This window comes from Lissotriton helveticus, chromosome 3_1 (assembly GCF_964261635.1).
Source record: "Lissotriton helveticus chromosome 3_1, aLisHel1.1, whole genome shotgun sequence".
NCBI lineage: Eukaryota > Metazoa > Chordata > Amphibia > Caudata > Salamandridae > Lissotriton > Lissotriton helveticus.
Genome location: NC_136061.1, coordinates 1,246,162,809 through 1,246,439,590, shown reverse-complemented (window position 1 = coordinate 1,246,439,590; position 276,782 = coordinate 1,246,162,809). Strand labels below are relative to the sequence as shown.

The 276,782-nt window shown below is 46.2% G+C and overlaps 2 protein-coding genes across 3 annotated transcripts; one reads left to right on the top strand and one right to left on the bottom strand.

The window, feature by feature from the left end:
• Nucleotides 1–54,978: 54,978 nt before the first annotated feature.
• Nucleotides 54,979–155,068, bottom strand: ZCCHC17 (zinc finger CCHC-type containing 17). Of its 2 annotated transcripts, XM_078681898.1 has the most exons (8): nucleotides 155,007–155,068; nucleotides 117,971–118,151; nucleotides 108,380–108,437; nucleotides 90,951–91,051; nucleotides 85,191–85,282; nucleotides 81,922–82,022; nucleotides 76,224–76,360; nucleotides 54,979–57,403 (listed from the first exon to the last, which is right to left on the bottom strand). In XM_078681898.1, the coding sequence occupies exons 2-8, from the start codon at nucleotides 118,010–118,012 to the stop codon at nucleotides 57,203–57,205; spliced, it is 732 nt and encodes a 243-aa protein (XP_078538024.1). In that variant the 5' UTR covers nucleotides 118,013–118,151; nucleotides 155,007–155,068; the 3' UTR covers nucleotides 54,979–57,202. The 2 variants fall into 2 exon arrangements, with proteins under 2 accessions (XP_078538024.1, XP_078538025.1); XM_078681899.1 differs by lacking the exons at nucleotides 108,380–108,437; nucleotides 117,971–118,151; nucleotides 155,007–155,068 and adding an exon at nucleotides 91,563–91,729.
• A 480-nt stretch (nucleotides 155,069–155,548) lies between these two features.
• SNRNP40 (small nuclear ribonucleoprotein U5 subunit 40) lies at nucleotides 155,549–272,095 on the top strand. The gene is made up of 10 exons (XM_078683883.1): nucleotides 155,549–155,770; nucleotides 188,596–188,725; nucleotides 190,071–190,164; nucleotides 204,102–204,267; nucleotides 209,826–209,948; nucleotides 211,008–211,128; nucleotides 247,755–247,837; nucleotides 248,183–248,244; nucleotides 268,440–268,543; nucleotides 271,655–272,095. Exons 1-10 carry the CDS (start codon nucleotides 155,660–155,662, stop codon nucleotides 271,702–271,704), a joined length of 1,044 nt encoding a protein of 347 aa, XP_078540009.1. The 5' UTR covers nucleotides 155,549–155,659; the 3' UTR covers nucleotides 271,705–272,095.
• The last annotated feature ends 4,687 nt before the right edge of the window (nucleotides 272,096–276,782 follow it).

Below are 276,782 nucleotides of genomic sequence, written 5' to 3'. Positions count from 1 at the left end.
CATTAAGGATTAGTCCCAAAAGAGGGAACACAGCTCCAAAGACATCTCCAACCATTTCTGCATCTCCTATATCTCTCCTTCCCCTCGATGATGTCTTGCCCTCGATGATCTCTAAGTCTTGTGCATGATATATTTTGGGGAAGACAATTGCTAGGTAACATGATCCATACCAGTTGTCAGGTAGTCTCACGTAGGCATTTCTTCCACATACAAAATACACATTTGGAATCACTTGCATTCCCTTCAGGAAATCTTTAGCATAGTACTCTATATTGAAAGCATGTTCACAGCTGACTTCTCCCACGTATACATTTTCGTAATACGTTTTGGCTCGGTGTAGACATAGCTTTCCTCTCTGCGTCTTATCTAAAGCTATTGGACCACTACTACCCTTTCTCTTGTGTGCCTTCTCTTCCTCGGTCCAATCTGTTTTCCATTGTCCTGATTTTTTCAAAATCTTTTGTCTCCTGTAACGATCATCCACCTGCCCTATGAACTTCTTCTCGACTTCTGACACCTTGCATGTCAGGTTATTTCTACGGGCATGTGAAGTATCTAAGGTAATCCAAGGAATGAAGAACTTGGCCAATCTGTCTTCACTCTTCCAGTAGTCCCATTTGTTCATCTGCTTATAATTTGGGACTTCTGGCAACACTGAATCATAGTTGGAGAAATAGTATTCAAAACTATCTCTCCCATAAAATATACTAAGCAATAAGCTACATGTAATGCCATATGTCAGCGGGAGGTGATGATATCTAATGCCTTCATCTACAGACGCCGGCAACTGCATGCAGACGTAACAGTCCTTAACCTCCATGGCATCCACGTATTCATATAAGAGTTTAGCATAAGCATTTGACCTAAAGTCTCCTTGGGACTCATCTACGTGTAACCTGCGGGCTTCTGTAGCTAATAACGCTTTCTCGTGAGTGTTTTCCCCGTTCTCACCAGCAACAGTGGGTGTAAGCGTTTCTACAGATTTCACATCAGTTACCTTCGCCTCTTCCTCATGTCCCTTTACATAAGAAATTGTTACCACTAAAGCTATTAATATTATCACTCCTACTATTAGTGTACCTATTATACATTTAGCTCTGCGGTTCTGGGTGCCGGCTTCCATTTCGTCAGACAATATGGCTCTCTCTTATCTTGGCACAAAGTTCTTTTCTTCTCGTTCCTTTACAGTCTCTTTTTACTCTTTTTGTCTTTAGAATCCACACAACTGGAAGCTGACAACCTTCTTCGCAAAGGTCCTTTAATAGTTCAATACAGACAACCCTAGCCCTTCTCCATCAACTCAAGGGAAGGTCCCTACTATTCTCTGCTTCCTGGGCGCTAGGTAATCTTCTTTTTCTGCTCGCTTTATTTACAAAGTCCTTTAAGCATCTACTATCAGGTTTGTGCCTGCAGCTTCGATAGCAAAGTTCAGTATTTCCAAACGAAGATTGTGCTCTTCATGGGCTGTTATCGTTGTACCAAAGTCGGGGAATTGCAATTCTGAGAGAAACATGTGTTTTAACTTGCTGAGGCGGGGAGGTCTGGGGAGCATGAATGTTAGTGACCCTTCTTGTTCGACTCCGGGTACCAACAGTCGTATTTCCACGGTGACGATGGGCTCAGAACTGGACACCACCACCGCTCGAATCCTCCCTGTCTCCTGTTTCAAAGACATTTGTCGCCAGATATGTCCACTCAGGGGTGGAGTATCTTCTGCTAGGCACACGCACTCTTCTTGACCTTCTTCGGTCCGGTGCTTCAGCGCCCTGAGCACCTTCTTCCGGGTCTGAGTCTTCTGATATCGGAGGAAGGGTTATCTCTGGAGTTGACCTCAGGCTAGAGCTCCTTCTTTGCGGCCAATTAGCTTCTCCACGTGCCCTTCTACTCCTTCTCCTTCTTGTCTGTTCTCGCTCTCTGTCAGACCTGTCAGTGTCTGACTCGTACTCCCAGCTACTTTCTCCTTCTGTAGCGTCGTCTGTTTCGCTGTTGTACTGACCGTCCTCAGCTTGGTCAGACTCGTTCCCTGCTTCCGCTGGCACCTCTACAGCTTGGCTAGCCCCCTCTATGGCTTCTCGGTCCTCTGCTGGACGTCTATCCGAGAGAGGAGCTGTTTCTTCCAGAGGTGCTGGAACCCTTCGCGTATGTGACGCGTGGATCCAATTGGGCAGGCCTCCCACCTTCACAGCGGTGTTCGCGATCAGGATGATCTGGAAGGGCCCACGCCAACGAACATCCAGGCAGCTTCTTCTCACATGTTTTTTCACCAGGACCCAGTCCCCAGGGTACAGGTCATGGCACGGGCCCTGGCACGATGGAACCTCGGCAGCCTGCACCTGAAGGGACACAGAATGAATGGCGTCAGACAGCCCCTTACAATAGTCCAGGATCATATCATCTGTGATATTTAACAGTGCAGTAGTTGGGACAGATGGCAGCCTCATTGCTCTCCCCATTAACACCTCGTGTGGTGACAACCCCGTTCTTCTGTCTGGGGTACTACGAAGGCTCATGAGGACCAATGGCAGGGCGTCAGGCCAACTCAGGGTCGTTGAGGAACACACTTTTGCAATTCTGGCTTTGATCGTGCCATTGATCTGCTCCACAATTCCTGAGGCTTCTGGTCGGTAACTGCAATGCAATTTCTGATCTATGTTCAGAGCCGCACAAATCATCTTCACAAGCTCGCTGTTGAAATGCGTTCCCCTATCTGATTCCAAAGAGGCCGGCACCCCGAAGCGCGGAATGAGTTCCCTAAGCAGTAACTTGGCCACTGTGAGGGTGTCGCACCTACGTGTAGGGTATGCCTCAACCCATCTGGAGAATACACAAACAACCACCAGGACATAGCGGAGGCGGTTGCACCTCGGCATTTCAATGAAATCTATCTGCATTCGATTGAATGGACCTCCAGACCTTCCTATGTGGCTCAGTGCAACTGGTGTTCTTTTCCCTACGTTCAACTGCTGACAGGTCACACAACGCTGGCACACTGCTTCTGCTGCTATTCTAAACTTAGGATTGTACCAGGTCTGTCTAAACACTCTCAGCATAGCGTCTCTCCCTAGGTGTACGGGACCATGTATGTGTCTGGCCATTGGGCTCACCATCTCATTGGGCAACACTGCTCTGCCGTCTGCTGAGACCCAAAAATGGGACTCACCCACTACACATCCTGCCTTTTCCCATGTTTCTTTTTCAAAATCAGGAGCATTTTCTTGCATGTTTGTCAGTTCGTCCCAAGTATCAACAGTTTCCAATATCATGGCTAATTCAGTCCTTACATTTATTCCACCCACTTCCACCTCTGTGAAAGAGTACCCTTGTTCCGCGCAATACCGCGCGACTTCGTCGGCATATCTATTGCCTTTCGAGACGAAGTCCACATTTCTGGTATGTGCGGTGCACTTTACAACTGCGATACCTGCTGGACATTGCAACGCCTCTAACAACAGGCGCACAAACTCTCCATTGCGAATGGGAGAGCCTGAAGAGGTCATGAACCCTCTTTGAGACCATAACTGCCCGTAATCATGAACCACCCCATAACCATATTGGCTGTCGGTGTATATGGTGACTCGAATTTGATTGCTTGCCAAGCAAGCACGTGTCAAGGCAATAATCTCGGCTACCTGAGCGGAGTGTACTCCTTCCAGGCACCCAGCTTCCACAACTCCAGTAATTGTACAAACAGCGTAAGCTGCTCTCAACTGCCCAACTTCGTCTCTTACACATGAGCCATCGACAAAGAAAATTTCGTCTGGGTCGGTCAGTGGCTCATCTACGATGTCGGGTCTGGGTTTGGTGCATAGTTCAGTCACATCGAGGCAGTCATGGTCTGTACATTCATCATCATCCTCGATATCATTTGGGAGTGGCATCAAGGTGGCAGGGTTCAAAACAGAGCATCTCCTGAGGGTCACATTCTCTGCAGCAAGAATAACTTGCTCATAGCGCGTGAGCCTGCTGTTGGTCAGATGCTGTGTTTTGGTCCTGGTCATCAACAGTTCAACAGAATGGGGCACGCACACCTCTAACGGGTGCCCCATGACGATATTTTCACATCTCTCAATGCTGACACCCGTTGCAGCAACGGATTTGAGACATCCGGGCAACGCTGCGGCTACTGGGTCTAAAGTAGCCGAGAAATAAGCAACTGGTCTACGGGCATTCCCATGGATTTGGACTAACACAGACAACGCGCAACCTTCTCTCTCACAACAGTAAAGCAAAAATGGTTTATTGTAATCAGGCATTCCCAATGCCGGAGCACGACACAGGTCCTCTCGCAGCTGTAAGAATGCCATCAAACAGTCTTTGTCCCATGGTACCGGATCGCTCACCTCCTTATGCGTCAGTTTTTGCAAGGGCTTTGCTTTCAGTGAAAAGTTCGCAATCCACTGTCGGCAATAACCCACCATCCCTAGGAACATCCTGACCTCTCTCTGTGTCCTAGGCGCATTCATTTTCATGATCGCCTCTATCCTGTCTGGTGACACCTTTCGTTTGCCTTTCTCTATTCGGTGTCCCAAGTACTGCACCTCTGTCAGGCAGTACTGCAACTTTCCCGGGGACACCTTGTGCCCATTGGCAGCTAGGTGATTTAACAAAGCAATGGAGTCCTCCCTGCAAGCTTCTTCTGTTTCTGACGCCACGAGGAGGTCGTCTATGTACTGGACCAGAACTGACTTCTGGGGCAGCACTAGACTTTCAAGATTTTTCTTCAAAAGCTGGTTGAAGATCGATGGGCTCTCTGTATACCCCTGAGGAATACGACACCATGTTAGGACGCGACCTTCCAGCTTAAATGCGAAAAGAAAATGGCTTTCTTCGTCCAGAGGGATCGAAAAGAAAGCCTGACAAAGATCAATCACAGTGAACCACTCAGCTTGGAATGGAATCTGAAACAGTATCACTGATGGATTCGGTACCACTGGACAACACGAAACGACTATGTTATTAATCTTTCGGAGGTCCTGCACTATCCGGAATTTCCCATTTGGTTTCTGCAGACCCATAATCGGGGAGTTGCATGGACTACCCACGATTTCTTTCAGTATTCCCTGTTTAATCATGGACTCGATCACGGGTTTTATGCCTGCAATCGTTTCTGGAGTCAATTTATATTGGGGTGTTCTTGGGAACTCAGCATGCGGTTTCACTACAATTTTCACTGGGTCCACCCCTTTGACCAATCCAATCTCTTCCCCAGTGAAATCCCATACTTCTGGTGCCACTGTCTCTCTCAAGTCCCAGGGGAGCTCATCTACTGTCAAAGTAGGGTACAGCTCCACGCATATTCTTGAGTTTGCAACTTTGAAGTCTGCGTCATCATCATTGGTCAATACCTCCACTCCCTGAGGTGTACAGTATATTGTACAATTCAATTTACACAACAGGTCTCTGCCTAGCAGACACACAGGACTTGAATCGCAAACCACAAACTGGTGCTCATCGCTGTACTTCCCTATTTTCACCTGTACCGGTTCTGTCAATTGGCTGGTTATTCTCCTGTTTGCGACCCCCACCACTTGTATGGTCTCTCCAGACATGGGCAGGTCTGGAACTGCAGCTGATCTGATCGTGGATCTAGTGGCTCCTGTGTCCACCAGAAATGTCGTGGGGCACCCTGCTACTTCTGCTTCTACATAGGGTCCCCTCTGGTCCACCTCCAAGGCTGCCCCGAGGGTGCAGTCTTCTCTTTCCACTCTCTGTCCGGTTAATGGGTCCACATAATAGCACTCTTCTCCTTCTACAAACAGGGGCATCTGTCTATAGGTCTTACCCATAGTCCCTACTCGGGGAGGTTGCGGGAACTGGGCTCGGGGAGGAGCCCCCCCCCCTTTGAGCACCTTTCCCTGGTATGGCGTCACCCCTCTTGTAGGCGCGCTCTGGACCTCTTCCTCCTCTATCCCTTGTTCTCCTATCTCTACATTGTAGGGACACTCGCGTTTCCAATGCCCCACCTCGTTACACTGGTGGCACCTAGTCGTTTTCTTCAAGGCAGCTACGTCTATTCTGGGTCTAAAGGTGGAACTCTCCTCATTGCCCTTGTTCTGACTGTACTGCTTCTTTCCTCCTGTACCTGTTCCTTGCTGCTGTTGCTGCTGTCCCCCCTTCCCTGCTGCCTGCATCTGTACCACCATCAATTTTTCTTTTAGTTTCTTAGCCTTGGAGTCTATCTCATCACAGCAGTACCTGGCATATCTCAGTATTTCGTCTAGGGGTTTATTTTGCCAACAAATCAAGTGTTGCTGAATCATTAAACTAATATCCGGTCTCAGTCCCAGGACGAACTTGGACACAAATTGCCCTATGTCTTTTGGATCCATTACATCCAGGCCGCTATACTGTTTAAACGCCTTCAGCAATCTCTCGTAATATTCGTGGACTGTCTCTTTGGGTTCCTGTCTGGTTCGGTCTATTCTGACCCAATCTATGTCTTGCATTGGCACTTTCTCTTTCAGCCAAGTCATCACTCTCTCGAATTTTGCCATCACAATCTCGGACGGCCCATTAGTCTTAGCATCTCTCTCCGGCTCCGTTGTGGGCCACTCAGCGCTAACCTTGCATGCTGTCCACAGATCTCCTGGTACTACAATGTCAAACAGCGTGTTCAGATCTATCCATAGGACCTTTGAGATTTTTACAAATCTCTCAACTTGCTTGTACCACTCCACTGGGTTTTCCCGCAATTTGGGGAAGGAGGTGGTAAAAGCAGCTAAATCTCCCCTACTCCAAGGGACATGCACATAGTTCCCATTTGCGACTTCACGCAAAGGGTATGCTCCTATTCCCTGCAGCCTTCCTGGTGTCGTACCAAGCGTGCTTCTCCTGACGGTCCCTTTCTTGGACCACCTCTCTTCCCACTTATCTAGTGCCCTCCATGTCCTTATTCCAGTGATCAGTTCCCTTATGTGCGTTTTCAGCCCGATCGTTCTCCTCTCATCTAGGTCTCGATCTGTGTAATGTAGCCTGTGGTTACCCTGTAATGCTTTGGTTCTTGACAGGTCCACCATATATTTGCCTGCTAGTTCGACTAACTTCTCATGGATTGCTCTCGCCTTTCGAGTGATGTCCTTTGCCATATACAGTATTTCATCCTGCTCATACATTTCCATTCTTTCTAAAGGCAGGGTACCATCTACCATGTCATCCAGGTCTGACCTTAAGCTGGCGACATCGAGTCTCTTGGCTTTTATCTCAGCTCGCAATATGTCTTTCGAAGGGGGCTCACTGGTCTCCCTACCATCCCAACTCCGAGCTCTACGTTTGGGCTCGGGAGAGTTAATGAGTGCTCTCCCTTGCTCCCATCTCTCCAGGTCCCATGCTCGGCCATCCGATCTTGGAAGGTGATGGAACACGGGCCTGTTACCCCCACTCTTGCTCTGCCCACTCTCCCCTTCTTCTCTCCTTTCACCGTACGCCTCTCTGTTATTTTCCCTCTGGTCGCTACTCTCCCTTTGCCTAGTATCGCTCAGTATCCGATACGATCCTTCCTGGTTCCCCATATTCCCTGGGCTGCGCTCGTGTCCGTCATCACAGGGACTATGGTGCGACCTCTCACAACTCCCATTCAGTTCTCTGGTGCCGGGCACACAGTGGGTACACTTAAAGCTGTTTCTGTACTCTTGCGTTCTCCTCTCCCCTTCACTGAGTATTGGGCGCGCCACCCCTCCACTCCCGGGGCCCCCGTTTTCCAGGTCCGTTCTATCTCCACTCCGGGCCCAATGGGTGACTCCCCTACTATCTCTCTCTCTCCAGTCCCACTCCGGGCTGCTCTCCCCAGCCCCGCAGTGAGTCCGAGCTCTGCTGTCCTGACTTTCCCTTTCAGCTTCCGCAGCTATGATGCTCTTGTGAGCCTCCACTGCCTCATCCCACTTCTTCATGTACTCATTTAGCTCTTGAAAGGATTTTCGTCCAGATCCCCTCATATCCACTGGCCATCTAGGGCCCCCAGGATCCCCTCCTGGATCCCCTGCTGTGTGCACCGGGGTGCTCCACTCTCTTGGTATCGGCATCTGACTTGGGAAATTGATCGTATCGTTCCTCCTTGCCATCTCTGCTCTTTCTCCGTCCTTCCGTACCCGTTCTTCCCCTCTTGCTCTCTCTGGGTCATATATCGATATTATAGGACCTATGGTAACAGGTACCTGTAGTGCATCTGGTAATGCGTAGGATGTGGCGCACTCCGTTTCCGGCGCTCTTTGTACCACAAACCTCCCGACTACCTGTTGCACCTGACTAGGCTGGGACAGCTCTTTCTTTGCCTCAGGATCCCACTCTGAACTGGGAAGCGGTCCATGCTCTCCTGCATTGCCCCCCTTTTCTCTTTCACTATGCTCGACCTCTCCCCCTGCTCTATTATACGGGGGTGGCCTGTCTGTCAATAATCTGTTTATCAGGCTGTCCTCTGTTTCGCTCTCATCATCTTCTTCTAGGGGGCTTTTATTTCCGGGCACCTCTAACACTGGGTACAGTTTATTGACTTCCATGTTATGCACTCTCCATCTTTTAGCATCCGCATCCCATCTGGCATCCTGTACTGCCCTTACCGATCGTTTCACCCTTTCTTGTCGTCTGTTCATATTCTTTACATGCGCTGCCCTAATCCATGCATCAAGGGCTTCAAACTGGGTCGGTCTAGGCAAGGGTCTCATTGAGGTCATGACTGATTTTAATCGATGTAACACCTCTAATCTGAACGTCCCGTACTTCGGGAACGTCAGTTCCTCATTTCCTTCCGTAATCTTACTCCACTCTGTTATCCAAAGGATCGTATGCAGCCCAACATTCACTGCCATGTAACGAGCCGGCGTACCCTCCGGCGGGGCTTCTTCCCCTTCATCCGATCCCCGCTTCTCTTTTTTAAACGCCGCTCTCAGCCATTTAAAACACTTCATAATTATACGCACAATATCCAGCCTCGCTACTCTGTTTACTTCCTGATGACAATCCACCAATCCTAGCGCGGCTTTGCTAACTTGGCCTATCGCAGCGCGGTCTTTCTCCGGTCGGCCAATCCCAGCTCGACACTTTCTGACGTCTTTGCTAGCTGGCCTATCACAGCGCGGTCTTTCTCCGGTCGGCCAATCACAGCGCGACACTTCCTGACGTCACTTTTCTCCGCTTCGCAGCAGCACCCCTCCTTTCTCAACTCGTCTCCCGGTCATGCATGCGTCCCATTCATACACCGAAAAATGACTACTTCCGACCAAGCGGTCACTTCCCTCGACTGTACGTCCACAGTCTATATGTAATTGTCAACACAACTGACGAAATGTCTATCGTCTCTCTGATAGGTTGCTTACACACACAGTAACCTCCGACCAGCGTCCGTTACTCACGCACTCACTCTTACGTTCCCCCTATCTCGGTCTTTCGGGTGATCAATGGTACCTCATGACCCCCTTCACACTAGTTGACAATTACTCTGGGTGTCCGATACACCCGAACCACTTAAGCTCTCCTTGAACTTAAGATTTCCACCGGTTGCGCGCGCTCACAACCTGTTCCACAGTCACTCTACAGACCTTCAACTCCGCCAGACATTACAACATAGATACAATACAAAAACACCGCAATCTAACACGCATGACCCTTTATACTCACTCTCGACCGATACTGCTGCTTTTTCTGTCTCACGTCATCCGGATCTTCTTCGGCGGGCGGTTCTTCCGATCATCGATCTCTAAGGGCCTTGGGGTAAGCTAACCTGGCCTAGGTCACCGTCCTCAAGAAGGCAACCATCCTCTATAGCTACCAACTGGAAGGGCGAGATTTTGATCGATACCTTATCACTATTGATCTAAACCTCGATCTGGTCGACTGAACCTTTGTTGCCTGTCATTGAGGGAAGAAAGTGCATCTCTTACCAAGTTAGTTCACCCAATAAAGGACCCCGCTCCAAAAGATCACAAACAACTTCTAGCTTTCAAAAGTTTATTGTAAGGTTAGGATAAGCTGCAAATACAGGCATCTCAGAATGAGATTCACGAGATACACAGGTCCAACTACATACATGTGCTCTCTGAAAGCCCTCAGACGAGCAACGGAAATTACCAGCACAAGTTCTAAGAATAATAAAGCTATCAGCATTGACGCATATTGAGATCTCTCCTTCATTTAAGTTGGAGGGAAAACACACAGGTTAGGCTGTCCCTACCCTGCTCTAGATGGTATCCCTACTTAACCAAGTCTCAACCTAACAAAAGGTGTCAGCAGTGAATGACCCCCAAGGGAAGTCACTCACTCTTAGTCTCTTGGTGAAAACCTATAGTTCTCCAGTCATGACCCCTCTCTGCCTACCCATCCGCTCTCTAAAGGGTCCTCAGGCATCTGCTCTAACTCCACCCAGGGGTGCTGTCCCTAATACAAAACAGTCAACAACATTTGAGACGCCCCTCGTGAGACGCCCCTCACGTGGTGTAGCTTCTGGCTTTTTCCATGCTGCTTTGTATTGGGCCTCATACGTTGGAGTTGACCTTGCTTCTCAGACTCTTCTCCGGCCCGCTGATACCCCTTAAAACATTCCGGAACCCTCCTCCATGTCTGGGCCGTCTTCTGAACAGACCTCTATTCATATTATTTATAATTGGATCCCCCCTTTTCTCTTGCAGACAGACATCTGCAGCCAAGATCCCAACTCTCATAGACTTCCAAAAAGTTTCGCAACATTTCTCGGCCCAGACCAGTACGTGTAAATCAATGTTAAAACATTTCAGGCCTACAGCATTTCTCATAATAATTATAGCATTCAACTTCTTCATTAATTAAAGCATGTTAATACTCTTATTCTATTATTCAGTAAACACATCTATAAATCATGGCCCATTAATGCAATGACCAAAACATTAGTGCAATCTATGTCGTGAAAAGAAACACCTTCCCTTCTAGCTCTGGCCCTGAGGCCTACCACATTCTGCGTTTAACCACATGCCATCTTACATTTTAACAGCTACACGACATGGATTCAGGAATAATCACATCTAATAAAATCATATAGTGTCACACATTTCTGTATTAGTTCCACTTCTACTTAAATCTCTACATTAGCTATACATTCAGAATATAATTGCAGATACTACTAGCACTCATGGCATTTCTCCTCATGATTTGTGCTTACTACGGGTAAGTGTGATGCACTCATACATTTAGGTCAGTTTGCGCTCTCTCAGTTACATCACAGCTCTGATACTTGAAAGATGGTTTTGCTGCACTGACAGCAGAGCTCTTACAATGTGATGATGGTTTCACTGCATTGATTTCATACCTCTGATGACGGTTTCACCACACTTCATGAATCTTGTACAGATGATAGGCTCTTGCTCTGATATGTCAATGATGGTTTCCCTGATTTAATTTTACAGCTCTGACACGGATATGTTGATTTTTAACGTCTTCAATCTCCGAGTCACAAAAAAATAGTTCCCACTTCTAAAGGTTCCTTTCTTGGAGGGGGGCTGAAGAAGTAATTGCATGAAGCAAAATGACGTGGCAGGCAGTGGTGCCCATGGGTAGCTACCTGCACCAATCGTGCTATGTAGATGCGGGTACACAGTGTCCATCTCATTCCTATCACTGGAGACACTGGAAAAGGGAAGATTTCCACACCAAAAGCTGCTCTTCTGATTGTGCTCCTAGTGAATTGTGCAGGGAGACAGATACAAAGATGTTGCTGCCTGCTCATACATCTGAGATCCATGCTGCCTGCTCCTTTGTAACTCGCTGCCACACCAGGCACTTTGCTTAGCCTCCAGCGCTAGCGCTGTTCTGGCTATACACGGAATGTCGTGTATTGGTGCTGGAATAAGTTGAGTCCCATGGTAAAGTGTGTGCCTGCCCTAATCCTTTACCTACCAATGAGTTTCATGTACTAGAGTATGGGTAACCTGCTAGATGCATAGTTAGGCCTGCCCTGTCTTACCATTCTATCATTCCTTTAGTACACCTTAACTTAGCATGAGTTGATGCGATTGTTTTTTTGAAAAAATCTGTCTGCTGATGTCTCATCAGCGTTTCCACTGGATAGTCAAACTCATGTTAGGGTGCCCGTGCCCAGTGGGTGACCACGGGCTATGATTTAGGAGGGATAACTTTTTATGGCTGGATCACAATCTAGAACAATCAGCAGGCTGGTGAGGGTTGGGTCACCCCAAATGATCCCAGTTGGCCAGTCCCTGATATGTGTATAACCTGAGCCAATGAACGCTTGAATATTTGTTTTATTAGCACAGCAACAGCACTGGAAGAAGTCCTGGGGAAAGGTTGGTGAACAGTACCTTTAAGGATCTTGACTCTCACGAGTATTTGTGCCTTCAAATTTAAGGCGCAAAAAAAGTATCTGTTGACTGAGACACCAGAACCCATCAGCCAGACCTTTCCAAAATGTAATTTGGATTTTTTTGTCAGTACCTTTAAATGCAGGTATTTTGAGGCTCTAGCTAGATGCATTTAAGAGGCCTAGGCTACAAGAACAATGGTGGGGTTCCCAGGAGGTGAAGGTCTCTGAAAGGGTGTTAGAGGTTGGTCAGACTCATGCATCAAGTCAATTGGCTGGCCACTCTCTAATCCAGTCCACCTACACAGGGCCAGCTGAGTAGAGGCAACACATGACTACTACAGGACATTTGAAGCATAAGGCAGGACCAGGAGGTATCTGGTCAGAGGTCGGTGAATGGAAGGGGCTTGAGAGACACGTCCGGGCATGTGCCAAAGGTTAACTCATTGTTTTTCACTACCTTTCTGTTGAAACCCGTATTAACAGTATTTTGGATACAGGGATGATTCTGATAACGTGTAGTTGTACATGTGTAACACAGCTAATCAAACATTAAAAACTAAACTGATTTACACTTATGTCTGAAATGATTTTGTAGCCTCGCGAAGCACAGACCAGGCCTCTCAGGGCATCACAGCATTGAACAATGATGGAAATATTACAAAAACGAGGACCCAGCAAGTATGGCCATGAGAAATCATAAAAGGCACATGTATGAAAAAATACACATGCAAGGCAAAAATGTGACATGTAAAAACATACATTTTGTGATTACTTGCAGGTGAAGATGTATATCCAGAGATGTGGCTTAGGGGCTGCTGATTGTCTTTTACTTTAAACGTCTGGACCGCATCGACATTTGATTTAATTTTTCTTTTCCTGTTGAAGTTCAGGGAACTTTATTGCAAATACTAGAGACTGGCCACAAGAGTATTTTCTGTTTGCGGAATTTTTGGGGTGTCTAGTTTAACGCCTTCTTTCTCTCGGCCTGTGGCATTTTGATCTTTTGTTCCAAGAACTCCCTGAAGTTTGAATGAACATATGAGATGGTAAAGTCAATCCATATTTAAAGAGATCTGGATTTAATCGGAAATCAATTTAAAGAAACAGACACAGGTGTGATATGATCACATTGTAACGCCTGAAATGAGATAGTCAATGGAATGGAAGACCATCATAAAGGTGGCAGAACTAATCTTCGGGAGGCTTGTAAGTATGGAGTTTTCATAGTCTTTCCTGAACATTACTAGAGTTTGAGCAAATGATTGGAGACCTGTCTCAGAGATGGACATTTTCAAGTTCTTGAGTAGCCTGAACTGTAAATTTGCATCCTCGGCTAGGTTTTTGCTCGAACATTAATTTAATTGTGGGTTTATATAGCGCTAGAATCAACTCCCGGAGGAGTATCTCCGCGCTTCGACTGCTGGGGAACCCGTCCTGGCTCACCCTGAGAGATGGTCCCTAATGGGTATCTCTAAGGTGCGACCAAGCATCCCCGGCGGTCTGGGGGGCCGTTGTGAAGATGAGGCAAGCTAATGCCCAGAGTTGCCGAGTGTGGTCCCTGACTAGAGTAGGCACCGAGGCGAGAATTATCGAGCCCGCTGACCCTGGTCCACGACCCTGCCGCGTCGGGAATCGAACCCTGGTCCCGGGCCGTCCTCTGCTTACGGGTCTGCCGCCTCTAACCAGTGAGCCACACCACTCCACAAGGTTCAAGGTATGTTCTAGGGCAAAACCCAGGAAGTTCGCATTGCCTGTTAACACAGGGTTATTCCCAGGTAGGGAGGACAATCAACCATTAATTGCAAGGGACATTTGGTTGGTGGTAATCAAAATCAATTCAGTGTTTTGTGGATTCTATCTGAGGCAGGGATTGGCCATCCATTTTTATGTGTGACGTTTGCTAGGTTTGTGACACACTCTTGTGGTGTGCGCTTTAAACACAGCTGGTTGTTAGGTAGCGGGGCTACTTTCCTTGCCAGTGCACAAGCTATGGGACTGTTTGCAAGACTGGAGGGTCTGTGGATGAGCACGCTTTCTGTAGCAAGGTTGGTGTGATTTCTTTCGGGCTGTGAGGATTTACTCACTTGCGAAACACTGTATCGGGTGTGGAACAGTGTCTGCTTACTGTCATTTAATAGGATTGCTTTCCTAGATGCTGGTAGCAGCAGAGCTCTGATGTCACACACCCAGACTGATGCTTTCCTACGAGAAATAGGGCTCGATTTCATATTGCTCTACCAGGAAAACCGTGGGCATACACGGGATTCTAGCGAACACCACCCAGGTCAGATATCTCCCCTGTCCATCACCAGCACTCAGAGCTGCACGGTCTCTGGCTCTCCACTCACAGATTCAGGTTTCTGTACCCTGACCCAAGCCCATGCTCTCTCAAACCCTGCTTTACTGCTAAGGCCCCACCTACCACCTCCAACTTCTGCCCACAGATGGGCAAACAAAGTAAACAATGGTTTAAAGGTAACCTGCAAGGTGGCACTTTCACCAATTTGGAATTTGGGATATGCCACCCAACACCTAATTTTCACAACAGAAGCACCGTGTATAGCATCCATATTTCTATCTCTCCATCTTCTGTCTCCATGGCTGGAACACTCCGCCTCCTGATACCTGAGTGTGCCCACACCGAACCAGCTAAAATCCACCCTTATAAGCCACCTCTTAGCACTGGAGAGTAAGAACACCTGAAGACGGACTTAGTGCGTAACCTGTTAATAGGCCTCATGTAAAACAAGCGCTAATGGGACAGCAGGTAAGATGTGAGTGTGTGACGGAGAGGCGTGGGCAGTGGAGGCACCAGACGCAAAAATCCCTAAACAAATTAAAACCAAGTACTAGATACAAATTCTATTTTTTTTGTTTGAATATCTTTTATTGATTTTTTTGTTGTTCATTCGCAGTACATAACATTATGTTAAGCGAGGAAATGCAATATTACATCTTGCATTCATACAAAATGATTCGAAATAGAACAATGAATTGCCGCAGAACATCTTACATGTATCATATCACATAAAGCAAGAACACCCTCAAGGGCTCTGCCGTAGCCAAGATGAATCACATATCCCAAAAACGTTAGTTTAATTTTGAGTAAGGAGAGTGCTTTGGGAGCTAGGGAAATGCAATATGGCCCATGGCATAATCCGTACAAATGGAGAAGGTGTGTATGTTAGAAATATCTTTATAGAGTGTGCAGCTGTACGGTTATAATATGTGCACTCCTTGGGTCTTGTGGGTGTATGACAGTGAGGGTATAATTTCCCAGCTGTGTGTCTCCTTCTGTCCATGGCAGAAAACGGACGCAGAATCTAATGTTGCAGGTGGTGCCGTTGATGGATATTAATACGTGAAGGGCAGAGTTCGGATAGTTCGATATTCAAAGCATCTTGACAACTAGAAGAAACCTTAAAAGAAGTGTTGAAATACTAAATTATAATATTGAAAGAAAGGAAAAGGAAAAACAAAATAGGCGTGCGTGGAGTGTATCTGTTTGGTGGTGTAACCGTGTGTCTTCGTTTCCGGGGAATAGCCAGTGCGGGAGCCGGAAGGTCAGAAAGCCCACTACAATCAGGATCCCCCTGAAGGGGAATATTTAAGTGCCCGTGCCATAAATGCTTCAGGCCCGTGGTGGTAGAGTTCTCAGTGAGTGGATCTGCCGCGCAGCTGCGTGGTGTGGCTGAGAAGCGCTGTATGCAGGTACTAAGTACAAAGCAAACATACAGCCCCCCTATCTCTCCTATTTGCCTGGTGAGGCCAGAAATTATTATGTCTGATCAACTCCTCTACTGAGACACACCCGATGGAAGGACTTCAGGGTGTCATCCCAGATTTGCGCGATGGGGTACTTTCGTAGTCCCGCAGTTTCCTCTCTATGAAGGGTTACGCTTTCCGCCCTTGCCCAATTATCAAAGGAATTGCGCCAGTGTATTGCCTGTGGGGGTTCGCTGCGTTTCCAATGTTTAGTGATTAGTCTCTTCGCCGTGATAAGTCCGAGGTCTCAGAATCTAGAAGGGACTTTGTTTAGTTTCGTTTTCTTGTACAGGCCCAGTATGCATGCCTCCCCCCGTGTGTCGCAGCTCGTCGCCTACACCCTCCGTCACAGTATGCGAGTACGTCTGTAGTGTGGGTCATGACCACAGCATGTGGAGAAAATCTGCGCCTGTGAGTGAGCATCTCGGGCACGCAGATGTTGTGACCTCGAAATATCTATTAATTATATCAGGCGACAGGTATGCGCGATGTATTATATAGAATTGGATACGTTTATAGCGGGAGTTGCGCGGGATGTTGGTGGCGCCGGCCAGAACTGCCGCCCATTCCCTATCTGTCCATGCCCTTCCCCTGTCTCCTGCCCATTTATCTCGCAAGGCTTGGGAGGAGCATTGCGTGTGGGTCAGGAGAGCCTGCACCAGCCAATGTACCACGTGTGAACCATGTCCCATGACATGTAGATATTGCACTAGTAAGTGTGTCGGTAGTTCCTCAGAGAGGTCGCCCCAACTCCGCGAGAACGTGTGCAAAAGCGCTGCGTGTAGGAGAAACTGCCCGGCCGGAAGGCCGTATCTGCTGATAGTGCCTCAAAAGTGGCCAGGGCACCCTATGTATAGAGGTCCCCCACTGTGTCCACCCTGGCTTGTGTCCAGCGTTCTAGCGCTGCTTCTGTTACCACACCTCTGTCCCTGGGTGTACCCAGCAGTGGGAGCACCGGGGCATATGGTGTCACAGCACAGGTGCGTTTTAGGCTTCTCACATAGCAATTGCGAGCTACCGCCAGGTGTAATTACTTCGGGCAGGAAATTTTGGTCAGGGGATGAAACAGTGTGTGAATTTGTGTGTGGGTCCAGATCATGTCGTCCGTGGCAGTATCACCCAAATTCTTCCCACTTAGCCATCCGGCCACCCATTGCAGCTGTGCTGCTAGGTAGTACAGCTCCTGATTAGGGACCGCCAGGCCTCCAGCGTCCGGGAGCGCGTACTAGATACAAACTCTATTTAAGGTGAAATTATTGAACTAAGGGAATGAGGAGACCCCCAGGTTATTTCCCTATCTATCCTGGCTTCACAGGCAATTGTATCTGCCAGGGAAAGGCTTCATGGGCGGTCGTACTGTAGTCAACTGGTGGGATGGAAGGGTACACAGTCAACTGACTCACAGGGCTTTCCACCGGACTACCATAACATCTCTAGAACAAGGAACAGAGGGGCATATTTTATGAGAAGTGACGGAGCGTTGCGTTACCCTCCTTGACTTAACACCTCACTCCACCACTTCAGAAAAACAGGGCTGCACAATATCTACAACAATATGAGGCAGCCCTGCATTCCCCCTGCGCTGGCACTACATTTTAACAGCCTAGCGCCAACATAAGCACACTTGCACCATAGTGCAAGGGTGTCTGCATTGAGGGGAAGATTGTTTGTGCAGGAAGGCCTCCCTTCCTGCACATAATCAATGGTGTTTTGCGGTTTCTATGTGTGCTGCACAACACCGCACACATAAATACAGCAAAAAACGAGGAGAAATAAAGCATTTCCCCTTGTTTTGCCAGGTTAAGACCAGGTTTTTCCTGGTCTTAATTTTGGCGATTCCTCCTATTTACGCCACCCTTGTAAATAGGGGGCACAGTCAAAATCAATGGGTGTTGCAGTGGAACGCCCACCGCAACACCAATTTCCCTCCCCTTTCACGCAAAGTGTAGCATGAAAGGGGGCCTTATTTACCAGGCGAAGCCCCTATTTACAAGGCAAAGCCCCAATCGCCACTACCACATCCTGAAAAGTGACATTGTAGTGGCGATAGGGGCTTGTAAATATGCCCCTGTGTTTTTTACATCTTTATCAAGTTCTGATTCTTCTCATGTTCACCACTTGCTCTAACTGCCCATCCCTCCTGCCCTCTCTTGTTTCCTCCTGCCTTTTTTATACTACTCCACTGCATTATACGGCTTCCTTCTACCCAGTCCACTGTTCAGGAGCACGAGGTGAACTAATTACAAATAATTCTCGGGAACACCACACGTTCAAAAAGGCTGCTTCCTCATGCCCCTTACTCTTTTGCATCCCTTTCTCTTTGCTCTGGCCTTGTTCAATCTCTCTCCTGCCGCCTCTTTCACTTATTCAACGCTTTAGGCCGCTTTCTGGAGGTATAAAGCTCTACATAGCACCGAACCACCAGCCACTGTATGAGCAATGGCGAGAGATCTCCCCAGCCCCCAAAGGAGCTATGACGTTGCAGTGAAAAAGGAAGCAGACACGTTCTCACTTTGCAGGAGTTGAGGAAGCTTGGAATCAAAACAGGTCAGGGAATCGCTTGCAGGTGAAATAATAAAAGGCCTGCCTTGAACCCACAGTATCAGTATACACACAAACGAAGGCCTCATTGGCAATTACCTGGATGTAGTGTGAATCCCTGGTTATGATCAGGAACCAGCTCAGTGGCGTAACGAAACTTGAGGGGGCCCCCCTGCAAACTACATGGAGGGGGCCCCCCTCCCATCCTCTGTGCCAGTCTAGAGCTTTCAGGCCAGCGACCCGCCATAGTGCATGCAGGGGATGCGGGGCTATTGTTACGCCACTGTCACCAATCCAGTAAAGTAACACTGGATCGTGGAGTTAAAGGTTGGGCTTAGTCTGCCAGCAGGCTATCATAGGTGGTGGTCTATTCATTACAGCGTCCCTGCCATCAGTATGCCGGGGAAGTTTGCCCAATTTTAGGTGGGTTTCCTGATGCAGACACCATCTATTCCCACAATCTCTGGTAGACCCATGCCTATACACAGCGATATTAGGTGCACTATGCTTCCACCACGCTGTCTACCCTCATGAGTGTTACTCTACAGGTCTTATACAGGCCAAAGTATGAACACCTTCCAACAATGCACTCCAAGGACACCAGGAATCCAATAGAAATAGGAGCGGTTCATGACCATGTCAGGGGTATGCAGCACTATTGAAATATTGCGGAAAAGTGCTATAGGACTCGCAAAGTGAAATAGCTATATGAAGACCAATATAGTACTACGTTTTGAAAGACCTGGATCACAACGATAGTTGAAAAACTCCTCCTTACATCACAGCGAGTGGCTGACATTTTACTAAAAACTAAACTGAAACGAGAGGCGGTGGCGTGTGTGTGATAAATTCACTGCCTGTGCCTGCAGCAAAGGCCACTTTAAAAGATTGCGTCACTCGTGGTGCAATTCAACTGGGGGGCCCTTGTGCATGGATGAAATTTGCACTAACTGATCACACAAAAAACACTTTTCCACTCCTCTCTCTCAGTGTGAATGTTAACTCAAGGGCCAGTACTACGTTGCATCACCAGTTCTTGTCCTAACTTATAACAGTGCATCTGTTGGATGATCCGATTCCATACATATGGATGGACGCACAGGCTCAGGGGGTTCTTTGAAAAGTAAATGCAACTGTGGGTTAGCGGCAATGTACAATAATTCCATAAAATGCATATCATTATCTGAAATTTATATCATCTTTCTATCTTCCAATGTCCTTTGATCTAAATTAAAATTATTAACATTGATTCTATTAAAACATATTTAATCTCTTAATAATCTTGTGACAACAAAGTATTTGTGGAACAAGACGTAAGCGCACTCTTATCAATAACATGTTTCTAGCTGAGTCCAAACCTTCACACTCAGAACAAAAGTGCAAGCAATACCTTTTCCTCAGTCTTACTCAATTAGGTACAACTACCAATCATCAAACAAAAGTCAGAGTCTCCATTCTAAACCTGCTCATTACAAACGAAGGGAATACTAAGATTGACCGTCTGTACCCTGTAGAATAGTCTGACCACTTTCATGGACCGGTACTCGTTCGCCCCCCCCCCCCCCTCCCACTCTCCCCTCCTCCCCTCCTCCCCTCTTATCTCGCATCGACATCCAGGCTGAGGCTCTCCACTACAGCCTGGCTTGAGCCCAGCCCTGCCAGTGCTAAAACGAGGGATATTTCTATACCACCTGCCACCAATGACCAATGTTGCCTGCGCCCTGCCCCCCTGCCCTGAGGCTGAGTGCACCATTGCGGGCACTGACGGGCAGGCAGGCAGGCTTCCTGTAAGGACTCTCTCCAACACAATATTGGGCTGAAAGAAAATATGAATGATAAGACAGCAGCCCAGTGGATGGTAAGGGGTGGCCAAAAGCCCTGTTAGTCCTTTTCACAGTATTTACCCCTAGAGACCACTCCACCCTTCTTTAACGGCAGGGCTGCTTGGGCCTTCATCATTCTCTAACCTCCGCCAGCTGAATATTACCTATCACTCTGTTCGGACAGCAGCGAGTACAGTCACGTGCACACTCCCTCGAGGACTCAGGGTGACCCAAGATCTGTTGAACCCGTACATTACTAGCGTGTGCAGGAAGGGTCACAGCGTGGCCCCACAGCGTGTCCAGGAGGGTCTGAGCCGGTGTTGTCCTGGGGGGTGGAGGGGGTTGCGAGGGGGCGTGGGGGAGGGGGTCCCCAGGGCTCTGGTGCCAGAGACCTACTCACCGTATAACTGATTTCCAATGAGCCATGTACATCTATCACATGTACAATGGTGTAACGCAAAATGATGGGCCCCTGCAGAATGTGTGGGGTCCCCGAGGGTCCCAATTCAGACGTAGGTTTCACGTAGGTTGAATGGGGGCTGTCCTAAAAGCTGGGGCTCCCCTCTGTACTGGAGGGGGGCAGGGACCTGTGTTTCCTCTCTGTGCATTCAGTCTCTTGAACACCTTTTTCCTCCTGTAATGCACCGCTTGCTCCTCTTGTATTTTGTTTGCTCACGATTGTCACTTTTGCCTCATGAAACGTAACGTCTGCTTTTGTAAATTGTTCACTTGTAATGTTCTCTTGTATCAGTTCTGTTCCTACTGTGAAGCACTCTGACACCTACGGGTAAAGTCCGCGCTTAAAAACGCACAAATAAATACGAGAGCCTAGGACTGCAGCCAAGCGCCTGGAGGCGAAACAGTCCTCACTGCAAGATTAAAGTAGGGGTGGGTTTCTGCAAAATTGTATTCTCACCATACGTTCACTCACAACCTCGGGCCACACTACTACCGATCTATCTCTTGTTGTCGTGGATGTACTAGGAACCGTTTATTGTAAAACCTCTGCTGACTTAACATAATTATGTTCATTACCACGAGCTTTCAGTGGCATTATAAATGAAAGGTGTTACGATTAGTCCAACTGGGTTGTTCTATCTTTATAGGCCTCGGAAGACAGAAAGATCATGATATTGCACTTAAGTGTTAGGGTGACTGCTGTAGGCGCATGAAACCACCAAGCTAACCTCCCGTCTATCTAACACAGATAGATTGATCCATCCTCCGTTACAGTCCGAATCTGACAGACTCCTGAGTCCTGACTGAGCAGGACACACACAGACACACGACATGATACATACTCGCTCACGCTCACCTTAGGCCTGGAATGGAGGACAGCCTGCAGAAGCTAAAGCGAGCGGGGCGGCCACACTGCACTGGGCAGCAGAACTAGACAGGGGACGACTGACTGGGCGAGGGGCTTGAAGTTGCCACCAGAGACCAGGGGCTGCCTAGTACTAGTGCGTACTACTCTTTAGTACCAGGGCGGGCGGCGCGCACCCGTTTTGGTCCGGTTCTTCTAAAGTCACGCGCTGCACGCACTACAATGCGGCTGCGCGTGACAAAATTGGCACCCTGGTCACGAGGCGAGCACCCCCCACCCCAAAAGACCGCGGCGCGCAGACGCCCCCTGATAGGCTGATAGACAACTGCGCGCCGCCACGGGCCACCGCCACGCCCACGAGCACGGACCATTTCTTTTTTTTCTTTTTAAATTATGTTGTTGTGAAGACAGAGCCGCCTTGCCCAGCGCAGTGCGCTTGCGCCAAACTATTTAATTAATTTAAAGGCTCGGGGCTCGGGCAGGCCGGCTGCGCACGTACGGCACGCACTGCCACCATTGAGTTAAAAAAAATAGAGGCATGCACTGTGTCACCATCGGTGCGTGCGTGCACTGTTTGGCCTGGCTAACGGAGTTCCTTACTGTCAGTTCTGAGAGTGAGGGAGAGGCCCCTGGCTGAAGCGTGGGGGCCCCCTGCGCGGGGCTACCTGTGAACCGTCTCTAATGTTTAAATACAGGCAGTCCGGGCTGGCACGGCACCGTCCCTCGTGGTCAACGTGATTTGCTTGCTGGCTGGGGGGCTGCCGACAGGAGAGACGTGAGAGGGCCCTTGGAGCGTGTGAGGGCGGGGCCCTTGGAGCGTGCGTGGGGGCCCTGGGGTGGGGGGGGGGGGGGGGTGAGACTGTGTTAATACAGTCAGTGTTTCATTTAACCCGCTACTGTCTGCTAGCGCCTAAGCCCAATACTGCATTGCTTGCAGCCATCATCTTCCTCTGCTGAGAGTAGTGAGGCCAGGGGCCCCCCTGACCCCCCCTGACCCGCGGGGCCCCCCGCACTGCGGGGGCCTGTGTTACACCCCTGAACCAGCTCTCACCTAAATCAGGGAATTAAAAGTTATTTTACTCGTAATGGGAGATAACACGTGGGCCCGGAGTTACTAGTTCAAATTCTGCACGTTTTTCCCTTTGAGGACAACAGTGAGAACAAATCTACAATAATTTATCACCGGCATGGAGCAACCGGTAAATGGGGGCCATGGATATTTTAATGGCCGTTAGGAAACAGTGGGTAACAAGGTCAGGTGGAACCCGGTGCAGAAAATTTCTTGTCCCTCCCGGCTTAACAAAATGGCAAAAATATGTTTAAAACACATATGTTCGAGGCATGTGAGCTGTATATCACATGCTGTGCATAGCTCGCCATCTAGTGTCAGGTACGGATGTTTGCACTTTATTTTTCGTCGAAGAAGTCTTTCCAGTCATGAGGTAGGGGACTCCTCCTTTCAGTGATAGTGCACTTGGGCATCGACTTCATTGTTCGATTTTTATTTTTCCGCCATCAGGTTCGGACGTCTATCGCTGCGCTCCGGTTCGACACATTCATTCGGTTTCCCTTGGTGCGTAAGATGCTCACCTTCTACGGTATTGTTTTCAATCGCGTCTCCCTTTCTGTTGCGTATAGTATTTACTTACTGAAACTAATCTTTTGATCAGAAAACTCGTGGAAGGCCGTCGGGCCTACCCACGTCATACCGACCCGCAGTCGATGGAACGAAATCCCTTCAAATTCTGCCTTCTGTGTCACGCGAAATACCTGCGCACCGACTCACACGAAGTGTGTAACCTCTGTTTGTCCCCCGAACACAGTGCGAAAGCCTGGCATGCTTCTCAGTCTTGTTCTCTAAGAAAACACTTCGCAACCATCGGGCTTGACGTCGCGACATGCAGAGCCGGCAAACAAGCTCCATTCCGGACATCTTCGGGCACCAATCAGATGAAGAGGCCGGGATGCCATGGGAACCAAGGAGGAGCAGGAGCTGGTCGCCATCTCAGAGCTCAACTCCGACCAAGAGGAAGACATCCCACATGGACAATGTACCGCAATACAGCTCCACCTTCGTCCCAAGACACAACTCCACATAAAAAGAAGGCTCCGTTCCAACCCCCGCCCTCGGGCTCTGGACGGCACCGAGACCACGCTTCCGGCGCCCCGCCTTCTGTCTCAGCACCAAAGCCTACTAAAAAGCATTCTGGCTCTGAAAAGACTCTCTCCAAATCGAGCTCTGAGCCGAGACCTTCGGGTCAAAACACAACTCTGGCACTGACCGCCACCACTCGGCCCCGAAACACACTTCGGATCCGAAGACACCAACGCCTACGACTTCGGCACCAAAAATTGCTGATGTGTCAAAAGCACCAAAAAAGCACAGTTTTGACGCTCCAATCAACAAACCGGATCGGAAACAGAAAGTGTTGAATATTCATCCAGAGACTGGACATATCACCACTAAAGTGACTTTAAAAAGAAGGGCTGATAGAGAAGAGGAATGTCGCATTCCTTTCAAGAAAAGAACTGTTGGAACTAATCATTCCCCTCCTCCTCCTCCTCTTCCATCACCGCCTTCCCTCAATTTCAGCCAATTTCACCTGAACATTCACCACAAGTGCAAACATCCGGACCCAACACTATATGGCGAGCTATGCACAGCATGTAAATCGACAGCTCTACATGCCAAGAACAGATGCTTACTGGGTAAGTAACATTATCCTTTTGCCATTTTGTCACCCCACTCAGTCATGACACCCTGGGCAGCGGCACCCACCACACACCCCTTCCAACGCCCCTGTTAGGCAGGCGATGGAGGGCGGGGAGAGCTGTGGTGAGCATATGACATATGCTGTCCCTCCATTGTTCCACAAGAGGGCGAGCTGCGACTGGGCGCAACAGCTGCCAACAAAATCGCACAAGTCACTTTGTGTCTGTGTCCTTGCGTTTTTTGTTGTTGTTGCAGTTTTATATAGCGCGACTCAAAGGTACTGGAGAGCTTTATATGATAACCAGTTACAGTTTGCCCATAATCACAGGATGTTGAGCCAACGCCGAGACTCAACCGGTTCCCCTATCCAAAGTCAGCAGCTCTGGCTGTTACACCACTTTATTGTGTCCAAGCCGAACCTTGTATTCCCGGTTCTGGAAACCAGTGCTTTATTTGTAAAGAAAAAAAAAAGTGCCAGGACCCTCTTCAGAAGACCACCTTAGTTTGACCAATCCAATGCCACTGCTAGGGCTGCCAATGACAGTACCTAAACACCTACTAACCATCACATTGCTACAAGTGTACCAATTCAGACTGTTCAAGGCTCCCAAATCTATAAGAATTGCTTGAAGGTAGGTATACGTTTTTTTTAATGTATATTGAATTAATAACATCTGTTGTTGTGCTCCTGTCTAAAGTACAGAAACAGCGCCGCCATGTGGCAGCTATTATAAGTGCAGGTGTTGACAATTAAGGACTGTGTAAAGCACTGGAAACAACCTGCTCAAATTAATCAGTTAATATACATATATAAGGGAACAGTGACGTTATAGTTAGGCTCAGATTTCAAACATTTAAAACAAGTGAAATTTAGCAATCAGTAAACTATAACTTGCGCCCCGCAATGTACTGCGTATGACCACACATATTAGATCACTCATGACAGGGTCAGCGATATCACTGATGACATCATCTAGTGATTCTGAGTTTAGAAAAAAAGTTTATGTATTAAACATATATACTAAGGTACCAAATGCCTTAAATTAGTATTAGCTTGCGTACTACTGATTCCATTTTTAAACATAGATTATGTGTCTGTGTAACTTTGTGTATCTGTGTGTGTGAGAGTGGGGTGCTGTATGAGTGAGTGAGAATGTGACTGGCTGTATGGGTGTATAAGTGGGTCTATGTGTAGCGGTATGGGTAAGTGGATGTGTGAGTGGCTATGTGGGTGAGTGGGTGTGTAAGTGGTGTATGGATGAGTGAGTGAGAGTGTGAGAAACTGTATAGGTGAGTGAGTGGCTGTATGGTTGAGTAAGTGACTGTGTGAGTGGATGTGTGGGTGAATGAGTGGTGTGCAAGTGGTGTATGGATGAGTGAGTGGGTATGTGAGAGACTGTATTTAATATCTACATGTGCCCCCTGGCAGATATTCTGTTAAGACATGGGTTGAAACTGGTGTCATATGCCAATGACATGCAGTTGATTGTTACCCTGGAGCAAAAGGAGGCAGGAACAGCATCTGATTTTAAGGTCTGCTTGGGTGAGCTTGCTAACTGGATGAAGCTCAGCTGCCTGCAGTTAAATACGGGAAAGACAGAGGTGATGGTTGTTGGCAAGCAGCCCTCTTTATGGTCACATTTGTGGTGGCTGGAGGAGCTGGGACCTACTTCGACCCCTAAGGCCAAGGTCAAGAATCTGGGAGTATGGTTTGATGACCCCCTGTCCTATTCACAGCAGATATCAGCTGTGGCTGGGGCCTGATTTGGCATTATTAAAATGCTGTGGAAAATCCTGGACTTACTCCCACTAGATGCCAAACTAACCATTGTACAGACCCTAGTTACGTCCCGTCTATATTATTGTAACATCCTCTACTTAGGGGTGACCACAAGAAATCTGAACATCTTGCAGAAGGTTCAGAATGCGGCAGCTCAGCTAATTCTGAATATCCCTAGACGGGTCTCGGTGGGGGAGGCCTTGAGGGAATTGCATTGGCTCCCCATAAAGTCTAGAGTCACCTTTAAGGCCTTGTGTTTTGGCCACAGGATCCTCAACAAGAAAGTGCCAAGTTTCACCGCGTATAAACCTGCTCGTAACCTGAGGTCTTTGGGCACGGTAAAGATGATTGTGCCTAAGATGAGGAAGGTACGGGCTGGAGGGAGCTCCTTTGGCTTCCTTGTGGCGAAGGCCTGGAGTGACCTACCTGTTGATTTAAGGACGTGGTCATCGGTGCTTCTGTTCCGGAAAAAAACTAAAAACTTGGCTCTTCCAGCACACCCCAGCTCGTCCAGCACCCCCAGGGGGCCGAAAGTAGACCTTTTACCTGTTCTTCTGGGGCTTTATGTTAGAGGGAGGGAGGTTCACGCCAGCTGCCGTGGTGATGATGGTGTTCCAGCGCAGGGACACGTCGTTGGAGTAACCAGGCGCTCTATAAGCTGAATAATAATAATATAAGTGATTAGGTGGGTGTATGAGTGGCTGTATGGGTGAGTGATAATGAGTGGTATAAGAGTGAGTGAATGAGTGGGTGAGTGGCTGCATGGGTGAGTAAATGAGTGCGAGAGAAGATGTATGGGGGAGTATGAGCTTGTCTCAGTGACTGTTTAGGTGAGTGAGTACATGTGGTAGTATCTGTATGAGTGAGTGGGTATGTGAGTATCTTTATGGGTTAGTGAGTGGCTGTATGGGTGGATGATTGGGTGAGTGAAAAGCTGTAGGTATGTGAGTGTCTGCAGGACTGGGTGTGTGAGTGGCTGTTTTGGTGAGTGAGTGGGTGTATGGGTGAGTGAGCGGGTCTATCAGTGCTGTATAGGAGAATAAGTGAGGGTATGAGAAGCTGCATGGGTGAGTGTGTGGTTGTATGAGCAGCTCTATGGGTGTATACATGAGTGTGTGAGTAGTTGAGTGAGTGGATGTGGGAGTGGCTGTGGGAGTGGCTGTATGAGTGAATGAATGAATGAATGGCTGTGTGAGTGGCTCTATGCAAAAGTGGGTGTGTAAGTAGATAAAAGGGTCTGTGAATGGGTATGCGAGTGGTTGTGTGGGTGAGTGTGTGAGTGATTCTGTGGATGATGTCAACAGTGATGTCGCGGACCCTGTCATGAATCTTGCAATATAGGAGGTCATAAGCAGTCCATTGCGGGGGTATAAGTTATAGTTAGCGCAGGTAAGTAAAACTGCTGAATTTCTATGGTTTTGTACGAGTGAAATCTGAGCCTAACTATAACGTCCCTCTAATCCAGAGGTCTTCAAACTGTGGGGCGCGCCCCCCTGGGGGGGCGTGGAGGGGTTCCCAGGGGGGCACGAATGCCTCTGCAAGATGCATGAAAATGAAGATGGCCTGGATGTGCGGCGATCTTTAATTGCCGCATTTCCAGGCTGTCTTAATTTACTCCGGAGTACAGGGAGGTCAGGGGTGAGTACATGTGCTGGTAGGGTCAAGGAAGATACCTAAAGAAATCTGGTGAGCGCGTGTCACTTATCAAGTCATCCCCGATGGCTCTGAGGCGCACAGATTTTATCATGGGCGTGTGCAGCAGGGCCAGTTCGAGGATTCTTGGGGCCCTGGGCAGAAAGAGAATTTTGTAGGCGTCCCCTCTAATTTTCATAGACATGACACATTCAGGGCTGCCTGCATCTCAATAGATGCCCCTGCTTCTGAAGATGCAGCCCACCCCTCTCCTTAAGTGCCTCTTAACAGCTCATAAAGGGCTGGAGATGTGAGGGATGCTTATCTGCGCAGACTGCCAGGGAGCTAAACAGAGGGACAATAGTCATCCTGCTGTGCCTCTGCATGGGTGGGGGTGGAGACCTAATTGCCGGACAAACACGAGTAATGTGTTTTCCTGCAACTGGGACTGCCCCCCACCCTTTATCCCTCTCAGGTTCGCTTCCCTACACCAAAGCAATGAGGCTAGGGGAGGGGGCCCCCTAAGGTGGCGGTGGCGCACTTGCCAGGTCGCATCTTTAATGCCATAACCTGACTGTCTCATTGGTGTAAGGCCCCAAGTTGGAGGGCTGACTACGGGGCCCTGGGCAGCTGCCCACACTGCCCATGCCTAGCGCTGGCCTTGGTGTGCAGTGGTTCAGTCAAAGGCCTCTGCCCTGTTAACACCGTAATGCATACCATTTTATGCATTGTATTTCCAGTTGAGGACCATATAGCAGTGACCGTCTTGCAAGCTGTTGGGACAGAATGTTGAGCTATGTCAGTCAAGCTATGAATACAGAAATGTGATAGACAGAAGCCCCCTCCATACAGGGTTCAGGTACCACTCAAACAGAAAAACAGCTCAAATGGGAGTTTCTGTCAGGTGTTCGCATTTCATACACACGAGAACCGATGTAAGTTAGTATTTTGTGTTTTCACAGTAAAGGTCCGGCATTTTGAAAAAGTTAAAGCTATTGGTGTCATAAATTGTCACGTTTGTTATTTACTTTTTGGGTCTGTAGTGGAGAGATTGTTTAAGGAGCAAAGTGCACGAGATTCTATATTACTAGAATTAATTGGGGCATTAAGGAGTTGGGGTGAAGAGCTATGAAGACAGGAAGAGGAGGAAAGTGGACAGAGGTTTAGGTGGAAAAAGATGAGGCGTAAGATAGAATAGTAAGATGAACTGAACATGCTATGGATGGAAAATGTAGATAGAAAATTGAAAGAGGTTATGGAAATCAAAAATGGTGGACAGTCGGTAGGTATGTCAGATGTACACTCGGAGAGCAACAGGGAAATAAATGAGCGAATGTGGGGAAAATGCAGATAGATTTCCATGCAGCATACTCCTGCGCATGTGTGTTTCTCAAATGGAACAACTACAAGAAGTCATCTTTAGCAGTCTACTGGCCTTAATGTTAGTTTCAATGTCCCCATGTTGTTAGTTTGCTTGTTAAAGTTGCAGACGTCAAAAGATGTTTTCTTTTCCTTGTGGTTCTGGTTCAGTGGGGACACTTTGCTCATTTTTTATTATGTTCAGTGAATGGAGTGTTTCATGTGTCTGTTAATGTGCACTAAGGAAATTGAAAAATGTTCTCAAAAACACATTATGGTGGACATATTAGTGACTCATTGTGGACAGCATTAATTGCATGTGGCGGCTAGTTAGGTCTTTGAGTATTTGAATTTTTTTCTGAATGGTACCTAGGAGTGCCATTGGTTTGTTAGAGTACCAGTACCTACTGAGGCACAATTATTGTAAATATGGTTTATTTAGCTCTGCGATTGATTGTTTGCGGGGGGAGGGTGCCTGCCCCTGAACATATCCATGTCCCTCCCGCTCCCCCAATCAATACATAAAGTTTTGGAGGGGGGCCCGACCTCAAAACATTTTGCTTAAGGGGGGCTCAGAGCAAAAAAGTTTGAAGACCTCTGCTCTAATCATTGCTTTTTTCAGTATATATATATATATGTTACACCTGGGGCCAGTGCAGTACTCCAATGGGAGAAGACCAATCAAGATTTGAACTGGCCCCAAGGTGTAACATCGCTGCTGAGGAGAATCGGGCACTGAAGAAAGCCGAAAGGCTGAAACGCGTCTGCCCTGTCCAGCGTTTCCTGGATTCATCAAATTCCCTCTTATGTGCTTTGTATGGACACAGAAACTCCTTTGTCTGCGCTTTAAAGTTGGCAATAAACATCACCCCTTGTCACTGAGTGGACTCAGACCCATTCTTTGAGTGGAATTGGATGTTATATATATATACATATACATATACATATACATATATATATATATATATATATATATATATATATATATATACACACATACACACAATCCAGTGGCAGTCCCCAGTCGGTAGTCACAGTTCGGATCGTGCTTCCATAGGAAATGCCTTTTTTGTGTTGCTTATAACTTTAGCGCTGTTTGACAAATCTTCACAAAACATTCCAAAAGAATGTTTGGGGTGAACTGTCAAGCAGGGGCCAATAAAAGGGTGATCCCAAAACAGGTTCTCACTATTCATTTTTCCATAGAAACTTTAGACAGAGCAAAAGCTGAAACGCTCAACAGATTTACACCAAATTTGCCAGAAAGCTAGATCTTAGTACACAAAGAGTGTTTTTTAGGTCAAGCCTAGCGCAGCGCGCATGCACTGCTCTAGGAGAGGGCCTCTTGGAATCACTCCAGACTTCCAAGAGGCTTCTCCGTGTGGGTTGAACTCCTCCCACACATCCCATTGGCCTTTGCATGTGGCTTTCAATAATGAAAACACGCAAATGGCCAAAGGTGGGTGAATGTCCCGCCTTTCCTCTAAACTAACACTCCAATGGCCTAGGGGTCTCGGGAGCGAGCAGCAGCGCGTATTGTGCCAACTGCATTCATCCCTTATCGTTATCTAGGCTCAGTTACTAATTAAATAACAAAAATAGTTCAAACAAGTGCGGCTGCGAAAGCGAGAGTGCTTTGTTTAATTAGTAACATGAGCCTAGATAATGACAGCCGCAGTGGCTTTAAATGTAGGGGACTTGAGACAGAAAAAGAAATCACTGTGCTTACTCTCCCGTTACAGTAGCGAGCAGGAAGACCGTGACACGCAAATTTACTAGTTTAGAATTTGTGCCCTGACACTAAGCAAATGGAAACATAAGGGATGCAGAAAGAACAATAAACATATTAACTCTTATTGAACATTTTGTGAGCGTGGGAAACAGCTTAATTTTCAAGGGCCGAGAAGGGAAACTGGAGCATTAATGGAAATCGGATGCAATGTGCACAAGAAAAAGCAACTCGCTATTTTCCATGTAATTTTGGCCGGCGCTGCAGAGAAATAGTTTCAGTGCGAGTTGGCAGGGATTCTCGCAGCTCTTTCGAATAATAAAACATCTTTGACCTCGTAATTTCCAGAACACACGTAGGCCCATCAATAACACTCCAGTGCAATTAAGAAATAACACCTTGATTTAGGGAGACGTGCGCCTCCCCGTCTAGATTACGAGAATATTAGCTGTTTCGCCATTAGTTTACGATTGCTTTCATTTGACATCTGTCGTGGCTGTTGTTTTGTCAATAAAAGCAATAAAACCTTAATGACAAAAAAGAGGGCCTTGCTTATAAGAGCTCTGAATAAAACATGGGGCAGCAGTAGAATTGTATACGGTAATAAAACATAAAATAAAGGAGTTTATTTACGAGCTTGAGACTTGCAGTTATTTCTTTCTGTTTGTTTCTGACCTTTATTCTGCCTCTTTTACATAGTTTCTCACCTTTATTTTGCCTCTTTCTGCTCTTTGTGGACGGTTATTGTGCCTCTTTCTGTTTGTTGCGGACCTTTATTTTGCCTTTTCTGCTTGTTTCTAACCTTTATTTTGTCTCTTTCTTCTTGTTTCTTACCTCTACTTTGCCCTATTCTGCCAGCTTCTGATCTCCGTTTTGCCTTGTTCTTCTTGTTGCTGGCTATTATTTCGGCCTCTTTTGGCTCATTGCTAGCCAATATTTTGCCTCTTTCTGCTAGTTTTTGATCTTTATTTTGCTTTTTTCTGCTCATTGCTGGCCTTTAGTTTCCCTCGTTCTTCTCGTTTCTGACATTTATTCTACCTATTACTGCTTGTTTCTGACCTTTATCTTGCGTATTTCTGCTCATTGCTGACCTTTATTCTGCCTTTTCTGCTTGTTTCTGACCATTATTCAGCCTCTTTCTGCTCATTACTGATCTGTATTTTGCCTCTTTCTGCTCATTTCAGGCCTTTATTCTGCCTCCTGCTGCATTTTCTGTCCTCGATTTTACCTCTTTTTGCTCAATGCGGAGGTTTATTCTGCCACTTTCTGCTCATTTCTGACCTTCCTTCTGCCTCGTTTCTCGTTTCAGACCTCTATTTTGTGTCTTTCTGGTCGTTTCTCACCTTTATTCTGCTTCTTTTGCCTAGTTTCTCACCTTTATTTTGCCTCTTTCTGCTCTTGTGGACCCTTACTGTTCCTCTTTCTGCTCATTGCTGACCTTTATTCTGCCTCTTTCTGCAAATTTCTGATCTTCATTCTGCCTCGTGGTACTCGTTTCTGACCTCTATTTTGTCTCTTTCTGGTCGTTTCTGACCTTTATTGTTCCTCTTTCGCCTTGTTTTTCACCTTTATTTTGCACCTTTCTGCTCTTTGCGGACCTTTATTGTGCCTCTTTCTGCTCGTTGCTGACCTTTATTTTGCCTCTTTCTCCTCTTCCCCTGGCTCCCAACTCCTGCAGGAGCCAGCATTACTCCCACAAGCAGAGAGCTGCTTGAAATAGAATTGCTTTAATCTGTTTCACTGTACGCATATTTGCGTGCAGGGAAACAGATGAAAACTCTGGCTTGCAGAAAAAGGAGTTATGTTTGACTTTGCTTGGTGGAAGCTGACCGCTCCCACCAAGCAAAAGCAAACAGCCACCTCCTGAAGGTGGGCACCTCGGGAGGCAGCAAGAGCCAGCCCTGGGGGTGGCAGTCCTGAGGGCCATAAATGGCTCCTTGAGGCGTGCTGAGCGGCCCTCCTCCATCGTACATCTTAGCTCAGGGTAGGTGGTGGTCTCCGGGGCCAGCAATCCACGACTGACCCCCTACTTTAATTTATGTCAGTCCCTGGGAGACAGTGGTCCCCGGGGCAGTGGGGGCCATAGGGCCTCCCCACATTCATTTTATCTTTAGCCCCAGGAAGGTGGCGGTGGCGGTCCCCAGGCTGAGGTGGAGGCTGGATGGGCCTCACTGCATTCATTTTATCTTGAGCCCCGGGGAGCTGGCGGTTCCGGGGCTGTAGTGGGGCCACACAGAGGTTCCAAGATTAGGGGGTGCTGCACGGGCACCCCACCCCAATTCAATGAATTGCTGCTGGGATGTGGCAGTCCCCATGGCTGCACGGGGGGCCATATGGGCCTCCTGCTTTCATTTCATTTTAGCTCCGGGATGTAGTGGTCCCCAGGGCTCCAAGGGATGCCATATGGGCACCTGCATTCATTTTATCATTAGCCACAGGGAGGTGGCAGTCCCCTGGGCTGCGGGAGAGGCTAGATGGTCCACCCTGCATTATTTTCTCTTTGACCCCGGGGAGGTGGCGGTACCTGGGCTGGCCACGCGGGCACCCCCACATATATTTAGCATTTGTCCTGGGGAGGTGGCGGTCCCCAGGGCTTTAGTAAGCCATAGGAGGGGGCCCATGCGCCCTCTCCTGCATGTATGTGCTCATGCCACCGGGACCTAGCCCATCTGGGGGCTAAACATTAGCGCAGTGCGAGAGCCCACGCTTCTTTTTTTATTTATGTTTTAATGTTTTATTTTTTACTGTGGCAGGGTCCCTCTGGGACCCCAATACCACATCTAGGGGTCAGTGTATTCCTACCCTACCCCTTTTCTTTTAAACGTTTTTTGTGAGACTCTGCTGAAGCCGAGTCGCAAGATGGATGCCAGCACTTCCTGGTTGAAGTGATGGCAGCCAATCAGATTTCAGCACGCAGACTGTTCGATCCTCGGAGTATCCGTGTGTCTTTATATACAAATTCGGTTTTCCCTAAATATTTCCAAAACCACTGAACGGATTTACACCAATTTACAAAAAGGTCGCTTTCTGGACCAACAGCTACCTTTTTGGCAAATTTGGTGTAATTACGTTAAATGGTTCGGCCTGTAGTCGTTTCTAGAATCTCTATGGGAATTAGCATAGGGAAAAAGTATTTTGGGCCCCCCAATTTTTCTCAGCCCCTGCTTGACGGATCACCACAAAACGTTCAAGACAGCAGCTAAAGTGAGTGTCGTATTAAATTCTGCAAGGATTTGTCAAACACTGCCAAAGTTATTTTCTTGTCCTCCCTGGACCAGAAACAAGTATCCTGGGACCAGTTTCTGGGCATCACTCCTTATCAGCCAGGCTATCTTGAATCAAGGTGCACAGTGAGTACGGGGCCCATGTCTGGACTAGTTTCGGGGCATCACCCTTCACAAGCCAGGCTAGTTTGAACCCAGGTGCACAGTGAGCACGGGACCCAAGTCTGGGCATACACTTCCCACTTAGGGCGGCAAAAGGAACAAATGATGGAAGGAATGCTGAACAATGCAAACATTCACTCCCAGTCACAAAGATCTGGTTTTAATTAATCTTTCTTTTGCTCACCACTCCACCCCAGTTTGGACCCAGCCATATGCAAATCTGTCTTGACCCTGTTCCTCATGGGAACAGTCCAGCACAAACTGCCAAGCCAGGTACTCCCTGGACCAGAAACAAGCATCCTGGGACCAGTTTCAGGGCATCCCCCCTCATCAGCCAGGCTAGCTTGAATCCAGGTGCACAGGGAGCACTGGACCCATGTCTGGGCATACCCTTCCCATATAGGGTGACAAAAGGAACAAATGATGGAGGGAATGCTGAACATTGCAAACATTCACCACCAGTCAGAAAGATCTGGGTTTAATCCATGGTTCTTTTGCTCACTATGCCACCCCAGTTTGGACCCAGCCATATGCAAATCAGTATTGACCCTGTTCCTCTTGGGAATAGTACGTTTAGGTATCAAGGACCCCCTGAAGGAATGAATGAACCAAACCTAGGCCAGGGAAAAACAAGTGAGATAAAACAACCTAGGCTCAATGGTATTTATGAATTAACAAACTATTGAAAATAAAGAGGTGGAAATACAAAGGTCCAGTAGCTATTATTTAATAATATACATATTAAAAACAAGGTTTCAAAAATTCAAACGAATACATGACAATATATAGAGATGAATCAAATATCAAAACAACATAATATCAGTTACATGAATCACAAATTTATAATAATAAAAAAATATTTCAACACAATTATTATTATCACGAATTTCATAATTTTAAAAAAAGGAAAGTGGCAAAATTTATATTTTTCTCGACGCGCGTTTCGGCGACCAGCGCCTTCTTCTGGAGGAGCCACAATATATTTGAATAATAACTTGGATCAATGCCTTCAAATGATTGCACACAGAAAGATTTAGGTGCAGAACATTTTATCCTAGAAATTGTGATGAACTAATAAATGTACCGATGAGTCTGTTTCAAAAACGTGGGTTTCAAGTTCTGATAGACTGTAAAATTCAGCTGCACTCGCAAATCGGAACGCTGAAGGGTTTTAATTCTTATGTTTAAAATTCGACGATGCTTTAAGTTTTTGGAGAAGACCTCCTGATGTGGGGAATTCTCGAGATTAAAAAGAGTGATTATCTTCAAGCGTCCGAATGCGAGGAACGGGATTCTGAAGAGTTTACAGCTGGCGATATCGCGAATTCCCCACATCAGGAGGTCTTCTCCAAAAACTTAAAGCATCGTCGAATTTTAAACATAAGAATTAAAACCCTTCAGCATTCCGATTTGCGAGTGCAACTGAATTTTACAGTCTATCAGAACTTGAAACCCACGTTTTTGAAACAGACTCATCGGTACATTTATTAGTTCATCACAATTTCTAGAATAAAATGTTCTGCACCTAAATCTTTCTGTGTGCAATCATTTGAAGGCATTGATCCAAGTTATTATTCAAATATATTGTGGCTCCTCCAGAAGAAGGCGCTGGTCGCCGAAACGCGCGTCGAGAAAAATATTAATTTTGCCACTTTCCTTTTTTAAAAATTGTGAAATTCGTGATAATATTAATGGTGTTGAAATATTTTTTTATTATTATAAATTTGTGATTCATGTAACTGATATTATGTTGTTTTGATATTTGATTCATCTCTATATATTGTCATGTATTCGTTTGAATTTTTGAAACCTTGTTTTTAATATGTATATTATTAAATAATAGCTACTGGACCTTTGTATTTCCACCTCTTTATTTTCAATAGTTTGTTAATTCATAAATACCATTGAGCCTAGGTTGTTTTATCTCACCTCTTGGGAATAGTCCACACCGAACTGCCAAGCCAGGTCCTCCCTGGACCTGAAACAAGCATCCTCTGACCGGTTTCAGAGCATTACCCCTCATATGGCTGGGTCTAAACTGGAATGGCATTGGGAGCAAAAAACCAATGGATTTAGGCCCAGGTCTCTGTACTGGAGCGAATGTATGACATTGTTCAGCATTATGTCCATTAACTGTTCTTTTTGCATAAATAATTTAGAAAGGCAAATTTCACAAGGGTAGGGCCAATACTTGTTTGTATGTTTGGTTCTTGCTGGTATGGCATAGACGATTTAGAAAGATTATGATTATCAGAGCCCATTCAGGTAGGTAGTAGTGGTTATTGGGCTATAAAGTGATGACTGTAGTTGTTTTCCTCTGGTGTTCTGGGACCCGTCCTACTATGGCTCTACAAATAGGGCCAAGTACATTTGACTCTCAAGGTAGCAATAGAAAGCAGTCAAAGGCTTCTCATGGAGGTAGCTTGGGAGGCAATATGGGGGTACAGACGTAGAACTCAAACACATTAGAGACACAATAATTAATTGTCCAGCCTATTGTTTTTCACAGAAATTAGTGGAAAGCAGAATAGACAAAACAGAGCAGAAGAGAGCAAACAAAGGGCAGAAAAGGTAAAAAGGAAGGCAGAAAAACAAGCAGAAAAAGGCAAAACATAGGTGTGAGAAGGTGCCCTCTTTCTTGCATGGTAGGCCCCCACTTTATGCTGAATTGCTGATGTTCTTTGACTGAGTGTGCCCAGGACTCCTGCTAATCAGGTACCGAAGGGCCTATGTTCCTGCGCTGAAACTGCATTGAAGCCTAAACCTAATTGGCGTCTTCGGCCACATGTCAGCCCCTGGTAAATGGTACCACAGGTACCCAGGCCACTGTGACCAGAGAAGGTCTCGAAGGGCTGCAGCACTTATTGTGCCACCCTTAGAGACCCTGTATCCTGACACTCACACACTACCTTTGCCTGCTGCGTGTCTTGGTGCAGAACAAAGTGAAGAGTCGACATGGCACACATCCCTGTGTGCCATGTCCACAAACCACTGCCCTGGCATACATCAGTCACCCCTCTAGCTGGGTGCCCTATGCCAGTGGTGAGGGTACAGGTGCATGAGCCCTGTACCCCTACAGTGCCCAACTTCATTCCTGAAAACTGTAAGTGCAGTGCTGCCATTAAGAGTATATGGTGCTGGGAGTTTGTCATCACAAACTCCACAACACCATAATGGCTACACTGAAGACTGAGAAGTTTGGTCCAAACTTCTCAGCGAATTAAACCCACACTGATGTTAGTGTGGGATTTAATGTAAAATGCACCACTGAGGGCATCTTGGAGATGCCCCCTGAAACTCGACCAACTCCTAATGACCTGACAGAGTGGGTGCTTAGGCTGCCACCAACAGACATGTTTCTGGACCCCTGGGTCGGGAGCTTGCTGCTCTCGAGGGCCTGAAACAATGCACATCCTGGGACGAGGTGCCAAGCCTCCTCCCCCAGGATGAGCAGGGTTCACGAAGGAGAAGCTTCAAAGGCATGCCGCCTTTGTGAGCCTATCCAGACCATTTGCTGCTTTCAGCAACTGGTATCCACCGGTTCCAACCCCCCCCCCTTGGGTGGGAGAACCGGCGGGAAAAACAAGTGCGGAAGAGGGGTGTGCCCAGCTCTGCCACCTCCATCCCTCAGGTGGGGGAGGCGAGGTGAAGCACAACCTCGAGTACCCACCATCTTGAGGATGGGTGGACCCAGACAACCAGGTACAGGCTTCTGCCCCCTCCCACTGGAGAGTGGCAGAATAGGGGGTGTATCCACCCCAGGGAAGGGACCCATTGGTCCCTGCCCTTTACCCACCTGTAACACCACTAAATCTAGTATTTAGGGGGCACCCTGAACCATGCTTCCTTAGATCCATACGGATCTAGATAAGAAGGAGGACTGGAGAGCCGTGCAGAGCTAACAAGAGGATGACTCCCACTGACTAGGCCCCAGCCCTACCGGCCTGTCTTCCCCTCGAACCTGCTCCTGCGAAATCCCGGTGTGTCCTGCAGCCAGCAACCTTAAGAAATCCGGAGGACCTGCCGTCACTTCTAAAGACTGCATTTCCAGTGAACACCAGATCTGTTCAAACTGCAGCTTCTGGCACCAGCCAGAGACCGCAAATCCAGCCCACTCTGCACCCGCCGAACCCGGCCCGAGCTCGAGTGGGAAAAACACCACGAGGAATTCACCCGGCGATCATGACCTGAGATCCTGCAAGACCCTGGCCTGCCTCAAGCCTCCAGCCGACGCCTGCAGCCTAAATCCAGAAGGCCCCCTAACCGCGACCAGGAGCTGGTAAGAATATCCGACCCCAAAAGGCACCCCTGCACCCGACGCCCCACGGCCGTGTGGGCCCAAACTGACGGTGCCTAAACAACCCTTGACTTCCCAACTTACCCCTTCCAGTGGTGGTCGCCCCCAGAAGTCCTTCGTCTCCCTGCCTGCAGTGTTTTTGCAAACCGGAGGTTCTCCCTAAAAAACAACAGGGAGCCCGACGTCGAAACAGCACTCTGCACCCGGCCGCCCCAGTGCCGCTGAGGGTGCACCTTTTGTGCTACTTTGTTCCCCCATTTATCCTGACCTTAACCCTATGAGCTTGGCTCCCACAACCCAGTGGGCTGCTTGCCAGAAGCCACCAACCAGAGGCCCCCTATTCCCTATTGGATAACATTGGGCCTCCGCACTCTGCACACAACCGCCCTAGTGCCGCTGAGGGTGCAACAACAGTGCATCACTGACCCTGGGGGACCCATGAGTCTAACCCCAGAACCTTAACTCCCACAGTCGATTACTTAGCTGTGACCCGTTAACTTGTTTTTCCTCCGTAGAGTAACCTTGACAATTTTTGTCCAAAAAGTTTCTAAGTGTGGAGTTTTGAATTCTAAAAATCTTATTTAAAAATCGCACAAATAACCAAAATGTATTTACTTACCTGTTTACAGGAAATGTCCCAGTGCTGAATCCAGGTATCCAGCATGGCGTAAAAAAAGTAATGTAAAAAGTAACTTACCTCTAATTTACTGGAAAAGCCTATTCATTTCAATGTACTGTATTTGCTAAGTGTTGCATCCCCTGTAAATCAAACAAAGTATAAGTTTTATTACATTTTCAAAATGTTCTATATCCAGTAACTTATTAATGAAAAGTATTTAATGCTTACCTGTGCCAGACTTGCTTGATTCTAAAAATAAAACAACAGTATATACGTTTATACAAATACAATTGGCCTAGAGGTCAGTTACTGAGTGCGTGAATTCATTTGCTGACTTAGTGTGTACATCAAATGCTTAAAACTGTTCTCTGATACTGCCTTACTGCTCGAACACTCTACCACAATTAGACAGTAAGGTTCTATCTAACTTTAACCTCTGTCACTTGGACTCTAAACACACTATACCTCATTTTGGTGTGGTATATATAGAGCCAGTTTCCTACAATAGGGTAGAAAAACGAGCAGAAAATGCAAAACAGGGGCAGAAAACCTAGCAGAAAGTCAAAATAAAGCGAAAAATTAGCAAAGGAGGCACAAGCAGAGGGCAGCAAGTAGATAGGCAGCAGAGGGTAGCGGACTGCAGGCAAGCTGAACAGGAGAACTGTAGCAGGGGATCTGGCATGAGGACCTGCTCAATGGGTTCGCGCTGCAGCCTCCATTATGTAGGTCCTGGAGGAAGACCAGCACAGGGTGGCGGGATGAGGGAAATGGCGGGAAGAAGCAAGAAGAAAAAAACATAACAGAGTGCAGAGAAACAAGCATATAAGGCATTACAGAGGGCAGAAAAGTGAAAACAGAGCAGAAGAGGACAAAACAGAGGGCAGAAAAACGAGCAGAAATGTCAAAACATCTCAGAAAATGAGCAGGAAAGGTAAAACAGAGGGCAGCAAAACAAGCAGACAAGGAAAAAAACTGAGCAAGAAACGAGCAGAGGAGGTGCAAACAGAGGGCAGCAGGTAGACCGGCAGCAGTGGGTAGCAGAATGCGGGCAAGTTGGCCAGGAAAACTGTTGCATGGGGAGCCAACACGAGGACCTGCGGTTTTTGTATTGTGTCCCATCAACCTGTGGTCATTTTATTCATACATATTCTCAAAAATAAAATCAACTGACAAACCACATGCAAAAGCATCCCATTGTTGTTCCTCTGGAAAAGGGTGCTTGTTTCCGGTCCAGGGAAGACATGGCTTGGCAGTTCTGGCTGGACTGTTCCCATGAGGCACAGGGTCAGACTAATTTGCATATGGCCATGTCTGAACTGGGGTGGCGGAGTGAGCTAAAGAATGATGATGGATTAAACCCAGATCAGTTGACTGGGGATGAGTGCTTGCAATGTTCAACACTCTTTCCATCATCCCCTTTGGTATTGATGACTAATTAAGTGAGCATTTATGAAGTGTGCTGCTACTCTAAGAGGTGTTTTGGTGCTAGAAAATGGAAAACTACTTCAGGAAGAGATGGGTTTCAAGTTGTTTGCAAAACAGAGTAGGAGGAAGCAAGAAGAGAGGCAGGGAGTTCCACAATCTGGTGGTCAGCTATGCGAAGGAGCTACCGCCTAGCCTAGCATGTCTAACGCGTAGGAGATGAACTTAAGAGGATTGAAGGGTCTTATTAGGACGATAATGCTAGAATAGATTTTGAATGTAGACAAGGTGAGACTGATGGAAGGCACAATAACAGAGCCAACGAGATTTAAATATAGGTCTATTCTCAATACTAAGCCAATGGAGAGATGCCAAGTGAGAAGAAATATAGCAATATTTCTTTAGTCTTATAAGAGGACGGGCAACTGCGTTTTAAATGATCTGAAGATGGTTTACAAGATGTTTGGATATACCCCAAATTAATGAGATTCTGTAGTCACCACTTGAAATACTGAAACCAAACAGGTAAAATTATAAGAATTTTCCTATGAAGTTTGAGAATAATGAAATCTGTAGAGTCAAGTTTGGACATACTTGAAGCCATTCCACAAGACTATGCAATCTTGAAGCGAGACAGACCTACCCAAAGGGGAGTAGGGATTGCGGTGATTTACAAACTACACATCCCATGTGCCCTCTCTGAAGGATAGATTGAGGGTTGTGAGGCAGATTATTTTTAACTATCCTTCTCCAGTACCATCACCACAGTTGGCTTCCTGATCTACCGTCCACCAGGTTCACCCTCACAATTTGCAAATGCAGTTGTGGAGTACCTGCTGGCTTACGTATTATGTTATCCTAATTTTCTTATTTTAGGTGACTTTAACATGCATTTCGAAGATGACAATGTTGTAAGGCAACGTCCCTTACCAAAGATCTTGGAATATTACAGTTCAATAAACTGGTTCAGGTCCCCACTCACAGACAGGGCCATACAATGGCATGGTCACACCACTTTTGCCTTCCTTTTCAGATCTGCCTGTGTGGGTCGGCACAGGCATTAATAATAGACAGAGGTAATAAATTGCGGAGATGGCAAAAGGTGACCCCTGACAACTTCATGATGGAACTGAGTGCTAATTGTCCATCTCTTCACGGCTGATTCACAGGTAGAAAACCTGGACTGTAGAAACTCTGGATGACATAGAACTGAAGGAAAACTGTAATTCTATTTGCTCCCAGTCAGTCAGTCAGTCAGAATATCTTTATTCGACTTATTCCAAGTCATACAAAGAAAACAGTAAACAATAAAACAAGACAAACAAAAACATAACATGAGAAGCAAACTAAGCCTTCCAGTTATCCCTAAAAAGCATCAAGCTAAAAACACATTATAAATACTATATACAGAATTTTACAAAGTACAATATAAAAAGATGCATCTTATCCCGTTTAAGGAACATTTTTTTAAGAAAGAGTTTGGCCAGCAGCTTTTACCCTTGTAGCTGCCACTAAAAATTTTGCAATACTAAAGGTGGTGCGGGGATTTGTCAAAAGCTGTAAATAGAGCAGTGCAGGGCGCACCTGTGTGAACCCTGCTTCTTTCAAAATGGGGAGCAAATATTTTTTCCTCTGCTCATGAAACAGACTACAAAACATGACAAAGTGCATTGTGTCCTGCACAGAAAAATTATCACAGCTGCAAGGGGCGGCTTGCTCTGGCTTCTGCCAGCAATTAAAAGAACCAAGGTGAAAGTGTAAAAGGTTAAACCTAAATTTAATTAAAAGGAACCTATGATAAGGGATTGTGACGAAACTAAGATAAGGTGCAAGATGGGGTACACTTACCAAAAGGTAGTGAGCCCTAACTGCTGGTTTCTGCAGTTCAACTACCTCGCGGCATGCATCTTTCCTTTCATAAAATAGCTTCTTTATGTGGCCTATATCTTGAACCCTGATTTTTTCTGGGCAGAAAAAAAGTTCTGGGCGACCCAAGTCCGTAAATGATTTAATCAGGTAGTCCAGCCATGGGATTTTGCTATGTTTGTCCAATAATTGAACATCCCTCAAAATCATATGATTCAATGGGAGATCTTCATTTAGCCACATTTTCAACCATAAGGTCAAGGGTGCTAGGCTCAAAATGTCTGACAAATACGGTAGGCCCACCTCCTTATGGATTGAATAGGTTGGGGTTGACTGGGGGACAGATAAGAGAGATCTAATAAATCTATTTTCAGCTCTCTGGATGGGGTCAAGATTTACATATCCCCACAAAGGGGACCCATATAGAGCAATGGCCACAGGTTTACACTTATAAATTTTCAACAATGCTTCCATGGGCCTAGCTCCCAGCTTGCCCGCGAAACCTAAGAGCGCTGAGGCGGATCTTGTGACCGCCAATCGTTTTGCACTTATCTGCGGGCCCCACGTCCCTCTATGATCAAACAAAACGCCCAAGTAGGGGAATGTAGTAACCTTGGAGACTGGGACCCCACTGCAAAAGAATGATTTATGGCTTTTTTTGGCACGATCACGGCCCATGATCATCGTATGGGATTTGGACACGTTAACCTTAAGGTCCAAATTCTCCATAAAGGTGCCAAAGGCATTCAAAAGCACCTGAAGCCCAATACCAGTGCGGGCAATCAACACGGCATCTTCCGCGTACAGGAGTGCCGGGATTTGGACATCTCCTGCACGCGGAACATCCGTGCCCCTGCCTCGCAGGTATTCCCCCAGGCCATTGATGTAGATAGTAAAGAGCGTTGGGGCCAAGATGCAGCCTTGCCGAACCCCTTTTAAAGATTTAAAAGAAGGGGTACACCTGCCGTTGTTAGACACTCGCACAGCTGCAAAAAGCTCCTGGTGCAAAGTGGCCATAAACGTGACCAGAGCTTCGTCAATGCCCAACTCCAATAAGCTTAACCATAGTTTGGACCTATTGACGAGGTCAAAAGCCGAGGAGAGGTCCATAAATGCTAGAAAGACAGAACCCTCCTTGGCCACCGTATACTTAGAAATGAGTAAATGCAGGTTTATGCATTGCTCTATAGTGCCTTTTCTTTCCCTGAAACCATATTGTAGTTCGGACAGCCCCCCACAGCCCTCAACATTCTCCTTTAATCTATATAAAAGGACCCTCCCCAACACTTTTACGGTTGAGTCCAAAAGTGAAATGGGTCTATAAAATGCTGGATCATCCCGCTGACCCTTGTTTTTATAAATGGGGACAATAGTCGATATTGCCCAGGATGCGGGAGCTGAATTATCGTTAACTGCGTTAAACACATTACACAAAACATTCGACCACAATTTAGGGGAGTGCATAAAAAAGTCTGCTGGGACTCCATCTGGTCCAGGTGCCTTGTGTTTGGTAGTTGCCTTAAGTGCTTTCTCCACTTCTTGGGTGTTAAAAACAATAGGATGTGCAGTCCCAGTGGGCAATGAACCAATATTAGTACTCTCATCTACTTCATCACCCCCATATACATTTTTGAAGAAAGACAGCCATTTATCATCAGAAATCACGCAATCCATGGTTGCATTACTGTCATCGGAGAATAGGGGCTGCTTAATGATCTCCCAGAATCTCCTGCTGTCCTTCAGCACTGCCGCTGATAGGAGATTTTCCCATGTTTCACGTTTAATCGATTCTTTGCAGTTCTTTATGGCTGTCTTGTAGATTTTCCTTAGCCTCACAATGTCATCTGTTGCCCTCGGTACAGTTTTTAGAGCCCTCATCAGATCTCTATGGGCCTTCGAGCATGCTGAATCGAACCATCGCTTTTGTCCTTGGGGCCCCTGAATAGGTTTAGCTAGAAGATCCCTAGAGACCTGGGCACATATCTCCTCATAGGCTGCTACAATCTGTTTCCCTTGTGTATCCGGATTTTGACACAACTCAACCTGATCTTTAATTTTAGGGAGACATTTTTTTATAAAAGTTGTCCGGAATCACTTTTGCCCACTTCACTCTTCTGTCCTGATCAGTGGTCCTCAAGGGATGTGAGGCTTTAACAATTGATGGTGATGCACCCATCTGGTCTCCCCAGGCCACTTCCAGTAATACTGGATTATGATCGCTATGATAGGTTACTACTGTGCGGTATGCAGTAGTCCGATTCAAGATACCTAGTGAGACAAAAATATAGTCTATCACCGTTCCATGGTGACCGCCGATAAAAGTTGGCATTCTCAGGCCATAGTCGGGTTCAAGAAGATTATGTGTTGCAAGTAGGTCTTCAAGCTCTTGCCCCTCTACAGAATGTTCAAAATGAGGTCCTACTGGGGCTGCATCATCTACTTCATCAACATTTAATCCCTTACAATCTAAATTACATAGATGGATATTAAAATCACCTAGTAAGATTAACTCAGAAGCAAATACGATATTCTGTGAAATTTTATTTAAAATACTGTCCAGACTAGCAATGTTACGGCCACCGTAATCACTATTCCCGGAGTTGTTAAAAATTTACATATAGAGTGCTACTAATTTTGCTAATCACCCTTTCCACTATTAAGATGTTATCAGAATCAGAGGTGATCTGCCTATAGCTACCTTTTAGATCCAGAGCAAAAAAAGAGCGCCAAACCCCCTTTGGCCCTACCCATTCTGCTAGGGGCTGCGGGTCTTGTAAAGCTGGTAAACCCATCCCACCAGATATTGCTGGATGTGACCCACGTTTCTTGCAGAGCAATAATATGATGTTTTGAAATGAAGCTCCGCCAGACAGGGTCCTGGTTTTTGGCGTTTAAACCTGCTACGTTCCAGCTTATAATCTTACATGAATCATTGATAACATTTGGCTCATTTCCACCCTCTGAAACTTCTTCTAGTATATCTTGCGGTGGTAATACCTCTCTAGTGTCACCTTGACCGGGCCACTGTGGGTCCTCTCCAATAGCACCTGATATTTCACAGATCACAGACCCAGATGGAATTAATTTCTGGATAGAATTGGTAAATAAATGTGGCTCGACCACTGCTTTTGACAATAGAGAACTAGAGTGATCATCACTATTAAAGCCGCCACTACTGGCTTTTGGGATGCTCGACCCCACGCGTTCCCGGTCGACTCCTGTTACAAGTCAGTCGCAGGTGTTTAGGTCGGAGAGGGGGCCAAATCTATTACCTGTGGTAAATCCCCACACAGATGGCATGGCTGGCTGAAATTGTCCATTTTGAACTGGATTCCAGATGGAGTGTGGAGTATTTGGGTGGGTCAAAAATGGATTCGATCTCTGCCAGTGTGTAGGCCTTAAACCCCGCGCCCTGTGGTCATATCCCAAGGGCCCTTGCCCCCACCCATTTGCTCTTTGCTCATACGGGTGGCCAAACTGACTGTTTTGCTCATACGGATAACCAGATCTTCCAGGGTCCCGATGTGCAAATGGCTGTAACCAATCAGTTGGATGTCGCGGTCTAGTGTCCCTCCCCCAACTACTGATGTTGGTAGGCTTGTGTTGCCTAAAGGTGTTCGCAGACTGGATTTCATCATAAAAAAACTTAAGAGTCAGTGGAATAATAGAACCACTACGGCGTTGGGGTGGGAACACATTATTCAGAATGTCCGGGAGGACTTCGGCGTTAGCAAAATTTAAAATAACACAGTCGCCATTAAACTTTTTAGGCTTACTGCCAATCCAGGGTACCCTTCTAGTCAAGACTATATTCCCAACCAAATTATCAAAACCTTCTTCGGCCATGTGCATATTATTTGAGAGCCAATGTACGACTTTATCTTTTAAACCCTGTTTGGACTCTGTTTTATCTTGTGGTAGGACCGGAACATTCGCCAACACCAAGACTACCGGTGAGGCTTCTGCAATAAAATCTACTGAGGCAGTCTCTTGATGCGCTACCGCTATAGCGGCAGTCACATTGGTGTGGGAAATGCCAGTTTCAACATTCTGATCCATAACGGGTAATAGTTGCACTGAAGGAGAAGATATCGGTCCTTGTTGGGTGGGCTGAGTGTACTGTAAGTTAGTTTCATGGGGGGCATCCTCCTCGTCCGTAGCTGTAAGATCTGTGACAAGTGAGGATAGGTTTTCTACCTCCTTGACCAGAGCGCTATTCGCCCCACTTAACTTCCTCACTTCGGCAGTTAGCTTGTCCACTTTCCCAATCAAAGGTTTAATTATTGCCTTGATTTTGATATCTATCATATCTTGGAACCTGCTGAGGAGGTCTTCATCAAAAATGCATTTAGACTCAGTATCTGCATTAATGTCAGCGTGTTTACCCGTCCGTCTAGCCGGAGGGGTGGCAGGTTTTTTCCGACCTAATTGTTTCCCCCCTCGTTTCGCAGTAGGTTTTCTACACGCTCTGACCGCGCGTGTTTCTGGCTGCGGGGATTGTTGGTCTTCGTCCAAAGAAGCAATCTGGCTGTTTGGATCGATAAAGGTATTGTCTGATAGATCTATTAAATCAGTCCTTCCGGTCAAAAGCTCAGGGTCATCGGTAGGCTCAATATATTGATCTGGGGACTGAGAATCAGCTAGAGTAAGCGGAGGATTATCCAGCAAAGAATCTGACATTACTGTGCTTACTGCACTTGTTGATGGGCTATCTATGGGCAAAACCGGTGATTGACTTAGGCCCAGAGATTGCCTTCGCTTGGTGTTAATGCTACTGACGACTTGGACGAGATACGAGTCTAAAGTATTCAAGGTATCCACTGGGGCAGGTACCAGTTTTTTCCCCATACTCTGGGCTATAACACTGAAGGGTTTCCAGAAACCTAAACTCAGATAAACAATCAATGAGTAACAGTGGCAAGATATAGTAATCTATCCATGCGGCAGCAATGTGATAACAATGGATATCCTCTACACAGTTAGATGTACCAAATATCATGCAGGGACACAGTACCTTGAAATCCACCCGCTAGGTGTCCAGGGATAGCCCTGCCCGGCCTTCTCGTGCCTCGGAGGGCCTCAGAGGGCCCACCCTTTGCCCGGGCTTAGCCCCGGGCGTCCCGCTCGCGTCCCCGACGCTGAGGGCTTACAGCTTTGTAGTGCCCCTCCCGGCGCTTTTGCCGCGTCGGGGAACGCGCCGCCGCTGAGCCTGATGGGAAACGTAGTCCCGAGGCGGCGGCGCGACTGGTGGCGGGAATCCGGTGTTGGTGGCTGGTCCGCAAAATCTTTCTCTCCGAGCGCTCACTCGCTCAGGCGCAGTCAGGTAGGGTTCTGGACAGTTTTACTGAGATTTGTGGCTCCCCCCCGCTCCACCGAGGGCTTACAGCTTTGTAGTGCCCCTCCCGGCGCTTTTGCCGCGTCGGGGAACGCGCCGCCGCTGAGCCTGATGGGAAACGTAGTCCCGAGGCGGCGGCGCGACTGGTGGCGGGAATCCGGTGTTGGTGGCTGGTCCGCAAAATCTTTCTCTCCGAGCGCTCCCTCGCTCAGGCGCAGTCAGGTAGGGTTCTGGACAGTTTTACTGAGATTTGTGGCTCCCCCCCGCTCCACCGAGGGCTTACAGCTTTGTAGTGCCCCTCCCGGCGCTTTTGCCGCGTCGGGGAACGCGCCGCCGCTGAGCCTGATGGGAAACGTAGTCCCGAGGCGGCGGCGCGACTGGTGGCGGGAATCCGGTGTTGGTGGCTGGTCCGCAAAATCTTTCTCTCCGAGCGCTCCCTCGCTCAGGCGCAGTCAGGTAGGGTTCTGGACAGTTTTACTGAGATTTGTGGCTCCCCCCCGCTCCACCGAGGGCTTACAGCTTTGTAGTGCCCCTCCCGGCGCTTTTGCCGCGTCGGGGAACGCGCCGCCGCTGAGCCTGATGGGAAACGTAGTCCCGAGGCGGCGGCGCGACTGGTGGCGGGAATCCGGTGTTGGTGGCTGGTCCGCAAAATCTTTCTCTCCGAGCGCTCCCTCGCTCAGGCGCAGTCAGGTAGGGTTCTGGACAGTTTTACTGAGATTTGTGGCTCCCCCCTGCTCCACCGAGGGCTTACAGCTTTGTAGTGCCCCTCCCGGCGCTTTTGCCGCGTCGGGGAACGCGCCGCCGCTGAGCCTGATGGGAAACGTAGTCCCGAGGCGGCGGCGCGACTGGTGGCGGGAATCCGGTGTTGGTGGCTGGTCCGCAAAATCTTTCTCTCCGAGCGCTCCCTCGCTCAGGCGCAGTCAGGTAGGGTTCTGGACAGTTTTACTGAGATTTGTGGCTCCCAGTCGTCAGCAGGATGGTTTAGCAAGGATTTAAGGGCAATGAAGAAGCACTGAAAACTCTTGGAGCGTCTTTGGCACCGGAACTACAGTACAGTAGACAAAGTTAACTATTTTGAGTCCCTAAACGCATATCACAAACAAATTAGGCTCCCACAGAGGCAATATTATGTCCAGACCATTAAGCATGCTCAGATCTCCACACACAAGTTATTTCGGATTGTGAAACAACTATCTTCCTTAGAAAGGGTTTCGGCCTCTATTGCTCAGTCGGTGGAAAACTGCAATAAAATCGCCCAATTGTTTTCTGAGAAGGTTGCTAAGATATACGCCTCATTCCCGAAGGAAGCCAGAAAGTTCTCCTTCTTGATATGGGACCTGAACCACCTGGTTTAAAGGATAGTCTTCTTAGATTTAACATAGTTTCCATGACCGTTTTGCGCGCCCTAATGTCTAAAGTTAAATCTGGCTCCACATTTGATCCTGACCCTCCGGCAATAATGGACGGTGGTTTGGAGGCCATTTTACCAATGTTATGTGAGCTACTCAATCTATCATCATATTTCCAGGCGAATCCATTCGAGCTGGAAACATGCCACTGTGATACCTCTTTTGAAGGAACCTACATTGGATCCTAACAAGACAGAAAATGTTTGACCCATATACCTCCTGTTTTTCTCTAACCTAGCAGAAAAACATGCCAACCAGCAGGTGAAGCAATATATAAGGGATACCGTTGTCTTGCATGAGACTTAGTCAGGATTCTACCCTCATTACAGCACTAAGTCTGTATTGTTCCTTGCCTCAGAATCATTGAGACTCATCGCTGATGGGGGGACCGGAGGATGGGAGACGGCTGCATTGATAATGCTGGACCTGAGTGCAGCCTTCGACACAGTATCCCATGGTCTTCTTCTTGAACGTCTGTGGAGATTTGGTGCCGAGGCCTAGCGCTGAAGTGGCTGTCTAGTTTTCTACAAGGCTGCACCTTTCAGGTGATGTAAAGGCCTTGTACATCTGAGGTCTTCTCACTGGTTCAGTGGGTACCGCAAGGTTCTGCCCTTAACCCGACCTTGTTCAATCTATACATGCGTCCCCTTGCTGATGTGATGGAGCGGTTTGGCGTTTAAATTGTGTCATAGGCCGATGAAACACAGCTAATCATTACCTTAATGCAAGATGAAGGAAAGTCTGTGGACAATTTTTAATCTTGTCTCCTTGGATTAGCAGAATTGATGGACCACAGCTGCGTTAAGCTGGTCCTAGGTAAGCTACCCTCAAATCTGGACCCCTGCATGGTGGCCTGATGCTTTGGGATCAGTCTCGAATTATTTATTTTATTTATTTATTTCATTTATAAAGCGCTCTATCACCTAACGGCATCCTGGCGCTGGAGAACTCAGAGTACATGGCAAGAGGCGAACAACAGAGTAACAAGGGCAAGCTAATACAGGGCAGTACAGCAACTAAACTTTCGGAAACAGCAGAGTTTTAAACCTTTTTCTAAAAAGAAGGAGATCCTGATCTGTCTCAATTCCAGAGGAAGCCCGTTCCACAGCCTGGCCGCTGTCAGGAAGTCAAAAACGTAGGCATTTGGTTTGACAACACCTTATCTTTTGATAACCAGGTAGCCTGCTTTGCGAAGGTCTGTTTAGGCATGTTGAAAGTGCTGCGCAAGATTCTGAGTATGCTTCCAGTTTCGGCAAGGAAGACAGTAATTCAAGCCCTCCTGATCTCTCATCTGGATTACTGCCCTACACAAGGCAATATACAAAAACTCCAAAGAGTTCAAAATGCTGCAGCTAGGCTGCTTCTAAATATTCCCAGACACTCATCAATGGGCTCTGCCCTTGTCGATTTGCATTGGCTGCCAGTTAGGAAAAGGATTTCCTTCAAAGCCCTTTGTTTTAGCTATAAGATACCGAATTCGAGAGGACCACGAAATGTACTCCCCCTATTAAGTCTTACCACCCTAGCAGATGTCTGGATCCACAGGAGTTGCACTTACCGTGGTCCAGAAAATAGGGAGAGTACGGATGGGAGGCTGCTCTTTCAGCTTTCTAGCAGCAAAACTGGGGAACACCTCCCCAGCCGAACTAAGACAGGAACAGTCAAAACGGTCTTTCGGAAAAAACATGGTGTTTCAGACAAATGTTAAATCGCACTGTAGCTAGAGCCTGACCATCCTAGAGCAGGAATCCGAGTGTGGCGACACTTCGTATGGAGTACCCAGGCGCTTTACAAAAAATAACTATAATGCAGAGTGTCTTTGATGAATCATACCTTTCTGGGTGTATTTACTTTCTCTATTATCTCCTTGTGATTATGATTTAACCAATTCTAGAACCCAAACTCTACCAAACACATTCCCAAAAAGGATCCAGTGCTGATACAAAGGCTGAATATTTTCATGATTACTCCAAAACATACAACATAACAGACTATGAAATAATGATCTGTACACTTGACTTGGAACTATGTTTTTGTGGTTGGTCCTTTATTGGCCTGTCCACTTCCAGACTAAAAGTGATCAACTGGTCAGGATTGGTGATGCAAGCTCATGGCTTTCAGATTCCACATTAGCCACTGGTCTGTTGAACCTCTTTACGGAACCACCAGGAATCATGAAGAAGAACTCACCATTAAGTGAACAACATGCAGCGGCATTGGAGGACGTGCACCATCAAGGACTGCCACCTCTTGACAGTGGGCCTTGAAAGATAATCCTAGATGAGAAGAGTCTCCATCCTTAACAACCACAGATTCCAGTGTCTGCTAGTTCATACCACAAATAGCAAATACGCTCGACACATTCAGGCATGCAGACTAAATATAGATAGCTCCATTCCGTTCAATTACTTACAAGAAAAATATACAGGCTACTTTCATGACCACAGTTAAACCACAAGTGCTCTTATCATTTAGAATGAAAGACTCTACATGGAAGAAGCAGTGAAGTAATTCCTTGCGTTCACTGAATTTTACATTAGTATTTGAGCTTCGTTGTTCTCGGACATTAACTTTGATAAAACTGTGTTCATAGGACTACCATAAACTATCTTCCACTCCACTGCAAGTGTCACTAATTCAATATGAAATTCAACAACAACACAGAAATCCTCTAAAACCGTGTCAGTATGCAGTGGATAACATTTAAAATGGAGTGCCTTACACACAACCCCTTACTTTGGCCATACTCGTTTGCCTGCTAAGCAACTCTGAATAGGCGCTCCACATAGAAACACTAAATTTCCAAACATGCGCTCTTACCTGCTCTTCGTGAGGGAAGTAGTCTTGATCTGGTGCGCCTTGATCTCTGAACTATCTAGTTCAAGAATGCCATTGTCCCTTAGCAAAAAAAGTAAACATAGATCTTTTCTGTAGCCTCCTACACTTGCCCGCCTCCAGTCATGCGGTACCCGAAATGCAACTGTGATCTGAGACACACCACTGTACCTCTTGTTCATCCTCCTCTGCTTTCTCATGATGCCCATTCATCCTCCTCTCTTTCAATTTCTCTATACTAATCACCCAATCTTAATTACAAAGTCTAAACAACCCTCCTTATTCCACATACTTTAGGTGAAGTGCATCAGTAGGAAAGGACATCTTTTGTATGATCACTGCTCCAAGTTTATGGACTGATGCTGCTGGTTGTAAGACTGTAGTGCACTATGCCCTGCCATCCAGGCCCCAGTGCATGTGCTCTGACCCCAAAGTGCATGCACAATTGGCGCATTTAATTTACCTACAAGTCTCTAGTAAATGGTACCAAGGGCTATTAAGTTAAACACCTCTTGTAGACTACAGCACGTAATTGTGCCACCATTGCAGTGACAAGATCAATACGTAACTCTAGGCCTTCCACTGCAGCATAGTCAGGCAGCTCTGAAACTGCCCACTCAACATGGCAAATGAAACCCCTTTTCCAGGTCAAATCATTCCCTTTTCATAATAATAAGACACCCACAGGGAAGGCCTTGGTATCCCACCAAGCAGGGTGCTTAATATAAAAACGAAGGGTATATTCCTTTTCTGTTTAACATCCCCTGACAGTAAAAACACACAATTGTGGTTTTCACTGTAGCAAAGCCAGTGATCCCAATGGCTATCATGGGAGTTTCACTAACCACCACGATAAGTGCTAACTTAAGTTTGGGACTACCAAAGATATTGTTCCAAGGTATCAAATTAAACATTACATTACACCTGATTCATTGCTGAGATCGTATTTAAGGTAAATTTTGAAAGAGAGGTGACTTTAGAAGATCCCCACTTTGTTGCCCAAACCTCTAGTAGCCTTTCCTGTCTGTCTGCAGCAGCTGTCACCTGAGACAACATTCTGCCCCTACCAGGATGAAAGAAGCAATACCAGGAACATGGAACACATAGAATTGCTAGAGGTATGACCTCCTCCAGCAGGATGACTACAGGGCGGTGGCCACAGATGGCCCAGCTTCAAAGATGTTACCGTCTCAGTAAAGCAAATGGCAATCACACCTTTTGCCTGCCCGCTCCCTTGTTTAGGCAGACAGGCTGGCATCTCCTCAAGAGGGGGAAAACCTGCTGCAGAACATTTTCCCGGAGGCGAGTGATCATTATGATGTGTACACCCCAGTAGTGTGCCCAGGGCACCTTAAAGGTTAAGAAGGCTTGCGCCATCTTGGACTCGGGTAGAGTGTTTTTTCCTGGGAATACTTTGTGGCTAAATCCCCAGGAAGTGATGTAAAGTGTGTGTATGTGTGTGCGTGTGTGTGTGGGGGGGGGGGGGGGGGTGTCTCATGGGAACTATTGCCCAATTGGCTAGTAAGTCCTCCCCTACCACAAATGAGAAGATGGCATAAAAGTGGCACCCCAGACTCAAACTCCTCAGATCATTAATGGGATCGAAGGAAGATGGAAGGAATGTTCTGTTGTTCCTTGTTCCCAGCAAAATAAGGCTGCAATGAAGACTGAACGGCACCTGCTGCACCCGAGGGACCTGCACAGAGGACTGTTCCTGCTGTACCCATTTATGGAAAAAAGGGGCACTTTTGCCAGGACAGAAATAGAGACCCCAAGGGCTAGTTGGCTAGCCTCCTGTTAAGCTTCAGGACCACCAAAAGCTAAGGAACCCTGAACTCCTCAAGAGCCCAGCTGCCAAGGAATGCCTGCCGTCCCCCGAATGTTTAAGTGCCTCTTGGGCGACTGAGTCCTGACGTGTCCCCAAGTACATGGGATCCGTAGCAGAGGATGAAGTGGACTCTGGTCCCCAAATAAAAGGATTTATTTGCCTGCAAGGCGACCAGGTGACCAGTGGTGACTGGACCTGCACTGGACTCCCCTGCTACAATGTGGGACCTTGAGATGACCCCTGATGTTCCTGGACACCAAGGTGGGCTCATGAATATTCACCACATCTCTTAAGCATCCTCAACATCTCCATCATCTTCAGCATCCTGCGTCCACAGCATAAGGACCACTTATTGGCTGAATCGCGGTAAAGAAGTAAAGTGCACTGAGGACTCGAAGACTGCAGGACTCAACAGGTAACTGTCTTCCTGGACCTTAGAGGTCCCTGTGACTGGCTCCCAATACGTTGTGGCCCATCCAGGTGGAGAGAAATAGCCTTATTAGCAAGTTGGCTAAGAACTATTCAACCGCTTATAATTTATTACATTTCCTAAAAGAGAGCTACAGTGATTAACTTACCTTGGAAAATTCCTATCTCCGGTCTCCTTCACTAGATTTTTGTTCTTTAGGTGCCAATTTTAAGATGAGAATATCCTTTGTGTCTAAAAATTGGTGTTAGATTTTTATTGATTCTTGTCTCTTACTTACCTGTCTCATACTACTAAACAATATACACTTGTTTCTTTGCTTACGCCTGACTGCTCTGTGCCACAGCTACTTTGGACAGAGCTATGAGTTTTATTAAAGAGACCTAGCTGGCCCTAATAAAGATTGTGCCATTACTACATGGTGAGGTCTCACAACCGCACCATATATTAATCCACTTTCATACAGTACCATTATGAACCCAATGGTGTGCAGAAGTCCCTAACAATACCATAAAAAACAAGCAAATGTTTCACGTTTCTAGCTGTCTCTTCAACATAATAAAGCCTGAGCTTGCATTTCATGCAGTAATTAATGTAAACCAAATTGCTAGGTGTTTATTACTTTAATTTCCGCCATGCATATGGTATTGCATACAGTCTTCTTCAATTATAATCTTACAGTTAACATACCATAAGCAGCGATTCCCACACTTTCCTTCCATATTTAGAAATACCTTTTTATGTGGTATTCTTCCAGACTTTATAAAAAGATCTCTTAGGTTGCATTTACGTATTCATTCACGTAATGTACATTTTGTGATTAGGCCACATACTCCAATTCCCACTTGGAATGGCTGAAACAATACGGTAAAAATGATAACCCAATTGTTGAATATTGGTTGCAAATGCTTTCCTGTGGCATATTCAAATCAGCAGTAAAACACATTAACTCAGTATTTATCGTGTGCAGCAACAACAAAAAAACACACGTGTAGCTGTAGTTTGTATTCATTTTCTTGACTTCCATAAGCGCCAAATACATTTTCTAATAACAAGATAAAACAGATAAAGAGCTCAATAGCTTCTAGATCAGGATTTTCAAAGTCCGGGACCATCATTGTTAAGGCAAAAAGAGGAAATATGCATTCTTGATAATGTGTTTTTAATCACTCAAACCCAATTCTTAAATAATTACAATTTCAGAATTTCTTCTCTGTGGGGAAATATATTTTCTTGTGGTAAAAGCCCTTTCTTTAAACCTCCACTAAATCTGGGGTGATTGGATCCCCTTCCATCATGGAATTACCAACCATTTCCAGGAAGGAACTGGAGTTTCCCAGTGCCCACCATGCCCTCGTAACACCAAGTTCTCACTCAGAGTGGGATTTACTACAGTGGATTGTGCGGCACTCAGGGCAGGGAACTCCATAATAATAAAGACTTTAAGTTTTGTGTTTGTGTGCTAGACCAGTTATGTACGTGGTGCAAAGCACTGTCCACAAATTTAGGCTTGCTTTCATATCTGATCTATTTTCCATTAAAAATAGATTAAATTAAGAAATAAATTGTTAAGAATATCAACACAATAAGGCATCCTGTACCATCCAAAACCACAATTTCCTTTTTCTATACAACCCCATTTGGGATAGACTCAAATGGCCAATGCTGCCGCCACTCACAACAGACCTCTTCAATATCTTGACGCATTTAAATCCTTCACTGCCCTTTGGGTCTGTTCTTATGTCAATTTTGGTTGTAAAGTGTACCTGAAGACTGGAAGAGGTTAACTTCTCTGATATTTTAGCAAATAATAAGGAAATCTTCTTATCATCAAAAGCTTGGAATAGAGGTTCACCTGCACCCTGGTACTTAAAAGCCTAAAGGCAACTTCCTGGGAGGACAACATTCTCACCCCTTTTCCATCCTAAAGTCCCTAATCAATGAACAGCTCATCCCCCTTTTCTCAACCACGCCACTTCGAGAATCTTCCAAGCTTCTCTAAAACCGGCTCCGATGCTCCTGCAACTCAAAAAATCCACAGGTGATCTATGGCTTTACCATTACATCCTTGAAGTTTCATTCTTTTAGAAGATCTCTGTGGGTGGGGCGAGCTCTATCTAATTGTTGTAAAACGTTCGCCCGACATGATTGACGGCCCTAGCGTTAATGATCCTTAACAAGCCTTAAGCTCAAAGAAAATGCAATGGATGCCTAACTTCGACCTCACGGCAACCCAGCTCTCAATCCATAACCATAAAAAATAATAGTACAAAAAATATGAAGCTGTAGTTAAACACACAAAGGGGGACAAGTTCCATTTGCCATATAGACTTAAAGCCTGAACAAACATTTCTTGTAAATCAGCTTTTAGTTGGAATAGTTGACATTACAAAATAAAACAAATGTAAAGTAGATGTAGACTTGTGGCACATTAAACCTATATTTATGCACCTTTCAGTTTTCTAATCTTATAAAATGGACATCATTGTAAAGGAACACAAAACGGGTATATTTTCAAAATCTCATATCTTGTTCATCACCAGTCCTTACAACTTGGGACGGGACAAGCAAAACTAACCTAATGGCCATCCAGACTGCGTGATGGAGTAGACCTGCATGGAGCACTACGATAGGACAATAGCAATAAAAGTGATGGAACTCTTCATAGCACGTAGTCTCATTGGAGGAGGGAAGGAGCATCTCTGTCCACAAAATCACAATGTATTTTGAGGCACATGTCATACAAATGGTTAAAACTGGAGAAGGGATCAAAAAAATTGCCATGGGCACCAAACGGTCATTTCTGTGTCCAGCAGATGACAACCAACACAGTCAGTCTCTACTCGTTGCCTTCTTTGAATCTCTTCGCTTCTCCTTCTTGTGTTTCTTCTTTGGCAGCTTCTTGTGCTTCTCAACATGCCTTCCCCTCTTGCTTGATACCTCACCCGCATCAGTGTCTAAGCTGTCAGAAGCCTCTGATTCAGAAGAGAGGCGCTTCTCCTTGTGTTTCTTCTTCTTCTTGCTCTTTTTATCCTTTCCACAGAAAAGGAGATAAAAGTGAACTTGTGACCATTCACAACACATAAAAGGCCATAAAAACAGAGCATACAAATCTAGACAAATGAAATTGACACCTCTCATTTTAATCATCGCTCAAAGAAGAACTCCTTAACTTTGCCCCTAGTAGTAAGAAACAAAGAAAATGGCAACGTTATTCTTTTAAAGCGAAACCACAACCATTAAGAGTCCTCTCCGAACACAGCAAATGTTCAGTTTACTATACCCAGTAGTATAAGAGCACCTCAGAACTAGAGAAAAAGAAACTCTTTGGGGATATTTTCTACCTTTATGTTGTTACTAACAGGTCATTTAAGCCCAAAAAGTAGTGCAAAAATGCACATATAGGTCTCAGTCCCGCTTTTCACACTAATACCTATCAAAGCAAGTTGCAAACTGTATTTGCTAGCGATTTGCAAATATTGTTACTGCCAGCTTTTCTCTAGTGAATAACTGTGCATGAAGAAGGCAAAACTAGGGCTATTAACACGAGCAAAAAAATATGTGGATGTGTTGCTCCCTATGTTATCACTTCAAGGTGCAAATCAGGCACAGGAAAAAAAGGATACTCAGTGCAGATGCAATCTGGCAGGTTTGTTATTTTGTGCCTGCTATTTAGATCATGTTGTAAAGACCCAGTCAGGCATATAATATGCTTTATGACAATTAGATTGAGTTAAAACACATTTTGTCTGTCTTTATTATCAGTGTTAAAGAGCTGTGTAGATTACAAACCTAGGTGAAAATATTTGTCAAATTAAAATGGATTCTGAGAATCAACAAACGAAGACCACTCTGCTATGGAGGCTTGCACAGAGAGGACCCTGAGGTCTGTCAAAGAATGATCCACACAGTGACTGAGGTTTTAATTATGAGCCTGATTGGGAGAACATGTCATTTGCAGAAGTTGTTGGAATCATTCAACAGCACGACTGAAGAGACCAACATGATGATTCCATGGATGGAGAATAAGATCTACAGGTGAATTCAAACCGATCCAAATATTTTAAAGACTTTTCCATTCATTCGAAGACCTGGGTAACTTAAAACACAAATCCAACTACATTTTTCAACAACTTAACCACAAAAGAAAGCGAGAAAAAAAGGAATTTTCCAAATGAAATAAAAAAGGAAATAATTTGGACAGTTGCCTCAAGACTGAAAAGTGTGAGACCATGCGATCAGCACGGATCCTGATGGCTAGAAGTTCAAATCCAGTAGGTGAACTCAGCATTGCGTCCTTGTAGCGTGATAAGAAACAGTATTGAACTGAGTAAATGGTAACTCCTGCGTTGGCACAGTGACAGTTTACGTTGCAATGTGCTCTGTCTCTTCTCCGCTGCAGTATTCAGTGTTTTGCGGTGCCATTACGTTAGGCAATAGTATCACCTAGTATTAACAGTCCCTAGGGGCAGCACAAACAGTGGTATAAAGCACAAAATAAAACTATTATCATCAAATGTATTAGCATCATATTTATTATTACGAGCCGGTGGAACCAAATACCATGAAAATAGATCCATCGAGGGAAAAGACTCAGCAAGTAAGGGTAAATGAACATTGATTGAATTATGATAAAAGGCAAGAGCTGGAAAATGAGAATGCATGAGAAAGTAGTTTGGATCTGGTCTGGAGTTTTGTTGTTGCCGTCTGGAGGGGACCTGGCCTGCAAGTTCAGGTCAGGCTGGTTCTATTGGAGCAGGACCAAGACTGATCTGCATACGTCTAGTGTCTGTCTAGTGTGGCATAGCGGGTGAAAAGCAATGCTCTGGAATGAGACCCTGAACGAACAGCAGCAAGGGGGTTAATTCAAGTATTCCTTCCATCACAGTGTTCTTTGTTGTAGTGCACTGGGAACGCCCCAAACAGCCAAGACCTCAACTGTGGGAATCTGTGTGGTCGCAGGGTAAGAAGCGGCCTACACCAAGCAATCAGGTAACAAATATGGAAATATTATGAAAGACAGATCTTGATGGTGGGCGAAATTCGCATCATTTTCTTTTCTGACAATTATGTGAAATTATGGGGAAATTACACAAAATTATGAGCAGTTATGTGAAATGAAGAAGAGTAATATAGCACTGTGAGTGTGAGATGGGTCCTTGCGCCAACTTTTGATGCAAGGATGAATTACGCTGTGCTGTGAAAAACAGACGCTCACATTCTGGCGGTTTACGTTATTGCTGTATGCTCGAGGTAACATTTTGCAATGAACAGCATGTGACTATGCGACGTGGCAAAATGGCATAATTTCTGGAACTTTCCCAGACATGCTTAATGAGAAAAGTTTGAAATTTGGGAAAGTAACCTGGTGTAGTTGAAATTTCGCTTGAGCCTATTCAATATAGATGAATTTTATGGAACCACAGCTGGAGGGAGGCAAACCTTAGAGATCCCTTCATCTGAGGTGTTTCCGAGATAATGAGAACAAGCGCTCGCAAAACTAATTGGTTTCGCCTTTGAGGCATAATGGCCTTGTCAATGGTTTTTATCCTTGCTGTACAGCATCCTCGAAACTGTTAGCATGCCTAAATAAGAAAAAATAAACCTATGATAGGGTGGGTCACACCATTTAGTAGGCGCGCACACCACGCATTGGCATGCCAACAAAACGATGCAGCCTCCTTTTCATATTATTTGCTTTTACAAGTTGGATAGGCAAATAAAAAGAGAAACATGTGAAAAATCATTTATTTGAAGCTTGGGTTAGGAGACAACATGGAGGGTGGGGGGCAACACTGAGGGGCGATTGGGGGGAGCACCATGGAGGGCACGAATGAGGAAAGCAACATGGAGGTCAGGGGCGGCAAAAACCATGCAGAGAGGCATTGGGGAGTAGACGCAATGGGTGGCAGAGGGAGTGCATTGTTAGGGGAATCAACATGGAGGGTGGGGGAGATAGATGCAACACAGAGGGTGAAAGGGAGAGAAGCAACAGTCGAGAGACCAATGTGGAGAGGGTGGGAGAAGCAGAGGGGCAGAGAAAGCAACAGTGTGAGCGGAGCATGAAGGTGGTGGGGAGAAATACACAGGTGATCGAGCAACACGGAGTCCAGAGGGAGAGAAGTACACAAGGAGGATAGTTGGAAAGCACATGCACTCTTGTGGAGTGCTTAAGCAAAAAATAGCATATCAGGTTAAATGATTTACTTTACACACTGCAGGTGCATAAAAAGAGGTGTTCGGTTGCCCACTGAGCCCTTCATGATACGGACCCTTGTTTTCCTGATCTTGTGAGTAACCTTTCGAACTGCGTCTCGCAAGATCTTAAAGTAATTTGCATTTGTTTGACATGCATCACTTCAAACAGAATCACTGTAAATAATATCAAGGATATACAGACTGCATGGGCCAGAGTGGAAAAACAGCAAAGTCACAAAGATGCGTGATGAGAAATAAAACAAAAGTATCATAGTACATCACAGTCTATGATGCCAGCAATTAACTTCAATAAATAAACTGCTCACACAGCTGATAGGAGTTAGAAGGGGTGCATTTTAACTGTGCGCTCAGGAGTTTATTAGTTCAGGCCATTTAGGAAAAACCATTAAATAAATTGTGAAAGGTATGCAATTGCTATGCCTCCACCTGTCTGAAGTAGCGCCCTTAGATGCTGGGTCATTAAATCCACTAACATTCAATGTAAGTAATTTCTAAACTATGAACGCTGCCCAGAGTCAGAAAATGCACCCCACACATCCACATCTTCAACCTCCTTCTAAGCTTCTTTTTAAATCTCATGTGAACCAGTGTTACAAACAGTGACATATTGTCATAAAGTGGTCAGAAGCCTTAATCAACAATCATCCACAAAACAGGAATTAATTGATGGTTGTCTGAAGTGAATGAGAAGTCTATGACGTCAACAATGTTCCCACCATAACCCTAACATTGAAGGTTGAGTAATTTAATGTTACTTGGATTTCGAGATGGTATTACAGTCCGATATATTACGTAGTTTAGTATTATAGAAGTTTACATTTAGGATCAAGCTGGAAAATGTAGAAATACACGTTTAGGAAGAAAAGTCATGTTTAAGTTAATTGGGAGGTGGGTCTTTAGTACAAATAAACATGCTGTGGATTTGACAGCTGTTTGAAATGCTGGGCTAACAACAGAAACAAAATGAATTGAACTTTCCTGTTTATACTTGATAAATGTTACATGGGAAAGGGAACTGATTTATTGGAGGGAAGAGAAACTGTTTTTAACTGTCATCTGTTCAATAAAGGGATTTGGAGAAATAAGCCAAGTCTCCTTACAAGCAAGATACAGAAATGCAGAGAAGACAAGCAGGAAATAAAGTTTCCTTCTTACCGAAGTAAACCCTCAGTTACAGAACTGCAGAAAGCATTAAAGAGAATAAAAGCACATGTATTGTATACGGACCATCTCTGTGTCCACGTTACTATGCTAAATTGAGCATTTGGGATGTACTGTTAACCCATAGCATATCAAGCTCTGTTGCCTTCAATATCGGTCTAGTTTATAGGCCTTACAAAATATATTGAGCAGAGCCTTCCTTTCATCTGCGGTGGTTAGAGGTAAAGCGGAGATGGGAGGCTGGTGAATCTTCCTTGCACATAAGGTCTCATGGCAACAAAAAGACAGCATGATTCTAGCTGCAAAAATACATTTGCCTCTGTAGCTGATTTTCAAGTCAACTGTTGTTTGTTGCCAGAATTAAGTGTTGCAAGGCAAGCAACCTCTCCCCTCCCCCCCAGTATCAGACATGTATGACACTATCTCAAGCATAGCTCAAGAGAGTCTCTTACTCAAGATAGTAGCTAATTGAGCTTGACCCACCAAGAGTCAGACTTTATTCAGAAGCAACCATACTGCCTTGGATACCCCAGGATCTTAGAGGAATAATGAATCTTTTACACAGAGGCAGATAATTCTGATGACCTATGCTTCCTTTAATTAGGTATGGTGCCTGTGAACACTGCATTGGCATTTGCCTGTACTTCCATACCGTTTTCAGCCTTTAACTGCCATATGTGTTAGTCACACTATACAATGTTTCAACATACAATGCTGCAAAATACAATAATGTCCGCACTCCTGGTGGGCTTTGTGACATTAATAAAGTTGGAAAATGGTCATGGGTTGCCCCCACTAGATACAGTTACCCATATTGCACATTACTTGTATGATAACTAAGTCCCATATATACTTAAATTCATTGCACTTGTTTTAGTAAAACATACATTTTACCAACATAGCTCGTTGGAATATATGGCAGGGAGGCCTACTAAACAGGTGAAAGAGGATGAGCATCATGCTCATGTAAATCTTATTCGTCTCTAGCTATGTAGTGCTCTGAGTCATTCTCTATCCATGTTGTGATCTGAGTCATACTCTATCTGAAAGGGCAAACATAGCTATTAATAACACTTTGGAGTCTACAATCCCTGTGTGTAGAGAACTGGGCTATTGTTGCAGTTACCCCCCTCAACACTTTTTGCCCCCTTTTTAGCTACGAGAGGCCGATTTTCGACTCTGACAGTGTACTAAGCCCTGCTAACCAGACCTCATTGCCAGTACTGCTTCCCTAAAACAAGGTGTGGTCTAATTGTGCTACAATCTGCAAAGGACTTAGTACCCCGGTACTTTGAGCAGGGATACTAAAGAGGGTCCCTAAGGGCTGCAACATATATCTTATGTCACCCTAAGATACCCAAATACAAATTCCACTCATACTGCCATTGCAGGCTGTGTGACATGGTGCAAACTATGAGTGGAAACACGACATGACACTCCAGTGTGTCATGCCAAAGTCACTGCGTCTAATATGTAAGTAACCCCTATAGCAGGCCTTTGATCCCTAAGGGAGGGTGCATTATATTTTATGTGAGGACATATTTGCATGAGCAGATATGCCTCTGTGATGTCTAGTTCTAATACCAGATATTGTGATCCGAGAAGCCATTTTAAAAGCATGTGCTGGACACTGGTGAAAATGAGTTCCCCAGCTACATAATGGCTTCACTGAAAATAGGGATGTTTGCTATCAAACATCTTGTGCTAATAAACCCACACTGATGCCAGTGTTGGATTTATTATGACCTGCACTCAGAGGGCACTTTAGAGATGCCCCCTGAAAACCTACTAGCCACTGTTGTGCTGACTGATTGATTCACGGCAGCCTGCCGCCAAAGAAAAGTTTCTGACCCCCCAAGGGTGAGGGCCTTCGCTCTCAAGAGGTCAGAGACAAAGCTTGGGTGGAGGGTGTTCTCATTCCCTCCCGCAGGATGACCTGCTGACTAACTCACTTTGCCATGGAATTCAAGCTAGCCTGGCTAATGAGGGGTGTTACTTCGAAACCGGTCGCAGAGTGCTTCTTTCCGGTCCAGAGAAGACATGGCTTGGCAGTTCGGGCTGGACTGTTCCCACAAGGCACAGGGTGAAGACTGATTTGCATATAGCTGGGTCTCAACTGGGGTGGCGAAGTGAGCTAAAGAGCGATAACGGATTCAACCCAGATCTGTGACTGGGGGTGAGTGTCTGAACATTTTCAGCGCTCTGTCCATCTTCTCCTTGTGTTGACTAGCACTCCAAGATTAAAAGAAGCCACTGCGTTTGATATGCTAGTATGACTTCCCTCACAGGGGAGGACGTTGACCCCCTTTGTTCAGTCCATTGACACCTTGGCAGGCGGGAAAATTAGCTGGTCAGGAAGGTATGCCCATTCTAGGTTAGTACCATCCCTAAGGTGGGCTACCTGAAGTGGACACAACTTTTCAGAGTTGGCCAACTTGATCATAGCAAACTTAGGGATTCTGGGACAGGTACATGCCCACTTCCTATAGAAAGTGGTCATACAGTGGCCAGGGGTAAGCAGTCTATTAGTTTCTACCCCTCACTCCCCTTAATGCCCCTAAATTGAGTAATTAGGGGACCCCCTGATACCAGATCTTAAGATTTCTTTGGACACAAAAGAAGGAGTGGAAGAAGAAGACTGCTGAGCCAAGAACCGAGGAGAATGACTGACTTGGCGCCAACCCTACGGTTATGTCTACTGCACCGAACCTCCATGGAGCAACTAATGCATCCTGCTGCTGTGCAGACCTCATGAAACCCAGAGGGCTGCCAGTGCTTCACAAACTTTCAAAGGAACTCGATTGGAGTAGGTGATCTACTCCCATGCAGCCGCAGGCACCAAAGAAGCAAGATCCGATACACCGACCTGGCGCCTACAGAGTCTACCGACACAGCAGCCGCCCTTGAAGAGGAAGCCATGTCCTACAGGTGAGATCTGTCCTCCCTCGAAGTGTGTGGAGGCCAGGACTGACTGGAGCCGCACAGTGCCAATCGCCAGAGTACTAGACCCCTTGAAGCAGCCAAGGCTTGTTTTGCCCAGGTAAGACACTAACACCAAGGAAGACTGACCTGCACGTTGAGCGACTTTAGGGACAGTGAGACCCACATTGAGAGAGGCCCAATTGTCCTGTTTGAGCCTCTGCACTAGAAACAAAGACCAAGAGTGAGTTTGCGACCACAGCCACCCGACACCTGAAAGCACTATTGCACAATGCTCCGTAGCCCGAGTCAAAGGGAGGTGACGATGGCAATGGGGTGCCCAGACCCCCACAAGCTAAACCCATGCTTGAGTTTGCCCAGACTGGACTTTCAGTCGCCACCTGAAGCATCTTTTTGCAGCCCCCCTCCAACTGCAAGTGACCCCAGCCCAGAATCCTGATGCCAAAGACACCACTGCACCCAAATCACACAGCCCGTGGTGAAGTGGATCAACAGTTTCTCTCCATGCCCTAGGGTCAAGCCCCCCTGTGAATTCCCCCGGACTGTTGCCCCAGTAGCTGCTTGCAGCCTCTTTGTAACCAGAACTTTCTACCATTGAAGTGAATGGGACACCCAACGCCGTGGCATACCGCTCCACCCGGACGCCGCAGAGCTTCCCGAGGTGACCGGTTGGTGTGGCTCTGAACCTTGCCCTACATTCACCTTAAGTGCTGAAGAACACTACAGTAAGACGCTGCTAAGTGCCCGAATGCAATACATGTTTTACCCGCAATAGGATAACATTACCGATCCAGAAATTGCACTGTGTCCATTTTTTTAAAGTGCAAAGATTTATAACTCGAAAAGTACTTACCTGATACCGATGATCTTGGTATCTAAATGTATATATAAAAGTATGTGTCATAATTTTTTTCATTGAGTGTGTGTTTTACTTACTGCCTTGGGGTTAGCACTATCAATCAATGAATAGAGAATGATGCTGAAGAGTTCCTTCGAGTTGCTGGAGTTGGCTAAGATTTTGTTCCGGATGAAGGTCATTTGGTGGATCTGATGCGTTGGTGGTATTCTGTCATGGCGTTCTTGTAGGTGGTCTGATCTTCTGAGGTTTTGCGGTTTCTCCATAATTTCCTGAGACGTCTGTAGTTGCGTCTGGATTCTCGGAGGTTAGCGGTGAACCAGGTGGCTTTCATGGGGTGCTGTATTGGGTTCCGGAGAGGTGCAAGCTTGTCTGCGCCGTTAGTGATCCATCTGTGTAGTTCGTTGACTGCAGAGTTCACGTCAGTCGTGGTGGGAGGTGGATCGTAGTTGAGGGTGGAGTTGAGGTGCTCCCCTGTGACCTTGCTCCAATTCCTTCACGGAGAGGGTGGCGCAGGTTTGTGAGCAGTCGCTTTGTCGAAAGAGGAGTGTATGCAGTGGTGTTCCGTCCTGGGGGGGTTGCGTGGTGTGGCAGAAATGGATGTTGTTCCCTCCTGCGAAGATGGAGTAGAGGGTATGTCCTGCCTTGTAGGTAATGGGGGTGACGAGCTGTTTCAGTCCGATGTTGGCAAAGTTGTCCAGGGGGGCAGTGGAGTTGGGGTCACTGAGGTTGTTGAGGAGAAGTATGTAGTCAATTGAGGTGATTTCGTGGGGCGTGATGAGGTTAGTGATGGTTGTGGTGAATGCAGTTCGTTGTCTGGGAGGTCTGTAGGTGAGGGTGCCGCGTAGGGTTTTTCTTGGGCTGGATCTGGAAATGGAGGTGTTCTGTTGGGGGACGAGGAGTCGTTTGTGCTGGAGGTGGTGAGTCGGAGGGAATTCTTGTGCGCGATGGCGAGTCCTCCTCCTGGGTGGTTGGGGCGGTCCTTCCTTTGGATCTTGTATCCGCCGGGGATGGTGGTAGCGATGTCCAGGCGCAGGTGGGGTTGGTCAAGATTTCCATGAAGAAGGCGACGTCTGGCGACAGTGTGTCGAGGAGGTCCAATATCTCTACTGCGTGTCTGTTCAAGGAGCGTACATTGAGGATGATGCACCTCAGGGCTTCGGGTGTACTGGTGTCCAGTGGTCGTCGTGGGGGTGCAGAGGTTGGTGAAGGTTTGTTGGCAGGAGAACTTCCCGTGGGTGGTGTTCAGCGAGGACAGCTGCCAGTTGTTGTTCCTTGCGGGCTGAGTGTGTGGAGGGCAGCTGATTCGTAGCGGTGGGTGGTCGGAGAACCATGGTCCCTGGCACTGGTCGCAGATGGGCTTGTCTTTGGTGCGCCTTCGGCCGCCATTAAATAGGAAACAGGGAGGGACACGCAGCTAGGAGACGGGAGCGGGAAATGGCAGGAGGGTGCGGGGGCAGCAGCGGCAGGAAAAGGGCAGCGAAAATGGGCACAATACAAGTAAAACAAAACAAGGCACAGTAATAGCGAAAAATATAAAAAACTGAAAAACAGGCACAATCCGTATTTGTAAAGCGCAAACTACTCACCCTTACGGGTCTCAAGGCGCTGGGGGCCATCGTGGAAATTAAGTGAGCTATAGCCCAGAGTCACATGGTGCTGGGTTGAGCTGCCACCGGAGCCGGGGATCGAACCATGAACTCTGTGCTCCGAAGTCAGCTGCCCTGGCCGCTGCACCACACTTCTCCACAAAAGACAGAGAAGGCTGGCCGAGCGGACCAGCAGAAGAGCAAGGTTCTCCCACTGGACCACCAGGGATGAGACACAGGCATGAGCCTGCGGGTGGAGGAGGGCCTCACACACATACCTGGACCGAGAGATGTAGAGGGCAGCGGCAGCAGCGCAGCGATGGAGCTGCTAGAGCAGAGGTCTGTGGTCTTGCTCAACTGCTGGAGCAGCGGCCGCCATTAAATAGGGAAAGAGGAAGGAAAAAGCAGCTGGGAGCGGGAATCGGCAGGTGGGAGGGGCCGTGGGGGCAGCAGGGACGGGAAAAGGGCAGTGAAAACGGGCACAATACAAGTAAAACAAAACAGAGGACACAACAAGGCAAAGTAAGAGCGAAAAATATAAAAAACTGAAAAACAGGCACAATAACAGTACAGGCAGAAAAGACAGACAAACAGAGAAGGCTGGCCGAGCAGACCAGCAGAAGAGCAGGGCTCTCCCACTGGACCACCAGGGATGAGTAGCAGGCAGGAGCCTGTGGGTGGAGGAGGGCTTCGAACACCAACCTGGACAGAGAGGTGTAGGGGCAGCGGCGCACCAACGGAGCTGCAGGAGGTCAGAGGTCTTGCTTACTATCTTTTTTTTTTACTGTTGGTTTATAGATTGCTCTTACATCTCTCGTTTTCTTACCAGTTGCCTGCAAGTGACGCGTCTGGATGGGTCTTGGAGTAGGAGGAGGCACTACCCTCTGGTATGACTAACTGCTCGCCCACACTACCACAAAAGAGAGCATTTTGGGTATCATTTGTTCCTCTGTAATTCCTTTGGAGTTTGCATGGACTCTTTGCATGGTATACCTCTTTTTGGTATACCATATAAAGAGACAGCTTCCTACACTGTGTAAAAATGTTGTCTCTAATTTCTTTATTACCAGTGACTTGTGACGTCTCTAATTGCCTGAAATAATAAAATGATTTAGTTGTTCAATTGTAAGAAGAGATTACTGTCAAGTTTTGACATCATAATGCCTGGGGCCAGAGCCAGCATCCAAGGTGAAAGGCAAGTCACAGAGCACAATTGCAGCTGTAGTTTACACAAAGTAACAAAAACCAGCTTTTCATTCTTATGATCTGTTTTGCTAAAACAATGATTAGCAAGAAGGAAATGTTTAAAGCATTGTGCTTCTTTTTTGACCACTAAAGATCATTATAGGAAAAATAGAATCTATCTTTTTCTACATATTCTAAGCCTCAGCACCTTTTTAATCTGAATTACATTAAACTGGATATAATATATATTTAGAAATAATGAATTGCTTTTTCATGTGTTTATTTCACACTAGATTCCACTTTTTTCTTTATTGATGAAACCAAATGAGCTCTTTCACGTGTAAGAGCAAGGAATTGAATATGCTACTTACCAGTATGCATCTGTTCTTGGCATGTAGGGCTGCTAACATTCATATCTTAGCATTAGATCGCCGCCTAGTGTTGGGCTCGGATGATCGCACATTGTTGTCCTGGAAGAGTCTTCGAAGTATCCTGAGATAGGTGGCTCCTCCCCTGGACTACAGTGCGCATGGGCATCGGCTCCATCCCCAGATTGTTTTTCGCCATTGTGGCAGAAGATGGAGTGAAAAGTGTAAAGGATGTCCATGCTAATGAGTAAATACAATAGTATATCTGCAGCTGCGACAGGCACCGGGGAGGAGGGCGGGCGATATGAATGTTAGCAGCCCTACATGCCAAGAACAGATGCATACTGGTAAGTAGCATATTCAGTTCGAGGCATGTGGGCTGCTAAATTCATATCTTAGCATAGAATACATAGCAGTCCCTCCATCAGCGGCGGTTGCCCGTGCCAGCTGCAGAAACCTGAAAAAGTGTTTTCAGAACAGCCTGTCCTACAGCAGCTTGCTGCTTGGAATGCACATCAACACAGTAGTGTTTTGTGAAAGTATGTGGTGTAACCCACGTAGCTGCTCTGCAAATATCCTCTAAAGGAATGTTCCCTAGGAAAGCCATGGATGCCCCCAGTTTGCGTGTGGAGTGGGCTCTGGGGGGTATTGTTAAAGTGCGCTTGGCTTTTTGATAACATATCTGGATGCACTTAACAATCCATCTGGCTATCCCTGCTTTGGAAATCGGGCTGCCTTTGTGTTGTGGTGCGCAGGCAACAAAGAGTTGTTTTGTTTTTCTAAAGGGTTGTGTTCTGTCTATGTAGTACATCAACGCCCTTCGTACGTCTAAGGTATGGAGCATTCTTTCTGCCACCGTTTGAGGGTTTTGAAAGAATGCTGGTAAGTCAATAGTTTGGTTTAGATGAAACTGTGACACCACCTTAGGAAGGAATTTGGGGTTAGTGCGTAGCACGACCCTATTTGGATGAATTTGAATGAATGGCTCTTGGATTGTGAGCGCCTGCAGCTCACTGACACGCCTTAGAGACGTAATAGCTACAAGGAAAGCTACTTTCCACGTAAGGAACTGAAGTTCACACGAGTGCAGTGGCTCAAATGGTGGTCCCATCAGTCTGGTGAGAACGACATTGAGGTTCCACACCGGAGCCGGTGGTGTTCTTGGGGGAATGACTCGTTTCAGACCTTCAAGGAAGGCTTTAATGGCGGGCACTCTGAAGACAGAGAGGTGCTGCCTGTTTTGAAGATAAGCCGCTATGGCGGATAGATGTATCCGAATGGAAGTGTACGCCAGATTGCACTTGTAAAGATGCAACAGATAGCAGATGATGTTGGGGATAGATGCATCCAGCGGGTTGATGTCATTGGCTGTACAGTGAATGACAAAACGCTTCCACTTTGCAGCATAGCATGCTCTAGTAGTTGGCTTCCTTGCCTCCTTGATGATGTTCATGCATTCAGGAGGTAGGTTAAGGTATCCAAACTCTAGGACTTCAGGAGGCAGATCGCCAGGTTGAGCTGTTGCGGATCTGGATGCTGAATTTCTCCATGGTTCTGCGTCAAAAGACTGGGCGTGAGGCGCAGTCTTTGATGCGGCACCACTGAGAGTTCGAGGAACGTGGTGTACCAAGCCTGGCGCGCCCACGTTGGAGCAACTAGGATGAGAGTCATCTCGTGCTGCCTTAGCTTTCTTGCGACCAGCGGTATTAGAGGGGCTGGCGGAAAAGCGTACGCAAATTTGCCTGACCAGTTCATCCATATCGCATTCCCCTGCGACTGTGGGTGAGGGAACCTGGCGGCAAAGTGTTGGCATTTTGCGTTCTCTTTTGTGGCAAACAGGTCTATCTCCGGATGACCCCACTGCTGGAAGTACGGGTGGAGGACAGATGGGTGTAACTCCCACTCGTGCATTTGATGGCTGTACCTGCTGAGCAGATCCGCCATCTGATTGTCCTTTCCTGGGAGGTGTTCTGCCATGAGGAAAATGTTCCTCTGAATGGCCCACTTCCACATGCTCTGAGCCAGATGAGACAGCTGTGGCGAGTGGGTGCCTCCCTGCTTTTGAATGTAGTACATCGCGGTCATGTTGTCCGTCCGGACTAGCACGACTTTGTTGCACAGATGTACAATGAAGGACTTGAGCGCCATGAAGATTGCCATCAGTTCCAGATAGTTGATGTGCATCTTCTGTTGCTGCGTCGTCCATAGTCCCTGCACTGTGTAAGTGAGCACATGAGCTCCCCATCCCTGGAGAGATGCGTCCGTTGTCAGGACAATCTGCGGCACAGGCTCTTGGAACAGTCGGCCCTTGCAAAGGTTGTGTGGAGTCCACCAATGCAGAGAGTCGTATGCCCGACTAGTAACCAACACTAGGTCTGTCAATTGCCCGCGAGCCTGTGTCCACTGATTCGCTAAGCACTCCTGTAGCGGACGCATATGTAACCGTGCGTGAGGGACTATGAAGATGCAGGAGGCCATCATGCCTATCAACTGCATAAACACTCTCGCTGGAAGCGAGTGTTGTGGCCTGAACTTCTGGATCAGAGCCTGCATGCTGTCTATCCTGACCTGGTTTGGCTGAGCCATGGCCGTCAGGGTGTTGATTGTGGCACCTAGGAACTGCCGGACATGTTCCGGCTGAAGATGCGATTTCGGGTAGTTCAGGGAGAAACCCAAATCGTGAAGAAGGTGAATTGTAGTCGACATGTCTGCGGCGCACTGTTGTTCTGACTTGGCCTGCACGAGCCAGTCGTCTAGGTAGGGGTAGACATGGATGTTCTGCCTCCTGAGGTGCGCCGCTACTGTCGCCAGACACTTGGTGAACACCCTCGGGGCTGTGGTGACTCCGAAGGGTAGGACCTTGAACTGGTAGTGCTTGCCTTGAATAGTGAACCTGAGGTATTTCCTGTGTGACGGGTGTAGCGGAATGTGGAAATAAGCATCCTTGAGATCTAAGGTTGCTAAGAAATCTCCCTGGTTTAGCAATGGAAGAATTTGTTGCAGTGTAAGCATGTGGAAATGTTCTGATAGTATGTACAGGTTGAGGGGACGTAGATCCAGAATAGGTCTGAGAGATCCGTCCTTCTTTGGAATAAGGAAGTACAGGGAATACACCCCTGTACCTTCCTCTCCCGCCGGCACGAGCTCGATTGCTCCCTTTTGCAGCATCACCACTACTTCCTGCTGCAATAAGAGCAAGTGCTCTGCGGACATAGGCCTTTGCCTTGGCGGGATGTTGGGTGGAGTGGACTTTAACTCTAGGCAATAACCATACTGGACTAGTTGTCGCACCCACCTGTCTGTGGTGATGTTTCTCCAGACGGGCAGGAACTGCTGCAGTCTCCCCCCGACAGGTGTTAAGTGGTCGGGGGGCAGTGACAGAGAGTCACTGTTTGTTCGGGGTAGAGGAGCGGGAGCTGTTGTTTCCTCTGCCGCGACCTCTGTTGCTGTTATTTCTGTAACCTCCCTTGGTCTGTTTCGTGAACGAGGATTGTGCTCCACCTTTTGAGAACTGGGATTGTTGACCCATTTGTCCTCTGGTGACTCCACGTGCACCTGAGCGACGAAAATTGCTGCCGCGAAACTGTTGTGACTGTAGGGCCCCCATGGACTTAGCAGTTTCTGTGTCCTTTTTTATCTTCTCTAGGGTGGTGTCAACATCTGGACCAAACAGACTATCAGGATTGACTGGCTGATTAAGAATGGTTGTCTGGATATCCGGTTTAAACCCTGAAATGCGGAGCCACGCTTGTCGTCTCAGCATAACGCTAGTGTTAATCGCTCTAGCAGCTGTGTCTGCTGCGTCAAGTGCACACTTGATGGCTGCGTTTGAGATTAGCTTCCCCTCCTCAATAAGCAGTTTGGTGCCCTCTTGGAACTGCGGAGGCAGGTGTTGTACAAGCTGTTCTAGGGTGTCGTAGTGCGCCCTATCGTAACGCGCTAAGAGTGCCTGTGTGTTGGCAATGCGCCAAAAGTTTGATGCCTGTGCAGCTACTCTTTTGCCCCCTGCCTCTAGCACTTTGGACTCCTTATCCGGGGGAGGAGCTTCACCCGTCGTCTGGGAGTTGGCACGTTTCCTGGCATTGGCGACCACAAGAGAGTCCAGTGGCAACTGTCCCCGAATGTATGCGGGGTCTGCAGGTGCAGGTCTGTACTTTTTCTCAATACGAGGGTTGACCACTCTCGCTCTCGTTGGCTCCTTAAATATGTCCCCAGCATGCTTGAGGACGCCTTTCAGCATAGGCAGTGTCTTTACTGTCCTTTCAGAGACTGAGAACGTGTCAAAAAGGAAGTCTTCCTCAACTGGGTCAGCGTGCATGTCCACATCGTGATTGGCTGCCGCCCTTTCGAGTAGTGCATGAAAACCTGCTGAATCCTCAGTCGGGGATGCACGAGCATTAAAAAGCTGCGGGTCCTGCCCCACACCTTGGGTGTTCTGGTCACCAGTGTCATCATATGAATCCGGTTGTGAATCTGGTTCATTGATGGGGAAATTGTACTGCTCGTCCTCATCATACCCCTCACCCGCAGAGTGTTCTGGTGAGGGAGTAGGGCTACGTCTTGGAGGAGGCTGGATGGGTTCTGTGAGGCCTGAGGCGTCAAGGGGCACCCTCTTCTTCTTCAGTGGGATGACATAGGGGTCCACAGGCACTGAAGTTATTTTCCTCTTGTAGAGGGTCAGTTTGCCCGTATCTGCGTCGATGAATTGCTCTGAATCATCCTCTGAGTCGAGTACCCGACGTGGAGGCGGGCCAGGCGGTGAAGAAATCACCTGTTTCGGTGCCGATTTGGTTGAAAATGCTTTCGGCGCCTCCTTTGGCGGCAAAATAAATAGAAGTTTCCCAGAGTGCTTTGCCGGAGTGTCCTTTTGCGGCAGCGGCGATGGTATCGGAGCCGACGGGGCAAAGGCTTTCTCCCTGAGTCTCTGTAGCGATTCGGCTATGGGGGACGCCTCACTCACGGTTTGTTTTGGCGCCGACGAGGGTGGTCTGACCTTTCCATCGGATCCGACGTCCTTGTGGGCCTTGTGCGCTTTGGGCGCGGATCCCGTCTTCACCGGCTCCGATTCCTGTGTTCGGGGCGCAGACGTGCCAGACTTCGTTCCGTGTGCCTGCGTAGCCTCTTTGGAGCCGACTTTGGCGGGCTTGGACGGCGTCGTCGCCGCTGACCCATGTCGACCATCCTTCTTGGAGGACCCCTCTTCTGGCGTCGTTTTCGATTTTGCAGCATCGGAATCGACGGACTTCTTCGACTTCTGCGGACCGGAGGTCGACGGAGTCGATGGGGTAGCGGGCACCGTCGTTTTCACCGGCACGGCAGCCATCTTAGGGACACTCGAGTCCTTAAGTTTCGGTTTCGTTTTCGGGTCGGCCATTTTAGATGTTGTCGATCCCGATGGTTTCGGTTTCGGTTTCGAAACAGTCTGCTCAGCAAGTAAGTCCTTGGCCGGGCCCGAAGGCGGGGCTGTGGCTTGCGGCAACGGGTCTTGGGTAAGGCCGACAGGCGATCCCATGACCCGGTCGGTATCCTCGTAACCTTCGGGGCAGAGCTCGTCTCCCGAGCTGTCTGCCGCGGCCCCATAAATCTCATCGTCGTCTCCTACCTCGTCGACGTATTCAAGGCCTTGACCCACGACTCCGTCGTCGTCTCCCGGATCCGCCTCGACCTCCGTCTCGGGTGGTGAGATCTGAAGATGGTGACCCTGGTCCTCTTCGTCCTGGTCGCCGAAGATGTTCTCCGGATCCGGGGCCGCTTGTTTAGCTTCCAAGCGCACCGCGCGCCGAAGCTTGAGAGTCTTCTTCGAGCGGAACTGTGCACATGCCTTGCACTTGCCGTCGTCGTGGTCAGGCGAAAGGCATTTGTTACAGACGGGGTGTAGGTCGATGTGTGGGTACTTGGACCCACAGAGCGGGCAGTACTTAAACGGGCTCCGCTCCATGTCCGAAAAGTTTTGCAGTCGTGTCGCGATGAGAAGGCCTCAAAGTTCCGAGAGCGAAGAAATGTCCGCTTATTCCGGCTCCAAGAGACGGAAGACTCGAGACCGTGCGCAGACAATACCGACGCAAGAAAATCGAGGCCTTTTGGCCGCTAAAAGTTAGTTTTTCTTGGTTCCGACAGTAAGACGTCGAGACCACATCCGAACCCAATGGCGGAAAAAAACAATCTGGGGATGGAGCCGATGCCCATGCGCACTGTAGTCCAGGGGAGGAGCCACCTATCTCAGGATACTTCGAAGACTCTTCCAGGACAACAATGTGCGATCATCCGAGCCCAACACTAGGCGGCGATCTAATGCTAAGATATGAATTTAGCAGCCCACATGCCTCGAACATAGGTTTTACGTGGTATGTGGGAAGGCTGAAGGTGATACACTGATTTATAAGGAATAGAATAACCTCTGCCGTACATTTTAAGGATATTGCGAGTCACCGTGGAGTTCTTTGACCTTATAAAGGAACTCAACCTTGTTCCTCTTTATGGTCACAGAACTCCTCTGTAGCTCCCACAGTCCGGTTGTCGGACTGCGTGAGACAGTGTTGCGAGAGGAGGTGATAGGCAGAAGCTGGCTACATCAGATTACAGCGGTGCCTGGCACCCAGCAGTGTCATCCAGCAACAAATCCGAAGAGTGAGCACAGGGACCTGTAAGCCCAGGAGCCGATGTGCAGTCAAAGGTAGCAAAGAGCGAAGGGTGGAATGAGCCACAGAATGCTAATGGTAGTCGACGACAGCGGAGTGGGAGGCAGAGCAGCAGCTTTTTAAGCATTGGCGCCAGGCAGAAAGCGGAGGCATGGGGTTGGGTGTGGACTGCAGGGACTTCAAATATTCTTATACTGTATGGCAGGGGTGGAGGGGGACTTTTTCTCATGTATTGAACAGTTGTAGGAACACAAAAATTTTCACATTTATACCCAAGAATACATGGTTTAAGGGAGGCAGAATTTCACCCAGATTCTTCTCCATTACTGTAAATCATAAGTTTGCACAGTCCACATAACTAGTCTCTTAATCAGTGACTCATTACATATTTCTCAATCAAACCAAATCAATATGGCAATACATAATTGATCAATGAGACCTGCTAATTCGCAATTAACTCTATAGATTTGACAGCTCAGCGCTTAATTCTTCATGGAGGGCATTGAATCAGACCCACAATATCAGCACCAGCTGTCTGAAGAAGAAATAAGCACTGGAGATTGGGTCCTCAATCGGGAGGCTTAAGCTCACCGAGATAACGTATAGAAGACTGAAACATCAGCCATCTAGAAATCACACCAATTTCACTTCACAGAACATATGCAGAAAAAAGGGGGTGAACTACAAAAAAATGGACATAGTACAAAATGAAATAAAAAACAATGGTGTGTATCCCACTAGCATTTTGAGAGAAGGAAAAAGATATCTTGTGAGAAGGACTATTCATTTAAGACTGGGTGCCGGCCTCTTTGAAGTATCATGTTAAATGTTTGGCTGCACTACAATGCAGCCTTAAGAACACCCTAATTTAGCTACAGCCCATCCTGAGTATTTTACCTTTTTTCTTTTCTTTGAAGAAGATTCTACTTGGTTGGGTTGACTGGGCTGCTCCTCTTCCTCTTCCTCCTCCATCTCTGGTACAAGGCTGTACTTTGTGCCTCCAGGTTGCGTAAAACAGTCTTTTGCAAAATGACCTACAAAACAAGCCCATTTCTACTTTAATAAAGTTTAAACAAATCTCTTTAAATTACCCAAAATCAGTACAGCAGCACTGCAAACATGAAAACAGCACCCGTACAGCTAATTTTCTTTTGGAGCAGCAGCACATCATGCATTCTCATACTCAAATAACACTTACGATGTAGGTAGCCAGACTGCATAGCACTCTATACCTCCAAGTACATATAACATTTTATAGCACGGGGTGAAGCAGTGCACACCTCTTCACCTCACAAAAATATTACAGCACACACAGCAGTACTACTCACCTCTCACCATTCACACAATGAGCAGTACTAGAGCATGACTATCCACATACGCTAAATATTTATAGCTTTGGCAGTAATGTACCAGACTTCCATGTCCCCTGGATATTTACAGCAACCCAGCATCCCTAGCCATGCTCAGAGATCAGGTCATCAAAGTGGAAAAGAGAAAACCGCTTTCTTTCTAGTCGTGGGACATAGGGCTATCTGTCTCTGGGTGATATGATAAATGACCAGGCAATCAGCCAATCAATCAGCATTTTATTAGCGCAGTAGGACCGTCTTTGGAGATCGTAAAATTAGTATCTTCTCCAAGTGGTGTTCTAGCAGTATGCAGCAGGTACTAATATTCTTGCAAATTACTGCGAGGTTTCACAGTGATTATCGTCAATTACTAATTCCAACGGAAATGAAATAAAATGCCTGGTAAACTAATTCCCTGGCATTTCTCCAGCTTACCAGCACAAGGAGGTGTTTATTGGTTACTCTGGAAAACACACGGGCCCCCTGTAAGAAAGGATACTACCCTAACAGGGAAAACAACTTTTTTTGGAAAAAGACTTTGCACCAGGCACAGTGCTCAATAGTAAAATGTGAAGCAATTAAACCTTAGACCCAAAGATCAAATTATACAGACAAGACTACTGTTATAATTTGTTTAATATATTTTTCTTTTTTATTTCACTTCTTTTTTTCTTTTCTTTCAGATTATTTTAGGTTTAGAAAAACATACAAAAATACATTCACAGTTAATTATTCTTTTCATAAAATGCACACTCAAGATTCTCTTGTACACATTTAAACCACAGAATATTACAATATATGATATAACCTGAAAAGTATGAGTGTCTTCAGCTAGAACAAACAGAGCAGCCAAGGCCAATCTAGCAGGTAATTGTCTGAATTCTGGGTGATGTATTTGTCTATCTCAGTTCCCTGATCATTATTTCCTCTCTATAGCCTACCCCTGACACATTTCTTCTTTACCATGTTTCTGACCAATTGACTTGCATCCTTCTGCTGCTGACTTGCAGGGAGTGAATCGCTTTCCTTGCTCTCTTCCTCGCCCTCTCTTTTTTTTTTTTTTAAATTAACTTGCATCTACATGTCAACTGCTTTAAAGTAGCAGGCATGCAGAATTCAAGGATAGCACGGTGGGCTGGAGAAATTTGCAAAAACAGATAGGAAGAAACATGCTGCTGGAAAGCAACACATTTTTTCTTCTCCCTCAAATGTGTCAAAAAATTGCTGCGGTGTAAACAAAGTAATAAAATATAAAGGGTCGATGCATAATAATATCACTTTTTTCTGAGATGCTAACCAAAATACTAAAACGTCTCTTTCCAAACCAGGTTGAAACCATTAACAGTTATTTTCTACATTTTATTTACAGCAGTCGAATGAACACCACACAATTTTTGCAGTGTTACCGGCTGCTAGATAATACAAAACCCCCTAAGAATGGTTTAGATATGAAAAGAAGTTAGAAATAATCTTACAGTGCTACTATCGAAGTATAGCCCTCACCTAAATACTCTTCCATGTCCTCTGTTTCATACTGTTAATTATCTTACAGCTTTACTTAAACAGCAGTTGAAGTATGCAAAATGTAAGGATATCTTGGGTTGGAGAAAATGGAAAAATTGGATGGAAAACGCATGTTGGAAAGTAACACTTTTTTCGTTCATCATATATGTTAAAACACCTCTTGAGCGCAAACACAGTAATGAAAAAGTCAGGTTTCAATGCACACTGATCTCACTTTTTCTGAGATGCTAACTTAATTTCCCAAAAACCTTTCTCCATCCGGGTTGAAACAATTTGTAGTTGATTTGTTACATTTTATTTACAGCAGCTAAGTAAACAGCACATATTTTCTGCACGGTTACCAGCTGCTAGATAGTAACCCACCTCCTACAAATTGTTTTGTTGTAAAAAGGAGTTGCAATAAGTCTTACTGTACCATTGTGCCACTGTAGAACTGCAGCCATCCTCTTAGCAAGCAGTGGAGTAAAGGTGATGTTCTTTGGTGCATTTGCGTATAGTTTGTGTAAGAATTTGTTACGAGCAGGATATTCTGATACACTTAGTTTTTTGTTTAAAAAAACTCAGCTTGTGCAAATCAAGGTGGAGAGTAGTTACAAAACCATACTAAGCGTACATCACTAATCAATTTTACGTACATATATGTTCTAGTGAATTTGTGTCAAAATTGCAGTAAGGTAAGGTTTACGATGTACCGACTTAGAATATCTGAATGATACATGTCTTACACCAGGATGGGGAAGGTGCGGTCTGATTTTCAAAACCGTAGCTCACCAACATGGAGGCAGCACCAGTCAACAATGTGCTGATGCCTGCCTCTTACAGAGCCACTTCACCGTCCAGCATCAGTTACACACCAGGTAGTTGTCGGACATCATTCCTCCACTTCCTTTACTATAGTAGCCCACTGATGTCTGATGGGGCAGTGCAGCAGCAAAACATGTGCCTGTGTTCTTTCCAGGACTGCAGAAGGACAGTCCCATATTATGGCACAGTGGGGTGCATTCAGTAAAAGCAAATCACTCCACAATGCTGCCGTAACCTTGTAAAATTGATGCTTTCTCCGATTGGGAGATAGGTGCATCCAATCAGTCAGTCAGTTAGTTAAGCTTTATTTCGGTTAATAATAATCATTCAATCAGTCCTGATGAAGACTGTGCCTATGCAATTAGTGACCAAAAAGTCAACATTTTTTTACTTTGGCTTGGTCCTTAAGATGGAATCTTAGAATGCGAGGCAGGAAAAGCAAATGATCTTCTGCTTAAGAAACTGTTGCGTATACCAGTCATTGTCTTCGTGTTCTTTTTTATGTTATCATTATTACCACTGTCACTTCTCAAGTGCACTGTTCTTCCATTTGGAGCAGGAGATGTTTCTATTCATGATATTTACATATATATACACCTAAGCCGCTCATTACTGCGACTGTTAATGTGGTTTGAAAGGTGTATTGTGGGCTAGCATTTACGGATTCCACCGTTGTACGATGAATATGAATATTTTTGATGGTAGCATTCATTGACTCCGAGGTAACTTGAATGAAATCCTTGGAAACAATGTTTTCTGCAACAACTGCAACAAGATGCATGGCATTGGCAGGACCACTTTGTAAGAGCAGGACAGGTAGCCAAGTAGGAGTATTCAGAATGTGGGAAGAAGTAATGTGTATATCTCCTCTTCTCATCAGCCACTACTGGAGTGCCTCTTCGACTTCTAATGGCTGAACTACCAGACACCAGAAGATAAAATCACGCATAGAACAAACGATCATTAGTATCCAAAGCACCCAACTTTACATTTTTGTATGCTTTAACAAAACCCATTTTGTCTCAGAAGGCCGCCGCACATCATTTAGCAGTCATCTAGGAAAAAAAACAAGAATTGGCAAAGGTAAAAACCTTCATGTTGGCGTGCCCATTGCTTTGCCAATGCTCGTTTTGTTTGTGAGAATCCAAAGTGGCGCTTCCACAAGAAATGAATGACAGAAAGTGGAGAAAGGACAAAAACAAACTAAATTGAGACTTTATACAAGTTACATATTTACTATAAAGAATAGTTGAGTTTTAGGGAGAGGAGGGTTTAGCAGTTGGTTTGGAATGCTGGCGGTAAGATATGAGGATGCTTTGGATTGTGGGTACTTAGCGAGTGGTACCCAACTCATGGGAGAGGGCATCCTTGTGTGAATGGCCCAGTAGGTGGAAAACTCAGGACAATGCACATTACATTATAGAGAATCTAGGAGGCTGTTTCATGCTGAATACAATGCATCTGTTAATCAAAGGTAAGTAAAGGGTGAGGGGTGCGCTTTAAAGAGAACTCACTATTCTTCAGGGAGTCACCTAGACTTAAGATTAGTCACAGTACACGACTGAACAGAGAAGGTGGAAATGTTTATGCCTTGGTTCATTGGAGATACGGGCTGTTGTAAGTGGCAGATGAGGAGCTCTTACAGTTTTCCAGTTTGTTCTTAACTAGGCTTCAGAGGCATGGACTGATCGAAGAGCTAAGGTGGTGAGTGGCAGCATAATAACCTCTTGTGTGAGCATAACTACAAAACACAGTCCCACTTTCTGAGTCACGAAATAGCACGAGTAAAAAGGTCATGAAATAAAAGCAAAAAAATTGATCGGTGGAATACATGCCTTAATCTCTGCCGGCCAGTGGTAATTTTTTGTTCACTGTGCCACCTCAGTCAGGGGGCAATCTAACGCTCACCAGCCATGGCCCTCCCCCAATAGAAGAACTCCAGCAGGAACTGCTAGGTCATGTCACCTCTGAATTATTAGAAAGGGGTGTGAGCAGCAGGAAGGTGCAGCATGAGTTCTAGGAGTGGAGAAACCAGTTTTGGGTATGGCCATTGTACTTAGGGGGCCTTGCTGAGAAAAACAAAATAGGTGATGTGTGCAGTGCTTCAACTAGCCAAGCTGCATGGCAGTTCAGGATGGACCCTTCCTACTGGAGCAGTGTCAAGAACATGTCTGTAACGACACAATGAGAAAAGCACGATGGATAAGAGTGTGGTTTAAATTAATTACCAGTGACTGAGCTCAAGTCAAAGAGTCCACTTTCTTCAAAGTCCGCTTCACTCACAGGAAGAATCTTGTGAGTGAAGACACCCAGTGGTTGCAGGGCACATGCAGATATGAGGGATGTGCATGAGATTGTGGGCTATTGCAACGTGCTTAGGTCTATTTTAACTAAGTTTCCCCACACACCTGTGTACAAAAACTCAGCTATTTTTAAGTTGGCCAAAAGTCTGCAAGAGGTTTGTTGTGCAGTGCAGGAATATATAGTCGTATCCTCATGCTTTCACATACCTTTTCTCACATAGCTCCTTCCCAAACATGTTGTGCTGTCCAGTGCCAGGAGTGAGTAGGTGCTATTTTTTCTTTTAATTTCCTTTAGTTTTGCTTTCATATTTTATAATATATCCACATTTCATAATTTATGTCTACGTTCACAAGTATGACCGCGCAAAGAAAGCAATGGGATAAGAAGGCTACCCAATCTTGACATAGGAGACCTACAGATATCTGCCTCTAAAAGGCCACACAGGCTTGGGCAAAGTCAATCACATGCTCTCAGGAAAAAAGCAAGCTAAATGTCCTTTCAAAGCCAATGCGCCTGTTAGTACGGGCTATTAACCAAACAGAGAACAGGAACAGAAATGGTACTTCCCGTCTTAGAAGACCTTCTCTCCTGCACTACTGCATATTGCTGGGTACCTTTGCAGCCACACTTCTTGCAGATGGTGTTCAGAACAGCCTCCAAGGTGATCTTCTGTTTGCTGTAATCTCGGAATTCCCGTTTCTTCCTCTCTTCCTGACTGAGAAAGGAGACCAAATGATGTGTTACTTCCAGTGATCAGAGCTGAGTACCGTGTCTACATTTAGTAGCTCTACATTTCAAAACTCTTCTCAAGAAAAATGTAGATGCAGAGGCTGATTCAGATGTAGAGAGAGGAGGTCAGCAAGTACATTTCTCTTGCCTGTGCTCTCATAGTGAAGCACTAGAAAACAACACAGGGTCGTGGCTCTGACCCAGTAAGGCTAAGCCCTATATAATGAAAAAACAACACATTTGCCAGTACTGGTTTTACTTACTGTCTTCTTTGGAGTGACCTTTATGAATAAAACATACCGGTCCGTTTTGTAAATTATGTCACTAGTTTATTTATTTCACTAATGGAAAAATTCTTTTAAATCATTTTTTTTAAACCATTTTTCAGGGAAAAAAAATTTGTATATATAAACAGATGAAAAACAATATAATTAATAACATCACCATTTTTCAATATACAATATCAATACAAAATTGCCACACATCCTACCCCTACTTTGGCCAAGTCATACATACATCATTCATACAAAACCACATACATACAACAGACTTTTAGATGACCCTATGTCAAAGTCACTGATTATTTGTACATATGAATCCCTTAATTTACTCATAGTGAAGCACAGCGTGTACAGACAGGCTAGGATTTGCATCAAATACAGAGAACATGAAGCTGGTGAAGTATGCTAGTGCACAATACCATATACTGAATTCACTACTTTGAAGCACTGAACATATTATTGTTCAACATAGAAGCAGTACACAGCATTCGAGAAACCAACACATTTCAGCAAACGACACTGGACAACGTTTCTCTACTCATCACCCTACAGTTCAACACTTTGATAACAAAGAGTTCCAGTATTCGCCACCGTCTTCCTATACACAGGCCTTTGGTCTTTGCTTTAAAGCAATGCATTGCTAGCTGAATTTACAGTCCAGAGAAAATGTGTTCTAAAATGTGCAGTTAGTACTTTGCCTTTCACATTCGCTGTAGGGACAGAATCTGTCTGAGCTTCTGCACAGATCTCTGTTTTGCCACCTGGCACCTGGGCCGGAAAGAGAGGTTTACCATACTGCTTTCCTCATCAACTGCCATCATCATAAGGACGAGAAACACCTAAAATGCAACACCATCTCTGGTATCAAGTGGTGAATGGGAAGTCCCTGGGTGCCACGCTGCTCTCCATCCTTTCGTACTGGGTAGAAACACATCTTCCATGAAGCTACGGCTCGCACAGCTAAGAGCGGTGGGGTCTTTGATTTCGACAGATGACGACGAGGGAAAGATAAATAAATAAATAATTTTCCCTCGTCGTCTGTCGAACCCCTCTCCCCCACAGCTCACCCGGCCCCACCGCTCATAATTGCAGGAGCCGCAGCTGCTTCCATGTTGCCTGCTATGACCTACCACCATTCCGTTGAAACACACTATCACAGATCCCTGAAGTGCAATAAAGCGCTTTAACCCTGTCTACCAAAGTGGGGTGCAAAAGATTAATGCACCAGTCATTATTGGAAAGAAGAAGACAATTATCATTAGGAAGAACAAACCAAGATGAAACTTCAGAAATGGAAATGTCAACAAGCACATGTACTACAATAAAGAAGTTTATATAACAGATTCTTTTTTGAAGAAAATGCATTTTAATCACCCCAACACATGCTAAATTGGAAACTACTTCCAAAGCTATCCCTATCCTTAGTTCTTGAATTTAATCTGCCACTAACCAGAATCCTAGTCCCAAATGTAATCCTCAACAAATACTTTAAAATAATCCTTATGCTACCCATATTAGTCACTAATATTCAACATCCGCAGGCATTTATTTTTGGAAAACTGCTTTTTTATTATTAATAACTTAAAAGGATATAGTTGCAATCTTATTTTTATTTATGTTATCATAAACAAAAGCAACTTAGGCACAACGACGTTATTTTTGCTGTTTGTACCAACAAATGTTATCAATAAAGGTTCTTCATTGAGCCATGTTAGGTGAAATTTTGTTTATTTTGTTTTTATACCTGACAAGCGAAAGTGGTTTGTGAAGCAAGTCAAAATTATTTTGCTCATCTGTTTCGGTCTACTACCTGTGAAAAGAAGGAGACAGCGAACAAACTGTATACAAAACACGACCTGCCCAGTTCATGGCATTTCCACCGGTTTGTGCAGTGGGGTTCTCAGTGCTGACCAGGAAAACCTCACAAACCGCACAAAACACCTACAATTCACCTCTGTCTCCGATTCACCCATGGAACAAATGTGGGTGTATTTTATTGCCTAAGGTCACTCAGCCAGCAGACTTTAAAAAAAGGTTGGATTTCACTGGTTTCTCAATTCAGAAAATTGTTACTCCTACCTCAATTTTGTAGGACATCCAGCATCTCCAAACATCACACAATCCAATCAATGGGCTGGGGTAAAGTAAATCCATGGGAGGCACAATATAACATGACCCTAGTGACAAAGAACCTGTGGAAGCACAGGTGCAAGGCACCCCTATCTAGCACCTTCCACTTCACCTGACAGCACAACACCAATACTCACGTCAGCATAGAACGGTGTACAACATTCCTCCTAGGAACTCTGTCACTTCTAAAGGTGACTGTGTTTATTTCCTTTAGTCTGTTACAAAATGTTATAGAAAAAATCCTGGTGCATGTTACACAAATGGCAGCACTCAGGTTTGAGAAGCGCAGAACTGCACACTCAGAGACCTTTCTCTGTCTTTTTTGCCCATTGTTAATAGAGTGGGGAGGTATAGACTTACGGTACATTTGGGCAGTAATGTAAATTAGGTGTGTTACAATGATAGTATATGCCCCGACAGCGGTCTCCGGTGTCTTTAACACTTGACATTGCCTTTTACATTTTAGAAATGCCACAAATCTTTCCTACAAAGTAAAAAAGTATTTGTGTTCCTTTTACCGCCCGTCAAAACACATCATCTGCGTAAACCAAAATAGACACCTGTTGTACACAATACCTTTTTCAGTCATTCACACAGAACGCATTGGCTGAGTTAATCAATTCTGCAACTGTACTGGGTGATTTTACCCTGATCGTCCAATGAAAAACGGCCTGTTCACCAACTGATGAATGCAAGACCAGTTTCATACCAGCACCACAATCCCAAACTGAAAAAGTTCTTACTCAAGGACAACGTTGTTGGGGTCCTGGTCCTTTCCTGTTCCTTGGTTGACAACTTTCATGGACAGAGAGAGTTTCATTTTTCCATCAGTTTCCTGAAGACAAAAAAGGGTTCATGAGCCAACTGTAAATATCAGTAAAATACTTATCTGCAGATGACACAGGGATTTGACAATCAGTAATATTCTAAGGCAAGATCCTTGGGCCCATCTAGTATTCACAATTCTGACACAGATCGATCATACTCCAGAATGAATAAATGAGTGGAATCAAACTACACTCTAGTCTTATAATTTTCAGTATCATTATTGTTATTATTAGTTTTTAGGTCTCGCCTATCCCATTCCGCAAGGAATGGATAGGGGAGAATTTTAGTAGGCAAAAAAGTTCTCAAACCATCGGGCGGATTTCAAACAGTTCACGTGAAAACAAGCACCACATCAAAGCCATCAGCCTCCCTCCCACAGGCTTCCCCAGCGTGCGCAGTGCGCGCTGGTCTCAATTCTCCTCCCCCCTAATTGCTTTGACTTACACGGCCACTTCAAAGGGATCCTTTCCCGGCCGCTTCGCCGCTCCCCTGCTCCCCCCCCCCGCCACGCAATGCAGAGAGCTTGTCCTTCTAAGTTTCTTGTTAATTAGCGTGGCTGCGCTTTTCTCCCAGGCAGCGCTGCGCTTGTTAATTACTGCCGAAGTTCTCATCCTGTTGGTGTACCTGACTCATTACAACATTGCTTCTCGACACATCATATAAACAGAACAAGCGTTTCGCAGAGGGAAAATGATTTATTTCTTCTTCTTTTGTATGGATGACAGTTACACTACAGTAGTAAACAATCAGTTTGCCCAGAAGAATATTATTCATACTGTGAGTGCTTCCGGCTGAGAGACTGCCGGTGCTCGACTAGAAGCATCCAGGCAGGCAGGAGTGCCCACTGCCCTGGAGCGGAGCTCAACCTCGGTGGCCCCGTGGACTCTCACAACCCGGCGACTCGAAAGCAAGAAGCGACTCCGCTCTCTTTCTCTATCCTGACTGTGCCTCATTAAACTGAACCACCATTTGGTTGTTTGGGCACGGGGAAAGGGGCACTCCTCGTTTCCAGAAATGTAGCTTGTGATATTTTTTCCCAGTCCCTCCCACACAGTGTGACCCTGGGGAAGCCATACTCGGAGTTAGGCGCTGCCGCTTGTGCGCGTATTTGTAGGCACCGTTTCACAATTACTGAAAATCTGTGAGGCCCGTGGTTAGACAAACAGTCCAGTTCGTTAGAACTGAGAGAGAGTTGCGTTTATCTGTTTGTCATTCCCATCCTCCACCGAGCGCCAAGACTGGCTGAGCCTATCAGGTGGGTCAGAGTGTTGTGAGCCCTTGTTTACTATAAAGTTTCTGCAGCCCCCTCCCTCCCCACCTTTCATCTGTCTAACTGCTGTTACATTTTAAAGGCTTTTCTTAAATTTAACGTTTTGAAATAACTTTTTCTCTGTTGGCTTTAGTGACAGATCTGCTTCTCTCTGGCATGCATTGAAACGGCGCATATTTCCTCGAAGGGACCGCTTGCACTGGGTCCCGGTGACTGGGGGGTAAATTGATGCTCATTTATGACTTCAGTTGCCCTGTTAACTTCACGGATTCCCACAGCATGCACACCCAGAGCACCCCGCAGCCCTACCCAACCCACATCAAAATATTTATTGGTTATGCAATTCCAACGCCACTTTAAGCCGATACCACGGATGGAGCAACAAGGGGCTACCAGATTATAAATAAAGGCTCAAACATGCCCTGTTCCAAGGGAATAAGGAACTCAACAACGGAAAAAAAATGATTTTGCTTGGTACTTTGAAAAACCTTGTATGGGACCTGCGTGGGTGCACAGGGGTATTTATATGAGGGAAAAAGCAAGGTTGTTACTGGCTGGTCCCACCCCATATTTCTCCTTCTAAGCAAACGTGGAGAACTGAACTCTTTTAGACTGTGATGTTCTACTAGATAGAGTGTGAACCAACGCAAACGAAGCTTTTCAAAGTCCAAGGCAAAATAGTGTTGTCTCTTGGGGCTCTCTGCACACCTGCTACATATTGCATTAATTGAATGTAATGCTTTACTGTAAGAAGCATTTCTCGTCACAACAACAACACCCCAAAAGACAGTTGTCAAACCGTTTGTCGTAATTTTACACCAGTTGGGGCCTTAAGGCTACTGCTTCACCTTGATTTATGGAAGTGCTGTCCCCGAAATCTGAAGTTTCACCAGTGATTTGGGAAACACTCCCGGGCATATTTTCAGTTTGGTGGGTGTCCTGACAGCCTCCGGAGGCATGTGTTTTTTTTTGTTTTTCAGAAACAAAGGACCAGGCAGGGGACTGTTTCTGAAAAACTAGATACAAACGTCCCAGGCGTCAAGGGACTTTACTCACTGTGTGTCTAGGACATTTTTTGATGCAGGGCCAGCGCTAGGCATGGGCAGTATGGGCAGCTGCCCACGACCTCGCACTCAGCCCACCAGCATGGGGCCTGCACCAGTGCAACACACCACCAAACCATTGAAGAAAGGGGTCTGTTTACAATTGGGCTTACAGGAGGGGGCCCTCCCAGGGCCTCTCAGGGAGGGTGTGGGGAAGCCTAGGGGAGTGGGACACTTCATCTGGTGCCAGTTGCAAGGAGACGCATTTTGGCCGGCATTTAGGCCTCCTACCTGGCTACCATTGAGCGACACTGCGGGACTCAGCACTTTACCGTCTGTACAGTTTTAACTCTCAGCTCACAAGCTATTCTCAAACCTTCAGCTTAATATGAGCTGTGAAAGAGGTGCTTGTAGGTGGCAGAGATGGGAGCTGTGACCCAGGAGAAGTCTGTAAAAAGCAAGTTCTGGAGCACTGAAGTTGTCACATTTGTAAATTGGAGGGGCCTCGCACATTCCCCTTCGACCGGGGCACCAAAAATCCTAGAACCGGCCCTCACTCTACCACTCTACCGCCCTCACTCTACCACTCTACCGCCCTCATTCTACCACTCTACTGCCCTCATGCCCTCACTCTACCGCCCTCACTCTACCACTCTACCGCCCTCACTCTACCACTCTACCGCCCTCACGCCCTCTCTCTACCGCCCTCACTCTACCACTCTACCACCCTCACTCTACCACTCTACCGTCCTCACTCTACCACCCTCACTCTACCACTCTACTGCACTCACTCTACCGCCCTCACACCCTCACTCTACCGCCCTCACTCTACCGCCCTGACTCTACCGCCCTCACGCTACTGCCCTCACGCTACCGCCCTCACGCTACCGCCCTAACGCTACCACTCTACCGCCCTCACTCTACCACTCTACTGCCCTCACTCTACCGCCCTCACTCTACCACTCTACCTCCCTCACTCTACCGCCCTCACTCTACCACTCCACCTCCCTCACTCTACCGCCCTCACTCCACCACTCTACCGCCCTCACTCTACCACCCTCACTCTACCACCCTCACTCTACCACCCTCACTCTACCGCCCTCACGCTACCGCCCTCATGCTACCGCCCTAACGCTACCACTCTACCGCCCTCACTCTACCACTCTACTGCCCTCACTCTACCGCCCTCACTCTACCACTCTACCTCCCTCACTCTACCGCCCTCACTCTACCACGCCACCTCCCTCACTCTACCGCCCTCACTCCACCACTCTACCGCCCTCACTCTACCACCCTCACTCTACCACTCTACCGCCCTCACTCTACCGCCCTCACTCTACCGCCCTCACTCTACCACTCTACCGCCCTCACTCTACCACCCTCACTCTACCGCCCTCACTCTACCGCCCTCACTCTACCGCCCTCACTCTACCGCCCTCACTCTACCACTCTACTGCCCTCACTCTACCGCCCTCACTCTACCACTCTACCGCCCTCACTCTACCGCCCTCACTCTACCACTCTCACTCTACCACCCTCACTCTACCACTCTACCGCCCTCACTCTACCACTCTACCGCCCTCACTCTACCGCCCTCACTCTACCACTCTACCGCCCTCATGCCCTCACTCTACCGCCCTCACTCTACCACTCTACCGCCCTCACTCTCTCTACCACCCTCACTCTCTCTATCGCCCTCACTCTCTCTATCGCCCTCACTCACTCTATCGCCCTCACTCACTCTATCGCCCTCACTCTATCGCCCTCACTCTATCTATCGCCCTCCCTCACTCTATCTATCGCCCTCCATCTATCTATCGCCCTCACTCTATCGCCCTCCCTCACTCTATCTATCGCCCTCACTCTATCTATCGCCCTCCCTCACTCTATCTATCGCCCTCTATCTATCTATCGCCCTCCCTCTATCTATCTATTTATCGCCCTCCCTCTATTGCCCTTCCTCTATAGCCCTCCCTCTATCTATCTTTCACATCACCACAGCATCACTCAGCACCATCACAGCATCACTCAGGGGCACAACAACATCACTGTGCGCTACCACAGCATCACTGAACACCACAGCATCACTCGTCGCCACCACAACATCACTCAGCGCCACCACAGCATCAATCTGTGCAACCATTCAACAACATCTGGTTCAAATATGTTCTCTCAATGTTTCAAGCTTTATTACAAATGGCACAAAAAGATGTTGATATTACACTTCTGTTCTTGGATTTTCGTCACAATAAAATACACTGAACATAATCTTCACAAAAGTTATTTACAAAAGTTTAAGCTATTGCCATTATAAATTACAATAACTTTTATTTAAGTATTAATTATTTGAAAAAATTAAAAGCCATTGTTATTTGTAATATCAATACATCTAAGTCACGTAAATACAACACATATTGCATTACAAATGCTATAGGTGTCACATTTGCGAAAGTTAAAACTATTGGAATTGTAAATGACAAAGCTATTAATTTAGCTATTTTCAAAACCAACACATAAATACAAAATTTGTCATTTACAATACCAATAGCTCAAACGTTCCTAATGCGAGACCTATTGCATTGCAAATGCTTGTTTTATACTGTCACATATACTAGTTATACTTGACTACCTTGTCTCTATGACTACCGGGTCCACCTAGAGGGGTGCAGAGGCAATAAGTTTCAACTCTAATAATGCTTTATGATTTACTCTTAACAGTAAATAGAAAGAAAACACTGGCCCGCACACTATGCCCGGTTACACACTCCGATGGTTTTAAAGGGGAAACTCAGATTGCTTTGTGAATAACTGTGTTGAGAGACAGATAGGAACTCCATTTTAAGAGCACACTCTCATGTCTCCAAGTTCATTTTCACAACTTGCAACCCGTATGTGGCAGCCAGTCACCCATAACCTATGAAATTGCTGTGAAATTGTCAGATGTGACACATAGCAGTAGTGTCATCCTTCTTCCAACTGGAGCAATTAAAGCTTGACTCCTGACAAAAACACTAGTTCATGTCCAGTCACCTATGTTACGCTAACTTATTACACACTGTCAAAGCTTCTTTTATTGGATTTCTACGTATTTAACGCATTGAGATATCCAAAAGAAGCACTCTACATGGTAACAAAAAATCATGTAGACTTCTTGTCTATAGAATTTTGAGGTTTCATGTACTGAGACTGAAGTGTGAGGCCTATGCTACATATTATACATTATGTATAGGGAGGAATTAAATGCTCAATCGGACATTGCGACACAACTAGAATAAAAACTAAAATCATCATTACTGCATTAGCTAATTGCAAATGTCAAAATATGCTATTATGTTTCCATGCGAATGGCAGAGAATCCTTACCTCCTTTCCAATCACTTTAACCCAGACGTTTTCCCCAACATCCACCACTTCAGAGGGATTATCCACTCGACAGGCAGACATCTGTGTTTTGTGAACAAGGCCTATAAATAAAAAGAGGTTAATATTTTAAAAGAAAACAAGAAATATTTACTCTTAGAGAACAACTTCTAGATAAAAACAAGTAATATGCAAGTAATAGCAGCAGGAAGACTGTAGTACAGTCTGCATATATTAACTGGACTATGGCTTAAGTGGCTGCAAGATACTGATAATAACCCTGTTGGTTTGGTAACATGTTTAGTATCACTTGTTAAAGCTTTATGAAATGGTAAGCTGCAGCTGCAGCAACTGCTAATAGGGCTTAGGGAGGGGCAGCCAGCACCCAGTTGTGCTGGTTGGGCCTCTTTTGGGCTTCGTGGGCTCTGTTTGGGCTGGGCTTCTTTAAGACCGGCCATTTCAGGGAACTACACACCATTTTGGTGGAAGTAACCCAACAGCCGGTTGCGGTGTGCCTGGGGGTTTTTGTTTTGGGCCTGTGGTGCTTTCGTGGTCGCTTTGCGGTGCTGTGGGTAGCGCTGTCGAATTTGTGTGGCGGGTTGCAGCAGAGCTTACCGTTCGTGTGTTCACCCCAGGATGGCACGCATGGGGGATCCAAGAGTTTTAGAGGCCATCTGCCTCCTCGAAGACGCGGGCCGCATGGATATCTTGCGGCCCGATGTTAAGGTGAGGCCGCCGCAGCGCGCTGCGAGCGACGCGGCGGCGGCAGTACTGGCATCCGAGCCGCCGCAGGCAAGGCCAAGCATGGAGGCGGGGGGAGGGGGGCACGGCCGGGGGCAGAGGAGGGAAGGAGGAGTGGCCGCATGAATCAGGCGGCTGCACAGCGGCGAGGAGGGAGGCGAGGCGCGGCCCGAGACCCTCTCTGAAGTTTAAGGAAGATGCTGGGGGGGGGGCGTCGTGGGTGGATAGGCCTACCATGAGGGAATCCCTGCGGGAGGAGGGAGTCGGTGCTCGGAGGAGGGGGGGGGAGCCTGAGAGGACGTGAGGGGGCAGTGCCACGGGGGCAGATGGGGGGGGAGCCCCCATGAAGGAGTATGAGGGGGGCATCGCCGCTATTAATTGATAGCTCAGGGGGAGGGGGGAGGGGGGTTTGTTGGGGTTCTGCGGGTACGAGAGGGGGCCGGGGGCTTTCGGGGTATTGAGCAGGCCGCAGAGCCTGGGGGTGGGGCTGGCCGAGCGGGAACAGGGCTTGTTACGTGAGAGGGGAGGCAGTTGGCTGAAGGGGGGCAGGGGTGGGCCCTGGGGTGCGGATTTTGGGGCCCGAGCCGGCGCATACTGTGACGATTAGGCGTGGGGTTTTTGGGGAGGCTGAGGTAGTCTCCATGCGCCAGGAGTTGAAGTCTCTTGTGTGGAGCGACGGGGAGGAGGAGGTGGGCCGCTGGGGACAGGCGGTGGGGCACCTTGGGCACAGGAGGGGACCTGGGGGCATGGCGGTCTACCCCTTCGCGTCGGGGAGGTCATTCAGCGGGGAGGGGTGTGTGGGGAGCGCGGTGGGATGCAAGCGGATCTGTCGGTGGGGTGGACCTATTTAACCCCTGCATGTTGGACTCCACTTATTTCTTTCCACAGGAACGTCTGGTCAGGTGCTCGGGAGAGCAGCATGCGGCTCCACTCCACCGAGGGGATGGGCCGGCTCTGCCTTATGCGGACAGTCGCGCTCCCACGAGGGACTGGATGTTGGTGTCCTATGGGAGGCGGGGCGGTAAGTCCCTGCCAGCACCACCCCGACGGGTCGAGACGGCCGCCGGGGGATGGGGGCGGAGGTCCGTCAGTACTGATCGGGACCCTGAAGAGTGATATGCGGATAGGAGGAGGGAGAGTGTGGATTTGGGGGAACTGCTCCGTACTTGTAGGGAACGGGCGGGACTGAGCAGGCACGAGCCCGCGGAGGGCGGCAGATGGCAAGACGAGAGGGGTCTAGCAGGTTTGGACCAGGAGGAGGAGATGTTTCAGCTAGACTACGTTGATGACAGCACAGAGGAGGGGGAAATTCGGGAGAGGAGGGGGGGAAGAACAGGATGGGGGAGAGCGGAGTAACGCTGTTTCTAGTTCTTTGCAGGCGCAAAAGAGGTGCAGAACGGAGAGAGTGGCCGCCCCCATGCTTCACTGGTTAGGCGGCTGGATCCAGTGCGGACGCCGACCTTGACGCCAGGTAAGGAACGTTATGGAGCTGGGAGCGGTTTGGGCGGACCCCTGCGGGACAAGGTGTCGGTCGGTACAGATGCTAAAGGAGGGGAGGAAGGGGTGCGCCTAAATAAAGGAACGTATGTGCGGGACACAGGGGTGGGACCTGACGAGGCGGGTGATAGCGGGGGCGGGTCCCCGGACGCGAAGAAGGATGGAGGGACCAAGGAGGGTAAAGAAGGGAAAGAGAGCCACGATATACCAGTGCGCAAGCCACCTTATATGGGCATTACGAAACCCCTGGGGGCACACTTGTCACTGGCCACCAAGGAGAAGATCTGGAAGGGGGGCTATGTGGATATGTTAAAGCTCCTGCACGGGAGCCGACAGCGAATGAAGGGTCGAAGGAAGAGGAAAAGGAATTGGCAAAGCGGCCAAAGGTTCCTCTGAATATAGACAATTGGTGTGCGGGTTTTCTGATATTCGCCAGCGTGTACTGCGAGAAGTACCCGGATCGGCCGGTTGCGCTTTTTAAGTATATGGATGTGATCCGGTGGGTGCAGGTCACATCTGGGGGTTATGCTTGGTCGCATTATGATGAGGAGTTTCGAGCATGCTTGGCGGCGGACCCGGAGGCGCAGTGGGGGGAAATTGACTCGGATCTGTATCAGCAGACCATGGGGGGGGGGGGGGGGGGACTTTGGGAAAACGATCTATACGGCCAGCGGTCTGCCGCTCGCACCCTGTCCCTTTCCGGCCTGGCCCGCCCCACCCGTGGGGGGATGGGGCAGGGAGAGGGTGTCGCTGGGGCCACGGTGGGAGCCTGTTGGGACTACAACAAGGGCGAGTGTGCCAGACAGTATTGCAGATTCCAACATGAATGCTCTAAATGCAGGAAACGACACAATGCTGGGGAGTTGGGGGCGGGGCTCAGAATCAGCAGTCAACGACGACCGGGCCAAAGGCCGGGGGCAGCGGAGGAAAGGAGGGTCAGGGGGCACTGGGAAAAGGCTCATACGCCTGTTAGACAGGATCGGCTGGAGACCCTTCTAGCATCTTATCCGCGGACCGAAGACGCAGGTGTGTTACAGCGGGGGTTTTGGGAGGGTTTCCAGCTGGGGTACGAAGGTCCGAGAATTGCCAGGTGGGTCGAAAATCTGAAATCGGTCAATGCGCACAGGGCGGTGGTGCGGGACAAGTTGGTCAAGGAGGTGCGGGAAAGGCAGATGGCGGGCCCATTTCGGGAGGCCCCCATTCAGGCTTTGATTATTTCTCCGATCGGCGTAGTGCTGAAGAAGGAGCCGGGTCAATATCGCCTGATTCAGCATCTGTCGTGGCCGGAAGGGACGACGGTAAATGATTATATATCGGCGGAGCTATCATCGATGTCCTACTCTTCTGTGGATGTGGCACAACGGTTGGTGGCGTCGGTGGGGGCGGGCGCCCTCATGGCAAAATGCGACATCAAGTCGGCCTTCCGGTTGCTACCGGTACACCTGGATGACAACCAGCTGTTGGGGATCCAGTTTGACGGGGACATATTTGTGGACATAGCGTTGCCCATGGGGTGTTCGATCTCATGCGCATTGTTTGAGCGTTTCAGTACCTTCTTACAGTGGTTTTTTCATGGCACACGGGAAATGAGACGGTGACGCACTACCTGGATGACTTCTTCCTGGTGGGTCGGCCTGGTTCGGCGGACTGCCAGCAGCAGCTGGACGGTTTCACGGAACTCACGGGCTACTTGGGTGTGCCCCTGGCGCCAGAGAAGACGCAGGGTCCCAGCACGGTGCTGTCATTTCTGGAGATAGAGCTCGACTCCGTGGCCATGGAAGCACGCCTGCCGGAGGACAAGAAGGTGCACATGCTGTCATTGATGGACAAAAGAAGGTGACAGTTCGGGAGGTGCAGGTCCTTCTGGGGCACTTGAACTTCACATGCAGCGTCGTACGGGCGGGTCGTACATTTTGTAGACGGCTGGGTTTGGCGCTGTCCGGACTGACGCTGCCGCATCATCATCTGCGATTGTCGGCGGGAACGAAAGAGGACATGCGCATGTGCGGGCCTTTTTGGAACATTTCAATGTTATACCCATGGCGCCGCCCGAGGACTGGGAATGGGACGTGACCATCTCATCGGATGCAGCGGGGTGGGCAGTTTCGGTCAGTATTGGCGGGGGCAGTGGTGTGCAGAGGAATGGCCGCCGCATTAGCAAGGCGGGGGCGGAGCATTGCGTTCTTGGAACTTTTTCCGCTGGTGTTGGCAGTGACGGTGTGGGCGCGAGAGCTGGCACACAAACGGGTGATCTTCAAAGTGGACAACATGTGGGTGGTGCATGTCGTCAATAGGCAGACAGCCAGGGACACACAGGTGCTAAAGTTGATGAGGGTGTTTGTACTGCGATGTTTGGAACATGACATTTTGTTTCAAGCCCAACATGTGCCAGGGGTGGACAATGACATTGCGGATGCTTTGTCTCGTTCACAGCGGCAGAGGTTCCAAGGGCAAGCAATGGAGGCGGAAGAACGCAAGACGCAGGTGCCCGTGGAACTGTGGGCAATAGGAGACACCGGGTCGTACAACTGGTAAGAGCGTCGGTGGCCGTTATTACCTGGAGAGCGTACGAGCAGGCATGGCGGGAATTCTGGCCAGGTGGGGCAGCGAGGCAGGGCGATCACTGGATGCAGAGCGAGCAGGTAGTGCAGTTTATGCTGCAGATGATGGACAAGGGGATGGGATGGAGTTGTACATTGTGCAACTGAAGGAGGCGCTGGACAAGGTCATAGCGGTACGTAGATACCTAAAACGTCAGGATGCCTGGGGGGGGGGGTCGAAAGCCGTCAGGACGTCTTTCAAGTGGTGTTTTTTCCTAAGTCCTGGGGGATTTAATGATGTCTGGTTTTACAGTTGGGATACATCTAAGAAGTTACCTAGTTAGATAGGTAGGAATTTTAGGAAATGCAAGTTTGTATTTATAATTGTTGAAGGGGGGAACCATGTTTAGGGGAGGGGTGGGGGGGGTGTTAGTAAGTTTATATTTAGCGAGGTTTAGTTTTGTACGGCACAGGCCAAGGGAAATCATTTATAAGGTGCACCTGTTTGCAATAAAGCAGTCTTTTTCACACCAACAAGCTGGTTTGTGCTGCCCCCCCTTTGTGGCTCAATAGGGCTTTGGGAGGGATGGCCGACCAGCGGGAGGCCTGCCCCTCCCGGGAGTTTTGGGCTGGAGGCAGCCGGCACCCAGTTGGGCTGGTTGGGCCCCTTTTGGGCTTCGTGGGCTCTGTTTGGGCTGGGCTTCTTTAAGACAGGCCATTTCAGGGAACTACACACTATTTTAGTGGAAGTAACCCAACAGCTGGTTGCGGTGTGCCTGGGAGGTTTTGTTTTCCCTCCCTCCCACACCTTTTCTGGTGGTAGTGGCTTTCTTGCTGTGGTCTTTTCTGGTCAATTGAGTTTGGCGAGTTTGATACAATTTGGGGTGGTCTTATTGGGAGCAGGTGCGTTGGGAGGTACATTGTATGGGGAGTTTGTCGCAGGTGCTGGTGTGTTCATACAGGCTTTTGGGTGGGCGTTTTTTCCTAAGTCCTGGGGGATTTAATGAGGTCTGGTTTTACAGTTGGGATAAATATAAGAAGTTACCTAGTTAGGTAGGTAGGAATTTTAGGAATTGGGGAGGGGGTGGGGGGGTGTTTATTTCCCTCTCTCAAGTCCGCCCCACCTACCCATCTCGCATCAACACCCTCACCATCCTCTCCCTCTACAATCAGAGATGATAGCGACACGACCCACCCCGATCCACACAAAGCCCGTCTGGCTCCCCCCCCCGCCTCATCCCACCCTCCTCACCCATCCATCCACCTCCTTCAGGAAACGCAACTCTGACCCCCTTCGCCCCCCCCTACCCCCCCCCCACAGTTACTGCCCACCCTGAGGACATTCACCCCCCGGTCAACAGGCAGTCCTCTGCCATCGAGCCTCCCCTCCAATGTCCCCTCAACTCTCAAACATCCCCCACCCCATCCTCCTCCCGACCCCCTCCCCTTCCCTCCCATGTCCAATCTCCCACCCAGCCCTCTTCCCACACCACCCCCTCCCTCTACCCCGATCCCTATCTCTCAACTTACTCTCCCTAACCACACTACGCCCGGCCCCACTGCAGATGCCCACAACACCCCCATCGATTCCATAACCAGACGGCTCTCAGCCTTGGAAAAACAGGTCGGACTCCATCACCCAAGGCCTTACAGTAACACTCCTCAACCTCGGTTTTGCCTGTACTCCCATCAATCACCCTACCCGAACACCCCTCCTCGCCAACCCCAATATCACCCAGGGTCCCATAGTACCCCTCAGTACTCAATGTAATACCCCCAAACCTTCCAATACTCCTCCCCCTACGCCCCTCCTCGCCAATGCCATCATCACCCAGGGACCCTCAGAAGCCCTTAACCCCCTCCCGATTGATCCCTACCCCAAGGTCCTGGCTTCCAGGCCCAAAAAAACTGATCTCCCCAGAACCTCACGGACCAAGCCCCCGACAACTAACCCATCTCACTCCCTAGCAGGCTCAAATCACTTGACCACCAGACCACTCAGATCAGAAGCCCCCATGTCAGACAGTGAAGCAGCATCACTAGCCACGACCTACGACTCTCCCATCTCAGTCTCACCTAAATCTAAAATCCAAGTAATCACTGGTTTCCGGAAAGATCAACCCATCCTCAAACGACAAAGACTACCAGTCCTCACCGCCATACCCAGAGAAGTTAAAGACAAAACCACCAGCACTCAGGAGAGAATCACCAACTGCCTCCTAATGAACTGCAGATCGGCCTCATTACATGCAACGGACATAGCTGAAGCCATCCTCACACACGACATAGACGTTGCGTTCCTCACTGAGACCTGGCTTAATAAGTAATCTCCCCCCTGCCTAGACATGCTGGTTCCACCGGGATTCTCCCTCATCTCCAAAGACAGGATAGAACAACGAGGAGGTGGAGTTGCTATCATCCACAAGGACAGCTGGAACATCACAGAAACCTCCCCCTTTGAATACAACTCATTTGAATGCCTATCCGCTTCCATCAAAACCAAAGACAATGACTCTCTACTCTGCCATCTTCTTTATCACCCTCCGGGCAGAAACAATGAGTTTGGAGACCAACTATCCAACCTGATCGCCCAAGACTCTCTCGATGACTCCAAAAACATTATTCTTGGTGACCTGAATCTCCGATGGAATGAATCCCATAACCCTCTAATTAGATCACTATCCAACCTCCTCACCGACAACAACCTCACTCAACATTGCACCGAGGAGACACATTACAAAGGAGCCACATTGGACGCCATCATTGCACAAAAGAATTCAATCACGATCAACCACATACTCCCTGTTGACTGGTCAGATCACCATATGATCCTATTTCACATTAATCACCCCATCATCCCGCTTAAACCTCCCCAAGACCCACCCAAATGGTCAAGAAACCTCTCCCAAGTCCCCCTAGACATTCTAGAAGGGCAGCTAAGTTCTCTTCTTCTAGACAACTCCCCACATCTTTCGACCAACGAACTCACTGACCACTACAACTCTGAGCTAGTCTCTATTCTCGATAATCTAGCTCCTCCAAAGCTCAAAAGAAGTCGCGCCACCCCATCCAGAACGTGGTTCAATGCGGACCTCAACGCAGAAAGAAGATCATTGAGAGCCAAAGAAAGAAAGTGGAGAAACAACCCAACAACCACCCTTCGCCTACAACTAAAAACAGCCCGCAAGAAGTACAACAACAATATCAAAAGCAAGAAATCCAGCTTCTTCCGAGAGGCTCTAGCCAACTCCAAAAACAGACCTAAGGAGCTCTTCAACATAATCAGACATCAAACATCCAAGCCTCTACCCCCACCCTTGCAAGCGTCCAAAGAACTTTGCGATAGCTTCGCCAGCTTCTTCAACGACAAGGTCCTAAAAATTGAACTATCTCTAGACATCAGTAACGCGGCCATCCCTCAGACCCTCCTCTCTGGGCCCCCCCCCCGCCCCGTGGCTAAGCTTTCGCCACGTGCAGGAAACTGAGATAATCTCGCTGATCTCGACCGCCAAACCATCAGCTCACATCTCAGACCCCATTCCTCCCTCACTAGTCAAAAAAATGAAGCTCACTTTAGCTCCCATCTGGGGCAAAATCATAAACAGCTCCCTACAAAGCGGAGTGGTCCCTGACTGCCTAAAAATGGGACAAGTCACTCCTTTACTGAAAAAACCCAGTCTTGACTCTGCAGACTTAAACAATTTCCGACCGATATCTAACCTCCCTCTACTCGCCAAAACACAGGAACGATGTGTTCTTCTGCAACTGACTCATCATCTGGAGAACATCAATCTCCTCGATCCCCTCCAATCTGGCTTCAGACCAGGCCGCAGCACAGAAACCGCGATGCTGAACATCTTAGATGACATTCACGGTTCTCTTGACGCTGACAAGTGCTGCCTTCTCATACTCCTTGATCTATCCGCAGCCTTCGACACGGTAGACCATAAGCTCCTCATCAAAACTCTGCAAGCAAGAGCTGGCCTCGGCGAAGTTGTCCTTGATTGGTTTTCTTCCTTTCTCCACAACCGTTCGCAAATAATAAAACTGAAGAACTTCACCTCTGAAACGCAGCAAGTCAACAAAGGTGTCCCCCAAGGATCAGTACTTTCTCCTCAGCTCTTCAACATTTATATGGAACCGCTCGCCAAACTACTCAGGAATGCCAATATCCTCTTCCACCTCTACGCGGATGACACGCAGATCTACCTGGAAACCTCCTCGCTTAATGACATCCACAGACTAAATGCTGTCTTAAAAGATGTTCAAGACTGGCTAACAAAAAACCACCTGAAACTCAATCCCGACAAGACCGAAACTCTTCTCATCTCAAACAAAGAAGACAATCCTCAAATCACTGAATGGCTGAAGTCGATCGATGCTCTTAAAGGTTCTCTCACGCCAACTGATTCCGTCAAATCCCTGGGTTTCACCCTTGACCCCAAATTAACCCTGACAAACCACATCAAGAACTCGGCAAAAAGTGCTTTCTTCAACCTCAGACTGCTGAATAAAATAAAACCTTTTATTCCAAACAAAGACCTCAAACTAGCCACCCAATCTCTAGTTCTATCTAGACTGGACTATGGGAACTCAATCCTTACAGGCATACCCAAATCACACTTGGCTCCATTAAAAACAACACTACATGCGGCAGCAAGAATGATCACAGGATGCAAAAAATTTGACCACATCTCCCCAGCACTCAAAGAACTTGAATGGCTCCCGGTGGAAATGCGTAGCTCCTTCAGAACGGCCTGCCTAACACACAAGGCCCTCCACACCGGTAAACCAGAATACTTGGCTAACAAGCTCAAAAAAGCAGGCCAACGCAGATATTTGAGAAGCTCCAACTCCCTGCTGCTCATCCCACCAAAAACCAGAAAGAAGAAAACTGCGGACTGCTCCTTCACTGGAAATGCCCCCAAAATATGGAACTCTATCCCCCCTCATATCAGAACTCTACCTTCCTATCCGGACTTCAAGATCCAACTCAAATCCTTGTTCCTCACCCGTTCCTTGGGTCCTAGATAACGAGGATCTCCCTCTGAACTATGCGCTATCTCTGTATCCTTCTACCAAAAGGCCTACTGTTACGAACTTCTCCTCCCCCAACATTGTCTTGAGGACTGCCTTTATGTGTTACGTATCTTTTTGCTCACCATGCCTTTCCTCTTACTGTAAAGCGCTCTGCTACCTTCGGGTCTTGTTAGCGCTATAGAAAACTTCTAAATAAATTTAAAAAAAAAAAAAATTATATTTAGCGAGGTTTAGTTTTGTAAGACACAGGCCAAGGGAAATCATTTGTAAGGTGCACCTTTTTCCAATAAAGCGGCCTTTTTCACACCAACAAGCTGGTCTGTGCTGCCCCCCTTTGTGGCCCAAATAAAAGAAGTTGTAATTATTATATATATGTAGTCTGTAAAATTAGGTGCTCCTGGGATGCAATAGTAGCTATTGCACCGTCAGAAATAATGTGAGCTTCAGCAAATGACTATATCTACCTGTGACACCATATCCTTAGCACTTATTAAAATGCGTTATGCAGATAGAGGCTTATAAACAGAAATGTGGGGCCTGCACATTTACTAAATAAATTAAAAAATACAACAAGAACAGAAAATAAAAAAAACAAGACAAAGGCCTGCAAAACTGTGTCAAAGGTTGGATGAAGTAGTCCCTCCTTTCTGTTTGATTTTCATTGACTGAGTACAGGATGACCTCCCCAAATAAGGAAAAAATTGCAAGGGCAGAAAAAAGAGTTGGCAATATTGGAACTTTTGACTGAAGAGAAGAGGGTGCAGGCAAGGCACCAGCTTCAACCTGAATCAACCTGAAGAGAAGCAGAAACAGAGGAAATATTGAGACCAACATGAATCTTGTTGCTGAAAATATCTAGTACTTCCAATTCAGGTCCATCCCAATGATTTGAGGGGGTTGAGAACATAAATAATGAAATAGCTGTGACACACGAAAATCCCAATGAATCTTCCAAGTTTGAGACAATTGCAAATGAGAAGTTACAGGATCAATTTGATGAGTGATAGAAAATCTTGGTTAGAATTTGATTGGCAGGGTAAGAACTGGGAGTAAGCAGGAAGAAAGGCAAAACTTTGCAGGAGGAACAAAAAAGGATTTTCCAGTCCTAAATTTGACGCTGGCACTGTCACCTTGATTTGGGAATACAGGAACTGTTTCCAATGAGACTTCAATGATTCTGTAAATAGGTGATGAAATCTGTGGATGCAGGAAGTAAGGGGTCAATGAGAAGAGAAATGGAAACCCCCTAGGATGGAAATCTAGTCTTCCTTTACTTTCTCCAGAAAGGATTGGGTAACTACTCAGCAACAAGGATAGGTTGATCAACTACAAGGCAAATCTCAGCATAACGAGGAGATAAGACGATTACCAAAATATTTCTTCATTCAGGAATATAGGTTATGGTGAAATTGCAATGTGAAAACAACTATGTCCATCTAACTTAACAACTAATCCTACACTGCATGTTGCATTAACACTGTAAGTTTCTAGAGTCTGTTTGGATTTCAAAAGGTTCCTTGGTACCCAGTAACCGATGCGTCCAGTAGGCACATGCCATTTTCACAGCCTACAATTTTCTTTTCAGGACTGAATAATTGAGTTCATTATCCAACAATTTATAACGCAGTGAAAACAGGGGATGTTCTACGTCATAATCATTTAGGGATTGTAACAGGAAGGCCACCAATGCTTATTTAGAAGCATCAGTCTTTACTATGAATTTGGTGGTAGGGTCAGGAAGATAAAGGATCAGAGCCAGTGTGAATAATCTCTTTAGAGTAATGAAGGCAAATTAAGCTTAGGAAACCCTTTGACAACCTTTTCTAGATAAACTGTCATTATAAAATTGTAAACCCAAGGAAACTTAGGGTTTCTTGAACACTCATAGGTGACGGCCACTGCCCAATGGCAGGTTTCGTCTGAGGATCCCTTGATAAGTCTGAGGAACTCAAACAGAATCCTAAATAGTCGATTTCTTCCTTTGCAAACTCATATTTCTTTAGCTTGCAGATCAACCGATGTTGTTGTAACTTGCCCAAACATGTAGATATATGTTTATGATTCACACAGAGATTTCTGAAGAATATAAGGATATTATGCAAGAACATCAGCACAAAATGATAACAAATGTCAGCAAATACAAAGACCATGAAGCAGAAGAGTACCTCAACCTGAATGGGATCAGACAAAATTCTAAATTTCCAAATGGGGTGCAAAAAGCTATTCTCAACTCATCACCTTCCTTTATGCACCAAAGATGATAAGCATCATGCTAATGAAACTTGTACTGACACCAGGGTGTCTTTGATGAAGGGGCAAGGGTACCATCTTTGATGGCAATTTATCTAACCCTTTGTAGTCAATACATGACCTAATATCTTTGGCTTTGGAATGAAAAACTGGGGTGCCACTGATGGTGATGACTGGATGTCCTTTATTGTGTAAATAATTCATGCAATTTTAGACAGCTTTGCTGAAGGATCATTATGGGGGGAAGATAAGCAGTGAACCTTCCATTATATAGCTAGATTTTTACGTCACAGAGCAATTGGAATTTTAAAAAAAAGTGGTCAACAAATATTCCATTATCCTTTGGAAGAGCAGCAGGTAGGAACTGCCAGTACAGCATATTCAATCAGATATGGTGCGACTATGTAAGCCGTCGTGCGTAGTCCTATTTGGTTTTTATAAAGAGCCGATAGAACAGTGAAAACGTATTAAATAACACCGAGGACTGATGAGCCAGGTATGATGCTAATATCGGAAATTGTACATATTATATAGCAAACAGTAAAAACAACACATTCCAAGATGGTGACGGTTTCCATGTAGGAAGCGATAAAAGATTTTATGGTTATCCATTTTCTATTTCACTGACACCGGTAGAGCCGCCCATCCCGGAATGAGTATCGCGGGTGTATTCAAGAGCAAGATGGGTAAAATACGATCAGGTGAAGTCGGACCTGACGATATATAAAGAGAGAGGAAAGAATTGGTTTATTGAACTTCAAACTAACTGTACGGGACGCCTCGCCAAGCCGACAGGTAAGGATGCAGTCGCTATACTAGGACACATGGGAAATCGATTCAGGGTATTTTTCAAACAGGAAAGGTACTTTTACATTGCTCTATACAAATAGTATAAGGACCCCTAGGCTAAGATTGTCCTCGATGAACATTTGAGATATTTCCCCACTTGTGTTTTTCTAGCCCAGATAATATAAAAAATGTAATTTATGATAATTTACCACGAAGGCTGGGCGTGGTGTGTCTTACGTATTTGAAGTATTATATTAGGTCCCCCACTTTGTAAGTACACTTGAGCAACATTGCGCAAACTAAAAAAGCCTGGGTCAGGTCTTCCTGGGGTTAGGAAAGCCAAATAACATGATGATTTACACGATACATTTTTCTGCTCTTTTCAGACCTAATTTAAAAATGTTGGCTGGGTCTATATTGACCGGACCAGGAAGTTCTATCGAGTGTGGCAGCTCGGTCCTAAAGGTATGTTAATATTGCTAGCACACAGAGTAAATGAAAAAACGTAGTTAGATACAGAGCGATAACCTAGGACCTAGTATCATCTTGTACTCAAACGTACTATATTTCTGCTGATCACAACAGAATAAACGGAGAGTGTGATTGAAATCCTAATTATTTTTACTACCTGAGATCGGAAAATATTCTCTCTCTATTGGGATAGAGTCACAAGTGAGAGATCCATTCCGCTGTCACTAGGACTGTGTATGACATAAAGTGCAGGCAATAGATGATATAGAGCTGAAGATTTTTAAAACTCTGTTCATATTCCTATTTAATCGAAATGATTCTCCATTTGTAGATACGCCAAAAGACTTAAATCACAACATACAGCCTAGGAGGATGGGGTTATTTTCTCCTCCAGCTACCTGTTATACAGACAACCCAGAATCATTCGATCATTGAATCAGCAACTATCAGGTGAGACTAGCAATAGGATAACTATGCTTATTGATTAGCCAGACCGGTACATAAAAGGTCTGCACTTGGAGTGAATGAGAATCCCTCCGCTGGGGGTGCATGTTTAGTATCTCGAGTGAGAGTGCATGGACATATTGGGGAACGATAATGTGAAGCCCAAAGACATTGCAAACATTAAAAATGGACGTTTATTTTTATAAAGTGCATCAATAGGAGTTCTTTTGGTGCCCTATTGTAAATCCGTTGTTTTAAGATACGTTTGCTGACTATTTCCAAATGTGTTAATAGTACCATGAGATATATGTTTATGTATACTAACAGATATTTTGTGACTGGAATCAACTATAGCTAAGCTGTCGTTAGGTAGACGAATATATGTATGCTGACATACAGGTATTTCTATTTTTAGTTTTTCTTCAAAAAATCATTTGACCAAGAGAGTTACAGATATGGTCTTCAAAAAGATGGTGGAGTAATACCTATCCATCAAAACGCATCGACGCTCCATGACACAATCCAACATATGGCTGGAACCACAGATTACTAATTAATTCTTCGGTATCGGGTTCTAGTGCTTGACATTGTTATCAGAAAAACTCACATCCGTACTAAAACAAAGTGTACTGTCTTTTATGTGTACTCTCTAGTTTAGATTGTATAGGCTTTTTAATTGTATTCCAGGGTTAGGAACTGATTTGCTTTGTTACATTACGAAGATACATTACCAACCATAGATGTGTATCTTATTTGTCCTGTCCCTTGATTAAGTGTTACGACAAACAAAGTCTTTTTAATGTGGTTTTAATGTTTTTTACTGCAGGCACAATGTGTATTTCATTTTGAATTTCTTTTTTTATATAACAATAAATATATCTATTTTTCATGTTTTAATTTTGTGTCTTTTGGCTTGCTAGTTTATCTCCCTCGTGTAGATGATGGTTGTGTAGTAGTTGAGAGATTGTATGTTTGAAGCTAACTTGAGTAGATATAAATAGCAGTGCATACTCTTAAATATAGGGTAATCCAAAGGAACTTGCATTTTTGATATTGCGGTGATGAAAAGGGAACAAAGAGTCAATTCTCTCCATTTTCTTTCAATAATCCATTACAAACTCTGTTTTATTTTACAGCAAAGAATACATTTTTCCCAGAGGAATGGTGGAACCTCGTTTGTAAGGAATGGAGCAATCATACTCCCAATAAGGAGCGATGGAGTGAACTCATGGTTTGAAAAAAGACTACAGAAAATGTATGATAATGGCGGGAACCATAGAGCGATTGGGCCCAGTTACACCTGGTGTTGATCCGACATGTTTAACTTTCTTTGTGGGTGACCAGTAACTTTCTGAAACACAGCAGTGGTCATGGCAGAACTGCAAAGATAGTGAAATCGTTCTGGGGGCCCAGTTTACATAAGGAGCTTACCACTTTAACCAACATATACCAAAAATTATAGTATAATTAAGAGAGGCTATTAGGTCACAAGAATCCTCTCTCTATTGTCAACAACTTACTTTAGTAAAGGCAATGAAATCTCTTTCACTCGACAGAAATACAGGGGAGTGCCATTTACCAACATTTCTGCAGGTGGATGTAATAATAGTCAATCCTTCTTGGCCAACAGGGAAATTTGTAGGTGGACCAACTGATCCTCTGTATTGTTTATGGTCTATACTTCACCCTTCTACTTCATATGTGATGGGTGATGGCATTTTACCCAGATTTGTGGAGGGTGTCTGGGGCAATCCTGGACCAAGTACCTAGAACTGCCACAATTTAAGCAAAGTCCTGCTCTTCATCTTCTTTTCTTTTTCGTCCGCCAAAGGACCTCTGGTCCGGTCAATCTGCATGGGTTCCTCCTAAGTCAAAATATCACTTGCACTATCGGCCATATGTGAAATGTATGCCTGGACGGATCTACAAGTTGCAGGTCGAAGCTTTCCAGTACATCTTTGTTAGAGACTACTTTCAATAAGCACCACAGGATTAATGACACCAGCAAATTTGGCAGAACAGGAATCACGGTCTAATTTATCTTTAATTTCTTTTTTCAAGCCACATAAATATGACGTCACTGGAGTGATTTCAACCCAAGCAGTCTCTATCACCAATTGATGGAGAGTGACACAAGTTAGCCATCGATATTTTCTTGATGGATATCACAAAGTGCCTCTTTGGCAGAATATTCAACATCAGGACATTCATTTTTTTACGTTCTAAAAGAAATGTAGCAGTTTTATCCAGACATGCATTTGAGGGTGTCACTAAACATTTTACAAAGACCAGGGCTGTCCCACATAAAGACTCTGACAAAAACCCATCCTTGGCATGGTCACTAGAAAACTGTACAGAGAGTAAGTCAAAACAAATCTAAAAAATCCTTATGTTTCATATGTTCCCTGGAAAAATATGGAGCAGAAGAAGGAACTACTCGATTATCAGGAAAACGAACTGCAAAGGTCTTTCAAGGCATACTGTGTACCAAAATATTGTAGAAGTGCTTGAGCCGTGTCCAGAGAGAGCTCCATAGCAAACAACAGCATCTGGAAATGTTGGCTCTGCAGCCAAGTCTAGATAAAATAGCTTATACTTACTGTTTGAGTTTACTGAGGAAGGGCTTTCCCTTTCCAATTCCTATGGTGCCACACTGCATAGTTAGAACATAAAAGGTGACCAATGTTTTCTATAATTAGTGCCAAAAGGAGGAAAATTCCACAAGGGTGGGAAATAAATCTACCTAAGTAATCTTGAATGGAGAGAAATAGTGGCCCATAAATTGCTCAAAATTGAAGGAAAATGTGGTAGATGGATTGGAGAAGCTCAAAAAAGTTCCAAAACTAGAACGCAAGCTTGACATCTCTATAGAGGGGTCTTCAACACCAAATATGGCCATTGTATCCTGAATTGTGGAGCTAGTCAAGAAATCATCCAGGAAGGGGGGCATTGCTTACCTATGAATTTTGTCCAATCTCCAAAAATGCAAGCATCACCAATGATAAAGAGTCTGCCGATGTGTGCTGGTTGTTGAGATGTGATGCAAATAGATCTACCCTGCATGTATCCCAAATCACCACAATCCTCTCGAAGGTGTTAATGCCCAGTTTCTAATCACTGGAAGAAACTGCAAACATGGGCTTCTGGGTGGTCAAGCCAAAAATTACTACAAGAAACTGTAAACATCTGGTGAAGTTAACAACTCGTATTGTCAATTTAGCATGACAATTTTCCACAGTGACGGTGCAATAAAGTATGACAATTTTCCACAGCAGTGCATTGCACATTCTCATAATAACAATTGAGAAAAGGAAACTGTAACAACACAAGTTAGAAATAGATTTTCAAACATTAATGTGGGATATAACCAAATTACGTTCATCTCAGGCAGCAAAGCAGCAAAGAGAGCCCTTCAAAATGGCGGGCATGCCAGAAATGTAAAAGACAGGTTATGATTGGTTTAAATTCTACGTTGTAACTTGTAATTTAATTACTAAACACTGTAGGTTTTATCCTTTAGCATTTGGCTGCTGTCATTTGGGTAATAAAGAAACTGAAAAAGCAATCCTTCACTGCTGTCCTGACAAAGAATTACAAGATACAGTTGTACAGAAAGAGAGGATTTTCCATGAGTGGTCGAGGGACACAAACAGGCAGTACCTTGTTTTCTGCAGCCTGGAACTTTTATAAAGGCTCCATATTCTGTAATACTTGCTACCTACAAAGAAATTGGACAATCAGCACCAGGCAAGCACGAGCCTGAAATTCTCTTTCATTATCGAAAAGGCAGTTTCTAAGATGACAAGGATACTCTAACTGATGACCGTGTAACACAGCAAACCTTCTACATTTATTTAACATTTACAGGTACAATCATACTCAAACGCCTTATAGGCTTTAGTGATATGGGTAGCCATATGCAATTCATAACTTGTATACTACATACTGCTAAAAAATGCATTGCAGCATAAACACATCCATTTCTGCAACAGCTTAAAGATTTGTTAGGGAAACTTGTCCACTTTTTAAGTCCCCCTGCCAGTCAGCTATTTTCCTGGCACTCATGACTGACAGCATCAAGAATCAATCAAAAAAGGATCTATTTTCTGTTTTTCAATAAGAAAAAATAAATATAGACAGAGAAACAGTTTTTATCTGTAAAAAACATAAAAAACGGAAAATGGGGAGCGTTAATTATTATAGCATAATTAAAATAAATGAAAAACATCTGAGGGCTTAGGATTAGCAGAGGTTAGTTGTGAAGGTCTACAAGTCTGATCGTAATTGGTATCAGGTATACATATATTTTGTGTACTTGTTGTGTATTTCTACTGTCGATTAATCTGTAGCCAACATGTTGTATACTTTGTTCCAAAACTTTCTTAAAGGCGTTTCATTCTCACTATTGCACAGGGGTTCGTAATTCTTGTAGTGGATTGGAAAATGGTGCAGGGCAACAGAGTGGATTATTGTCCCATTCATCTGCATGCCTCGAGGGTCATGTGGAAGCCGTATATTAGGTATGTTACACATGGCTTCCACAGGAAACCTCTGTTTACACAGATTCTAAATCTGGCAACTCACTACTATGATGTACAAACAGTTGCTAACACAACTCGTTACCTACTGATGATACGTTAGAAAGGTGCTCCAGAGCAGGCTGACGGGGCTCTCTGTTAGCCTGCCAGCGCAGCGCTGCTTTGACTGAAAGTAAGCACACCGGCAGGAGGGGGAAGGAAGGCAGGGAAGGTGGTGGGAGTTGGTTAAAGATAGCTGGTGTGGTATTTGTTCACATTTGTGTCAGGGACGAGAGGCTATGTTATGCGTGGCTCCCCATTACTCCTCCGCCACGTGCTAGCCCCTTCGCCGTGGCGTGAATTCCGCCGAGGTGCAAGGGGGGCGGGGTTGGGCATGGCGCTGCGGTACTCATGACAGCTCCCGGCCGTCATAAATCACGGTGGGCGTGTGCTCATGACGGCCGGGAGCCGTCAGAACTCCACCCATTGATTAATTCTCCTGCACAGGCGGGGAATTAACAGCGCATGGGCAAAGCGACAACGTTCTGACGGCTCCCAGCCGTCATGAGCACACGCCTACCGTGACTCATGACAGCCAGGAGCCATCATGAGCACCGAAAAGGCTAGAGGTGAAAGCAGGGGCAGATGATTTGGGGGCCATATATAACATACCATTATAGATTAGTAAAACATCAATTACAAGGATGTTTTTCACCAAATGGTTCCGAGTGACATCAAAGCAACTCGAGCTTCGCTTTCATTGTGTATTTCATGTTACTCCGAACCCCTTGGTGAAAAACATCACCATTAGTCACTGTTACGCCTCTAAAATTCTATATGTTATGTATGGCTCTCATGAGAGCCATTTGCTTTAATATCACATTCTAAATGTGATAATTTACTACTGTGACCTAGCAATGGTGGGTAACGGATTTCATAACTCACTGTTGCTACGTCATAAAGGAATTGCAGGCTGCTCTGGATGGGCTCTAAGAGAGCCTGTTAGAGCAGTGCTGGAATGCAGGGAGCATAGCTTCTAAATGAGGGGGAAGGCACAGAGAGTGGTGGGGTGGCATAGTATTTTTTTAATTTGGAACAGGGAGGGAGGCCATATTCTGTATGGCGCCAAATTACACCTATGCCCCAGCGTAACAGTTGAAAGCAGGGGTCGATGATTTGGGGGCAAGAGGGACATATATACCATAAAATTATAGATGAGTAAATAGCGAATTACGGGTACCATTTTTCACCTGGGGTTCTGAGTGACACCATCGACAACTCAAGTTTCACTCTAGCTGGCTATTTCATGTCACTAAAAACCATTTGGTGGAAAATATCCCTGTAATTCACTGTTACCCTTCAATAATTCCGTATATTTCTCACCTGCAGCATGATCTCCTCCCAGTGGAATTTTGGAGCAGACCCATCAAGTGCGAGTCATTATTGCTATGTTTGCGTTCTGGTATTTAGCAACTGCATGATATATCTAGGCAGCTTGTTAGAGATGAGAGACCAACACAGAAACACCTTACATGCGTTTTTCCCTGATTTGACAGCAACAAGATGAATTAGCTCCACATAATCAATATTTTTACCATAGCTAAACTTAAAAGTCTAAGAGTAATTTCTCTGCAGTCTGCTCACGCAGCAAAGTTTTGCATCAAGGACAGCCACGTCAAGTAATTTTTGTATGATGATTTGTACTGATATTGAGTGATATGTCTTTACAAAATGTGTACATTTTTGATCGACTCCACGCCTGCCCTCTTTCTTTTATCACAATGTTCTAGGGCCTACTGTTGTAGTTCGGTATACCACAAACATTCTGTTTTGGGGCTGGAACAAACATTTAGAATATTCAAAGGCAAATGGTGCTCTGTCAATAAACAGCTGACCCACGCACGCAAAACCAGGCCTTTCCATTTTTACTTCTGGGTTGCATATATGTGACATCAACTTCTATCAGATTTTCCTACATTGTTACAGTATGGTCAGTGAAATTCAGACAACCATGACAATGCCAGTCTTGAATCATTTAAATAATAGTGTTTTATTTTGTTTTAATAAGAATTTTAAAGTACCACTACAGCCATACTAGATGTAAGCATGCTGAAGGATTATTTTCTAGAGGGCTCTCACTGCAGCAACTTACTTGAAAACACAGACCAATTTATCATTTTATATTATTTTATTATTTATTTATTTATTTATTGTGGTAACAAATAACATGAGGAGAAAATTACAAGTGAACAAATTACAAAAAGTTTGTGCTGTATCTGCACATTTTGTACATTCTTTTTGCATGGAAATGTGTGCTTAGGCAAGCCAGGGTCAAGTCCAACACAATAAGCAGAACATCAATTTCTTTCAACCTTCATGTGCTAATTGCAGTTTGTGGCCTATAAAAACATATATTTGTCTGTCAGAGGAGGGATAGATATTACCATGACTATCCTACTGTTAGATTCCTCAGTTCAATCACGGTTAGAGATGCCTTTCTTCTACTGTTTCCAGTCTGCAACAAAGAGCTTAAAAGTTATTGTGAGTGGGGTAGGAGTCAAAATGGAGGAGTTTGGAACTCTTCCCATGATCTCAGAGTTGATACCGGCGCAAGAGTCCTCAAACAAACTACGAGGAATATTGAGGTTGCAGTTGGAGAAGTAAGTGCTGCCGTGACCTGCTTGGAATCACTCTGTGGGCTTTATGGTCTCTCAAAGTACGTAAGTAGATGATTCAGTGGCAAGCAGGAAAGAGGGACTGTCCGCTGGCTGTGTCCCAAAATGGTGCCAGAGCCCAGAATTCAGGATGGAAGCTGAAGGAATACTGGCATTGGAGGCAAATAATTTCTGGACGCCAGTGCCACGTGGAGTAGCTTGGGTGTTTGGAGTGAAGAGAGCCACCCTAAAGGCTCCTTTGGCATCAGAGGCGGAATACCATCTAGTGCTGCTGACTAGGGAGGTAAAATAGGTGTCTAGAGCATGATGGTGCAGACGGGCAGCTCCCGTGGAATGGCAAGGAGAAGAATATGGAGCAGAGTAGACACGGATCAATGAGGAATTGTGCTGGGAAACAGCTGCCAGATGGAGAATGACTGTGAGGGTGGTGAGTCTCCCATAGAAGTGGATGATATACAGAAAGAAGGCCCATTTTGCTGGTAATCTGGTTGGTGCTGCTGAGCTTCTGGAGCACTGAACATTTTTGGATGTTCAGGACACCTCAGATGACAACAAGTTGACTGCTGTGGCCGTTATTCGGCACATATGTGCTCCTCCCATCACTGGTCCAACACAGCGCCATGTGGGAAAGTTCTGATATTCTGATGGTTGAGACCGGATAATTAAATTCCCACAGAGACAATAGGGAGTCTGGACTCACTGGCATTTGGCCACCCCAGAAAAGAAATATCCCCTTTATGCTTTAGCAGACGATGGTGACAATGTCCAATCATCCTCCACCAGCTTGATAGGTTTGAGAAAATGGAGAGCTATAAAGATGATAAAGACAAGTTATAAATTCTAAACCTAAACCTAAAATGATAAAGACAAGTTATAAATTCTAAACCTAAGCCTCCTGTATTCTTGTATATGTTCACTGCATAAGTATGCATAGTCCACTTGGTGTCATGGTCAATTTGCTATATTGGTATTGTTCTTATTTTCTTAAGCAACATGGGTTCGTGTGAACTGACTTCCCCTTAAAACCTGGATACTTGCCGTCCTAGCCAAATGCTGTGTCCTTCTGATATTGTGGCAGGGATGAACGGTGGCAGTGAAAATGGTCAAATTTCAGAGGCTGCTATACTCCTTCCAAGCACTCCCAACTCCTATCCAAAAAGCCAGCATCTTGGATCTGCAGCGAGAGTTAAATGAGCAGAGGGCAAGCATATTGAGGAGAATCAAAGTCCACATTTGTAAAGCGCACAATCACCCGTAAGGGTCTCTAGGCGCTGGGGGCCGTCGGGAAGATTAAGCGAGCTATTGCCCAGAGTCACATGGTGCTGGGCTAATCTGCCGCCGGAGCCGGGGATCGAACCGTGGTCCCCAGATTCCAGCGTCAGTCGCCCTGGCCGCGGCGCCACACCTCTCTCAAGAAGGCACCTTGTGATTGGGGAGTTGGGGATTGACTTTCCCAGACCTTTGGAGATCAATGGACGCTCTAACTATGGACTGCAAGAGAAACATACAATAAATGGAAGTAAAAGCATGTATGTTAAATGAATATGTGATGTAAAAAATAAGTAATGTTAAACATATTTATTAAGCGCACGTACACCAAACGGTTTCATGGCGCTGGGAGCAAACAGGAGGCTGCGTCAATGAGATAATTAACTTGCTCATATGCCTGGGAGAATAGCCAGGTCTTAAGCTGTTTCCTGAACTGTGCATAAGGGGTCACAGGAAGCAAGTTCGAAAATTGAGGGGCTAAGACCGCAAATCTGAGTCCCCCATGCTTTTTGCGTTTGAATGACGGAGTAGTCAGCAAATTCAGATTGGAAGAACGCAGTTCCCGAGAGGGGATGTAACGCTGGATCCTTGAGGAAAATAATGCTGGGCCATTCCCAGCGAGGGCTTTAAAGATGGTACATCCCAGCTTAAAGGCACAGCGTTTAGCCACTGGAAGCCAATGTAAACTCTTCATCAGAGGTCTAAAGTCTAGGCTGACAGAAAATTAACTAGCCGCTTGGTTTTGAACCAACTGCAAGCAATGTAATTGATATGCTGGGATGCCAACATATAGTGAGTTGGCGTAATCAATGCGGGAGATTACCAAAGCTAGAATGACCAAAGTCAAGGCCTCAGTGGTCAAGAATCTACTGATCTTCCGAATTCTTCTCAGGTGGAAAAAACAGGCAGAGACCACTGAGCCAATCTGGGCCTTCATGGACAGATCATTACTGATCACTATCTCTAAGCTCTTAACAGAGCCTGCTGGAAGTGTGGGACTACCCAGCAGTGGAGGCCAAAAATTAGAGTTCCACGGGTTTGCTGATCCTCCTGTCAGAATCAGCTCGGTTTCATCCGGATTTAGTTTCAGTTGATTGTCATTCATTCATTCACTGATGAAACTCAAGGTGGATTGGAAATTAAGCACATAAGAAATGGAAGAATTGATGTCAAACACCAGCTGTAGGTCATCAGCGTAGTTAAAGGTTTCAACCATTCTTTCATGCAAAGACCAAATCAAGGGTAAGAGGTACAAGTTAAAAAGAAGGGGTGAGAGGGAAGAACCCTGGGGTACCCCGCAGGTCAATTTAATTTTTTTAGAAGAAAAATTGGCAAGGCGAACTGCTTGAATCGGTTGCTGAGGAAAGAAGAAATCCACTTCAACGCCAGACCCTGGATTCCAGCGTTGTTGACACGGTCAATCAGGAGGCCATGATCGACCGTGTCCAAAGCAGCTGACAAATCCAGGAGTACCAGGGCCTGGGTGAGACCCTTGTTGCTCCCCCTTCTAAGCTCATCCATGACTGCAAGGATAACTGACTCCATTGAGTGTGCAGGTCTGAATCCTGCCTGATGGGAGTCAAGGAAGTGGGAGTGCTCAATGAAGGAGCTGAGGCAGTTTGCTACATGAGCTTCTAAAATGTTGCATAAGTAAGGCAACAGAGAAATGGGGCAGTAGTTGCTGAGAACCAGGGGGTCAGAGCTGGGCTTCTTCACTATCAGGACAATTTCAGCACTTTTGAAAGTGTTGGGGACTAAACCTAATTTGAGGGTCTTGTTCAGAAATTAAAGGGGGGTCCGGACAAGTGAGAAAAGCTTCCTGTAAAATATGAGGAGGACAGCAATCAGTGGGGGATCAGGAACCAACTTTTTAAAGTTAAACAAAGAAGTCTTCCCTTGAGATTGGAGGAATTCGATCAAGTAAGAGTGGGTTTTTACATATAAATGGGGAAGCCATAGAAGAGATAAGGGTAGGGATGCTGGCCTTGATAGTGGCAATTTTCTCAAAGAAGTAGGAGTTAAGAGAGTCACATAAAGATTGCGAAGGAACAGGTTTCGCCATGACTCTATCCAGTTTAGCGAGCTCATCAACTATGGAAAAAATATCCTTAGACTTTTTAGCCAAGTTTATGATTTTTGAGGAGAAGTATTCTGCCTTAGTCTGGAGAATAGCGTTTTTATATACTTTAAGCTGGATTACTTAAGTGGCCTTTTTGTCTGAAGAATAATCACGTCTCCGACTATGTTCAGCTTGCCTTACGGCTAGTTTCTTTGATTTTAAGTCATCAGAGAATCAACTTTGGGCGTCATGGGGTCGCATGATCTTAATTTTCTTAAAGGGGCCAATGCTATCACTGGCAGATTCAAGCTACGTCTTGATGCTTTTGTAAAATCAGGTCGTTGAAAATGAACCATAGTAAATGTAACATACCAATAAATGGGTCCATATAGACTAGGTATTGGAGGGACCTCTGGGAAATCTTATCAATCTCTAAACAATAGAGATCTTGAAATGCTTAGCTTCGCAACATCACACATACCCTCTTGCTGACCTGGGACCTCACAATAACCAAACTGGCACTGTCCGAAATTTTGGTGGGCCATATGCTAATTCATGTGAAACCGCTTATAGCATCCTCCTTTGAAGGAACTTGTTTCCCATCCCCGCTCACAAGATGGTATTTACAAGTTATAGGAGGTCATTGCCAGGGGGAAGCATTGATGCAATGTGACGAGTAAGAACATTTGTTTCCAGTCCTTTTAATACTCGCCAAATGACCATCTTTTCAAGTTAGACGCTGTACATTTTCGACCTATCTGATTAAAAGTGGATTGGAGAGTCAGAATTCTTAGATCTAGAAAAATTCAGGTTTTTGCTGTGAAGACAGGTTGCCCTATTCATCATTTTTAAAAGTGATTACTACATGACAATCATGTGGGCAGGGATGGAGTGGGCTAGTTGTGGTTGTTATTTACTTAAGATACAAACTGAAGGGACAATTAAGTGGGGTTGAACTGATGCCTCGCTTTCCCTTTAACCTACAATCAATGGATGCTAAGGGTATTCTGCCAAGAGGCATTTCTACTAAGTTTAGATGATATCTAAAAATGTGTACTTTCAATAAAATGCTTTAAACTGTAAGTTATGGTGAGTACAAAACATGAGCAGATACATCAACTTTACAGCCACATGACTTAAAAACTCATCTTCTGACTATCTGCACAAGACTACCAGTCGGCCTGCATCCTTTTATTAAAGGTCACAAATAAGTACTGAAGAATCATCAAGAGACCAAATAATCCACAAAAGCAGCAATTTATCAGCCTAAATTAAATATCTATGCCTCCAGTTTTAGGTCTCGTCCGAGCATGCGCATGCGCTGCTCTGCGAGACATTTAGTAAGTGGGCTTTTAAAAGTGCTACCACGCCCTTTTGCTGGCCTAGTGCTTGTGGTTACGAGCGCGTGCACACGCGAAACCGCCAGCTTTCAGCGCCCGATCAGGCGCCATCTGGCTTTCCTCTCGCTTTCAATGCTGCTCCGTCCCGCCCCGCCCTAATTGTAAACATATGTGCAAACGCACTGCTTTCACTTTCGCTCGCACCACTTTCGAAGCCGGGCTTGCCACGTCCTAATTCCCTGATTCATTATCGCTGAGTTTGCACCTTTATGGAGTGCTAGTCACCCCCTGCGCTTTGCCCGCACTCGCACACCTCCCGCTGTCCACCTTCTTGCTGCCCCCCTCCCCCTGTCAGAAGTGCTCCTAGCCCCCTCCCGCTGTCCTGTTAGCCACAACTGACATCTTTACCATGGCGCTCATGTTAAAGTCATGAGCAGGCTACCCAGTAAACAATCCTAGGATTACAGACGTGGGCTTCCTGCCAATAGGACACTGTCTTCTATCTTTGAAGTTGTCTTGTTCTGCCTGCCGCCGCGTCAGTATGAGACGCCCTCCACTGCTTGCAGCTCGGGCTGTTGCTAGGAAGAGGGTTTGACTCCAGACAGCAACTCAGATGACTTAGGCTAAGGCTCCTTCAGCAACCTAACCAATGGTTACCCCCAACTCCCCGGCCATATTTAAAGTTCAATAGGAAGTACATGCAGTATCGACATAACCCGTAAAATAAATAATTTCTTTATATCACTATGGTAAGTGAAACAAGGTGCATAATGATAGCGAGTACAATAAAAAATTGTGCACCAATACGTTATAACAGACATAATTGATTACATACCTTTTTACGGAATACAGGTTATTAATGCTAGTAATCAACATAAAAACAAAGGTAACGTACTTGCCCATATATAGGCCACTACAATAGCATTTTTATTACTGACAAAGACAACTTTTACCTGGTCACTGGCAAACATGTATCGACACCACACTACATAATTGGAACTTTCAAGGAACAAACCTGTACCTACTGCGGTTTACATTAATTTTATATTTGAAACCTTAACGTATAAGTTATAAAGTAAAAACAAGCATTGGTATAGCCAATAAGCCTCGCCTTTGGGACCTTATAAGTGTTTAGCCATGCAACAGTTTATGTTGTTGCACCAAGGATATCGTGCTGCATAACTAAATACTTATAAGGTCCCAAAGCGAGCCCTATTTGATATGTCAATGCTCGTTGTGATTTGCTTCAGAAATGAAACCTCTCGATAAAGGGCTGATGACAGAGCAAACATGATTAAGTTGGGACTTTCATTCATTTAATGTTGTGACTGTGAACATACTGACATAAAACTGAACCAAAATAAAATACAAAATAATAATGTCAGACTTACCTCTCCTTGGAAGATATCATAGAGATCAGGTAATTGTTCCATGGTCAAGGAACCTCACACCTTATAGGTCTTGTGAAAGACTGACCTAAAGAGTGACAACACTATCCAATGACTTCACCAAGCAATAATGTGACTCCCTGGTTGTTACTAAACAAGCTTCTCAAATCGCCAGAAAAGTTCACTGTAACAAAGCATAAAAATATGTTAGATGTTTTCTTGAAAGGGTAAAAAAAGGATACACTTTCACAACGTTGTAAATATACAAGGAACTAATGAATGGGAGTGACTATACACAAACACACACATAGGTCATAGGCCGAGTTGTTTGTAATTGTCAGCAGAACCCAGGGTTTGCAACAGAACATGTTACCCGGTGAGTATTTTTGCACTGCAAGTTTTTTTTTGGAGGGGGGGTTGCTTGAAAAAGCTATTTTCATTCAACTGCAGACCCCAATGGTCCTGGACAGAATTAGAATGTTTATGTTTTGTTTATCTTTCACACAAAGTTATTATATGACGATGGACAATTAGGCGGTCCTTTGATTTTTTTACGAATCCGAGGCTGCAGTGTTTACTGATTAATTATGGAGTTCTGGCATTTTCCACGGGGAACATCCTTTACAACGCGGATTTTACTCCGCAAGGCTTTCACAACGCATCCGTTACAACGCAAGTCGTAACCACGACTTGCGCTGGAGGGCGCTAGAGGATTAAGAATAGTATATTTACTATTCCAACACCTTCCCTAGTGTCCACGGGGACTGCTGTTAGAATAGTAAATTATACTATTCTCAATCCGCGCCCCCAACGCAAGTCGTGATAACGACTTGCGTTGTAAGGGACACGTTGTTAAAGCACGCGTTGTTATGGTACGCGTCGTAACGTCGTACATCCATTTTCCACATATTTTCTATTAATAAAGTCCCACCCAAGTGGAGGCCTTCATGTTCACACAATTTAAATATTCATTGTTTCCCTTCACATATATTTGAAAGCACTACACATCTCCCCCACACAGAGCATACATTAAAAAAAGATTCACTAGCAGGTGTGGTCTTACAAGGATGCTTTCTAAGGCTAGCTGGGGAATGATGAAACGTGCCACAAGAGTGGTGTGAGGATTCATCATCCTGCTGGAAACAAATTTTCCAGACCATGCATAATATGGTTAGTTGATTCTAATTCCTAGGCAGACTTTATTTTTTATGTAAAGTAGTTTACTTTTGTGATGATGTCCATTCTGCCTCTCGTGCAGATATTACTCTATCTGTCCAGGTGGCTTTTTTTTTCCACATCATAGAGGCTCAGCTGCCGGAGTTGTGTTGATGTTGACTAGGTTTAAATCTGTGATATAAACACCTGTAATTATATTTGTTTTTCAGATCACTGACAAAATAGCTTGTGCCCCTTTTTAGGTCGAGGACCGTAGGCTGCGCTTGCGCAGTCTGGGTCAGAGATTTAATGATTCTTAGTTAGGGGGCTTGAACCCGCCCCTCTTCTCCATTGGCTGGCTTCCTAAACGGAGGCCAGCCATTGGAGAAGAGGGGCATCACTCCGTTCAAGCCCCGTCTTTTTCGGATTCGGGGGCGTTTTTTTTAGCTTCTTTCTTGTTTTCTTTCTCTCCTCTTCCCATTGGCTGGAATTTTACCTTCCAGCCAATGGGAAGAGGAGAGAACGCAAATCACGCCCCCGAATCAGAAAATGACGGTGCTTCCTCGGAGAAAGATGGTGGTGATCAGCCGGAGCTTCACAACTCCCGATCGGGGACAATGCTTGTTATATAAATAGATGAGTGTTAAAAAGACAGAAGCGCTGTAAAGTCTTTGAATGAAGGTTTGAAAGCTTCGGTAACTTTCTCTCACTCGTTGTAGCTTCTCTCACTTAGTGCAACTCTCTCTGTTTGTGATCAGTGATTCATCCCGTGCGTAAAGCGGTGTGGACAGGTTGGGACACCCGCCATGCTTGACTGACCCTTGCGGCTCCGTGGGGAGGAAGGCACCAGGCGGGGCGTTTAGCACAGATTTGCTGTGACGTCACACTGACTCAGCAGCGCTGACTCATGGCGGTCATCTGCAAGCGTTTCCACCTGGCCGCACCGCTGACGACAGCTCTATGCAACGTGTTTTCTGCAGCAAATCAGCGTGCAACTTTGAGAAAGCGTACGGTGTGCACAGGTCGGGAAACCCGCAATGCTTGACTGAGCCTTGCGGCTCCGTGGGGAGGAAGGCACCATGCAGGGCGTTTAGCGCAGGTTTGCTGTGACGTCACACTGACTCAGCACCACTGACTCATGGCGATCATCTGCAAGCGTTTCCACCTGGCCGCACCGCTGACGACAGCTCTAAGCAACGTGTTTTCTGCAGCAAATCAGGGTGCAACTTTGAGAAAGCGTACGGTGTGCACAGGTCGGGACACCAGCCATGCTTGACTGAACCTTGCGGCTCCGTGGAGAGGAAGGCACCATGTGGGGCGTTTAGCGCAGGTTTGCTGTGACGTCACACTGACTCAGCAGCGCTGACTCATGGCGATCATCTGCAAGCGTTTCCACCTGGCCGCACCGCTGACGACAGCTCTATGCAACGTGTGTTCTGCAGAAAATCAGGGTGCAACTTTGAGAAAGCGTAAAGTGACAAACACCCAGGGTTTCAAAATTTAAATGTTGTTAATTCATGGTGTGCTGGTAACTGCCATAAAATTCAGATTGGGGGCATTGTGCAGTCCTGGAACGTATCCAATCTTCACCCAAGACTCCTGTCTCTTCCCTCGTCCTTGAAGCCTCATGTGTGGACACTCATGCCTGATGTCACTGCTAAGGTAAATACCAAGGTTTGGGTCCTGTATCTGAACTGGCTTGGACCACTGAACTGTACTAAACGAAGAAAGGTGCCAGACAGATTTTTTGTTGTACTACTTATAAGTCCAAACAGTGCATTAGTTCTGAATGGTAATCTATTTTATTTTAGATTTTTTATATCTTTTTGAAAATGTTTACACATTTGAAATATGTCATCAAGAAAGACGGTGATCAGACAGTGAAAATATACATACACAAAAAAATTGCTGAAATATATACAGGTGCTATACAAATAATCTACAGTGAGTACAATACATCTTCCTGGGGTCTGAGGTGGCGGCAGCGGCTGCCCATGCAGCTCCGAGATGACAATGACATCAGCGCTGTGCCAGCCCCTCCCGGGCTCCCAGACGCGCCCCTCCCATGTCTCTCCCACCACGCTCGCTGCCTTTACCAATGTTTCAGCAGTCACCTTTGTTTGGGAACATTTTTAGATTTTGATTCTTTCGGTTTGGGCCTCCCACGTTCTATTTTATCTGTGGTATAAGTTTATGTTAATTTGTCCTTACCTTTGACCTATGTTGTTTACCCTTTAGACTCCGACCTTTGAATTTGACTTTGAACTTGTGCTTCTAACCAACCAATGCCATTTGCTTTCTGTTATCTGGCTCTGATTTGTGACAGGCGCCTGCGTTGTCCTAGTCGCGACCGCTCTGTGTGTGTGTGTGTGTGAGGCTCTGTGTGTGTGTGTGTGGGGGGCTCTCTGTGTGTGTGTGTGTGTGTGTGTGGCTCGATGTGTGTGTGTGTGGCTCGCTGTGTGTGTGTGTGTGGGGCTCGCTGTGTGTGGGTGTGTGGCTCGCTGCGTGTGTGTGTGGCTCTGTGTGTGTGTGTGGGAGGCTGTGTGTGTGGGGGGGGCTGTGTGTGTGGGGGGGCTCTGTGTGTGTGTGGGGGGGGCTCTGTGTGTGTGTGTGGCACTCTGTGTGTGTGTGGGGGGGCACTGTGTGTGTGGGGGGCACTGTGTGTGTGTGGGGGGCTCTGTGTGTGTGTGGGAGGCTCTGTGTGTGTGTGTGGGGGGGCTCTGTGTGTGGGGGGGCTCTGTGTGTGTGTGGGGCTCTGTGTGTGTGTGTGTGGCTCACTGTGTGTGTGTGGCTCGCTGTGTGTGTGTGTGTGGCTCGCTGTGTGTGTGTGTGTGGCTCTCTGTGTGTGGGGGGGCTCTGTGTGTGTGGGGGGGCTCTGTGTGTGTGTGGGGCTCTGTGTGTGTGGGGCTCTGTGTGTGTGGGGGGGCTCTGTGTGTGTGGGGGGGCTCTGTGTGTGCGTGTGTGGCGCTCTGTGTGTGTGTGTGGGGGGGGCACTGTGTGTGTGGGACACTGTGTGTGGGGGGGGGCTCTGTGTGTGTGTGTAGGACTCTGTGTGTGTCTGTGTGGCTCGCTGTGTGTGTGTGGCTCGCTGTGTGTGTGTGGCTCACTGTGTGTGTGTGTGTGTGGGGCTCTGTGTGTGTGGGGGGGCTCTGTGTGTGTGGGGGGGGCTCTGTGTGTATGTGGCTTTCTGTGTGTGGGGCTCTGTGTCCGCGAATACTCTCTACTACTCTCTAATGCTCACCTATTGCCATTGTAAATGACAATACCATTTATTTATGTTTTATAAAAAAAATGAAAAAAATGTCATGAGCAATGCCAATAGCTCTACCTTTAATAATGCCGAGACCATTGCATTGTAAATGCTTGTTTAATTTGGAATCTGAAGAGGTTAGGTTCTGCTCTCTTTTCCATCATCACAAACAATCTTGGCCAAAATAATGGCTACACACTCAACTTTGGGTCCTGAACAGATGCTACAATTGATGAATCACATCTGTGAGTGAGAATCTTTATCCTGTCACCAACATAATCAAATTAAGACAGCCCTGAAAGGGGCAATGAAGATAAAATACCGGAGAACCTGATCATCACCACGGGCCTGACAGTCACAAGTGAATGCCGTATCTTTTTGGGAAAAAAACAAATCTAGAATGCACCAGAGTCTTTTTAGCATAGAAGTATATCTGTGAAAAGTTACAGAGGCCAGGTTAATCGCAATTCGATAAAAGGAAACTGATCAAAAAAAATGTGATCTTCACATCCCAAAAAATTAATAAAACAGAATAAATTATATTAATGCAAAACAAAAAAAGTTCAAAAGATATCCTGAAATGTAGCCGTGAAAATACCTACCCACATGTAAAAGATGTGCGTTAAACTCAATCAAAACCTACTAACTATAAGATTTGCAGTAATAAACATGGAATTACCCCACAAAACAGGACATTCACCAGCAGCAGTTGCAGGAATGAGATACCAAATACCTCAAGTAACTGTAACTATAGAGATCAACACTGGCCCAACTATGACCAGTTCCGTGTCCATTATAACAGTAATGGCAGAAGTCTATTTTTAGGGCAAGGCAAGGGAAAAGGCAGAGGTGAATCTGAGGTTAAACATCAGAATCAAGACTGATGAACACTGGATTCACCAAGGATCATGAGGAGCAGGGACAAGGTCCAATTCAGCATACCACCCTACATGACCTAGTGGGCAACCTATCAGGCATTACTCTAACAAAGCAGGTCATGCAATTACTTAATAAAGATTTTGGGTTTCTTGCCAACACATAATTATAATCCATTTAACAAAAGTAAAGAACTTAATTAATTTTCACAAATATTACGTTTTTTTTTCTTATTTGGTAATCAGAATGAAAACAGGAAGACAAATGAGACATGAGACTCAAGCAACTATCTACTTTTTACCTCCCCCACACATTACCCTCTCCTGAAGTCCAGACTGTTTAAAAATCTGTCTTTGGTGATTTGGAACTTATAGGGTTATCCACTAAGTTTTTATAATATTTCAAAAGCAGAAAAGGAGACAATAAAGACACAAGAATGGATCTGGGGCCTCATGCACAGAGCGTTTTAATTGTCGTAAACCCTCAGATTCAGTAAATGTGAGGTTATGCAACCGCTAAAACATTTTGTCCACCCAAGACCCCCAAAATTGAATGGTGTCTTTAGAGGAAGAGGTGTAAAGTGCTATATGAGTAACAAAAAGGAAAGCATAGTTCCTTGTGGCCACAGGTCTGTGAACTCCCCATTTGTAAATCCTCCTAAAGATGCACAAGTGCCTTTCTCCTTCTCCAGGGAGACGCATTTCATTAAGGGTAGTATCCACTGTTGAACCATCATTTGTGAGGTTTTTCAACATCCACAACTACGGAAAATGCCAACCTTCTTATTAGACACAAAAAAAACATACATTTATTGGACTCATATCTACAGAACTCTGAGACAAACACCTTTATCTGTCTAGTTGTTAAACCAATGTACAATCATTACCTCACAGCAGGAAACATTAGAGACTGTAAAAACATACTTTGGGGCACGGAGTTGTCATAGCTATTTTCCTTTGTTATGGAAAGTGAGGAACTAGCACGTCTAAAAAACATTTCTGAATGTGAGGGACAACTGTATTAGTAATTTGCATGAACTTCAATGGGTGCTACCTTCACTCCTAGCCTGGTAAATCAGTATGTAGAAAAGGATGAACAGTGATTTACTTTCATGGACACAAATCCCTTTCTACAACATCTCTAACTATGAAATTGCAATATTGACAATATCTCCACTACAGCGGAAGGCACTGCGACGAAGGCAACAATCTTCCTAAAATTAATTAATAAGTAGACCAAGTTTCTGAAGTTCCCTCTGAACTGGGATGAGATTGTCTTTTTCTATTTAGTAATAGGGTACACAAAATAATTGACAGACACTAGGGTTCACATGAAAACTACAGACAGAAACTCTCTGTAACGCAATGACAGCCACTATCTTAAAGGGTTGGAGATAAATTACTCTATAGCAAATACCTCAGAATGAGGAAGAACTACATTGATGTACAAAGCTACAACAAATAATCTCTGACCTTGAGTGAGAAACTGTCTACAATATTTAAAAAAAAACATTTAAAACAATCCAGGGAACAGGGTCAAAAAGATAATCTGAAAGCCCTTTTAAAAACTATTCCTCAACTTATAACGGAGGGAACAGTGTATAACATCAGATACACACATATTTCACACAAGCTCAGGAAGACCATAAAACATTATAAACTACTGAAGGTCTACAGAAATCTACCTGCCCTCTCGCTATGGCGAATCAGGTTTAATTAGGGCGAGCTGTTTTTAATACCTTCTGGCTTGGTCCAGCAGACGCCTCAAACTGGCAAAAAACAGGAGCTCTGATCATTCAGAAAGTGAATGAGCAATAAAGAGGTCTTTAAATCTTGATTTTATCTTGTCATATTTCCTGTGCGATCAAAAACAGAGGTCAAATGTCAGCTTATAATTTCTTACTAATTGAGGCTTATTTAATGCTGGAGATTGCAGTTTACAAAATCCTCTAACTTTGCAGTCAGAGAAAGAAATGTAATGTGAACTGTCGTACAATTGTGCTGGGGTACAGGCAGTATGAAACGAAGGTTGTAGGAGGTCAGTTTCTTTTCTAACACAACATTTAAATAGCTTGTAATTAAACTGAAAAAAAAATCAAACTATATTTCAAACACTTATAAAAGCACTTTTTGTAATTCTAAAGTGTGATGGAAACATAGATTTTAATAGGATCAAAACAGTTTACTTGATGATGTGCAAGTGACAAATATTATTATTTGTACAATACATAGATTTTTTAATAAAACTGCATGTCAGTGGGAAGGTTTGTGGCCATTTCAATGGAAATGTGCGGTCTGTAAATGGCAGTGCACTGCCATAACATGTTTTAGTAATATAGTTACTCAAGTGAACCATTTTAATCATGAACTCAGAAACATTCTTGCACTCGCCTCGATGACAATGCTATTAGTACACAAGAGGCAAGCCGGGGGGCTACGTGCACCTGATATGTGGACTAGATTTTTATTAAAATTACAGCAAAGGTTTAGTCCATTAAATCAAACAAAAGAGTTTTTGCACAGCAGACATGCTGAACTCACACATTTGAAGGTGCTCTCATATATGTGACAATGAAAAAAATGACATCTAAGTGAAATAAAATATTTGCCTAGGTACACACAATTTGAGATCAGTTTATGGGTAATGCGCATTACAGTTAGGTTGAGTATATTATTCGAGTCAGTAGACCGGCATGTCTGATAACATTTTTTATGAATGTTCATTCCTGCAGTAAATATTAACCAAGGAACCTACCCGATTCAACAGTCTGCCTTTAGCAGGAGTAAAAGGAGGCCAATGTGTACATGTACCATAGGCATGTGGGAATAGGTCACCCAAACAATCTAAATCTATTGATTTAGGATTGTTCTGTCAATGAGAACAGAGAAAGTAATCAACTAAACTCGGACCATGTGACATGCATCTTACCTGCAATCTTAGATATGTGGCCTACACTACTCAAAGTTATGCATGGTAGACCATAAGAGCAGTTTAAGAAGCAAGAAAGTCACAACAAAGTTAGTAATACACTTCTCAAAAGCACAACAAGGTCCCAAGAACTTCACATTGATGGTCACTGAATGCTTGAATCAATGGGGTGACAATGACACTTGAGTAACTTCCTTACAGCACCTTGGGGATTTGTTTTATAAAAACACAAACAGTAGACTGAAAAATAAACAGGCAGAGTTTGAGGTCTCTTCTTTTCTAGGTAGATAACACACTGGAGACTTCTGCAATTTCTCAGGTATTAGGATTGCTTTATTAACAAGCATTTGCAAAGCCAACGGGTATAGCTTACACAAGTGGAGTGGGATTAATTGGAGTGGGGTGGGGCAGATTGAAGTTCAGTGGAGAGAGGAGGATTGGGGTGCATTGGGGTGGATCAGGGTAGATTGGAGTGGGGAAAAGTGGAGTAGAGAGGAGTGGAGTGGGGTAGACTGGAGACTAGAGATGGATATATTGGGGTGGAGTGGGGTAGATTGGCTTGGAATGGAGTGGGAGGATTGGGGTAGACAGGAGTGGGGTGAAGTGGTGTAGATTGATTTGCGGTGGAGAAAAGTGGATTTGGGCAGCCTGGAGTAGAGTAGGGCATATTTGGGAGAACTGTGGTGGACTGAGGTGGGGTGGATTGGGGTAAATTGGATTGAAGTGGGGTAGATTGGGGTAGGGTGGAATGGGGTAGGGTGGAGTAGAATGGAGTGGAATAGATTGGGTGGAGTGTGGTGGATTGTGGTAGACTGGAGTGGGGTAGACTGGAGTACAACGGAGTAAATTGGGGAGAATTAGAGTGGGATGGAGTGGAGTTGGATAGATGGAATGGGGTAGATTGGAGTGGGGTTCATTTCTGATGGAGAGGTTGGAGTGGGGTTGACTGGGGTACATCGGGTGAAATAGGGTAAATGGAGTGGGGTAAATTGGGGTAGAATGGAGTGGGGTAGATAGGGCTGGAGTGGGATGGATTGGAGTGCAGTGGATTAGATTGGGGTGGAGTGGAATAGATTGCGGTGTACTGGAGTGGGATAGGTTGGGTTTGATTGGAGTGGGGTAGATCGGAATTGAGTTGGGTAGATTGCAGTGGGTTAGACTAGAGTGGAGTAGGATAGATTGGAGTGGAGTCAAGTGGGGTAGATCGGTGTGGAGTGGGGTAGACTGTAGAGGATTGGGGTAGATTGGAGGAGTGGGGTAGATGAAAGTGGGGTAGATTTGGGGTGGAGTGGGGTATACTGGAGTGGGATAAATTGGAGTGGAGTAAATTGGGGCGAAGTGGCATGGGTTAGAATGGGGAGGAGTGGGATGGATTGGGGTAGAGTGGAGTGTTTTTGTGGGATAGACTGGGGCAGAGTGGAATTGAGTGGGTTAGATTGGGGTGGAGTGTGTGGATTGGGGTAGAGTGGAGTAGGGTAGATTGGAGTGGGGTGCAGTTGGGTAGATTGGAGTGCAGCATAGTTGTGGCCGTTAGGGTACATTTCTTGCACCTAAGTGCATATGAATATAGGGCGCCTGAAATAGCTTTCGATGAAATACAAATGAGAATGTCGACTTAGGTACAGATTTTAAGAAGGAATGGAGTAGTTGCTACGTTGCACAAAACGGAAGCACTTTAAACAGACAAATACTTTGTATGCACAGAGATGAGGGGGAATACATAAGCGACCAGGGTCACAAGTTTTAGGGAGAAATAGATTAACTGCAGTGCTGCCCAACATTCAGGAGCTTTAAAAAGCCACATACTTTGTGTTTGAAAGGGCACATATGTGTCCAAAATGTTTATATTGCTAAGAAACAGCCTGGCCTGAAGCATGTGACTCGACTGCTTGTCTGGTAAGACTATGGGAGTCCAGTTTTAGACTAGTGTACACTTTAAATAGATACATACTTTGTATGCGCAGAGAAGAGGTGCAGCGTACAAACACATGCAGTAACATGGACGGCTTTAATATTCTGTGCCATTTGTTTGGTGCTGAAAAAGGAAGGTCCGAATTCCCAAAAGAAATCCAAAAACAAATGATGGCAACAACAAAATAACCTGTAGGACGGAAGTTAAAAATGAACCCAAGGCTTTAAAACAGAAGTGGAAATGAAGAAAGTACCCTCAATCACAGCATGCGCAGCGGAAAGGTGGCGGAAGGACAGTAATCAAATTAAATCAATTAGTACTTGGTCCACGCTCCATAGAAATCAAAAGGAGTGACTTGAGGCATATGCTGGCCAATAAGGAAAAAGACAAAAAAAAGACAATTAAGCCAGCAAATGGAAAGTAATGGGAGGGATTGACCTCCTTTGGAGTATACAGGAACCCCCACAAGAGCATAGGCCTTAAATTTATGTCACAGAGGAAAATAGGAAAACACATGTCTCACAGGTGCTGATGTTGCTACGTCAGGGACAAAGAATAATTATATGACAATATTCACAAAGAAGACCATTTTCACAATGGTCGATTGTGCAAAAAAAGTGACCCTTCGATACACAATGAATTATTCACTCTCATAGATAATCACATGCAAGGTGACTTCAGTTACAAATTATAATGTGTTACATGTACACGTCCAAGGTTCATTTATGGCATTATAACATAATCCACCATTCTCTTTTATCTTAGTCTAAAGACTAAAATCAAGTGATATCACATTCTTAAATACATCAGAAAAGGCACCGAAAATTATTTTTACCATTATTATATCTCAGAAGGAAGGAATCATTCAGGGAAAGATGGCGTCTGTGTGACTCTGCAGGCGCTGATCACCCTCGCTTGCGACAACAAAATGGTTTAAGGAAACTCGGGGCTTTGAATATACACCCGGATGAGTCCCTACCAAGGAATTGGAATCGGAGTACTGTGGGCTCGTAGTACGAAACGAATACAACAAGGCATTACTAGAACTAGACAGATTGCAAACCTGCTGGCTTGAGCTGCATTCAAACATCTTGGGGGCCGTGTGGGAGATGGACGATCCAGCAGCAGAACAGGATGCACCCCAAGCAAGTCAAACCCTCCAAGGATCGGGCAGAAGCTGGAACAACCGGAGGATTGCGTGGTGTGCTACCAGCCCAAAAGGCACTGGCCGGACGGAAGATCGAAGACGCTACTTCCTCTACAGGTCACAAGGAAGAAGAGGAGACAATCGGCAAATCGAAAGCCAAAGCAGCCGACAGTCCCTGGGATGTTCTACGAACAAGAAACCGATCGGCATGGAGGGGATAAGGGGAAAGCTGCAGAAAGATCAAGCTAGTGCTGGTGACCATCTCCTGCGGAACAGTGTGAGTGCAGAGTCACTGTCAGGTGCACATGTAGAGGGGGCTGGTAGCGGCGCAAATACTTTGAACTTGCCGCAGGACAACTGTGCTAAAGGGGGTGGGGTGGGGGGAGAGACACAATCCAGCCGATCAATTGATCTTGGTGATGCCATGGGAGAAAATAGATCTAGGGAAGCCTATAGCCTTAATGGATCTAAGCAGCACCCACCTACGCCCAAAAGCAGGGTGAACTCCGAAAGGGGATACATTTCACTCCCTCACTGATGATTTGGAAATTTCTAATGAAGTTGAAAATTGTGACACTGATCTGGATACTACCGGAAGGGACTCAGACAACTCTACAGCTAAACCAGCTACTCAGAAATTAACATCCGTTCTGAAAAGGAGAAAAAACATTGGGGGGAAAAGTCTTGAACTAGAGTTCTGAATCAGATTACAGCATGTCTAGCCAGATGAAGTGGGACTATTCAGCTACTCTCTTCGAGTTAGAGGGTGTGGGGCTAGGAGAAGATGGAATACAGCTTGAAGCAGCTAAGCTATTCCCAGAATTAGAGGCTGTTTCTGACTCCTCCCCCTCGATGGGCCTAATCTACTCTACCATAAAGCAGGTGCAAGTAGAAGCGTGGCAAGAACATAAGAGGGCTCATCTGGTGACAACAAGAATGTACAGGGAGCCATACGAAAAGTGAGCAAGGCATGTACTGAGACCCCGGCGCTGGAAGAACAGATTGTAGTACTGGAGCCCGGTGTCGAGGCTACGGGACGGCAGGTCTCCGCGAACTAAGCCAGAATGACGGATGTTATATGGAAGCTGGAGGATTTAGAGAATCGCCAGCGGCGGAATAACCGGGGGCTGCTAGGCAAAGCGGAGAATGCTGAAAGGGATGACATTCGGGGGTTTGTGCTACGTTTGCTGAAGGGGGCCTTTCCGGAACTGACTCACTGGGACTGGGACTCAGGTGCAGAGAGTGCCCCGATTCCCAATAATGTTAACCACTTGGATGCTAAGGGGTGTGCTAGGAGGTCCATGTAGTTTCCATTGAAATCAATGGAAACTCCATGACGAGCTGAGCTCGTCATGAGCGTCGAAGGGGTTAAAGAAGAGAAGGGGACAGAGTGATCAGAATGAGAAACCTAGGGCCATTCTGATTTTTGGGGGGGAATTTCCTTCTGTGGCAGGCAGTATTTGATAAAGCTAGACGCTCTGCTGAAGGCCATACCTTCTTTGTTAGGCCGGATTTCTGCCATACAACAGTGGAGAAAAGGTGGAAGCTCCAGCAACTGATCAAACCCTTCCAGAAGCTAGGCTGTGAAGTGTATTTAATGAGCCCTGCACGTCTCAAGGTTATTCACAAAGGGATCTCCAGGGTGCTTTATTCAGAAATCCAGGCTCAAGAGTATCTGCAAGAAATGTGGGGCGGGGAAATAGAATGGAATAGGAAGGACTCATAGGCCCCTGGGGACAATGTAATAGTGAGGAGTATTGTCTACTCCGATTTCTTTTGCTTTGATTTAAATTTATCAAGTTTTCTATTTTTCCTTTTGGCTTAAGTACGGGGCAAGGGTAGTGGGTGACGACAGAAGGTTGCAGGAGGCATTGCAAGGGTCTTCAGACCTATTTTGCCTCGTTAAGAGGGGTGGGTTAGTAAGGGTGGGTATGATCCAAAAGGGCTTGTAGGGGTGAAGGCACTGTTGAATGTAGTGAACGGGAATAGAATGGAACTGAGCACTTGTGTGAATGGGTAAGTTATGGATCGCCTCCATTAATATCTGTGGCTTAATTAACCCCCAGCAAAAACATAGGGTGACTGAAGATATCCAACATTTGAAGGTAGACGTTGTGTGCCTTCAGGAGACACATATTTAGATAAGCAGACAGAAGGTCACGGAGTTGGCAAGTTATCAACTGGTCTCTAGCACATCACAGGGGCCACGAACCCGGGGAGGTTGCTATAATGGCACGCAATGGGAGAGCCAGGTTCCGGTGGTCAAGCGCAGCCAAAATGGGCAGATGGGTTATCACGCAATGCTGCACTGATCATTGTTCTTTCACTTTGTGCTCAGTGTACTGGTTCAGTACTGGAAGATCCTGCTTTGTTTCAATGGCTAAATATCGAGCTAGTTGGGTGGCCGCTCCCCCTAATAGTTTGCGGAGACTTTAATATAAATATCAACTCTCAAGTGGGCAAGCTAAGGGGAAGATCATACCAAGGCTGCAAACCTAAAGTCTTTAAATCTTTAGTATAGTTATGCGCGCTGCATGGGTTATTGGATGTATGGGCTATGCAGAAGCCAGGGGACCCTAGCTATACTTTTTTCTCTGCCCCGCACCCGGTACATGCTAGGCTTGATTATTTCTGTGTCTCAGGAGATGGTGCAGACTTGCCATATATACAAATATCCTAGAGTCATGTCTGACCACAATTTATTGGTTTTAGCAGTGGCCATACAGGCTAACCACTCCCCGGTGTCGCAATGGACGTTTGATAGGGCTTTGCTCTGCGACGAGGGGTGTATCCAACATATGAAGATCTGGGCTCCTAGGTATATAGCAGAGAACAAAGGAAGCGCCGGGCTCAATGTGGTTTGGGACACCCACAAAGCATGGATAAGGGGGGAGACAAACTAGATATGGGTGGGCGTATCAGAGGAAGGAGAAGAAACTTGTACAAGATCTATATGAGGATTTAGTGGAGGCAGAAAGGTAGTTGGTCGAGACAATGGCAGGAGGGGGAGACATTGATAAAGCACAATCAAGAGTTGCAGTGGGGAATTCGACAATAATCGATCTGTCGGCAAAAAAATCTGCAGGGAAATATATGGTCTGGCACAGTAAAATGTACGAAAATAATAAGGGTAGGGCACTTACTAGCAATGCGCACAAGGGAGAATTATTCAGGGGGTATCTCTGAAATTAGGGATCCTATTTTTGGCTCAATCTCTGAACCAACTGCTGTGCACTCTTCCTTTCAGAGGATTTACCAGCAGCTGTACACGGAGGACATCCACTGGGAGGACAAAGAAACAGAGAAATCTAATGGGCCTGCCAGGTGAGAAGTTATCTCTGGTGGAGAGGGAGCTACTTGAGGCCCCAATCACGGAGGATGAAGTAATGGGGGCAATTAAGTCACTCCCGACAGGGAAAGCGGTCGGACCCCCTCTATCCCGGAGGAATTTTATAAAAAGTTTGCCTCCTGTCTACACGATTTATGAGGGATGTGTTTTTGAGTGCACAATCAGGGGGGTGGGTGGCCCCAGATTCATGGAGGTCTGCCAACATATTTGCGTTCCTAAAGAAGGGCAAACCCGTCAATGAGCTAGGGTCAAATCACCCAATTACGTTGGTAAATAGTGACATTGAGATATACGCCAAAATGTTAGCTAGGCGACTGGCCAGGATAATTAGGAAATTGGTTTCTCCAGTTCAGCATGGTTTTGTCCCTGGTCGTAGTACGGTTGACCATATTCAGTGGACCATAGCATTATTTGATGCCTCAAAGATTGCCAGAGACCCTATGGCGTTAATTCTGCTGGATGCAGAGAAAGCCTTTGATAGGGTCTCCTAGCCTTCTTTATGGGCTATATTGGATAGGAAAGGCCTGGGGAGGGGTTTATTAATGCTATACAGACGATATATTGGAACCAAGTTGCGAGAATTGTGGCAATGGGCGGCATGTACGACTCAATCATGATCAATCGGGGAACACAACAGGGATGCCCCTGCTCCCCCTTGTTGTTTGCTGTACATCGACCCTTTAATTAGGAAGATCGAGGGGAACAATCGGATCTTATCTATGCACAATAAGGGGGGAACAAAGATTTTAGCTTATGCTGACGATCTTGCGATTACTACTCCCAACCCCAGGTATGCCCTTGTGGAAATCGAAAGGGAAGCTGTCAACTTTGGGCATAATTCAGGTTATCAACTCAATCAAAATAAAACCCAAATTGTGATCAATAGCTCGATACAGCTAAATGACAATCGGGTAGCTCTGAATACGGGGTATCTTGGGGTAGACATCACGGCAGATGTGGCGAAAATTGTCAAAATAAATCTAGGCCCATTGTTTTGGAAGTTTAAAACCGACTTTGCTTGAATGAACAATTTGAAACTTACACTGATTGGGAGAAGCAATGCGATCAAAATGTTATTTCTACCCAAAATATTATACTTTTTAAGGGCCATCCCCTTAGAGCTAGAAGGTTACTGGTTTATGTCTTTAAATCAGATGACTTCTAGATTTTTATGGGCTTGTCAACGCCACCGGAGAGCTTTAAAGTTTTTGACTCTCCCGAGGGACCGGGCGGATGGGCCGTTCCCAACTTCCAATTGTATTATTAGGAATCGATATTACAGCTGATGGCAAGCCTTCTAACAGGGGAGAGAGTAGGTTTAGAGGGAGAGGCTCCTATCTCTATATACAAATTAGTACTGGGTATAGAGGCTAGAGGGTGTCTCCTGTGCCATATAGAGTCTGGCTATTTCAAAAGGGTTAGGTTTAAAATCTTAATTGGTGCATTTAAGGTATGGACAGCTGTCCGGAAAAAATTTGGAGTAGGCGGTTGAATAGCTATACCCCTATGTACAACAATGAGTTACTCCCAGCCATCTTTAAAGATGGGTACATGAAATACTGGGAAGAGATGGGTCTGAGGAAGATCGGGGACTTTGTGGACGAGGGGGGTATACCACCCGTTGATGAAATTAAGGTCAAGTTCGAGATAGGGAATAACCATTTAAGTACTTACAAGTAAGAGATTTTTTGGTTAAAAAGGTGGGGGGGAAGGGGTGGTTTTTAGGTCTCGGCCTGCGTAGGCTGCGCTTGCGCAGTCTCGCCGGCGAGATCTTATGTTTCTCAGTGTGGGGCTTGAGCCCGCCCCTCTTCTCCATTGGGTGGCTTCCTAAACGGAGGCCAGCCATTGGAGGAGAGGGGCGTCTGTCCATTTAAGCCCCGTCTTTTTGGGATACGGGGGTATGTTTTTTAGTTTCTTTCTCTCCTCTTCTCATTGGCTGGAATTTTACATTCCAGCCAATGGGAAGAGGAGAGAAAGAAAAACACGCCCCCGAATCCGAAAATGACGCTGTGTTTCTACGAGGCATTTCTGCTTGGCCTCGGAGAAACATGGTGAGCTTCGCCGACTGGTAAGATCTTATCTACGTTTATGTAACCCCAAATCTCACTAACATAGTGGAGCTGGATACGCATTTAGCCTGATAGATTTTTGTTTGCGCATTTTCAAAAACGTTGTCTGCTATACGCTACTTAGCCCAGCAAGGGCAATATGGCGGAAGCGTTTTGAGACTGCTCCACCACTAATCCCCGTAATCCGACACATTTCTCAGTTTTTTTAAGGCTTCTGAAGCGAGACACCACGGGGGATTGCTGAGCGAGCCCTCCGGACACCCGGGGTGCAGCAACAACGTCGAGGCCTTAGTTGTGAAGGCGTAGCAGGAGAGAGTCAGGCCCCGGCCAGGCACGTGCGGCCTGGAGTCTGTGGTGCCGTCGGTGCAGGGACGCAGCCTCCGCACTGGAGCAGAGGGAAGGAGACGCACATCCCTTCTCCTCACAGCGGCCAAAAGCGGCATTCAAGACTGCGCGTAGTGCCGCCCGATAATGATCGGAAAGGGTGGGCTGCGTCCAGAGGAGTTGACCGTGGTTGCGGGAGCGACTCGGACCCGGGCCAGTCCGGACGTACTGTGGAGGCGGTGGGAGCGTAGCCCGCGTTGAGGTGAGGCAAGAAGTGGATGAGGCTGTGACCTGCACCGTTAGCCCGCTGTGAATAGTGGCGGTGGCACGCTGCTTCAAAGAAAAGGTTGTGGCCAACTCGGGCTGCCTCCGGGAATCACTTGCGGCCAGTTCGGGCTGAAGACCGAGGCAGCACGACTAGGGAGTGCGATGTGTGGAGAGCAGTGGGACGGAGCGCAGAAGCTGCGGTTGTGCCCAGAACGGTATTCCTAAACTGACTATAGTGGGGCTTGGCGCAGGCATTAGGACAGGCTGGTAGACCACAGGCTGGACTTACTAGTGGATCTGCCATTAATCACAGCATCGAGACAAAATTACGGCCTGAGGGAGTGGCATGAATTTCAGTCTCCGAGCCAACAGGTGCTGAACACAGATGGCGGGCACGGCTGGGTCCGGTGACCAGAGCGGTGAGTGTGTGAGTGTGAGAAGGGGAGCAAACTGGTGTGTGAGGGGGACCCACCATAAGACAGCGGCTTGGTGGGTGAAGGGCAGTATCACACTGAAGGGACAATGGAAATCCGGGGTGAGGCTTGGACCTCGTACAACATACGCTCATGCCCACAGGGAGGAAGGGAAACACGGTGGCTTCTGGTGTGCGCAAGAGAAGGAAGGCCCTCGTTGATGGACATTACTGTGCGGGATAACTATTGTCTCATGAGCCTGTTCTGGGAGTGAGACTGATAACCAAGGTCTTGGTGTGCAGGGAGTGGGTGGCTGCTGGGTCACCACTGGGGGTGGGGGTGGGAGGGGGAGTATTGGGCCACTGAAAATAGTTGATGGACTGAGGTCATACAGAAGTTGAGAGGCTGGTCCAGAACATGCCCGCTGAACACCTTGGTGGGGGGCTGCTCACATTGTTGCCGCTAGGTGAGTTGTGGGTTCTTGCTTGGTGCCTGGGTCTGCCCTGCTGGAGATTCGCGACAACTGGTGTACACTGGAAGGCCTTGCTGTACAGATCTGTTCCCTGCTTGTGTTCGATTTTCTTGCCTCTGTTCCATGCTTGTGATCGTTTTCTTGCCTCTGTTCCCTGCTTGTGCTCGATTTTCTTGCCTCTGTTCCCTACTTCTGACCGTTTTTTTCTTGCCTCTGTTCCCTGCTTCTGATCGTTTTTTTCTTGCCTCTGTTCCCTGCTTCGGATTGTTTTTTTCTTGCCTCTGTTCCCTGGGACGTTACTGGGCAGAGATGGGCGTGTGGCTGACCTAGACTGAGGGATGTCTGTGTGTGTGTGTGTGTCTCTGTGTGTGTGGGGGGGGGCTCTGTGTGTCTGTGCGTGAGGCTCTGTGTGTGTGGCTCTGTGTGTGGCTCTGTGTGTCTGTGTGGCTCTGTCTGTGTGTGTGTGTGTGTGTGGCTCTGTCTGTGTGTGTGTGTGTGTGGCTCTGTGTGTGGGTGCAAATGCAATAGGTCTCGCATTTGCGAGAGATTAAGCTATTGGCATTGTAAATGACAATGCCATTTATTTATATGTTTTAAAAACAAAAACATAAATAAAAATAATGTCATGAGCAATGCCAATAGCTCTAACTTTAACAATGCCGAGACCATTGCACTGTAAATGCTTATTCTAGGGTAGAATGCTGGAAGAGCAGTTGGGATTTCAGGTAACTCGGTCTCCCCAGCTGATGGACTTAGGGGTGAGTGAGGTAGGAGTGCCATGGCATATCCAGGTATTTTTATTTATTGCCATGACTGTACTAAGACTCTGTTTGGCCATATATTGGCTGGCCGCTGAGCCACCAAATGGTTTTCAATGGCTGGGTAGACTCTTGGCGGTATGTGAATGGGAAATGGCAGTATATGCTCTGAGGGGGCACAGAGCTTGGAAAAGAGGCTCGCAAATCTGGGTTCCGATGAGCAGGTGGATCAATCAGATCAAAGAGTAGAGATCTAATGATTGGTTGAAGCTGCTAAGGAAAATGTAAAGAGGGGGGATGCTTTGAATTTGAGAGTTCAAAATGCACTAGGCTTAATGCAATCATGGTATTGGCTTACACACATGCGTATTGCCTTCTTTGTGTCTTTTTCTTTTCTTTCCTTTTTTTGTGCTTCTAAAAATTATACATTTTGCGGTGACTTGGATCATGGGTGGGCAGGGTGGGAGGGGGGGAGTGCTTCTGTTTTTTTTTGGTCTAATCTTTCTGTACTACGATGTGCACTTAAGAAAATGTGTAATAAAGAATATTTGTAAACAAAAAAAAAAAAGCATTTACAATGCAACGGTTTCGCCTTTGGAAAAGTTAGAGCTATTGGCATTGTAAATGACAAAATTTGTTTTTATGTGTTGGTTTTGAAAACAGATAAATAAATGGCATTGTCATTTAAATTGCCAATAGCTTAATCTCTCGTAAATGTGAGACCTATTGTACCCTACGGACGAGCTCAGCAGACAGCAATTACTACCACATACACACACCCAGAGCCAGCCACACACACCCAGAGCCAGCCACACACACCCAGAGCCAGCCACACACACCCAGAGCCAGCCACACACACACCCAGAGCCCCCCCACACACACACCCAGAGCCCCCCACACACACACCCAGAGCCCCCCCACACACACACCCAGAGCCCCACACACACACACACCCAGAGCCCCACACACACACACCCAGAGCCCCACACACACACACACCCAGAGCCCCACACACACACCCACTGGAGCAGTCACACACACCCACTGGAGCAGTCACACACACCCACTGGAGCAGTCACACACACACTCTGGAGCATTCACACACACACTCTGGAGCAGTCACACACACACTCTGGAGCAGTCACACACACACTCTGGAGCAGTCACACACACACTCTGGAGCAGTCACACACACACTCTGGAGCAGTCACACACACACTCTGGAGCAGTCACACACACACTGACGCCTGACGCTCTCAGTAGCGGTCGCTCCCCAACCTCCCTGCTCTAATCCTGGCATCGTTTGGCTCCCTGATTCACTCCTGATATCGTTAGGCTGCGTGCATTGCCCTCATCAGATAAGTATTGTTGGGCTGATTGCTGTGTACAATCGCGCTATTTTGCGATAAGCCCTGCCAAATTGATTTAATATTCATATTCTCTGCGCTCGCTGTGTTGCTCTTAGCCATACGTTTGTGCTCTGAATACTTCTAGCGCTTTACTGAATTGTGCTTTGGATATTTGTAGCGCTTTGTAGGATAATTGTACACACACACTGGAGCAGTCACACGCACACACTGGAGCAGTCACGGGCACACACTGGAGCAGTCACACGCACACACTGGAGCAGTCACGCGCACACACTGGAGCAGTCACGCGCACACACTCTGGAGCAGTCACACGCACACACACTGGAGCAGTCACACGCACACACACTGGAGCAGTCACATACACACACACTGGAGCAGTCACATACACACACACTGGAGCAGTCACATACACACACACACACTGGAGCAGTCACATACACACACACACACTGGAGCAGTCACATACACACACACACACTGGAGCAGTAACATACACACATACACACACAGCTTGGAGCAGTCACACACACACACTGGAGCAGTTGTGTGGCCCCCAGAGCTCTCATTGGGTGCACTGTCTCCTTCTCTTGAGTTTCCCTGCAGCCATGGGTGCTTCAGACCCTAGTGTGTGGCTCAGTGGCTCCCACAATGCATTTAGGTTGCTTTTTATCCCCTAACATTAAACACTTTACATGATTAAACTGAGCCCTATCTCTTCAGTGGTGGCTTTCTATAATGCGAGACGCTTGGAAAGTCAATAAGAAACTACACCAGTACACTACCAGTCGCTCAACACAGGCGCACCACCTCAAACACGTCCAATGGCTTTAAAGTAATTCTGGAAGACTCTCTCTAGCACAGTCAAATCATCAAAGGAGTCTGACTAGAAGAAGCAGCAGAGCTCACACATGGGGAGGGCGAGGAATGGATGGGCATGGTCTCTTTTTGAGGTGCATGTCAAATCGCTGCTACTGTTCTACAGGTGCCTCTTGGTCTCTTTACAGGTTGAAACTGAACATGGGACGCTGGCCGCAAATAAATACTGTGCAAACAAGAGGGCTGAACCCACTTCTTAAAATAGCAGTTACAAGTAGGAGATCGTCTTCTCGCCCCCTCCGGTGTGGCTATCCTGCGTGAACTGTGAGAACCCTGTCCAGGGTTTGTGTCACTGTCCTGGTGAAGTGTGTGAACACACAGCAGGCTCTCTCCCACTACACATACCTGCCCCATCCCATAGATACCCTCAAATGGGCGCCCCCTGCCCGCACTGTGGGAACCCAGCCCTCCACTGACACGAGGTTGGCCAGGGGGTGTGTTCGGTGCCCAGGAGCCGCCCGCGGGCCTCGCTTTCTCTGGTGACTCCCTCCCACCATATGCCAGGGCAGTCCAAACACACTCTCCGCTTGTTTGCCCCCTCCCTTGCTGCGTTGGAGTGTTACTTACTGCCGGTGCCGAAGCTCCTCTGTGTGTGTCTGGGGGGTCTAGGGGCCGGAGGCGCACTGGCCTGGGGTGAGAGGAAGCGTCCGCTCATGCTTACGGGAGCTCCTGCTGCCAGAGGCCGGTCTGTGGCCCTGTGCCTGTCGTCGGCTGGGGGTGGAGGCTGCCTCCTGCCTCTTGCCTCGCGCACATAGCAGGTCTCGGACCCTCTCTCCGCAGCCGGGGGGCAGGCTGGAGGCCTCTCGGGGGGCAGGGACGGGGTGAGACAGATAGCGCCGTGCCGGGGGTGTCCTATTATGTTTGTTTGCACGCCCCCCTCACTTTGTATTGCACCGGGGGGGTGGGTGGGGGGGGAAGGCTGGAGGCCTCCCCGGGGGCAGGGACGGGTGAGACAGATAGCGCTGTGCACTGCAGTTATGGGGCCCTATGGTAAAGAGTAGCGCTGGCAGTTCTCATATCTGGGATTAGGCGCTTGCTTTTCCTCATCAGACTGACCCAGAAAAGGAGCACCTGTATTCCGAAGTGCACAACGTGTATGCTCTTGTAACTTCGATGTGCACAGCGTGTGCATGATTGAAAAACAGCGGGAGGGGGCGGGCACAGAACCAGCACAGACTTCTGTTTTAAGTAGACCTCTACAAATCCGAAGTAAACAACACAAATGTCCTCTTCCTCCAATTATATTACCAAAATGATCATGGCCGACATGTAACGATCGCCCCGGCATCGTAGTTTCTTTCAAATGATAAAGGGGATATCAATATAGTTCCCTATATTCTTCCCCAAAAATATACAGGCCGCACTCTCACAAATAAAGTCAATGACCAGACTGTAACAGTTTCACAGCTGAGAAAATGTATCAGGAACACCACTACCATTAGGAAAATCCGGGGGCAACCTTCCTTATTCCCCTCCGTCCCCGGAAAAACACGGCCTGCAAAACTTACGTCTCCTCCTTCCCCGCCCGAGGCCCTCTGTACCTGCCCGCCCCATTCCGAGTGCTCCGGCTGCGCTCCGACTCGAGCCCGAGGCTTCGACAGGCCTAGGTGGCGTTCTATCACACAGAGGCGAGTCCGGTCGTGGGAACAGTGCACAGCGTGCAGGGATGCCGCCACATCACCCCAGTTCCGCCACCCCTCCTCAGAGCCAGCGCATTACCTGTTGTTGTGTTCATTCTTCCCTCGGGTGTCGGCGGGTGGCTCTGACTCAGTCGACCCCTTGCAGCGGTCCGCTCACGTCTCCTGTTCACGCGCCCGCCCCTTCGGCCACCTGGGCGCTTCTGTGCCTCAAGCCTCCGCCAGCAGCCCCCAGGCCCGCGCCACCCAGGCCCTGGAAAGCGTGGAGAAGCTCAGGGACCGGCCATTCAATTCCTGCAATAGAGCAAGAAGGCAAGAGGGGGAGAAGGCGGGTGAGGGGGCGTGCACGCATTACACGGCGCAGCCTCCCCGCGGCCCGGGGGTGGGAGGCAGATTTAACCCTCTGCGCACCGACAGCTCGGTGCAACTGGTGAAATTGTTTTCTTCACAGCGCCTGAGCCGGGGAGCGGTGGTAGTAACACTGCATCTGCGCAGTAAAATTTTCCTCACTGAGGGGTCTGCCGGTGATGGAAAGATTAAGCGGCGCCTTCTCCTGAGCAGAGGGGAGAGCAGTGAGGGCGTGTACCCTTCAGAGTCTCTCTCTTGCCTGTTTTCGCTGATGGGCACAGCTGACTCGAGTTGCACGAACGGGAGGGGGGCGGGAGAGGACACGGACGGCGGGAGGGGGGCGGGAGAGGACACGGACGGCGGGAGGGGTGCGGGAGAGAACACGGACGGCGGGAGGGGTGCTGGAGAGAACACGGACGGCGGGAGGGGGCGGGAGAGGACACGGATGGCGGGAAAGGGGAGGGAACGGGAAAAAACGTAACTCCGCCCAGGGAAAAAATCTCGGGAACGCCCCCGAATCTGGTCCGGCCTTGACGGACAGATCCGGCACCCAATGGCTAGCCTCCATTTATGGAGCTAGCCAATGAGAGCCGGGGGACGTTCCCGAAGTCCTTATTGTCAACAAAGGATTTCACCTGCACCGAAAAGCTGCGCAGAGCGCAGCCTTCGGCAGGCGAAACCCAAAAAGGAGGAATCATGCCCTTTGGGACACTTCTACAAAATTTAAAGTGTGGCTACTCACCTAAAAAATTAACCATTTGGCACAAAATGACAATTATGGTATTGTATAAGTATATTTAACCATGTGACATTTTTCACCTTAGTTGCAAGTTAACTTCATCCAATAGTAAAGCATGGAGTGATAATACATAAAGAATTGCACAGTAAAGACGTCTTTATTAAACTTTCCCCTTTATCCGGTCTATAATTAAAACAAGCTTTATTGACCTACCTGCAACTGTTCTAAGTCCAATCCTCACATTCAAACAAATATGGATATCAAGTCAAGTCAAGTCAAGTCAAAAGAAGTCTTTATTCGATTATTCATCTTAAACGACATGCTACACATCCAACAATAATTCTTCATTTCTAGAGTGCACTGTTATTTGTTTTAAAAAATAACTTAATGTGAAGTTAAAAACATGGACTAAGACAGAATTAAATCATTTATATACGACTTCATTTACATAGTTAAAAGTTATACATAATAGGAAAAACATAGTTAATACAAAATGACACAATCTAGTTGGAACCTTATAGCTTAATTTGATAGGACCTTAGAGCGAGTTAATCATCCTCAAGCGTAGAATCCATGCCCAACTTAGATATTTTGCAACCCCTATTACTATCAGGTGCGATAGATCAGATTTTAGGATTCTGCAAGCTGTAGATGCTGAACGAGTGCCCAGACTTCTACATAATGGGCGAAGCCACTTTTTTCTAGGGTCAACATATAGGGGGCAAACAAAAAGAAAGTGACACACACTTTCATCCTGCCAAATACATAGTGGACAGTGCTCTGGCCCTCCCTTACCCCATGATGTAGTTAAACACCTCAGTGGTAACGAGCCAACTCTCAGTTGATGGAAAAGTTTGCGATCCTGGGGCTTGGTGATGACATCCCAGTACTTTTCAAAGGAAGAGACATCCTTCAAAAGAACAAATGTCGTTGTTAGAGAACGTCCTGTCAGTTCCGAGTCTCTTTTACCAACAACCCATTCCCAGTATAGGTTTCTCAGCTCCTTTTTGGGTGGAAAGGTGGCCGAGTCAGGGTTGTACCATAGTTCACCAAGACCCATGGCGCAAAGAGTGGATCTTACTCCTTTGAACCATCCTATTTTATCAGATCCCAGGAAATCCCTTACCTCTAGACATGCTTTGGCGTAGAGCAGCAGCTCAGGTGTAGTCCACATGCGCCGCAAAAATGCTATGGGTCTGAGTCTCGCTAGGTCTTCCACTGGTTGGCACCCTAGATTATGCAAAAGCGGGATGCGTGGAGATGATTTCGGCAATCCAACCGCCGTCCTAAGGAATTTATTTTGGGCCACCTTTAGGGGATCTAGGTTACTGAAGCCCCAGAGCTCTGCTCCATACAGAACTGAGGGCAACATTTTTGTGCCGTAGATTTTCATGAGCGGGGACATTGGCCGAGTATAAGGAGTATGAGGAGTGCTCCTCCTATTTGCGCATGCTTTAAGGCCAAGAGCTCGACTTGCGGTTTCCAACTAAGGTTTTCACTAAAGGTGACACCCAAGTATGTGAATAACGCAGTCTGCTCAAGGGTGGTACCACCCATTTTGACCCTGGCAGCAGTTGGAAATGTTCCTCTCAGCACCATAAACTTTGTTTTGGAAATGTTAACCTCCAGCTCATGTTCGCGGCAAAACAACTCAAATCTTGACAGGGCCCGCTGGAGACCCTGCCTCGTCTTGGATATTATCAGGGTGTCGTCCGCGAACATGAGCAGAGGTACTTTCATCCCCGCCAGTGTGGGAGCATCCGTAGGGTGGTTCACAAAATAGTTAGTGACCCCAATAATAAATAGAGAAAACAAATCAGGGGCCAATACACACCCTTGTCTAACACCTTTAGAGACAGGAAATCTATCCGTAACCTCCCCGGGCTTGCCCCAACGTACTTGAGCAAAAGTGTGGGCATGTAAGTTCACTAAAAGTCGCACCAGAACAGTGGGCATTCCCAGTTTCAATAGGCATTCCCACAGCTTGGACCTAGGAACTAGGTCGAATGCGGACCTTAGGTCCACAAAGGCTGTGTATAGCTTGCCCTTCCCAAAAACAACAATATGGATATCGCTAAATGCACAATCTGACCATATAGTACTACAACTAAGCTAGACAAATTCTATATAAACGTCTCCAATCTCCTTTACAGCGATCAGCATTACGCAGTGGTTTTAGTGGGAACTGTTGCTTTGAGGTTAGCTCTCTCCACAACACAGTGGCCCTGACATCTCACACAACGCATAATTATTCCTTTGTGATTAATCTGATCATAGACAGCCCCCTCTTTTTACCCTGCTCATACTACTGCTGTGAGAAAAGTAACTGCGATGTCTAAAATAAGTTCATATTGTATAGTCTAACACATGGGTACTGTTGATTTCAGGTAATTACTCTTAAATGTGTCTAAGAATGATCACAATATGTAGGCCCCACAAGCACATGCTCTCATCACTAAATAACAACCGGGAACATCGTTCATCAATATCAAATCTACTTTTCTGTCTGCAAGATGTTTCTGAATAGCATCCTCATCAAAAGACATGCAGAAACCAAACTAGCTACAAGAGGATCTACAGGTACGAATTCAGGCTTAGTTTTATCAACATCCTCAATCGATATCTGGACATGAATGTGAAAAAATTGTTGCTATCTAGATCCTTTCACTCTCAAAATCTCAACAGGAGTCTCCTCAACAAGAATTCAATATTACTGTGAATAACTATCAGGATTTCCTGAGTTATTTGCATATTTATATGTTTATCCCTCTAGTCAGAACAAGCATTGGTATCGCCAATAGGTCTCGCCTTTGGGACCTTAAGTGGCTAGCCAGAGGTTTTCCCTTTGCCTTTGTTTCTAAGCTATGTCGTAGAGAAGTGTGGCTGATGTGTAGCATGTTGAAAAATGATAATAAAGAAGACTGACAACCTTATTGTGTAGGAACGTGCATACATTACCACGTGAAATGTATTTTTATTTTTTTTGCAGATTTATATAGCGCAAACGCAACCCGAAGGTATTGGAGCACTTTACATGAGCACCAGTTACGTTGCACAAGGACACATTCATTCTTTTGGTAGGCAAGGGGAGATTAAGTGATTTGCCCATAATCACAGGATGTGGAGTCGACCCAGAGGCTCGAATCTTGGTTTACCAGCTCCAAAGTCAGCAGCCTAGCCGTGAGACCACATCCTCTACCCAGAGAGGCATGAGCCTTTTTTTTACTTGTATGATCAAAAAGGGAATGCAATAGCTTTCGCATTTGCTTGAGTTAGAGCTACTGGTGTTGTAAATAATAATGTATTTTACCTATGTGCAATGGAGTGTATGTATGTGGCGTGTAGTGGAATTATATGAGTTGGATTGGAATTGTTAGTTAAGGAGTTGTGTAGCGTGGAATTGTGTGGTGTGGAGTTGATTTGTGTAGGGGAATTATGTGGTTTGGATTGGATGTATGTGGTGTTATGTAATTGTGTTGAGTTGATTTATGGGGTTTGATGGTGAATTATGTGGTGTGAAATGGAAATGAGTGGAATTGTGTGGCATGGAACTGTGTGAGTGTGACGAGAGAAGGAGCAATGTGATAGAGAGATAAGGGAAGGATGGGAAGAAAGGGGGAAGGAATTAAGAGAAGGGAGGAAAGATGGCGAGGATTTGAGGAAAGGAGAGAGGGACGGAGTGAGGGAGAGAAAGAGGAAAAAAGGATAGGAGAGAAAGCAAGAAGAACAATGAAAGGACTTAGTGAAAGGCAAGATATGAGTGACTAGAATAAGTGAAGTTGAAATTAGGGTTTAGGAAACAAGGAGAGGGTAGTAGATTGAGGAGTGAAGAGAGGGATTAAGAAGGGCAAGAAGGAGGAAAGGAGGTAATGAAGAAAGATAGGGTGGTAGAGAGGAAGATAGGACAGTGGAAGTACATAAGAAGAAAGAGTTTGAGGGAAGGAGGAATCGAGGAAGGGTGAAGAGATGGCTGGAGTAATGAAGAGTGGGAAAAGGAAGGAGAGTTAGGAACAAAGGAAGGTAAGCAAGGTAGGAAGGAAAGAAGTAAGAGGGATTAAGGAGGCCAATAACGAAGAGAGGAACGAGGGAATAAGGAAGAGAGAGAAAAAGGAAGGAGGGGTGGGTCTGAACAAATTATATAGGGAGGATGGGTGGAAGAAATGGTGAAAGAGAGTAAAAGGTAGGAGATTAGGTTGGGTTTGAGGGAAGGAGATCAACAAATGTACATGATTGGATTGGTACTTGTTTAATCGGGTTAAGCTGGCAACCGTAAAAAGAGAATGCTATACCATATGATATAAATGAGAAAATTGTTCAGGAGTACTGACCATACCTATAGTTTATAGATGATGGTGAGCACTTTTGTTGTCTGCATGCTGTTTGTAGAGGTGGTGGAGTTGCTAGGAAGATAGGGGACAATTGTTGGGGATTCCAAGGACATTGTGTTTGGTATATTGGTGAATGTTTTGGTTGTGTGTTTGGTTCAGCCTGCACGAGAGAGAGCATGTTTACATATGAAGAAAGCGGGAAGTTAACCAGAGGGTATTGGAGCGCTATGTATGAGCAGCAGTTACATATTTACAGAAGGACACAGTGCTGCTTTTACTTACAGCGTCCCTGACCCCACTGAATGTGCCCCACCACTCAGCTGAACTCCTTCTCACACATTCAAGAAAATTACAGAAACAGATCCAGAGGTGTAGCCCCCTTGTACACCACTCCTAAAACATGAGTGGAATGGCCTCACGCCACATCAGAACACTGCATGTATTTATTGTAATTAGCAGAATTGTATTACTAAATAACATAGGTTTTGTAAATATTTCTTAGCAGAAACCTTATTGAGCATTACTAGAACAAGTAATAGCTTTCTCGCATCTTTTAACTGAACTCACATAAGAGCAGCTTTTGTTACACACGCCGCTGCCGTGGTGCTGACAGTTAAACACCAGAAAGACACTCTCCCTTTAACTTACTTTCCTTTGAAGTAGCTAGGGGTGGCGCAGAACTCCAGGGCCCGAGGCAAACAAATGTTTGTGAATCAGAAAGGGCTGGGTCAGCGACAAACTGCTGACTACTGGGGGACAGATTTGATTTCCAATACAAGTGGAGTCAGGCGGTAGGAGGCCTCCTTCGTTAAATAGGGTGGTGAGTGGTAGTTGCAGAAGTTGCAGGCAGGTAAAAAGAAGGGAGTAGGGGGGGTGAGCCTGAAACAATATAGGGCAAAAAGGTTTGGGGCAGGGCTTTACAAGTGCTGGCATGCCCAAGCAGTGAGGTATGCATCTGAGCACAATTGAGTCAAAGGAACGAAGGGGCAGTCTGAAAGTTTATGGGGGCATGCCAAAGGTCAATGCAAGAACAGCAACACCGTCATAGGAAGGAATTGCTTGTGTATCCAACGATGTGTGTCTGCGGTGTTACTGTGGAGAGGCAGACAGTGGAAGAGGGGTGTGGTGAAGCAACACCAGTCTGCAATACGGCAGCGAGGCACAATTCTGTGATTCTGAGATACACTGCGTGGATTGCAGCCCAAAAACTGGCTGTCGGACCAACTTGTTTTTCCCTTGCACAATTAAGTTAGGGAAAATATTGCCAACCTGTGGGAGATGTAGTTCAATATGGCAACCCTGCTGCAAAATAGGCACGAGGCGAGGAGGGGGAGGAGAGATGGGGGGGTGGAGGCCTTGGAGCACGAGTGCGCGGGCCGGGGTAGGGGGAGCACAGGGAGAGGGGAGGAAACATGCTGTGGGAGCCTAAGCTTTCCTGTAGTCAGTGGTTTGAAAAGCACAGAAAGCAATGTATATTAATGCTAGCTGGACGGTAGTCGTGTGCTGCAGAGCGGTTCACCCCTGATGTTGGGCGTCTCTGTACTGGCACTGCTCAGCGGCAGCAGTGTATTGTTGGGAAACTGTCACCAAATTGAGAGGTGGGGCATGCATGTTTTCGAGGACAAGAGCTGCAGAGGAGCTCGTGCTTAGCTGGCCGCAGTTCTGCTGAAGGGTGTTTTCCTGCAGGGTTTCCGCTCCATCCGTCACTTGAATGGCGCGGAGATTACACAGCGGAATGACAATTAAAGATCACTATTTTTGGGGATTAAAGCAAAGTGCCGACAGGGTGAGCTGCTGCAAATCACATAGAGAGTGAGGTTCAGAACCGAGAGCGAGGAAGGGAGAGAGAGGGAGGTGGCAGGCACAGAAAGGAGGTTTCAGATTGGGACGAGACTCACACAGCGTTTACCTTACGGGAACGAGCAGCGGCACCATCTGTTTCGAAAGCGCGAGCACGATAATTGCAAACAGATGGTGCAGCTGCTCGCTCCCGCAAGGTAAAAGCGCACAAGCAGAAGTGCTCATTGGAAACAGTGCAGAACATGCACGAGTTTCCACAAAAGCCTTGAGTGATTCCAAGAGGTCACTCCAAAGCAGCGCTTGCACGCTGCGTAGGCGAGGCCTAAAAAAGGGGTTCTATTACCTCCTCCCCATGAGAAGAGTCAGAGTGTGAACATTTTTCTGGCTCTGTTTTGTAGGAAGGCAGGATAGGCACTGCAGAGCAGACAGTCTCAAATATAGACTGTGATTGCTTTCTTCAAAGTCCTTCTAAGTTAGCCAAGAAGGAGAAAACCAGGCAAAGAAAGAAGAGCTCTCCATATAATGTCCTTTCCTCTTAAGGCTGCCCATAATTATCAAGAACAGCAATTCCTCTACATGCTGTAACATTTCACCTCAGAATAGGCACAACTTACCTACTAAACGCTATTTTTTTGTTAGCTTCTAGAAATATGCCACTGGTGGGCGGAGGAGAGAAAGCAAAAGCTTGCGCAGGAGCATCACCCACAAATCGCTCAACGAGCAAACATGGAGAAAAGAAATACAGGAACTGTGGAGAAAGTAGAACAACTTCGAGGCCTCACACAAACACCTACTTTATGATGTTGCATGCCCACTGCACTGCTTACAAGTATTGACAAATGAAAAAATAACTGCAAGGATCAGTGCAAAACTTCCCACTAACATCAGCCACACAACGTTGGACAGACCCTTCTGTGCACAAGGAAGTACAATGATCTTGATGTTGGGGACCTAAGCCTGGCAATGAACCCATACTACCAGGTACTCATATCAGTCTGAGACAGAAGACACAACTAGGACGAATAATGTCTATGTATAGCCCACTAGGGCAGGCAAAGCTACTTTTCAGCATGCTTCAAGTACCATTTCTCTTGTCTTGAAGTGAGAACACCTAAAAACACAGGCTTGTGTTTGGGCCTTCTCAAAACATGTGCATGCTCACATGACACATGTTGTCATATGATTGTCAGGTATCTGGTGAGTTATGTTATCACGGCCTTATTACTATCAAGCTACCAGCCTCGCACATAACAGTCTAGCAACTCAGTCAGTTGGCTTGTTCACCTTGCCCACCCATAGGTGGGATGAAGCCCATTTATTTACACTCGCTTGGCATTGCCAGCACTGTCCCACTTAGTACAAGATCTTGATTGGAGTTTGTATCATCACTCCTGACATGCACATCTCAGTTTGTGGACACAACAGGGACATTGCTCTTCCTGGACACCTCTAAAGTTTACTGTTCTGCATTAAACTATCTTAGATCAAAGTAAAATCAGAAAAATTACACTTACTACTATGCAGTTATATACTTGTGACCTGAGGAAAGTACAGTTCTGTTAATGCCCCATGACAGCTGTTGGGTAGCTTTTAAAAAGACTACTTATGTATCAATTTATTTCAGTAAAATTGAAAAGTCTTCCTCTGATGCAGACAAAAGTGCCCCTTGGCTTGTTTATTAAGCAAACACTGGAAAAGCCAATAGGTCTTGCATTTATAATGCGAGTGCCAAGCTACTGGCTTTGCAACTTCTGGTTTGTAAAGGATTGCAACAAAGTAAAAGAAACAAGTCTAAATACAGGAAGAAAAGGAAAGACTTATCTTATGGTATATTGAAACTGAACACAGAAGTCAATATTTTCAATCTTTGTACGCTGAATAGTTGTTTAAAATGTCATGGATGAAACAATGAACATAATTTAATAAGCATATTGCACAAAGTGCTTGTTGCAGGCATTCTAAAGTTCATTAAAGTTGCCTGAGAAAGTGTCAGAATTTAAATGAAAACGCTTGCCATTTACTTTCTACACATCTAGGTACTGGAACAAATGTTATTGCCTGCTCTTCAGGAATGGGGGAAGAAGATTTATGAGACTATGGGAGAGGAAGCATGCTTCCAGACACTCTTCTGCCTAAAACACAGGCTAAGTGAATGCAGTAAACTAGACCTCTCCCTAGCACTATATCTGGTTTTTATTGTACTATGGTCGGACCTTCGATGCAACATGTGGAAGGCAAGAGATAAGATAGAGAAAAAAAATCATCATTAGAAAGTCTGCTCTATTGCCAAACACGAAACAAACTTGTTGCTGTGCTTTTACAAACAAACTACAGGGGTGGGAAGAATTTGGAAACTGCAAGGGGATATCGATGGGCCAAGAAAGCAGCAGATGAGGGAGGCGAGAGTAAGAAAATTCATGTGCCAAAGAACATGCATTAACAAAACCAAGAGGTCTCCCCTGTTGCTGCTATTGACAATGATTTGTAGCCATGCAGTACAGCAAAACAGCTGTTGAAGAGGTGTGGCGCAGCAGCCAGGGTGCCTGACTCCGGACCACAGGGTTCACGGTTCGATCCGCGGCAACAGGTTAACCCAGCACCATGTGACTGGGCAATAGCTCGCCTAATCTTCCCGACAGCCCCCAGCACCTTGACACCGTCGGGTAATTGTGCGCTTTACAAATACTGGATTTAATTTCATTTTTTTCACATACCCTCACCCCCCCCCCACAACTGCTTACTTTTCCTCTGCCATCTCACTCTTTCACTTCATGTTGCCTCACACCACTCTTTAATTTTTTTAGCAACAAACAGGGTAGTGTGTTGGGGGGCAAGGCAACAGGAAGGGTAGGAAAGCAGAACCAGGGTGGGAGGAGAGGAATGGCTAAAGGGGATGGGTGAGCATACAGACAATGTATTTGGGGCAAACCCAGGGACAAAGTAGAATGGGCAGGAGGGGTTGGGGTCAGTGGTAGAAGTGGGCGGGAAAGGAAGGGCACGGCGTGCCCCTACTTCTAAAAATAATTTCAGTCCATTCCCCTACTTCTTACTTTCAAAAAAGCATCCCGGGACGGCAAGAATAGTCCGACTTAAAAACAATAACTTTTTTCATTAAATTCCAGGGGCTGCTCGCACTTCTCTGTGAACTCCAGAGGCTGCAGCAGCCCCCGTCCCCCCTGAGCTCGCACAGAGCGAGGGCAGGCCTTTTGTCATTCCGATTGAGGCTGATTACCCCCTTTCAAATGACAATGCGCCCTCCCTCTGCCTTTAGCATGTCAAGTGCCAGTGAGATCGGAGTTGGTGATTACAGAGGAGCTTTCCCCAGGCAGAGTACGTGGGGAACTTGACACCTTGCGTAATTTGTTAATGTTGTACACAGAGTGAATTGGGCAGGAGCAGTGACCAGACAGAAGAGGGGACAGGAGCGACAGGAAAGGAATAGTACTAGGGCAGGAGAGGTGTCCGGGCAGGAGAAGTGACGGGGCAGGAGAAGTGACGGGGCAGGAGAGTTGACGTGTCAGGAGCAGTGACGGGACAGGAGAGGTGACAGGAAATGAGAGGTGACTGGGGCAGGAGAAGTGATGGGGCAGGAGCGGTGATTAGGAATAGGCAGGAGCGGTAACCGGCAGGAGCAGTGAACGGATAGGGGCAGTGAACAGATAAGAGCAGTGAACGGGGCAGGAGAAGTGATGGGACAGGAGCGGTGATCGGGCAGGAGTGCTGACCGGACAGGAGCAGTGAACGGGCAGGAGCAGTGAACGGGCAGGAAAAGTGACGGGGCAGGAAAAGTGACGGGGCAGGAAATGTGACGGGGTAGGAAATGTGACGGGGCAGGAGCAGTGACGGGGCAGGAGAGGCAATAGGAAAGGAGAGGTAACTGGGCAGGAGAAGTGACGGGGCAGGAGAAGTGATGGGCAGGAAAAGTGACGGGGCAGGAGAGGTGACGGGGCAGGAGAGGTGACGGGGCAGGAGAGGTGACGGGGCAAGAGAGGTGACGGGGCAGGAGAGGTGACGGGGCAGGAGAGGTGACGGGGCAGGAGAGTTGACGGGGCAGGAGAGTTGACGGGGCAGGAGAGGTGACGGGCCAGGAGAGGTGACGGGCCAGGAGAGGTGACGGGCCAGGAGAGGTGATTGGGCAGGAGAAGTGGCGAAGCAGTAGAAGTAATGGGGCAGGAGCGGTGATTAGGAATGAGCAGGAGTGGTAACCGGGCAGGAGCAGTGAATGGGGCAGGAGCAGTGAATGGGGCAGGAGCAGTGAATGGGGCAGGAGCAGTGAATGGGGCAGGAGCAGTGAACGGGGCAGGAGCAGTGAATGGGGCAGGAGCAGTGAACGGGGCAGAAGTGCCGGTGCAGGAAAAGTGACGGGACAGGAGAAGTGACGGGACAGGAGAATGAGAAGTGACGGGACAGGAGAAGGAGAAGTGACAGGACAGGAGAAGTGACAGGACAAGAGAAGTGACTGGGACAGGAGAAGTGACGGGGAAGGAGAAGTGACAGGGAAGGAGAGGCAACAGTGCAGGAGAGGCAACTGGGCAGGAGAAGTGACTGGGCAGGAGAAGTGACTGGGCAGGAGAAGTGACAGGCAGGTGACGTGATGGGCAGGTGACGTGACAGGAGAGGAGAGGTGACCGGGCAGGAGAAGTGACGGGCAGGTGACGGGGCAGGAGTGGTGATGGAGCAGGAGAGGTGACGGGGCAGAAGCAGTGATTAGGCATGAGCAGGAGCTGTGACCGGTCAGGAGCGGTGAACGGACAGGAGCGGTGAACGGGGCAGGAGCGGTGAACGGGGCAGGAGCGGTGAACGGGGCAGGAGCGGTGAACGGGGCAGGAGCGGTGAACGGGGCAAAAGTAGGCGTTTCCCAGGGCGACTTGAAGGGTAGGGGGGCAGTTTAGTATGGTGGGGACCGGTTTTGTACAAGTGCAGGAGTTTTAAAAACACAGCAAAGTTCTTTGTTTATACAGCAGGTTTCGGTCAACAATACAAGTGAAAAGATAACTTTGGTGATCAATGTACCTGCTGGGGAGAGATGGGAGCATGTTTTGTCTAGTGGCTGTTTTACTCATCTAAGGAAGTGCAGAGGGGTAATATGCCTGCTGCAAAGAACATGTACCATGCATATCAAAGAGCAATATGTTATGTGCATAGTTCAGTGGGTACTGCTTTGTGTTCACTTCCCGATTGAAAGGACACTTGAATACATATGGCCTGGCAGTTCGGGCTGGACTGTTCCCATTGGGCGCAGAATATAGACTGATTTGCATATGGCTGGGTCCAAACTGGAATGGCATGGTGAGCAAAAAAACGATGGATTTAAGCCCAGATCTCTGAACTGGGATGAATGTATGACATTGTTCTGCATTCTGTCCATCAATTGTTCTTTTTGCATTTGTCACCCGAGTGGGACAGGTATGCTCAGACATGAGTCCAGTGCTTTCCATGCCACTGGAATCAAGCTATCCTGGCTGATGAGGGCTGAAAGCCCGAAACCGGTCCTAGGATGCTTGTTTCCAGTCCAGGGCGGACCTGGCCTGGCAGTTCGGGCTGGACTGTTCCCATTGGGTGCAGGAACAAGACTGATTTGCATATGGCTGGGTCCAAACTGGAATGGCATGGTGAGCAAAGAAACAATGGATTTAAGCCCAGATCTCTGTACTGGGGTGAATGTATGATATTGTTCTGCATTCTGTGCCCAGTTGTTCTTTTTGCTTTATTATGATTGAGCAGCTAGCTTGCTGACATGAATATGAAGCAGCCTTTGTGGGTTTCCGTTAATCTAGATTCTCCTGAAGAGCCCCTTTCTCTTCTGAGCCCTGCTTAACACATGTGTAAAGGAGGAGCCCTGTATTCATGACCTCAATGTTTGAGACAAAAAATAATCATGGATTTCTGAACAATGAGAGTAACATGTTGTTCCTGCTTATATTTCACACGCTTTACATAAACCTGTATTCCCTGTGAGGGTTTGCTTTTTCCTGAATTAAACCTCAAATAAACATGTTTATCCATTGTTTTAGTTAAATAACGTTATAAGCTGTAACTTGTCAGTGAAATGCTAAACGTACTAAAAATTGGTATGTTTTGCTATTTCTAACCACACCCCTGACTCCGCCCACTGATTCAATCTTCGGTTATTCCCGCCCCCTGATTCTCCACCCACAGTTCCCCTACTTTTTTTCCCCCACTTCGACCACTGGTTGAGGTAAGCACACAGACAAAGGAAGGTGAGCAGGAGGGATTGGGGAAGCACACAAACAAAGCATTGCTAGAAGCAAACTGACAAGCATACAGAGGATGGGTGGGCTAGGCATAGCACACGGACAACGAAGGATGGGAGGGGCTGGCGGATAGCACATGGTAGGCAGGAGATGAATGAGGGTGGAATATTTTGGTGGGAGAACTACACAAGGGTGACAGATGGAAAACCAACACACACTCTCGTTAAGTACCTAAACAAAAAGAAAAAAATGTCTCACCTAAAAAAGCGAGCAGTGGAAGCCCAAGTCCACGCTCCATGGGACGGACAAACATATGAAGAGGAAGGAAAGACAACAGAAGCTGACAGGCGAGCAAATGAGAGACAATGAAGCAGACCAATAGAAAATAATGGGCAGCCTCTAAGCACCCATGAAAAATAAGTAACACAAGGTGTTGCAAGGGACAGAGAATGAACTTTCTCAGGCAGGACCTAAAAATGTCGTTTTCTGGTGTGACCTGCGAAAGGTTACAAACCATCAAATCAAGAGGATGGTAAAGGAACTATGGTCCAGGGAAGCATAAACGCAAAAAGAGGAAGGAAAACCATCAAATTAAAAGCATGCAAATGAGATTGACAAGAAAGCCAACAAACGATAAGCAACGGGCCGCCGAAAACCCCACTCTAAATGTTGGTATGGGACACAATAGGCCTTCGGCAACACACTGGTCGTTGGCGAGCACAAAAAAGAAACAAGCACAGGCCCGACATAAAACCACAAACCAGAAGTAACGCGCACGACTGATCAAATACTCTAATACTACTTACACAAACCAGGAGGCTGCCATCTTTATCCATTCGTGATCACACACACAGCCAATAAGGAGATCCGAAACTTTCTGATGTGTATACAACAATCGGACCAATCAGGATTCTTTTCCCGTACAATCACTAGCAAGATTCTCCCATTGGTGGACGCCTGTCAAGGTCTGATTTTATTTCCATAAATTGATCAAAACAGAAAAAGCTGACGAAAAATATATTCTACTAAGAATATTCATCGATGAATCCTAAATCTTTTTTATTAATACAAAGTATACAACAATACTTCATCCAATACTAATATGAAACTGTCCCAAATCATTTAATCATACCTTCCATTTACTTTCCAAAAAGATTTGTAATATTTGCATAGTGACTCTATTTTAACACAATAAATCTAAGTCAGTTCGCTTTGTCCAGCACGCAGAATATATAGCATTGCAAGATGGCGACACACTACACTATGCTTCTTGGGTTTCGTCCGCAGAGTGACGCCCGTCATGGCCGCATGTTGCCTCTGATTGGTTGGATTTTTCGTAGTTTTGGTTACGTTGCGTGGCGCATGGATCTTCTGGGAACGTAGTTTTCCTGTGCCCAGTTTGATCGTTACTCGTGCTACTACCCCTTTCTATCAAACTTCTAGGCTGTCTATTGCCGCTATGCTGGAACCTAACAAGCGCAAGGGCCAGGAGATGGTGCTTGTGCCACCCAAGAGGCCGCGGCCCGACTTGCTGCCCCCCGGGGCGCCACCAGGAGCAATGTTACCTGTGGTGAGTGGAGTGATAGGTCTGGGTGTAATGTATACCAAAACGGCTTGCTGCTTGCAGTCTCGTTTCAAAGCTCACCTCTAGCACACAACTGCATGTCCGAAAAGAAACGAATCACACTTGACAGAGAAACTGATTTAGGCGCTAGCGGTTATTAATGCGGCTGTAATTAGGCCCCAGCTCCCCGTACTGAATGAGGAATAAAAAAAGCAACCACGTGAATACCGACACTATTTGCATCTCTCTTAGTTGTGTCCTGAGCTTGTCACACTGTATTTTATTGTGTTTAAAGATGATAACGAAGGTGCAATCTAGCCAATTTATCTCCTGTTATCTATTTGACATGGGATGATGAATATGGCCTAATGGCGAGAGCTTCCAACCTTGGAATTGCGGACCCTAGTTTGAGTCTTGGCATAGACTCACCTCCTGTTATTATAGGCAAATCACTTTATCTCCCTATGCCTAAAAAATAAAAATCTGACCTTGTGTAATATAATCTGGTGCTCGTGTAATGCGTGTTGGTGCCTTTGGACCAAGTTTGTGCAATATAAAATCGTCCCTTACCAGAGGACTCAACTCTGTCCCCACAGCCTCTGAGTTCCATGACTGGATTAGGAATGCTGCCGATCAAGTAGCCCCGGAACAATCTATTCGACCTAATAGAGCTTCCCCGTCGGCGCCATGGTACACAGAAGAGCTTAGGCTTCACCGACAACACTGTAGGAACTTAGAAAGACACTGGAGGAAGTCTTATTGCCCCATAGCTAAGCAATCCTACAAAGATGCTCTAACTATATACAAAAGGGCTATCATTGCTCGGAAAATGGTATTTTTCTCCACTCAAATAGAGAATGCTAAGAACTCGGCCAGAGAACTATTCTCAGTGGTTACCTCTCTATCCACCCCTCTCTCTGGCATTGGAGTTGAACCTTCCCAACCTTTTTGCAATGCTCTGTCCACCTTTTTTATCACCAAAGTGGCAGATATTTATGCATCTTTTGGTGGGGAGGCAGGGATTAGACCTACTGCTAGCAGCAAGGAAATATCCTACCGGAACTATGACCCCCTCCTGTCATTTGGCTCTATCACACAAGACCAAATCTGCAGACTCATTTCCACCACTAAGTCTGGATCCCCCTTGGATCCCTGTCCTCCCTCAGTGATGGCCAACCTAAGTAAGGTAATATCTTACCCGCTTATGGAAATTTGCAACACTGCCTTTCAAACTGGCGAGTATCCCGCTCCATGGAAAAAGGCTGTTATTAAGCCTCTTCTAAAGAAGCCCTCCCTGGACCCTACTGCATCGGCTAGTTATAGACCAATTGCCTGTCTCCCTTTTCCGGCCAAAATTTGCGAAGCTCTGATGAATGAACAACTCTCATAATTCGTCGACACCCACCAACTCCTGGACGAAACGCAGTTTGGTTTCAGGAAAGGACATGGAACGGAGACTGCTTTAATAAAAGCTTCCGATGAAATAAGAGCCATTATGGACCAGGGAGGTGCGGCCATTTTGATTCTGCTGGATCTGTCCGCAGCATTTGACACGGTCGACCATGCTATTCTGGTCGACCGTGTCACAGCGCTGGGGATAAACGGTTTGGCCAAAGATCTTATCTCATCTTTCTTGGCCGACCGCACCCAGACTGTTAAATTGGGTAATTTCTATTCCCCCGTCTCTGCAATACCTTGTGGCGTACCACAGGGCTCCTCGCTAAGTCCCACGTTATTTAACATCTACGTAGCGGACTTAGCGAGGGTAATAAAGGCCCATGGGGTCAGATTAACATCTTACGCAGATGACACCCAACTGGTGCTGGCGATCCATAAGAATGGCACAGCGGTGGCAGCTAATTTACAGGAGGCTATGCTTGATGTTAGTTTGTGGATGTCTTCCAATTGCCTGAGGCTTAACTCGGATAAAACCGAGGTTATGAGCTTTGGTAATCTTTCCCCAGAATGGTCCTCCACATGGTGGCCCAACCAACTCGGCCTTCCACCTGTCCCAGTTGAAAAAGCGAGGAATCTTGGAGTCATCTTTGACAGCAAACTAACATTCAACCTCCATGTCAACAAGGTTGTCTCCTCTGCCTTCTTTATTCTAAAGAAAATTAAGAAACTGTTACCTTACCTTCCCATCTCAGCAGGGAAGACCCTAGTTACCACCTTGGTTTTCTCTAAAACGGACTATGGAAATGCTCTTTTTCTGAATTCCCAGAAATCTGTCCTGTCCAAACTACAGTCAGTGCAGAATGCGGCTGCCAGAATTCTTTTACACATCCCTCGCCGCCAGCCCACCACTCTCGCCATTCACCAGCTTCATTGGCTCAGAGTGGAGAGTCGAATTAAATTCAAGGCCCTCTGCATTGCCTATAAAGCAGTGCACGGTGTTGGACCCAAGTTTTTGACCGAGGCCTTTCAGTTGTACATCCCCACAAGGTCCCTTAGATCTGCTAACACCTGCCTTTTACCAGTACCTCGCACTAGGACGGTAACCTGGGGAGACAGACGTTTCCTGGTTGCTACACCAAAACTCTGGAACCTACTGCCATTAAATATCAAACATGCCCCCAACCTGATGAGTTTCCGGAGACTCCTAAAGACATGGTTGTTTAACCAGTGAATTTTGTTGCTGCGGTCCTGCTAGCCCACACCTGCGCCGAGACACCTTCGGGTATTTGTTTGCGCATTAAATTTTTTATAAATAAATAAATAAAATAAATAAATAAAATAAAATGGCAAGAAAAAAATTCTTTAGGTATTTGTAGAAATGTTGAATGAAAGACCAGCTGGATGATGTGCTTGAAGAGAGGTTTATTGGTAACACCCCAGCCACAGCACATGTTTAGGCCCTTTGAGATTAAGTGATTTGCCCAGAATAACAGGATTTTCAGCGATATTGCAGAGACTCAAACCCAGGTCCCCAGATTCGAGGTCGACCGCCCTAGCTGTTAGGCCAAATGCAGGCCCGGACTGGCAATGCCGGGCACCGGGCAATCCCCCGGTCGGCTGCCAGGGGTGGGGGCCGGTTTTTTGGCAGGGGGCCGGTTTTGTCGTTGGGCCGTTTTTTTTGTCCAGCGTGCGTGCCGTGGTAGTCAATAAATAGAGAAGTTGAAGCTCAGTAGTCTGCCTGCGTCTCTCCTCGCTGCTCAGCGCTCCGTGCGAGGGGCAGAAATAATAAAGCACACCATCAATAAATCTGTACTTTCTTTTTCTCTAGTGCAAATGTACTCATTCTCAAGCGCGCTGCGCAGATGTCTCCGCGTCTGCGCGGTCTCAGTTCAACCACAGTAGGGTGGGGATTGGGGAGGGGCGGCATTGGTGGTGACATGACATGCGCATTGGGGTTCGCGCGCGTGACCCGTGAGTCAGAGCATTCCAGACGAACTAAGCCAGCCAGAGATTTAGGCAAGTTGCACGCATGCACCCCATAATTTAATTGTTTGTAGTAGCCCCTGCCTGCGTGTCCCACTGTCCCTATCTGATGCTTGCTGCTGCTGCCGACTGTCTGCAGACTGCCCCGGCCCGCCGATCGCAGGTGAGTGCATTTTTCCAAATTGCATTTTCATCATGGCATTGGCACTAGTCTGTGGGCCGGGCCGCGGCCTGGCCGGGATTAAAACATAAGGTATATTGGCGGCCTGCAGCCGGCAGGCACTTCTGTAGTACTGCAGTCAAGTGCATTGCTGTGAGGACGATGGGTTTTGCCAACGATTTGGATTGGCCGAGACCACAGTTCTTCCTAATACAGGCCTGGGTGCTAGCCATCGTTGTGAAACTGAAGAACTACTCCAGCAAAACAGTTATTTAATACTCCACAATGATGGTTCAAATTTCTAGGTGTAAAGTGGACTCCCAGATATGACCCAGGCATGTTAGGTATTTTTGTGGAGCCTGGGTCAAGAAACTCGGAATATCTGGCTCTGTCTACTGGTATTAGCCACGTTAGTTGACTTGTTATTAATAAATTGAGTAAGTAGACTTACTTTACAATCTATAAACAAATGTAGCACGGGCATGGGGCCCCGAAGAAGTATGGCCCCTTGGGGAATAATGGCACACCCTGCCCTCCCGTATAACATGCGACATGGCCCTTAGTAGCTTCCCTCTGTGTACGGACACATTTGTTTGTGTGAATTTCAAATTACCCACAATTTCAGGTGATTTAGAATTTGTGCCACCAGTTAAACATTTTGAAAATACGGGCCCATGTTCGTGGTGGAGAGGGCCGCTTCCATCAGTGGCAGTTGTGTGACCTCTCCTAACCAAACAGATACAGGCATTACATGGGCATGATCAGTTCTTCATCCCTCTGCCACACTGTGAGCCAATGTGCATCACACCTATTACGGTCTAAGGCAATAACCCTGTTTACGTGCCCATTCAGAGTTTGGCCTCTTTGCTGCAACAGATACACTTGGCTGCATTAGGGGGTCTATTACAATGACAACGTATGTTGCGTACATATGTGAAGATCATGAACTCACTTTGGGAAGACAGGTGCTGATGCCATTTGAAATAATGATCCGAGCACGGGGGTGGGGGTTGTATTAGAGTGTGTAGATGTCAAATGCCCATTCTCCCGGTTCTGTAGCGAGCAGAACTTTTACAACGAGTACGAACGAGTGCAAGAGGCAGGCCCTTTTTTCTGATTCTGTATCTTATATGTTCTTTTCTGAATCTTAATTGCATACCAAGAAAACATTCGTGAATAGAGATGTGAGCTAAATACGGAATCCCCCATACACATCTCTGAACACACCCAGCCCCCGGTGCAAAGCATGTGCCTGAGAATGCTGGATAAATGGTGGCGCCAGGCCCCGGCTTTTTGGTGTAGCAGCCTCCGCTATGGGCTCACTAGCTGCAAGCTAAGTAAATATGATCACAGGAGCTCACTGCTGTATTTATCAGGTACCGTAGTTGTGGGGGGAAGAGGGAAATCTTGCGGAAGCACCCTTGCAAAAAGGATTTTAGAAACACCTGGCCTCCTCACTGATTTCAAATAACACACGGCGGTGAAAGGCCTATGATGCAAGCCTTCCCATATCCATGCGGACTTGTTGCTCGTAGCAGTGGGACAGCAGATAAAAGGACTGTTTGAGAGGGGTTCTCTTCTCTGTCATGATCAGACGGTAGGACCAGATTATAATTTACAAACTTGTTTAAAATTACCTAGCACAGAGAGGCTCGAACCTCCTTTGTCTTTTTGGAATAGTGTGTTCTGTGATATTGTTAGCCATAAAGTTAAGAAAATACTGAGCAAGAGGTTACAGTTTGAGAAAGTCAAAGCAATGGGCTTATGTTTCACCAAAAATCACTACTGGTTGGCTACTATAAAGGGGGATGTTCACTACATAGAAGTTGGAATACTCTGTGTTGCTATAATCATGCTGCATATTTTCTTCACCAGACTTGTTATGTTATGTTATGTTATTTATGTTTTTAATATAGCGCAACGGATACTCAAAAAGAGTGTCCCGGCGCTTTGGGTAAGGGGAACAGATTCAGAATAACATAACGCAATTAAAAGAACAAAAAAAAGACAACACACACACAGAGAAACAAGAAAGAGCAGCTAGAGAGGCCTACTGGGTGAACAACCAGGTTTTAAGACCTCTCCTAAAGTCCAAAAGACTAGTCGCTCCCCGAAGTGAGAGTGGAAGCGCGTTCCACATCTGTGGGGCTAGCAGACTGAAAGAACGGCCGCCCCGGCGAGCTCTCTTAATGCGAGGAACGGCCGCCATAAGCAGCGATTCAGACCGCAGAGAGCGGCCCGGATGGTAAAAGACCACTCTCCTTTGGAGATGTTTAGCTCCTACTGCGTGGAGTGCCTTATAGGCCAATATCATGGCCTTAAAAGCGATCCGTTTACGGATCGGAAGCCAATGCAAAGTCCTAATTAACCCAGAGGCACTGGCGCGTCTGTTTAGACCAAAAATGGCCCTGGCCGTCGCATTCTGCGCGACCTGAAGCCGCTGCAGCAATCTACCCTACGCTACACCACACCACTAACTTTTAGACATGCTGAACAGTAGCCACACTGGTATACAGCATGGCTGAAACACATTGCCCAAGCAAATAGCTCTCACATAGGCAAGACCTATTGGCTTTTCCAGTGCTTGTTTATTAGTGGCCTGTTGACAATGCATATGCAGAATTTCATGATAAAACGGAGGAACGGCTAGTTTTTAAGATAAAAGCCTAGCAGCATTAAGTGCATAATAAATAACTATAGATGCAGGCCTTGTGTGTATACTGACTTGGGTGTTGACAAATGGAACCCTACCTACAGATTCCTTGTTGGGTCTTTGGCAGGTGTTATTCCATGTTTCCTTACTGACCATGGCAGGGCCTTTGATGATGTCTGTGGTATCCTCACTGCAGGCTCGATAGACCCTAACCACAGGCCCTAAGGGTCCAAGAGAGTTGTTCATGGTGTGGCCAAAACCTTGGCATGTATAAGTGAGGCTCCAGAATCAGCCGAGGGCCACTATAACCCTTTCAAATTGAGCTCTGTCACCCTCTTTTCTAAATAAAAAAAGGCAACATCCAGCTGGCAGTTAATTGGCATAGGTTTTCCCTATTCTTTCAGACGTTTGTTAAGCTCAACAGTTAAAAAGGAAGCCCAACTTACCTACAAATACCAGACTCAGTTAACACCTGGCTGTCTTAGTAACATTGGCCAATGTGTTCCAATTTAAAGGGAATAGGTATCTCTAAAATAGAGTCTCATAAAATAGCTCTAGCTTTTATGTCCGACTGATCCCATTCCAGTTTGTACCCACTGTGCTGCAAGTTCACCGGCCACACTAGGCTCTGCAGCAAATCTCAGACTTCAAGGCGACCATGCTGCAGCTTTTACAGATGGTTTGGAACTCTCTGGTGCACCTTTGGGCCCCACAGATTCATCAGGAGCTTGAAGTTGGTTGGGTTTCTGGTGGCGGTTACTCCACCAAAGCCAACTGACCCTGTACTTCCTTTCTATTTCATGGTGTATAATGCTCTCTGATAATGCTCATTCAAGCCCAAGTGCCACCAGTGGTTTCAAAAGTAGAAACATCTGCTGAATTCGTGAGCGCCTTAAATGCAGAGTTCGGATGGCAAGGTCCGGACCGGCGCCAGAAAATGATCAGTTGGGCCTAATATGGGACTCTTGGCGGCATGAGGAAATACAGCACTGTTTTCATGGTCATGGTATGTGAGGCTGTAGAGATGAACAGCTCTGCCAAAAAAGGCAGGGAAAAAACATAAGAAAAATATAATATACATTGAAAGGCATGGTCAGCTAGCTTAGTGGCTAACATATTAATCGGTCGCCATTAGGAGCACATGCACGTTATACCTTGGTGTGCGATAAAACAATTCCTACATGTTTTTAATATTTGCAAAATCTGGCACCAATTAGCATGCTAGTGTAACACGGAGCATGAAAGTTAAAATACTTAGGATAAAGCCTTTTACTCCAAAACGTTCTTAATGCTGCTAGGCTTTTATCTTAAAAACTAGCCGTTCCTCCGTTTTATCATGAAATTCTGCATATGCATTGTCAACAGGCCACTAATAAACAAGCACTGGAAAAGCCAATAGGTCTTGCCTATGTGAGAGCTATTTGCTTGGGCAATGTGTTTCAGCCATGCTGTATACCAGTGTGGCTACTGTTCAGCATGTCTAAAAGTTAGTGGTGTGGTGTAGCGTAGGGTAGATTGGAGTGGGGTATATTGGGGTAGTGGAATAGGGTGGATTGTGGTAGAGTGGTGTGGGGAAGATTGGCATAGTGTAGTGAGGCTAGAGTGAGGTAGAAGGGAGTGGGGTAGATTGTATTGGGGAGGCATTAGGTAGTTGGGTAGATCAGCGTGGTAGATTGTAGTGGGGTAGATTGGATTGGGGTGGATTGGGATGAAGTGGGATGGATTGGGATGAAGTGGGGTCGATTGGGAAGAGTGGGGTCGATTGGGAAGAGTGGGGTCGATTGGGAAGAGTGGGGTCGATTGGGAAGAGTGGGGTCGATTGGGAAGAGTGGGGTCGATTGGGAAGAGTGGGGTCGATTGGGACGAGTGGGGTCGATTGGGACGAGTGGGGTCGATTGGGACGAGTGGGGTCGATTGGGACGAGTGGGGTCGATTGGGAATTGTGGGGTTGATTAGGGTAGATGGGAGTGGAGTGGGGTAGACTGGAGTGGGGTATACTAGAGTGGAGTTGGGTCAACTGGAGTAAAGTGGAGGGGGGTAGATTGAAGTGGGGTATTTTGTAGGGTAGATTGGGATGGAGTGGGGTAGATTGGGGAGGTGTGGGGTAGATTGGAGTGGGGTAGATTGGGATAGATTGTATTGCAGTGGAGTTGGATAGAGAGGCGTGTGGTGGATTGGGATGGGGTGAGGTAGATGGGAATGGGGTAGATTGGAGTAGGGTAGATAAGATTGGGGTGATGTAGATAAGATTGGGGTGATGTAGATTGAATTGGGTGGAATTAGACGCAGTAGACTGGAGTAGTTTTTTTTAAAGCATGTTTTTATTTCAATTGGTACGAAATAAAGGCATAATAAGGCAATACAGATAATGCAAGGTATCCATGCCATTGCCATATCCAGTTCTGCATGCCCAATAAGGAGATGGCAGCAGTGTTTGTCAATTATATGTTATCATTGTAGGCTCCCACGTTGCGCTCGCTCGCTAGGCGCCGGATGGGGGCTGGTCTGGGAAAATGTGCCAGGGCTGCTTTCAGTTCCCAGTCCGGCCCTGGCCAAATGCTCTCCCCAATGGAACGTTCTATTGTTCCAAGGAACCGGGGGAGGGGGAGGTTGCATAGGCAATGGGAGGAACTGATATGGAGGATACCACAGTGTTGTTACGCTTTACAAGAAACTGACCCCCAGGTAACAAAAGCAAGATTGAAATGCATATGAAAAAGAAATGATTGGATAGGGGCCTATTTCAGCTTTCACATATAGTTTATTATGAAGGTAAATCAGGAAAATATAATTTAAAAAGGAATTTTTTTGAAGGATGGGCGAGTCGGTTTGTTTCTCAGAAGTTACAGAATGTCTGTGCTGGTCCAATGAAGACCTATTTCAGTGTCTGGTAGGACTTGAATGTAGGAGTTTCCAGCAACAAAAATTGTTTGCTCTTGAGAACTTTCTCTTTTGGTCTCTTTTTTAAAGGGCTGATGTGAAATGCAGTCTTTTTAAGTGGATGGCTTTATCAATGCAAATTAAATAATAGCCCCCTATGAATTGCTTATTACATTATTTAAAGTAGTTGGTCAAATCCAAAAGGAATGTGAGCAAACAACAAACTGTATAGAACAGTTGATGCAACTAGTAAATAGTAATGTAAGTGTGTGTTAGATGATGGCGTACATGGTTTATAGTAAAAGTTTAAGTGTTAACTCGGTACTAGAACTTCTGGTTCAGTTGAATCCTACACACATAAATGTTCAGCAGTAAAATTGACAATTCTACATGGAATGCATAGGCACATATATGTGCTACTCTGCTCAAATGTAAATTACATTGCAGGGGTGTGGAAATTTTTCAAAAATCTACTTGGCCAGGGGACAAAATGTTACATAAATCTACTTGTCCTGGGAAGGTAACTGCTTGCCCCGCCTACTCCATAAATTACTACGGTAGGTCTGCACAGAGAGAACCTGCACTGCAATCAGTGCAACTTACTGAGCAATATATATTTCAAATGCAAATCCAATCATGCACTGCATGGTCATTCACTCTCAAATGCAACTGTTGTACTGAGTGGTTGTAAAGCATGCGTGCAGACGTGTCAGTGTGCACTGCAACCAATTATCAACTAGTGTGCATGTAACACATTTTCATAAGTTGAGAAAAAGTGCAGACTGGTAATGGACTACATTTCTTGAAGTGTTTTTGGCACAGACCAGACTGTCGAAATATGAAGCTGTAGGACAGAAAGGTGTTCTTCATCATAGGGCCAACTCATAGCTGTCCAGCGTCAAAAATACTCGGGTGTGATGCTCTGATAAACTTGTGGATGGGAATAACTGCCCTTCTTGGCAGAGCTTATGAATGGTTCGTGGGGCAGCAAAATCATCTAGCAGATGTGCTGTGGTTCACTGAGGCAGTATCCACAAGTACAAATACGCAATAGGCAGTAATGGGCAGTTAAATCAATCCCTCCTTTTACACTTCTGTGTGGTGTTTATATTATTGTGCACTCACTCCTACATCTCCACATTCTTCTCCCACACAAATAGCATATGCAGCACTGGCAGTAGCAGTACAGGGTTCTCTCATGCATATAGTAGGCAGCAGCAGAGTAAGCTACCCTAACATGAAGAGGTGCAGCTTAGCAACTTATGTTTGTTTGTCTCCCTCAGATATGTAGGACATGTAGCAGCTGTGAAATCTTCACACTCACAAAGCTGGAAAGCAAGCACCAGTCTCACAGCAAAGGGAAGAAGTGTTAAGTTGAAAAGCCAGTAAATCTAGAAGTGGAGAGCAGAGCATCATTGAGATGGGGGAGCTAGTGAGTAACTGCAACTACTTAGCATTTCATGTCACACCTGGCAATGATGCCTAGGCTCAGTCACAGTAGACTTGGAAACACTCTTCTGGCATCTTGGATAGTCAAATGCTATCTGGCGAATGAAGTTTGTTTATTCTGCAGCGGATTTAGAAATCCACTAATAGCTGAGCAAACACCCAAAAGCACCACAAATTTTATTTTCTCTAGTGACATATTGGGTGTGGTGGATTAGTGGACTAATGCATCTATTGTAGGGCCCTGGGTTTGACCTCATGGTCACAGGTTCACATCCCACAGGGTCCACTTAGCTTTTCATCCTTTCATCCTTCTGAGGTCGATATAATTAGTACCATTGAGTTGGGTAACAATAAACATTTATTATTGAGCACAAAATTACCCCTCTGGGTAAATGTGTGCTTTACAAATGCAAGTTATGTTATCAAGCTAGGACACAGGCCTAAACACCGAGGCATTTTCCATGCACCTCTTGCACTGATGGGGGTAGAGTCTGAGTTCAAGATGCAGGATTCTTTCCTTTCACCTTTAAAAAGGGAAAGCTTCAGAGTCTGCTTCGTCTGTGAAAGGAAAGCACCGTGCTTGTCATGTGAGCATTTATTTTTTGCTGATAGTTTCTATAGCGTGATCACGACCCAAAGGTATTGGAGGGCTTCTCATGAGCACCAGTTACATTACACAAGATCGTGTTATTATTTTTTTTTTTTGGGCCAGAACAGATTGAATGTTTAGCAATGCTGAGACTCAAACCTGGTCCCCAAGGTTCAAAGTCGGCAGCTCTGGCTGTAACAGGGGAGTCAGGAGCGGGGTGGGTTTGTGTGTGGTCTTTGTGTGAAGGGCATAGGGATGGTGGTTGGTAAAATGATGGGGCAGCCCCACTCTCTCTTCGTAACAGGGGACTCTTTTCTCCCTTCACCCACTCTGGAGTCTGTGACATGAGGCCCTGGCCCTACGTCTTCTCCTGCCCTGCTCTCCAAACCCCATGGCAGCAAGTCCTGCACCCTGTATTCAGATGCAGTAGAGGTAGCAGAAACAGCGTGCGAGGCTGGAAAAGGTGCTGACTGCTCAGTGGTTGAACTGCATTAAAAAATGTATAGGAACTGTGATGCTGCACAAAACGGGGGAAGCAGGATTAGTGAGTCTGGGGACTGGGTCAAAGCAGTGGCTAAAAAACCCAAAATATTTTCTAACTTTTTATGGTCTTTCACCTTCAGGTAAACTACATGTTTAATAATGGACAGCTTTAATTGAAGTGAAAGTTATGTTAATCAGTGGAACACTATGAAACCTCTATTAGTTCCTGCATTGATCAACCAATGAACATTTAGCAGAGCAGGCAGGAATCTCTCTGACAGACCATCCTAGACACAGGCACCCACATGTGCAGACTGCACATGCATCCCTGTGCACATGTAGCTGTGCAAGTTTCGCTGTAGACTTCTGATGCTAGCCACAGGCAGCCGTCCTGCAGGCGACTGAACTCCACCAGAGACAACATCAAACTATTAAAAGAGCCGGGCAAACCTTTTTTTTTTTGAGTGGCTATGGTTGAAGGGGAGGCTGTGAGATGCTATGGTTGAAGGGGAGGCTGTGAGATGCAAATTAGTCTCTGCTGAAGGCGAAAGTGGAAGGGGCAATTTAACAGCTCTGTATCCGCAGGGGCCTGTCCTGGAGGCTTTGATGCCATCTAGTGGTGACACTGACCCAGTGACAATGAGGGGCTATGACCCTGAGATCCCCTGAAAATCATTTTTTAGTCAGAATAAAAAATAATGCGGATGGAGAGGGCAGGCATCGAGTGGTTTTTGGGCTTGGCATGAGCTTCAGGGGTGGCAATAGGGGCGGGGGGGGGGGAGGACAACAGTCTAAACATTCTTCATGTACTTCTAACGTACCCAAGCATTGATGGCTCTTTGCCTAAATAGAGCTCGAGAAAATCTGATCACATCACAGGCTACTGTGATGCTTACTGATTACAGCCTCCAATCCCGATAGGACAGCCAATGAGGTCGAAGGTCTGCTGCAGAGATCAGTTTGTAACCTATGTGCCATAGATAGATACACGTATGGTAGTTTGGTGGGCTTTTGTGCCTGCTACCACATATACTGTAGAGACACCTACAGTTCCCCAGCTCCGATCCTAGTGAGTTAGATCAGCAGGCTGAGTCTTTTCTTCTGTGATCTGTTTACAATGTGCCTGTCTCAGGCTCCAAAGCCAGTATGCTAGTTTGAAGGGTTGATTAACCTGTTGGAGAGGGAGAGGGGTAAAGGGAAAAGGGGAGGGGGAGAGGAGAGGGCAAGGGGGAGAAAATGAACAATAGACTGCATGTGAGCGTGTATTAGTGCAAGGAAGCGTGGAGTCATCGGTATCTTTACTGCATGTTTAGTAGTTGATACAGTATAACTCCCTGGAGCAACGTGGGAAATCAGAGAACATTTTTATAACAGCAGGAACACCCTAATTTGAGGTGCTTTAGCAAGAACCGATTGGTGTGCATGGAGTATGTGAAGAGTGTGCGAGGACTAGTAGTAGCGAGGAATTACTAGGTTGTGCACTCGTGCAGTTCGTTTTGATATTTTTCCCTTTTTTCTGACAAACAGTCTGAGCAACAGGGAGAGAGAAAATCATTTTAGAGCAGAATTACACCTTCTAAAACCAGAATATAACCAAGGTGTGTGGGTTCCAAGACTGAAGGGAGTATATTTAACTATGATGAAGTAAAGGAGTTCAGCTGCTGCAAGCTGTCTCGTGACTGGGAGCTCATGGCCTGCTCCTACAGAGTGCTGGGGAGTCTCTTGCAAACCCTGCATGCCTCCCGTGCAGCCCACATGCAGTATATTCTGTACCAAGTGAGTGTTAGGGGAATTGCCCAATTTTCTGTGCTATAAAATTAATTTCACCAGTTCCGATGTAGCTTGTTAAAACACCCAATTATCACAAATGATCTTAGAGCACTAGTTGGAAATCCTTTTCTTTGTGGTGTCCTGGAAGAAATCAGACAATGTGGTCCTCCGAACACGCAACATGTAATGTGCAAAATGGGGAGGGTGCCAGGTGTCCTCTTGATTGGACTGATGTGGTTTGATCCATACAAGTCAACCAGTTAAACTGCAAGTAATGATTTGCGAGAATCATCTTAGGAGGGGATTCGAGGAGGAAGAGACAGGGTTGAGGCGCTTGCAGCACGTGGCTGCATGCAGCACTCACGACCCTCACGAGCCAAGAAATTATTTCAAAATGTGGTTACACAGGCACATGGTCCCGAAAAATAGCAGGAAAGCGAGCATGAAATGTTGGCGAGGGAGAGAGAATGAGACAGTGTTAACTCATGTCACATTGTGTGCAATGTGAGCTGCGCACTCTATTAGCCCCACCAATGAATGAGTTTCTGCGCTATGTGACTGATTCGGGCTACTGGAATTTCAACATCTCTTTGTCTTTTTATATATTACATAACAGCATACAGAGGCTCACTGTCGCAAGGTAGATTCTCATACCGGCAAAAAGTAGATTGCTTCGATAAAGGCACTGTGCCGGTTAACGGTTTGCAACTTCTGTCCGGAAAGGAAATAAATACAAATTGCCTATCCGCCCCAACAGTTTTATAATCCACCAGCTGTCACAGACAATACGAGGTAAAACAAAGATATTGCTCATTTGCTCTAATGCTAACGTGTGGTGATGCTGAGATACTGAGCGCGGGAATTTTGAATGTTTACGACCCAGTACAATTCTTTAATGGCAAATGTAATATAATATGCATAGTTGCATCGCTGAGCTCCACTTAAAGAACAGTTCGCTCCAAACCCCAAATTAGCACGCTCTGTTTTCTTTAGTGGAATCTGAACTGGGCACTAGTGTAATGCCGCGTTATTTTGACTGTTATCAGTTGAGCTCTCAGCAGGATGTTTGCGTTTCTTTTTCCCATTGCGAGCAGAGAGAATAAAGTGAACTGTATTCCTACGACCCTGATGCCGCAAGTTCACTTTGCATTAGCCTAGGAACATTAATGTCACACTTTCTTCTCACCTCGTTCTAAAGGTCGCGCCCCAGCAACGAGCTATTTGTGCTATCCTCATGTGTTAAAATGGAAACGGCTTTCTCGTGGTTCTCTGCAAGTCCAACCCATTGATATTGAGAAAGCGAGACACCAGATTGTTGACACTGCCGCTTGTTGACACTGACGCTTCCGTCCCCCAGCCAATCACTGGCTACAGCCAGTCGTAGGCTGCTAGCCAATCAGAGGCCTTAAAAGCATATTCGGGCTTTCTGATTGGTTGTGAGTCCCAAAGTGCGCAAAAAGCCTGTATTTTACGTACGCGATTTAATGTCTACTTGTCCGTATTGCCCGTGGTAAAAATCAACATGGCTGGGGCGTCGGGCGATATGATTCCCTCACCCCTGCATTGTCACACATTGGATTATTATTTGAGGTAGGCAACTGCTAACCAGGTCCCCAGTACCAGTGTTTTTTCTCTAAAAATATACAATTATTCCCCCAGTTGGCAAAACCTTTAGCACCCTCTGTAAGTCACTAGTAGATGGTACCTAGTACTAAAGAGGGTCCCAAGGAGCTGCAGAGCGAATTGTTCCACCCCGAGGGAACCCTCATGTAGCACAAGAAAGGCTGCCAGTGCAGGTTGCGTGTCTTGGTGCAGACAAAAGTGAAAACACAACATGTCACACATCCCGTGTGCCATGTCCCTTCAAACTGCATATGATATTTGTAAGTTAGACCTCGCAGCCCTATGGTACAGTGCTTAATATTATGTGTGCTCGTTAGGCTTATTACTGCTAATGCAAGTGACCATGGAAGCCACTTTTAACCGTGTACTGGACAATGGTGAAAACGAGATTCCCCAGCTACATGACTTCACTGAAAATAGGAATATTTGGTACCAAACTTGTGGTATTAATGAAATCGCACTGATGCCAGTGTTGAACGGTTCTATACCTGCATGCCAAGTAATTCTGGGACAGGGTTATGCCCTCTTCCCACAGGAAGTGGTCATATAGAGGCCGTAGTGCCCCAAGGGTGAGTAGCCCATTGGCTACTACCCTACACTACTCTAAAACCCCTAAATTCAGTATTTAGGGGAGCCCTTGGCACCAGAGAAGCAGAACCTACTGACCGAAGAAGGACACCGAAAAGCCACAAAGAGCAAGGAGAAGAGATTATGTGACTGACCATGCACCAACCCTGTCGGCCTGCCTGATGTCTCCGACTCCTGCAAGTTGTCTCGTCCTGCAGCTGTACTCCAGAAACCCGATAGACCTGTCTGCCTTTGACAGACAACCAGGAACTCACTTGGATTGGTGTATCCAGTCCCCTGCACATCGCAGGCCAAGTTGGAAGCAGCAACAAAGTGCTCGCCGCTGGGTCCGATGAGGTGGAGCCTCACAGCGAAGTGGCAAGAGCACTCCAAGATTGGTAACTGGCTCTCATCAAAGTTCCGAGCCCCTACCTCACTGTCAACGCCCTCTAGCCTGTGATGTTCCTTTCATCTCCATATGCCACAGCCAAAGTTTTGTTGGTATCCAACCCAGCCATCGAACCTGTCAGTCTTTTTTCCAGCAAGAGAGCACTCCACAGAACCTTTGACCGACATCGGAAATGACCCCGCTCCTGTAATTTTGCCTCTCCTGTTTGGTGCGGAAACCGTCTTGGCACAACCGCAATTTGTTGACAGATGTACCAAGGCGCATCTTTGGTGCACCTGCCCCGGTGACGGACATTTTCACGTATCCTAGCATTCACAGTCCTTGTCCAAGTTAATCAAAAACTTCCTGTCCTGCTGGGGTCATGGGAACCCAAGGACCTCTGCTCTGATAGAGTAGAAACCATATCCACCCCAAGTGCCCTTTGGCACAAAACTTGCAAAAGCCCAGTTGCTTTTACCACTGACTGCGACCGTCTTTGATTGACGGTGCTGTCAGTCACCTAATTTCCCCCATTGCTTGCAATGCTAAATTGTTTGATGGGGACGCAGGTTACCGCTGTGTATTCTACATTGACCGCCACAGTAAATACTTGATGGTGATTAAGCATTTTTCTTCTGCAGCTGTTTTCTCCTGTATCTTTGAAACACACATGCTTGATCATGTTGATTATTGTGCCTAAACATATATAAAGGTATTTGCTATTTTTGATAAATTAGTGTGGACCTCCTTCTTGAGTCGTGTTGTCATGTACTATAATCCTTGTGTGTATTTGCAAATGTCTTACACTCCTCTGTGTTAATCCTAAGGCTGTTCAACCACACTACCCCTTAATAGGGCACTTTGGGATTGGATAGCAAGCCCTGTCCACTATTAAGGGAACACCTGGACTCTTTACATGGTATATCAGAGTATTGATATATCACATAAAGAGCCAGCTTCGTACGACATTATAGTTTGGTGAATTTCTCAATGACTGCGTTAACGTTTTACACAAAAACAACAAAATACAAATTCACCATTTATAGTCAGCAGTACTAACTATAACTTGCGCACATGCCATGCGCTGTTTGACTTCACACACATCACTCTGTTCTATGACATCATTTAGAACATCTCAAATTACATCATCCAAAGAGTGTACTAATTTGTTTTATAGTTTACATAGTTGCGGTTAATGGCCATATTACTTTCCTACCTAATTTTGTACAGCTGAGATTCAGCTAAATGAGTGTGTTTACAAAATGCACGTTCTCCTAATGTTCCATAGATATGTAGAGGTATTAAACACATTAAACATTTATTTTACTGAAGAGGAACTCTGTGCAGGTGACAGTTGACTTGTGTTCATTATGCTTCAGGCGAGCTTTGTGGTTCTACAGAAGGAGCTTCCTTTAGGAGAAAGTGTCTCGGTAGTAGATACTAACATTTGTAAGTTGCCTTGAGTTATTAGAGAGAATCGTCTCAGCGTGACAATTTCAACTTAACACGGAAGACTGTGTGCACCAGGTACTAACCTATGTACGTTTGCTTGTTTTGCTTCAGAAGATGGGCTGTCTCTAAACTTTTCTCAACAGTAGGAAGGGTGCAGGTAGGATGCTCTTTAGCACTTTCAGATTTTAGTTGTTAAGAAAAATATTTTTTACAGTTAGTAGATTTTTTTGAAAACTCTGTAGTGTAGTCTCGTGAGAGTTTCACTCTCTGCAAACCGTATGATACAGAGTAAACTCTCTTCATAGAGGAAAAATTGTTTACAGTACGTACTTCGGTTCCTTTCCCAAAGGAGCTGGTGAATGTCAAGGGTTTGATGCAGATACAAACTGTCCATAGTAGGGCTTTTGTTTTTGAACTGGCATTCACTATTTTGGATTTCTGTCAATAACTGTATAGATATTAAACGCGGCTGTCAATTAGTGTTTCTCATGTCTGTGGTTGATTGTTAATTTTATCTGTGCTACCTGGACAGTGTACTCTGTAGGCTTAATGTTGCATACAATGCTTTTTTTCAACATCGAAATGAGTTGTTTTTGTGGTGGCTATACTAATAGGTGATTTTCTCCTGAGCTATTTTGTACTTGTTGTCCAGCCTCTAATGTCATACTAATTTATAGAGCAATATGTGTGAAAGTGAAGCTGGATGATGTCATTTGAGATGCCTTCAGTGATGTCAACAATGATGTCAGAAAATGTCATGAGTGATGTCGTATGTGAGGTCATAAGCAGTGCATGGCAGGGGTGCAGGTTCTAATTAGTTCTGCTAACTATAACTGATGATTTTCTGTGTTTTTTATTTTGTTTTTTAGTTTAAAACGTTAACGTTGTCACTGAGAATTTCACTTACCAAAAATTTACTTTAACCTTTGTTTTTTTCAGTGAATTTCTAAGTAAAAAAAAAATAAGATGTGTATATATACACTTTTTTTAAAAAGTGTATGCATGGTAGAATAACTGAATAATGTATCCTGTGTGCAGACATTGTTCTGAAAGGGAATTTCTTTTGTATTGTAACTTAACAGGAAAAGGTGCACGCTTTGCAGAATGTTTCTAAAAAATGGAGTTTGAATATAAAACTAATGCAACAATGGTTGTGTTGAGATTGTCTATCTGCTCAGTTCTTCTATCATATCAAGACATTTTCCCAGCAAGTTTATTAATATTGTAATATCATACTTTTCATAGCTTTTTTTATGTGTTTTAGGGATGTGGAATTCCAATAGCCCAACGCCCAGGACATATTGTTTGGGGTCAAGGACAACAAGTTTTGATGTGTATTTTGTACTTGAGACATGTAGACCCAAACACCCTGCAGCACAAACCCTTTGGCTGCCAGTTTACCGTACCACATTGTGGATCAGAAAAAGGCATTGTCTGCACTCAAGACAATTTATGTTCTCAAAAATTTATGCTGTTTAATGTTGTATTTATGGTTCATTAATGAAAAGTCTTTATTATTAGTGTGAGCATTCTAAGGAAATGTTGTAAGCTCCTTCTGCACTTCTGACTTGGTTTCAGTACAAACATGTGTAAACACGTTTTCAAAGTTTAGCAGTATGAGGTTATGTATAATGCTCCCAGAATGCTCTCTTATTAGATGCAAATATTTGCAGAAGCTTGAAAGCAAGGTGAATGGTTCTTTGCTTTCAAAATAAAATGTTGACAAAAAATGCAACTAGGAAAAAAACATTTTGCTAAACTGTCAAATTTTAGGTACCATTTCATTGCAGCATTGTTAGAAACAGGGTAACGTGGTGCAGAGCGGGCAGGCCAAACTCCGGAGGAAATGTGTAAAGCATCCGCGCAGCACTCGAAGACGACCCACCAGGCACGCTACAATTTGAGACTCCACACCAGGTTGCATGAAAAATAACTTGTGTATTTATAAAACACATTAGAATGCAGAACACCGGTGCATATCTTCCATGTCAGCCGGCACCGGGTAACCAATCACAAGGGACTATTTACAAGGCAGGGCCAATCGGGCCGCTGCCAGAACCATCACAAGGTATAATCAGTAAATGTAATGTCCATCAATAACCAAGGTATGACGGCCAGTAGTCCTGGCCAAATCTTGAACTTAGAAACAATCGTTAGCATAAGAGTATTAGACCTAAACAGGTTAGCATTGGCAACATTGCCATAAACAGAAAAGCATTATCATCCGGCACAACCCTGTGGGCATAAATCAGAGAGGGCATAGACCTGTGAACCTAGAGGCATCCTTAGTAGCATAAGCACACATTAGGCATACCATTCCTTAGCATGAGTCACGTTTGCAGGAGACCTGGAGTGAAAACATCAGGTTTGAAAAACATTATAGCAGTAAGCATGCATAAAGTACACCAGCAGTATAGGGCCCACCTTGGTAGGCAAAGCATAAAGCATACCCCCTTAGCATAAGCCAAGGCCTTTATCCGGCTAGGCATAGGGTAAAACATTGTTGCATGACATGAGGCATGAAAACATATTGTGCATTCGCAGTAGTGTAAGCCCACTAGGTATAATCACATGAGGTCAAGCGCCATCCGTAGGTAGGAAAACACTAGGCCCGGAACCTGCATTGGCATGAGCACATTAGCGCAGGCTTGGGATGAAAACATTGTTGTAGGACATTAGGCATCAAAGCACATTCTGCACAGAACCATCAGTGTAAGCATTAGAACGGGTCAGTTAGGGGAAATCACAAGGGCATAAGTGCAGCATCTCCAAACATAACTTACATTATGCATACCCTTATTTGAACAGGCCTAAAATATGATGTGTAGGCCTCCTCTGCGGGGTGAAAACACATTACATAACCAATGTGGGGCATCTCAATAGGCATGAGTACAGGAAATCATGAGGCATGCCAACAGAACCTCAGTGGCCTCCAGAACATCAGCCGGAATACCTTACACCACCATAAGTACCCTGGCCAATACGCGGAACTGGCAGAGCCCCCGCTGGGACTCTCAAGTCCACAAGAAGTGCCCCGTTGCAGCTGCCCGCTCTGGTGCGGCACGGCTGTGAAGCCTAAAAAGAGTACTGGCACCACGGTATCCACAGTGCAGCCACAGGGGGGCAGGCATCGGCAATGTGACCCGACTGCACCCCCCCACCAGGTGAAAGCTGAGCCCCACTCACCGGACCCTTGGGCTGCAGGCGTCTTGGCGGCCTCCTGGCACCAGCTACCACACATTCAGGGCTCTCCTCTACTCATGAGAGCCCCGCCAACACCGGCACCCCTCCCTTCTTCACCCGGGCCCCTTCCTGGGACTCTGGACTTTAATAGGGAGGGCACGAGGCTCCAGATGGCTTCTGGGGCCTCCCTCCTCTCGCCTCTGGTGCTGCTTCACTCGCGGGGGCACTGACCGGTGTAGGGGCCTCCCGCTTCGGTCTCAGCACCCCGGGGCTCTCTTCACCCGAGCACCCCTCGTGGGGCCCGGGACTTCTGGTTCAACTTGTGGAGGCGGGGTAGGCTCCCCTCCTCCTACCCGCTCCCACTTCCTGGCTCCGGCCGGCTCCTGACGTCGTTCAAGACCCGCCCACAGTCAGGCAGAGGTGCCTGGCTTCTGCGTCTGTTTCGGGCCCGTGGCGGTGATTTCGGTGAGTTTCTTCTTGCGGGCCAATATGGTGTAACACAGCACCAACACGGGGTAGGCTCCCGTGTTCAAGAAATACCACAGCAGGCGGGCACGCTCTCGCCGCGCTTCTCAGGCCTAGCGCGGCCTTAGCAGACACCGCGGCGGCCCTCCCTTCACTCCGTGGGCCGCGGCGGGATTTCGGGTCGTGCAGCTGTCCACCCCCTCAGTGCCTGGGCAGCGGCGGTGATACTGGCCACGGCGTCACCTCTTGTCTTGTCACGCGGGGCTGCGGCGGAATTCCCAGGCAGACAGCGCTCAGCTACAGGTACCCGGGCAGCGGCGGTGATCTTGGGCAGACTGCGCTCCTTATTTCAGTGCGGAGGAGGCACAGCATGAGTGCGCCAGCACAATGCTCGGTAGGCAGGGTGCCAGCAGCTCCTGGGCACACAGCAGCAGCGTGCCAGCATAGCGCCAGCAGATTGCAGCAGATTCTTGGGGAGGCTGGGTAGCGCTTACTTGGCACAGCGCTGGCAGGAGGCAGTAGTTTCCAGCATTAGAGCGCTTGGGTGATGCGGCGCTCTTACCTTGTGGTTCCCAGCACTTTCCAGTCTTGGCGCTGGCGGCAAGTCCTTTCAGGGTAGCGCTTAGTTAGCACAGTTGATGGAAATATAGTGCTCTCGCAGCCCAGCGTTGCAGGTGTCAGCTCCTCATCTCCTGGGCAGTAAGATAAAACACTCTTCTTCCCCAGGCGCTAGCCAGCAGGCAGGGCACAGTTGTAGCGCTCACGAGGCGCTAGGTAGGAGAGCATCAGGCACTATAGAGTAAGATCAGCGGCCAGTGGGCAAAGGCTGCAGTTCCTAGGAACAGTCATCTCCCATAAAGTGGCACTCCTCCTGGGTCAGCGGTCTTCACTCCAGTAAAGGGGCTCTCACTAGCCCTGTGGACAGCAGAGGGGTACAGTTGGGCACAGGGGCCAGCACACAGGCCCATGCGGCGGTACCTCCTGGCAGTGTGTCCCCTCTCATTCAGGTCCATGCTCAGTCTGAGCACATGGCATCCCAGCTCTGCTATTTATACACCCCTCATCCCACCTACCAGAAAGGGTTAGACCCTTCTAGAAGGCTCCTGGCAGGTTCAGTCCCAACTGTCACTGTAGGGGAGATGTAGGGTACTCTGTCACTTCAAACACTAGACAGCCAACCCACCTCAGACAGGCGGCACAAGCGGACAGAAATGGCATCCATTTTAACAGTGACATTTTACGAATGTGCATTTCTGCAATGGTTGAAATAAAGGTGCGTACACCATTGCACAAAATGTATTATTTTCAGTTCAGACACACCTTGACAGTAAAAAGGCTAGGGGGAAAAGAGAAAAATTTGAGGACAATAAGGGCCAAGTCCAACAAGCATCATTCATAAAATGTGTTGATCCATGCTAGTATTTCTCCAAAATATTCCTAATGGAAAATCGGTGTAACCAGTTTTAACAAGATTAGGGGAATCAAAAAAAGAAACCACCAATTTCAAACTTACTGACTTTGCCAAAGTTTATCAGCCTTTTGGTTTTGTCGATGCTGGTTTTGTTGCATGTTTTATGTAAAACCTTATTGGTGTGGGAGCTGCAGGACCTTCGCCATTATAACAAGCATTGGCAAAATGCAAAAAAAAATTGTTTCAAAAAGCACACCATGCCACATTAGTTTTTTTTTGGCACTGAACAAAACAGCTTTGTGTGCCAATATGCTCCTTGTGAAAGAGCAGAATGCTGTCACTCATAGTGAAGCCAGCCAATAGATAGACCGAGAGAGAGAATTCTCAAAAGTGCACCCATGGTATACGTCCTTGCATTAGTGCATATTTACGGCTTTCATGAAGTCACAAGAATTTACAGAAGTAGGTCAAGAAATCCTAGTCCTAGAAAATATTTGTGAACTGCATTTTAGCACTAGCAAACATGCAATGTGAAGATTTGCTCATGAAAAAATCTGTTGAGCGTTTGCAAGTTCACTTCTCCTCCAACCACTCTTTTTCCCATCCCTGGAGAAAGTTTTCAGTCTGCCACTGTCTGGATGCCCTGTTTGGGCTAAGAATGCACTTCCTCACCCCTTCCGAAGATGGCTGCCGAAGATGGCTGCCTGATTCCCACTGCCTCCGACGAGACCCCTGCTTTGGGTGGGACACGCACCTGTTTGTTACTCTTGCACATGCACATATCCTGCACATGCGTGTTTGATAGAACGCAGCCTAGGCAGTGAATTCTGCTCCTTTTGTGAAGTTTTCCGCCCTCCGCTGAGCATGCTGAATTCCGAAAAACTCTGCTCCACGGAGCGCGTTCTCCTTGCTCGCCAATGTTAAGTTGGCAAGCACGAGTGAAGAAAATATAATGCTAGCCCACCTCCCAGGTAGATTTTGCAAGGCAGGTAGTCGCGTATGGTCGCTACCGCTCGCGTTACGAAACCTTCTGTTGGCATTGAGGAAGCAGCAGCTTTAATAGAACTTCTGCTCAAGCGGAAGAAAGAAACCGCGCTCTCTCGCGCTCCGTGTAATGCCATTTGCAGTGCGAGACAAACACTGGCTCTAAAAGTCAGCACGAACTGCGTGATGTAACGCACTCCGCCACTTGCGGGACTCTGCCCAGACCTAGATAGAATGCTGTGCCTCCTGGCTCGATGCGGATACATGGACCCACTTGCTCCACTTTGACTGGTTTCAATGTAATTTGATTCCACACAATATGGTGTACTGTTTCACATGTCTAGTCTTCGGGCACTAGCCTGAGTCTGGACTCTCATGCTCCCAACCTACACCAGCTCACAATCAGGAGACGGACCATTTGGTACTTTTGTTTAACTTTTTTTATTGGTAGTTTTACTTTTCATGGTACATTGTTACACTTCTTTATTAATACATGATGACAGGTACATACAGGCAGTCGGATGATATCGGTGCATTATGGAACAACCATCCCATCTTATACCGCACAAGTAAGAAGCAACAAAATTAAATGGATATTACACTTCCAGTGGACTAGTGCGGGTATTGGTAGGTTGACTAGTGCCTGTATATGTGGGTTTCCGCGAGGTGCGGGTTGATATTCAGTCCCCCACGCTATCCCAGTACACCTCTTTGGTTGTTGGCCATGATTGTGTTCCCAATGCAGATAAGCCGACTCCGAGGGTGTCGGGGGGTAAACGTATAACAGTTAACTGAGGGAGGAGGTGAGTGGGAAGAGAGGGGGTCGGGGAGCCTACGAATTGTATTGTGGCAGGCATCTATTTTGTGGTCGATTCCAGTTTGTCCACTAAGTAGCTGTGGCATCAGTAGCGGGGGAAGAGAGGAGTCCGAAGGGGGTTGTATCTCCCATCACGAGCCGGGGCACTAGTCTGATGGGGCCCTAGTATACGGTCGGCCCTTCATCTCGCATGTTTAACTACGTGTTGGTATTTGCTTGCGCCATCGGGGACAGGGGTGGAGTTTGGGATTGGGATTGTGTAGCCCTGGGTGAGTCATCTAGTGTTGTCTCTTGTGCAAACTGGAACAGGAGTTGTGTTCATTCCATGGAGATGGGATGTTTATGAATCCCCTTCACCTCCCCATCTCTGTGTTTCTTCCTCTGCTGCCCCCCACTTTCTAACTGCGCCTTTTCAGGCTTTCTCAGGGGGTCCTGCCAGTGCTCTCCAATGCATGGCTATTCCCCGTTTCACCAGGAGCTTGGCCAAGGACGCAAACCTGTACTGCACCTTTTCTTTTCTATCTTCCGCTTGCGGAAGACCCCCAGGGCGCATGCCTCACATGTACAAATATTCGTGAGGTGGACTGTCGCCCCCAGAACCTGATCTACCCTACCCCAATACGGTTGGAGTGTAAGACTGTCCCAGAACATGTGTTTGAAGTTCGCCTCAGGTGTTTGGCATCTGGGGCATGCGAAATGTGTATCGGGGTAAAACCGGTGAAGCCGGTGAGGTGTTAAGTATGCGCGATGTAAAATATTGAATTGAATGTTTTTGAAGCGTGCGTTCCTTAAAACCTTTTTGGGGTACTCTAGTGCCTTTTCCCACTCTTGGTCATTGAGCACCCGTCCTATCTCGTCCTCCCATTTGTGGCGTAAGGCTTGTAAAGGGGCTGTGATCAGTTCCCGTATCCCTTTGTAATGCCAAGTGACTCAGTGTCTTCCAATGCCCATACGTAGAATTGTGAGCAGTATCGGGTGTGTCGGTGGTTCTCCCTCCGTGAGGTCCCAGCATTGTCGGGTGCTGTCTACTAATCGTCTGTGTACCAGGAATTGTCCCAGGGGGAGATCATAGCTGTCCCTCATTTGGGCATATGTTTTCAGCTGCCCATGTTCAAACAGTGATTCAATCTCTGTCACCTCGTGTTCCGTCAATATCCGGAGGGCTCCGGAGGTGTAATAGTTCTCCCGTTGAGGGAATCCTATCAAGGGGAGCAGCAGGGAGTAAGGGGCTGACCCTTTGACATACGGTGTATGCGCATCATGCATTTGCGGGCTATCGATACCTGTAGTGGGTGTGTACCCGTAGGCTTGGTACCTGGCATCAGTAGTCTCCGGATGGCCAGGAGAGGTATCCGACCGTCGTTCGAGAATGTCTCTTCTATGTGGCGTTCTGCTGTCCAATGGGACAGCCACTGAAGCTGCAATGCCAGGAAGTAAGCCTCAAAGGAGGGGGCCCCTACACCCCCTTGCGTTGTGGGTAAGTAGAGTGTTTGTAAGACGGACCATTTGGTACTTATACCCATTTCCCCGGCGTCCGTGCTACCTCCATGGTGGCAGAGAAGGATAGGTTGCCAGAATATTACCACAAAGGACTTTGTGAGTACTCAGTAGGACTTCCTACTTACACCTCACATGTCTGGCTATTATTACAAATAATTGACTGTTCATACCTGTTTCCCACTAGTTCTTGTCTGCACCTAGCTCGGTCTTCCACCTAAACCTAAGGGGCAGGATTCATATTCGAATAGGGTAAGACCTCTTATTACAACAGTGCATCACTGCATTGTAATTTGTTCATTCGATATATTGGTTATGTTCCACGTTTTCATACATAGATTTTTGGGTTTGTATATGTACTGTCACATGTTTCATCTGCCTGTTTGTCTCTTTTTGCCTGCACGCTCACTGATGGGCGTGATTCTACCTACGGCATGACTATGAATCCAGCTGCCTAATGCATTTATTCATCACTTATGGGGAGTACCAACTCCCACCTATTGTTGTGATACCTTTTAACTGTTGTCTTTCTCTTTCAGGTCAGATATTGTATATTTAGCTGTACAAGGTATACAAGATACCATACAGATGAATTTTCATTAGGTATTTATTTTAACACTACACCCCCAATCATATGTAGATTAGGTTTATATATGGTTCCTATAAATTGGCAAGATCTACCATGGCTTTAGGCAAGAAACATATTGACCTTTGTTTTCACCAACATTTGAGCTGTAAAGGATCATTGCTTCCAGTACAGCCACATTCTGCTTTATTTCATGACAAAATCACCTATATAATAAAACCCTTAAAGGTTCCTCTTAGTCATTTTCCGATCACATAGTCGCCAATCTACACACATGGCACGCACACACATACTTCATCACTGCATCTGATCTTCAAAGATTTCTGGAAAAGAGCCCATCAAGGGGCCTGCTGGGCTTGCCCTATGAGGAGCTTCCCGATGCTGAAGCATGACACCCATCAGATTGTGTGAGGGCTCTTGTTTCTGATCAAAACGATCCCTTTGATCTGCCCTTAGCGACCGACTGATTCGGGCCCTCCTTTTCTTTGTAACATGCAAAGGAATTGTGTGCCTTTTGTGCATTTCTTATACACTGAGGGAGCATGTATTCTGCACCGTAGACGCACTCCCTGTCAACTATAGCAATATCACCACTCAAACACCTTAAAAGGCTAAAGTAAATGTACTGTGAGGTTCATAAAAATATTAGGCTGGCCTCGAAAAATTATAAAAATGTTACTAGACCTGCAGACCTAGTGACTTAAGTAATCTACTCGACCTATTTGTAATGCTCTTGACCCATAAACGTTTTCAAATGATGGTATCGTGGGCAAATATTTTAATACATTGAGCCGCCATTTTCTACATTATCACATATGAGAACACCTTCAAATGTGAGTTCCGCGTGTCTGTGGTACAAAAAACTCTTTTGTTTGATTTAATAGACTAAACTTTTTTTCCATTTATAATAAAAAACTAGCCACATGATACACATGACCCCTGACTTGCCTCTTAGTTCATGAACAGCATTGTCATCGGGGCAGGGGTAGGAATGTTTCACAAATCATGTTTAAAAACTATAACTTTTAATAAATACATAATTAAAGCATGAAGTCGGAGCACACTGTCATTTGAAATCAGCAGATTTTACATAGAAATTGCCCCAAACTTTCCCACTGACATGCGGTTTTAGTGATAAAACTATATAGTGTACAAACAATAATAGGGTTTCTGCAAATATGTGTCCTTTACATATCAGCAAATAAAGTTTTCTGGTTTGTTTTGCTCCTATTTAACTCGCACTTCTCAATTCCTGATATGTTTTGAAATATTTGTAATACTAATTAACAGGCTATTTTTTTAAATGTTTGTGTTAGAGAAAAATAACTGACGTCTTCAGACCGCTCACTTGAGAAAAACCTCTAACTCTAGTAAGAGATATAAAAATTAACTCAATTTTCCAAGCAGCAGTTAGTAAAAAGACGAACTGACATTTGAGTCTTTCTTTGAACAGACCGCAAATGTGTCGAGATAAAACCAAGATTTAATGGCAGCTTTATTGCTTATTCACTTTGAGTGAACAGAACACCTGTTCCTTTCCAGCCTAAATTCACTCATGGGACTAGTAGATACTAAAAATAGCTCGACCTGATAACATTTTACTGCAATTGCGAGTAGGAGTAGATTTTTCAAGGCCTTCTAGGGATTGTATTAACACATTCTACAATCCTTTCTTTTATAGTGTGACAAACACTGCTTCCTTTACTTACAAGTACATACCGTTTGAACAATCCATTTTTTAAAGCAATCTATAATACTTGCTGATAACTCTCTACATTCGAATGTCTATCTCTCAAAAAATATATTGAGAATTCTACACCTATACAAACAGATTTTCACTCAGTAAACCTTGTGTAGAATAACTTTACCAAAATTACTACACTTACTGACACTTCACACCAAAGTTTATAAAATATATTATTATATACCTGAACTTTTAAGTTCTTTCTTAAATACAGATGAAGACACCAGTCTCTTTCAGCTCTACATCTACATAAGTTCACTTTTGCTGAGCAGAACTCTAACATACTTCCTTCTCAGCCAGAGCACCAAGGACAAACTGAGATATTTCTGATTCACCACCCAGTAACATCACAGCATGTAATAAGAATGGTAACTATTGGTTGAGCTCATCTGATCTTATGAAACTCTCGCTGGATCATAAAAACACTGAGTGGCAGCCCAAGTCATTTTTCATACAAGTCTTGCGAGATAGCATAAGCCTCATGTAGCAAGCCTCACTCTCTGAAGCTTGCACTTTACTCTTGCAAGACTCTAGTGGGTTCCCAACACCATTGTAGGGAAATAGTAGTATCTGGGAAGCACTAGCCTCTACACTACAAACCCTCTGTTGCATAATGGGGGTGCATACTGGAATATGAGGGACTACCCTCTACTTTCAAACCTCTCTTGCAAATTACCACAATGCATAGTAGGGCGTGTACAGGAACTGGCCTCTGCCCTGAAACTTCTCTCTTGCAAAATGGGTGTACATAGGGTATGTCGTGGGACTGGCCTCTTCTTTCAGACCTTGCTCTCTCAGATAACTGGTGTTCATAAGGGTGTGTGAATGGAGTAAACTCCTTTGAGACGTCTCTCAGATGACAGGTGTACGTAGTAGTGAATGGGATGGACTGCCCTTTCCTCTCAGACATCTCTGTGAGATGACGAGTATATATAGTAGTGAGTGGAGAGAGACAGACCTCACCTTCCAAACCTGTCAGATGACGCTTGTATGTGGTAGGGTGTGTGAAGAGAGCCAGGCCTCTCTGCTGAGACCTCTCTCTCAGATGACGGTTGTGAGTAATAGTGTGTTGAAAATAAAAGGCCTGTCCTTTCACACCTCTTTCTCAGATGACAGGTGTGTGTGGGAGTGCATAGGGAGGGGCTGGGCTCTCCATCCAGACCTCTTTCTCAAACGATGGTTGTGTGTAGTTGGGTGTGTGGAGAGAGAGCGATTGGCCTCTCTGCCGAGACCCCTCTCTTGCATGACAGGTGTGCGTAGTCGAACTGGCCTTTTCTTTCAGACCTCTGTCTCAGCTGCCAGGTGTGCATAGTATTGTAAGGAAAATGACAGGCCTGTCTTTTCAGATATCTCTCTCAGATAACTGGTGTGCATAGCAGGGTGTTTTCAGAGAGACTGGACTCTCCGCTGACACCTCTCTCTCAGATGATGGGTGTGTGTAATAGTGAGGGGAGAGGGGCTGTCTTCCCTGCTAACACTTCTTTCTTTGATAATAGGTGTGCATAGTAGTGTGTGGAAAGAGACTTTACACTACTCGAAACTCTGACCAATCCAATGGGTGTAAATAGTACACTCTGATAAACACCATCTCCAGTAATACTCCTTCCTACAGTAGCAAGTGTGGATGCTACAGTGTAATCAAAGATCACCTAATCCTTTACAATTTTCACAATCCCGCAATAGTCTTACAAGATTGTAATATTTAAAAAAAAAAAGAATTAACCCTCTAATCCTCACAGTGCTTATTTCTTGCACACTTCCTCTCAAAAACAAGGACCACAATATGCATTCCTACTAGTAGAGTGTATTGAGAACTCGTCTATTCTTTTTTACTATTCAAAATCCTATGAGATCGTAACAATTAGTTAAAAACAATATACATTTATTGTCTTCACAGTAGTTATCCCTTATACACGTCCTCTCTAAATGTAAGGGGTCAGCATGCCTTTCTGCTGCCCCTTATATAGCTTTTTCACTTCATTTACACAACGCCTCACATTTTTCACAGTAAACTGTAATAGCAGCTATTTCATTTCAACAGCCATCCCATAAGAGCGATTGCTCTTGCGAAACTCATGGGAGCCTTTCGTTCCTGCAAGAGCATAAAGGCTCACGGAAAAATGGCCCTCTCAACCCATCACAGGGCTCCATTTTTGATTTTGGGCATCTACAAAACTCCTGCAGGACTCTTGTGAGCCCTGCTGCCATAATATACAATTGTTTTTTACCCTAAATCTCTCAAAAACTGGTGGGGGGTCCTGCCACTGAGGACTGGTGCTGCACGCTGCCCAGGCAGGGAGTGCCAAACGTACTTCCCTGGGACTTTTAGGAGCGCGGGGGCTGCGGGCTGCGAGAGGGCACCTTGCTGCGGGAACCCTGGCTGTGCTCCGCTGGGTCACTGTGCGTGCGCAGATGCCCTACCCTATGCCTGCGCTACAGACCAATATTGTCTGGCCTTGACTCCTGATACCTCACCCCCCCAAACCCCCCTTGTGGGGGATGTGTGTGTTTTGCTGCTGGGAAGGGCCCTGGCGAGCCTCTGTGACACGCTGTGCTAATTTCAACTGGGCACTCTTGCTGTGGTGGATTGGAGTGAATCTATCACCTGGTGCTGTCGCCACCTGGTCAGCTGTGGTGTGGACTGAGTACCCAGCTGCCCTCACTCTTAGGCATTGGGCAGCTGGGTGTCTGCTCATGGCCAATGAGGTGGGATTCGGCACTGGCGGCCGTGCGACTGATAAAAGATACCGACCCGCTGTCCGATCCCTCCGGATTAAATCATCTGGACACCACCTCAGGGCAGATCATACAGCCTGTACTTCACTCTTGAACATCTCATATGTGAACTTAACTTCACCCATAGCGGCGTTTCTCCTAGCTGGGAAGCCGCTGCGATTACTAGTTCCTCTGGTCTCCTCTGCATATCGCCCCGCCGCCCAAGGGATCATAGTGTGACTAATGCTACTATGGGAAAGGCTGATCCTGGGCAGTCCAAGCTGTAATTTTAGCCTTGTAAGATGACGCGCAGCATGGAGACTCCACCCAGGGCTCCCATCCTGGAGGAGACTTGGACCTGGTGTCAGATATCCGCTCCATGTTTATGGATCTTCAGCAAAGCCTCAGGCACACTTTGCACACTTCTGGTTGCACCCAATTCAGTTTCAGCCCCAGACGGCTCTGGAGGAGGACCACGCGGCTCCGTGCCCACTAAATGCCGTGCTTTATGCTCCCTCCTCAGGTCCCCCCGCCATCGGCGACAGGTGGCTTGCACAATCTGGGTGGGGAATGAGCTGTGTAAAAGAGCACACTAGCTCCATCTGTTCCCATCCTGGGGCATCTGTTGATCCCTGTAGCCCTGGAGGCTGGAATGCGGGCACGCCTCCGCCGGCTAAACCTTACCTCCTTTTGGATGATATATCCTGACAACACCTTAGTCACCTATCAACACTTTTTCCAGGATGCTTCAGTGCACCTTCTGGATGCCATGACTTATCACCAGCTCTGAGCAGCAAATGCATGACCTTCACGACATCTTCCGGTTAGAACCCCCCCCTGTGTTTGTGGTACTTGAAGAAATGCTCCATAACCCCTCACCGTAAAGATTGATCATGTGCATTTATACTGGCATACAGTGAACAATGCATCTCTTGTTGCCCACTCGACAGCTTTAGTCGGAGGACCTCAATGTAGAGATTAACGAGGAAAAGTGGTTGTTCTACTGCACTCGATGTAGGGCCCTGTCCCTGAACTTCCGGTAGAGACCAATTCACTTAAAGTTCTTACAAAGAATGTATCATACTCCGGCACGATTACGGAGAATGGGCCTGGTGCAGGGCCTGTGGTGCTCGGCGAGCAGGCTTCTTGCCTCTGGCAAGGGAATGCCCCGATATTTGTAACTCCTGGGTAATGGTGTTTTGGGACATTGCTTGCATTACTGGCCATGCCCCGGAGAGCACGCCGCTCATTACCATACTGGACTACGTCAAAGATTCCCCCGGAGGCACGCTGTTTACCAGCAATGCTGCTCCTGCTGGCTAAGTGTAGGGTGGCGATGCATTGGGGCAGGTGACAAGCTCCCACAAGGAACGCTTGGCTACATGATGGCTCCCACCCCAAAGACATTTGGAACCCCTGATTAGCTATCTTAGGTTGCTTGGCGACTCGACCATGGGTACATTATGCCATGACTGCCCCTCACGGCCTGAATCCCTTCCCACGTCTCCCTCACAGAGCCACATCTTGCCCGTATGCCCCACCTTGCCTTACAGACGTCCTAACCAACTGTCCTGAATAGCTGTGCTCAATCCAGACTTAATAATCTAGCAAGAGGTGGATTTCTCTGAGTGGTAGTGTTATTGGTTTCTCTACTGGTCTCCTTCCCCCCCCTTTTCCTTATCCCCCCCACTCCCTTCCTTCCCACACCTTTCCTCCCCACACCTTTCCTCCCTAGTCTCGTATTGCATTTTCTGTGTAAAAGTGACAATCTGAAGATTATGTAAAGCACCGATTGAAATGCAATTTCTCCGCAACTGTCAAAGGCTGTGTGCAGTGCGGGTTTCGATGCAGTGCCCGGCCATTGTTAGGCAGGTTGCCCTGTTATTTTTATATTCCATTTACTATGGTTTCTCTGTTGTCAGTGCTGTTAAATTTAGATGATGTAAAGTTTGGGAACTTAAGTTGGAGAGAAGTGGGACATTAGATTCTACTTTGCAACAGCCCAGTTTCATCTTGTTCTTTTCTCCATCTCAGGGCCCTCCTCGTACCTCCAGCCTGCAGGCACCAATCATGCTGCTTTCTGGGCACGAAGGCGAAGTGTATTGCTGCAAATTTCACCCCAATGGAGCCACCCTGGCATCTGCAGGCTTTGACAGACTAATATGCAAGTTGATATTTATTTATATTTTCACAATTTGTTAAACTCCACCCACACTGAAATCTATAACAGGAGACACAGAACAATATCCGTGTTGTTTAGCGTTAGGCTTCTAAATGTAAAGATGTGCATGTTTATGGGCAATAAGCCTAGCTACACTGTTCTCATTTCTTAATGGAGTTTGCCGTGTAAGGAACGGGCAGCTCGCAGCGGTAACACTGTTTGGCGGGGAGGCGGGGCGGGACTGGGTGGTAGGGTAGTGTAGTCCGACATACGACGGCAAAGGTAAACGTAAATAAAGAAATATCTGCCGTCGTATGTCGGACTCCACTACCCCCGCCCCCACAGCGTTAACGCTGCGAGCCGCCACTGATATATATGTTCCAAAGTAAAATTCAGAACAGTCCACTCTAAGAATCTGAATTTGCAATTCCCACCCATCCACTAGCCAAAAGATTTAAACAAGTTAAGTGTACCTTTCACTAAATCTGCCAGGCGATTTAAGGAATAATTTCTTTGCTGTCTTGAACTAAGCAATTTCTGAACCTTGCTTGGGAAAATCGGGACTGCAACCGAGACTTTGGACCTCTCTTACATGCATGTTTATGGATTTGTGCATATGCAGTTTTGCACCATGCTGATCCACTGCCACTGCCTCTTCCTGTAACTCATTGTTATAAAGCAGCATGATTGCTTTTACTTAAAAAAAAATGAATTGCAGTTGATTACATTTCAAAGGAACCCTTTATTCGCCCCAGAATTAATCAGTCCTGATCTGTTGTGACCCAAATTTCCCTGAAAATTCATCTAAGTGATCAATGCCTAGTTTAACAAAGTAACATAATTTCTTGCTTGTGGTAAAAAAAAATATCTGGACTTACCCTGTTCCTGGCAGCTGGTGATCAATGCCTAGTTTAACAAAGTAACATAATTTCTTGCTTGTGGTAGAAAAAATATCTGGACTTACCCTGTTCCTGGCAGCTGGCCGTTTATCATTAACTATCATCCCATTAGTCTTTAACATATCTACAGGCACTGTTCGTAATGTAATGTAAAATATCAATTTGTTGTGTTGGCCTGATTTTTGTATTTTACTATTCTTATTATGAAAATAGTCATCAGAATCAAAAAATATTTATGATAACTCTGGAGTTAACAGTGTTCCTTCCATCTTCCATTGCTGGGTGGACTCCACTTGCTTGGAAGTCAAAGGTTCCATATTTTAAACGTTTGTTTCCCTAGGCTCATAAAATGTGCATAATAATGAATGTAAATAAGATTATTGTGCAGGGAAGTGAATTGCATGTCTGTCTTTTAACCTTTCATTAATTTTTTTCGTGCTTTGTTCTAGTGCTGTGGAATGTATATGGAGATTGTGAAAATTTTGCTACTCTAAAAGGGCACAGTGGCGCAGTCATGGAGCTACATTATAGCACTGATGGCAGGTGAGAACTAAGGAAAGGCAGTTATTTACTGAGTTGGCGTTTACAAATTGATTCATATTTTTGCACGAATGAACACAGCATCAGGAATGAACCATTGAAGATAAAGCCCAATGTATTTTAGTCAAAATATTAAGGAATTGTTTTACTCATAAAAGTAGACATCCATCTCTACTACCAGTGCCGTCTTTAGTGTTGTTCTAGTACTAAAATGTGTACTTTAGACTCTAAAGTACTAAAATATGTGTATGGTGCACTGCTGCTACCAATATTATTAAAAAGGACAATTAGGAGTGAGCACAAATGACCCCACAATATCTGTGCTACAAATACTGGTGAAATCATCATTTTTAACACGGGGACCTTTGACTTAATCATGCCAGGACGTTTAATCAAACATGTGTAGCTCAAGTCCCTGAAGCGGAACAAAAACTACAAACATTTACACTTTATTGTAAATCCCATCACCCTTCACATATATCACTGAAACATAATTACAACACAATACATTTAAAAGCGTATCCTTGCTTCCTTCTTAAATTTTGAATAGTGGTTGCACAATGTAAATGTAAATGTTATGGTACTTATAGAGCGCACTGTCACCAGACGGTCACCTTGCGGTGTCGCCTATTCGGCTTCCTGGCGCTGATACTCATACCGCTGTGGAACCCCTCCTGGCTTTCCCTGCGAAGTGTCCACTCCTGGGCACCCCCAGGGTGAAGCCAGGCATCCTTAGCGCTGTTGGGGCCGGTGTGGAGGCTAAGCAAGCTATTGCCCAGAGTTGCAGCGTGGGGCCCGTGATTAGAATAGGCACCGAGGCGAGAATTAACAGGTCCGAGGAAATTGAGCCCGAGACCCCGCCGAGGCGGGAATCGAACCCTGGCCCCTGGCCAGAACTCTGCATCAGGGTCTGCCGCTTTAACCATTGAGCCACACTCCTCCAATCCATTCACCGTGCAATTCCCATGGAGGTAATTGTCAAAAATCAAAACCTGCAATGCCCTATTAATGTTTTACAGTCCGTATTATTCCACCATTTCCTTTGTTTTGCAAACAAGTCCTCCAGTTGGTGCTGTCGACTTAACTAAGTTAGACGGCCTCTTCACGACTAGGAAGACCGTAGAACCTCAATATCTGGGGAAAAGCTTAAATCAGAAAGTACACTCGGCAAGACGCAATCTAAACTCAAATCAACTTCCATTTTATATGCGGGGGATCACTACATGTCGAATCCTGTGTCTCGGCGTAAATGCCCAGTATTTACATTCAGGATTTCACTGTGGTGATAGTTACCAATACTATGAGCACTACCTCTTGGCCTCCGTACTAATGTTGCTGCAGTTCTTAATTTAAGAAATAATGTAATGAGCCCTATGTCTAGAACTAATATTACTACTGAAATTAGTATGTTTAGTACTGCAACTTGTACCCAGGGCCGGCGGTGGCCAAGGGCAGTGTGGGCCGCTGCTCAGGGCCCCGCAGTCAGCCCTCAAACTTGGGGCCTCACACCAATGCGACACAGTAAGACCTTGGCATGAAGGGTGCCACCTTAGGGGGGCACCCTCCCCTGGCCTCACTGCTATGGTGTAGCAAGACAAACTTGGGGGTGGGGTGCAGTCCCAGTTGCAAGAAGGCACATATATCAGTGTTGTCCTGCAATTAGGCCTCCTTCCCCTACCCACGCAGAGGCACAGCGGGACGACTGTTGCCTGGTTTTTTAGCTCCTTGGCAGTCTTAACCCTCTTCATGAGCTGTTCAGAGGTGCTTGTAGGTGGCTGAGATGGAGGGGCTGCAACTTCAGGAGCAGGGGGCCGCTCTGAATGGTTCAAGTCTATGCAAGTCTATGCAATTTACAGGGGCCACGCACAATCCCTTTCTGCCCAGGACTCCAAAAATCCTAGAACTGGCCCTGATTGTACCACTCCCACTGGTACTAGTGTATCACAAGGCTTCGTCCCAGCATGTCTGAAAAATGGTTAGGTGACTCCTAATCTGAAAAAAACGGGGGCTTACCCAAAGGCCTAAAAAAATTTCAGCCACTGTCTAACATCCCATTCGTAGCTAAACTTATAGAAATGTATAACAATCCACTGCCACCCTAGATTACACACTCAAAATCCTGGACCAGAACAACTCATAGTCTTCGATCTGTTATCAGCATTCGACTCAGTCAGTCATGGCACCCTCTTAGAGGTACTGCAATACAGAATGCATTTATCTGGTAACGTCCTCAAATGGTTAATTTCCTTCCTTAAGATCGATCAAAACAAATCAAACTGGGTAGCTCTCTCTCCAACTGGTCGCTAGTTAATCCTAGAGTCTCTCAAGGATCCATCATCATGCCTACACTCTTTAACCTTTATATGGAATTGCTGATGCAAATCCTCAACCAAGTGAATTTTGAATACTACATTTCTGTAGATGATACACAGATTTTCTTTCATCTCCAGACAATATCATCCGCCTCAATGACCGCATGAGGGAAACCCAAACCTGGCTCCCAAGCAACCATCTAAAATTAAACTCCACAAAGACAAAATTCCTACTCATCTCCCCTACCCCCACTCCCATTCAAGAATGGATGAACCTCCTTAACACCTTCGATTGCAAACCCGTCATTAACCTTAACTGGTCTGCCTAAATCACAAACTGCTCCACTCAGGGCAACCCACAATGCCTGGGCAAGTCTAGTAACTGTAAAGAGGCGATTTGACCGCATCTCACCCTCCCTCTCGTCTCTCATCTGGCTCCCTTTCGAAACCAGGATCTAGATGAAATTTGCCACACAGCCCTTCACCAAGATGAATGCAGGTACTTGGCACAAAAACGTATTCTCAGGAGGCTGCCAATCTCTAAGGAGCTCCGGCTTCCTCATGCTGAAACCAGCAAGATTTAAAAAAAAAAGCAAGATTAAAAAAAGAAAACTTATTGGCCGCACATTCACTGGATCTGCCACAAGAATATGGAACTCTCTCCCGAGTGAAATTGGGTCTAATCCTTTGACCAGCTTCCTCAAAAAAGAGGTGAAGAGGATCCTGTTAAACAGACTCCTTACGAAAGGATCTGGCCCACGATGCTGTTAGATTCTGAGCTGCAATTATCTCTGTTCTCGTGTCTTCAAACACCACGAGAGCAAATAAAATCGTAATCTTTATGTTTAACGCTATCAGTAGACTATAATCTGATGGTCTTTTGTAACAGGATACAGCCTCTACATATATGGATTTACATTTATCAGGCCTCAAAATCCACTCGCAATTGCGAGTGAGATTTTATCAGGTCAAGCTATTTTTAGAATGTACTCGTCCCTGCTGGTGAGTTAATTTAAGCTGAAAGGAACAGGTGTTTTTTTCTTTCAGAGAGTGAATGAGCAATAAAGAGACCTTTAAATCTTGTTTCCGTCTTGACACATTTGCAGTCTGTTCAAGGACAGGGATCAAATGTCAGTTTAGTTTTATTAATTGCTGCTTATCTGTTCTTGGAAAATGGTGTTTAATTTCATTTCTCTTGTTATAGGGAGTGCTTTTTGTCAAGTGAGTTATCTGACAATAATTGTGGAAGAAAGGCTGTAAAATGTCAGGGTTTTTTTCTAACAACATTTAAACAGCTTGTAAATGAATAGTACACGTATATATCAAGATTTATGAAAGAACTTTTTTTTTTGTAATTCAGAAGTGTGATCCAAACAAAGATTTACATAGGAGCATAACAAATTAGCATACTTTACTTGGTCATGTGTAAATGACAATTATTTACAGAAACTCGATTTCCTGGCATTGTACACTATATAGTTTTAAAACAACATGTCAGTGGGAAATTCTGAGACCATTTGGATGTAAAATCTGCTGATCGCAAATGACAGTGTGCTGCTACTTTGTGCTTTAGTTATGTATTTAATCAAAGTGACCATTTTTAACCATAATTTGAGAAACATTTCTGCCCCTGAGCTGATGACTGTGCGGTTAATGAACTGAGGCAAGTTAGCGGTCATGTGTATCCTATATGTGGCTACATATGTATTATATATGGAGCAAAAGTTTCCTCTATTAAATCAAACAAAAGATTTTTCTGTACCGCAGACCTGCAGAACTCGCGTATTTGAAGGTTGTCTCGTGTGATCAAGAAGAAAATGGCTTCTCAGTGAATTAAAATACTTGCCCAGGATCACATCATTTTAAATCAGTTTATGGGTCAAGCGCATTATAATTAGGTCGAGTAGACTATTTGTCACTTGACCTGCAGGTCAAGTAACATTTCTAGGATTTTTTGAGCCCTGATATATGTATGTAACTTTTCTATTCTCAGTTATTCTTTTATTTATATGGCGCATGTAACTGGTTTGGTATAGCTTTTGCCATGCGCTTGAATGCCGGATTGTTTTGTTTGTACTGTATAAAACTCTTAAAATAAAAGAAATAACTAATTGTAGTGCTACAGGTAGGTGATTAATTTGCGACTAGACTACTACACTACATTTGTTTGTATTAGCGCTACTTCTAGCTCTGCAACTAGGACAAAATAGGGTAAACCAGTCTTCTCTTCTCTTAAGAGATGGGTGAATATTGCAAACAACGCAAAACTGTTGAAGGAACTGTTTTTTATTATAGTAACACAGAATATTTACCGATCTTTTCCTGCGCCCTCAAAAAAGATTATTTCTATATAAACTATATTCATCTATTGAGTTGGCTTGACCAGATCGCGAATTACCAATCTAAATGTTATAACAAAGAAGAATTTAAAATAATTCCTATGGGAGTTTCTTGTTGTTCACACTTGTAACTCTGTAGCTGCTGGTACTACTGCTGGTATTCATCCAGTAAGTACATCACAATTGGGTGTAGGGGCATTCTGCCTTTTTCTCCATCATATTCTGCATTTTGTTCGTCTTTTTAACTGGTTTTAACCCAGTTCATCAGTAGGCACCTTGATATATAAATATATATAGTGTACTTCGTTGAAACTGACTACGGAAACTGTGAATATTGAGGTTTGTTGTCAATGAGCTTTGACTAAAATATGTGCACACCGCAATTTATTAGCTTCTTAAAAACAATTATTGATGTGTTGTAATAACCTGTAAGTAAACCCTCAAAATGAGAACATTACTTTTTACAAATATCACATTTCTGCCATTATGAACAACCAAATTCATTATAGATAATGATTTTTGTTCAGTTCGAGCATCAATTTATTTTCTATTATATTGACAAGTTATAGTTATGTTATGTTATGTTGTTATGTTATGCAGGGGTTTTGTATAGCGTACGGCTACTCGGAAGAGTGTCCCGACGCTTTGGATTGCACACTAAACTCATAACACAACAGGGAAAATAAAAAACAGAGATAGAAGAAACCTAATAGAGACCAAAACTAAGAGGAGAAGAGCCAAGTTTTAAGCCCTTTCCGAAAGGCCAACAAATTAGGAATGCTGCGCAGGGACACAGGCAGTTTATTCCATAACTGAGGCGCTAGTAGTTTAAAAGAGCGGCCTCCGATGCGGGCTCTCTTCACACGAGGAACCGCCACAAGGAACAAGGCTTCAGACCTGAGCGACCTGGCAGGCAAATAAAAGGCCAGCCTCTTCTGCAGGTATTTTGCTCCGGAGGCGTGCAAGGCTTTGTGCGCCAGAGTAAGAGTTTTAAAAATTATCCGCTTCCGGACAGGGAGCCAGTGCAGAGCCTCCAGGAGACCCGAGGCTCTGGCACGGCGAGATAGTCCAAAGATGGCCCGTGCTGCCGAATTCTGGACAACCTGTAACCGTTGGAGCAGATACTCTGGCAAGCCGAGATAGAGGACGTTGGAGTAGTCAATTCTCGAGCCTATAATCGCCTGCACCGTGATCTTCCTATGTTCCTCCGATAACAGGGGAAGGAACTTACGTAGCATCCGGAGTAGGCCAAAGCAGGTCCCAGTGAGCCCGATTACCTGAGAACGTAGTGTGAGGCCATTATCGATCTTAATCCCGAGGTTTTTAGCCACCTGGGACGAACTTGCTGGTGGAAACATGTTCTCAGGCCACCACACTTTCCAGTCCGGATCCGAACTGCACCCAAAGAAGAGGACCTCAGATTTATCCGAGTTGCACTTGAGGCTGTTATGATGGAACCATTGAAACACAGCCTCAAGGCAACCCTGGATCCTACCTCCATCGAAGTCCGCACCCTTCTCACAGGTGAAGAGGAGCTGGGTGTCATCGGCATAAGAAACGATCTGGGCCCCGAAAGACTCCGCCAATGCCGCCAGAGGGGTCATAAAGATGTTGAATAGAGTTGGACTCAGGACAGAGCCCTGAGGAACTCCGACCCCCAGTGGCGACATCTCGGCGGAGCAAGCAGAAGCCCAGACCGTTTGTCGACGGCCTGCCAGGAAAGATCGAAACCACTGGAGCACCGTCCCTCGGAGACCAACCTCTGAGAGTCTTGCAAGAAGACCCTCATGAGGGACGGTGTCGAAGGCCGCCGACAGATCTAGCATCACCAGCATCGCTCTCCCGCCCGAATCCAGGACCTCCTTAATCGCCTCCGAGACTTCCAGGAGGGCTGTTTCGGTGCTAAGATTGGCGCGGAAACCCGACTGGGTAGGGTGCAGTAGGTCGTGGGACTCCAGGTAATCGGCAAGCACCTTATGGACGTGCTTTTCAATGACCTTCGCAAAAGCCGGCAGGAGCGAAATAGGTCTATAATTCGCCAACACCTCCACATCCAGGCCAGGCTTTTTAAGCAGGGGAATGATCATGGCCTGCTTCCAGGCCTGGGGAACCACACCCTGTGCAAGAGAACAATTCAACAGGGGGTTCACGAGGGGATTAACGACAGCTGCCATTTTAGCCAAAAATTTTGCCGGACAGGCATCCCGAGGGGAACCTGATTTAAGCCCAGCCATCAGGTCAAATGAGGCGGTCAGCGAGAGAGGAGGGAAGGCTGCCAAGGCCACACCTGCGTTCAGTCGAGAAGCAGCGGTATTCTCCACCCGACCCGGTATCTCAGGCTCCAGCACATGGAAGGAGTCCTGGATCCGCTGGATCTTAGAGGTGAAAAAGTCCGCAATCGCCCTGACCCAAGGCGCAGGAGGGGGAGTCTGGGTTGGAACTGCGCGCGACGTAGTAAACTCCCGCACAACGGCGAAAAGCTCCTTACAGGAATTAGAGGCAGCTTCAATTTTTCTCGCGAAATAAGCCTTCTTCTCCGCGAGGATGTTCCGATGGTAAGCTTTCGCCACAGACCTGTAGGCAAGTTTCGCCGTCGCATCGTAATTTGCGCGCCATGCTCTTTCCGCTACCTTGCATTGGCGCCGAGAGGCCGCCAATGCTTCCGTAAACCAAGGGGCAGAAGCACCTATTTCAGGTTTGCGGAGGGGTCGCAGTTCTTTTTGAAGCCTTAGTTGGTTTGTGAGCTATTACTTATGCAGTTTTTCAAAAGCTAAAACCTCTTTTCAAAGTAGAATATTGGCCGAGGCCGACTGACCTCCCAAATCGACTACCATCACGAAAACTGCTTAGAGCGCGCCGCGCTTAGAATTACTGCTTAGACGCCGTCTTTTACGCAATAATTGCGTTTTTAAAACCCTGTTTGCTATTTCATTTAGAATTGTGTTACTTACCCCTGTTTTTATACCGGCGCCCTCTCACTTGCACAATAATCGTTTACCACCGCGTTTTGCGGGCCCTTGTCCTGGCTGGTAATATCGGCGGCCATTTTAGGTGAGTAGGACGCCTGACGGCGCCGCTTTGCTCCGCGGTCTAGACGTCACAAGGACGCTAGACCTCTACTTAAGGGGGTCACGCATACGCGCAGCGGACACGCGCAGCGCGACCGCCGAATTTCCGCCGGAGTTACGCCAGAGTTCTGCCCATCTGCGCCCGTCAGCGCCCCGGAGGCAAGCGGAGTGGCGGGCGGGCTCATCGGGACCCAATCCATCCAGTGTCATCATGGTTTGTTATACATCTGTGGAATTGCGGTCCTTTCAAAAGGTCTCTTGCGCGTGTTTTAAAGTGTTTCCTGGGCAGTACAGGGGTAAGAGGAGATGTCCGGGTTCCGGCTGGCTTCCTGCCAACAGCCCGTCTTCGCTTATTATTCAGGAGACTGGCAGTGTGAAGCATCTTTGCCTGTTGTTAAACACCAGATCAGTGCGAAGCCATGCTCAGAAGCTCTTTGATCTCCTGTCCACCGAAAAGCCGCTGTGCCTGATGCTGACAGAGACCTGGTTAGGAGTCTCATCTAATCCCGATATCGCCATAGCGATTCCCCCAGAATACAATTTTTATAGGCAGGATAGATTGGAAGGGAGAGGTGGAGGCGTGGCACTCGTAGTGAGTAAATCTGTTGTCTGCTCGATTATCCTGACGGAGGCTATCACAGGGTCTGAATCCCTTGCTTTTTCCTTGTCATTGGCGCCGCATCAATCGGTTAAAGGGCTGTTAGTTTATAGGCCTCCGGGCCCGGCTGGCTCTTTCTTTGATGAGCTTCAGTCCGTAATGTCAGCATTGGTCCTGAGAACCGATCATTGTATGTTGGCGGGGGATTTTAACGTCCACATGGATGTTGGGTCGTACCCGGATGCGATCAAATTGACCGATGTCACGGCCTCGTTGGGCCTAGTCCCCTATCTCCTTGAACCAACGCATGATAAAGGCCATACTTTGGATCAGGTCTTTTCGACCTCTCCTATAGAGGTGGCGGCTCTTCTACCCGTCCTTTGGACAGACCATCGGTTGATCAGTTTTCATGTGCTGGGGACTAAGAAGCCTTCGAGCATGGCCCTTAGACAACAGGGACTAGCGTCAAGAGCGTACCATCGGGTGACCCAGATATGCTGGCTCAGGCATCCCATGATCATCCTTGCCCCCTTGTTGGGGATTTGGACAAGGATCTGGAGTCTTTGCAGACGTGGCTGTTGGACAGGCTGAATGATCTAGCCCCTACATTGGCCCCCCGTTCGTTATCTAAACGGGTCTCTGCCCCGTGGTTTACGGGAGCGTTGGTGGCCTCTCGGAGGCAGTGTAAGGTGGCCGAAAGGGCTTGGCGTGCTCAGTACGACTGCCGCCAGGCTCGCGTATAAAACTATGGTCAAGGCCTATCATCAGGATATTCTCCTAGAGAAGAAAGGCTATTTTGCCAGGAGGATTGAGGCTGCGTCTAATTCCTGTAAGGAGATTTTCACGATCGTCAGGGAATTTACGGCTCCGCGGTCGAATTCGATCCAGACCGCCCCCTCTGAGTTGTGGGTTTCTGATCTCGCCAACTTCTTCACTACAAAGATAAAGCTGATTCAGGACTCCTTTCCACCAGGGCAGGTTTTAATTACCCCTTGATCCGATGTTGAGCCAGTTCTATCGGCTCCTTCAGGGCCAGTCTTGTCAGACTTTCTGCCTATTTCAGCTCCTTCGTCATTGACACTCATGGCTAACCTTAAATCGGGCTCGCCACTAGACCCATGCCCGGCCAAATTTCTGGCGAGGATGGCGGCAGTGGTTAACCCGCTGGCGAATCCCCTCCTGAATCTCTCCCTGAACCGGGGGGTGGTCCCTTCGGCTTGGAAGCAGGCAATGGTCATCGCCCTCATTAAGAAGCCTGGTCTCGATCCCGAGGTGTTGGCCAATTATAGGCCCATTTCTCTCCTCCCTGCGTTGGCCAAAATCTTGGAGAAGCATGTGCACAGTGTGCTCTCGGATTTCTTGGAATCGCACGATCTTCTTCACTCCACTCAATCCGGGTTCCGGCCTAATCTTAGTACTGAGACAGCGTTACTGGAGGTCTCTGAAGCCATCATGGAGACACTGGATTCGGGCGGCAAAGCCATGCTGGTAATGCTTGACCTGTCGGCGGCCTTTGACACCGTCCCCCACGAGGGTCTGCTCGTCAGACTCCATGAGATCGGTCTGAGGGGGACGGTGCTTAGCTGGTTTACATCGTTTCTAGCGGGCCGTCGACAAACGGTCTGGGCCTCATCCAGCTCGGCTGAGATGCCGCCTTTGAGAGTCGGAGTCCCGCAGGGCTCGGTGCTGAGCCCGACTCTATTTAACATCTTTATGACCCCTCTGGCGGCACTGGCTGAATCCTTTGGGGCCCAGATCGTATCCTATGCCGACGATACCCAGCTCCTTTTTACCTGCAGGAAAGGAGAGGATTTTAATGGAGAGAGTATCCGTGAGTGCCTTGGGGCTGTTTTTGAATGGTTCCAGCTGAACAGCCTCATGTGCAACTCAGATAAATCGGAGGTACTCTTCTTCGGTTGTCAATCTGATCCAGACTGGCAGGAATGGTGGCCCGCTGATATGTCTCCTCCAGCTCGCTCGTCTCAGTCGGCTAAGAACCTGGGAATCAGGATGGACAATGGTCTGACTTTAAGATCTCAGATCCTTGCCCTCACTGGCACCTGCTTTGCCCTCCTCAGGACGCTTCGGAAGTTTCTTCCTCTGCTCTCTGAGGAGCACAGGAGGACGACGGTACAGGCCTTAATTGGATCTAGATTGGACTATGCCAACGTCCTCTACCTTGGCTTGCCAGAGTACCTCCTGCAACGGCTACAGGTGGTCCAGAATACGGCAGCGCGAGCCATATTTGGCCTTCATAGGCGAGCCAGAGCCGCCGGTCTTTTGCAGTCCCTTCATTGGCTGCCTATCCGGAAGCGGATAGTTTTTAAGGCTCTGACTCTGGCCCATAAGGCTCTCCACGCATCTGGGGCTAAATATTTGCAAAGGAGGCTCGCTTTCTACCATCCGGCACGATCTCTGAGATCAGAATCGATGTTTTTTGCTCTGGTTCCTCGTGTGAAGAAGGCCCGTACTGGAGGGCGCTCCTTTAGGCTGCGGGCCCCACAGCTCTGGAACACTATGCCTCTCGCATTGCGTAGCACCCCGAGCCTGCTGGCTTTCAGGAAGGGCCTGAAAACTTGGCTCTTTGCCCTTTAGACTCCCCTCTTTTAACAGTTTCCATCTTTTTTTTGGGGTTGTGTTTGTCTTTTTCAGGTTGTCAATAAAGCGCCGGGACACTCTTTCTGAGTAGCCGTGTGCTATAAAAGACAAAAATTAACATAACAAAATTAACATAACATATCTAAATGTGCACAGAACTACAGGGAGAGACTATTTAAAAAAAAAACATTTTTCTCTGGGCCAGCTGAGCACTCTGAATGTCAATTGTCTGTATTGAATGAGTGAGGAAAAGGGTACTGTAACTGCAGTTCCACTATACTGGACACAATTGAACATCTTGCACACAAACATCCCTCTAGTCTGTTCTTAAGAGTGGATTGTATTGGCAGTGCTGAACTTGAGCTTAAACTTGAATTAATAGGGGAGAAAATCATTTGTTATTGAAAGCAGATTCTAATAAAAGCCTTCATATATTATAGCGATACAGAAAAGGGGGTGGTGATGAACAAGTGTCTGAATTAAGCAGACCACTCTTACCCAGTCCAAAGATCAGGGCTTGATCCATCACCGTTATTTATCTCACTGCCCCATCCCAGCTCAGAACCTGGCTATATGCAAATTAGTCTGTCCCTGGCCCAGTGCATCATGGGAACAGGGCAGACCAAACTACCAAGCCAATTCTTCACCAGAAAGGAGACAAGCTACCGGGGACCGGTTTCTGGCATTTCAGCCTCTTCGGCCCGGCTTGCTTGAATCCTGATGGAGCAGTGAGAAAGGGACTCATGTCTGAGTATACCCTGCCACACCTATAGTGGCCAAAAACGATACAGAAAAGGGGGTGGTGATGAACAGAGTGTCTGAATTAAGCAGACCACTCTTACCCAGTCCAAAGATCAGGGCTTGATCCATCACCGTTATTTATCTCACTGCCCCATCCCAGCTCAGAACCTGGCTATATGCAAATTAGTCTGTCCCTGGCCCAGTGCATCATGGGAACAGGGCAGACCAAACTACGGTGTTGGATCTAGACCTGATCTCTTGACTGGGTGAGAGTACTCTGCTTAATTCAGAGACTCTGTCCATCACCACCCCTTGTTGTAAATAATTTTGTCCACCCTAAGCGTGGAAGGGTATACTCAGATGTGAGTCCCTTGCTCATTGCACCATCAGGATTCAAGCAAGCCGGGCCGAAGACGGCTGAAATGCCAGAAACCGGTCCCCGGAAGCTTGTTTCCTTCCCAGTGTAAGAATTGGCGTTTGTAGTCTGGTCTGCCCTGTTCCCATGATGCACTGGGCCAGGGACAGACTAATTTGCATACAGCCAGGTTCTGAAACTGGGATGGTGCAATGAGCTAAAAAACGGTGTTGGATCTAGCCCTGATCTCTTGACTGGGTGAGAGTACTCTGCTTAATTCAGAGACTCTGTCCATCACCACCCCTTGTTGTAAATAATTCATATATTATAGACCGCTATGAAAACTCCTTAGAATGTTGAAGATTGGTTGAATGTTTAAAAGGACTTTTATGAAGTTTTGAGGTATTGAAATCATTTATTGATTGTAATGAGATGTTGTGTGCAGTGCAAAACACCTAGCACTAATATTGTCAAGGAATTTAAATGAAAAGACAGAGTTAACCTTAATTTGAGTTGGAAAAAACTAGGTTTATATACTGTGAGGTAACTAGCAGGTTCCCATTTCAAATGTCGTTTGGATAGTTTCAGAACTTTGGCTGTTTTTTGTTTTTCATTTCTTCCTGTTACTGTATGACACTCGCCAAGCTTTGCAAGAGCTCTCGCCACAGTGGTGCTAATGTTTTTTTATGTTTTAAGGTCTAGTATCCATACTAGTCGTGGTGGGTGCATTTTCATAATAGGTTTGGCGCCATATGTGATATTTGCATAGAGATCTTGTTTCTTCATGTTAGGCAGCTCTACTTATGTTTGAGAGAGCAGGTTTTTTTTCACTTTCTCTCTACATTGTGACTGACAGATTTATAGGATGTGTATGTTCGTAGTTTTTGTTTTACTATGCGCTGTTCAGGAAATGCTTGTGGTGTTCTTTGCGTTGAAGTGGACAGTATTGCTCTATGTGTACTCTAATGTGTTCCCATTACTTCATTTGACCTATAGTGCAGCATAAATAACAGGAATTTTCTGTACCTGTGGTTCTTAACCCATTGGCGTCTGTGGACCCCCGCTTAAACATTTCTGTAACCCAGGGACCCCCACTGAATCACTATTGGAATCCGGGGACCCCCACTGATTCACTACTGGAACCTGAGGAACCCCCCACCTATGCATTTTCAATGATTTGACCTTCAAAACAATATACAAAATATACAGAAATGAACATTCATCAAACAAATACACGAATGAATATATATTTTATTTAATTCACAAGCACAATTAAAACAATGGCATTTTTATAAGGAAGGTTAGAGCTTTTCTTGATTCAATTGCGGCCACTAATCGCCCATAAGGTGTTATTTTGATGCACTGCTCCCTAGAATCAGTCTGAGGATGCGAACTAGATTTTTCGATTCCAATATCAGACTACTTCGCATTAAAAAACGTTTTAAAATGTTCCGTTGTACACTTTGCTACTTCATTTATATACACTTTATCTGTTAATATTTTGTTTTTCTAAGCAGTCTTTTACCCACACCCCCTCTTCCTGAGTAGGCTTTAAGGATCCGCAGGGGTCCCTGGACTACGGGTCAAGAACCACTGTTATGTTCGATCTACAGACAAGCAGATGACTGTAATGTCTGTGGTTTTGGGCCACTCCGAAAAGAGCACTTTGTACTCTATAAGACTTACTGTCCCAGATAAGAATCTTATCCTCTCAGATGATGTAGTTCCTCTTTTATCTCTGAGAGATGCTGATGTACACGTGTATTCCACTTGTTCAAGATATTTGTATTGTATTTTATCTGTAGTTAAAGCTTGTACCAAAAATGTATTGTGATTATTTTTTTCTCCCATTGAAACTTGATGCATTGAAGTTAGCTGGGAAATGTTTCTCTTAAAGGGGTCTTAAAGTTGTACCATGTTCTTTCCCAGCATGCTTTTCTCAGCCTCCACAGACAGGACAGTAGCTGTTTGGGACAGTGAGACAGGCGAGAGAGTGAAAAGATTAAAAGGCCATACTTCATTTGTGAATTCCTGTTATCCGGCAAGGAGGGGACCCCAGCTAGTCTGCACAGGCAGCGATGATGGAACAGTGAAGGTCAGTGTCACCTTTTTATGAAAATTATTTCTTTAAAGCAGACTTACCAACTGAAACCTTCAGTTCTCTATAAAACCTTTCCTACACCAATGCCCTTTGGGTATGATTTGATTAGGAAAGACAGTCAGGCTGGAGTTGGCGGAGGTTTGGCTGCGTTTTTTTTATTTATACGCCTGCAAGTCAATGTCACGGGTGCTCCTCACTTTCGTTCAACAGACACCATGTTTTTTATATTTAACATTGCTCGGAAGATGACAATGACTAGCCTATTATCATATTGTCCTCCAGGTTACTGCAATAACTCTGGATCTTCTTTAACAGAATGCATTACTCCTTACGTACTAAGGTCATCTATTTTCGGTCTGGGGTGGGCTGGGGGGGGAGGGGGACACAGTAGGACACCATAAACAACTGTGAAACCAAGGATCCTAATCACTCCTTGGAGGCAATAAATTTAGAGAAACAAGTACTTACTCTCACATATGGGAAAGGACATTTAATCGACCTAATTTTCTTTGTGAATGAGATAGTCATGGTCCAATCAAATTGTGGTCATATTACTGTCATTCCTATTAAAATGTAAAATTAAAAGTAATAATCTCTGCGCTTTCCACTGTAGCGTGCTTCATATGTTAGGATCATCTTGGTAAAAAAATGACAGATAACACTCTAAAAAAGCCTTCAGTGTATTACCATTCCCTATAACTAATCTTAGGAATGATGTGACACAAGCGGTTTATGTAGTTCCACATCTGAGGCAGTAATGTTTTCAATGTAATTTCCCCCTTAAAACAAAAAAGCAATAAAAGGAAACTTCCGTCAGTTCCATGGTATTCTACAGAGATTGTGGCAGCTAAAAAGCTCACTAAAGCGCTGAAACACAGAGACCTATCTGGATGAGAATGAGAGCCTGTTTAAACAAGTATTAAAAAACTAGTAAAATTTGTTTTGTATGCGGTCTAAAATATATATATATATATATATATATATATATATATCTATATATATATATCTATATATATATATATCCCATAGGTTCCAAATCCAACTGATTAGCAGGACATAGAGACGACACACCAAGAGATCTTTGCACAAATCCTTTATTGTGCACTCGTAGAACATATATATATATATATATCTACGAGTGCACAATAAAGGATTTGTGCAAAGATCTCTCGGTGTGTCGTCTCTATGTCCTGCTAATCAGTTGGATTTGGAACCTATGGGACATATATATATATATATGTGTATATGTGTGTATATATATATATATATATAATATATACACACACCACTATTATAAAGAGAGAACTGTGTCCTTTGAGCCAGGTAAACTCAAAAAGTACACCACCAATCGCAACACCCAATACAGCGTTGGAAAGGGGAGGTCCAGTAGATGGACATAGGCTGTATAAAATAAAAAATATATACGTTATTTAAAAAATTTACAATACAAAAAAAGTAGTCCCTTCGAAGTAGCGCCGGCTGTGTGCGCTAACCACATACGTGCTGACATCATCATCGGAGGACGGGAGGAGCGGAGGACGGGAGCGCGGGGAGGAGCGGGGAACTTAGCCACACTGGAGCGGCCTGAGGTATGTGAACCGCGGGGAGGAGCGGTGAAGTAAGGCGGACTGGAGCGGGATGACAGGTAAACTTTAGCGCTGCAGCGGGGCGTGTATACTGGCTTTGTTCGTTTGCAGCGTCTGATGCGTGGCCACAGTGTTAGGGAGCAGGGCGTGTGCGGATGATTGGGGGCACTGAAGGTGGCGGTGAACTTGGGCTGAGGAGGTGGTTGGGGGCCTGGGTTTCGGCGACTGAGAGCAAGCCTGATTGCCCCCGGATAACGTGGGAATGGAAGTGAGCCTGGGGTTAAGCAGAGTTAAGAATAAGTACCAGCGCTCAAAACTCTGCTTAAAAGTACAGGACCAGTGCTTACATGTCGGCCGGTGGAATACCAGCAAGCCTGATTGCCCTAGTGTGTGTGTGTGTGTGTATATATATATATATATATATATGTATATGTGTATGTGTATGTGTGTATATATATATATATATATATATATATATATGTGTGTGTATATATATATATATATATGTATATATATATATGTGTATATGTATATATATATATATATATATATGTGTGTGTTTGTGTGTATATATATATATATATATATATTTCAAAAGAAATGCCCCAAGAAAGTAGCACTCCACGAGGAATAGTTTACAAAACCATTTATTCAGGGAAAAGCGGCTTCGTGAGTCCAATAAATCTTGCTCCCTGACGCGTTTCGGTGCACACAGCCCCGTAATCATAGGGCGGCGCTTTGGTAAACCCTGGAACAGACCTCCACCTTTTATTCCCATGTGGCACTCGCTTTCCAGTAAGCGGTATGCGGGAGTAGAAGTCCCAATTATCCCATTCCGGTATGGCCAGGTTAATGCCAATTGTTTTTCACTGCCGATTTTCATAATTAATTTTCCATAGCCCTCCAGTGGGCCTCAGATCACACGTACCCCTTTTCCAATCTGATAATCCTCGTGCTGTTGTAGGCTGCAGTTTGGTAACCGGCCACACAGACAAAGTCCAGTTGAAGAAAGCGGTGCAACTTCCACGGCCGGAACCGGGGGTTAACAAAATGGAAAGTGGCTGAAATGACTCGAATCCCACTGGAGGGATGTTAAATAATGACTGAAAATCAGCAGAAAATTAACGCTGGCAAATAAACGACTATACTGGAATAGAAGAATCGGGACCTCTACTCCCGGCATATCGCTTACCTGAAAGTGAGTGCCAAGAAGGGTAAAAGATGTGGAAGTCTGTTTCATGTTTTGCCAGTTGCCGCCCTATGATTAAGGTGCTTGTCAGCATTGAAACGCGTCAGGGAGGAGAATCAATTGAATCATTTGTGCCGCTTTCAGGAATAAAGAGGTTGTGTTAACTTTACCCCCGTGGAGTGCTGCTTTAAAGTTTGGAGCTTTTTTTTGGGAAGATATAGATATATATATATATATATATATATATATATATATATATATATATATATATATATATATATATATATATATATATATATATACACATACACATACATACTGAAGCAAAATTTCTTCATCAAAGAAGACGCCGCACACCACTTTTGGTTACACTGTTTGTTTTATTTTCCTGTAAGTTTCCCCACCTACGCGTTTCGGACTGCCAAGAGTCCCTGTTCACGGTTATCATTTGCTCGTGATATATATGCGCGCTGGAGAAAGTGCTTGGGAGGTTTCATTGCACTGAAACCGGTTGGAAGCATATATATATATATATATATATATATATATATAACCGCATACAAAACAAATTTTACTAGTTTTTTAATACTTGTTTAAACGGGCTCTCATTCTCATCCAGATAGGTCTCTCTCTGTTATATATATATATATATAACACCACACTTCTTTTTCCAAAAAAGCCAAGGGTCGCACTCCAACAAAGTTTTATTCCCAAAACAAACCAACGCGTTTCGTTCTACCTTACAACTTGTTCACGGTACCGCCCCTTTGGTACTAACTGGTTTTAACCTCTCATGATGTCATGTGATTATTTGTTACTGGGGCATTGTGGTTCATGTAGTTTAAACAAATCATACAAATCCCCATCGAAAGAATCACCACAAATCAAAAACATCCTAAAAAAAACTGGAAGATTATCAAATTGGATACCACTATAGGACTAATGCTAGCGTAATGCTGCACTAGGACTAGGGTAATGCTGCACAGATAACATATCGTAGAGCACCAAATTTAAAAGACCGACTGACTCAGTCACTTCAAGAAGGAGAAAAGAAAATCATGGTTACAAAGCACCGGTTTCAAAAATTTTTATAACTGCAAGGTTTGTCAAATAGCTAAAAATGTGCAGAGTGTGATCATGGCGAATGGAAAAACGTGGGAAATAAAAGAACTTGTCACTTGCAAAACTCAGTATGCAATATATGTCATCGAGTGTCCATGTCATCTCAAATACGTGGGGAGCACAAAATGTGAATTAAAGAAAAGGATTTTGGAACACTTAAAGCCACCATTCATCAAGACGGAAGCAACGCCGTAGCCAAACACATGGAAATCCATCATGACAGCAACTGGAAAAGCTTAAAGCTTAATGACCTAAGAACAGTCGGACACTACAACGTCCCACCAGCAGAGGAGACTACAGACACCAACTGACTTGGCCTCAGCCCTTCTGGCCTGTCTGTACCATTGACGATTCTGCAATAAAAGACGAGCCGTCCTGCAGCCCAGCAATCTCCAAAGCCTTGGGAGTACTCCCTGCCTTCAACAAAGACCAAGATCTCCAATGAACAGCAGACCTGTCCAGAAGAAACCAACTTTAAAGAAACAAGACCTCTGACATGAGGAACTGCAAAACCAACGCCAGACCCACCTCTGAAGAACCCGACACCCATGATCCGCGTCCAAGTGGCCCACTGGTCCAGTGAAGGGTCCCTAGCACTTCTGAGCAAGAGTCCACCATGGGCTGACCCCTGCCGGACTCCACCTTGATGCCTGCAGCCTCATCTCGAAGACTCCCCCGGACTGCGATGCCGAAGTACACCCCTGGACGCGGATCCCCTGGGCCTTGGGGAATGGAGGAACACCGTTGGTCGTGATGCCCAACATCTATACTTACCTGGGCCGCTGGGGTTTTTCTTCATCCGACCTCCTGGCCTGAGCTTGCAGCCCTTCTTCAAGACCGATCCACACCTTTGGTTTTCATTGGGTGCCCAACACTGTGTTGGACCTCACTGCCCCTGTGCCGCTGAGGGTGTAAGTTTGATGCTTTCTTGTGGCCTCCCTGTGCTTACCTTAACCCCCGGAGATTGGGTTACCAAACGGTGTTACTCACATATGAGCAGCTTCTCTTCAATTACCCTCATTCTCGATTGGATAGCATTGGCACCTGATTCCGAATTTGAACCCTGCACCCAGCCACCCCTCTGCCATTGGAGGTGCAGATTTGGTACTTACCTGAACCTTGCCAGGTGCTGATTCTTCATCCTAAAATCCATGACTGTAAGTTCTGTGCTTACGTGCAAAACCACATTCTTGTTTTCCACTAATAGTTTAACATAGCTGAACCTAAAATTGCACAGTCCTCTTTTTAAAGTGAAAAGTATTTCTTATGAAAAACCTCCTTACCTATTTACGTATTTCTTGGTCTTAAAATAAATCTTGTAAGAAGCTTATTCACTGTGTGCATAACAAATGTTTCACACTCCTCTTTGTTAGGAGGCCTAAGGCTCCTCGCCCACACTACCACAAACAAAGCACTTTGGGTTTACATTGAGCCCTGTACACTTCTGGGGGACTCACTGGACTCTTTGCACGATATAACTACTTTTAGTGCTAAATCCTATATAGAGCCTGCTTCCTACACCGACATAGACTTGTACCTACCCACCGAAGCTTGTGTGTGCGTGCTAATGTTAACAAACATAAAAAAGTTTTTTGATGACCAAAAGGTTATTATCTTAATGTTTACCTAGATGTATTCTGTTCTTGTCATTCAAGCTGTGGGATATCCGGAAAAAGGCTGCCGTACAGACCTTCCAGAACACGTACCAGGTTTTATCAGTAACATTCAACGACACCAGTGATCAGATCGTCTCTGGAGGCATTGATAATGATATCAAGGTACATGTTGCACAGATTTGGAAAGTCTGTTTTTTTTGACAGGTGGTTGTTGTATATCTTTGGCATGCCTCTGTTTACTACCTCCCCCTGTAGCAGCACAGGTTCCTGTTACAATATTGATGGTTTGTTTATTCTTTAATTTCTCACCTGCCACTGAAAGCATTTCAGTTACTAAAAATCTTAAACATTACCATTGTAAAAGGTCTAAGACCCATGTTATTAATCTGATTAAGACTATTACGTTTCTTTTTTATTTTTTTATTTCTGTATCATGTAATTAATTGAGTTTGGTGCTTTGTCTGGAGGGAAACTCCATTTGTGACTCTAATTTACTAGATATTCTGACCGATCAATAACCTGACTAAAGTACATTTAATAGTGATTTGATCTTAACCCTCTGGAAGCCTAAGGGCCACAGCTGAGGTGCTCAATACATTTCCAAGATGGACTTCTGCACAAACCTTTCCTTATTTAACCAGATAAATGTATGATTAAACATTGGTTTATGGTAACTTTCAGTCAGTGTCTAAAGGTGTGCACTAATTCGTTTGTGCTTTCCCACATACTTGAAGCCATATCAAACCAGGTACATACTCCAAGTGTCATTTTCTGGTCCTGCATCATTTAAAGTCTGACACATGCGTATAAATGTAATTAAGCATCGTGGAAAAAAGATTTTCTAAATACTTTTTTATTTGAGCCACTGCATAGCTATTCAGACATAACCACTGTAAGCATCTGTGATATTTGATGTTTTGTTGTGCTACAGATGCCTTCAGAACTGCAGTAAATGACTGTAGTTTGTATGAATCATGTGCTTGTGAATATTTTCGGTCCGGTCATCCTCAAAACCTTAGAATTAGAAGTTCAGCTTGAAGTTCAGCTAAGTGTGATTGGATAGAAGCAGAAAATAACAATACTTTTTGTCCCACATGAAATTTGGCCATATCAGCATTTAGATTTTCAAGAGATGCTTACTTGAATGTGAAGCTGCTCTTATTGTTTACAGAATTCTGATTTTGGTGTTTGTTATGTCAAACACGTTTTTTTATTTTCTAGGTGTGGGACCTCCGTCAGAACAAGTTGATGTATATGATGCGTGGGCATGCAGACTCTGTGACCAGTCTGAGTATAAGCACTGAAGGGTCTTACCTACTTTCTAATGCCATGGATAACACAGGTTTGTCTTACTAAGGGCAAATTGCTAAACCTACTGAGAGCAACCTAGGCATTTAACTCATGAGGTACATAATAAGTATGCCTTAGGAAATACAGGTACTTCAACCTCGTTGGCTATCAAGTAATCATACGATGGATATCAACAGTACATAACTCATAAACTATCAAATAAGGCTGTCGGCAGCAGGGGTATGTCCAACCCATCTGCTGCTAGTCAAGCAAGCATACAGTGAATGAATCCTGCATGTCTAAATTTTGGCCTAAGGCGTAAACGTGATACGTGCAACACTCTTGGGTCTAACTATCAAATAAACATGCTAGCGTTGGCAGCTCAGATTCGAAGGCTGTAGAATAAAACATGCCTGGGACAGCACCTAAATATCCAATTAAAGGGTAGTCTAATAAATATACTATTGTATTTGTTACACTCTGTCACACCATTTGTAGTGAACCACTGTGAACCACTGTGAACCACTGTAGGGAGCTGGGTTCTTGTTGGAGGAACTCCACACACACTCACACACTTTTTGCCTGGTATTTGATGCAACTTTGACTGAAGTGTACTGGGTTCCTGCTAACCAGGTCCCCAATATCGGTGTTCTGTCCCTAAAAATGTTCAATTATTTCCTCCAATTGGCAATACCTTTAGCGCTCTCTGTAAGTCCCTAGTAAATGGTACACCTGGTACTTGGGCGTGAGGTACTAAAGGGAGTCTCTGAGGGCTGCAGCATGAATTGTGCTACCCTAACGGACCCATGCAGGCTTCTTGCTTTGGTGCAGACAAAGTGAAAATGTCCCCTAACACTGCGTGCAGTAGTTGTATGTCACCCCTGCAGCAGGCCTTACAGCCCTAAGGCAGGGTGCTTAATATTACATGTGACGGCATACCTGCATGAGCCGATATGCCCCATGTGCTGGCCCGTTTTATAATTACCCGTACAAGGGACCAGGGAAGCCATTTTCAACCATGTACTGGACACAGGAGAAAACTTGTTCCCCACCTACGTGATGGCTTCACTGAAGATAGAGATGCTTGGTATCAAACATCTCATATTGATAAACCCACACTGATTCCAGGGTTGAATTTATCAATACTTGCAGCCAGAGGGCACCGTAGAGGGTCCTCTGCAAACCTACCAGCCTCCGGTGCGGTTGCTGACTGATCTCTGACATTGTTCTGATCTCCTAGGGCCTCCTAGGCCTTGTGCTCTCAGGAGACCCAGAACAACGGACTGTCCGGAAAGAGTGTGTCCTACAGGATGACCTGCTGATTAGCCTTCCTAGGCCAGCAAGCCTCAAAGAGCTTCCACCTTTGAAATGCAAATCTGGCTTCCCCTCACAGGAAAGGAAGCTAATCTCCTTGTCCTGAGGTCTTTGGCACCTGGATAGTCGAAAATTAGCTTATCAGATAGGTGTGCCACCTCCTGGATAGTACCAGCCCTAAAATGGGGTAAAGTGAGGTGGACACTACTTTTCAGAAGTATCCATCTTTGTGATGGCATACTAAGGAATTCTGGGACAGGGTTATGCCAACTTCCCACAGAAAGTGGTCGTGTAGGGGGTGTTGTAATCCCGAGGGTCAGTAGCCCATTGGCTCCCACCCTACACTCCCCTAACGGCCCTAAATCCAGTATTTGGGGGAGTTCCTTGCACCAGAGAAGCAGATCCTGATGACCTACGAAGAAGGACCAGGATTATGCTCATTTTGGCATGTCATTGTTATTTTTTATGCTATTTTGTGTTCACATGTTTTGCTCAGTCTGTAATGTTGAAGCTGTGACACATTAATGGATTCTCTGAGGGTAAACTGACAGGCAGAAGCTAGAAGTAGGCTGCACCAAGAGGCGTGCTGCTTTTGTTAGAATGTTCCTCTTCATTTTAGATGCATCACATTTATGGTAAAGGCAGACCTTGATTTATAGTCCTGTCTAATTTGTGTGACTAGAACAATTCTTTCTTTATTAATGAATTGCTTCTTCATAACATTTTCAGAGTAGCCTGTTCTGCCTCCTGCAATCTGGCAGGTGGTAATGCACATATGTTCAATATTGTACTTAATAATGTAGCTACTGCATTGGACAAAAGGTGACATTATTGGGGGGGGGGGGAGCCTCAAAGGTTTGCAGTGCTCCCTAGAGGTTTATTTTTCTTCAACATGGCTTACGGTCTGTGCTCTTTACAGCTTATTTGGCAAGATGATTGCTGCTTTTGATGATGGATCTAAGAGTATTTTCTTTAACTGTACAAATCCCATCTGATAGAGACATCTAGCTGCAGATTCCTTACTTTAGATTCTCCCCCAGATGCGAGACTGGATCCTGAAATGTTTTCCTTTAGCACGTCTGCGCATCAGTAGAGAGCGTCATGTTTCTCTGTATAAAAGTCAGCCACTGGGTATGACGTCGACTAAGTCTATATAACTCCCTCGCGGGTGCGCGGACATCAGTTCCTTCTTTTTCTAGCTTGCTATGTGGATCCGGAGTGGTTAGGGGGCTGTTTTTCGGCTTATCTTGGCATTTTGTCGAGGGAACACTCTGCTTTTGTAATTTCTTCAGGGTTTAAACCCCGTGAATCTTGTGATAGATGTCGATCACAGGTCCCCATACCATCTGTTGGTGGTGTCTTGGAGAGCAGCATGACTCCGGGGAGTGCAATTCCTGTTAGTTTCTTTGGCCAAAGGTATTGCTAGAACGTTGTATGAAAATTTTGATTGTGCGATTATCTGAGGCACCGTGGTGACAGCAGTACTCACCGAATTCCAGAGACCGGTTGAGGAGCCCTTTGGGTAAGGGGCCACCTGCATTGACGTCGAAAGAGGCTCAGAAGTGCAGATGGTCGGTACATAAGTCCATCTCTAACGCCGTCTCCCAACCTTCGGTTGCAGAGCATTCACAGGAATCCATTCCGCACCGCCCTATATATCCTGGAGCCAAGGCAACTCTAGCCCAAATGCGGAAATGTTACTTTTCCATGCATAAGGTTTTTGGGCCTTAGTCACTCTGTGGTGCACTTTCTAGCTCCAAGGAGGTAGGAGGTGCCCTGACTGAATCCTCGCCGGCGGGTTCGCCCTCGGTGGCAGTTGGGTCCTCTGAATCAGTTATCGATTTCGAGAGTGCGCCAGTGCACAGCCCTTAATGATTCACACCTGTGGCGTTGGGTCAGCCAATGACGTTGCACTGCTGATTAATGGCAATCCCATTACTCTTTCTGACTTCGATACAACGCCAATGGAGCTTGTCTACTTTGGGCAACTCTCCATCTGGCCTTCAAGCTTTTCCTACGGGAATGCACAGTTTGGCAGGTGAAGGGGAAAGGATGTGGTACATTGGTCCGAGCTGCTAACTCGGGAGCTGGGGATCTGGGGTTGAGCCACGGCATAATATCCTGCGATTCTGGGCAAATCACTTAATCTCCCCTGCCCATGGACAGCACCTAGATTCCCTCACGGGTGATAAGCCAAGCTATATAAATCTACAAACTTTAAGGGGAGCATATAGGGTGTCAAAACCCTTTGGGCATTACTGTCCAGCCTCCTTTGGATTAAAATTGGCTGACTGAACTACGGGAGGCTAGTGGACTGGAGTCCTCTCCAGTTTCAGATTTACTTTCTTCACCTGGTATGGCAACAGAGGACAGTTGTTTTTAGGCTGCGAAATTGAGGAGGGCAGCTGCAGTCTTAGGTTGCCAGCTGCCATCAGTGGAATTATTCACAGGCCCTTTGGTGGATGCTCTTCACCAAGGTAAGACTGAAGTGAGCCTTTATTCCTTTATAATGAGTCTCTGTTTGACTTTTGTTAGGAGCTTGGGCGAAACCTGTTACGGGAGTTCCAGTTGACTGGGCTATGGCCCATAGGCATCGCCCCACCCCAGTTTGTCTCCTGCAACACAAAAGGTCTGGTGGTTCAGCCTGCTGCGGCTTCTCCAGACCCTAGTGTCCTTCCCTTGGTCCCACGAAATAAAGATTCCAGGTGGTTAGAACATTGTGGGACGAATATATATTCTCTTCTATCAGTTCGGCATTGAGGTCGTTAAATACGGCCTGTGTTTTGGGCAGATTTTCTCATGCTTTATGGGGCTCTGTGGCGCATCAGCTGCCTTCTCTTTCAGAAAAAGCCGGGAGTGAACTACTGCAGAGGGTACAAGATTTCCAGGTAACAGCCAAATTCACCATAAAATGTGGTATGGACTGCACAGATTCTGTGGGTAGAGTTTTGGCTCAGTAAGTTGCTCTGCGCAGGCATGCATGGGTGCATCCGTCTGGGTTTTCAGAACATGTACAGGATGGCCTGAAATATTAGCTGTTTGATCATCTATGTTTTATTTGGTGTACATGCTGATTCAGCTTTATGGAGATTCAGAGCTGGTCAGCTTGATAAAGCCTTATAGTCATGTCTTTGAATGTTCTGGTTGAATTCTTTCTGACTTTTGCGGAAAGAAGATTTTAGGTCTCGCATATGCAGCGCGCAAGTGCTGTTTTGGAATGACCTTTTGGAATCACTCCAGGCTTTTGTTTAAACTCTTGCATGTTTTGCACTGTTTCCTATTGGTACTTGTGCATGTATGGCGTTTACCTTGCGGGAGCGAGCAGAGGCGCCATCTGTTAGCACTTCTCGCACCTGCCGCTGCTCGATCCCGCAAGGTAAACGCTGTAGATGGGGCTGCGCTTGTCTTTCAGTGCTTGTTTAAATCTGGGGTTATAACTGCGTCGGTGCTGTGTTTTTCTTGGAAGGTCCACTGCCCGCGTGGGTCGACTGAAGTAATTACAGTAAATGGGGCGGGCGCGTCGTACTGTCATCCTGTCATTCACCGTAACACCCACGATAACCTGTACTTATGGTTGGCATTTCATTTAGTCTGCCTTGCTTCGTTAGCAGCATTGTACCGTCTGTGCCAGAAGAGGCGTCGCAAACTAAAGGCTCGCACATGCAGGCGTGTTAACTGCTCATTGTGTGGATACATAGGGTGAATGAACGTGCACAAGGTGACCTCTGCGGCATTTATAGCCTCGCTGCAGGCTACCTCACAGCATGTCTCAAACTAGACACAAGAAATTGTTACCGGCAATGGAGCACCCGCAGGGCACTGCGTCCTGGAAAAAGGGGCGTGGACGGAGCTAAACAAGACACAAGCTGCATGGTTTATGGCCCCACTCTTCAGATAATTTACAAAGCCTCTCATCCATTAGCTGTTTGTTTTCCATTTAAAGGCAACTTATGCATACGCCTTGCAAAATGAGATGCCATAGCGCTTTTTAGATCCCGCCTACACAGCGCGCAATGCGCGCTGCATAGGAGAAAGACCTTTAGCCTTTTCATGCCAAAATAAGCACGCGTTCCATTGCCGGCAGGCGATTCCCATGCGGGAGCAAGCTTTGGACACCATATGTTTGTAATTAACTTGCAAACATATAGTGCCCCTGCTCGTTCACACAAGGGAAACAGGCGCAGGCCCCCTCCTGTCTCCCCTCCTCCTTTTGCCTCCTTTGTTAGCGCGACTCGCGCGCACTTGTTTTGTTTTTCCTTTAATGGTGGTGAAATAAAGCCGAAGTGTTTTCAGCTTTTACAGTTGTTTGCGCGTGTGTTTGTTTTCTTTTATGGCCACAGTTATTCCGGGGCTTGCTTTGTACCGGTGCCACAACATACAAAGCAAGCCTCGTAATAAGTGTGCCCATTAAAGAAAAAAAACACGCGTGCAAATAACTGTTAAAGCTGAAGACACTTTGGCTTTATTTCACCGCCATTAAAGTTTCAAAATTGTAGTCCGGATTTTGTTTCTAACGGTGACACAACGTTGAAAAAAATGCTGAATACACCTATGTACCACTACCCCTCAAATGTAGCAACAATTCACAAAAGCACGGCAAAAATAAAATTACTAGGCATTTTAACCATCAGATTCAGAAAAGGTACTCTGCACATTTATCATGAAGGCGTTACAATACTGCCATCCTGTGGTGCCATGTGGCAAAGGGCGAAACCGTAGCTTTTCAATAACATTCAGTCATAGTACTACTCAATGTTCTGTAATTAAAGCCCACATAACTGCAACACTTTTAGTTATGTAATTGTAATGTCTCTTCATGGCATTATGTTTTTATAAATAACACATTCCTTTCATAAAGGAAAACGTGTTCATTGTAACTTCCTTTAACACGGTAAAGAATGTGTCTGCACAGAACAAGATCATGTTAAAATCAACCCAAATAAGAGGCAGATTTACAAAGCAACAAGAATTGATACACCCGTTGACTAAATGTGGCTCAAACGACTCCTCTAAAAAGTAGCCTCAGCTCTCCAACAATGAACACGTAGTCTCTGTATCCGTGACTGGAGTTGTAAGAAGTATTCAGCAAGCAATGAAGAGCAACAAACAGAAGACCAATCTAGTGAGTGATAGAAGAGATTATCTTCTTTCCTAAAGAGAAAGAATCTAACTTGCCAGGTGTTTCTGAAGTAGATGTGGGAGGTTGCGGACTGCACGTCCCTCTTGCGACTAATTTAAAAGTACTAGAGTATGAGACATCGCTTTAGAGTCTGACTAGCGCAGTCAGACGTTGGCAAGTATTCACTCACACGATTACACTCGAAGCCATACATCGATTTTCCATCACCTGCCATTTCTCTGCCTTTCCTCAATTTCCTTTCTCCGCCTTTTATCAATAATCCTCTTTCTATGGCAAATCCTTCATTGAAGTATATTCTCTCTTTACCTTGTGCACATCAGGGGGCTTTTTAGCTAATTGGCCCAGTGTCCCTAGTCAGTGGCACACTATTAATTCAGTATGTCAGGTGCAGACTGGAAAAGTGTGCCAGATTGTGTAATATGTATTATGTAATATAATCCCATCTAGCAAAAGTTTGAATTGATTTTAAAAGACAAGGTCATAGAACGGCTTTATTAAAAAAAAAAAATAATTGCACAATTTTTCACTTCTCATTGCATGTTGGTAAAGCACTCAACATCAGCATAGCTTATGAGACACGCAGGTGAGGTTTTTTTTTGTTTTTTTTTTTTAAAACCTTTATTTGTACAGAAAGGATATACAAATATGGGCCTACAACCAGTCCGGCCGGCCACGACACGATATAGCAGGCAAGAAATCGAGAAGGGGAAATATACAGAATCAATACTAATGGAGCGCAATCAATACAGCCCAAGAAGGGGGAGGGGGGGGGGGGGTAGGACCTGGATGGCCCACAAACAGGAACAAAGAAGGTTAATTTTACAATATCACAATAAGGAGTATAACAGGCTCGGTTACAGCATAAATGAATCCGGGTTTCCCACAGCAATCAGTGGCTACAAAAAGCTAAAGGGCAGCAACGCGGAGGAGTGGCACTACAGTATACATCAGTAGGAAAACAGATGCGGTTAACACAAATCAATGTTCAATTAGACTCATCATATACACATCCACCACCCAGTAGCACATCGGAAACAGAACAGAGGAACCGGAATATCGACATCAGTAGTACTAACCCGTCATACTATCCTTTGGGAGAGAAAAAAGGGGGGAAGGGAAGAGGGGAGGGGAAGGAAGAGGGGATAAAGAAAAAAACAGACTGGAAAAGAAGAACGCCGCGCCGATACAAGCACCCCGTAGCAAGGACACACAAAAGAGCAGGATTTTCAGCAACGAGGAGGGGATGGGAGTCGCAATTGAAATGCGGCATAATCACAAAAAGGAGAGCAGTGATGATAATGACCCCATCCCGAGCATACCAAGGGAGGCAGGGACAGACGCGGCGCTCTTATAAGAGACACAAAAGGGCCATAGAACTAAGAAAAATAAAACCCGCAGATAAGACCCATCCCACCCAGCACCCCTGCAGAAGGCTATGGCCTACCCCCCCAGCAGCGTGCCTGTCGCCCTAAATCAGAACCCGAAATGTAGCAGAGACAAGAGAGAGAAGAAGAAGAAAGAGACAAAAAGGACATGAAGACAGAAAGACATAGGAGGGAGGAGTGAAGGAGCAGAGTCAAAACGGTCGGCCACAGCCCTCCGCCCAACCATACATTCGTAATACTTGTAAACGAAAACGACACAATCTCGAGCGTCAGAGAACTTACAAAAGGGTCACCCACAGCACTATGTACACGGGCAATTGCGCCACGGATCTGTACACCAGCAGTCTACCGGGAGCCTAGTATCTCACCCCAAGCCTTTCTTAGCTACAATAACCACCCACCACATGTCAGCGGGAAGTGAGTAACATAGTGCGGGGCAATCATACGAATGAGAAAAAGTCAGATAAAAACGTAGGCCAGGGAGGTCAAACCATAAGCAAGAGAACAAAGGTCCGGGCATGCAGTTCAGGTGTCCCAACAATGTTAACAAGGGAAATAAAAGACAGAAGTTCTGTCTCGCCGTCTGGGAAAGCGGGGGTTTTCCTGTAATACAGAAACACGACCTCATCAAGGCAAAGATATGCAGCAGTCCACCATGCTTCTCGGGTAGGATCGGGCCCCAGCACCATGTCCAAGTCCCCGAACTCCAAACATTGAAGCGCAGAGGGTTCCGAAACTACTTGCTTGTATACCTGTTGACGGACAGCGGCATGGACCCTCGTCATGATCGAGGGGGGCGAGGCAGTGGTAGCATGGAGACGAGAAGGAACCACAAAGAACCGTCCATTTAAGATGGCGGCGGACCGCACCGATCCCCCAAGGGCATCAGGGGCCAAGGTCGCAAGTAGGGATCCTAGTGCACCAAGAACATCGCCAATTGTAGGCTCACGCACACATGACCAGGTCCCCGTGTAGTCCAGCAACCCAAGTCCGCCGTCTTGAGGATATCCGCGGCCTAGCTCGACGGCCGCCATTTTGTAGTTTCAGCCTCGACACCACCCTTCGCGACTCTCGGAGCAGTCCCGCAGATGCGGACCCCCGCAGGTATTAAGGGGGTCCCAGCAATGGCAGCCTTGGTGCAGAAAGGAGAGCCGCCAAAGTCGGGGGTCCGCCTGTACTGTCGCTGGCGTGTCTGACGAGCAGTGTCCGGGCGCGAGGCTCCAGGGTGGATGAACGGAGCAGCGGCGGGGGGACCCCTTCACACGATCAGTCCTCGGAGCACCGCGCCCCGCACCAGCCTCACGGCCACCAAGGCAAGCTCGTAGCAGAACCAACAGGATGTTCGCACAACGGCTTCTCGCCGGTGGCTCTCGTTCCCGGCCGGGGCCGACGTTTACATCCACGCCGGGCTGGGTCCAATAGGCGAGACCCCAGTCTCATCACCGCGGAGGCCCCGGTCCCACCGGGGCAGAACTTCGGAACCGCGGCACGCAGGATTCTCCAGGTCAGACGGTGAGTAGAAGCAATACCGTACGTTTCTATTTCTGCTCGAGTGTGTCGTTTCGGGGCAGGATATGTAGCAGGATATGCGAGTCAGGCCGGCAGGCTGACGGAGCCGAGCTAGAGAGCGACCATTACGATCGCGAGCTTGGCTCCTCCCCCCCCGGATTTTTTATTTTTAAATATTACATTTACAATTAGAGGTTTGGAAGTTTGTTAAATTATCAAATTACCTTTCTTGAGAAGAGAGAAGTTGGGTATTTTTATGTCAAGCCTTTTTTGAGCACAAAAATCCCATTTGTTATTTTTTAACGTCAATATGTAAACTGATAAATATCTCAACATCTACCCTAAAGCCTTGCACTCCATTAATATCTATTTGCACTTTTCTATTAGTGCCATTCCAACAATTTGAAGGCCAACGGTTTAGGGAGTGAGTCTTGTGTTATACAACGTGCAGCAATATTAATAAACAACAAAGACCAAAACGTGTAAATTTGCTGCTATATTTTAGTAGAGAACATCAAGGGTCATATTACACAGGTGTCTGGAGGGAGTAAAGGGTATTTTCAATCTTTATAACGACCATTGTGGCACCTCCATATTATAGAAGGGGTCACCTCTTCTCAATATCAGTCTTGTATGTACTCATTTAACACCCCTGTGATCTCAAGGCGGTTTTATCTCCTTAGCACATGAGAATGGCCACAATCATATGAGAGAACACCTACACCCTTGTAGCCTCACTAGTTTACGAATGAGGACCCAGCAGCACACAGGCAGTTTGGAGACAATCTAACACTAAGCCACAAACGAATGGCCCCCAGTTACTGCCATGCAAGGGCATTGGGGCACAAGGTACCTCCACTAAAACAGGTGTAATCAACAACCTGAAACTGCCGACAGGAGAACTCTTCCCACTCAAATTCCTGCTGTGCCCACAGTGAAAAAGACTGACATGTTGAAACCATAGGTCTGCCTTTTTGCTCTGCTCCCTGCAAAGGTGAATATTTGCACCTTCAATGGGGACAATACATTTATTTTGTATTATCTCACAATGTCTAGCTTTGCGAGGTATATTCATCTCATCGCTACATACATGTGCAACAGTATCAAAAAAGAAATAAAAGAAAAACACGTCCATTAGTAAATGTCAAATACGATCAAACAGGATACGCCAAAAGAATCCCACCAATATATCCTTGGCTCTGAGTCGGTGGGGCAGAAGGGAGCTAGAACAGAGTTGAACAAACAGAACAATGCCAGCAAAGAATGGCAACAGGAGATGTAGTAGGTAATCGATAAAGCATCTTATCCAGGCATTACAGCATAGGTATCACAGCATTTAACAGACAGCCGTGCACAAGAGCCCAGGGCATTTAGTTCTGCTGGAATCATAAGCAAAACAAAGCAAGAAGGTAGCACCTTTTCAGCAGAGTAAAACTGAGAACGCAAAAAAGAGGACTTCAAGCAAAAGCTTGACATTCGGGTAAAATTCAGCTAACAATTAAAGTTGAGATACACATGCCATAAGTTAAGCCTAGTACTCTATGAACAATGTAGGTTTCAGAGGTATAGCTGTCTTGAAGCCCACTATGAGGACCTCAGAGGGGATGGAGTTCTAGAAGCCTGTTTCTTTCAAAGGCTTGTGTGTTGGGTCGAAAGAAGCAAGGGTCAAAACCCACTTGACAGAGGGGATCAAATGCAACAAGAGTGTCAAGCAATATTCAAATGATTAAGGGCACCAGGTTCTTCTGTAGGCTCCTATTCCCACAATGGACACTTTTGGTTGACTAGTAACTAGTAATGCGTTTCCTGGCACCCACCAGACCATCCAGTGTCTGAAGTAATCAAGGTAGGCCAGGGAACCCGGCACTCAAATTCAGAGATGATGGATACTCTCCTGCTCATGTTAGAAGGGCAAGCTTCAGGGAAAGATGTATGGCTGTTGCAGATGTTAGCAATTTAGATGTTAGATCATCTAGAGCCACTAGATTTTATGGAGGAATCTTGGAATAATGGGGGAAAGACAAAGCAGAAACGTTACAGCCAATTCAGCACTGAACCATGCCATTGAGTAAGTAACCATGTCATTAGAGGAAGCGACTGATTCAGTTCAAAGTAATGGAATGCAGCCGGCTCTTTGATTCAGCACTTCCGTGACATAGGAAACCGTGCACAGCATACCTGGGAAATGTCAGTTCACACAGTGCCAGCCACCACGGTTGTGATAAGTGCCTCTATGTCTGAACAAAAGAGTGTTCTGGTGTTTGCGTGCTGTCCCATCACAACCTTGGAACTAATCATGGCCATTTTCACTCCAAAAAGGTTTAAGCGGAGTGTAGTAGAAAAGCTTTATTCGATTTTAGCAAAATTTTAAAATCATAAAAGCCACCCAGCAAGAAATCAATACATGTTGTGCATAATAAAACAGTAACTGGCACATATAACTCATTACAATTAGAAAACTGTAGATACAGTAATTGTAGGGCACATTAAGCTTTTCCTTTTTCTAAAAATACTCTTTAAAAAGCCAACCATGGTGGCCACACTCAGTTCATCATGTAACGACTGAAGGTACAGTAAGGCTGGGCGGCACTGGTACCATGTCCCGCTATTTTTCAGAAGAGGTTTAATCCAACGGGCTCTCTCTTTACAATAAAATTTACAAAAGCAAATCACATGGAGGGTTGATTGTTCGGCCTCCCCATCACAGGGGCACTTACAAAGCTTTTTTGCCTAGTCATTGGTTTTGGGAAATGAGACAAGGCGAAAAAAAATGTCAAATCTAAACCTTGTAAGTAAAAACCTGTCGAATCCCTTTGTACACCAATTCAAATAGGGTTGCATGTTAACAGATACTAGCGACATATGATGCCGCACGACCGAGCCCTTGTTAAACTCAACCCCAAGCCGCAGGGATTCCAGATGGTACCAACAGGTGTTCTTTAAATCTTTCCTTGTGACCTTACATAAACCCTCTGGTACAGTAAAGAACTCTGGGTACCCCATGTCTTGGCAAAACTTTTGGATGTAGTTTAGCCAAGCTATTTTATTTGATTTATCCAGTGCCATAACATCGCGAATAATCTCTCTGTTCAACTCCAGATCTGCTGCAGTCCAAACCCTATGCCAGAGTAACAGAGGTTGCATCGCTATCAGGTCACTGATATGGCGAACACCCAACTCAGCGTGACAATTGTATACAGACTGACTAGAAGGTACCGCTAAAATGAACCTAAGGAAAGCATTTTCTACTATTTGAATTTCCCTGGTATCTTGGATGCCCCAGACACCAGCACCGTAAATGGCCGTGCTAACACATTTGGCTGAATAAATTTTAAGTAAAATTTCAGGGGGTCTTCTGCCCATCTTGCATGAAAAAGACATGAGTGCTGCAATTGCTTTTTTAAAGGACAAGGTCCTGCTCCTAATAGCCGGACCCCAGTGTCCCCCACCCTCAAGAACAACACCTAAGTAGGAGAAAGATTTGGTTGCCTGCACTTTCTCCCTGCATGCAAACAGCTTGCAGGTTTTAGTTTTGCCCCTGGCGCACGTCATCCCGTAGGTTTTTTTTACATTCAATTTCAGACCCCTAGAGTCCATGAAATTAATATAGACATCTAGGGCTGTCTGCAGGCCTCTCTCTGTCCTGGCCATGATGACGGCATCATCCGCATATAATAGGGAAACCACTTGTTTAGTATTAATTCTAGGTGAATCGGTAACTTTGGACACCAAAACATCCTCTAGGTCGTTGGTATATAAGTTAAAAAGAAGAGGCGCAAGAACGCACCCTTGCCTCACTCCACGCTTCACGTGGAAGGGCTTGGTGCACTCACCCCCGGTTCCGAATCTCACCCTGGCCCTTGCCCCTGCATAGAGTTGCCTTAGGAACGAAATAATGGCCTCCTCCACATTAAGATCTTCTAACACCTTCCACAGGCACTCGTGCTTATTTATTTATTTATTTATTTTCAAAGTTTTATATAGCGCGAACAAGATCTTTGCAGATATCAGAGCGCTTTACAGAGGGAAGGGGTAAGGGAAACAAGGGGGTGATTGAGCAGACTTTAGTAACAATAATAGTAGTAGGTAAAATGTGAGTAACACAATAAGATCACAATCCGATAAAAGCATAAAACAAGTATATAATAAAGTAAAAAAGTCAACAAGTAGATAATAAAGTAAACCGCTAATAAAGAGACTGTATATAGTCTTAGCTCAGAACAAAATAGAGTTCAAGTGAATTTAGCCATTAGGATGGCTTTAACTTCTCTCTTAAAAAATGCCGTGGAGGAGATCAGCCTCGTTTCGGGAGGTAGTGAGTTCCAGATCCTAGGTGCCATTCCTGAGAAGGATCGTTTGTATGTTTTCTCCTTCCGGAATCTTCAAGGTTTCAGGAGGAGATTTTTCGAGCTTCTGTTTGTTCTCGAGCCTCCTGATAAAGACAGCTTTTGGGTGAGGTAGTTGGGTGACTTAACGCAATCAAAAGCAGCACTCAAATCTACGAATGCTGCATAAAGTTTGCCCGCCATAGCCTGAACATATTTCCCTTGTAGAAGTGTGAAGTTCAGGACCTGTTCAACACTCCTGCTGCTTCTACCCAAGATAATAGCCGGTTCAAGACAACCCTCCCTGTTATCTTCATAAAAGAGTCAAGAAGGGAGATAGGGCGATAACAGGAGGGGCTCTCCCTATCTCCCTTCTTGAAGATGGGGACAATAACCGAATCGGACCAGGTCTTGGGAAACCCCCGTTCGCAGATTGCCGCCAGTACTCTCTGCAAAATTGGGGCCCATAAGTCGTCCGAATATTTAAAAATGTCGATAGGAACCCCATCAATACCTGGAGCTTTACCCCCCTTGCTCTGCGCAATTGCAGCGGATACTTCCCCAACTGAAATACCCAAATCAATTTGGCAAAAAGTCCGGGATGCCTCCTTGTCCATGTCCTCTATATCAGCTAGCTTTGGAATCCCCTCCGGATTGTAGACTTCTGAAAAGAAGTCGATCCAGGAGTTTTCGTTGATAGCAACCTCCACCCTAGCATTGTTAGCTTCATTAAACAAGCATTGGAAATGCAATAGGTCTCGCATTAGAAAAGTTGTAGTTATTGGTCTTGTAAATGACATTTTTTATTTATTTGTTTGTTTTTAAAATTGCTAAATTGATGGCTTTGTCATTTACAATGCCAATAGTTATAACTTTCGCGAATGTGACACCTATAGCATTTGGAATGCAACATATTTTGTATTTACGTCACTTAGATGGCAGCTCTGGTCGTTAGGCCACATCTATAGAGAGCAGGAGAGTGCAGCAGGGGAGAGAAGCACAGCAATGCAATAGGTCTCGCATTAGGAAAGTTTGAGCTATTGGTATTGTAAAGGACACATTTTTTATTTATGTGCTTGTTTTGAAAATAGCGAAATTAATAGCTTTGTTATTTACAATGCCAATAGTTTTATCTTTCGCAAATGTGACACCTATTGTAACACAATATGTGTTGTGAGGGTGAGGGGTTGAGGGTGAGTGAGGGTGAGGGGTTGAGGGTGAGTGAGGGTGAGGGTGAGGGGTTGAGGGTGAGGGGTTGAGGGTGAGTGAGGTTGAGGGTGAGGGGTTGAGGGTGAGGGGGTGACGGTGAGGGGTTGAGGGTGAGTGAGGGTGAGGGTGGGTGAGGGTGGGTGAGGGTGAGTGAGGGTGAGTGAGGGGTTGAGGGTGAGTGAGGGTGAGTGAGGGTGAGTGAGGGGTTGAGGGTGAGGGGTTGAGGGTGAGTGAGGGGTTGAGGGTGAGTGAGGGTGAGGGGTTGAGGGTGAGTGAGGGTGAGGGGTTGAGGGTGAGTGAGGGTGAGGGGTTGAGGGTGAGTGAGGGTGAGTGAGGGTGTGTGAGGGTGAGGGTGAGGGTGAGTGAGGGTGAGGGTGAGTGAGGGTGTGTGAGGGTGAGTGAGGGTGAGGGGTTGAGGGTGAGTGAGGGTGAGGGGTTGAGGGTGAGTGAGGGTGAGGGGTTGAGGGTGAGTGAGGGGTTGAGGGTGAGTGAGGGTGAGTGAGGGGTTGAGGGTGAGGGTGAGTGAGGGTGAGGGTGAGTGAGGGTGTGTGAGGGTGAGTGAGGGTGAGGGGTTGAGGGTGAGTGAGGGTGAGGGGGTGAGTGAGGGTGAGGGGTTGAGGGTGAGTGAGGGGTTGAGGGTGGGTGAGGGTGAGTGAGGGGTTGAGGGTGAGGGGTTGAGGGTGAGGGGTTGAGGGTGGGTGAGGGGTTGAGGGTGAGTGAGGGTGAGGGGTTGAGGGTGAGTGAGGGTGAGGGGTTGAGGGTGAGTGAGGGTGAGGGGTTGAGGGTGAGGGTGAGTGAGGGGTTGAGGGTGGGTGAGGGGTTGAGGGTGAGGGTGAGTGAGGGTGAGGGTGGGTGAGGGTGAGTGAGGGTGGGTGAGGGTGAGTGAGGGGTTGAGGGTGAGTGAGGGTGAGGGGTTGTGGGTGAGTGAGGGGTTGAGGGTGAGGGGGTGAGGGGTTGAGGGCGAGGGGTTGAGGGTGAGGGGTTGAGGGTGAGGGATTGAGGGGTTGAGGGTGAGGGGTTGAGGGTGAGGGGTTGAGGGTGAGTGAGGGTGAGTGAGGGGTTGAGGGTGAGTGAGGGTGAGTGAGGGTGAGGGGTTGAGGGTGAGGGTGGGTGAGGGTGAGGGTGAGTGAGGGTGGGTGAGGGTGAGTGAGGGTGAGGGTTGAGGGTGAGTGAGGGTGAGGGTTGAGGGTGAGTGAGGGTGAGGGGTTGAGGGTGAGTGAGGGTGAGTGAGAGTGAGGGTGAGTGAGGGGTTGAGGGTGAGGGGTTGAGGGTGAGGGGTTGAGGGTGGGTTAGGGTGGGGGTGAGGGTGAGTGAGGGTGAGGGTGTGTGAGGGTGTGTGAGGGTGAGTGAGGGTGAGGGTGAGTGAGGGTGAGTGAGGGGTTGAGGGTGAGTGAGGGTGAGGAGGGGTTGAGGGTGAGTGAGGGTGAGGGGTTGAGGGTGAGTGAGGGTGAGTGAGGGGTTGAGGGTGAGGGGTTGAGGGTGAGTGAGGGTGAGGGGTTGAGGGTGAGTGAGGGTGAGGGGTTGAGGGTGAGTGAGGGGTTGAGGGTGAGTGAGGGGTTGAGGGTGAGGGTGAGTGAGGGTGGGGGTGGGTGAGGGTGAGTGAGGGTGGGTGAGGGTGAGTGAGGGTGAGGGGTTGAGGGTGAGTGAGGGTGAGGGTGAGTGAGGGTGAGGGGTTGCGGGTGAGTGAGGGTGAGGGTGAGTGAGGGTGAGGGGTTGCGGGTGAGTGAGGGGTTGAGGTTGAGGGTGAGGGGTTGAGGGTGAGGGGTTGAGGGTGAGTGAGGGGTTGAGGGTGAGTGAGGGTGAGGGGTTGAGGGTGAGTGAGGGGTTGAGGGTGAGTGAGGGGTTGAGGGTGAGTGAGGGTGAGGGGTTGAGGGTGGGTGAGGGTGAGTGAGGGTGAGGGGTTGAGGGTGAGTGAGGGTGAGGGGTTGAGGGTGAGGGGTTGAGGGTGAGTGAGGGTGAGGGGTTGAGGGTGAGTGAGGGGGTGAGTGAGGGTGAGGGGTTGAGGGTGAGTGAGAGTGAGGGTGAGTGAGGGGTTGAGGGTGAGGGGTTGAGGGTGGGTGAGGGTGAGGGGTTGAGGGTGAGGGTGAGTGAGGGTGAGGGTGAGTGAGTGAGGGTGAGTGAGGGTTGAGGGTGGGTGAGTGAGGGTGAGGGTGAGTGAGGGTTGAGGGTGGGTGAGGGGTTGAGGTTGAGGGTGAGGGGTTGAGGGTGAGGGGTTGAGGGTGAGGGGTTGAGGGTAAGTGAGGGTGCGGGTGAGTGAGGGTGAGGGGTTGAGGGTGAGTGAGAGTGCGGGTGAGTGAGGGTGAGGGGTTGAGGGTGAGTGAGGGGTTGAGGGAGGGTGAGGGGTTGAGGGTGAGGGTGAGGGTGAGTGAGGGTGAGTGAGGGTGAGGGGTTGAGGGTGAGTGAGGGTGAGTGAGGGTGGGTGAGGGTGAGTGAGGGTGATGAGTGAGGGTGAGGGGTTGAGGGTGAGTGAGAGTGAGGGTGAGGGGTTGAGGGTGAGTGAGGGTGAGGGGTTGAGGGTGAGTGAGGGTGAGGGTGAGTGAGGGGTTGAGGGTGAGTGAGGGTGAGGGGTTGAGGGTGAGTGAGGGTGTATGAGGGTGAGTGAGAGTGAGGGTGAGGGCGGGTGAAGGTGAGTGAGGGTGAGGGGTTGAGGGTGAGTGAGGGTGAGGGGTTGAGGGTGAGTGAGGGTGAGGGTGAGTGAGGGTGATGTGTTGAGGGTGAGTGAGGGGTTGAGGGTGAGTGAGGGTGAGGGGTTGAGGGTGCGTGAGGGTGAGGGGTTGAGGGTGAGTGAGGGTGAGGGGTTGAGGGTGAGTGAGGGGTTGAGGGTGAGTGAGGGTGAGGGGTTGAGGGTGAGTGAGGGTGAGTGAGGGGTTGAGGGTGAGTGAGGGTGAGGGGTTGAGGGTGAGTGAGAGTGAGGGTGAGTGAGGGGTTGAGGGTGAGGGGTTGAGGGTGGGTGAGGGTGAGGGGTTGAGGGTGAGTGAGGGTGAGGGGTTGAGGGTGAGTGAGGGTGAGGGGTTGAGGGTGAGTGAGGGGTTGAGGGTGAGTGAGGGTGAGGGGTTGAGGGTGAGTGAGGGGTTGAGGGTGGGTGAGGGAGGGTGAGGGAGGGTGAGGGAGGGTGAGGGAAGGTGAGGGTGGGTGAGGGAGGGTGAGGGAAGGTGAGGGTGGGTGAGGGTGGGTGAGGGTGAGGGAGGGTGAGGGTGAGTGAGGGGTTGAGGGTGAGTGAGGGTGAGGGGTTGAGGGTGAGTGAGGGGTTGAGGGTGGGTGAGGGTGAGTGAGGGTGAGGGGTTGAGGGTGAGTGAGTGAGGGTGAGAGGGCGAGGGGTTGAGGGTGAGAGTGAGGGTGAGTCAGGGGTTGAGGGTATGGGGTTGAGGGTGAGAGTGAGGGTGAGTCAGGGGTTGAGGGTATGGGGTTGAGGGTGAGAGTGAGGGTGAGTCAGGGGTTGAGGGTGAGGGGTTGAGGGTGAGTGAGAGTGAGGGTGAGTCAGGGGTTGAGGGTGAGGGGTTGAGGGTGAGAGAGGGTGAGGGGTTGAGGGTGAGTGAGGGTGAGGGGTTGAGGGTGAGAGAGGGTGAGGGGTTGAGGGTGGGTGAGGGGTTGAGGGTGAGTGAGGGTGTGAGGGTGAGGGTGTGAGGGTGAGGGGTTGAGGGTGAGGGGTTGAGGGTGAGGGGTTGAGGGTGAGTGAGGGGTTGAGGGTGAGGGGTTGAGGGTGAAGTGAGGGGTTGAGGGTGAGTGAGGGTGAGGGTGAGAGATGAGACGGTCTTTGAGGCGCCTCTGCTGTATTTGCATTTGGTAAAACAGCCTTAATGATGTGTTGAGAGGCGCCCCCCTGCCATTGTTGCAGGCCGCCGTGTGGGGGCCTGCTAAGTGTACGGGGAGGGGGCAGCAAGCACAATTTATGGTGTCTAAAGCGACCCTTTCCTGAGAGACAGCCCTGGAGACAGAGGATGTTTATTTCAAGGAAGTCCAGCGGCCTTCGCGTCTGGGCAGCATTTAGTAAAAAAACAAAAAAAAAAGTACAAATATTTAGAAGCATTTACATATGCATTTAATCCATCGTGCAAGTCTGTCATTGCACGCGGGTGGAATGTTTGTCTACTTGCTGTTTATTTTTGACATCAACAGATGCAGGGAGGGTGACACTCTGTGAAGGAGTGCAGCGTGGGACCCGTGGTGTACGTGGCTAGTGAACGTGAATAGTGCGCATATAGTAGTTACTGCAACAAAACCTACAAAACCGCATAAAACCTAATTAAAAAAAAAAGAAAAAAGAGACAGGCTGTTATAAACAATGGAATTTACACACGTGCTTGTTGGTGATGTACTTGCCTACATCACTTATAAAACAAGACGGATTGAAGGCAGAGAAGGGGGGGGGAGAAATGCGACATGGCGGGCAGGGGAGGGGGCGGAGTGGGGAGAGGGTGTTAAGCAGCAGGGGCCTTTGAAGTGAAGCTAAGCTTCACTTCAAAGGTGTGGGAGGAGTGCGGCTGAGGGAACAGACGGCGATTTGGTGATGTGCACGCGCATTTTAGGTCAATGCGCAAGCGCATTGACCTAAAAGCCACGGGCACAGCACCAAATCGCCGCAGTTAGGTAAACTTTGTTTAAAGCCCTATAGTCTCGCTCTGCTCAATGCGCATGCGCATTGACAGGCGAGACCTAAAAATGGTGCATTAACTGCACGCCAAAATAGGGCACTATCCTTGGATTGAGCGGCATTGGCCAGTTCATTCCAAGCCGCGGCTTTGATGTTATTCTTACAGTTGATCCGTGCTAGGCGGTATGCTTTCCTACACAAAGTCACCTCGGCCGGGTCCCTAACCATGTTATGTAGCGCAGCTTTGAGGCGAGAATGCGCCCTGGAACAGGCAGCATCAAACCAGGAATTAATAGACGGCCTAGAATTGCGACCTCTTCCCGACCGGGACAGGCTGTCACGAATAGTCCGTGAAATGACCTCGAAGGCTGACAAGATATCTTCATTAGAAGTCTCTACTTCAAGACACATTTCAATTGAGGCGAGAGATCCCTTAACTATCTTGGTATGCATAGCCTCCGGATCTATCCGATTCCACTTAATCGCATAACCATTTTGTCTGGGCATATCGCATATTTTTAACCAAGACAGTCTTTCAATCAGTGAACCATGTTTCACGTGTGGTAAAACAATAGCAAAGGAGAGGGGAAGATGGTCACTAAAACCTACAGAATGAGTGGTAAAGTCCGCAAACCAGGTGGCATGACTAACGGAGGCAACAATAAAATCAATGATGGTACCAAGCCCTCTCCCCACAAAGGTTGCGCTGAACTCCACGCAAGGGGTGCACATCCTATTAACGAAATCCAAATTAAAAGATGCCAGCATGTCATTCAAAGATTCACCCCCCCATCCAGATGGAAAAAGTGTGGGGACACAGCATCCGCATCCACCCCTATAAGTCCACAACCCCCCCGATCTTGTCCACACAAGTTGTGGTTAAAATCCCCCCACAAACAGTTATACAGTCACTCCCCTTCGAGGTTTTAATCCCATGAATGTCATCAATCATGGTAGAGACCAGGTCTGAAACAAGGCACTTAGGTAGATTGTTATAGATATTAGTCAAGATGATATCAACCTTGGAGACCAACCGAATTAGTAAAATCTGATGACAGTTTCCCATCTTAATTACCTTAATGTTATCCACACCCATCAAATTGGAAACATAAATACAAAGTCCACCCATATTCCTCCCACGTTTAGAGTGTAAGGCTGCAGCATGAAAGGTTTTATACCCATTTAGATGAATAGGCTCAGCAGACCAAGTCTCTTGAAAACACAAGAAACCAAAGGGGCTTACAAACTCCAACCAAGAGGGGTCTAGCACCCTATCCTTAATCCCTGAGATATTCCAGAATAAAAACTCGATCTTCCCATGGGTCCTGTGCTCAACGGCTGATACCCTGATACTTGATCCATCAAGAAGATCACAGTTCAGCCGTGCACTACTAGATTCAGGAACTTCAAGATGATCAGGGCCTAAGCTATGGATAGAAACAGAGGCAGGAGCATGGTGCAGCCTGGGAGCAATAGTTGGGTCACTAACATTGCAAACTGTAGGAGTGGGAACTGTCGGAAGGACTGGTACAACAGGTTTACAACTCAGTCAGTCCACGCCCTCTAGATCTCTTAAGCCTTCATAATGATCATAAAGGGGGATTTGAAAGCAATTCAAAGGCCTGAGGTCAGCAGGAGCACGTGAATTATTTGGATACTGAGTACAAGGGCCAGAATAGGCCGAATAGACAGGATATCCAAAATTATTTCCCCGTTGTGAAGCTAATGGAGGTCTGAGGACACTATGATGCCCCTCAGGATAAATATGCTGGGTCCTCCAGCAGTTAGCCTGAGGGCGCAGCAATGGCCTGACTGAACTTTGCAGGGCAGGTTCCCGCCGCCCAGAATTGTTCGCTGGGCATACCATGCTTCTAGGGTAGAAATAAGGCAGTTCTCGAGGTGTAATTGAACTACTACTTGTTTGGGAGGGCCAGTTTAAGATATAACTAGCCGCCCTTTTATCTTTAAAACTAATAATGACAATATCCCCCGAAATACTTTTTAAGGTAGGTCCCAGCCACACAAGTCGCCGGACCATTAGGATTTCACCATTTAAATAGAGGGGTAAAGGTCGGTTCTGTTTTAGCCAATAAATAGCCTTGTTTTTAAGCTGAACCTGGTCTTCCCTCTTGCCCGCCTCCAATGCTGGGACTCCAGTGAGGATTACCACAAAAGGGGCAGCTTCGGGGGGCAAATTAACCATATGTCTTTTAGAGGTGTAAGGTCTTACAATAGAGTCTGCACCCGTAGGTTTGGTCGGTGGGCAATTAGATGTCACACCCCCCGTAGCAACCTTGTCCGGTCTAGTAGTATCTCGCTTTGAGACTACAGTAACCTGAGACGTGGTGCTTTTAAAGTGTTTGTTAGATTTGTCCAAGATCCGAGATGCATGAACCAAAGGTGCAGTGGTAGGTGTAGGAGCTGGAAGTGACCCACCTAGTCCCATAGGGCTCACTATGGGAGCCCTAGAGGCCTTCTCTAAGTCTTCCAGGCGAACCGTTATCCTCTTAAGTCTCTCTATCAATGGCAAGGTGAATGACCTAATCAATTTTTCTATACCCCCCAATAGGTCTGATACCTTCTGATCTAAGGAATAAGAGGGTTGGGTGGAAATAACAACCGGGGAGGATGATCTTGTAGGAAAATGGGCGGGCTTCTTATTTCGGGGGAAGGGCACAACCTTATTTCTGGGTGTACCTAGTCCCTTTCTTCTCCTTTTCCTAGGGGTAGGTCCATGACATCGTTCTGCTTCCACCACTGCAGTCTGAGTGTTGGACTTAGAAACAGCCTCAGCCGCTACAAGCAGAGTGTCTGTCGTTAGTTGCACCTCATCAATAATACTATCCAGCAAGCCGGAGAGATTGATGGCAGGGTTGGGATTAGAAGCAGCAGAGAATTCTGGGGGAGTAGCTCTATCCTGAAATAGCAAAGAAATACTTGTATCTAGCTGTGGTTCAGGGCTCTTTAGTCCCTCTGAGCTGTCGTCTAACAAAGGCAATCCTGAAATGATAGGGCCCAATGAAGACCTTTTGCTCTTGATGTGCTCAATAGAGCGGCGCCTTTCCGCGCGTCGCTCAGCTAGGGCTATATCTCTGTCAACCGAAGGGGCCGCCCTGATAACAAAACTGTCCAAAGTCCCCCGTTTAACACCCCCTTCTACTGCGGGTTTAGGGGTAGATAAAGACATCTTTTAATGAGATTACAGTAGGGAACAGTAGCGTATAAAAAGTAAAATGGGGTTAAACCCTATTGGCAGCCGTAAAATAGTTAAAACAAAAATAGTAATCTAATACACAAGATAAGAGGGTGGCGCCAAAATGACTCAAACAGTGTTAGGGGGGCTTAATGGGGCACACAGCAGGGAGGGTAGCCCAGAACAGCCTCCTCGAGCCTCGGAGGGCCTCAGAGGGCCCGCCCTTTGCCCGGGCTTCGCCCCGGGCGCTCCCGCGCAGCGGTCTTGCTAGTTGTTTAAATAGAGCTAGGGCGGGGGGCGTGGCCGGCAGGGAGAGCAGCCCAGGTGTTGCGGGCTAATCGAGCAGGGACTCCTGGGAAATTGAGACCCTGCTGCACTGCTCGCAGCCCTGCCGGTGCGATGATTCTTCCCCCGGTGAGTACGATGCTGTCCCTCTCACAGACACAGGAGACGAAGCGGGACCCGCGCAGCGGGTCCGGCGAGGCGTCGGTGTACACCCAGGCACACGAGGAGCAGTCCAGCAGCAAAAACACGTCCCGCCCAGTGTCCACAGGCGTGTCTCAAACGAATAGAATCCCACGAGCAGGGAGAATTACGGCCAATTTAGATTCAAGGCGGGGGGGCGTGGCCGGCAGGGAGAGCAGCCCAGGTGTTGCGGGCTAATCGAGCAGGGACTCCTGGGAAATTGAGTCCCTGCTGCACTGCTCGCAGCCCTGCCGGTGCGATGATTCTTCCCCCGGTGAGTACGATGCTGTCCCTCTCACAGACACAGGAGACGAAACGGGACCCGCGCAGCGGGTCCTGCGAGGCGTCGGTGTACACCCAGGCACACGAGGAGCAGTCCAGCAGCAAAAAACACGTCCCGCCTAGTGTCCACAGGCGTGTCACGAACGAATAGAATCCCGGAGAAGCGGAGTGATCAATCAAATGTTCAGCAAATTATTTGACTCCTCAGCAAAGTGAAGTTGTAGGATCTCATACACAGGCGAAGAACCATCTCAAACTAACTGGTGTAATCAATCCCTAGAAGGACTATCTATATTTGATTCTTATCCTTAGTGGAGAAGTGTGGCTAGTGGAGAAGTGTGGCTCAATGGTTAGAGCAGGCAGACCTTGATGCAGAGCTCTGGCCAGGGACCAGGGTTCGATTCCCGCCTTGGCGGGTCTCTGGCTCATTAATTCCCCTGACTGGATATTCTCGCCTCAGTGCCTGTTCTGATCATGGGTCCCACGCTGCAACTCTGGGCAATAGCTTGCTTAGTCTCCACAACGGCCCCAAAAGCGCTGGGATGCCTGGCTGCACCTGGGGGTGCCCAGGAGTGGACATTTCCCAGGAAAGCCAGGAAGGGTTCCTAAGCGGTATACGGACAGCGCCGGGACACCTCCGGTGGAGGTAGCTGTGCGCTTTACAAATTCCGACATTTACAAATTCCGACATTTTACCATCACATTTTTGCTGCCCTCTAAACTAGCTTCTTCGTCTTTTACAGCACTATTTCCTTGTCAGCTTGACCAGTAGTCAGACCCACCAACTGCTCCGTGTTTCTTTCCCCTTCACTTCTATTGCTACTTCACACCTAAACCTGTGCTATAAAGACATCCCTCCTTGAATATCACTGTGTCCAGAGCCATTACCCAGACTGGCCCACAGCTCCCAAACTCTTCTAATCAATGTTCGTATTTCCCATACCCTTCTGCAGTCTGAGCACTTTACCTAGGCACACAGGCTAACCTTAATTTCACTTGCTGCCTTCAAGCAATGCCATTCTCCTCCTGCCATGGTGCTACCAGCCTGCAAATGTGCCCAGCTCCACATCCAATTCGCTTTTGCCACTCTCTTCTACAGACTTTCCTCCTGTGCCAGTTCACACTATGCCTGTCCGCCAGGTCTGTTTAGTTATCAAAAACGCATGGTGTATAATCGATACAAGTAGGGTCCAGGGAACCAAGGCCAGGCTGCATGCAGCCAGGTCCCAGTAGCCACTAAGGGTAAACAAGCTGGGCAGCTACCAAGGACCAGTTGTTAGATTTACCTGTGGCTAAGTAGAGACCAAAAATCAGCAATTCAATGTTTAATAGTGAAGTAATGTGAAGAATTCTACCTTTTCTTTTATGCGGTATTTCCACATGTATTTTACAGCATATAGAAAAAAAAACTTCAAGTACTCTATGGGTTACGCCGGGTGTCACATCCGCATGATTCTATAAGCAATTTTTAATTTGAAATTCCTTCTATGAAGATGTTACACTTGACCATGTCACAAGACAAATTCCAGCTGCTGCTCGCTTGCATTTTACAGCGTCTGAACACATCTTCAAAAGACAACATCCCAAGAATCTGTGCAACTACAGATGTAACAGTACATTTTCTGTAGCAACCATTAAAACACACAATTTCTTCTTTGATAACATGCATTCATTCCATTCTCCGCAACGCATTTAAACTGCGCAAAAACGCTTTCCGCTAGCCAGAGTTCTGTCGTAGACACAGATTCCGAATAAAGGTTGCTACGCTGCTTTACACTACTTAGAATCTTGTTCCTGCTATCTGAGCGTAGAAGCATTCGGGGCTTGGCAATAGTTTGTCACTGCAATAAAAACAGCATTTTTCTGGGCCATTGAAACTGTGCTGTTTTAATTCGACTTTACAGAAGGAGGCGCTGTTTCCTTCTATAACAGAGTAGGAACTAAGATACGTTTCCGCTCTGGATACTGTTAATTTCAGAATGAAAGTAGAGTTGATATTTTGTAGTCGTAAGTTTTACAAGTATTGGCATAGCCAATAGTTCTCGCCTTTGGAACCGTATAAGAATTTAGTTATGCAGTACAATATCCTTGGTGCAACAACATCAACTGTTGCATGTCTAAACACTGATAAGGTCCCAAATGCGAGGCCTATTGGCTATGCCAATGCTTGTCGTACAAGGCCACCAGATGGCCCCTTTTCATCAAGCACATGCATGACGCTCAATTTTAGGATTTTTATGCACACCAATATTTTCATGTGTGTTAATTGGATCAATTACGTTCATTTGGACTACAACTCCCAAAACGCACTGGTCTCCGTGACATTGCGCCCCTGCTGGTGTTATGCAAGTCGCACTGAAGTCGGTTTGGCCCTTTTGTGTTCCGTGAACCAGGACCACTCGCCTGTGACTACTATATGACAGAATCCGTATCAGCACAGACGTTTACCTTGCTCCGCACTGTGATCCTCGAGTGCCCATACTCACACTATACATGCTGCTTGTCTTGTAATTTAGGTACCATTTCCCAGCTCCCCCAGAACAAACAAAAAAAGACATAACAAACACGCATTAGAACAGGTGGGGAGAAGTTGCCAGTATTGCAAGAACACAACAAGCACTGGCGTTGCCAATAGGTCTCGCAATAGAAGGAGGCAGATAATGAAGTTTCTGTGCCCCCCCTCCCCCCCTCCGTGCCCATGAGAATAGCTCTCTGCCCCCTCCCCGCTCCCACCGCGAATCTGACGGCTCTGCCCGGGATCGCTCTGCCAGCTCAGCTGGAAAGGAATGTAACCCTTGCAGCGCTGGGAGGAGGGGAGGGCAGAATGGGGAGGGGGGGGAGGAGTCGAGCTGAGCAAGAACCGAGGAGGAACTGAGCAGGGTCGAAGAGGAGGGAGCGGGTGGAGGGGGCCAGAGGAGGGGGGCGTGGAGGGGATCAGGGGGGACTGTGAGGGGAGAACAGGAGAGGCCGGACAGAGGGGCTGAAAGAGAGCGGGAATGAACCATGGAGGGGGCACACAGGGTGAAGAGAGGGGCGCGAGGTTTGAACAGAGTATTGAAAACAGGACGGGGACTGTGCGTTTACGGGGGGCAGTTAAAAGGCGGAGCAGAAACCAGGGTGAAGAGAGGGAGGGTACAAAGGACAGAGAGAGAAGGATGAAGGGAAGCAGAGTGAAATAAATCAAATACAAAATAAATAAAATAAGAGAGAAAGCAAAAAAGAGGTCGAGAACAAAAGGAGGGCAGAGAATAAACGAGACAGCAGAAGGACAGAACGAGGCAGGAAAGAGAGAGGGGAAGGGAAGGATCGAGAAATACAAAGAAAAGAGAAGGGAGAGCAGAGGACTAGAGAAGGACTGAGAGAGGCGGAGAGCAGAAGGCCACAAAGAACAAAAGCGTGAAGAAAGACAGAAGAAATAGGGGCCGAATAAGAGAAAAGAGAAGAAACAAAGAGAGTGGAGAGGAAAACAGAAGGATGGCCAGTGATGGAGAGAAGAAAAAAAAAGACAAAGCAGAGCAATGCAAGCAGAGAGAAGGACAGGGAGGGAGAGAAAACACTGGGCCGAGGAACACAAACGGAAGAGAAGCAAAGAGAAGAGAAGCAAAGAGAGAAGAAGAACTAGAGAGCGAGCAGAGGAACACCTAAAGAACGGCTCGAGATACATACGAAAGGGGGGGGGTGACGGAAACGAGTCGAGTGGTGTAGAAAAGAAGGACGGAGAAAGGCAGGAAAGGAGGCAAAGGACAGTCAGAAACAACATGACGGTAGTCGGAGATAAGAGAAGAATAAGACAAGAAGGGGAAACAATAAAAGGTGGTGAAGAGACAGATGAAAGAGACAGACAGCAAGAACAATGAGACCCGTGGAGAGAGGCAGAGGACAGGAAAGAAACACGGCGGAGAGAAGAAGAGAGAAGAGAAGAACTAGGCAAAGCAGAAGAGTACAGAAGAATAGAAAGACATAGAGAAGAAAGGAGAACAACAAAAACAGACCAGAGCAGCAGGGAAACTGAAAATACGGGCGGCCAACGGCCAGCCATGAATAATTAGGGGAGGAGAAGCCGCACAGCACACGCTGGGAGAAGCCCTTTGATGTGCTGTGCGGCGGTGAAAAAATGCAATTAGGAGGGAGGGAGGCTGATGCGCGTGCTTGTTTGCTCATGTGATTCACGTGAACTTAAAGAAAACCGCACAAACGAAACCCTTGGCTTCACGATTTTTTTGAGCACTTGAATTCTCGCTCCCTCAATGCGCTTGCGCGCATTGATAGGTCGCGAGACCTAAAAACTGGGTACAGCATTTTTTATGTTACTTCTTTTTTTTAATAGGGTCATTCAGTTGTGCATAATGTCGTCTTAGTTATATATGAGGTAACAAAATTGCTTCTAACACTTTTTTTATTATACCTCTTCAACATGCTGCACAGCAGCCACAATGCTCTCCAGCATAGCTTAAAGACATTGACAAAAACAGTAGGTCTGGATAAAAACTTATGAGGTCCCAAAGGCAAGACCTATTGGCTATGCCAATGCTTGCTATATGTGGCTTAGTTGCAATATGTATTTCTTATGATGACAACCAGTGTGGTGTTTCTGCTTGAAGCTGGGGTTTATGGTTATTTAGATGGCTTTGTTGTTATTTACACTTTTTTTTCTTGACCCTTTGTTCTAGTCAGTCAGGATTATAGGAAAATTATGGGGCAGCTATTCTGCTGAATTCTTTTCAGAGAAGTCTTATTCTTTTGTGTATATTCCATGAAAAGTGGCTTTCTTGATTAATATTTACTGCTCGGTGCAGAAGTTGTGACTTTCTTTTTTAACGTCGTCAATGACAGTTTTTCAGCTGTTTGTATTGGCTTTTTAATTGAGGCCTGGTATTCAGGTCTTGCAGTTTGCTTTACTATGAAGAAGAGCTGAAGAGTTCATCCCTTCAAGTCATGTACCATGCCCTATGTGGAGTATCTTTGTATGCAATGGCAAGCATTTCTAAATATATGTGTGTTGAACTGGAATTGCTCAGCATGTGCATTAGTAGTCCCACATTTGAGTGTGCAGAGTTCTACCCTCTGTGTCTGGTTATTTCTCAGATGTATGATCTAATAGATGTGTACCCCTTGTTAGGTGCTCTTGATAATGTGTACCCCATTGGAGTCTTAGTGTATAAGATCTTTTTGATGAGTGGTTTATGTATAATGACCCTCTTATTCGTTTTGGTTAATATTATGGAGTATCTCTTGTACTTTTAAATGGTATTTGTGTGACCTTATGCTTCATTTATGGGCAGAAATCAATAGACTAAGATGCCGTTGATGGTATAGTATAGCACTGAGGATGTCTCTCCCACAAATCCTTCTGGTATTTTCACAAAGTAGCTGGTAGCCCACATTATTAGTTTAGGTGGCTTCTGCTTTTCTCTTGGCACTTACCTTACATTTAGGTGATATATGATGTTACGTATGATTGATGGTAAAAGATCTCTACTTTTGCCAGATTTAGAACATTACTACTAACCAAAAGCTTATCATCTTGTGAGCTATAAGACACTAAAAGTTTTGCTCTTCAATTTCTGTCTTATAGCCATTGCTGTTGATTGGGTCTTATGTCCCTTTAATACCTGCATTGCTGTTGATTTGGTCTTATGTCCCCAAAATACCTGCACCGAAATTGTCAGCATTTCGATGCTCCTCCTTTCAAAATGGATCCGAAACAAAGGGAGCTATATATCCACCCAACTACTGGACATATCACCACAAAAGTGACAATAAAACGGAAGCCTGAGACAAAAGAGGCCTACTACATTCCTTTAAAAAGGAAAAATGTTGGTACTAATCCTTCTTCTCCTCTCCTTCCATCACCACCTTCTCCTCCGTTTCAACCCTTACTAATTTCACCTGGGCACTCACCAACACATACACCTGAAGATCAGGATGATGGGGATGGGTCTGGGGACAATGAGTCAATACTCGCAGACCCCCGGACAGATTACAACACCAATTTCCCCACCGGGAACGATCCTGATCTGTACCCTACCAAACCTTCTCCACCGGACAAGAGTGTAGGATGCATTGAACTGTTGGGTAGAGGAGCTAACTACCATGGGGTTCAGCTGCATAAGGAATCCCTATTAGAGAATGTCCTTTTCAAGACTCTTGGTAGTACCCAAAAGTCCTCGCACACACTCCCCATGCTTAAAGGTATGATCAGGCACGTAGACGATATTTTTATTTTTCCCGTCCAGGCACGTATACTCACCCCTAGGGTAGACAAGAAATTTAAGGCAGCACCATCAGATCCAGCATACATAAAGGGACAGTTACCCTTAGATTCCTTGGTAGTTTCCAAAGCACTTAAAAGGGCCAATTCGCTAACCGGAGATGCTCCACCCCCAGACAAAAAAGCTAAACTCATAGATGCTTCGGGGAAAAGAGTAGCCTCCTAGGCTTCACATTTTTGGCGCATCTCCAATCTACAGGCACTGTTAGCTAGGTACGACTGGGCCCATTGGGATGAAATGGAGCAGTTGCTACAATTTCTACCTGATGACCACAAGTCCAAGGCGCAAGACCTAGTGCGGGAGGGACAGCTCATTTCCAATAATTCGATTAGGTGCACCCTAGATGCTGCAGTCACTGCTGCTAGAGCTATCAACACGAGCATCCTTTTAAGAAGGCATGCCTGGTTACGTATATCAGGATTCAACCCAGAGGTTCAAACTTCCATCCAGAACACACCATTTGACAAGGAACACCTTTTCGGCTCTGTGGTGGATTCCTCACTAGAAGAAATGAAGGACACAGAAGTGGCCAAATCTATGGGAGCCCTTCAATTAACACCAGAACGTGGGTCCTTTCGGTCCTCCTCCTACTGCAGAGGGTCCAAAAAACCTCCTCAGATACAGCCACCACTACCTATAAAGGCAACAATCAAACCTCTATCTCTAAGAGTTACTTCAGAGGAGGTTACAGAGGAAATAATGGCAAATGTCGAGGTAGAGGCTTCAACACACTCGCCTCCCCCTCCATTACCAAACAGTGACTTCCCTACACTCCCCCCGACCATTTAACACCTGTCGCTTGGTGTCTTTCACATTTCCTACCTGCCTGGCAGTCTAGAACTACAGACAAATGGGTACTGGAAACTATCCCTTCTGATTATTGCCTAGAATTCACCAACAATCCTCGCAACATACCTCCACGTTCACACAAACTGTCACTGGATCACTTACACCTCAAATAAGAGGTTCAGTCTCTCCTCTTAAAAGGGGCTATAGAGCCCGTACCACTACAATACCACGGATCTGGCGTATACTCCTTTACTTTCTCATACCCAAAAAGGACGGTTCTCTCAGACCAATCTTGGACCTCAGAGAATTAAATCCTTACATACAGTCAGACCATTTTCACATGGTAACACTTCAAAAAGTGCTGCCACTTCTGCAACAGGGCTTGTCTACTCTAGACTTAAAGGATGCCTATTTTCATATTACAATACTTACCGTAAATTTCTCAGATTTGTGGTAGCGGGCAATATTACTAGTTCAAGGTACTCCTGCTCGGAGTCACCACTGCTTCCAGAGTGTTTACAGAGTGTCTGGCAGTAGTCGCTGCTCACCTGAGATGACAACACATTCATGCCTTCCCCCATACTTGGACGACTGGCTCATCAAAGCCAATACGTACCCAAAATGTCTCCAACATACCCACAGGATACTACGGTTACTACACCAACTGGGGTTCTCAATCAATGTGTTGAAATGCATTAACAACCTTCCAACACTCAAAACTACTTAGGAACCACTTTAGATTCTCAAACGGCTCATGCCTTGCCCAATGTAGCCATAATTCACCACATTCAGGCTCAAGTTCTCCCATTTCTGTCCAATCACTCGTTTCCAGCTCAAGTTTATGTGCAACTACTGGGAATGATGGCATCTTGCATCATCATTGTTTCCAATGCTAGGCTTCACATCTTTCCCCTACAAGAATGCTTAGCAAGTCAGTGGAACCAATCTGTTAACTGATCTAGTGTTGGTAAGCAGCCGTGCTCATCGCTCTCTGCAGTGGTGGAACCCACAAAATGTATCAAAAGGACTGCCCTTCACAGACCCAGTTCCACAGACAATGCTTATAGCGGACGCGTCCCTCACTGGCTGGGGGGGCTCATCTTCACCACCACACAGTGCAAGGCATGTAGTCAACATCAAACATCTCTCCACGTAAACCATCTAGAGCTGCTAGCAGTCTTTCTTGCGCTCAAAGCATTTCAGACTCACCTGGTAGGCAAAGTTGCTCTAGGTTCCTAATGACAACATCACAGATGTATATTTTATACAAAAACTGAGGGGGGGGACATTTGGAGGTGGGCCATTCACCACAAAATCTATCTCCTAGCGGAACACCACCCAGGAGTAAACAATCAGATTGCCGATCTCCTCAGCAGGCAGAGACTGCAAATACACAAATGGGACCTTCACCCTCAGGTTCTTCTCCCTTACTTTCAAAGTTGGGAAGTTCCTTAAATAGATATTTTTGCCACACACCAAAACGCAAAATGCCCAAACTTCGCCTCTATGTACCCACACCTGATGTCCGAAGGCAATGCACTATGGATGAACTGGTCTGGGATATTTGCCTACGTTTTTCCGCCTCTCCCACTCATTCCATTAGTACTTCGGAAACTCAGGCAAACATCCCTCACACTGATCCTAGTAGGTTCACCACCCTGTTGGAGCTGTCACTAGCTCCACATCCAAAGCTGCACCTCAGATCCAGTCTCCTCACACAGAGCCATGGAGAAATCAGACACCCAGATCCCAAACAACTGAACCTCGCGATCTGGCTCCTGAAGTCATAGAGTTTGGTTATCTAATCTCCCACCTGACTGTATGAACATCGCCAGAGAGGCCAGAAGGCCTACTACAAGAGCCTGATATGCAGCCATATGGAAACGTTTTGCTATCTTTTGCAATAACAATAACATCCAGCCTCTTGATGCTTCAATACAAAATATAATTTGTTACCTGTTACACTTGCAGCAGACAAGATTTGCTTACACTTCTATCCGACTACATCTCGCAGCAATAGCTGTGTATCTACAAAATAGCCAACACTTATCGCTTTTCAGAGTGCCAGTAATCAAAGCTTTCATGGAAGGACTCAAAAGAGTTATACCACCAAGACGTCCACCTGCTCCAGTGTGGGATCTTAACATAGTCCTCAAAAGGTTAATGGGCCCACCTTTTGAACACATACATGTGAACCACAGTTTCTCTTCTGGAAAACTGCTTTCCCCATTGCCATCACTTCATTGAGGAGAGTGGGTGAACTCACTCACTAACTATAGAAGAACTGTTTTTCGAACTTCACAGAGACAAAGTGGTTCTTCGTAATAACCCCAAATGTCTATCTAAGGTAGTATCTGCCTTTCACATCAATCAGTCAGTTGAAATACCAGTATTCTTTCCTCAACCTGATTCTGTTTCAGAACGTGCTCTACACACCTTAGATATAAGAAGAGCCCTTTTATATTACATTGAAAGAACAAAATCATTTTGTTAAACTAAACAACTTTTCGTTGCTTTTGCACCACCACACAAGGGCAATCCCAAACCAAGCCAGGTATTGCCAGATGGGTTGTGAAATGCATTTAAACTTCTTATGCAGAAGCAAAGAGAACATTAACAATACCCCTTGGAGTGCAATCCACTCGCAAAATAAGGGCCACTACGGCTTTCTTAGGAAACATCCCAATAGTTAACATTTGTAAAGCTGCGACATGGTCTACACCGCACACATTCACCAAACATTATTGTGTAGATGTGTTAGCGATATAACAAGCTAAGGTGGGCAAGGCAGTACTTGGAACACTATTTCCGACAACTCCAACAGCTACTGGTTTGCCACCGCTTTGGGAGAATACTTCTATGTAATCTATGCAAAGCAAGTGATCTACAGCTCACTTTCCTCGAACAGATAATGTTACTTCCCCAGTAAACATCTGTTCTTGGCCTGTAGAGCTGTAGATTCACATGCGCCCACATGCCTCCCCGGGTACCTGTACCTGTTGCAGTTGTCTCTCTTAAATCTATATACATATGCAGGGATATCTCTATTCTTTACTTACTAATTCCATTCTATCCCTCTGAGGGAAAACAATCTAACAATGGAGTCTATGCCCATGAGCACTATCACCGAAAGGAGGAGTCCGCTACCTCGTGACTGGAAAGACTTCTTCAAAGAAACACAACTTGCAAACATCCGGGCCCAACACTAGATGGCAGGAGTATGCTATGCATGTGGTTCTACAGCTCTACATGCCAGGAACAGATGTTTACTGAGTAAGTACCATTATCCATATATATTTTATATATAGGATATCCTCTCTAGTTCTTTTTCCTATGGAAAGACTTCTTTTGTGCCCATAGTTGCTATTGTTGTCCTTTGACTTTTTTGATAAGAACATTGCTTATGCTTTCTCCACCAGAGATGGATTTTTCTCTGCGTAATTTGCAGAGCAGTCCTGGCTAGGTCAGGACTTTATAGGGCATAAAGGTATTGCTCAGTGGCATGGCCTGCTGCTCTGTATTCCACAGGTACAAATACACAGTTCAGGTCTGGATATAAGTCCAAATGGGTTTATTTTTATAGGGTCATTTGGCGACGTCTTATTGTCATGGGTAATGTTATCCACATGCTTTTAATGTTTTTATGACTTTTGTAACTGTGGTTCTGTCAACAGTTATTGTGAGGTCAGAATCAATCAATCAATCAAACGCATTTGTTTAGCACTACCCCGTCACCCCTAGGGGTATCTGGGCAGTGTGTCTCAGTCGAAGAGACAAGTCTTGAGAGAATGCATGGTTCGAATCCTGTTAGGGGTGCGAATAGCTTTGTGACATGGGTTTGTCACACCAACGTGGGTATTTTAATCCCATGGTTTAAATATCTGGTGACTTCACTTACCTGTGGTTCCTTCCACGAGTTTTAATGTGGTAGGGTAGGTATTGCTCACCTAAATTATTATGAATGTCCAATCTTTTTCTCTTGTTCTGTACCAGGTTTGTTAAAATGAGAGACTAGTCCTGCTCAGTTCGCAGACCCCCTTCTTGGGTGGTATGGCTTTGGCATTGGATTCTAAAGTAAGGAATCAGCGGCTAGATGTCGCTATCAGATCAACAAGTTACTTACCTACGGTAAAGCATTAGCTGGTAGAGACAGGATCTGGCCGCAGATTCCTTAAAGACCTCCTGTCTTGCCCGGTCTGTTAAGGGAGTATTCTTTTGTCTCAAAGATTTCATTATGGTCATTCACATCCTGAATGAAAAAAAATGAAGACTCGAGTGATTATTTGACACATGAGTGTCTTTTATTTTGGCGCACAGTTTTTTTAGTTAAAGACAAAAATGGTTCTGTCGGGTGAATAAATTGCTTTTGCGTGAAGGCTAGGTTAGCTCATAACAAAATATAACCAATAAAAATGAGAAGACCTCTCTTACAACAAATATAGTTCAAAACTTTTATATGAAAAAGCAAGGTCACATTAAAACACCGGAATTACTTCATTCCATTTCAGTTTCAATTATAAGTGAAAGGTGACTATTAGTGAGCAAAGTGAATAGTGCAACAAATTTAGTGACACATATTTACAATTATATACAAAGTTTATACAAGGAAGAGTGGGCGGGGGGAAAGATTTTTGGCGGTCAGAGTTCTAAGTTAGTACTCCAAGGAGACAGATGGTGACTGTGCCCGTTCCCGGAGGGTTCTTGACCAGTATTGTGCGTCGACGTTTCGATCATGATGTGCCCCGATTGGTGGTCACGCGGATCTTTATCAAGACAGGGGGGGAGGGGGGTACGAGGGGGGGGGGGCGGGGTGATGTTGATTTTCGGATACACAGGAGGCAAATGTCACACACTGTGGGAAGGCCAATAGGTCAATCTAACGTGGAGGAACACTTTCCGCGGTTTGAGCGACCGCGAGCAATGAAAGCCGGTACCCTGCTCCTTTGGAAAGTGTTCCTCCACGTTAGATTGACCTATTGGCCTTCCCACAGTGTGTGACATTTGCCTCCTGTGTATCCGAAAATCAACATCACCCCCCCCTCTCCCCCCCCCTGTCTTGATAAAGATCCGCATGACCACCAATCGGGGCACATCATGATCGAAACGTCGACGCACAATACTGGTCAAGAACCCTCCGGGAACGGGCACAGTCACCATCTGTCTCCTTGGAGTACTAACTTAGAACTCTGACCGCCAAAAATCTTTCCCCCCGCCCACTCTTCCTTGTATAAACTTTGTATATAATTGTAAATATGTGTCACTAAATTTGTTGCACTATTCACTTTGCTCACTAATAGTCACCTTTCACTTATAATTGAAACTGAAATGGAATGAAGTAATTCCGGTGTTTTAATGTGACCTTGCTTTTTCATATAAAAGTTTTGAACTATATTTGTTGTCAGAGAGGTCTTCTCATTTTTATTGGTTATATTTTGTTATGAGCTAACCTAGCCTTCACGCAAAAGCAATTTATTCACCCGACAGAACCATTTTTGTCTTTAACCATACATACCCAGGTTCTGAGGGACACAGGGTTACCCCTTCTTGGTAAAAGCACAGTTTTTTTAGGCAGTTTCTATATGTGGCTTCACGTTTGAGCGCGGGAAATAGTTATGGAAGAAATTGACATTTGCGAGGGAGTTATATGGACTCCGTCGACGCCGCATCCAGTGGAAGATGTCGATACAGAGTCGCAGGACACCCTTTAATGGGGCACGGACGTGCTATGGGAAAAAAATTCCAGATCCAGTCTTTCTCCTGTGGAAGATTCTAAAGTCCGGAATCTGCGGCTAGATCATGTCTCTACCAGATAATACGTAACCGAAGGTAAGTAACTTTTTCTTCATGTTACTTTGTTTTTTTGTGTAGGAGATAGGATCTGTAGAGTGAGCATCAAAGTAATATTTACCCTGCAAAGTACACTCACAATTAAATGCCACTACTGCTGCATCTCAGAAGTGTACACTACAAAGCCCGCTATTTGCTTGAATTTACAGAGCTGCCTAAGGCCTTTCACCTCTGCTTACCGGCAGATGCTACTGCTACCATGGTTCCCTTTTTGCAGATGAAACCCTACATGTGACCTCTAATGCCCTGGTTGCCCAACTGCCGTTTTATTTTCTTGTGCAATGTTTTTTTGTTCCTAATCGAGGACCGTATCAGTCTAGTTCCTCATGTATGTGTTTTCTCCTTATTTGCATCCAGTCCGTATTTGGGACGTGCGTCCATTTGCCCCGAAGGAGCGATGTGTGAAAATATTTCAGGGGAACGTCCACAACTTTGAGAAGGTTGGTCACATGCATGAGTATGGCTGGTTTTATACTGCAATCTTAATCAAAATGCCCCAAGCAGTTTTACTATCAATATGATTAATGTGCAGAGGAGACATTTAATTACATCCTAAAAGAGCCATTTTATTGTCTTTGGTTGTAAATTAATTGCCTTTTAACATCTACCATCTAATTGATGAAAAGTAATGATGCGCTGACACTTGGTGATAACTAAGTACATGCTTGAATTACTCAATTAATCTTTCTAGAGAGCAGTTAGTTTGATTCCATAAATTTAAAGCCGCCATGTGTGATGATTCCTGTGTACAAAAAATATATATTTATGTCTTGATTATTTTACAGAATCTCTTGAGGTGTTCTTGGTCTCCAGATGGAGGAAGAGTGGCAGCAGGATCTGCCGACAGGTGAGAATTCCTTAAAATGTTTTCATTTTCCATAAAACATATTAACTTCATTGCTCCATCATATCGAGTGAACTGGTAAAGCAAGTTGCATTGTAAGCCTGCTAACAATAAATACATTCAAGGCAATGTGATAGCTGTGCATCTGCAGGCACTAGATATAGGAGATGTGTAATTCTTTGTCACAGATTTAAATCCTGCAGGTTTGGCTTTTTGCACCATTCTGAACATGTCGACCTAACACTTAAAAAGCTCTATTGGGTGTTTTTTTATGAACTGGTGTCCCACAAGTAGGTTCAGTGAAGGCCAGATCCATTCTGGATTTTCAAGATAAACATAGACTTTGTTAAATTAACTTTTTTTAGATCCATTGTATGCAAGTTTTCGAGGCATGTGGGTTGCTGAATTCATATCTGTGCATAGATCGCCGCCTAGTGTTGGGTCCGGATGATTGCACATTGTTATCCTGGATGAGTCTTCGAAGTATCACGAGATAGGTGGCTCCTCCCTCCGACTACAGTGCGCATGGGCATCCTCTCCATCCTCTCCATCCTCAGATTGTTTTTTCCGCCATTGGGTTCGGATGCACTTTTCAGCACTCCAAGTTTGGAATCGAAATAAACTTTTCCAAAAGGCCTTAGGATTCGTCGGTATTGTTTTCGATCGGTACCGAAAAGCTTTCTTCATAATTTACTTGCACTCCGGTCGTCGAATTGGGCCGTTAGGCCTTCTCGACGCCACGTGGACCGACGGTCGATGGAACGAAGTCCATTCAAATATTGCCCGCAGTGCAACTCGAAGTTTCCGCATACAGATAAGCATCCTGTGTGCAACAAATGTTTATCACCAGATCATAATGAAGATAATTTCCTAGCTTGTGCTCAATTCCGGTCCAAAAAGACGATCCAGATTCGGCGGGCGGCAAGGCAAGAAATGCAGAGGTCGGCACCGGAGCCCGAGAATATCTTCGACGATGAGGAAAAACTAGTTGACGCCGAAGATTCGGATCAAGATGAAGATCCATACTCCGAGCATGACTCTGAATATTATATCGACGAGGAAGAACAGATCGTCGAGGTCGAGGAATACGACCAAGACATCATAGCTGTCGAAGACGACTCCGATGACAACGGGGGGCGAACCGTGAGTACACCGCCCCACACAGACACTACACCAATATCAGAGACTCAGGTCGAGGCATCGCCAACAGGCCTTAGCCAAGATCTAAATACTGGTTCTATAGCCCCGCAAATCCGCTCGGCTAAGAACATACAAAAAGAGCCTTCTGAGACACGTAATCCAAAGCCAATTCAATCGAAACCGAAAGTCATCGACATGACAGTCTTCGGACCGAACGTCGTCGAACCGAAGGTGATAAACACAAAGGGCGCCGAACCGAAGGCCAGCGTTCCATTTAAACCTTCGAAACCAAGGGCCGTCGACTCTAACAAATCCAGTTCGACAGCCGGAAAGGAACAAAAGGTTGTCGACTAAGGCAAAAGGGCTACACCCAAGGCGATCGTCGACCCGAAATCGAAACCAAAAGTAGACCAACAGAGAGTGGTCGAACCGAGAGCGGTCGAACCGAAGCGAAGCCCATCCATCCAAAGAAGGACATCGAGCCAAAGCCGCAGGCTCCGAGGACACCTCTACAGCCGAACAAGTCGGGACACCCAACAAAGATTATCGAACCGACAAAACAAATCGGTCCGAAAAAAGTGGTGCAACCTGTAAAAGACGTCGCACCGACCAAACCTGTCGGACCGACACTAAAGCCTCAAAAGCAGACCCAGACACCAAAAACGGTCGACCCGAACAAAGGCATCGAACCGAAAAAAGTGAAATCTAAACCTACGGCGCCATGGCAAAAGACTGTGGAAGAGGAGATCATCCATCCAGACCCTCCACAGAAGATCAGTCCAAACTATATATTGACCCAAACACTGGGAAAGTGACGGTTTATACAAGGAAGAAAGGACCAGTGCCTGTTGAAGACTTTTCCAAAATACCACTCAAAAAGAAAAGAGACTGTGCAACCTGTCCTATTCTTTTCCAACCTATCTCTCCAGCTATGCCTACTACTCCATATGCGATACAAAAGGGGATGATGGACGGAGCGTTTGAGCAAATCAAACTCTCACCCCCAGTCAGCTGATCTGGGTTTAATCCATCACCATTCTTTAGCTCACTCAGCCACCCCAGTTCAGACATGGCCATATGCAAATCAGTCTGACCCTGTGCCTCGTGGGAACAGTCCAGTTTTGTACCGCTTTTGGTCACCATAAGAGTCCCTTGCTCACTTTGCCACTGGATTCAAGCAAGCCGGGCTGAAGACGGCTGTAATGCCAAAAACCGGTCCTCGGAAGCTTGTTTCCGGTCCAGGGAAGGCATGGCTTGGCAGTTCGGGCTGGACTGTTCCCATGAGGCACTGGGTCAGACTGATTTGCATATAGCCATGTCTGAACTGGGGTGGCAGAGTGGGCTAAAGAACGGTGATGGATTAAACCCAGATCTTTTGACTGGGTGTGAGTGTTTGATTGGTTCAGATGCTCCGTCCATCACCACCCCCTTTTGTACCGCTTTTGGCCGCCATAAGTGTGGCAGGGTATGGTCAGACGTGAGTCCCTTGCTCACTTTGCCACTGGATTCAAGCAAGCCGGGCTGAAGACGGCTGTAATGCCAGAAACCGGTCCTCGGAAGCTTGTTTCCGGTCCAGGGAAGGCATGGCTTGGCAGTTCGGGCTGGACTGTTCCCATGAGGCACAGGGTCAGACTGATTTGCATATAGCCATGTATGAACTGGGGTGGCAGAGTGGGCTAAAGAACGGTGATGGATTAAACCCAGATCTTTTGACTGGGTGTGAGTGTTTGATTGGTTCAGATGCTCCGTCCATCACCACCCCCTTTTGTACCGCTTTTGGCCACCATAAGTGTGGCAGGGTATGCTCAGACGTGAGTCCCTTGCTCACTTTGCCACTGGATTCAAGCAAGCCGGGCTGAAGACGGCTGTAATGCCAGAAACCGGTCCTCGGAAGCTTGTTTCCGGTCCAGGGAAGGCATGGCTTGGCAGTTTGGGCTGGACTGTTCCCATGAGGCACAGGGTCAGACTGATTTGCATATAGCCATGTATGAACTGGGGTGACAGAGTGGGCTAAAGAACAGTGATGGATTAAACCCAAATCTTTTGACTGGGTGTGAGTGTTTGATTGGTTCAGATGCTCTGTCCATCACCACCCCCTTTTGTACCGCTTTTGGCCGCCATAAGTGTGGCAGGGTATGCTCAGACGTGAGTCCCTTGCTCACTTTGCCACTGGATTCAAGCAAGCCGGGCTGAAGACGGCTGTAATGCCAGAAACCGGTCCTCGGAAGCTTGTTTCCGGTCCAGGGAAGGCATGGCTTGGCAGTTCTGGCTGGACTGTTCCCATGAGGCACAGGGTCAGACTGATTTGCATATAGCCCTGTATGAACTGGGGTGGCAGAGTGGGCTAAAGAACGGTGATGGATTAAACCCAGATCTTTTGACTGGGTGTGAGTGTTTGATTGGTTCAGATGCTCTGTCCATCACCACCCCCTTTTGTACCGCTTTTGGGCGCCATAAGTGTGGCAGGGTATGCTCAGACGTGAGTCCCTTGCTCACTTTGCCACTGGATTCAAGCAAGCCGGGGTGAAGACGGCTGTAATGCCAGAAACCGGTCCTCGGAAGCTTGTTTCTGGTCCAGGGAAGGCATGGCTTGGCAGTTCGGCTGGACTTTTCCCATGAGGCACAGGGTCAGACTGATTTGCATATAGCCATGTCTGAACTGGGGTGGCAGAGTGGGCTAAAGAACGGTGATGGATTAAACCCAGATCTTTTGACTGGGTGTGAGTGTTTGATTGGTTCAGATGCTCCGTCCATCACCACCCCCTTTTGTACTACTACTCCATATGCACCATACTCACCTGCTCGCTCTGACTACAACCCAGATGTAGATCAGGACGCAGATGTAGGATTTGGATATCCACAAAACCCATTTGTAGACCCCAACTCACAGCCTTGGGGTGATGGGGGGATGGCCCAGACACAGATGGGGCTCAACCCATTATAGATACAAATGTATACCCAGTTAAGCCATCACCTACAGAAGACACAGTGGCTTTCAACTCAGTAATAGAAAGGCAGCACTCTCCCACAATGTAGAAATGCATTCAGATGCTGTAGAGGAGGATGTTCTGTTTGATACACTTGCAACATCAGAAAAAAGTGTCAAAACACTTCCAATGTTAAAAGGGGTCCTCAAGCACGCAAATGACATATTCAAAGACACTGCTAGGGCACGTGTCATCAACCCTAGAATTGAGAAAAAGTATAGGGCTGCACCAGTAGACCCTACTTACATCAGGGGACAACTGCCTTTAGACTCATTGGTGGTATCCAACGCACGAAAGCGTGCTAATTCCCAAACTACTGGAGAGGCTCCTCCTCCTGATAAGGAGTCAGAGATTTTAGAAGCATCAGGCAAGAGAGTAGCTGCTCAAGCAGCAAACTCATGGAGAATAGCCAATACTCAAGCCTTACTGGCTAGATATGACAGGGCGCACTATGACAGTCTAGAAGGACTTCTCCAACACTTACCTGAGCCTTTCAAGGAGCAGGCAGATGAACTTATACAGGAGGGAAAGCTCATCACCAATGCCTCCATTAAATGTGCTTTAGACGCGGCAGATACAGCTGCCAGATCTATCAACACAAGCGTACTGCTTAGGAGACACGCATGGCTTCGCATATCTGGATTTAAGAATGAAGTCTAGACCACAATTCTTAACCAGCCATTAAACCCCGATTTTTTGTTTGGTCCAGCAGTTGACTCAATTCTGGACAAAATGAAAAAGGACACAGAGACTGCAAAGTCAATGGGAGCTCTTCAGTCCCAGCAACACAAAGGCTCCTTTTGTCGCTCCAACTATAGAGGAGGAGCACGAGGTAATACATCGCAGCAATCCTCCACATACAAAACTAATACACAATCCACATACAATAAAAACACAAATCGTGGTGGATACCGAGGAAATAATAACAAGGGCAGAGGTTGTGGAGGCAATGCCAAAAGATCCTCCACTAATACCAAACAGTGACTTCTTGGCACTACCCCCAGACCATACAACACCGGTCGGGGGAAGAGTACAACAGTTCCTACCAGTCTGGCTAAACATCACTACAGACAAGTGGGTCAGGCAAATTATCCAACATGGCTATTGCCTAGAACTCACATCAACACCACCCAACATCCCACCTGTACACCGTCCAATGTACAAAGGAACATATAACATTGTTGCAGCAAGAGGTCATCAGTATGCTGCAAAAGAGGGCCGTAGAACCAGTCCCATTGAAGCATCAAGGGACAGGAGTATACTCACTATGCTTCTTCATTCCAAAAAAGGACGGATCTCTCAGACCAATATTAGACCTCAGGCCCCTCAACCAATACATTTTATCAGAGCATTTTCACATGCTCACTCTGCAACAAGTCTTACCACTGCTACAGCAGGGAGACTTCCTAGCAACTCTAGACCTCAGACGCATATTTTCATATACCGATACACCCTGCTCACAGAAAGTATCTCAGGTTTACCATTCAAGGGCAGCACTACCAGTTCAAAGACCTACCATTCGGTGTAACAACAGCTCCACGGGTGTTCACAAAATGCCTAGCGACAGTGGCGGCGCATCTCAGGAGACAACACATTCATGCGTATCCATATCTGGACGATTGGCTAATACAGGCACCATCGGCCCAGCAATGTGCCAGCCACATGTCTAAGACCATTCATCTCCTGCACAGTCTAGGTTTCTCGCTGAACTACCCAAAGTCACACCTACAACCCTCCCACGTACAACAGTACCTGGGAGCAACAGTAGATACACTAGCAGCAAAGGCATATCCAAACACTGCACGGATCAACGCAATGCAAACGTTAATCCAAAGGTTCAAACCACAACACTCATTGCCAGCACGAGTGTTTATGCAACTAATAGGCATGATGGCCTCGTGCGTATTCATAGTCCCTCATGCCAGACTACACATGCGTCCACTACAGGAGTGCCTAGCAAGGCAGTGGAACCAGGCTCAGGGACAATTAAAAGACCTAGTGTTGGTGACCAGTCGGGCATACAACTCTCTGCATTGGTGGAATACACAAAACCTTTGCAAAGGACGACTGTTCCAGGAACCTGTCCCACAAATAGTGATGACAGCGGACGCATCCCTGCTAGGCTGGGGAGCCCATGTCCTGCATTACACAGTCCAGGGCCTATCGACTATACAGAAAAAGATGCACATCAACCTACTAGAATTGATGGCGGTCTTTCTAGCCCTAAAAGCGTTCAAGAAACACTTATGCAACAAGACTGTGTTGATCCGGACGGACAACATGACAGCTATGTATTACATTCAAAAACAGGGAGGAACACATTCCCCACAGCTGTTGCACCTGGCTCAGAGTGTGTGGAAATGGGCCATTCAAAGGAACATGTTTCTCATGGCAGAACACCTCCCAGGCAAGGATAATCAAATAGCCGACCTGCTCAGCAGGCACAGTCAACAGATGCACGAGTGGGAGATTCACCCCAATGTGCTCCAACCATTCTTCCGGCAGTGGGGACAACCGGAGATAGATCTGTTTGCCACAAGCAAAAACGCAAAATGCCAGTACTTTGCCGCCAGGTTCCCACATCCGCAGTCGCAGGGCAATGCGATATGGATGAACTGGTCAGGCAAATTTGCGTACGCTTTCCCCCCAGCTCCATTAATACCGCTAGTGGCACGCAAAATGCGCCAACATTCGCTGACGCTAATCCTAGTTGCTCCCACATGGGCGAGGCAACCATGGTACACAACGTTCCTAGAACTGTCAGTGGTGCCTCATCAAAGATTACGACTCACACCCAGTCTTCTAACTCAGAGCCATGGCGAAATCCAACACCCAGACCCACAACAGCTAAACCTGGCGATCTGGCTCCTGAAATCCTAGAGTTTGGATACCTGAACTTGCCTCCAGACTGCATGAATATTATCAAAGAGGCAGGAAGACCCACTACCAGGGCATGTTATGCAGCTAAGTGGAAATGTTTCGTTATTTACTGCAGTAAGAACGATATAAACCCATTGGACGCTTCTACACAAAACATCATTTGCTATCTCTTGCACCTACAACGTTGCAATTTAGCCTATTCATCCATCAGGATACATTTAGATGTGTTAGCAGCATATCTCCAAAACAGGCAACACCTTTCACTGTTCAGAGTGCCAGCAATTAAAGCATTTATGGAGGGACTGAAATGATTAATTCCCCCAAAACACCCACCTTCACCAGTCTGGAATCTAAACATCGTTTTAACCAGACTTATGGGACCACCTTTTGAACCACTACACTCATGCGAACTACAATTTCTTACTTGGAAGGTGGCTTTCCTTATTGCCATTACTTCACTTAGAAGAGTTAGTGAGCTGCAAGCCCTAACTATTCAAGAACCATTCATTCAAGTACATGCTAATAGAGTAGTTCTCAGAACAAACCCTAAATTCATGCCAAAAGTGGTATCCCATTTTCATATAAATCAAAAAATAGAACTGCCAGTCTTCTTTCAAAATCCACAGACCGTAGCTGAAAGGGCCTTGCATACTCTAGATGTCAAGAGAGCTCTGCTATACTATATAGATAGAACGAAGGCATTTCGAAAGACAAAACAGTTGTTTGTTGCTTTCTCACCGCAACACAAAGGCAACCCTATTTCAAAATCAAGTATAGCCAGATGGATTGTTAAGTGCATCCAAATATGCTATTTAAAGGCAAAACACACCTTAACAGTTACCCCCAAGAGCGCATTCTACACGCAAACTAGGGGCATCCATGGCATTCCTAGGAAATATTCCTTTACACGAAATTTGTAGAGCAGCCACATGGTCAACCATACATACATTTACCAAACACTATTGTGTAGATGTACATTCCAAACAGCAAGCTGTTGTAGGACAGGCTGTTCTCAAAACTCTTTTTCAGACTGCTGCAGCTGGCACAGGTGGCCACCGCTAGGGGAGATACTGCTATACATTCTATGCACAGATGTGAATTCAGCATCCCACATGCCTCGAACGGAATATGCTACTTACCAGTATGCATCTGTTCTTGGCATGTAGGGCTGCTGATATTCATATCGCCCACCCACCTCCCCGGTGCCCGTTGCAGCTGTAGCATTCACTCTTTGCATGGACATCTCTTACTGTACTATACTCCATCTCTGCCACAATGGCGAAAAACAATCGGAGGATGGAGAGGATGCCCATGCGCACTGTAGTCCGAGGGAGGAGCCACCTATCTCGTGATACTTCGAAGACTCTTCCAGGACAACAATGTGCAATCATCCGGACCCAACACTAGGTGGCGATCTATGCACAGATATGAATATCGGCAGCCCTACATGCCAAGAACAGATGCATACTGGTAAGTAGCATATTCCATTTTTTCTCTAGTGATCTACCAAATGAATCCTGGATCAGGTGTGCCTCACCTTTACATTGTTCGCCCATGCTATACAGCAATAAGTTCAATTAGCAGCACATATGCATAAAGCAGTGGGGTGGGTGAAGCCACACAAGGCCTCAGATCAAGCCAAGTATTATAGTTCCAACCATTCCTATGCAAGAAGAGTGATTTGTAAGTGATACTGAGTAGCCAGGTATGCAAAATGCTTCTCCAAGGTATAACAGCAACACGGTTCGCTGCTACTTAAGTAGTAGCATAATCCATAGCTTCCTGCTCTTTGTCTGAAGAATAGCCAGTAGCAAGTACAAGTCTTTGTTAATCTGTAAGAAATTGGGTTATTGGTTGCTTGGGCTTTCAGCCCTGATAAAGAAGCAACCACAGTCCTTGTCAGGGTAAGGCATAAGCAAACCCCAAATTAACCTGTGATAAGCCCCTTGGTAGCTTGACGCAAAGCAGTCAAGCTTAACATTGCAGTGTTGCATAAATAGTTCACACACTGCCTCAAACAGTAAAACAGTGAAAACACACCACAAAAAGAGCCCACTTCAGATTTAGAAAAATAGTTGCTATTAATAAATAAAACAAGACAAGAAAAATTCCAAATAGTAGCACTGGAGATATTGAATTTTAAATTTTATAGTGGAAATAGCGCCAAATAGCACAAAGCGCTACTGAATATATCTGGTTGTGCCTTACCAGAACAAAGTCACATGTTCGAGCCATCCGCGATGGAGCGCGGTCCAGCTACAGGGACACAGTTAGGCCCGCTGAACACAAAATCTTAAATCTTGGTTGCGGAGCGTTGTGTGTTTCCGGATCAAAGATATGCCGCACAGCTGAAGCAATGCGTCGGTCCCATGATGCGGCGCGGCTGCTGTGTGAGGTCCAGTTGCGTTGTTGTCGAGGATCCCGTCGATGGGGCTTGTGATCCGAAGTCTGATGTCGGGGGTGTGGTACGCAGCTGGCAATGTGTATTGTTCATGGCGCTGCTGGGCTGCAGTGCGGAGTTCGACATCGTCCTCAGGCTGCTGTCGACAAGAAATGCGAGAACCTGGGCTTGGGATGCGATGCGCCACCGAGGTGATGCGTCCGTTCCGAACACTGCGTTGGACAATGTGGGTCTTTGCGACAGGTCCAATCCACGCAGCAACAGTGATGCATCGGTTCTGCTCTAGCATGCTTTGTTCAACCGAGGATATGCATTGGTTCTGCTCGAGGATTCGCCGTTCAGCAGAGAAGATGCATTGGTTCCACTGGCAAGCACCTCAGGCCAAGGGTCCAGGACTGGAGTGGCTCCACTTGGCAGAGCAGACTCACAGATGGCAGAGTCTAGGTGCAAGATGGTTGGAAGCCTGTTACGCCCTTGAGGCTTCAGATCAGGAGGCCAACCAACTAGCCCTTGGAGTCATTCTGGGTTCAAGTGATACAGGTCCAGTCATTCTCGCTCAGGCAAGGGGGCAGCAGGTCAGTATAGCAAAGCAAGAGTCCAGCAGAAAGGAGTCCAGATTGGCAGACCTTCCAAAGCATATCAGTCCTCCTTCCTGGCAGAGTACCCACAGGTTCAGAAGTGCATTCAAGTAGTGGTGTCTGAGGTCCTTTTTTTAATACATGGTTGTGCTTTTGAAGTGAATAGAAGCTTCTAGATGCATGCCTTTGAAGTGCACAGATTCCCTGCCTTCCCTGTCCTGGCTCCAGACTAACTACAGTAGGTATGTAACCCTTTGTGTGGGGACGGAACACAGCCTATTTAGGTGTAAGTGAGGCTGGGACCAGCTCCTTCCTCCCATCCTGCCAGGGATGGCCCATTCAATTACACCTAAACTCCCAGTGTGTGTTGCTGTCTTAGAGGAATACAAAAAGCCCAATGGCCAACTATACCTAGTCATGTGACCAGTAACATCACAAAATAAAATGATAAACTTTTCAAACACTCACCCCCAGTCTCAGATCTGGGTTTAATTCAATGTTATTTTGCTCTCCACGTCGCCCCAGTTTGGACCCAGCCGTTTGCAAATCAGTCTTGTACCTGCTCTCCATGGGAGCAGTCCAGCCCGAACTGCCAGACCAGATCCTCCCTGGACTGGAAACAAGCATCCTAGGACTAGTTTCGGAGTATCATCCCTCATTCACCAGACTAGCTTGAATCCAGTGGCGCAGCGAGCAAGGGACCCACGTTACATGGACAACCAGACAACCACCAGAGCTCCCTCGCATACCGGCCCCCAGCTTCAGTGACACCATCGCAAACTTCATTCAGCCGCTAGCGTTAGACTCCAAGGACTACATCTTCCTCGGTGGCCTAAATTTTCACATTGACGACCCAGACAACAAAAACACTGCCACCACCTCGACAGTAGGAGCAGCCTCGGATTGACCCTGAGGGTCCATGACTCTCCTCACACTCCAGGACACACGCTGCACCCAATTTTTACCTTCAGCATTTGTGTCAAATAGAGCCATGTCCAAGAACTGACATGGACCGATTACTCCATCATCCACTTCAGCATCTCCGAAAAATGACTAACTCACCCCACCGGAGGTGGAACAAAGTCTTGGAAACCAGCTGGGTTAACACCCTCAACACCTCAAACCTTGCTACCGCCACCAAACCTCGAACAGGGAGTGAGAAACTTCAATGCCTGGATCACCAATTGTGCAGACAGCTCCATCTCCATCAAGAGCAGAATTCAGAGAAAATCCTCCAAAAAGGCCAGCTGGTACACCCAAGAACTCAGACCAGCAAAATGGGACAGCAAACAGTTGGAGAGTAGATGGTGCGCCAGCAAGGGCACCTTCGACAGGGCAGACTTCAAGACCTCCCTCAACCTCTACCCCCACCTGCTGTGGGCAACAAAGACGGCCCTTGCTGCATGCATCGAAACGAGTGCCAACAACACCAAGGAACTTTTCAACATCGTTAAGCAATACTCCAACCCAGCTGCCAGCAAAAAACATCATACACTCACAGGAGCTGTGCGACCACCTCGCCCATTTCTTCCACACCAAGGTTGCCAACATATACAGAAACTTTGCACCTCACCCACACCTATGGACTTCCTCAACAGATACATCATCCCCGTAATTGACACAACCCACACACTGACCATCTGGAACATCCTCTCCACCCAGGGCACCCTCTCCACCATGAAATCCATCCACTCTGGAGCTCCCACAAACCCATTCCAGCACTACATCTAAAACCATGAAAACCAAAGGTTCAGCCAGGAACTCACCACCCTAATCAGCACCTCTGACACCACGGTAACATTTCCCAATGCCTAGAAACACACCAAAGTAAGACCACTGCTCCAAAATAAAAAAAAACTCCACTGACCCCAGCGAACTAAAAAATTACTGGCCAATCTCCCTGCTCCCATTCCCAGCTAAGGTACTAGAAAAGATAATCAACAATCAACTCCGGACTCACCTGGAGCAGAACCAGCTACACAGCGGCTTCCAAAGCAAAATCACAGCACTGGAACAGCTGTTATCGCAGCCACTAACAACATCCAAACCCTCCTTAACTGAGGAGAAAATGCCGATTTGATCCTCCTTGACCTCTCGACAGCCTTCGACACTGTATCCACCACATGCTGATCGAAAGACTCCACCACTTCTGCATCCAAGGGGACGCACTCTGATGGATCATCTCCTTTCTCACTGGAAGAATTTCCTACACAATGACACCCAACTCATCCTCTCACTCACGGACAACCCCACCGCCACTAGAACCAACTTCCACAGATGCATGACAAATGTCGCCAACTGGATGAAGAACTACCTGCAGCTGAACACAGACAAGACGAAAATACTGATCTTTGGCAACAACACAGAAAAGCTCCTGGTGGCCATCAGACCCAACGACCCGCACCCACTCCCTCCAACCATACCAGACATCTCAGAATCATCATTGGCAACAATCTCACCATGAAATCACAGATGACCGCCATCTCCGCCTGCTTCCTCACTCAGCACATGCATGGTAAGATCTTTAAGTGGCTACCCCTACACGAGGCGCACCATGAAACACGTCCTCATCACCAGCAGTCTGGACGGTGGCGATGCCCTCTAGGTAGGAATCGCCACATACCTCCTTCAGACACTTCAGACCATACGGAACGCCACAGCCAGACTCCTGCTCAGCCTTCCCTAATAAACCCACATCACAACCCACCTCTGGCAACTCCACTGTCTCCCCGTGCAGAAGAGATGCCAAGTCAAACTGCTAACCCACGAACACACAAGGCTCTACAAAACCAATTACCCGCATACATTAACCACCACCTGAAGTTCCACCAACCGTCTAGAAGACTTCGCTCCACCTCCTTTTCACTTGCCCATACTCCCCACATGTGCCGAAGCAGAAGTAAAGGACACACCTTCACCCACATCGCAGCAAAGACCTGGAACAGCCTCCCTACGCACCTCCGGACCATCACCTCACTTCCTGAATTCAAAATGGCCCTCAAGACATGGCTGTTCAAATAAGCCTTTGGGACCTGCAGGTGCTTGGACACCCTATTGGATGATTAGCTGTGCTTTATAAATCCTAATTGATTGATTGACTGGTACGACTCAGCAAAATGGCTATCGTTCATGGTACCATTGATAATGGGTGCCCTTCCTACCTATTGTTGAAAGAAAGCTGAATGACATTGTCTTGTTGAGAAGACATTTTTTTAAAGAACTCTATCTGCTCCACAAGTTGTGGAGTGTTCAGCAAGCATTGTTTTTAATGTGTTTGTAAGAAGTTGTAAAAAAGAATATGGCTACTCTCTCCGCATTACAAATTGGCACAAGAGAAACTTACTCTCACACTTCATTGGAATTCAATTCTGTGCAAAGCCATCAAGTCAAATAACACTAAACATCCATTTTCTATCAGAAGAGACCCCTGAAGAAGAACATGAGCTCTGAATTATATTAATGTTAGATTTTATGTTATGTTATGTTACGTTTTGTGTAACGTTTTTCATTTGTGTGCTGTACTTTTGCATTGTATTGAGAATACTGAATGGAAGAAGAATGTTAAAAGGAGCAAGAAGGCGAGAGACAACTCTGTTTGACATTGTTTATAAAAAATCAGCCATCGTTGGTTTTTACCAACAGCGGATAAAATGACTGATACAAAGCCCAGCCATGATAGAAGTTGGCCTGTACTGCAAAATTTGTGGTTCCAGAAAGTTGCTTTTCTAGAGCGAAACAAAGCGGGATGAGGAATTGCACAACTCAAGAATATTCCTAAATCATGCCTACAAAAAGCAACCTGGAACCAAGGTGCTGGAAACATCATTTAAGTTGGCAGATCTCCATGTGGATTCTTTGCAAGGTAGTAGGATGCATGTATTTGCCGTTCATTTCCCCCTGTACTTTCTGGGTGGTTGCATGTTTTGCTTTAATATTCTGATCTTTTTGTGTAGTTAAGTGGAGAAATGCTACTTTGTGTATTTACTGTGGTATAGGTTGGAGGGGGGCTACCTACTTTGGTACTGCACATGGAAACCTTTACATTGGTTAGCTTATGGTGAATGGTATTGTTCATACCAGGTTTTGAATAGATACCTTATCTTTTGACAAGAAGGCAATTGATATCCTCAATATCACTGCTTACTTCTGAATGTTGCTCATGTCTGTTTACCAATGATTCTTGCCAGGCCTGGGGTCAAGTGAACTAATATATCTGCTGCAGTTTCCAATCTACCATATCTCTCATCCTTCGTTGTTTCGTAACATGGCTACTGTCATGTTGGGTAGCAATATACAGCTATTATCTTCCAATAGTGCCAAAATACCTCTTCAGGTGGACCTGAGCTCTGCAAATGACTGTGTTCATGGGACACAGCGGACCTAAAAATCCTCAAGAACCTCTGGCCCATCTCCCCGCTCCTGCTCCCGGTTAAAGTCATTGAAAAGAACGTCAACAGACAACTGACCCACTTCCTCGAGGAGAACCACATTCTGGACCCGTCCCAATCCGGATTCCGCAGCAATCGCAGCACCGATACCACCCTCATCGCTGCCACAGATGCCACCAGGGCCCTACTGGACAACGGCGAAACCGCGGCCCTCATCCTCCTGGACCAATCGGCCGCCTTGACACCGTCTGCCACCGAACCCTACGCACATGCCTGCATGACGCAGGAATATGCGACAAAGTCCTGGACTGTACCACCTCCTTCCTCACCGACAGAGCCCAGAGGGTCCGCATCACCCCATTCCTTTCTGAAGACACCAAAATCATCTGTGGAGTGCCCCAATGATCATTCCTCAGCCCTACCCTTTTCAACGTCTACATGGCGCCGCTCGCCAACATCATCCGCTCGCACAGCCTCAACATCGTCTCCTACGCAGACGGCACTCAACTGATCCTCTCACTCACCAAGAACCCCGCCACCGCCAAAACCAACCTCCACGAAGGAATGAAGGCCGTCGCCAGCTGTATGCAGACCAGCCTCCTGAAACTTAATTCGGAGAAGACAGAGGTCCTCATCCTCTGCTCCACCCCCTCCGCCTGGAACGACTCTTGGTGGCCAGCCGCCCTGGGAGCCGCACCCACACCCACCAACCACGCACGCAACCTAGGGTTCATCCTGGACTCTTCGATCTCAAAACCCAGCAAGTCAACGCCATCGTCTACTCCTGCTTCAACACCCTCCGCATGCTTCGCAAGATCTACAGATGGATCCCCACTGGAACCAGATGGACGGTCACCTAGGCACTCGTCAGTAGCAGACTGGACTATGGCAATGTCCTCTATGCAGGAACCACGGCCAAAGTCTAGAAAAGACTCCAACGCATACAGAATGCCTCCACACGCCTCCTCCTCGACATACCCCGCCACACCCACATCACTGCCCACCTGAAAGACCTGCACTAGCTCCCAGTCAACAAGAGGATCACCCTCAAGCTCCTCACCCATGCCCACAAAGCACTCCACTACACCGGACCAGCATACCTCAACAAACGTCTCACCTTCTACACCCCGACCCGCCAGCTTTGCTCCGCCGACCTCGCCCTCGCCTCCGTCCCACGCATCCACAGGACCTCCACCGGCGGCAGATCCTTCTCAGACCTCGCCGCCAAGACCTGGAACACCCTCCCCACACAGCTGCGACAGACCCAGGACCTGCTGACCTTCAGGAGACTTCTCAAGACCTTGCTGTTTGAGCAGTAGCTGCACCCCCCCCTCGGAGGCTTGAGACCCTCAAGGGTGATTAGTTTGCTCTACAAATAACTGATTGATTGATTAATGGGTGTTTTACCCCTTACCTGCTGGGCCTTTCCACCCGCCCCCCAGTGCTGATCTCTGTTTTTGGCCTGTTGGGGTAGTACGTGCTTAGGGCTCCATAACGTTCTTTCCATATAAAGTATCCATGCCACAATTGTATCCTTTTTTCCCAACATCCTGGGGATTTTAAAGGTACCCTGGGTATGTGGATTCCCCTGAAGGGGACCAAGAAAATAGTCAAAGTATAGCTACATTTTGAGATTTTTGCTAAAAGGGGGGGGGGGGGAGGGTGCTTGAGGTAAAATGTGCCTGGATTTTTTTTTTTATAAAAATGGCATCAGCGAACAGTTTGCTGTGCTGAACTCAGAATTTTCCCAGTTTTCAGGAACATGCAGAGCTGAATCAAGAAAAATTCTTTTTACCACATACTTGCCATTTTTCAAATAGATGGTAGTCTATTTTTCTTATTTTTTGTCCTCTCAACCTACTTCCAGTTTGTGGTGGAATCCTGTGTGAAACCCATTGGTGAACCAGGATTTCTATAGATTTCTGAAAAGCAGCCAAAATTCAGAATTCAGCAACGAATATATGTGTAGAGCCCTTAAGGTTGGCCCAAAGAAACTAACTGTTGAAATAAAGAACTGTTAAAAATGAGTGTGAAAAAAATGGCCATTGGGTAAACCTTTTTATCTGTAACTTTTTGTCAGAATGGCTTATTACAAATGCAGTATACCATTATGTCCACTGGGCCCTTATGGTTGTAGGGATATAGAGGGAGTTTGTAGGTTCTCCAAGAACCAAAAGTACCCAGAGACAACCACTGACCTGCACCATACAATGGTTTTTCATTGTGTACTGAGTATAGACCAATTTGTGTGGTGAAATTTGTGAAGTGAAAAATGGCTATCTAAGAAACCTATGTATTTCTGGAATGGACACAAGATATGGAGTTTAGGAGCAGTGGTTATTTGTGCTTCTCTGAAACTGTGGTTCCCCGAACTAGCACATGATTTAGATTGCTTTTTTTCAAGATTGATTTAGATTGCTTACATTTGAAAAGTTTAAATGCAGCAAAATCCAATTGGTAATTACAAATGTTCTACTAGTCTATGCTCTAATATGTCTCCCGATAAAAAAAAGTACTTGATTTGTGAGGGTAGTTCTAGTGCCCGCAACAGGAAATGGACCAAAATGCAACCTGAACGCATCACATTTTTCCACTGAGCGCCGACCCGTTTTTGCAATGTGGTTCGCTGTGGGTTTTGGGCCCTAGCTCAGCGAGATCCCAGAAGAACCTTGCAAACTTGTACATTTTTTAAAACTAGAGTATTCCAAGTTGGCGTGACTTGCATTGGTCTCAATAGTTTTGTTTTACCCACAATCCCTTGTAAACCTCAACCTTTACTAAAAACACATTTTCCTCACATTTCTGTGATGGTAAGTTCTAGAATCTACAGGGAGCCACAAACTTCCTTCCAGCCAGCATTTCCCCAAGTCTACCGATAAAAATAGTATCTTACATGTGTGGGTAGGCCTAGTGCCCGCCCACTACAAGAAACATCCCACAACGAAACATGAATACATTAGTTTTCCACTCAAAACAGACCCTTTTTTTGCTAACTGGGGTTCTAAGGATTTTGAGTCCTAGCCCAGACGGCACCCCGGGAAACCTAGCAAATCTGCACATTTTTTTTTAACTAGACACCTTGGTAAATCTAGGTTGGGGGAATTGTGTGGATTCCATGAGGTTTTCTCACCCACACTGCCCTGAAAACCTCAACCTTTGCCTGAAATCATGCATTTTTCCTTACATTTTTTTTTATGGAAACTTCCGGAATCCACAAAATTCCCACCAACCAGCTTCACCCCAGTTGTTCCGCTAAAAATGCAGTCCCACTTGTGTAGCTGGGCCTAGTGCCTGCAGCAGGAGCGGATCAAACCAAGGTCAATGGGAGCCCTTGCAAGGGGACTCCATTAACTCCTAGGTTTGAGACGTTCCAGTCGCAAGCACTAGGCCCAACAACACAAGTGGCACAGTGTTTTTTATCAGCACAGGTGGAGCAACACTGGGTGGTAGGAATTTTGTAGATTCTGGACGTTTCTTTCACGGAAATGTAATGAATATGTGATTTCGAGCAAAGTTTGAGGTTTGCTGGGCATTGTAGGTAGGAAAACCTATTGGTATCTATGCAAGGCACACCACCCTGGAATCCCTTGGTTGTCTAGTATTAAAAAATGTCTGTAGTCAGTAGATTTCCACAAGTGGCGGCTGACCACGACCACAAATCCTGCAGCTACCCCTATTACTGATCTCGCCACGTAGCGCTGTAAGACCTTTTGTGTCAAGGCCTCTTGGCCTACCAACACAATAGAAGTACCATTTTTATTGGGGGACTTGGGGGGGGGGGGGGGGGGTGCTGTGTGGTAGGACATTTGTCGCTCCCCACAGATTCCAGAAGGTTTCCTCACAGAAACTGAAGGAAAGTGTTTTTTTAGTCTATGTTTGATGTTAGCAGGGTATTGTGAGGAAGAAAATGGTGTGAGATCCATGCGAAGCGCACCACCCTGGACTGCTCCGGATGCCTAGTTTTCAGGACTGTCTGGGTCTGGTAGGTTTTCCAGGTGGCAGCCTACCCAAGCCCAAAAAGTGCAGTCATTCACCATTTTGGAAGTTAGCCAAACTCTCCTGGCCTATATGTAAAAACGGCCTCCAAAAGACTCCAATGTCCTCTCATTTGGCATTGGGGTGTGATGCTTTAGTCTGCAGAGGAGCAAAAAGACTGTTGAGGCTTTACCGGCGAGAGTGGGGTCTATTGTCATGATGGGCAAGACCCAACCCATTATTTTATTTAAAAATATATATATTCCTGCCGTACAGTGGTCTTTCAAGAGGCAGAAAAACTGATGCCCCATGGGTGAGGGAGAGTTCAAGGAATCTGCCCCCCAGGGAGGCAGAAAGACTGGCCCATTGTTTTGGGCACCCCCCCACCCCCATATTTAGGGAAAAACCCTTTCCCTGGTGTGTACTGGGTGAATCCCTGCCTGGGGATTGATCTCCTGTGGCGATCCACAAGCAGGGATACACTGGGCATAGGTAGCATTGAAAATGGGAGATTCTGCCCTTCCTAACAATACTTTTTCCAAACGAATCAGTGCTCAGGGCTTAGATATGCCCCAAGCACAGATTCAGTAAAAGTAAAACTAGCCTACCGGGTCGTTTTCATTTAATTTTCCTGTAATGACCGCCAGCACGAAGCGATACAAAAGGGGATGATGGACGGAGCGTTTGAGCAAATCAAACACCCACCCCCAGTCAACTGATCTGGGTTTAATCCATCACCATTCTTTAGCCCACTCAGCCACCCCAGTTCAGACATGGCCATATGCAAATCAGTCTGACCCTGTGCCTCATGGGAACAGTCCAGCCCGAACTGCCAGCACGCCCAAAGCGCTGATTGTCATTACAGAAAAAAAAACAATCAGTTTTGTTCTGGAAGCCCTACCGAGCAGCCTGATGTAAAAAAAAAAAACACTTAAATAAAGGACTCCCTCTGGTGAAGAGCACCAGGGGAGCCTTTACATACCTCAACAAAGAGGGCCAATGGCCGACACATGCATTGGGGAGGTAGTGCGGATGTCGGTCATTTGCCAACACCCGCACTTAAAAGGTTAATAGCAGGCTACTATGAAACTGACTGCTAGATGTTTCCTTGCTCATAACCACGACATGCGATTCGGAACATAGATTGTAATGAATGGTTGTAGCTCCTGCTCTCTCCCCAAACCCCTCCACCCCAATTTCTGAGGATCCTAAATGCCTCACAGAAATGTCTCATTTTTCATTTAAATCTGTCTTGAATGTACAGCTCTCTATTGTTACGAGTCATTCAATGTGTAGATAGTGGGTTTTGGCTCTGCTGCATAGGAGTATTACTGTTACCTCATGCTATGGGCATTATGTTGTTTCATCCCGCTTCTTATGGAGTGCTTACATATGAATGAATAAAGAACAATTTAAAATGTTGATACCATACTGAAACATCTTCCTTCAAGTTCTTTACCTGTAAGATAAAGGAATTTTATACAGAAAGCATTTGTTTTTCTATTTTTTCACTATATAAGCCTTTATTTAAATACTTTAATCAGGACTCCTAAAGCAAGCAATACCTTTTGACTTTCAGTGCTTTCCTTTCTAGCTGAATCACTGAAAAGTTGTGAGACAATCACCTGTTATGCTTCATAAATCTAAAAAAAATACATCGCTTTTGCCATGTCCATTTAGCTGCCAAAACTGTTGCAAACTATATCATGTAAAATATTTGCCTGTGAATAATACCAAGATTTTGCCTACACAAAGAAACACATACCTTCCCTAATGGATGATCTTTCCCCTGGGCAAACGGTTTAGAACTCTGCAACCTTCTTAAATCACATTATTTATTACTTTTTAGATTTGTTTATGTCTGGGACACAACATCCAGGAGAATTCTATACAAGCTACCAGGGCATGCGGGCTCCGTGAATGAGGTGGCCTTTCATCCAGATGAGCCCATAGGTAAGATACTCTTTTCTTTCAGCTGTACATGTTAATTTGCATTGTTTGTAACTCAAAAGGGCCATGAGTGTTTAAGGCAAGCAAGCAGGAGTGTTCCGTGACCTGAGCCTGAATGTAAAAGTTCAAGAAATATTTTCGCTAGGGTCTGTGTTTAAATGAGAAAAACACTTCTCGTAAGAAGAGTGCCCAGAGTCTTAACCCTTTATGGTTAATGACAGGGAACTGCTGAACTTTTCCAAATGTAGCTTTGTATGCTACAAGATGGATCTCTGCTCCAGGCGAATTAATGTAAAGGCATTGACATTTTTTATTTTAATTCCAAAGGTAGTTTTCTTGTTTAAAAAGTCAACATGAAAATAGAAATAATGTAGTAAAAAATATGTGACCATGATAGAAGCAAGCACAGAGGTCTGGCGGTTCCCCTTTAGATTCCCGCTGCACTGGTCAGAACACTCCACACCTTATCGGGGCATCCTAGTGGCCCCAACTATACCTAAGGCTCTAGCACTAAATTATGCAGCACTCATGGACCAGACAGCTAAGGCCCTCGATGGATGGACCAGCCTGAAACTGGTGTGGTTCGGACGCATTGCAGCAGTTAAGATGACGGTGCTCTCCCGCATCCTGTACATCTTTTAGACACTGCCACTGGTCCCCACTGCAGAAGGCTCTCCGTACGTCGCAACTTGCAATCAATAAATATGTATGGGAGGGGGAAAACCAAGATTGCTAATAGCTCAACTGACTCCACCTTAGAGAGAGGGCGGACTGGGGCTACCACTGATCCATAGATACCTACAGGCAGCACACCTCCACTATATAGTTGAATGGAACAGTCCAATCTCTGAGAAATACTGGTCCTTTATGGACCAAACAATGACTGGAGTAAATATCTGGCTGGAAGGCTGGCTTCCACGTAAACACAGGGCATGGGGATTACATTCCTCCCCGGTAACCTCATCAATTATGAAAGTATGGGACGCAGTAGCCGGAAAGAAGGGCCTAACAACATTCCCCTCCCCGCTGTCCTCAATAGTAGACAACCCCGACTTCCCCACGGGTTGTTGCTCGGAGGTGTTTCATCGATGGAGAGAACAAGGATGCGAAAGGGTTAGTTCCTTATCGCAAAAACGATGACAAACACCTCGTGTCTGAGCTATATGCAATGCTTTCCACCGGGAGGAAGGGAGGGCGAACCAAAGGACCGCTTTGTTGGGAGGAAGAGGTAGGTAGAGCACTCTCAAATAAACAATGGACAGACATACACTATAGGGCATTCCACACAGCGCACAACACTGCAGGGTTGGAATCGGCCCACAAAGTGATAACATATTGGTACTACACCCCATCCTGCATTCATAGCTGGGATAAAGTTCGCTTGGAGAAATGCTGGAGGGGGTGTGGCCTAACGGGCCCTCTGGTACACTTACTATGGAATTTCCCAAGACTGGTTCGCCTTTGGGAGCTAGTACTGGACGATGTAGACAAAGCGTTCAACACCACACTTTCACGTTTCCCAGCATATACTTTATTGGGACTGCCGAACCCTCCGACTTTCCCAATACTCTTCCTAAGGGGAAGACCACATTAGCACTGCTGGCAACACGTCAGGTAATCTTAGCCCGCTGGGGCACCACTAATATAACAGACCACACGGCATGGCTACACAAACTATGATTAATACTAGCCATGGAACGCATGTCCTTAGTGGTGGAGTACAAGGTGGAGACCTACGCCGACCTTTGGGCCCTATTTCTTCAGATCCTCTCGACAGACCTATGAGAGGTCATATGTCCCAAATACTTACAAATATTGTGACTCCTGTCAGGCAGCGGAGCAGTGGCTGTGCCAATCCCAGAGATAGTGTCAAAGGACCAACAAGCGTCCTAATCGGCGTACACTCTCCATATGATTTGGAGAGATAGATGACTGGTGCGAGAACACATGGGCTGTTGGTTTCTCCTTGGTTTGCTCTGTTGTTTTCCTGGGATGTTTTGTTGTGTTACTTTTGATGAACATGATCCTACTATCTCTGCCAGCCTCCGGGCTGTAGGCGCAAAGCTGTGTAGAACTGCACCCCTGGTTAAACGCTGCCGACCATTGGTTGTTGGCACTCAGTTGTGTAAATGTAGCTATGGATCTCATTGAATAAATAGAATGGTTCCAAATTTTTATATATTTTAAACATGCAGGAGCAATGGTTTCAACTGTTTCACAAAAATACACTATTTCCAATGTGCATCAAAAGAAATGTCTAAACAACAGCAAATACATGGCATGTTGGAATTGGCTTGTCACTACTGCAGAGAAGAAAGTGATGTGTACTAGAACTGCTACTCCTCTCTCTGCACTGAATTTCCAGCAGTGACTTTTTGATACAACTGTGGTCTCTAGTGCAGGTTTCGAATACTTAAATCTAAAATTTGAATAGTGATGGAGAACTCTGAATCAGAATTCCACTCTCTGCAGTAGCTTTGTCTTGGCAAGTAATTTTGAGTTCGGAAGCTTCCCTCACTTTCCACGATGAGAAATTTGGTGAGCAATTTCTACCCTCCAAATATTTTCAGTACAGCTTTATATTAGCTTCTGATCCTGACCAAACAGGTTTATTGGATGTAATTATCACCAGAGGTAAATGTAAGTTCTTCATTGTTTTCTGTTAACAGATTTTAATCTCATAGCAAATATATGTTCTTTGTGGTAAGAAAGTACGTCTGCAGAGAACACAGTTGTAAATGCAGCGTAAATTTATTAAGAAAAATAGCAAAACTTTAACAATATATCATTGTCTTATTTGCCCGGCATTCCAATTGTCTGGCGAAAGCACTTCTATGACTTCCTCCATTGGGTGTGGTGGGGCACCATACCCCCAAAGCCTTCTTCTTTTGTCTCTGCAAGACCTTGCCGGGTGGGATGTAACAACTGGTGTGGTAGAAAGCATGATTTGCCCCTAATCGTAATCTAAGGAAAGATTTAGTATGGTGATGTTCCCCTTACTGACATACGCCTTTAGACATTTCAAACCTCCTGAATGTCTGCGAGGTTGCATCATAATTTGCGTTTAGTAAAAACTCATTAACTCTACCTAATGTTTTCCTTCTATTCCTGCAGTGGTCTCCGCATCTAGTGACAAAAGATTGTACATGGGAGAAATCCTCTGAGCAAGCCGGATAAAAAGACTTCATGGACACTTGTATGTACAGAACTTCTGCTCATTCATCGAAGAAATCTCAGCAAAGACTCAGTCAACAAGGGGAAACCTTACCTTGCGCGGCTGGTTTCACCTCTTTCTTGTTGCCGACAGAGCTGCTGAAGAAGAGTCAGTCTTCAAGTTGGACATTCTATGGACGTATTGAGTGGAGGAAAGGAATGAATGCTCTTTGCCAGTTTATGAAAGACTGATGGATTCTATTTTTTCTAGAAAGTTGGATATCTACTGAAAGCGGACACCATTTTTCAAACGTGGTATACAATTTTTATTTAATTATTAGAAATTATTGTTTGTCCTCCCTCCCCTTTATATTGAAAGTAAATGGAAAACTTTTTACAAGATGCATGTGACTGCTTTTCTTTATAATTCTCATCATCAGAATAACCTTATCAAAATGTCAGAGACAATCCTAAAAGTACGTAGTAAAATGCAGACAGACTTAACATAGTCAAAAATTTTAAAGCATAGTATGCAGCTGATTTCTTTTAGAGGATTCCGCCCAAAACAGATTTAATCATTTATCAATTGCAAGAATCATAAAGCTACTCTGCATTTTGTAAATTTATATTTTCTTGAAAAAAGTATTTACATATTTTTGGTATATACTTCATAGTACATTAAAAAAAGAAGTAAAATGGGAAAGAGACTGCTCCGGAACAAACACAGACACTATATTGTCCTATGGAAAAGCATAAACGATATTGGATCGTACCAGCCTTAAATATAAATAGCAAGGCCTTCTTCCAGTGGCTTGCCACCAGAGTCAAATAAGGTACAATACCATTCTGGGATTGTAGAGTGGCAAAAAGCCTCTCAGATGGTTAGCCTAATTCCTCTCCTTCCCTCTTTAAATATCTTCTTTCTAAAAACATACATTTAATATGTAGTTTGTCCTCTTTACAAACTGTGAGGTGGTCCTCAAACCTTTTAGGTTCTTGTTTTATGTATGCGAGTGCAGAAAGCTGCCTCTTTGTATAGTATACCAAAAAGAGGTGTGCTGCATAAAGTGTCCAGGTATCCCTTATTAAGTGGACAGGGGCTTGCTCTAGCGATCCCAAGGTGCTCTATTTGAGGGGTAGTGTGGTTGAGCAGCCTTTGGCTTGTCCAAAATGAGTGTTAGACATTTGTTACACACACAGAGTCAAAACGGAGCTCCACACCAATTTAGAAAAATAACGCTAATTTTATATATATTTTTAACACCAGAAACCACGTTATTGGGTAAGTTCTTTCTTTTGAGATCTCACTGTTACGAAAGTCTACAGAAATACACTTGCAATAGGTGAGGTATCACATTTTTTCAGTATACAGCATTACACTGGCACTTGTATCTTTTAAAGCTGTAATGTTATCCTATGGGAACGAAACATATACTGCTTTCGGGCACTTAGCAGCGACTTATGAGACTGTTCTTTAGGACTTAAAGGTATGTATTGGGCAAAGTCCAAGGCAACACTAACAGGTCTCAGTCCTTGAGGCTCTTAGGCACACGGACACTGTCTGTTCACTCGAATTCGGGATGGGGGGCTCGTATGCAGTGGTGCTTTGTCCGGCAGGGTCGCCCTGTTGAAGACACTTGCGATTCTCTGTCTCTGCAGAAGAATGCTGCAGGCGGTGACCGAGGGGCCAGTGTGGCCAAACCCAATGGTGGGCTCAGCTCTTGAGGGTCTCAGGACCACGTTAGCCTGGTCGCCTTCCTCGGACCTGTGGAGCGCTGGTGCGGAGGTGCTTTGTGGCGTCTGGTCGTGGTCGGTCAGAATGTCTTGGTGACATGGTGAGGATGGGAAAAAGGGGACAAGGCCACTCTCTGTGAATCCGGATTTCCCTCTACTGTAGGTCGGGCTTTGTGCTGTTGCAGTCCAGACTGGAGCACCAGCAAGCCTTGGTTGCTGCAGCTGCCTGGTTCTCGGTATTTGTGCTGTGCTGCGCTGCCTCTAGGGGTCAAGTTGTCTCCAAATTTGGTAAAGAAACTGATGTGACCTCCTGGAGCACGAAAACCTTTCTTCTGTTGGGCTGCTCCTTTGGCAAGCCCGATGGCTAACAACACTATGGACCAGCAGATGCTTTGCGGTGCCTGTAGATGCTCCTCTACTCCAAGGGAGATGTTTCCTGGTTGTTGAGGTGCTGGGCAGCCATCCACAGATTTTGAGAAGGGTGTTTCTCGTTTAGTGAAGTGGTCCTAGTGATGGTTGACGTTCAATCAGCCTTGCAGGGTTTCGCCCCAGTTTTTGGAGCACGTCTTCAATTATTGCTCCCTTCATTCCTTCGTCTTTCTTCCTCTGTTCCCAGTAGTCAAATCTGATTTCCTGGTGTCGGGGGCCACCTAAATGCTCAGCTTAGGGGCGTTTAGGGGAGTGAGGGGTAGTAGTCAATGGTCTACTTACACCTGGTGTCGCTACATCCCCTAGAAGACCACTGTCTGTGGTGAGTGGGCATCACCTTGTCTAAGATCTCCTAATTTCACCACAAACAAGATAGTGAAATCCTGATTTTCCGTTTTCACTTCAGGTATCCCACCCTAGGGGTATGACTAGCCTGGATGTGCACCACGCCTCTTTGCATATCTAATTTCCCGCCTGTCCTGGTTACAAATGGGCCGGGGGGGGGCGCATTTCCCAGGTCTGGGGAAGCCATGCTCGCATATCAAAGGCGCTGTGCTCTTTGAAGCTCACTGCCTTGACATTATAATTTTCTAGCCATCCTGCTGGAGTAGGTGTAAACACCTTCTGGAAGAGCCGGCATTGTTTCTGACCTGTAAGACCACGACTTTCACCTCCTAGGGGGTCAATACATCGTCTGTGGTGACAGGCTGGTCAAGACCAGTCAGCCAGTGTGCTAGTAGGTTTCAGGGGGTACCTCTAAGGTACCCTCTGGGTGCAGGTATTAATAAATCAAACACTGGAGTTGGTGTGAGTGCATTAATACCATAGGTTTCAGTGAAAGCATTATGCAGCTGGGAAACTCGTTTTGACCTCTGCCCAGTACATACCTTAAGAGGGCTTCCCTGCTCATTTCATCCATCAATTGTGTGTCTTTTGCTTCCTCGCCCTAAGTCCGCCAGGTATGCCCATACATGGGTCCCTGTCCCACTGTTCCACTGTATTCAAGCTCTCCTGGCTGATGAACGGTGAAACCCCGACATTGGTCCTAGGATGCTTGTTTCTGGTCCAAGGAGGACCTGGCTTGGCAGTTCGGGCTGGACTGTTCCCATGAGGCACAGGGTCAAGACTGATTTGCATATGGCCAGGTCTAAACTGGGGTGGCATGGTTAGAAAAGAATGATGGATTCAACACAGATCTCTTGACTGGGGGTGGATGTTTTGATTTGTTCTGCATTCCGTCCATCAATTGTGTCTTTTGCATTTGTAATACCCAGCAATGGAGCTCGACATTAAAGGAGCATATCTGCTCTGGCACATATGTCCTCACATATGCTATAATGCACCCTGCCTTAGGGCTAATGTAGGGGTTACTTATATATAGCCCATGCAGTGTCTTTGGCATGGCACACGCCATGTCATGGTTTGCACTGTGTCACGCAGTCTGCAGTGGCAATCTGTGAAATTTGTGTGTGGGGTCCCTTAGGGTGGCATAAGATATGATGCAGCTCCTAGGGACCCTCTTTAGTACCCATGCCCTAGGTACCTGGGGTACCATTTACTAGGGACTTAGAGGGGTGGTAAAGTCCTTAGCCAATGGTGTAACAATCAGATATCACTTTGCTTTAAGGAAGGATCTCTGGCACTGAGGTGTGGTTAGCAGGCCTCAGTGCACTGTCAGAGTTGAAAATCAGCATCTGGTAGCTAAAAGGGGGCAAAAAGTGGGGGGACAACTGCAACAAAAACCCAGTTTCCTACAGCTGCCCAGGGCACTTTCAATCCTCTATCAATCTTTAATTATCACAGGGTTTAAAAGTCACATTGGGATTGAGCCAAACTGAGAGTCACAGTGATAATGGGCCCACTTGAAAAAAATCTTCAAGATAGGAGAGGCTAGTTTCCACATGAGACGTAATGTGGAAAGGAGCAGGGGGAGAAGGCGTCTGCAAAAGAAAAAAAATCCCACTTGTTAAGCAGAGCCATCAGCGTAACCTTAAACCCCACCCTATAATTCTCTTTGGGAACTCACCGAGGGCTATACATTTTCAGTAGGGGTGTGTTTGATTCACCGACTAAAGGTAAGTTAATGAAGGCACCAATTGCTTGACTAAACTTAAAGCAGCAATGAGAAATGGTAGTCACAGCGGAGTCAAAAACGACCCCCAGATATGGTAAGTTATTTACTCTCTCTGGTTTGTCTCAATTTATAGAGGGAGTGCGCAGGCTTTGCCACTCAAAGTGGGTGAAGGGGTGTAGAACACAGCCTAGATGTTTCCTATGCTGTAAGTTAAACGTGTGGGTCTAAATCTCACCCTGGCCGAAAGATATTGATAGAGGGCAGATGGGAAGTGCACCAGAGCTGCATCGAAGCCCAATTTAAGCATGAGCAACCTATAATTAGTTCAGTTTTGCGGGTCAAATGCACAGAATAGATCCTGAAAGGCTAGATGCAACGGGCAGTGATTGGCAATGGTGAGTTTGCCTATTAAAAGATTGTTTACGTGCAGCTCCATAGTGCCTTAACCCCTCCCTGAAGCCGTATTGGCGTGGACATAGAATGTTATTTTCCTGAGCTCTCCCACAAATTCTATTAAAGATTAATCTTCCAATAATCTTGACTGTAGCATTGATACGTGAAATAGGACTTTAATGGTACATTCTGGAATGTAGGGTCTGTAACGTATGCAAGAGTGAATGGTGCTGTGGTGATGCAGAGAGATTGGTAACAAACTCCATAAAAAGAGAAACCCACAAATCTATATTCCAGTTTAATAAGGCTACCAGACACCGCATTGGGTCCGGGAACTTTGCCAGCAGGGCTTTGTTGGATAGCTAAAATGATTTATTCCAAACTAAATGTAATCTTGGTGCCCATGTTGGAGCAATTAAAAAAGGCAATAGGTTGATGACAGATGGAAGTGGTAATATG

Bases quoted from the DNA above. Each gene is read 5' to 3' on its own strand.
- SNRNP40 (XM_078683883.1), top strand. From the start codon at position 155,660: ATGCTGGAACCTAACAAGCGCAAGGGCCAGGAGATGGTGCTTGTGCCA. The intron at 204,268-209,825 runs GTCAGTGTCACC...TTGTCATTCAAG, and splicing joins GCGATGATGGAACAGTGAAG to CTGTGGGATATCCGGAAAAA. The intron at 209,949-211,007 runs GTACATGTTGCA...TTTATTTTCTAG, and splicing joins GCATTGATAATGATATCAAG to GTGTGGGACCTCCGTCAGAA.
- ZCCHC17 (XM_078681898.1), bottom strand. From the start codon at position 118,012: ATGGAACAATTACCTGATCTCTATGATATCTTCCAAGGAGAG. The intron at 82,023-85,190 runs GTAAGAACTTTT...CTCCTTTCTCAG, and splicing joins CCCAACAACGTTGTCCTTGA to TCAGGAAGAGAGGAAGAAAC. The intron at 76,361-81,921 runs GTACCCAGCAAT...CTTGTTTTGTAG, and splicing joins CAAGAAGTGTGGCTGCAAAG to GTCATTTTGCAAAAGACTGT.